General features: G+C 43.6%; 4 protein-coding genes and 1 pseudogene across 8 annotated transcripts in view; 1 reads left to right on the top strand and 4 right to left on the bottom strand.

Annotated features, from left to right (window-relative positions):
• adamts17 (ADAM metallopeptidase with thrombospondin type 1 motif, 17) overlaps nucleotides 1-65,997 on the bottom strand; it is a 193,226-nt gene extending 127,229 nt beyond the window's left edge. For both annotated transcript variants that reach the window (XM_061735776.1, XM_061735787.1), the window contains exons 1-5: nucleotides 65,821-65,997; nucleotides 34,853-35,214; nucleotides 16,677-16,845; nucleotides 12,546-12,730; nucleotides 1,391-1,474 (exon numbers count right to left, since the gene is read on the bottom strand). In XM_061735776.1, the coding sequence (XP_061591760.1) occupies nucleotides 1,391-1,474; nucleotides 12,546-12,730; nucleotides 16,677-16,845; nucleotides 34,853-35,214; nucleotides 65,821-65,881 (861 nt within the window). In that variant the 5' untranslated portion in view covers nucleotides 65,882-65,997. The remainder of the gene's footprint in view (nucleotides 1-1,390; nucleotides 1,475-12,545; nucleotides 12,731-16,676; nucleotides 16,846-34,852; nucleotides 35,215-65,820) is intronic.
• Nucleotides 65,998-82,277: 16,280 nt separating this feature from the next.
• On the bottom strand, nucleotides 82,278-216,723 carry cers3a (ceramide synthase 3a). Of its 3 annotated transcripts, none has more exons than XM_061735909.1 (11): nucleotides 216,670-216,723; nucleotides 158,229-158,419; nucleotides 127,288-127,405; nucleotides 117,832-117,950; nucleotides 99,906-99,963; nucleotides 99,694-99,744; nucleotides 98,089-98,181; nucleotides 96,563-96,691; nucleotides 90,617-90,723; nucleotides 88,570-88,723; nucleotides 82,278-82,791 (listed from the first exon to the last, which is right to left on the bottom strand). In XM_061735909.1, exons 2-11 carry the CDS (start codon nucleotides 158,399-158,401, stop codon nucleotides 82,609-82,611), a joined length of 1,185 nt encoding a protein of 394 aa, XP_061591893.1. In that variant the 5' UTR covers nucleotides 158,402-158,419; nucleotides 216,670-216,723; the 3' UTR covers nucleotides 82,278-82,608. The 3 variants fall into 3 exon arrangements, with proteins under 3 accessions (XP_061591893.1, XP_061591902.1, XP_061591885.1); XM_061735918.1 differs by lacking the exon at nucleotides 216,670-216,723 and adding an exon at nucleotides 158,502-158,537; XM_061735901.1 differs by having other exon boundaries at nucleotides 82,279-82,791; nucleotides 216,666-216,723.
• Nucleotides 216,724-225,566: 8,843 nt separating this feature from the next.
• Nucleotides 225,567-251,425, bottom strand: LOC133457029 (zinc finger protein 664-like). Of its 2 annotated transcripts, XM_061735860.1 has the most exons (3): nucleotides 251,128-251,425; nucleotides 231,270-231,737; nucleotides 225,567-228,348 (listed from the first exon to the last, which is right to left on the bottom strand). In XM_061735860.1, the coding sequence occupies exons 1-3, from the start codon at nucleotides 251,327-251,329 to the stop codon at nucleotides 228,029-228,031; spliced, it is 990 nt and encodes a 329-aa protein (XP_061591844.1). In that variant the 5' UTR covers nucleotides 251,330-251,425; the 3' UTR covers nucleotides 225,567-228,028. The 2 variants fall into 2 exon arrangements, with proteins under 2 accessions (XP_061591844.1, XP_061591835.1); XM_061735851.1 differs by having other exon boundaries at nucleotides 228,209-231,737.
• A 5,205-nt stretch (nucleotides 251,426-256,630) lies between these two features.
• Nucleotides 256,631-259,660, bottom strand: LOC133419098 (putative nuclease HARBI1; annotated as a pseudogene).
• A 1,840-nt stretch (nucleotides 259,661-261,500) lies between these two features.
• On the top strand, nucleotides 261,501-277,022 carry LOC133456984 (zinc finger protein OZF-like). The gene is made up of 2 exons (XM_061735763.1): nucleotides 261,501-261,776; nucleotides 271,515-277,022. Exons 1-2 carry the CDS (start codon nucleotides 261,575-261,577, stop codon nucleotides 272,873-272,875), a joined length of 1,563 nt encoding a protein of 520 aa, XP_061591747.1. The 5' UTR covers nucleotides 261,501-261,574; the 3' UTR covers nucleotides 272,876-277,022.
• Nucleotides 277,023-287,598: the final 10,576 nt, after the last annotated feature.

The raw sequence follows: 287,598 nt of genomic DNA, 5'->3' as shown, positions 1-287,598 counted from the left end.
AGATTTTTTTTACTAAAATGAGACATTTTAACTAGAAATAAGACAAATATTCTTGTTAAGATTTTGAGTTTTTGCAGTGATGCATTTTACTTATCCTGTGAAGGACAGAGTCATATTGATAAGTTCAGAAAAGTGTTTTTTATTGTTGTGTTTTGATGTATTTGATGTATACCAGTGGATATTTAAAGCTTACAGAAGGCTGCATTTAACTGCTGCTATGTCATTCCTGCAGTATTTCTGCAGGTGTTTTGGTCACTGCTGTTATTTGTAATATATTATATAATTTGTAATCAGCACAAATTATCTGTCCCCATATGATAAAATCCTCCATCCCCCCTGATTCTTTTTTTACAACTCGAGTACTGGATACAGGCCTCAATCAAGCACTACTAAGGAATGTTGTTGATGTTAAAATATGAGTTTCAATTTCATTTTGAAAGAGTTGTAGATTATTTTTAAGTGTCCTCTATTTCTCTCCCAGCTGTCAGCAAAAAGCCCCTAAAGTAACGTTGGACTTCTCTCCTGCTCGTTTCTTGAGACAACTACATTATACTTTACGACACTATGCCATCTATCAACAATGATGAAACTAGTTCAGAATAAGAGAGATATGAGTAAGAGACTCAATAATGGTAGAGAAAATGAAAGAGTGACCAGACGAGTAAATCTATCAATGTTGGGAAAGCAACTCCACATGTGCAGGGAGACTCCCAGAGCTACGACCAGCAGGGGAGGACTGGGATGCAGAAGAGGAGAGAAAAGAAACTAGCCGAGCGGAGCTGAGCGGACTAGAATATCTCCCGTTGCTGAGTCGTATCTCAGGTCCTTCCTAGTTACTGGAGAATCAACACTGTGTCCATTAAGGACCTTATGGGACGGTAGTGATTGTTCCAGGTATTAGTCAGACCCTCAGGTGTTACCAAGGAAACTGAGTTATGGCTTGTTGATAAACTTTGTAACTTACCCGGTTACAACGTCTGCAGACGAGAGATTAAATAGTCGCTCAGCTGTGGCTTGTTATAAAACTAATGATTTACACTGAAAACACATTAAAGCATGAATAACTGATTTAATATTTATGTTTTTTGGTAAGTGACCATGGTATAAGCGGGATAATGCCCTTTCAGGTGACATTAACATAAATATATGGACTTCGCGGAGGCGTCATCCATATATTTATGTTAATGTAAACCTGGTCGGGCATTATCCCTTACGTAAAATAGAGAGCTCCACTTAGTGGACCGTTGACAGACGTGTGTAGTGGTTAGAATCAGGAGTGTGTTGGAGCTGAGCATCATCTAAGACATGCAGGACAGGCCCTGAGGACACTGCTCTGCATGCACGATGACATCATTCTGAAGAATCTACTGATTGAGAAATTCAGGCTTACTGGGCGAACATGAAGCAGCACCAGTTTAGTGACTCGTATGCTGATCCTTACTCCCAGACTCTTGTGGTGGAACATGTTGTTGACCTGCATGATGCAAAAAACAAAACAAAAAACAAACAAAACAACCAGTTCAGGATATTCAGAAACAGCTCTTCAACTAAGAAAATGGCATAAAAGTCAATATACATCTATTTGTAATTTATTTATTTATTTCAAAACAGGGACAGTGCACAATAAGACATTAATCGTGTACAAGAGAATATGCATTGGTTGTAGCAACTTGCTATTTTCCACCTGTAGTCCCTGAGCAGGTTGATGGAATAGTACATACAAATTAGTATAGAAAAAGAAAAAATAAGTAAAAGAGCAGAACAAAGCAAAGAGACAATAGATAAAATAGATAAATAAAACATGGAAGCAGATTCAACAGAGCATGGGATCTGTCAGATGTTGGCACCTAATATTTAAAGGGCTATTATGGCATGTAATACCTATTTTAAACAGGCCTTGAATGTCTTAAAAACAAGCTTTTCATTGTTTTTGCTAAATAAATTAGAAATTCAGCCTCTGAGCCATGTCTTTATCTTCCCATTCTCTAATCTCATTATCTATGAGGGATTCTGAGTGGGCGGGGCTATGATAATGAGGCACTGTGCTGATTGGCTGCCTGAATGACGCGATACACCGCTAAGAAAAAATGGCAGAAGCTCCAGCCGGTGGAGTTAGTTGTGGGCAGTGGTGGACAGTAACGGAGTAAATTTACTTGAGTACTGTACTTAAGTACATATCCAGAGGATTTGTACTTTACTTGAGTATTAGATTTGTTTGGTACTTATTACTCTTACTGGAATACATTTCCAACACAAATATTTTTACTTTTACTCGAGTAAATTTCTAGGAAGGCTGAAAAGTACTCGTTACTTTCAGGTCTGCTCTTTTTTCTTCTTCCCTAAAATCCTATTGGACACAAGCTGTTTTTGTCAAAGGAGGAGACCTATCACAGTGCACGTTCTCAGACAGACATTGGGAGACAGACAAGACAGACATTGGGAGACAGTTTGTTATGCTCTATATTGCTGTACTGGTACATGTCTTTCCTGTAAAGTTAAGTGACTTCAACATTGAGTTATTGAAAGCAGAGATATAGTTTTTTGTAAAGCAGTGGTCTTTGAGGGGGATCCAGACTTAGTTGGATGGTGCAGGTTCATTTGGTTTCAGTTCATGATTGTTAATAAACTCTGCATCATCTGCTGTCCTCTTATGATCCCATTCATTTGATTTGTTTTTGGTGTTTCTGCAGGTTTTATATAACATTGTGGTTCTAAAAGCAGCACATCAGTGCAGCTGGTTTCAAAGAGTTAATTCTCAGAAACAAGAGTTAAAAGATCCTTAAATTAATTTAGAAAAAATATAGTAATTTACTGATGTGGAAAATAAGAAATTTACTCTTACTCTTACTTTTACTTAAAGTAAATTTAAAAGCATTTACTTTTGGATACTTAAGTACCTTTAAAAGCAAGTACTTTTCTACTCTTACTCGAGTAATATTTTGACTGAGCTACTTTTACTTGTAACGGAGTAAATTTTGACCAGTAGTATTTGTACTCTTACTCGAGTACTGGGGTCGAGTACTCTGTCCACCTCTGGTTGTGGGCGTGGTTTCACGCATCAGAGGCCAACCGATGTAAATCGTGCACATAGTTACTGTGAAGTTAATCAACGTTTTTGAATTAAGTTGTCATTATGAAAGTAACAGAATTAGGTCAGCTCAGAGAAGCTGACTGCTAGGTGTCACATTCTTATCACATGTTAACAGATGAGGGCAGCCCTTCCTGTGTTCCGTTAAGGGTTTGGGCTGTCCAACAACTGTCCCATTGTATTTTTAAGGTTTAAGGAGTTTTTGTCAGGGGGGTCGACTGACAGCCATCTCATTGTCTCTAAGGGTTAGTTGGACCATCTGATGACAAGACCATTTCTTAAAAGGATGTCTGTTGCTCTGCACACCAGATATAACTGAAAAGTCATAAGTGACTTTTCAACCACATCATCTGATACCATGTTTGTTCTCCATCTGTTTCCTGTTTCTGTCCATTGTCCATTCAACTATTTACTATTGGGTGTCTTTTACCCCCAACGTCTGTTATCTATACATTGTTTACCAAATATGGTTTTTCCTGTCATCATTGCTGAATAAAAGCGCCAGCTCTGCAGGGAGAATTTGGGAGAAGTTCTGACGAGCTCTAAAGAGGAGGGCCGTGTTGCCCTAAAAGCTCCTCAAGACTTCTTTCCAAGCTTCTGCAGAAGCGCCTTGAAAATCATTTCTAACAGTCTCTGTGTCTTTTCCTAAGTTATTAATGTAGGTTGATGATTTGATGAACAGTTACGTAACGACGGGCGCAGAATCTGAACGGCTCGTAGATCCACAACACCTGAAGTACAAAATCATGTTTGTACTGTTTTGCCGCAGTGTTTTTGTTTGAAAATTTTCAGAATCAGAAGGACTTCACAGATTAGAATGAATGAATGAATGAATGAATTTGAATTTATTTCAGACAACTGCCACAAAAGTGATTGGTAAACAGTATTTACAAAAGAACAATCACAAACAACATGTACATATTCACCAATATTCGCTCATTTCCAATTGAATGAACTTGTCCCGCTCTTTATCCTCTGACCTCAATAATGTGTCCACCTCCACAGAACTGTTATCCATCGCTGACTTAGTGGACTACTACAATAACTTCCTCAAAAGCATCCTAGACACCCATGCTCCCACTAAGACAAGGACTGTAAATTTCACACGCTCCGCCCCCTGGTTCACTCAGGAGCTACGGAAAATGAAGGAAACTGGGCGTGCTCTCGAACGGCGTTTCCGAACATCAGGGCTTGCTGTCCATAATCTGGCTTTCCGTGACCATCAGAAAACCTACTCCAAATCACTAGCAAATGCAAGATCACAGTTTTACTCCTCCATCATCAACAATAGCCCTGGAAATTCCAAGAAACTTTTCTCCACTGTTAATCATCTCCTAAAGCCTCACACCACCTCCTTTTCTAACCCCACAGAGGAGAAATGCAATAACTTCATCACTACTTTCACCACAAAAGTGGATACCATCCGTTCCTCTCTTTTCCCCTCCAGCCTCCCACCTTTGCCTGCACCGGCCATTGAAAACCCAGAGACAGCTTCTCCCCATTCTCTCTCTTTTTTCTTTGACACCACACAGCATGAGATTGAAGCTGTCATCCGCAAAATGAAACCCACCACGTGCATCCTGGATCCTTTCCCCACATGTCTCTTAAAATCAAATGTCCATGCCATAAGCCCCCTCATCACCCAAATCATCAACCACTCTCTTCAAGTTGGCCATCTTCCATCCGCCCTTAAAACTGCCGTCATCAGACCCCTTCTTAAAAAGACCACTCTAGACCCCGATGACCTGACAAACTACAGACCCATCTCCAACCTCCCATTCATTTCTAAAGTAATGGAAAAAGTGGTCGCTGCTCAGCTTCACGACCATCTCCATGAAAACCACCTTTTTGAGACATTTCAATCCGGCTTCCGCACAGCTCACAGTACCGAGACAGCACTGGTCAGGGTCACAAACGACCTGCTGATGGCAGCAGATGCTGGCTCTCCATCCCTCCTTGTCCTGCTTGACCTGACCGCTGCATTTGATACAGTCGACCACAGGATCCTCCTACACCGCCTACAGTTCACCTTCGGACTCTCCGGCACCGCCCTAAAATGGTTCCATTCTTACCTCACTGGAAGAACTGAGTTTGTTGCCTTGGGGAACGCCAAATCCAGTATACACAACATCACCTGTGGGGTCCCCCAAGGATCGGTGCTCGGTCCAACCCTTTTTATCCTCTACATCCTTCCTCTTGGTCACATCATTAGGAAGCACGGACTCTCTTTTCATTGTTATGCCGATGACACACAACTGTACGTTAAAACTGGTTCCACCTCCTCTGAAACTACACCCCTCACCATCTGCACTCTCCATCTGCCTGGAGGAGATAAAGGCGTGGATGAACCACAACTATCTACAGCTAAATAGCTCTAAAACTGAAGCCATTCTCATCGGTACTCCCCACCAGCTACTCTCATCATCCATAACCAGCATCTCCTTCTCTGGCCAAACCATCCCACTTTCCAAAACAGTCACCAATCTGGGTGTCAAGTTCGACCCCCATCTGGCATTTGAATCCCACATCAAACACCTCTGCAAAACCTCCTTTTACCATCTACGAAACCTCGCCAAGCTACGCCCATTTCTGACTCTTCAAGACGCAGAAAAATTGGTCCACGCCTTTGTCTCCTCCAGGCTCGACTACTGCAATGCACTCCTCATCGGGATTCCTGGCAAGAGCCTTCAAAAGCTCCAGCTTATTCAAAACAGCGCTGCCAGGATCCTGATGAGGGTGCGAAAACATGAACACATCACACCCATCCTCCGTTCCCTCCACTGGCTTCCCATCCATCACCGAATTGAATATAAAATCTCCCTGCTCACCTACCACTGTGTTCATGGAAATGCACCCGCCTACCTGAAGGACCTCATCTCACCCCAAATCTTCCAAAGAACCCTCCGCTCAGCTGACAAACACTACCTCCACCCCCCCAGAACAAAGCTAAAAAAAATGGGAGATCGGTCATTCCAGGCAGTTGCCCCAAGGCTTTGGAACGCCCTGCCTGACCACCTGAGGGCCCCCCAGACCACAGACTGTTTTAAAAGAAACTTAAAAACGTTATTCTTTAAGAAAGCCTATCCCTGATGTCCTGGTCTTTTAGAATGTCCTTGTGCTTTTTTTGCTAATTTAGCTTTTTTATTTTATTTTATTTTTTTATTTTTATTTCTCTTTTATTTTTATTTTCTATTTTTTTTCTTTTTTTTCGAATCTTTATTGTAAGCGCTTTGAGACTTGTTCTTCAGGTGAAAATGCGCTCTATAAATACAATTTATTATTATTATTATTATTATTATTATTATTATTATTATTATTATTATTATGTATAGTATATCTTATTATTAGTATAGGTATCGGATAGGTGAATGGATGAATGAATGTCGGGCCTGCGCGGGTGTCGCCCTGTCGGGGGGTTCCCTTTCTCCGGGCCCGTCTCCGGTCCCCCTCGCTGCCTCCGCGGCGGGGCGCCCCTCTGGTCTTGGAGGGCCACTTTCGTGGGGGCGGGTGCACCTGCCCGCGTCGGTGGCCGGGGCGGCTCTGTCTCTCCGGGCAGGCTGGCCCCCAGACCAGGTGGCCGGGGATTGCCTGGGTCGTGGTCCGCCGCGGGATCCCTGGCTCGTTCTTCCCGCGCCGTGGGGGGGGGGGGGAGTGCCATCCCTTCAAATATTTGATGTTAATGTTCGTAAATTTGGTAAAGTTATCATCCATGTCGGAGCTAATGACTCCTGTCTTCGCCAGTCGGAAGTGACCAAAATGAATATTGTCTCGGTGTGTAACTACGCCAAAACCATATCGGACTCCGTAGGTTTCTCTGGTCCCCTCCCCAATCTGACCAGCGATGACATGTTTAGCCGCATGCTCTCGCTCCGTCGGTGGTTGTATCGGTGGTGTTCAGAAAACGACTTTATTGACAATTGGGAGACGTTCTGGGGAAAGCCCGGTCTGATTAGAAGAGACGGCATTCATCCCACCAAGGGTGGTGCAGCTCTTGTCTCTAGTAATTTGGCCAGTTTTATTAGACACTCCCCCTGACAATGCAGGGTCCAGGCCAGGATACAGAGCTGCTGCTTCCCGAGGACCAACGTCTGCCAATAAAACTGTAGGATTGCATTATGTAATTGGCGACTCTAAAACTATACGATTACATGATGTAATTGGCGACTCTAACCAGGTGCCTAGCAACCAGGTGCATAGAAGTAGTTGCAGTTCCCCGCCCTCCAAAAGTTCACCAGGTACGGCGTTTTGGAGGCGTTAACCAAAATAACCTTGTAAAAATTAAAACCAATGCACATTTGGTACCAATAAGACACCGAAAAATTGATGCGGACTACTAAATATACGATCGTTAAGCTCCAAGTCTCTTTTAGTAAAAGATATAATTACAGAGAGCAGGAGTGATATTTTCTGCTTAACAGAAACATGGTTATAGGAGGAAGAGTATGTTAGTTTGAATGAATCGACTCCGCCCGGCTACTTTAATCATCACATTCCTAGAAACACGGGCCGAGGCGGAGGAGTCGCAGCAATTTATAACTCCAGTCTCCAAACAAAAAATTAACCTAAGTGCAATTATAATACATTTGAAAGCCTCACGCTTAGTCTGAAATTTCCGGGCTGGAAATCAGAGAAGCCAGTTGTGTTAGTGGTAGTGTACCGGCCCCCTGCTGATGGTTATCTAGAGTTTCTGTATGAATTTTCAGATTTCCTATCTGGATTATTGATCAGTACAGATACATTCATCATAGTGGGTGACTTTAATATTCATATGGATGTTGAAAGCGATAATCTTAAATTAGCTTTCAATTATCTTCTAGAATCAATGGGTATCTCACAAAAAATGGACAAACCGACGTACTGTTTTAATCATACTCTCGATCTTGTTCTCACCTACGGTGTTGAAACTGATGATCTGTTGGTGTCACCTGTAAACTCCCTTTTATCCGACCATTATTTAATAACGTTTGAATTTAATATTGTCGATGTTGAAGTGCAAAATAGGAGGTATTATTTTAGGAGATGTTTGTCTGATGAAGCTATTGCTAAATTTAAGGAGGCCATTGCTCATCTTACGACAGTGGAAAATAGTGAAACAGTAGAGGCCAGTGACCTGGGTTCTACCTCTGATGTTGATTTTCTTGCTAGTAACACTGCTGATTTGTTGCACTCAGCTTTAGATTAAGTTGCTCCTTTGAAAAGGAGGGTTTCTAGCCACAGGAGCTTAACTCCCTGGTATAATTCAGATATCTGCATGTTGAAACAAAACATGCGTAAAATGGAAAGGAAGTGGTTCTCTTGTAAGTCTGTAGACTCTTATCGTGAATGGAAAGATATTCTAATAGTATATAAAAAAGCCATTTGCAAAGCCAGAACAGCTTATTATTCATCATTAATAGAGGATAATCAAAGTAACCCACGTTTTCTGTTCAGCACTGTAGCCAGGCTAACAAAGAGTCACAACTCTGTGGAGCCGTGCATTCCTGCAGCTCTCAGTAGTGAAGACTTTATGAGCTTCTTTAACAGTAAAATCACGAGTATTAGAGAAGAAATCAACCAGCCGGTTGTGGGCGTTTCTTCAGCTATAGCGACTTCCCTAGGCTCTGACTTGACTCTAGACTGTTTTGATCCTATAGACCTCCCTGAGCTGACCTCACTCGTCAATAGAGCTGAGTCAACCACATGCATGTTAGACCCCATCCCGACTCGACTATTCAAAAAAAAAAAGTATCTTATTGGTGCGACAATACTTGACCAAATCCACCTATCCCTAAACTTAGGATATGTACCGTATTTTCGCGACCATAAGGCGCACATAAAATTTAATTTTATTTTTTTTTAAATGTGCCGGGCACCTTATGAAACGGTGCGCCGTGTCTATTACCTGAATTACGGTAATGTAAGGCCGGCCACCATGAGAATGATAAAAAGAGAAGGGGGCGGGTGAAGCCCCCGTGAGTTGCGGACGTGAATGAGACCATCCACTGAGCTGTTTAACGCGGAAACAGAAGATGAAGACTTTTAAGGATTTGCTTGATGTGTAAAGTGAAATAAAATACAATCAAACTAAGTTTTGCTCCCGCTCTATTTTTAAATAAGCACACTTGTGTGTGTGTGTTCTGCAGCGCGTGTGTGTTTTGCATGTAGGGAAAGAGGATGTACCACAGGTTTTCAAAGTTGCAGTAATTAAACCTTTACTTAAAAAACCTTCTCTTGACCCAGACACCTTATCTAATTATAGACCAATTTCCAACCTTCCATTTGTATCTAAAATTCTGGAAAAGGCAGTTTCAAGCCAGTTATGTGACTATTTGTATAGAAATGATCTGTTTGAAGTCTTTCAGTCAGGGTTCAGAATGCACCATATCACAGAGACAGCACTGGTTCGAGTCACGACCTTTCCCCGACCCTGAACCTAACCTTGGGCTTGCTGATTGGGCTGGAGCTTCAGGAGCTGCGGGCTGGCCTGCAGTCCCCACCCCCGGTCATCCCGTTGCTGCTTTCACCTGCCTGCTGTGTGCTGTTGACGTCCCCAACCCACAGTCTGGCCCTCGGCAGGAGGGTCCCCCCTTATGAGCCAGGTCCTGGTCCAGGTTTCTTCCCTCGTAAAGGAGAGTTTTTCTTGCCACTGTTTGGCTTAAGGTTTTTTTTTAAATTTTGTCCCCACCGAGGATAAAAATAATTCAGCAGAGGGTAGGATGTGTAAACCAGAGGGGGGGGGAAATCCCCACCATCCCCACCGGCAAATCGCACACCCTGCCTATGATGAAAATTACAGGCCTGTCTTATCTTTTTATTTTTTTGTCTGCATATATATGAACGGTTTAATACCAAGCTTGGTAAAAACCCAAAGCATATATATGCATTTCACTATATAATCAATTTCTTTTTCTTTGTCTGCATATATATTAATGGTTAATACCGGATAAAGGCATGTATATATGCGTTTTTTTTTGTTTTTTTTTAATATTTTTTAACCCCCATTTTTTCCCCCCATTTTTTCATCACCCAGTGCTCTACCTAAGTAACAGTCCTGGGCATTGCTCCCCTCTACCAACCCTGGGAGGCCCCACACTGAGCTCAGGTCTCCTCCTTAACCTGAGGAGTGAGCAGCTTCTTTTCACCAGACAAGGTGGGGTTTCTCTGGCTGGACGTAGCGTGTGGAAGGATCATGTTATTCCGGCCGGATCCTCCCCACCTCATCTGGCGCCCCAATTTGACAATTCTATGCCACAATGCCTGTTTCCAGGTCTTATTTCACACAACTGACGAGAATTACGTTTGTATACGGTCAAAAGGTACAAAGACCGGGTCAAATACAATATTACAAAAGTAATCTGTGCCGATTTGTGCGGTGAATCAAACCAATTTGACAATTCTACGTCACAATGTCTGCATTCAGGGTTTATCCATAACTTTGCACAGTTTTCAAAAATCAAAAGTATTTAATTTAAGAATTACGCTTTGTAAGGACTCTGGCGGCAGCGTTCTGGATCAGGTGAAGCTGCCTGATTGATTTCTTGTTAAGGCCTGTAAAGATGCCATTACAATAATCCAACCTACACGTTTTTCCGTGTCTTGTTTAGACAGAAACCCCGTAATTCTAGCAATGTTTTTTAGATGGTAATAGGCAGATTTAGTGATAAACTTTAGATGGCTGTTGAAGTTCAGGTCCGAGTCAATAATTACACCAAGATTTCTGGCTTGATTTGTAGCTGTCAATGACATGGAGCCAAGGTGAGCGCTGATCTTTTCCCTTTCATTTTTAGGGCCAAAAAAGATCACCTCTGTCTTTTGTGCATTTAGCTGGATAGAATTCTGGCACATCCACTCATTGATTTGGTGAATACAGTTACTCAATGAAAGTAGGGGACTGTAGTCATGTGATGACACTGAAATATAGAGTTGTGTGTCATCGGCAAAAGTATGGTAGGAAATGTTGTGATGTTCCATAATCTGAGCTAGGGGTAGCATATAGATGTTGAATAGAAGCGGTCCGAGAATGGACCCTTGAGGAACCCCACGTGTGATCTTGGTTGTCTCGGACTCTTGGTTTCCAATTGACACAAAAAAGGCCCTATCGGGCAAGTAAGATTTAAACCATTGAAGCACAGTGCCGGTAAGTCCCGCCCACTTTTCCAATCCACTGAGAAGAATGTTATGATCAACTGTGTCAAATGCAGCACTGAGATCTAGTAATACCAGAACGGGGGATTTGCCTGCATCATTATTCAGATGAATATCATTTAAGACTTTGATGAGTACAGTCTCAGTGCTGTGGTGTGTCGGAAATCCAGACTGAAATGCATTAAAGAGGTTGTTTTGCATCATAAAAGCATGAATTTGCTGGAAAACAACCTTTTCAATGATTTTCCCCAAAAATGGCAGATTTGAAATTGGCCTGGGGAAACTGGCCTGTTTGAAGAGAAGTATTTATTATCTGCAATACATCCGGAGCTATGCAGTTAAAAACTGTTTTAAAAAAGTTTGAAGGCAGAATATCAAGACAGCATGTTGTGGGCTTTAATTTTGAAACTGTTTCCGTTAGGGTTGTATAATCTAAGAGGCTGAACTGTCCCAGATGTACTAGAGGACGGCAAGGCCAGAGTGTTATCATTCCTGAGGTGGAGCACATTGCTTGTCTTATCTGTAATATTTTGTTTGTGAAAAAGGCAGCAAAGTCATTGCAGGCCTTTTCAGACATCAGTTCAGGGGGGATTGAGGCTGTGGGGTTTGTCAGTCTGTCTACCACAGAAAACAGTGTGCAGGCATTATTATTGTTTCGATTGATAATCTCTGTCACTCAGCTTCCTAAGTGACAGGAGGCAGCAGGTGAGGCTGGGGAGCATCACATCCAGCACCCCGACCATCAGCACTGCCCCCCCCCCAGGGGTGAGGGGGAGCATCACATCCAGCACCCGGACCATCAGCACTGGCGCCCCCCAGGGGTGCGTCCTCTCACTACTGCTCTTCTCCCTCTACACCAACGACTGCACCTCAGGGGACTCTTCTGTGAAGCTCCTGAAGTATGTGGACGACTACACCGTCTCCACCACGGATACCTTCAGGTTCCTGGGATCCATAATCTCCCGGGACCTGAAGTCTGTTCTCTGCACTTCCATCACTGTCTGGTTCGGATCGGCCACCAAACTAGACAGGCACAGACTGCAACGGACAATCAGGTCTGCAGAGAGGATAGTTGGGACTAACCTCCCATCTATCCAGGACCTGTACCGGTCCAGGACCAGGAAATGGGCAGGTAGCATCTCTGCAGACCCCTCACACCCAGGACACAGACTATTCGAACTCCTCCCCTCTGGACGGCGCTACAGAGCTCTGTACACTAAAACCTCCAGACACAGAGACAGTTTCTTCCCCCAAGCTGTTGCTCTGATGAATCTCATCACTCATAGAGTCTAAGAACAATCAATCACTGTGCAATAATAATTATTATTCTTACCATGTTCATGACAGTCAGCAGGAATCTTTGGGCTACGTCAGCGCCATGATACTGCACCATATCAGAGTCCGCTACCACCATCGTTTCCACTGTGTATTTTTGCCGCGAGTCAACGGTGTCCCTCTTCTTGCGACCTTCCTCACCCACTTTGGTTCTCTCCTTTTTTCCTTTTGCATATGGACTCCCTTAGAAGCATTATGCCAGAGGTACAGGGATGTGAAAAAAACAATTAGTAAAACCTTAAAACCACGACCAGGTGAAATGAACGACATTGACATTTTATGCAGAGAAACCTTGGGGTGCATTTATGGATCCTGTATCACATATTGCCCATCTACAAATCTTTGCAGATCAAAAGGCCAAGATCCTCAACACCCCAGAACCAAATCCAATTTTACTCAGGACATTGTTGATGGCAATAAGGTTGTTATCTGATGTGGTCCTCCATCTCCTGACCCCTCCATCTGTCTTTGCAATTCATTTTGATCTTTTTTGTATTGGGGAAATTTAGAAAAAGGTTTGAGATATTTTTCCATGATTCAGGAATGTAAGTGAGATGGGTTAGTAGGGAGCGGTGGAGCAGAGTCTTCTAAGAAAATATCTTGATCTCGGAGACTGTCCAACCAGATCTTGTCTTCTTTCTCATCGGAACTAAAGCTAATTGGACACACCCGCATGCAAAGTAGACCTAACTTTAGTTCATTTAAGGTTGTTTTTTTTGTAGGATTTGTAGGAAGGATTCTACAACATTGCAGGTAACATGAATTAATCCGCTGTCAGATTCACACATTACATTGTAGACTTCCACCCTTCATTTACAAGGTTGAAGTCAATAATCTGGGCAAATTTCAGGTAAATCCTTGAATGATATGATTATAATGTTTTCCATTAAGAGAAACAGAGGCACAGAAGTGTGTCAAAATCCACGTGTACAAAGACAGCCAATCGAGAGCTCCCGGCTGATTTTTGCGCACACATAAATATGAATACAGACACACAAATCTTTTTACACACATACAAATGTGAATACGGACACACAAATCTTTTTTACGCACACACAAATCTGAATACAGACACACAAATCTTTTTACGCACACACAGATTGAGATACGCACACACAAATAATATTGGAACAATAATACCCCCATAGAATAAGGTATTTCTGCTGAAATGCTGTGACTGGTTTTCTCTAAACATGCCCCTAGGCATGAAGACCAAACAACTCTTCTTGTCACATTTGACTGATAGTATGATTTTGGGGTAAACGTGGGACACATTTCTCCAGTCAAAAGGATGGTCAATTTTATAAATAACTTGACACAAAAATAACAAACCGGGGCTTTGCAAGAAGCAAGACTTGGTCAAGACGAACTCGTCCTGATGTTCATCCAGCCCCGCCCCTTCCTATACGCAGAGTACGCACATTGCGTAAGGCCCCCGACGGCCAGGGGCCCCCAATTGCCTGAGCAAATTTGCGGAGTTTAGGCAAAGAACGCACTATAGGATCCTCCCACTATCTGAGTACTACAGACAGACCCCTCGCCACAGCTGCTGCTACGGTATTTGCGCAGTGGTGCGTTGTGAATCCAAAAACGTAACTTGACGTTCAATCTCATGCGTGCACGGTGCAGCAGCCAGCAGCTGTTTGTTTACGTTTACGAGCCGGTGTCGTGCCAAGGTACTTACCCCCGATAGGAAGTGTATCCCCACCCGCATTATTTTACTGTTATAATTTTATCAACGAGGTTTTGCAAAGTAACATATGGCTCATCTATCAAAATAAATGTTGTTATTCTTCTGTAGCCTACGTGTTATGGTATTATTCACCGCACTGAATTGAGAATGTACGGAAAAAAAGACAATCATATCTTTTTCCTCCTATAATTTGACATATAACTTAATGCGCTGTAAATGAAACACAAAATGTGTCCCCCTCCCTGTGATGCACAGATTATGTCCGTTCATCAAGTGATTTATTTTGTGTGTACTTCAGATCATTCTTAATCACCTTAGTGACTTAGTGAAAATGAACAAGTTCCTTCTTTCCTATCAAAAGTTATAGGGGGACACACATTCTGGCAGACTGGATTTTCGGTCTGCCAGAATGTGTGTCCCCCTCCCTGTGATGCACAGATTATGGCTGGGGATACACTTCCTATCGGGGGTAAGTACCTTGGCAAGACACTAAAAAGGCGCTAAAAAGAAAACCTAGTTCAGAGTTACAGTAGTAACAGTAACACCAACACTGCAGACTGCAAAATGAAAACGATATATCCTTCAGGATGCGAAAAAAAGAAAAAGAAGCAACGGAATGATGAGCTGCGTCAACAACAGTCAGGTAACCAGCCAACGTGACTTCCATGCAACTTGCAGTGTTGCAGACTAGTAACGTCAATGTCGTGTTTTTGTTTTTAAAGAGGAATTCCACCATTTTACTATGTCATCATGTAATTAAGATATGGTAGATATTGGCTTAGAGAATGATGTTGTGTGGTGGTGTGGAACTTTGGAAGTTGAATTGTGGAAATAATAATAAAACAGTGACATACCTCCAATCTGTGGGGGGACACCATGGAGGTATGAATGAAAATGGGTGGAATTCCCCATTGTTGTGGTGAACTTGCCACAGTGTTGTACACAAAAAAATCATGCACAATCTACAGCATGATTTTTTGGCGTTTTGCTGTAACTTTGTTAGTTGTATCTGTATGACTATGACCAGAGCCTTGGGGTACCTATCCCAGTGGACCATATACAGTTTTTATCCTAGGCGGATATTTTTATACTTGGATTAACCTAGCTAATATATAATAATAATATGTATATATATATATATATATATATATATATATATATATATATATATATATATATATATATATATATATATATATATATATTATATATTATTATATATATTATATATTATTATATATATTATATTATAAATTTCAAATTTGCATAAAATTAGCTTGCATTCTGTTACTATGCCAAGTGTGTGTGTGTGTGTGTGTGTGTGTGTGTGTGTGTGTGTGTGTGTGTGTGTGTGTGTGTGTGTGTGTGTGTGTGTGTGTGTGTGTGTGTGTGTGTGTGTGTGTGTGTGGGGTGGGCCCGGGGCAGAGGGGGTGGGGGTAGTGGATTTATAACAGTTCAGTTATCTTATTGTTTGTTTGTCGCTCTCTTTTTGTATCTATAATAAGTAAGTAAGTAATAAGTTTGTGACTAAAGCCACAAAACAGCCACAGCCAGATACAAGTGAGTCAGATGTGAGTGATGGTGAGGCAGAGCATGTGAGTGAAGAAGAGGCACAGTCTGTACAGCATGCATCAGATGACAGCAGTCCTGACTCTGAGTCAGATATTAGTGTTGCAGAGACAGAGGGAGGCACAGACCCTGATCTGAGAGAGGATGTAGAGCCTGTGAGTGAAGAGGCAGAGTCTATACAGTATGCATCACATGACAGCAGTCCTGACTCTGAGTCAGATATTAGTGTTGCAGAGACAGAGGGAGGCACAGACCCTGATCTGAGAGAGGATGTAGAGCCTGTGAGTGAAGAGGCAGAGTCTATACAGTATGCATCACATGACAGCAGTCCTGACTCTGAGTCAGATATTAGTGTTGCAGAAGAGGCAGAGGGAAATGCCACAGAGGCATCCACGGCCACTGCCTCAGATCCAGTTGTCCAGTTGTCACGCCATCAACTGTCCAAATCGGCCCAAATCGTGCCCAAATTGGCCCAAATCGCCGGCAAAGCCGGCTGCCACGATTCCTGCTTAGGGCCCCTTGGGAGCCAGGATCGGCACTGTGTTCATCCATCCTCGTTTTGAAAATTACACCTGTCTGACAGCGTATAAATCCTGCTGATGTAGGGACAATACGTCATTCTACACACCCACACATCTTATGTTACCCAGGTAACGCCTCCCGACTCTCCTTCCCTCCCCTCAACTCGCCTTCAGGCATGGGGCCTTGCGTTTATATTACCAACGCGCGTTGAACATGTGTTCACTATCCAACGATAATAGCGGTATCTGATCTAAAAACCCCTATTACAATTCATTGTTAGTTCCTCTCTATCTGCCTCTTTTTTCTGTTTTATTTAACACTTGTGGGTTGACTTGAAAAACTCACCTTCAACAGTACCACAGTAAATGGACTGGTCAACATCCTGACCGGCGTTGGTTTTTGAGCACCATTGTCGCGTCAGCTGGTGTTTAAGTCCAGAAAATGACTGCATCGGGTCGTGTTCCCTCACTGGTTGAATGAACAGGCTGTCCTCCCCAATCTGAATGAGCCCAGTCTGTGGAAAGACATGAACAAGGTTTTTCAGTGTTTCCTCCCCATTACAATCAATTCTGGATTTTTTTGACACAACTCTGAACCCAAATGATTACACATAGCACCTTAACCCTGTCCATGTTCCCCAAACACACATTTCAGTGTGTCACACTTTGATATTCCCCCAGAGGAAACTGAGAGGGAACTTGGGGGAGTGAGGTCTGGGCCTCTCTGCTAAGGCTGCTGCAGCCACAACTACATTTCTGGTAGACAGAGGTCAATGGACGGATGGATGGGCGCATAGATGGAATTACATTTTTGAATCTTATCCCGACTTAAAACGCTTATTCTGGCACTGGCTGGCTGCCCACTAACACGAACGGCCATGATGTGGTACTCGGATATTCCCTTGGGGGCTGATCGATAATGGGAAAAAAAATTATAGTCACAATGATTTCTGAAATCACAATTTATACACTGAGCTTTGACATACACTGCATTAATCAAACATCCATTACTAACAGATGTTTGTAACTATTTTGGTTAAATTCAGCTGTTTACAGTGTGTTACATGATGCCAGTATAACTAAACCTGTTGTGAAAGGCTGCAGAGCCCACAGAGCCTGCAACATCACTAACAGAGGAGAAATGCAAAGAAAGCAGCACAAAGAAGGCCAAGGAGCTTCCCATATCGGGCTAAAACTCAAAAAAAAAACCTGGCCTAAAAAAGGCAACACATACATTGGTGAAAAAGAGGCCTTTGGTATTTGAGAAGAAGAAATAAATAAATAACAAAATCACTCTTGGAGTTCACCCAAAAGAATCTGGGAATCCTACCAAACATGTGGAAGAAGTTACTCTGGGCAAATGGGACGACATTTTTTAACTTTTTGGTCAAGGGAAATGCTGTATGTGCATGTGAGATAAATCTAAAATCTCTCATCTTTATAACATCTAACCAACATTATAAAGACCCCACCACAATCCACAAAAGGACGGGATTGTGGCGATGGCACCATGTCGTGGTGATGTTTGTGGAGAATTGAAGGAACTAAAAGCATGGAAAGCTAGTCTGGGTCACATTCTTGAGGAAAACCTGTTTCAGTCTTCCAGAGACTCGAGAGTGTGGTTCCGCTTTCAGTGTGACAAAAATCCTAGACACGCCAAAGGAACAGGGTGGTTGTAGTCTAGTGGCTACAGAGGTGGGCTCGGGTCTGGAGGACCCAGGTTCAAGCCCCAGAACGGCAACCAAGACGAACCACCTTGGCCCCCTGAGCAAGTCCTTAACTTTTACTAATTGCTCCATGGTGTGTCTGTCTCAGATGTAAGTTGCTTTGGATAAAAGCGTCATCTAAATGGTAGTAGTACTAGTAGTCAGGGCCGCCGCAAGGGGTGTGCGAACCGTGCGACCGCACGGGGTTCGAGCTATGGGCTGTTTTTTTTTTTCCAAAAAAAAAATTTTTTTTCAATTTTTTTTTTCAATTTTTTTTTTCCTTTTTTCCCTTATAAATATCAACAGTCACGTTCCATTACAGACCTAAATGTGTACTAGTCTGTGCATATCAATAAATATATGTGAAATGATGCGCGTGTATGTTGTTCAATACAACTGCGTCTGACCAAGCGCAGACACAAGCTGCTCTGATCCAGACGGGTGGAGTTGGAACAAATTGTCACACAATGTCGAGAGAACGAGACAGATTCAGGAAATTTCCATCAGAAAAAAGAAAAAAACTAAAGAAAATGGAAGAGTTTAATGCCTCTCTGAAAGGCTCGTTTGATAAATTTGTTACAAAAATCACCGATCCGACCGGGTCTCAAGCAGCCGTGGGGCCCCGCGTCGAGGCAAGAGATGATGATGAGGCAGGGGAAGGTATCCAGTATTTTGCTAATTGGAGAGTTAAAATTGCGCGTATAAACACCCGACCCGACCCGAAAAACCCAAAAATTTCGCGAGGGCCCCCCCCCACCATTTCGCACAGGGCCTCGCAAATCTCCCAGACGGCTCTGCTAGTAGTAGTAACACTCTTGTGGTTAAAAGGAAAACATTTAAATGTCTTGAAATGCTCACATCAAAGGCATTCAAAATAAAAATCTGTAGATGCAAACATTAGTTTTTTTTACAATTGTTTAAACACATTTCCTGATTGACTACCTCACTTTCTCAAAACTTTAAACACAAATTACAAAACTCACACACAAAATGCAAAATCCTACACTTTAACTCGTGTTAACTCTTCACTAAATGGTATTTCCTTCTCAAATGCCAAACACATACATCATTTGAGTAGACATTTCTAAGCACCCACTGAACACTGATGTGCAGAATGGAAGACACTATAGTATGAATGGAAAACACTATATGAATGTTCAGTAGAATCCTGCATTTGTATGTTCAGTGTTACACCTTCAGTTGTTGGATGGAATATATCACCATATAGTATTCATATGTATAGGCTACTCAAATAGAAAACAACACCTTACTGTAACAACAAATACGTAATATTTTACAGTATGAGTAGGACTGCTAGAAGAAGTGCAGTGTTGTAGGGGCCAAGGGTGGCATGGTGATGGAGGACGCCGTGGTGATTGAGTCCAGTTTGCCAGTTTGAACATTTATTTATTTTTCTTATTTATTTACTTTGTTTCTTTCTTTTTTTCTCTCTCTCTCTCTCTCTCTCTCTCTCTCTCTATATATATATATATATATATACACACACACACACACACACACACACACACACACACACACACATAAATATATATATATACACACATATATATATATATATATATATATATATATATATATATATATATATATATATATTTTTTCTTTTATTCTCATGTAGTTATTTTGTTTTGTTTTTTTCAAATCTTGCACTATAGTGGTTACATTGTGTTACTGTAAAAGGGTAGACAAAATATTCAATTCATTCATTCATTCATTCATTCATTATCTTACCCGCTTTATCCCTTGCGGGGTCACGGGGGTCTGCTGGAGCCTATCCCAGCTTATTTTAGGTGAGAGGCAGGGGTTACACCCTGGACAGGTCACCAGTCCATCACAGGGCCACATATAGACACACAAACCATGCTCACAATCACACTCACACTCACACCTACGGACAATTTATAATCACCAATTAACCTAACATGCATGTTTTTGGACTGTGGGAGGAAGCCGGAGTACCCGGAGAAAACCCACGCAAGCACGGGGAGAACATGCAAACTCCACACAGAAAGGCCCCTGCCGGGCCTGGGAGTCGAACCGGGGACCTTCTTGCTGTGAGGCAACAGTGCTAACCACTAAGCCACCGTGCTGCCTTATTCAATTCATTCAAATATTCAATTCAATTCAATTTTATTTATATAGCGTCTAATACAACAGAGTTGTCTCTAGACACTTTCCAGAGACCCATACCCAGAACATGACCCCTGAGCAGTTATTACATAAACAATGGCAGGTAAAAACTCCCATAGTGGGAGAAAAACCTTAAGCCAAACAGTGGCAAGAAAAACTCCCCTTTAGGAGGGAAGAAACCTTGAGCAGGACCAGGCTCGTAGGGGGGGACCCTCCTGCCGAGGGCCAGACTAATATATAAGCTTTGGCTTCAGTCTACACCTTTTGGTCCTTGTTTGATATACATAAAAAAAAACAACTTTGTATTGACTACTGACTTCTATAACGTGACCAAATAAACATATCAAATCAAATCAATCAAAATGATGGCAGCACACATTGTTATGTTCCCTCCACGTTGGCCAGGGACCTCTGTGATGGCACGCTGACCGATGATATTCCTCCCTCGGCGCCTTCTTTTTACAAGGTTGAACTCCGCTTCCTCAATTACAGTTTTTCACAATTGTTTAAACACATTTATTGGAACATCTGACACAATGTGCACAACCTGAAACTCATGTTTCAGGTGGCTGAACCAATCCTGCTGAACTCCAAGCACATTTACTGCTCTAGACTCAAATTCCCATTCCATACCACACATTTCTCACAACACTACACACAATTCCCAATATCCTGCACACTCTTCCTGAATTCCCTCTCTTGCTGTTCACACAGAACACACAGTCAATCACATGTCTAAACTCCAAAGGCTGTTGTGCAACATGCAATCAGCAATTTGCCATAATAGTCCATGGGCCAGGCCAGATATCAGCACCACTCAAGGTGACAAAACTTGCTTATAATTTTTGAAAAGATCCATGTCTGTAGATGATATTTTGTTATGATAACCTTCCTGAGTGGCAGCTGTATCATAGTTATCAGCTCATGAAGTTCAGAAAATGACATTTTAGATGATGCTGCATATCCTGGTTTAGACTCATGTACAGGATATCTGTCAATGTTTCACAATATTGTCTTTGGTATAATTTTAGGCATTCATTCAAGCTAAGATGTAAATCTTTCTGACCAACATAGAGTTCACTGCAGCTCTTTAAACTATAAACAACACACATTTTTACACAATTTTTGCCTAAATGGTATAGTATTTTTTATCCCTGTGTCATCTAGGAACAACAGAGACACAAAATACAAAAATTGGAATACTCACAGGACCATAAGGATTCAGGAAATGTATCACATCTTAGCTTCAATGAATGTTTAAAAGGTCCCCTTTAAAATGACACCAAAGGCAATATTGTGAAACATTGACAGATTTCCTGTACATGAGTCTAACCCAGGATATGCACCAGCATCTAAAATGTCATTTTCTGAACTTCATGAGCTGATAACTATGATACAGCTGCCACTCAGGAAGGTTATCATACCAAAATATCATCTATAGACATGGATATTTAAAAAAATTATAAGCAAGTTTGGTCACCTTGAGTGGTACTGACAAATGAAATTTTGGGCTCTGGCCCATGGACTATAAAAGGGTCACAGGTGAGCTCCTGGTCTGTTTGGAGAACAATGGATGGCGGAATATTGAGAGAGGTGAGGAGGAGGGAGAGGAGTGAGAGTAAGAGGAGGAGGAGGAGGGATCTTACACATTTTGAGTCCAAATACAGTAAAATATTACTGTATTTGTTGTTACAGTAAAGAATTGTGTGTTGTTTTCTATTTGAGTAGCCTATACATATGAATACTATATTGTGATATATTACATCCAACAGCTGAAGGTGCAACACTGAACATACAAATGCATGATTCTACTGAGGCATTGATATAGTGTTTTCCATTCATACTATAGTGTCTTCCATTCTGCACATCAGTGTTCAGTGGGTGCTTAGAAATGTCTACTCAAATGATGTATGTGTTTGGCATTTGAGAAGGAAATACCATTTAGTGAAGAGTTAACACTGTTTTGAGGGTAGAGTGTGCTTTTGCAAGAGAAGTGTAGGATTTTGCATTTTGTGTGTGAGTTTTGTAATTTGTGTTTAGAGTTTTGAGAAAGTGAGGTAGTCAATCAGGAAATGTGTTTAAACAATTGTGAAAAACTGTAATATGAATTCAGTGGCAAATTGCTGATTGCTTATTGCACAACAGCCTTTGGAGTTTAGAAATGTGATTGACTGTGTGTTCTGTGTGAACAGCAAGAGAGGGAATTCAGGAAGAGTGTGCAGGATATTGGGAATTGTGTGTAGTGTTGTGAGAAATGTGTGGTATGGAATGGGAATTTGAGTCTAGAGCAGTAAATGTGCTTGGAGTTCAGCAGGATTGGTTCAGCCACCTGAAACATGAGTTTCAGGTTGTGCACATTGTGTCAGATGTTCCAATAAATGTGTTTAAACAATTGTGAAAAACTGTAATTGAGGAAGCGGAGTTCAACCTTGTAAAAAGAAGGCGCCGAGGGAGGAATATCATCGGTCAGCGTGCCATCACAGAGGTCCCTGGCCAACGTGGAGGGAACATAACAATGTGTGCTGCCATCATTTTGATTGATTTGATTTGATATGTTTATTTGGTCACGTCAGTAGTCAATACAAAGTTGTTTTTTTATGTATATCAAACAAGGACCAAAAGGTGTAGACTGAAGCCAAAGCTTATATATTAGTCTGGCCCTCGGCAGGAGGGTCCCCCCCTACGAGCCTGGTCCTGCTCAAGGTTTCTTCCCTCCTAAAGGGGAGTTTTTCTTGCCACTGTTTGGCTTAAGGTTTTTCTCCCACTATGGGAGTTTTTACCTGCCATTGTTTATGTAATAACTGCTCAGGGGTCATGTTCTGGGTATGGGTCTCTGGAAAGCGTCTAGAGACAACTCTGTTGTATTAGACGCTATATAAATAAAATTGAATTGAATTGAATATTTTGTCTACCCTTTTACAGTAACACAATGTAACCACTATAGTGCAAGATTTGAAAAAAACAAGATTGGCAGGATTGGTTCAGCAAACAATTGTGAAAAACTGTAATATCAAACTAGCACATTGTCCAATTAGCAGTCTCGTCCAATTATTTGAAAATCCATAACGTATTAAACAAATACATCTTAACATAAATAAATAACCCTTTGGAAGCATGTTTGATGTCAATGAATCAGGAGCTTTTGCCCCAATAGATGGTTTTGGAGAGAAACTTAAGAAAAGACAATTTTATATAAGGTTTCACAAGTCCAGCATGACACTGTCTCACATTGAAAGATACAGAGTTTTAAAAGAGAGACTACAATCCGAATTTGGGTTTCTGTAGGTGTTACAAGATGTGGACAAGATGTTTGACCCATATATTGTTCAGAACAAAAAGAAAATAACACTTGTCCACACCAACACTTTTTCCTAGGCCATGTGATTTTTCGGTTACCGAAAACACTGACAGACAGACAGTTTGGAGGAGGAAGCCCGTCTGACTTGGAAGGCGTGTTTCAGAAGCATTATTGTCAGGGTTTGCCATGGGCCCCGGTACTCCCCGCCCCACGACTTTAAACCCTTCCTGTTTTATTTTGAAGCCTGTGTCTTTGTGTTTAAGTTCTGGTTTGACCTTCCTGTGTCCCATCGGCCCTGATCGTCTGCACCTCGTTAACCCTTGTGTATATCTGGGCTGTTTCAGATTTCGGACACTACCGCACTACATGCTACATACTGCAAAGTATGCACTGTATACTGCCTACTAAATGAACGATTCAGTACGCTGCTCCAGCAGACCGTTCACACAGCAGTGTGCTACAGTGTATCCCAGATGGCATTTCGCACCAAAACGACAGCGAAAGCTGAGATCTAAAAGCAGGCTAGAAGCTGTTTTAATTTCAGCTGTAGCGCTGTTAATATGCCACTTTATTAAGTTTTAATATTGTTTCAGGTGTAAAAGTAACCGTTAAGATCCCCAACCTGGGCTCAGTTTATCCAAATAACGCCTGTTAAGAAATTTTATCCGATGTTTCGGGGATCAGAAGAGCCGCCGGCCCCGGGGAGCAGCAGCTCACGCCGGGGGGACAGACATGATCGCTGGGTCAACCCACGCCGTCGTCCTGGGGAGAAACCTGTAGCTCTGTGGAGAATTACCGCTGGCTGAAATAAATCATTTAGGAAGATAAATGTTGGTTTAATAGATGAAATCTAACAGTTGTAGCTTTCACGTTAGTTTGTCTGAATATAAAGTGAAGCTTCATGTTTTTACTAGCTAGATAGATAGAACTGTATTCATCTATCTAGTAAAAAAAGAAAACATGAAGCTTCACTTTATATTCAGACAAAACTACAAAACTACAGACAAAACAAAGCTACAACCGTTAGATAATTATATATACATATTAGCATTTGTTAATTCTTCAGATACCACATTGAGCATATTTTCAAGTAATTATCAATACTTAACAAGATTAACTAGGATATACTTACATACTGTGTGCACAGTGTTTCTGTACTTGCTGCTTGATGTGAGAAGTTTAGCTTCCCATCAGTTTGGGAAGTCCTTGTGATCCAGACTAGAGTGCTTCTCAATCCTGGTCCTCGTGGGCCCCTGTCCTGCATGTTTTAGATGTTACCCTGCATCAACACACCTGATTCTAATTAAAGGTCCTAATTAGCTTGTCACCAAGGTCTGCACAACTCTGTTGATGACACAGGTACTTTTATCACGGTGTGCTGAAGCAGAGTAGCATCTAAAACATGCAGGACAGGGGCTTCATGAGGACCAGGATTGAGAAACACTGGTAGAAGCTGTTGTAATTCCAGCTGTAGCGCTGTTAATATGCCACTTTATTACGTTTTAACATCTTTTAACATTCAGGCGTAAAAGTAAGGCGTAGAAATTTGATCCGATGTTTCGGGGATCAAAAGAGAGAGAGCTGATGAGAGAGCTGATGCGGTCCGGCCGCATCAGCAGCTCACGGCCGGAGAACAGACGCGATCGCCGGGTCAAACTACGGCGTCGTCCCGGGGAGAAACCTGCAGCTCTGTGGAGAATTGTCGCCGGCTGAAATAAATCATTTAGGAAAATAAATGTTGGTTTAATAGATGAAATCTAACAGTCGTAGCTCTCACGTTAGTTTGTCTGAATATAAAGTAAAGCTACATGTTTTCACTAGATAGATATATATATATATATACCACAGACAGATCAGAGCTGTGTATCTTATAGCTCAACGGTTTCAGTAGGCGACTTTCATACAGCGAACGGGGGTTCGATTCCAGTTGGGCCATATTTTGCAAATTTCCCCGATGTGGGACTAATAAAGGATTATCTTATCTTAAATGTTGAAATAGCAGTAAAACCAAATTCATTGATGAAATGACATAAGGGATGGAAATGGATTTTAATAAATGTATTGAAATGAACATATCAGTCTATTGAATTTCATTTTATTTTATTTATCTTCTCCTCGAGTAGCTCTCTCTCCATCTTCTCCTCCTTGTCCAAATCCTCTCTCTGCATCTATTTATTTCAGCTCCCGGACAAATTCTCTGTCAAAACACACCAATGAAAAGTAGTTATTTCATGAAAATACAATGAACTACCGATATATAACGTTGTCATAACACTTAAATCTCTTTTATCTACCTAGCAAGCACGCTAAGATAACTAACAAAAATCTAACATACTATTAAAAACCTAACTTAAATCCTTTTAGGGCGGCATTTCACCGCCCACTGAAGAGGCTTTGTTGGCAGACCGCCACACAATCAGCGCCTCGGTGTCCTTATCTGTCCCTAAGAAAGATAAGTAATATGTTTTCTTCTTGACAGCTTTCTATCATTAACAGTAACGTTACTTTGACTGACTTAACGTTACGTTAAGGCTTTGTATTAACGTTATTAGGACAAATATGCCAAGTTCTACATTCATTACAAATAGGCAATGTAGCTTTGTCACAATTTTTAATCGTTGTCCTTACACTAGATTGAATTAAAAAAGTTATATAATAACGTTACTTACATTTATATTCCTCCTTCTCCCTCTCCACGGTGCAACTAGTCCTTTCTGCCTTCACATCACATCACTGTCTGGTCGCTGCTGTTTTGTCCTGCACTTGTGTTTTCTCAATAAAGCTTTGAGAAAAAAAAAAGACAAAAGCGCTGCCCGGCCAAGGGCGCATTGCATTCTGGGATATAGTAGGCGAGGTAGACTGGTCTGATGCATGCTGCGGATTTTTTTCCAAATCAGTAAAACATCCGGGTATTTTTCGCACACTGCAGATTTCCTTCTGTTCACATACAGCATACTACTTACTACATTTTGGCCAAATCAGTGTATACTTGTAGTACAGTATGCGAATTCGGAAACAGCCCTGGTCTTGTCTTTCCCTTGCTCCCTGCTGGTCCGTACTGTTTCCTCCCTCCGTGTTTTTCCGAGTCTTCCAAGGTTTTTGTAATTTTTGGTTCTTGTTTGAGTTCTGGCTTTTGGTATTCCTGCTCAGCAGCGCTTTTTGTTAAATAAACATTGTTTTTGAGAACTCCTGCCTCCTGCTCTCCTACACCACATATTAGCTTAAATAGATTACAAAAACCCAAAGAATGTGGAGGCTTAGACTTACCTAACTTCCAGTATTATTTCTTAGTTAATAACTTGCAGTATATTTTAAAATGGTGTAAAAATCATTCTTCAGATAGTCAATGGCCGGATTCAGAACAAGTGTTTTGCAATGATCTGGAAATCTTAGATTTACCATTCATTAGTCAAAACATTAAACATCATAAATGTTTTAAAAGCATTAATATTAACTCAACTCTGACAGCCTTGTTGGAATTCCTTAAAAGTTCTGGGTCTCTGGAAACCGTCTAGAGACAACTTTTGTTGTATTAGACGCTATATAAATAAAATTGAATTGAAAAAATGTACTTGAATTGAATTAAAATAGCCAAAGTCTCACTTTTTCCATGTGACTGCACACCCATCTGGAACAACCCAGACATCCTGAAGAATGATAAAAAGATGGTTAACTTTGTTCAATGGAGGGATCAAGGAATATGGTATCTACAACATGTAATCATAAGTGGACATTTTGTACCTTTTAATACACTCACTGTTCAATATAGAATTAGCAGTAACACATTTTTAGAATACCAACAACTTAAGTCCATAATAAATAAAAAATATAAACTCAACCAATTGGACCTGCAACTTCCCGCTAAGATAATTCAATTCAATTCAATTTTATTTGTATAGCGTCTAATACAACAAAAGTTGTCTCTAGGCGCTTTCCAGAGACCAGAACATAAACCCCCGAGCAATTATTACATAAACAATGGCAGGTAAAAACTCCCCTAGTGGGAGAAAAACCTTAAGCCAAACAGTGGCAAGAAAAACTCTCCTTTAGGAGGGAAGAAACCTGGACCAGGACCTGGATAATAAGGGGGGTAGAAACCTGGACCAGGACCTGGATCATAAGGGGGGGAGAAACCTGGACCAGGACCTGGATCATAAGGGGGGGAGAAACCTGGACCAGGACCTGGATAATAAGGGGGTAGAAACCTGGACCAGGACCTGGATCATAAGGGGGGACCCTCCTGCCGAAGGCCAGACTGGGGGTCGGGGACGTTAGCAGCACAGCAGGCAGGTGGAAGCAGCAACGGGATAATAGATAATAGAGTTATTTAATCTAAACACCCCAAAGTTGCTATCGAAACTATACAGGTTAATGTCCAAAATAGATAACTCAGTCTCTCTCCCGATCTCAAAATGGGAAGCGGACCTCTCTCTCAAGACTGACCAGATCTCTTGGTCACAAATATGTTTAAATACTTTCACTATGACCCTATGACACTAAGAACCCAAACTTACAACTTTTACAGTATAAAGTTCTTCATAGAATACATTATACAGGACAAAGAATGTTCCAGATGGGTTTTGCCACCTCTAATATCTGCTCAGAGTGCACAGAGAACACCCCAGATAGTTATATGCATGCTTTATGGTTTTGTGCACCGGTACAGAGGTTCTGGATGGAGATATTTGAGGATTTATCCACATGGCTCAATTACAGAATTCCAGCGTGCCCCACACTATGCATGCTAGGTCACTTGGGGGACATCTACATGGAACCTACCGTACATGGAATCCCTCACGGTGAGCCGAGAGAAGACGAGTTTCGCAACGTGGAGATATTGTTATTACAGTAATCCCTGGTTTTTCGCAGGGGTTACGTTCCAAAAAGAACCCGTGATAAGAGATTATTTTTACAATTATTATAGAAGACTTCAAATTGCGGAGATCAGCACCGCCTCGCACTTATTTCACTTCTGACTGCCGCTGCATCCTGACTCTCTGTAGCGTCTTGTTCTCCTAAAGCCGCGGTGCAGGTGTGTGTTACCGGCCAGCCCTGTCCCTTTAAGGCGGTGTCTGTGTTCGGGTGTCTGTGTGTGTGTGACGTAGTGGCTGCAGCGGAGGAGAGAGAGGGAGATGCCGGTGTGAGCGTGTGGAAGACCGTAGTTTTCAGTTACTTTCAGAGTCCACCGTTAGTGTTAAGTTGTCGGCCCTCAAGTATTTTGTTTGCTCTTTACAAGTTTTTAATAAATGTGCGAGGTCGCACGGACAGTATTTTTCCTTCGTCCCTTTTTCCTTCACTTTCCCCGGACTCCTAGACGATGCCGGTCACCAGCAGTGTTGGGGTAGTTACTCAAAAAAAGTAATCCATTACATATTACTAGTTACTTTAAAAAAAAGTAATCCCTTACACTACTTAGTTACTGGTTGCTGAAAGTAACTAGTTACATTACTAGTTACATTACTTTTGGATTACTCCGCAATATGACCTGAGCTGCACCATAACTCGATTGCCAATGAACAACATATACAGGACCGTCTCAGAAAATTAGAATATTGTGATTTTCTGTAATGCAATTACAAAAACAATTAAAGCTGCAAGCAGCGATGAACGGGCCCTCGCACTCACGGCCACCGCCCCCCATAAGCATATCAGAAACGATACCACCCACGACTTCCTATGTCAAACCATTCAAAAGTTATAGCAGAAAAAAGGGACAACCAATCAGAAGAAGGGGCGGGGCTAGTTCAGGCCAATGAAGGTCAAGGACTCATTACAGAGTCCCATGACACCACCCACGACTCTCTATGTCAAAACATTCAAATGTTATAGCAGGAAATAGGGACAACCAATCAGAAGAAGGGGCGGGGCTAATTAAGGCCAAAGAAGCTCAAGGACTCATTACAGAGTCCCATGACCCCACCCACGACTCTCTATGTCAAAACATTCAAATGTTATAGCAGGAAATAGGGACAACCAATCAGAAGAAGGGGCGGGGCTAATTAAGGCCAAAGAAGCTCAAGGACTCATTACAGAGTCCCATGACCCCACCCACGACTCTCTATGTCAAAACATTCAAATGTTATAGCAGGAAATAGGGACAACCAATCAGAAGAAGGGGCGGGGCTTATTTTCACCAATTATGGTCAAGGACTCTATACCGAGTCCCATGACACCACCCACGACTCTTTATGTCAAACCATTCAAAAGTTATGGCAGAGAAAAGTATTCTAGGGGGCGCTGTTGAGCCGTTAAGCCACGCCCATTAATGCAAACCATGAAATATCAAATGTATCGCCAAGCCTGGCTTGCATGTAAAATTTGGTGACTTTTGGAGAACTATCAAATATGGACCAATCAGATGAAGGGGACGCACGCTTTTTCGCGTCTAGCGTCGCCACGGTAACACTTTTGAAAGAGAAAAGTAATGCGCGTAGTCACAAGATAAAGACGCACATTTTGAGGTATAACACACCTGGGTGCACGTTACGGTTCGGGCCGTATTAATTGCCGAAGGAATAGCATAAATTGCGCCAAAATTACACAATAAATTAAAAATGGCTGACTTCCTGTTCGGTTTCGGCCATGGCTCCAAAAGACTTTTCTTTAAGTTGCGACATGATACAGGTGTGTACCGATTTTCATGCATGTACGTCAAACCGTATTGTGGGGCTTGAGGCACAAAGTTTTCCAGGGGGCGCTGTTGAGCCATTTTGCCACGCCCATTAATTTAACCGTAAAATATCAAATTTATCGCCAGGCCTGCCTTGCACGCAAAATTTGGTGACTTTTGGGGAACTATCAAATATGGACCAATCAGATGAAGGGGGGCGCGCTTTTTGCCGTCTAGCGTCGCCACGTTAACACTTTTGAAAGAGAAAAATAATGCGCGTAGTCACAGGATAGAGACGCACATTTTGATGTATAACACACCTGGGTGCACGTTACGGTTCGGGCCGTATTACTTCTCGAAGGAATGGCTCATATTGCTCCAAAATTACGTGATTAATTCAGAATGTTTAAAATGGGCGACTTCCTGTTCGGTTTCGGCCATGGCGCCAAGAGACTTTTCTTTAAGTTGCGACATGATACAGGTGTGTACCGATTTTCGTTCATGTACGTCACACCGTATTCTGGGGCTTGAGGCGCAAATTTTTTTTGGTCTGAACCAACCAGATGAAGGGTAGGCGCGCTTTTTGTCGTCTAGCGTCGCCACGGTAACGCTTTTGAAAGAGAAAAGTAATGCGCATAGTCACAAGATGAAGGCGCACATTTTGAGGTATAACACACTTGGGGGCACGTTACGGTTCGGGCCGTATTAACTGCCGAAGGAATGGCATAAATTGCGCCAAAGTGACACGATTAATTCAAAATGGCTGACTTCCTGTTCGGTTTCGGCCATGTCGCCAAGAGACTTTTCTTTAAGTTGTCTACTGATACAGGTGTGTACCGATTTTCGTGCATGTACGTCAAACCGTAGGGTTAGGGTTAGTTTTCCGGGGGGCGCTGTTGAGCCATTTTGCCACTCCCATTAATGTAAACCATTAAATATCAAATTTTTCGCCAGGCCTGACTTGCATGCAAAATTTGGTGACTTTTTTGGCACGTTTAGCGGGGCAAAAAGGCCCTCCTTCCGTCAGAAGAAAAAGAAAAAGAAAAAGAAAAAAAATTCCTACAGATACAATAGGGCCTTCGCACTGAAGGTGCTCGGGCCCTAAAAATGTCATCCATTCTGGATTCATTACAAATCAACTGAAATATTGCAAGCCTTTTATTATTTTAATATTGCTGATCATGGTTTACAGCTTAAGAAAACTCAAATATCCTATCTCAAAAAATTTGAATATTCTGGGAATCTTAATCTTAAACTGTAAGCTTGATTTTCTTGCGACCTCACGATTTGTGATCGGGAGCTCGTCGTGAGGTGTTAATCTCTCGTCGTTACCCCACGTACACTGCACGAGGCACGAGCAACGATTGGGTCAAAATCGGGCCCGATCAAAAAAAAGTCGCACGACTGAAAAATCGGCTCAAAACGAGCCGATAATCGCACAGTGTATGCCCGGCTTTAAGTCAGACAAGTGTTGCGCAACGCGTGAAGACGCATGGAAGGCAAGTTTGATTTTCTTTTCTGTTCTCCCGTTCTACATGTAGCTGAAAACCTTAAAGTAACTAAAGTAATGTATTTTTTTTGTCTTGGAGTAACTATAACGGGATTACCCAAATTACAACTGTAACGCGTTACATTACCGCGTTACTGGCGAATGTAATCTCGTTACAGTAACGCGTTACACCCAACACTGGTTACCAGCAACGAACCAGAAACTGTAACTAACCACCAGCTCTCCCAACTACAGTTCGGAGATAGGACTGGAAGATAAGAAAGGTAACATGTTTTTTCGAGAGAAGAAAATAGTTATGGGTTGTTGTTGTCGCTCTTTTTTCTTCTGGGCAAAAAGATTCTTATAAACCGACATGCCACCATGGATTATATCTGAGACTGTAATGAACAAAGGTCCCGTTCTTGAGCTGCTGCTGAAGCTCAAGAGTGAAGAAGCGGGGAGACTGTTTAGAATGCAGAACACGATGCACAATGCAAATCCATACAGTACATGCTGAAATGAAGGCTAGAGGGGATTAATGGGAGCATTTAAAAAAATGTTTTTATTTAATTCTGATAAATATGAATTCTAACAAAAAATCCTCCAAGGGGAAGCCCTGGATCACAGAAGATCTGAAGAAATTCTCTCGAAAAAAAAACAAACTCTATAGAAAATCAATCATAAATCCTTCTCCTACTAATATAGAAATCTATAAGCAATACAGAAATCGATTTACAGCTCTAGTAAGGAAAACTAAGAAAAAATATTATGCTGATAAATTTAATATTGCCTCAAATGACCCCAAGTCAACATGGAACCTCATTAACCACCTATTAAATCGTAGGAAATCACCTCTAGCCACACCTACAGAGATGAAGGGGAAGGAAGGCACTCTTTTCAACCCAAATGAAGTGGCTGATGAGTTCAATGATTTCTTTGTTAATGTTGGTTTCAATCTGGCATCTTGTATCAAGGCAGCTGATGGGAATCCCTGTGGCCTAATTAAAGGGCAGTTTCCCCCACTCTTAAACCTGGATCCCCCGAATCCTCAGGAAGTCCATAGTATTATCATGGCATTAAAGAACTCGGCGGCTGGGCATGATGGCATTAAGTCTGCCCTCATCAAAGAGACCATTGATTTTATACTACCACCTCTTACCCATATCTTTTCATTATCCTTTCAATCTGGAATCATTCCCCAGGAATTAAAAATTGCAAAAGTCGTCCCGATTTTTAAATCGGGTGACACTAATGAATTCGGAAATTATCGACCAATATCTATTCTTCCCTGTATATCTAAAATTCTGGAAAAGCTGGTCTTTCATAGAATATCTCAACATTTTGAAATTAACAATATATTATATAAACACCAATATGGTTTCCGAAAAAAATATTCCACAGAACATGCACTCCTCCAGCTTGTAAATAATATTTCCAACGCTCTTGATGATAAAAAATTTGCCTTAGGAATTTTCCTGGATTTAAGTAAAGCTTTCGATACTGTAGATCACAACATTCTTATCTCTAAGCTCTACAGGTATGGTGTGGCGGGAACCGCCCTTAACTGGTTCAAAAACTATCTGACCAATAGAGAACAATTTGTCCATGTTAATGACTTTTCTTCTAAAAAATCTAAAATCTTGTTTGGTGTACCCCAAGGCTCAATCTTGGGCCCTTTGCTATTCTTAATTTATATCAATGATATGCCTATGATGTGTAAAACATTTCTTCCTGTCCTGTTCGCAGATGACACTAATCTCATCGCTGTTCATGAGGATTTTCCCACTCTGATTAAATGTGCAAATGATGAACTTTCTTCAATTGCCCACTGGTTCCAACTTAACAAACTGACCCTCAATGTCAATAAATGCAACTTCATGGTCTTTTGTAACATTAATAAGTTCTATCCCAAGGAGTTAGCCAAAATTCTAATAAATGGTAATGAAATCCTTCAAGTCAATTCAACCAAATTTCTGGGGGTTATTCTAGATGAACACCTCAACTGGTGTAATCATATTGATCTCGTCTCCAAAAGATCCATGAAGATGCTAGGCATTTTGAGGAAAGTCCTCCCTTTAATTCATTCCTCAGCTTACTTAACCCTATATTATAGTTTCTTGTTCCCTCATTTAAATTATTGTAACATTGTTTGGGCAGCTAATTATCCGACTCATCTAAGAAAACTACTCTTATTGCAGAAGAGGTTTCTGAGATTGATCTCCCACTCCTCTAGATATGCGCCATCAGCGCCTCTTTTTCTGAAGTATCGACTCTTACCTATTGATAAGGTGAATGCCTATCAAACATGCCTTTTTATTCATAAGTTTATATACAGGAAACAAGATCTGCCTATTACTTTTCACAATTTCTTTATTCTGACAACAGACTTTCACTCATATCAAACAAGGTTTAGTAACAATAGCTTATCTATACCGTCCTCCCGAACCTCAAGTCACCAATTCAACATTACTTATAGAGGCCCCAAGCTCTGGTCTGACTTAAACTCTTCACTGAGGTCCACCTCCTCCCAATGCATTTTCAAAAAAAACCTAAAGGAATTTTTACTTTCCACAGGAACCTAATTTACTTTCTCTACTCGACCTTTAATTTTATCGACCTTTAATTATATATTCTTTCTCATTGTACTGCTTTTGTCACATTTTTTGTTCTTTCTTTGTGTCTTTTACTATTAGTTGTTTCAAGTACTTGAATTCCTGTTGCTATTGATCTTTGTCTTTTGTTGTTGTTTAGCTCATGCATGCTGTCTGCTTGTCCTTTGTTTTGTTTTTTTGACAGGGGTGGAACCTTGTATAAGTTCGCTATAGAACTTCGTTCCCTCCTTGCGCAGTGCTTTATGCATCTAATTGTGCTAAATTAATAAACTCTAAACTCTAAACTCTAAAGTAAATAAATAGTTACTTTTCATAGTAACGCATTACTTTTTGGTCTAAGTAACTGAGTTACTGTTTAATGAAGTAACTAGTAACGCTAACTAGTTACAATTTCTCAGTAACTAGCACAACACTGTTTATAAGTAAGCTTATTGAAACTCGTCTTTTATATATATATATATATATATATATATATATATATATATATATATATATATATATATATATTTGTATTGTTTTTTTTACTTTTTTTGTACTATTTTTTTTAACATGCATGTTCGAAATAAAATTTTCAAAAACCTTCAAAAGTGAGTTATTATTACCAACACTGAAATTATACCTTATTAGTAACCTCAAAGAACTAAATATAGTTTTACCAAACCACCGCAGGTGCTGAGCGATGCCAGAGAGTCCGTGCGGTTGATGATGAAGCCGGAGTAAAAACAGAACTGGTTCATGGATAAGCGGCTGACTTGTACGTGTTCATCCCCGAGCCTTTGCTCCACAACAAAGTTAGGTGACAGAATCTCCAGGTTCCGTGTCAGATTTAGAAATAGGTCCCTTCCAAAAACGGGCAGTGATACAACGATGTTCTCCGGATGCGAAGGTACTTGGCTTGAAGCGTCTGGCGACGACTGACCATGGCGCCGCCGCGAGTGAAGAGGATCAGTAAACCGGTTCCCCTCACGTTGGGACAGCAGCCTGGGAACCACCTCGTCTGTCTCCACATCCGCCTGGGCTGTGGGCATAGACAGCTTCTGTCACACACGACACTATTTACATACAACACATGTTATTTTATATACAGGACTGTGTCAGAAAATTAGAATATTGTGATTTTCTGTAATGCAATTACAAAAACAAAAATGTCATACATTCTGGATTCATTACAAATCAACTGAAATATTGCAAGCCTTTTATTATTTTAATATTGCTGATCATGGCTTACAGCTTAAGAAAACTCAAATATCCTATCTAAACAAATTAGAATATTCTGGGAATCTTAATCTTAAACTGTAAGCCATAATAAGCAATATTAAAATAATAAAAGGCTTGCAATATTACAGTTGATTTGTAATGAATCCAGAATGTATTTTTTTAATTGCATTATATAAAATAAAGAACTTTATCACAATATTCTAATTTTCTGAGACAGTCCTGTACAAGACAATTCAAAGTGCTTTACATAAAAACTTTAAAAAAAAGATTAAAATTTAAAATAGTTTAAAACCAAAATTAAAGACAGACATCAGTTAAAAATGATTAAACAAATGAGATGCAAGAAATAAAGGTTGCAGTGCATTGTGGGAGATTACTGAAATGCAGCAGTAAATAAAAAGGTTTTCAACTTTGACTTAAACCAGAGAGTTTCAGCAGCCCTGATGCATTCTGGGAGTTTGTCCACAGGTTAGGAGCATAAAAGCTGAACGCAGCCTCACCGTGCTTGCTTGGTTCATTGTCAGAGATGTATTTTGGTCGGCGACCATTTAGAGATTTATAAACCAGCAGCAGCATTTTACATCTGTTCTCGGACAGACAGGAAGCCGGAGTAAAGATCTAAGACGGATCAGGATCTAAGTTATATCGTCCCCTCTCCTGGTCTCAGTGAGGACTCAGGTCTCTTGTGGCGCTTTTTCACTAGTCCCTACTCAGCCCAACTCGACTCGCCTTTGCGCTTTATGACCAGATCTACCAGGAACTCTGTCTCTTCATAGCTGCTCACGGCTCCAGCTGACTTTTCAGCAGCACCGAGACAAACAAACAAAAAGCGTCGCCGCTTGAAGCTTCTCTCACTCTCATGTTTTAACTTGATATGGAACACAAGTCACAGAGCGTTTACATCACACAATCAAATACGTCACAGCGGCTTCGCTCCAACCTCCTACTTCTGATCTGGGTATTGAATTGTTATGGAAAAGAAACCAGGCCGAGTTGAGATGAGTAGAGCCGAGTAGGTGCTAGTGGAAAAGCACCATTGGTCTTATGGAGGACTCGGGTCTCCTGGTCTCAGTGAGGACTCGGGTCTCCTGGTCTCAGTGAGGACTCGGGTCTCCTGGTCTCAGTGAGGACTCGGGTCTCCTGGTCTCAGTGAGGACTCGGGTCTCCTGGTCTCAGTGAGGACTCGGGTCTCCTGGTCTCAGTGAGGACTCGGGTCTCCTGGTCTCAGTGAGGACTCGGGTCTCCTGGTCTCAGTGAGGACTCGGCATGGATGTATTATAGAACTGGATGGGAGATTGAAAATGGCCGCCCATTCATTTCAATGCATTCTGCTCAGCCAGCGCATACGCCGAAAAAAATTCTGACTTCCGGGTTTACTTCCGCGTTGTGCGGCCCATAGAGCATGCGCAGTTGAGTCACCTCCCATGATGCTCTGGGGCCTCCCATCATGCCCCGGGGCAATGACGCGAATATTAACATAATATGTATTAATATAATATATTAATTAATGTATATTATTACATGTATAGCATTACATATATTATTAATGTATTAATGTCCATCCATCCATCCATCCATCCATCCATCCATTAATGTATTAATATAATTTATGTATTAATGTATTAATATAATATAATTACATAATATATATTAATCTGCCGTGACGTCACGCCCAGAAAGAGACTTTTCTTTGACTTTTCTGGCCGTTATAAAACATTTTTGACGGATATAAAGTCCATGACTTAAAAATATAGAATACAAAGATTAGTAATTGCCGGTGATTACAGCTGGAGGTTCCTGTGAACAGTTTTAGAGGCTTCTCTTTTACTATTGCGGTCTATGGGAAAAAAGCTTTCTGGGCCCCATGGGATTTTTTGTTGCAGTACCGCGGCTGGCCACTGGAAAAGATCGGCGTGCCTTCTGAGTGCGAGACCCGGGGACTGGGACTCGGGTCTCCTGGTCTCAGTGAGGACTCAGGTCTCCTGGTCTCAGTGAGGACTCGGGTCTCCTGGTCTCAGTGAGGACTCCTCATTACAGTTACATTACTACATTACAGTAGTCCAGTCTACTGAAGATCTGGACCAGGTCTTCCAAGTCCTGCTGAGACATCAGTCATTTAATCCTCCGCAGGTTCTTTTCGTGATAACAGGCTGACTTACTTAATTTGTCTGTTAAAACTCCGGTCTGAGTCCAGAACCACTCCCAGATTTATGGCTTTGTTTTTGTTTTTGTTTTTTTTGTTTTTTTTTACCTTGTCTGCACACATATTATTGATTGATACCATGACGGTAGAAACCAAAAGTGTATATATGTGCATTATTACTATATGTAATATATACATATATATACGCACACATATGCGTACACATACATAAATATACACATACAAACCCAGTGTTTTTTTTTTTTTTTTGGGGGGGGGGGGAGGGGGTGGGGGGGGGGGTGACGACATCCACTGCCAATCCAGGAAGCAGGAACACACGGAGACACACGTCAAGCACTGGAAATCTGCAACAAAAAACCACAAACAAAGCACGAAACCGGCACGGAGCCATCCAAAACACGAACAGCAATCGACCTAAATCTTGAGATCTGATCGCAGTCTGAGCTAAGCTATCGCTACCGCTACCTAAACCCAAGAACTAGAGAGCCAGCATGCAGGTGAACAAGCCAGTGTGTATGTCTATGTGTGTGTGTGTGTGTGTATGTATATGATCATGCATGTGTGTGTGTGTGTGTGTGTGTGTGTGTGTGTGTGTGTGTGTGTGTATGCATGTGACTAAATGACTATATGTGTGTGTGTGTGTGTGTGTGTGTGTGTGTGTGTGTGTGTGTGTGTGTGTGTGGGTGTAATAAACCAAACAAAGCTCCACCTGAAGTGTATCTATAGTGGGGGAGGGGGGGGAGCAACCCCGCCACCCGCGAGACCAGAGGCCGACAAGGAAGAGCCCGGAACCCAGGCCACCGGCAACCCCACAGAGGGGAGAAGTAGGAGGGAGGCAACCCACCGCCTGCGAGGCCCCCCCCCCCCCCCCCCGGCGGCGGCCGAGGGGGCCCGCGGGCGGGGCCCCCACGGCGCGGAAAGAAGCAGCCAGGGATCCCGCGGCGGCGGACCGCGACCCAGGCGATCCCCGGCCACCCGGTCCGGGCCGGACACGCGGCCAGGAGGCCCTCACCCTTCAGGCCAACGACCCCCACCCGGCAGGGGGCCAGCCTGCCCGGAGAGACAGAGCCGCCCCGGCCGCCGACGCGGGCAGGCGCACCCGTCCCCCACGAAAGTGGCCCTCCAAGACCAGAGGGGCGCCCCGCCGTAGAGGCAGCGGGGGGGACCGGAGACGGGCCCGGAGAGAGGGAACCCCCCAACAAGGCGACACCCGCGCAGGCCCGACAACGGAGGGCCCCAGACCCAGGCATCCCATTCATTCATTCATTCACCTAATCGATACCTATACTAATAATAATATAATATACTATACATAATAATAATAATAATAATACTAATTAAAGCTGCAAGCAGCGATGAACGGGCCCTCGCACTCACGTCCACCGCCCCCCATAAGTATCAGAAATGACACCACCCACGACTTCCTATGTCAAACCATTGAAAAGTAATAGCAGAAAAAAGGGACAACCAATCAGAAGAAGGGGCGGGGCAAATTCAGGCCAATGAAGGTCAAGGACTCCATACAGAATCTGATGACACCACCCACGACTCTCTATGTCAAACCATTCCAAAGTTATAGCAGAAAATCGGGACAACCAATCAGAAGAAGGGGCGGGGCTAATTAAGGCCAACGAAGCTTAAGGACTCATTACAGAGTCCCATGACACCACCCACGACTTCCTATGTCAAACCATTCAAAAGTTATAGCAGAAAAAAGGGACAACCAATCAGAAGAAGGGGCGGGGCTAATTCAGGCCAATGAAGGTCAAGGGCTCCATACAGAATCTGATGACACCACCCACGACTCTCTATGTCAAACCATTCCAAAGTTATAGCAGAAAATCGGGACAACCAATCAGAAGAAGGGGCGGAGCTAATTAAGGCTAACGAAGCTTAAGGACTCATTACAGAGTCCCATGACACCACCCACGACTTCCTATGTCAAACCATTCAAAAGTTATAGCAGAAAAAAGGGACAACCAATCAGAAGAAGGGGCGGGGCTAATTAAGGCCAACGAAGCTTGAGGACTCATTACAGAGTCCCATGACACCACCCACGACTTCCTATGTCAAACAATTAAAATGTTATAGCAGAAAAAAGGGGCAACCAATGACAAGAAGGGGCGGGGCTAATTCAGGCCAATGAAGGTCAAGGACTCCATACAGAATCTTATGACACCACCCAGGACTTCCTATGTCAAACCATTCAAAAGTTATAGCAGAAAAAAGGGACAACCAATCAGAAGAAGGGGCAGGGCTAATTAAGGCCAACGAAGCTTAAGGACTCATTACAGAGTCCCATGACACCATCCACAACTCTCTATGTCAAACCATTCAAAAGTTATGGCAGAGAAAAGTATTCTAGGGGGCGCTGTTGAGCCGTTAGGCCACGCCCATTAATGCAAACCATGAAATATCAAATGTATCGCCAAGTCTGGCTTGCATGCAAAATTTGGTGACTTTTGGAGAACTATCAAATATGGACCAATCACATGAAGGGGGGGCGCGCCTTTTGGCGTCTAGCGTCGCCATGGTAACACTTTTGAAAGAGAAAAGTAATGCGTGGTGTCGCAGGATGTAGACGCAAATTTTGATGTATAACACACCTGGGGGCACGTTACGGTTCGGGCTGAATTAACTGCCGAAGGAATGGCATAAATTTCGCCAAAAATTACACAATGTATTCAAAATGGCCGACATCCTGTTCGGTTTCGGCGATGGCTCCAAGAGACTTTTCTTTAAGTTGTGCCATGATACAGGTGTGTAGCGATTTTCGTGCATGTACGTCAAACCGTATTGTGGGGCTTGAGGCACAAAGTTTTCCGGGGGGCGCTGTTGAGCCATTTTGCCACGCCCATTATTGCAAACCATGAAATATCAAATTTATCGCCAGGCCTGGCTTGCATGCCAAATTTGGTGCCTTTTGGGGAACTATCAAATATGGACCAATCAGATGAAGGGGGGGTGCGCTTGTTGGCGTCTAGCGTCGCCACGGTAACACTTTTGAAAGAGAAAAGTAATGCGTGTAGTCGCAGGATGGAGACACACATTTTGATGTATAACACATCTGGGTTCACGATACGGTTCGGGCTGAATTAACTCTCGAAGGAATGGCATATATTGCTCCAAAATTACGCAATTAATTCAGAATGTTCAAAATGGCCGACTTCCTGTTCGGTTTCGGCCATGGCGCCAAGAGACTTTTCTTTTAGTTGCGACATGATACAGGTGTGTACCGATTTTCGTTCATGTACGTCAAACCGTATTATGGGGCTTGAGGCACAAAGTTTTTTCTGTCGAACCAATCAGATGAAGGGTGGGCGCGCTTTTTGGCGTCTAGCGTCGCCACGGTAACGCTTTTGAAAGAGAAAAGTAATGCGTGTTGTCGCAGGATGGAGACGCACATTTTGATGTATAACACACTTGGGGGCACGTTACGGTTCGTGCTGAATTAACTTTCGAAGGAATGGCATAAATTTCGCCAAAATGACACGACTAATTCAAAATGGCCGACATCCGGTTCGGTTTCGGGCATGACGCCAAGAGACTTTTCTTTAAGTTGCCCCATGATACAGGTGTGTACCGATTTTCGTGCATGTACGTCAAACCGTATCGTGGGGCTTGAGGCACAAAGTTTTCAAGGGGGCGCTGTTGAGCCATTTTACCACGCCCATTAATGCAAACCATTAAATATCAAATTTTTCGCCAGGCCTGACTTAGGTGCAATAATAATAATAATAATAATAATAATAATAATAAAAATTCCTGCAAATACAATAGGGCCTTCGCACTGCAAGTGCTCGGGCCCTAATAATAATACTAATAATAATAATAATAATAATAATAACCATCTTTGTATAATATAATATTGATAAATTATTAAGTTGTTTTTGGTTTTTAACTTTACTGCTTGAAGCTGAGTGCTGACTTTTACTCCATCTCTTCGGCTCCAAACACCATTATTTCTGTTTTGTCTTCATTTAACTGAAGAAAATTCTGCACATCAACTCTTTAATTTTAATGTCGTCTGCGTCGTTATATTAGCACATTTAGTTTTTTTCATAATTCAATGTAAAATCAAAAATGTTTTTTACGATGATACTGGGCTTCCACAGCTACTCTGGTAAATGTTGACCCTCTAAAGCAGAACAGTTACCCCTTTTACACCAAGCTGGTTCCAGGGCTGATGCTAGTGCTGGTGCTAGAGCCGGTTCGCGGTTGGTTCTAGTAAGAACCGGTTGAGAACCGTTTGCTTTTACACAAGCTGGTGCTGGCCAGAGAACCACGTCATTACGTTACTGTATACGTCACTACCACTCCCCCTCGTTTTCATCCCTACCCTGATCAGGAAGCTGAGAGCCAAAAGCTGTTTTAATTTCAGCTGTAGCGCTGTTAATATGGCACTTTATTAAAGCGACACTACGTAACTTTTCCACCTTAATATCATATTTCCAGAGTCATTGTGATGGTACATCAACTTCCAACAGGTTTAATGACACCTCTGTCATGGTCTGAGGGGGTCAGTATCGCCTTCACTGGCACTATGTAACTTTGAGGAGCATGGTAGGAACCCTGCCACACTAAAAAACTACAAATCGTTACGACTTTGACAGCTTTACGGCATACGTCACTTCCCCCTCCTTCCCGATTCGCAGTCGAGACGAAAATGGGCGGGGCGTGGAGCTCAGAGCTCCGCAGAACCTGTTGCTGCATTGCTGCTGCAGCAGCTCCACACAACAGACGTGGGGAAAAGATCCTAATGGTCTAACTTTTCAACGGTTTCCTGCTCGGAGGCAGAACCACCCAGGCCAAGTATCTGATATAACACAGTAAAAGAGTGAAAGAGTCGTCCGCTCGCTTTGGATCGCGGCTGTAACGACCAAACACACAGTAAAGCCTGATTTATGGTTCTGCGTTAAATCGACGCAGACCTACGGCGTAGGGTACGTGGCGACGCGCAAAGTACGGTGCGTGTCGCCGCGTACCCTACGCCGTAGGCTCTGCGTCGATTTAACGCAGAACCATAAACAGCCTTAAACCACAAACACTCACACAGACCGGGTCGGATCAAGACACGGGTTTTATTCCCCACTTCGCCAGCTAAACCCAGTTGCTGGCCAGCTCTCTGCGGTGCAATTAACCCCAATCTTCAGATAAAACTAGTTTGTTGAGGAAAAAATATTAACTCTTATTTGTAGCTGCAGAGGAAAAAAATAATCTCACGAGGAAAAAAAAATATTGCTCACGCCTCGGAGCCTATATGGCAGTCAAAAAAAAAGAAAAGAGAAGTAAAAGGGATACAAAACATGTACTGTATGTTGTACTATTATACAAATTTATTGAAACACATGGGTCTTCAGTAGGGATATGGATCCAGACCGTTAATAATCATTATTTTCTCCATATACCGCTCCCTGGCTTCCTTGTTTAAGGTATCCCGGTAAATTCCAGTTCCTTTCCAGCAGTTTAACATCTTTTTTTTGCGTTCCTTCTGTTCACTTGGTGAAACAGAAAAGCGTCCTTCTCTCATCAAAACAAATGCAGCGACGGGACAGGATCTTTCCGGCAGTACGCGCTGGTGCTCATGGGAAACGTAGTGTTCTTTCTGGTAAAACACTACCGCTTTTGTCCACAAGATGCCGCCAAACTCAGAAAAGCTGAAAGTTACGTTGTGCTGCTTTAAGTTTTAATATTTTTTCAGGCTTAAAAGTAACTTTTAAAAGGAACCCTGGTTATTAAGACTTGTAGTCCCTAATTAGCCACAATTGTTCTCTTATACTAAAATATGTTGTTAGAAACACATAAAATAATCTAATTGCTTTAAAAATCTACAATGTTTATCACATATTTTGACCTGCGGGAGGCGCCATGTTTTACCTGCGCAATGCATTCTGGGGGCGATGACGTAGTTCGGTGGCTCTGGGAAGATAAGCCGCGTTAGTTTAACTGGGACAGGTATGTAAAACATAGATGAGCAGCACTCTCCCGGCCGTGGAGGCTGACGAGGGAGCCCATAAGACGTCTCGGTTCAGGCAAACTGGATCAAAGTTCTCGTGTGCTGTAATGCACGGGAGATCTGCAAAAATGATCAAAGTCGTGCGCATCTTACCAGTGCATTAGGCTACGGCGTCAACGGCGTAGCCGTGGCGCTAGAGCCTGCAGCGCACAGCCATCCGCTCTCCGCTCTCGCCGGGATGGAGACGCCGGTGGGCAGGATGCACGTTTGGGTGGGCATAGCCCACCCCTGCCGCCCCCCTAAAACCGGCCTCGGTGCTGGGTCCACCGTTTGATGAAAGACCAGAGGCTGAGGGGACTGGCCCGGGACTTTGACGAACCGGGAGGCGCAGACTTCGCGTCAAATAGGCAAGAACATCTTTATTTAATTTAATGACGCCTCAGATCAGGCACGGAGCCCGCCGACGGCTTCTGTTTTACATCCATTATTAAATAAATGGATGTAATATTAAAAGAGTCTGCTAACTTAACCGCCGTCTTCAACGCTCCGTTGTTTAAAAACAGCGCTCTTCCGTGTTTATTCTGCTTTGGTTGTTCAGTAACACCGTCCCCAGCCCCGCCCCCAGCCCTTGACGTAAGCACGTAGCCCCCAACGTAAAGCGGTTCTTACCCTGGCCCAGCAAAGACCTAGTGCTACAGTAGCACCAGTTTTGAGAGCCAGGAGCCGGTGCTTAGGCTGTGTAAAACCAACGAACTGGTGCTAAGTCTGGCTCTAGCCCAGAACCAGCCCTGGAACCAGCTTGGTGTAAAAGGGGTACAGTGATCTGCAGTAGAGCCTGTTTCTCATTGTGAGCCCAACTGTTCCAGTCTAATGTTAATGAACAAAACTGACATTTGGAAACAATGATGTAGGTGCACACATATTCTGATACGCTCCTCAGGGTCACAACTTGTCTGATTCAACAACCCGGCAATCTTATGACAATCACCACCCCACAAACGCATAGATGTGACTCACAACAGCATAAACAACAAGATTGAGACAGAACAGCACTGCTGACTTTGTGTTTTCTGGTATCAGCTGCCATGCAGCTAAAGCCTACATTATAAAACCGCCTACCAACAGTATTGGAGCACACATGCACACATGCATGTTCACTGGACATATATTACATATTAACATCCTGCATGCTTTCAGAGTGGTATATATTATCACTAAGTGGAACGGTTTTATTCTAAAAAAGTGTTTTAAAACCAAAACTCACCAATGCTGACATAGCATACAAGTCTTTAAACCTCCGCCTCCTAGTAAAAAACTTACATGTTGTTGCAACATCTGCTGAAACTCATTACACATGTTTGTTGAGCATTATCAAGCATGATGTGTTGAGCACCTGAAACAACCATTTTATGAATTAAGTTGACATTGTGTGTATAAGATCATCCAACTTAGTTGAGCTTGTATTTCAAGCTCAGGGCAAGAAAAGACAGACAGCAAGGGGTGATACACAAGGGGTCTGAGAATAAGGCTGTTCCTGCTATAAGGAGAGTTCATGTGTGGGAAAAGAACTGGACTTGAAACCAGACCAACTAAAACTGTAAGACTGTCACCTTTTGAGAGGCTGAGTCAGTATAGAGGGAATGTTCAATACGTCACAGATGCCACTTCACAGTGAGTTTCGCCCACTGAGCGGCAGAAAGACTGAGTGTCAGAAAGACTGAGTGTCAGAAAGACTGCGTGTCAGAGAGACTGCGTGTCAGAGAGACTGAGCGGCAGAAAGACTGAGTGGCAGAAAGACTGAGTGGCAGCGTAAACTTACAGTTTGAGCAATTCGAAAACATCTAAAATGGGAAAGAGCTGTTGTGCGATCGACTGTACTCATAGATTTAGCAAGAAATCAGAGTTATTTTTTTACAGACTGCTGAAAAATAAGCTTAACGCTTTTTATGGCATTTAATGTATATTTTAAAAAGGCCTTGAATGTCTTAAAAACAATCTAAAGCTTGTTTTTTCTACATAAATCAGAAATTCAGCCAGTGGGCCATGTCTGTAGTTTTACCGCTTCTAAAGCCTTTTTCTGTGCTTCATTCTGAGGTGAGGGGGGGCTATGATAATGAGGCTCTGCGCTGATTGGCTGCTTGAATGACGTGTAGCAGGGGAGGAGACAAAGCGTCGCTCCGGGGATAAGAGCAGCGGCTGCGTAGCAAAGCATGTCCACGGTTCTGCGTTAAATCGACGCGTACCCTACGCCGTAGGCTCTGCGTTGGTGTAACGCGGAACCATAAATCACCCTTTAGTCACCTCGTCTTCACACAGGAAGACTTAATTTAATTCTAAACAGGTACACCACGGTTATTTACTCCAATTCCTAATTTCATTTATGTTACAGACAAATGAATCATGTTAACTGTAAAGAAATCACAAAACTGAATTTTCACAAATGGCAACTTTATTGTGAAAATATATGAATAACATTTATGCACTATTGCTGGCTCAAGGAAGGACCGTGCGTCTTCTGAATGCGTCGTTTAACAGCTCCAGGTGCATTGCTTGGAAGATCTGAAAGAGAAGAAAAATGTATTACGGTACTAATAGAGCCGCCGGCGCCCGGGGCTCCCCCGGAGCCCCCGGGTTCGGAGCTCCGGGCCCGGAGCTCAGCTAAATACTTAGCCCATGCAAAGATCATACAAATATAAATAACATAAAGAATTAACGTCACTTACCGCTGACCCGTGTGCAGTTGCCCGGTCCGTTGGTACTGATCCTTTTATGAGGGTAAGTGTCGATGCAAAACCTCATTTTAACTCTCCGTCGCAGTGGAAACAGCCACCGCTTGTAAACAATGGCGGAGCTCCAGCCGGCGGAGAGAGCTGGTTGTGGCCGTGGTTTCAGCAGCGGAGGCCGAACCTCTGGAAATCTGCTCCCGTCGTGACGTCACGACAGGAGCAGATTCCGAACGGCTCAGTAGAAAGTCACATGACAGTGGAAGATTCTGCAGGGCGGGGGTACAGACCTTGCAGAAATTCATGGGATTTCATCTTTTCTGTGTTGGCAGGGTGAGGGGAGACCACTTTATATATGTTAAATCAAGAAAAAACGTGTTTTTCATAATAGGTCCCCTTTAAGAGAGACAAATGGATCGCTGCAATTCACAGAAACAACTGGATTCCATGCACAGAAACGTGGATGTGAGGTTCCCATTTTGTACCAGGTAATGTTGGATTTTTGGGTAGCTAACGTTAAACGGTCAAATCATAAGGTTCGGTGTCCTCATCACTTTAATTTCTACAACAAATCCTGCCTTGAAGTTGGACCAAGAGTCAAGACTTTTGTAAGCCTTCAAGCTTTGCTTCGTGTATTTCCCCGGCATAGAAATTAAGTACATATAAATATCAGGAAACTGGATTTGTGGCCAAACATTAATGTCCATGGACCACTGGTTCTTGGGGTAACTGTACCAAATATTAATGTCTATGGACCAGTGGTTCTTGGTAACTGTACCAAATATTAATGTCCATGGACCACTGGTTCTTGGGGTAACTGTACCAAATATTAATGTCCATGGACCACTGGTTCTTGGGGTAACTGTACCAAATATTAATGTCCATGGACCACTGGTTCTTGGTAACTGTACCAAATATTAATGTCCATGGACCACTGGTTCTTGGGGTAACTGTACCAAATATTAAAGTCCATAGACCACTGGTTCTTGGTAACTGTACCAAACATTAATGTCCATGGACCACTGGTTCTTGGTAACTGTACCAAATATTAATGTCCATGGACCACTGGTTCTTGGTAACTGTACCAAATATTAATGTCCATGGACCACTGGTTCTTGGGGTAACTCTACCAAATATTAATGTCCATGGACCACTGGTTCTTGGTAACTGTATCAAATATTAATGTCCATGGACCACTCGTTCTTGGTAACTGTACCAAATATTAATGTCCATGGACCACTGGTTCTTGGTAACTGTACCAAATATTAATGTCCATGGACCACTGGTTCTTGGGGTAACTGTACCAAATATTAATGTCCATGGACCACTGGTTCTTGGGGTAACTGTACCAAATATTAATGTCCATGGACCACTGGTTCTTGGTAACTGTACCAAATATTAATGTCCATGGACCACTGGTTCTTGGGGTAACTGTACCAAATATTAAAGTCCATAGACCACTGGTTCTTGGTAACTGTACCAAACATTAATGTCCATGGACCACTGGTTCTTGGTAACTGTACCAAATATTAATGTCCATGGACCACTGGTTCTTGGTAACTGTACCAAATATTAATGTCCATGGACCACTGGTTCTTGGGGTAACTCTACCAAATATTAATGTCCATGGACCACTGGTTCTTGGTAACTGTATCAAATATTAATGTCCATGGACCACTCGTTCTTGGTAACTGTACCAAATATTAATGTCCATGGACCACTGGTTCTTGGTAACTGTACCAAATATTAATGTCCATGGACCACTGGTTCTTGGGGTAACTGTACCAAATATTAATGTCCATGGACCACTGGTTCTTGGGGTAACTGTACCAAATATTAATGTCCATGGACCACTGGTTCTTGGGGTAACTGTACCAAATATTAATGTCCATGGACCACTGGTTCTTGGGGTAACTGTACCAAATATTAATGTCCATGGACCACTGGTTCTTGGTAACTGTACCAAATATTAATGTCCATGGACCACTGGTTCTTGGGGTAACTGTACCAAATATTAATGTCCATGGACCACTGGTTCTTGGTAACTGTACCAAACATTAATGTCCATGGACCACTGGTTCTTGGTAACTGTACCAAATATTAAAGTCCATGGACCACTGGTTCTTGGTAACTGTACCAAATATTAATGTCCATGGACCACTGGTTCTTGGGGTAACTGTACGGGTCACTGTCAAGTCCAACTGCCTTTAATTTAAGCCGATAATCAGCTGTTATCCCGTCTTCTCCACTAGTTGCAGCCATTTTTGCTGATGTTTTGCCACTCAGTAAGGGGGCTGGTCCAGTGGGGAAGTGATGTCAATGCAGATCCTGTATAGCCAGAGTCTGGTCTACCTATCTACCTAATACAAGAGAGCCGTCAGAAAACAGTTGGGGGGGGTTTGTTGAGAAGTGGGGGAAGGAACTGTTCATCATTCTGGTGGTTCTCGCTTTAATGGACCTGCACCTCCTTCCTGAGGGGAAGAGGTGGAACAGGTCATGACCAGGGTGGGATGAATCCTTGATGATCCTGAGGGATCTGGGCATGAAACGGGAGCAAAAGATGGAAGATATGTCTGGCTCCAATGATCCTAGTGGTCATCCTCGCCACCCTCTGCAGAGTGCTGCTCTGCCTTTGTGCAGCTGGAGTACCACATAGACAGGCAGGCAATCGCATCAATCTCAATCTCAATTTATAGGTTTATTTTCATTTAAATTCTGCGACAGTTCTCTGTTTGGTCTAATGTAAATAAAGTAGGAAAAACATTAAGTTTAATCTAAGACAGTATAACTAGTATATTGCCATGCTGTATGATTTTTTTTTAAACATCTCCCCTTTACTATGGTTTTTTTCATCAATCAGATGGTGGGGGTCAGAGGAGTGGAGGAGGTGAAGGACAGTGAAGAGACGGTATGACCACAACAGGGAGAAGGACAAAGAAGTCAGGAGTCGCGTTTCCATCACCACTAGATACGTCAAAAACCCTTATATTGAAAAAAAAATAGAAACGCCTCAAATTTGAAAAAACTTTCAACGTCACTGATTTCTTGATTTTTTGTGTTTTGTTGGGTGTCTTGACATCAATTACACCCAAAAAACAACGAACTTTTAACATTCAGTGTATTGTGTGCTTTCTGGGATTTGCCGCATAACTATGTAAAAATGGCGCATGTGGTTTGCTGGCGGGCCGTTACGTAACGGCCCGCTAAATCACCGCCCCCTCCACCCAGCTCCCTGCCTCCTCTCCTCTCCAGCGCACCATAAAGGCAGATTTATGGTTCCGCGTTACACCGACGTAGAGCCTACGGCGTAGGGTTACGCGGAGACGCGCACAGTACGCTGAACCCTACGGCGTAGGCTCTGCGTCGATTTAACGCGGAACCATAAATCAGGCTTAACACGGAGCTGTTTAGAGCCCCCTCTGTTCTCATCACCGGAGGAAAACTGCTAAGAAGACCCGCAGCCACTGACTGGACTTAAGATAAGGGGACACTGTTGCTTCGCATGCCTTTATTTTTATGATTGTTTGCGGTGGACTGCTTTTCTGTGCATGCTTCGCCAGTCGCTCCCGGCTTAACTCTCCGACGCCGCTGTTAGTTGCGGTGTGCGCACGGACTTCATCCCCGGGCTGTAGTCGCCCTGTCTGGGCTGTGTGTGTGGGTGTTTGTGGCATGGATGTATTATAGAACATTATAGATACATTATATGTATTATAGGTTTGTGGTCGGTGTGCGCGCGTGTGTGTGGAGACGCGGGCAGAAGTTTGTAGCAGTTGGTTGGAGGAGGAGGTTTGGAGGAGGAGCGGAGCAATGATTGACAGGAATGGGGGGAAAGGAAGCGTTTTTCACGGCGCAAAAAAAGACTGTAATAAAAAGCCAGGAATGGAGTACTAGAGTTAAGTTTTTCTTGTTACACCCTTTTAGACACATTTGAGGGATGTTGGCCAAGACTTATAATAGTGTTAAAAGCATTTTAAAAATGATGTCACAATACCTTTAATACGATGTAGTTGTCAGTGTTGTGCATGAACGAGTTCAAATGAACGCGTTCATTTCTGTGAGTTGAGCTGAACGCAACATATTTGCAAATAAAGAACTTGAACATGAACTTGTTCATTCTGCAGATCAAGAACTGGAATTTGAACTGTTCAGATTATGTGAGTTTCAGCTTCACTGTTTAGCTCCAATGATTACGGAATGATCCTCCTTCTCATTTCACCAACGGGCGGCGCACACATTTAAAATACTCGACGAGGCGACGACTTCACACTACATTACCCACAATGCACACTAGCATAACAACAGGCACCAGCTCCATATTGGCATTGGCAGCATTATCTAATTTAATAACAACATACATAAAACTGGGAACCAGTGATCAAATAAACAGCTGTAACGCAGTATAATGTGGCCAAGATTCAAAAGCACAAGATATAAAAAAAGTAAGAAATATAAATATGACTTACTGATCCAACAACATTAGGTGTCCATCCTGCAGCTCTTTGTCTCTTTCAGTTACTCAAACAAGTGTAAGTTGGTCCAGAACTGACTCGGGCTCTCGCTCTATTACTTTCCTTCACTTCCTTTGACAAAACCCTCATTGCTTTCTGCCATCGAGTACTTTCTAGTATGAAAAGATACACAGCTTCATTGGAGTTTGCAACATGCGCCTTTTTTCACTTCTTCTAAAGGCTGAATTCTGGTTCTGCGTTAAACCTACGCCGTAGAGTACGCGGCTAGGGAGTCTCTCCGTAGCTACGCCGTAGCCTGACCTGCACCTCCCAAAAAATTGAACTACACGTTGAGGCGACGCAGACCCAACGCAGACCGAGAGGGCTGTGATTGGTTTGCTGGGTAGCAGCGCGGCGAAATGGAGTGACAGTGAAGTCTGAAGGGTTCACGATGGCGTCACGGCAACGGCGTAGGCTCTGGTTTAACGCAGAACCATAAATCAGGCTTAAGCGTAAATACAGTGACGTACGTCGCAAACCAGGTCGTGGTGACAGGTGGGAGGAGGTCAGTCGCTTTTTGAGAACATAATCTTTGAGACGTGCTGGTGGAAGTTCCGTTCGTTTCATTATGAGTTCATATATCGCTGAAATAATTTAAAAAACATTATGTTAAGGTACGTTGTGTTACTTTAAGTTCTCAGAGGGCTACCACCTACGCAGATGATCAACCCCTACACAACTGAGGTTGCATGTGGTACCTGACCCTACTTCTCAGAGAACAAGACTGGAAGCTACAACAACATAAAGAAATGACATTACACTCTATTCTCTACCACAGTGTCAGATAATCACAACTAATTCTGATTGAACACCAGATTTCTATGGAGCTCGAACAGTCTCATAATTCACAAATGCACACACCGTTTCACAAATGCACAGGACAAAATTCGAAAATGCACAGAACAATTCACACGTGCGTAGGACAAGCTACACAAATGTATTTTTGATGCACACACAAATATAACCTGATTTACAAACGTTTTTTTGTCAGTGAGCTGCGCTGGATTTGCGTGTGACTTTTGAGACTCCCCTGACGTGACTCGATCCACAAATACGTTTTTTTAAACACGGAACGATCTGCAACCAATCAGATGTCTTCCTTTGTTTCAGCTAATCATAAGAGCGCACCCCACGTGGGGGACGATTTACTCTAAACCAATCAGATTAAAGGGGCGGATACACCGGCTGTTTGTACTGCGTTCGCTTAGAAAAGTGATTAATATTTCAAATTGGTGGAATAAAAATAAATAAACAAGACAGCAACACGGGATGGAGAGGAGATCACTGCTCTGATTTTCTTGTGATCTCGGTAAAGAAAACAGCGCGATCGGAGATGGTTTGTCAGGCCGTTCAACCAGAGCCGTCGGGAGACTGGAGAGCTCTAGTCCTGCCAATGCAGCAACTGATGATGAGAAACAGTCCTGTATTGGTGTTTACAGCTATAATGGCTGGAGGAACTGAGGCCTACATAACATAGTGTTGAATTCACAAATGAACAATACATTTAATAGTAAAGTTTTGTCAATACTAATATTAGCATTGGAAATACAGTACCATCTGATTCTATAGAACTTTTATAAACAGAACCTCAGTTATTTGTTGCTCTCAGAGCCAGTAGATGAGTTATGTAATACTGCCATGCAACTTCTTTTTCTGACCCAGAAGGTGGAGAAACTGTGTCACATGAGTTTCACTGCATTTCCTGTTAGATATGTTGAGTTTGTTAAGGGTTAGTCTCACTTTTTTGCTAATTAATAACCACAAAATTTACCAGAGTTTATCATTTAATCTCTGTTTTTCAAACATGTGTTCTGGGGGACCATAGCCCTGGAATCCTTTATACTGGGCAAAGCCACAATAGTATCTTATGTTCCTAACAGAGCTCTCCGTTCTCGGAGTTTACTCGTAGTTCCTAGAGTATCAAGAGGGGGGCACCAACCAGGGGGGTGCACCAGGGGGGCACCAACATGATCTGATGAGCGGTGATCATCACCCCTCCTTCTCTCTCCTTTCTCAGTTATTAATTAGAAGTATCTCATAACCATCATTGTTCTCCATTGTTCTTGTAGTTTGCTGTGCTGGTCTGCCTCCACATTTTCTCTTTTGTGTATGTTTCCGGCCAGAGTTTCAGGAGCTGCATGCTGCCCTGCAGTCTAGAGATGCACCGATCGATCGCCAAACGATCGGTATCGGCCCGATAATGCCCCTATCGGTTTTGATCGGAGATTGGAAAATAATAGTTCAGAGCTGATCAGATGACGTTTACAACACCAAACCGCCGCCCACGCGTGCGTTCCCGCACGCGTGGGCCAAGGTCTCCTTAGGTGGTGTAGCCGTCGCATCATCACTGAAAATGGCGGGAGTTTTACAATGTCTGAATAGGACAACAAATTAGCAGTTTGCAAGGTATGTCCAAAGGAGAAACCCCGAGGATGAATGTTACAAAAGAATTTCAACACAACAAAGCTGATAAGACATTTGAAAGTTTTTCACACGAAGGAGTGTATTGAGTTGCCAAAGTTAGCTGCAGCTAAGGCAGAGAAACAACAGGAGCCACGCCGCTAACTCCGCTGAACGTAACAGAGACCTATAAACCACAGCCAGAAAAAAAAAGAACTACATCGTAAGGTAATAGATAAGCCTTGATCATCAGCCGCTTTCTGTTGTAGAAGACATCGGGTTTAGCTGCATCGTTAGCTGCTTGGAACCACGGTACGTGCTGCCGAGTCATGAATATTTCACTGATGAATGTCCGCCGGAGTTATACCAGACTATATACAGTACAAAGCCTCATGCACGACGACAGTCGTGTCAGTCACGAGGGATATTTTGAGTTCTAGAGTGAAGAGTTTTGCTTCACTCACAAGAGTTTTCTCACACGCGGTGGATGCTACCGCTAAAGCTTTCACAAAGCTTAATAATTCATAATTAATTCTTATTTTAAGATTTCATTCCTCTTTCCACAGGAAAACTAAGGTTTATAGTTTACAACTTATATCAACTTTTAGAGAGTGATGTCTGCTGTGTCTGCTGCTTCCACCTGTCACCCTTTTACACCAAGCTGGTTCCAGGGCTGGTGCTAGTGCTGGTGCTAGAGCCGGTTCACGGTTGGTTCTAAGTAAGAACCGTTTGCTTTTACACAAGCTGGTGCTAGCCAGCAGCTGGCCAGAGAGCCACATCATCACGTTACTGTATACGTCACCACCACTCCCCCTCGTTTTCATCCCTACCCTGATCAGGAAGCTGAGAGCCAAAAGCTGTTTTGATTTCAGCTGTAGCGCTGTTAATATGGCACTTTATTAAGTTTTAATATTTTTTCAGGTAAAGTAACCTTTAAGATCCCCAACCTGGGCTCAGTTTATCCAAATAACGCCTGTTAAGAAATTTGCTCTGAAAATTTCGGAATTTCTGCCTGACTGCCGGCTCCGGAGCTGATTTATGGTTCTGCGATAAATCGACGCAGGGCCTACGGCGTAGGGTACGGCGTAGAGTACGGCGTAGAGTACGGCGTAGGGTACGGCGTACGTCGCCGCGTAACCTACGCCGTAGGCTCTGCGTCGATCGTCACACCATATGAGGAAGCCGACAGTTAAAAGCTGTTTTAATTCCTGCTGTAGCGCTGTTAATATGGCCATTTATTAAGTTTTAATATTTTTTTCAGGCGTAAAAGTAACCGTTAAGTTCCCCAACCTGGGCTCAGTTTATTCAAATAACGCCTGTTAAGAAATTTGACTTGAGAGCCGGTGTTCTGCCATTTTTTGCTGCTTTGCCAAAAAATGATACCTAATGGTTTTCTACCTTTGTAGAGCTACAATTTTATCGTGTTTTACTCCCTAAACCACGTCCTTTTCCCCCAAGTGGTCCTTGTCTCTTGCCAGGCCGTCATCGTAAATAAGAATGTGTTATTAATGACCTGCCTGGTTAAATAAAGGCGAATGACTGAATGGCTGAATATCAAATAAAGCGATATAATTGTTTTTTTTTTCTCTCTGTATCGTATAATTTTGACAAAGTGTAATGCAATTCATGTCATGGGTAATGTATTTTGAAGGATCAAATACTCGACATCCCATATTATCGTTTTTACATTGTGCAATAAATGATTGGCCTCGCAATCAAACTTTGAAAATCGACCGTGCGCATGCTCAGAACCACAAAGTAGCATTTTCTGGCAGGGAGCATGGAATGGCAGAACACCGGCAGCCCTGGGGCACAGCAGCTCCTCACACAGCCGGCTCAACCTGCGCCGTCTTCCCGGGGGAGAAACCTGCAGCTCTGTTGAGAATTACGCTGGATGAAAAAAATCATTTAGGAAGATAAATGTTGGTTTAATAGATGAAATCTATCAGTTTTAGCTATGCCTGTTAAGAAATTACGGCGTACGGCGCGCGTCGCCGCGTACATCAACGCAGAGCCTAGGGCGAGGGGGAGTATTGGGACGCACCCCAAGTGTTGCTGCTGGCTTCTCAAGCCTTTCTTGGACAGCAAAAGTTTGCGATCCAGCAGGTTGACCATTGCTGCTTCTGCTTTACATCCATTTTAACGTTAGATTTTAACAGTCTGTTAAGTTAACGGCTGTCTTCAACGCTCCGTTGTTTAAAAATGGCGCTCTTCGGTGTTTACTCCTGCTTTGGTTGCTCAGTAACACCGCCCCCAGCCCTTGACGTAAGCACGTAGCCCCCAACGTAAAGCGGTTCTTACGCCTGGCCCAGCAAAGAGTTGGGGCTGGTGTAGCACCAGTTTTGAGAGCCAGGAGCCGGTGCTTAGGCTGTGTAAAACCAAAGAACTGGTGCTAAATCTGGCTCTAGCCCAGAACCAGCCCTGGAACCAGAACCAGCCCTGGAACCAGCTTGGTGTAAAAGGGGTATGTTTGGATGTCTGGTAGATAACTGCCCCTCCGACCACCTCAGTGTCTGCTCTCCACATCTCTTTAGTCATTCAATTCAATTCAATTTTATCTATATAGCGTCTATTATAACAGAAGTTGTCTCTAGGATCTTTCCAGAGACCCAGAACATAAACATAAACCCCCGAGCAATTATTACATAAACAATGGCAGGTAAAAACTCCCCTAGTGGGAGAAAAACCTTAAGCCAAACAGTGGCAAGAAAAACTCCCCTTTAGGAGGGAAGAAACCTGGACCAGGACCTGGATCATAAGGGGGTAGAAACCTGGACCAGGACCTGGATCTTAAGGGGGTAGAAACCTGGACCAGGACCTGGATCTTAAGGGGGTAGAAACCTGGACCAGGACCTGGATCATAAGGGGGTAGAAACCTGGACCAGGACCTGGATCATAAGGGGGGAAGAAACCTGGACCAGGACCTGGATCTTAAGGGGGGTAGAAACCTGGACCAGGACCTGGATCATAAGGGGGGAAGAAACCTGGACCAGGACCTGGATCTTAAGGGGGACCTTCCTGCCGGATATAAGTTGTATTTGACTTTCTTGGTATTGGTAATTAAACATTTTTACATTGTGCATAGTTAATGGATATCATCAATCCCTGATTTATACTCACCTCTGTTTCTGATTTACTCTAATCGAAAACCACAACTACAATTTATTTTATAACTTTAAAAGTAAGAATATAATTTGTAATCAAATTGGATTTGTAGTATTTACTAGGACTGATTTGACAACACAATTCTGAAGCATGAGTTTTGTTCAGGAAGGCGTTCCCTGGTCTTTTATAGAGGTTTTTATTGTTTTTATGCTTTTACTCCTGGTCTTTTATGTGGTCTGTTTTTTTCCCTTTGTTTATGTTAGCACTTTGAGATTATTTTATGAAAAGTGCTTTACAAATAAAATGTACCATAAAATGCTGAGTACGAGTTTTACTCTTTAGGAAAAGTCCAGAATCGGTACTGGTTCAGATCATCGGTACTGGTTCATCGGTACTGGTTCAGATCATCAGTACTGGTTCAGATCATCGGTACTGGTTCAGATCATCAGTACTGGTTCAGATCATCAGTACTGGTTCAGATCATCGGTACTGGTTCAGATCATCAGTACTGGTTCAGATCATCGGTACTGGTTCATCAGTACTGGTTCAGATCATCGGTACTGGTTCATCGGTACTGGTTCATCGGTACTGGTTCAGATCATCGGTACTGGTTCAGATCATCAGTACTGGTTCAGATCATCGGTACTGGTTCATCGGTACTGGTTCAGATCATCGGTACTGGTTCAGATCATCGGTACTGGTTCAGATCATCAGTACTGGTTCAGATCATCAGTACTGGTTCAGATCATCGGTACTGGTTCAGATCATCAGTACTGGTTCAGATCATCGGTACTGGTTCATCAGTACTGGTTCAGATCATCGGTACTGGTTCATCGGTACTGGTTCATCGGTACTGGTTCAGATCATCGGTACTGGTTCAGATCATCAGTACTGGTTCAGATCATCGGTACTGGTTCATCGGTACTGGTTCAGATCATCGGTACTGGTTCAGATCATCGGTACTGGTTCAGATCATCAGTACTGGTTCAGATCATCAGTACTGGTTCAGATCATCGGTACTGGTTCAGATCATCAGTACTGGTTCAGATCATCGGTACTGGTTCATCAGTACTGGTTCAGATCATCGGTACTGGTTCATCGGTACTGGTTCATCGGTACTGGTTCAGATCATCGGTACTGGTTCAGATCATCAGTACTGGTTCAGATCATCGGTACTGGTTCATCAGTACTGGTTCAGATCATCGGTACTGGTTCAGATCATCGGTACTGGTTCATCGGTACTGGTTCATCGGTACTGGTTCAGATCATCGGTACTGGTTCAGATCATCAGTACTGGTTCAGATCATCGGTACTGGTTCATCGGTACTGGTTCAGATCATCGGTACTGGTTCAGATCATCGGTACTGGTTCAGATCATCAGTACTGGTTCAGATCATCGGTACTGGTTCATCAGTACTGGTTCAGATCATCGGTACTGGTTCATCGGTACTGGTTCATCGGTACTGGTTCAGATCATCGGTACTGGTTCAGATCATCAGTACTGGTTCATCGGTACTGGTTCAGATCATCGGTACTGGTTCAGATCATCAGTACTGGTTCAGAGCATCGGTACTGGTTCATCGGTACTGGTTCAGATCATCGGTACTGGTTCAGATCATCAGTACTGGTTCAGATCATCAGTACTGGTTCAGATCATCGGTACTGGTTCAGATCATCGGTACTGGTTCATCGGTACTGGTTCAGATCATCGGTACTGGTTCAGATCATCAGTACTGGTTCAGATCATCAGTACTGGTTCAGATCATCGGTACTGGTTCAGATCATCAGTACTGGTTCAGATCATCGGTACTGGTTCAGATCATCGGTACTGGTTCAGATCATCAGTACTGGTTCAGATCATCGGTACTGGTTCAGATCATCAGTACTGGTTCAGATCATCAGTACTGGTTCAGATCATCGGTACTGGTTCAGATCATCAGTACTGGTTCAGATCATCGGTACTGGTTCATCAGTACTGGTTCAGATCATCGGTACTGGTTCAGATCATCGGTACTGGTTCATCAGTACTGGTTCAGATCATCAGTACTGGTTCAGATCATCAGTACTGGTTCATCGGTACTGGTTCAGATCATCGGTACTGGTTCAGATCATCAGTACTGGTTCATCGGTACTGGTTCAGATCATCGGTACTGGTTCAGATCATCAGTACTGGTTCAGATCATCAGTACTGGTTCAGATCATCAGTACTGGTTCATCGGTACTGGTTCAGATCATCGGTACTGGTTCAGATCATCAGTACTGGTTCAGATCATCAGTACTGGTTCAGATCATCGGTACTGGTTCATCAGTACTGGTTCAGATCATCGGTACTGGTTCATCGGTACTGGTTCATCGGTACTGGTTCAGATCATCGGTACTGGTTCAGATCATCAGTACTGGTTCATCGGTACTGGTTCATCGGTACTGGTTCAGATCATCGGTACTGGTTCATCAGTACTGGTTCAGATCATCGGTACTGGTTCAGATCATCGGTACTGGTTCATCGGTACTGGTTCAGATCATCAGTACTGGTTCATCGGTACTGGTTCAGATCATCAGTACTGGTTCATCGGTACTGGTTCAGATCATCGGTACTGGTTCAGATCATCAGTACTGGTTCAGATCATCAGTACTGGTTCATCAGTACTGGTTCAGATCATCGGTACTGGTTCAGATCATCGGTACTGGTTCATCGGTACTGGTTCATCAGTACTGGTTCAGAGCATCGGTACTGGTTCATCGGTACTGGTTCAGATCATCGGTACTGGTTCATCTGTACTGGTTCAGATCATCGGTACTGGTTCAGATCATCGGTACTGGTTCAGATCATCGGTACTGGTTCATCGGTACTGGTTCAGATCATCGGTACTGGTTCAGATCATCGGTACTGGTTCAGATCATCGGTACTAGTTCGGATCATCGGTACTGGTTCAGATCATCAGTACTGGTTCAGATCATCGGTACTGGTTCAGATCATCAGTACTGGTTCAGATCATCGGTACTGGTTCATCGGTACTGGTTCAGATCATCAGTACTGGTTCAGATCATCGGTACTGGTTCATCGGTACTGGTTCATCAGTACTGGTTCGGATCATCGGTACTGGTTCATCAGTACTGGTTCAGATCATCGGTACTGGTTCATCGGTACTGGTTCATCTGTACTGGTTCGGATCATCGGTACTGGTTCAGATCATCGGTACTGGTTCATCGGTACTGGTTCGGATCACCGGTACTGGATCATCGGTACTGGTTCAGATCATCGGTACTGGTTCAGATCATCGGTACTAGTTCGGATCATCGGTACTGGTTCAGATCATCAGTACTGGTTCAGATCACCGGTACTAGTTCGGATCATCGGTACTGGTTCAGATCATCAGTACTGGTTCGGATCATCGGTACTGGTTCATCGGTACTGGTTCGGATCATCGGTACTGGTTCAGATCATCGGTACTGATTCATCGGTACTGGTTCAGAGCATCTGTACTGGTTCAGATCATCGGTACTGGTTCGGATCACCGGTACTGGTTCAGATCACCGGTACTGGTTCATCGGTACTGGTTCAGATCATCGGTACTGGTTCAGGTCATCGGTACTGGTTCAGGTCATCGGTACTGGTTCATCGGTACTGGTTCAGATCATCGGTACTGGTTCAGATCATCAGTACTGGTTCAGATCATCGGTACTGGTTCAGAGCATCAGTACTGGTTCAGATCATCGGTACTGGTTCGGATCATCGGTACTGGTTCATCAGTACTGGTTCAGATCATCAGTACTGGTTCATCGGTACTGGTTCATCGGTACTGGTTCAGATCATCGGTACTGGTTCAGATCATCGGTACTGGTTCAGATCATCGGTACTGGTTCATCAGTACTGGTTCAGATCATCGGTACTGGTTCAGATCATCGGTACTGGTTCAGATCATCAGTACTGGTTCAGATCATCGGTACTGGTTCATCAGTACTGGTTCAGATCATCAGTACTGGTTCAGATCATCAGTACTGGTTCAGATCATCGGTACTGGTTCAGATCATCAGTACTGGTTCAGATCATCGGTACTGGTTCATCAGTACTGGTTCAGATCATCGGTACTGGTTCAGATCATCAGTACTGGTTCAGATCATCGGTACTGGTTCATCAGTACTGGTTCAGATCATCAGTACTGGTTCAGATCATCAGTACTGGTTCAGATCATCAGTACTGGTTCAGATCATCGGTACTGGTTCAGATCATCAGTACTGGTTCATCGGTACTGGTTCAGATCATCGGTACTGGTTCAGATCATCAGTACTGGTTCAGATCATCAGTACTGGTTCAGATCATCAGTACTGGTTCATCGGTACTGGTTCAGATCATCGGTACTGGTTCAGATCATCAGTACTGGTTCAGATCATCAGTACTGGTTCAGATCATCGGTACTGGTTCATCAGTACTGGTTCAGATCATCGGTACTGGTTCATCGGTACTGGTTCATCGGTACTGGTTCAGATCATCGGTACTGGTTCAGATCATCAGTACTGGTTCATCGGTACTGGTTCATCGGTACTGGTTCAGATCATCGGTACTGGTTCATCAGTACTGGTTCAGATCATCGGTACTGGTTCAGATCATCGGTACTGGTTCATCGGTACTGGTTCAGATCATCAGTACTGGTTCATCGGTACTGGTTCAGATCATCAGTACTGGTTCATCGGTACTGGTTCAGATCATCGGTACTGGTTCAGATCATCAGTACTGGTTCAGATCATCAGTACTGGTTCAGATCATCGGTACTGGTTCAGATCATCGGTACTGGTTCATCGGTACTGGTTCAGATCATCAGTACTGGTTCATCGGTACTGGTTCAGATCATCAGTACTGGTTCATCGGTACTGGTTCAGATCATCGGTACTGGTTCAGATCATCAGTACTGGTTCAGATCATCAGTACTGGTTCAGATCATCGGTACTGGTTCAGATCATCGGTACTGGTTCATCGGTACTGGTTCATCAGTACTGGTTCAGAGCATCGGTACTGGTTCATCGGTACTGGTTCAGATCATCGGTACTGGTTCAGATCATCGGTACTGGTTCAGATCATCGGTACTGGTTCATCGGTACTGGTTCAGATCATCGGTACTGGTTCAGATCATCAGTACTGGTTCAGATCATCAGTACTGGTTCAGATCATCGGTACTGGTTCAGATCATCGGTACTGGTTCATCGGTACTGGTTCAGATCATCAGTACTGGTTCAGATCATCGGTACTGGTTCATCGGTACTGGTTCAGATCATCAGTACTGGTTCAGATCATCAGTACTGGTTCATCGGTACTGGTTCAGATCATCGGTACTGGTTCAGATCATCAGTACTGGTTCATCGGTACTGGTTCAGATCATCGGTACTGGTTCAGATCATCAGTACTGGTTCAGATCATCAGTACTGGTTCAGATCATCAGTACTGGTTCATCGGTACTGGTTCAGATCATCGGTACTGGTTCAGATCATCAGTACTGGTTCAGATCATCAGTACTGGTTCAGATCATCGGTACTGGTTCATCAGTACTGGTTCAGATCATCGGTACTGGTTCATCGGTACTGGTTCATCGGTACTGGTTCAGATCATCGGTACTGGTTCAGATCATCAGTACTGGTTCATCGGTACTGGTTCATCGGTACTGGTTCAGATCATCGGTACTGGTTCATCAGTACTGGTTCAGATCATCGGTACTGGTTCAGATCATCGGTACTGGTTCATCGGTACTGGTTCAGATCATCAGTACTGGTTCATCGGTACTGGTTCAGATCATCGGTACTGGTTCAGATCATCAGTACTGGTTCAGATCATCAGTACTGGTTCAGATCATCGGTACTGGTTCAGATCATCGGTACTGGTTCATCGGTACTGGTTCAGATCATCAGTACTGGTTCAGATCATCGGTACTGGTTCATCGGTACTGGTTCAGATCATCAGTACTGGTTCAGATCATCAGTACTGGTTCAGATCATCAGTACTGGTTCAGATCATCGGTACTGGTTCAGATCATCAGTACTGGTTCATCGGTACTGGTTCAGATCATCGGTACTGGTTCAGATCATCAGTACTGGTTCAGATCATCAGTACTGGTTCAGATCATCAGTACTGGTTCATCGGTACTGGTTCAGATCATCGGTACTGGTTCAGATCATCAGTACTGGTTCAGATCATCAGTACTGGTTCAGATCATCGGTACTGGTTCATCAGTACTGGTTCAGATCATCGGTACTGGTTCATCGGTACTGGTTCATCGGTACTGGTTCAGATCATCGGTACTGGTTCAGATCATCAGTACTGGTTCATCGGTACTGGTTCATCGGTACTGGTTCAGATCATCGGTACTGGTTCATCAGTACTGGTTCAGATCATCGGTACTGGTTCAGATCATCGGTACTGGTTCATCGGTACTGGTTCAGATCATCAGTACTGGTTCATCGGTACTGGTTCAGATCATCAGTACTGGTTCATCGGTACTGGTTCAGATCATCGGTACTGGTTCAGATCATCAGTACTGGTTCAGATCATCAGTACTGGTTCAGATCATCGGTACTGGTTCAGATCATCGGTACTGGTTCATCGGTACTGGTTCAGATCATCAGTACTGGTTCATCGGTACTGGTTCAGATCATCAGTACTGGTTCATCGGTACTGGTTCAGATCATCGGTACTGGTTCAGATCATCAGTACTGGTTCAGATCATCAGTACTGGTTCAGATCATCGGTACTGGTTCAGATCATCGGTACTGGTTCATCGGTACTGGTTCATCAGTACTGGTTCAGAGCATCGGTACTGGTTCATCGGTACTGGTTCAGATCATCGGTACTGGTTCATCTGTACTGGTTCAGATCATCGGTACTGGTTCAGATCATCGGTACTGGTTCAGATCATCGGTACTGGTTCATCGGTACTGGTTCAGATCATCGGTACTGGTTCAGATCATCAGTACTGGTTCAGATCATCAGTACTGGTTCAGATCATCGGTACTGGTTCAGATCATCGGTACTGGTTCATCGGTACTGGTTCAGATCATCGGTACTGGTTCAGATCATCGGTACTGGTTCAGATCATCAGTACTGGTTCAGATCATCGGTACTGGTTCATCGGTACTGGTTCAGATCATCAGTACTGGTTCAGATCATCGGTACTGGTTCATCGGTACTGGTTCATCAGTACTGGTTCGGATCATCGGTACTGGTTCATCAGTACTGGTTCAGATCATCGGTACTGGTTCATCAGTACTGGTTCAGATCATCGGTACTGGTTCATCGGTACTGGTTCATCTGTACTGGTTCGGATCATCGGTACTGGTTCAGATCATCGGTACTGGTTCATCGGTACTGGTTCATCGGTACTGGTTCGGATCATCGGTACTGGTTCAGATCATCGGTACTGGTTCATCAGTACTGGTTCGGATCACCGGTACTGGATCATCGGTACTGGTTCAGATCATCGGTACTGGTTCAGATCATCGGTACTAGTTCGGATCATCGGTACTGGTTCAGATCACCGGTACTAGTTCGGATCATCGGTACTGGTTCAGATCATCAGTACTGGTTCATCGGTACTGGTTCATCGGTACTGGTTCGGATCATCGGTACTGGTTCAGATCATCGGTACTGATTCATCGGTACTGGTTCAGAGCATCTGTACTGGTTCAGATCATCGGTACTGGTTCGGATCACCGGTACTGGTTCAGATCACCGGTACTGGTTCATCGGTACTGGTTCAGATCATCGGTACTGGTTCAGGTCATCGGTACTGGTTCAGGTCATCGGTACTGGTTCATCGGTACTGGTTCAGATCATCGGTACTGGTTCAGATCATCAGTACTGGTTCAGATCATCGGTACTGGTTCATCGGTACTGGTTCAGGTCATCGGTACTGGTTCATCGGTACTGGTTCAGAGCATCAGTACTGGTTCAGATCATCGGTACTGGTTCGGATCATCGGTACTGGTTCATCAGTACTGGTTCAGATCATCGGTACTGGTTCAGAGCATTGGTACTGGTTCATCGGTACTGGTTCGGATCATCGGTACTGGTTCAGATCATCGGTACTGGTTCATCGGTACTGGTTCGGATCATCGGTACTGGTTCAGATCATCGGTACTGGTTCATCAGTACTGGTTCAGATCATCGGTACTGGTTCATCAGTACTGGTTCGGATCATCGGTACTGGTTCAGATCATCGGTACTGGTTCAGATCATCAGTACTGGTTCAGATCATCAGTACTGATTCAGATCATCGGTACTGGTTCGGATCATCAGTACTGGTTCAGATCATCAGTACTGGTTCATTGGTACTGGTTCAGATCATCAGTACTGGTTCAGATCATCAGTACTGGTTCATTGGTACTGGTTCATCAGTACTGGTTCGGATCATCAGTACTGGTTCAGATCATCGGTACTGGTTCAGATCATCAGTACTGGTTCATCGGTACTGGTTCAGATCATCAGTACTGGTTCATCGGTACTGGTTCATCGGTACTGGTTCATCAGTACTGGTTCATCAGTACTGGTTCAGATCATCAGTACTGGTTCAGATCATCGGTACTGGTTCAGATCATCGGTACTGGTTCATCAGTACTGGTTCAGATCATCAGTACTGGTTCATCGGTACTGGTTCATCGGTACTGGTTCATCAGTACTGGTTCATCAGTACTGGTTCAGATCATCAGTACTGGTTCAGATCATCGGTACTGGTTCAGATCATCAGTACTGGTTCATCGGTACTGGTTCAGATCATCAGTACTGGTTCATCGGTACTGGTTCAGAGCATCGGTACTGGTTCATCAGTACTGGTTCAGATCATCAGTACTGGTTCATCGGTACTGGTTCATCGGTACTGGTTCATCGGTACTGGTTCAGATCATCGGTACTGGTTCAGATCATCGGTACTGGTTCATCGGTACTGGTTCATCGGTACTGGTTCATCGGTACTGGTTCGGATCATCGGTACTTATCTTATTATTTTATTGATTTAATTTGCCTGAAGATGATTATTTTGTACTTTTGTCTGTTTGAACGGTTGTGTTAAAAAAATAAATCAGACGTTACTCAACAGTTACTCAGTACTTGAGTAGTTTTTTCAAGTACTTTTTTACTTTTACTCAAGTAATTATTTGAATGACTACTTTTTACTTCTACTTCAGTCATATTATTCTGAAGTAACAGTACTTTTACTTGAGTACAATTTTTGGCTCCTCTACCAGCTCTGAGTTTACAGCAGCAACTAGTTCTTGTACAGTAAGTACAGCAACATGTTTCCATCATCGCTGCGTGATCCTGCAGACCCGACACGTCTCCACTTGGACGGCTGCTCGCCGGACCGGGACCGAACCCCGGGGAACGGAACCGGGCCGGAACTCCCTCCACGGCCCCGATCAGGCCATTCCTGCACGATCCCCGTCCAGGGGACGAGAGAAAGCCGCCCCCGGCCCCGGCCCCGGCCCCGGCCCGGCGACATGCAGTTACATGTATGTGAGTGAGAGAACGGCTGGATCAGCTGACCGGTCGACCCGCGGAGCTCACACTTACCAGTCAGACCGAAGCAGAGCAGGGACAGCAGCAGGGGGGGGACACGGCCAGGACACATCATAAAGTCAAGCCTGGTTAAAAAAAAACCCTAAAAATAACGGGATAACGGTTGATTTTACTCTTCACAACGCACTGTTATTTTAAAGGGCAGCTTTTCCTCATGTAGGAGCATAACAATGGTTTGGTAACCGGTCTGCGACTGGAGCCGAGGCCACGCCCACAGCACCCGAGGCCACGCCCACAACAACGGACGATACGCCCACATCGCCCGTGTCCCCACCCACAGCACAGAAAGACACGCCCACAGCACCGGACGATACGCCCACATCGCCCCAGGCCCCGCCCACAGCACATGAGGCCACGCCCAGATCAGTGGATAAAACAGAGTGGCGACAACTTTTGATCTCGCCGCCAGAGCGGTCACGTGGTTCATTGTTAGTCTATGGGACAGACAGCAGTGAACTCGCTTTTGAACGCTAAATAAAAATAAAATAATCCGTACACAGGTACATTTACAACTGCTATTGAATCCCTGTGAATACATCAATGTCAGTTACGTGTATTGAATGGCTGGATGAAAACTAAAAGCGTCATTTGACAAGCTTTTCTGTGTTATTTTGTGGGAAGGAAAACTTCGCTTCATGGATTGCAGATAAATTAGCAACTGAACTGTAATCTGGTGCAATGCATCTCTTGTGTAGCTACATGAGATTAATGTAAGCGATTTATTAATACTCCCTTACATTGGACAATGATAAATGTCGGTTTTCAGTTAAATATTTGATGATCCAGATCTATTTATCTGCAGTACGATGCTGCAGATGTTTATCAGTCTGTGGTCAGTGTGTTTCATGCTGCATCTGCTGGGGAGGAATCACACACAAATACAGTCTGATGTATTTAAATGATGAATGTGACAATAACAGCAAGTGTCTGTCTGTGAGAACAAGTAAAATAATTCAAAGACAATGTATGAAGGCTCTTAAATCACAGAAACATATGTTTGGCATTACGGAAGAACAATTTTATTTAACAGAGACTGTATTCCAGCATTAGGACAGCAGAACAAAGGTGGGGCTACGAAATGCCTTACATTTCTTACAGTTAAACACAAGCTCCTTTTACACACTTACAGAGAATATGAGCATATATTTTATTAGAATACTCTGAAAAGTGCCTGAGGCCACGCCCTGCTCATCAGTGCAGCGACAATTTGAAAAAAAGAGGCGTATCTGGTGTAAAAGTTGGCTTTGTACAATATCCTCTAGCAATATCATCTGTTCACATCAACCAAACAAGTGGGAAACAGAAAGAAGAGTGAGAAAAAGTCATCTAGCATCTGAGCATTCAGTTTGTTTTTTTTACATTTTTTATTGTATGTAGAACAGTGATCATACCATGGTTGGCTGTGCAGCATTTGGGTGTACCAACCGGTCAGAGGGAGGTCATCGGATGTATGGTTCCCCCGAGGACACGGACCAACGGAAAAGATGGCTGGTTATGGTCGGCAGAGAAAATTTTGAAATTGCAATAGCAGAAAAAATTGTCAGGTAAATAATGTTGACATGGTGACAAGACAGTTGCTTATTAACATTTCTAAGGGCATCACACTACTGAGCATACACAATAATGACATTTCAATTATATTTAAAGTATAAAGTAATATTTAAATATTAATTATAATAATTAATTAATATTACAAAGTCAATATTCACAAAAATATTCACAAAGCCTAACATGGAAAGAAAGAAACCAAGGACCGTAACGTCGCCCGGATCGGCGTTAACGGGGCCCCGCCTTGGAGCCAGGCCTGGGGTTGGGGCTCGTTGGCGAGCGCCTGGTGGCCGGGTCTTTGCCCGTGGGACCCGGCCGGGCTCAGCCCGAAACGGCGACGTGGGCCCGCCTTCCTGTAGGCCCACCACCCGCAGGAAGGTCCGTGAGAGGCCGGTGCATTGTGGACTGGGAGGCAGTCGTGGCGGGGTGGCTCGACGACCCAATCCCTGGACCAAAACCCTCAAAGTGGGGACATGGAATGTCACCTCGCTGGGGGGGAAGGAGCCGGAGCTTGTGCGTGAGGTTGAGAGATACCGGCTAGAGATAGTCGGGCTCACCTCCACACATAGCTTGGGCTCTGGAACCCAGCTCCTTGAAGGGGGCTGGACCCTCCACTACTCTGGAGTTGCCCAGGGTGAGAGCTTGGTTATAGCCTCCCAGCTCAGTCGCCATGTGTTGGAGTTCACCCCGGTGAACGAGAGGGTCGTTTCCCTGTGCCTTCGGGTCGGGAAAAGGTCTCTCACTGTTGTTTGTGCCTACGGGCCGAACAGCAGTGGGGAGTACCCGGCCTTCTTGGAGTCCCTGGGAGGAGTACTTGATAGTGCTCCAACTGGGGACTCCATTGTTCTACTGGGGGACTTCAACGCTCACGTGGGCAATGACAGTGATACCTGGAGAGGCGTGATTGGGAGGAACGGCCTCCTCGATCTGAACCCGAGCGGTGTTTTGTTGTTGGACTTCTGTGCTAGTCGCAGTTTGTCCATAACGAACACCATGTTCAAGCATAAGGGTGTCCATCAGTGCACGTGGCACCAGGACACCCTAGGCCGGAGGTCAATGATCGACTTTGTTGTCGTTTCATCTGGCCTTCGGCCGCATGTCTTGGACACTCGGGTGAAGAGAGGGGCTGAGCTGTCAACTGATCACCACCTGGTGGTGAGTTGGATGCGCTGGCGGAGGAGGAGGTTGGACAGACCGGGCAGACCCAAACGGATTGTGAGGGTCTGTTGGGAACGTCTGGCCGAGCCCTCTGTCAGGGACATCTTCAACTCCCACCTCCGAGGGAGCTTCTCTTGGATCCCGGGGGAGGTGGGGGACATTGAGTCCGAGTGGACCATGTTCTCTGCCTCCATTGTCGACGCGGTGGTTCGAAGTTGTGGAAGTAAGGTCTCCGGTGCCTGTCGTGGCGGCAATCCTAGAAACCGGTGGTGGACAACGGAAGTACAGGATGCCGTCAGACTGAAGGACGAGTCCTACCGGGCTATGTTGGCCGATGGGACTCCTGACGCAGTAGATAGGTACCGGCAGGCCAAGCGAGCCGCGGCTCGGGCAGTCCTGGAGGCAAAAACTCGGGTCTGGGAGGAGTTCGGGGAGGCCATGGAGGAAGACTTTCGGTCGGCCTCGAGGAAATTCTGGAGGACCGTTCGGCGCCTCAGAAGAGGGAAGCAGTACTCTGCCGGCACCGTTAATGGTGCGGGTGGGGAGCTGTTGACCTCGACTGGGGACATTGTCGGACGGTGGAAGGAATACTTCGAGGATCTCCTCAACCCGACTGACATGCCTTCCACTGTGGAAGCAGAGGGTGGGGACTCTGGGGCGTGCTCATCCATCACCCAAGCCGAGGTCACTGAGGTGGTTCGTAAAGTCCTCAGTGGCAGGGCACCGGGGGTGGATGAGATTCGCCCTGAGTACCTCAAGTCTCTGGATGTCGTGGGGCTGTCTTGGTTGACACGCCTCTTCGACAACGCATGGAGGAAGGGGACAGTACCGCTGGAGTGGCAAACCGGGGTGGTGGTCCCTCTGTTTAAAAAGGGGGACCAGAGATTGTGTTCCAACTATAGGGGGATCACACTTCTCCGCCTCCCTGGGAAAGTCTACGCCAGGGTACTGGAGAGGAGATTACGGCCGATAGTTGAACCTCGGATTCAGGAGGAACAATGCGGTTTTCGTCCCGGTCGCGGAACACTGGACCAGCTCTATACCCTCCGCAGGGTGCTCGAGGGTTCATGGGAATTTGCCCAACCAGTCTACATGTGCTTTGTGGATCTGGAGAAGACATTTGACCGTGTCCCTCGTGCCATTCTGTGGGGGATGCTGAGTGAGTATGGAGTCCGGGGCCCTCTACTAAGGGCTGTCCGGTCTCTGTATGATCGAAGCAGGAGTTTGGTTCGCATTGCCGGCAGTAGATCAGACTTGTTCCCGGTGCATGTTGGACTCCGGCAGGGCTGCCCTTTGTCACCGGTCCTGTTCATAATTTTTATGGACAGGATTTCTAGGCGCAGCCAGGGGCCAGAGGGGATCCGGTTTGGGAACCACAGGATTTCATCTCTGCTTTTTGCGGATGATGTTGTCCTGTTGGCTTCTTCGGACCGGGACCTTCAGCATGTGCTGGGGCGGTTTGAGGCCGAGTGCGACGCGGCAGGGATGAGGATCAGCACCTCCAAATCTGAGGCCATGGTTCTCCATCGGAAAAGGGTGGCATGCCTTCTCCGGGTGGGTGGAGAAGTCCTGCCTCAGGTGGAGGAGTTCAAGTATCTCGGGATCTTGTTCACGAGTGAGGGAACGATGGAGCGTGAGATTGACAGACGGATCGGTGCGGCGTCCACAGTTATGCGGTCGATGTACCGGTGAAGAGGTGAGCTGAGCCGAAAGGCGAAGCTCTTGATTTACCGGTCAATCTACGCCCCTACCCTCACCTATGGCCATGAACTTTGGGTAGTGACCGAAAGGACAAGATCGCGGATACAAGCGGACGAGATGAGTTTCCTCCGCAGGGTGGCTGGACGCTCCCTTAGAGATAGGGTGAGGAGTTCGGTCACCCGGGAGGAGCTCGGAGTCGAGCCGCTACTCCTTCACATTGAGAGGAGTCAGCTGAGGTGGCTTGGGCATCTGTACCGGATGCCTTCTGGACGCCTCCCTAGGTAAAAGACTGTTGGTTGGTTTTGCAACACTGTTTTTTTTAAACTCACAAAACGTTTCCACCCAGACACCCGCTTATTTTTACAAAATTGAGGTGGAACTTCCCCAGACAATCATTTTGAAATATTAGAGTTTGGAAACGAGACTAGTTATAACCACATCACCAATGTGGAAAAATTAATTAGTATATTCAAAGATTCAATATGTAAATTTTGATCAGAATTTTGAGGTAAAACATTACAAAATCATGTGCAATTATCAGAAATATGTTTAGAAAGAAGAGTTTAAATGTTATGTCAAAGACATTTACCAATTGAAGATGCAAAAGGCACCAAATACAAGCGCAACAGTAAAAGTTGGTGGCGAAGTGCAAATATGCGGCCTCCAGCAGGGAGCAGGGTGCGGATTTTTATTTTAAAAGTTGTACCAGCGCTCCTGCTCCATCCCGCTCCAATTTAGCTCCAGGGCCACCCATACCTGACCTACAACCAGCTTGTTTTCTAGCTGGATCTGTTTGTTATCGAAAAGTATGTAATTGATTAAATTATTATTCAAACTGTGGGAGGGAAGAGATCTGAAACAGAACTCATACTGGAATCTGACGATGCCAGGTTTGGGTTTAAGTGTACAACGCTGCTTTTTTGGACAGGTCTGTGAGCAAGGAGCAAGAAAATTCTCACCTGCTCTGTTTCCCTCACATGCTCTGGTCCACCATCCTAATGTGGAGATCTATACTGTATTTTTTAGCCTGGTATTTGGCTGTACTTTGTGTGTATAAAAAGAGTTAAAAACTGCAAGATCTAACTGCTGTCTGAGCGTCGATCAGCTGAGCCAGAGCACAATGGGTGGGGCACTACACAGCTGTAGCAGCATATGTGTATGTTTTATAACATCGGCAAGAAAAAAAAACATTGTTGATTGTCTTCTCAATCGCAGTGAAACGATTGGATTGCCGATCGACAGAAGCCAAGTTGAAACAGCAGCCCATCATTTATAATGTTCATGCTTATAGTGATGAAAAACAGAATGGGACAGAATCATTCCTATAGAAACTCTTACATTTGGCTATAGTAATCATCCATTCCATGGAAATCTTGCATTTTACTTTGTCTAATCAGATTTGTCAACTTTATTCCTGCTAACATTATAAATTTATCTAACACAAGGTTAATAATCTTGTTTCTTGTTCTGTCATTTTCCCCAAAACACAGTATGGAAGGGGCAGGATGGCTGGGGGCTGGAAGCGGAGGAAGTGGGTGTTCGGGATGCTGGGGGTGCAAAGCACGCGGAGGCGGCCAGGGCGAAGACATCCAGGGAAGCGGTGCTTCGCTTGGTGGAGAAGAGGGGGAGGAGAGAACTGGTGCCACTCATAGCTCATCATGTCAAAAGGGAGCAGACATTTCCAGGGAGGATAAACAGAGGGTAGCCTATCATACTGTGTTATTGTATTATGTTACTAAATAATGTTTGTTCAAAGATCTCCTCTGTGCAAATTGTTGTTACGTATCTGTTATCACAGATGTGTGTATATATATATATATATATATATATATATATGTATATATATATATATATATATATATATATATATATATATATATATATATATATATATATATATATATATATATATATATATATATATATAAGATGTATACATATAACAAATGTTATCTGTTATCTGTTTTATTTTGTTTTAAAGGAGACCTATTATGGCATTTAATGTATATTTTAAACAGGCCTTGAATGTCTTAAAAACAATCTAAAGCTTGTTTTTTCTACATAAATCATAAATCCAGCCTGTGGGCCCTGTCACTAGTTTTACCGCTTCTAACCTCTTTTTCTGTGCCTCATTCTAAGGGAAGGGGGGGGTATGATAATGAGGCTCTGCGCTGATTGGCTCCCTGAATGACGTGTAGCAGGGGAGGAGAATAAACCTTGCTCCGCCAGAGCAGCCCGAGCCTGTCACAAATGGAAACTTTATTGTTAAAAAAATAAAATATGAGTTGTATATAAATAACATTTATGCACTATTTAAGCCGGATCTACCCGGCGGATGCTGAACGCTGGCCCCGGAGCCACGCCGGGCGCCCGGGAGCAGCGCGCATCACCGCGGCTTTAACGGGGGAATCTGACCGGTTCCGACCGGCCGGGACCGCAGGCACCGGCCTGGACTGGTAGCAGGGACTCCCGGGGACCGACCAGCGGAATTTCAGCCGGATCCGCCCGGCGGATGCTGCGCGACGGGCGCCGCAACTCCACGGCGGGCGCACAGATCGGCTCCGGGGCGCATCCGCAGCGCATCGCCCGTTACTAGGGATCAAACCGACAGATTTGCCTGAAAAACTCAGAGGGTGAAGTTGGTCCAGCCTGGGACAGACCCCCGAGGACCCAGCTCCCAAACCACCCGGGAACCTGGATGATTTAACCTGGATCCGCGGCGCCGCGTCCGACTGGCTGAAGGAAGCACAGCTCCAGCGGGGTAGAGAGCTGGTTGTGGGCGTGGTTTCAGTAGCGGAGGCCGAACCTATGGAAATGAGCGCCTATGGTGACGTCACCATAGGCGCAGATTCAGAATGGCTCAAAAAAGGGTCACGTGACACTGGGGGACTCTGTCCGGCGGGGGTCAGAGAGCTTGCAGAAATTCATGGTATTTTGTCTCCCCTGTGCTGGCAGGGTGAGGGGAGACCACTTTATATATGTTAAAACAAGAAAAAACGTGTTTTTCATAATAGGTCCCCTTTAAATAAAAAGTGTAAACTTCTTTATATTTGATTGCTTAATTTACTAATGGTTAACTATGGTCAAGTAATGCTTATGAGGCAGTTAAGCATTAATAATGTGTTACCTAAGGGATACATGTGTTACACTTTACAATAAGGGTCCAGAATATTATTTACTAATGGTTAATTATGGTTAAGTAATGCTTATGAGGCAGTTAAGCATTAATAATGTGTTACCTAAGGGATACATGTGTTACACTTTACAATAAGGGTCCAGAATAGTATTTACTAATGGTTAATTATGGTTAAGTAATGCTTATGAGGCAGTTAAGCATTAATAATGTGTTACCTAAGGGATAAATGTGTTACACTTTACAATAAGGGTCCAGAATATTATTTACTAATGGTTAATTATGGTTAAGTAATGCTTATGAGGCAGTTAAGCATTAATAATGTGTTACCTAAGGGATAAATGTGTTACACTTTACAATAAGGGTCCAGAATAGTATCTACTAATGGTTAATTATGGTTAAGTAATGCTTATGAGGCAGTTAAGCATTAATAATGTGTTACCTAAGGGATAAATGTGTTACACTTTACAATAAGGGTCCAGCAAGCCTTTACTAATGGTTAAGTAATGGTTATGAGCCACTCCTATACATTTATTAAGGTTTATGTCAGGTTACCGTTCATAAGGTCAGGTAAGCTACCTGATAACATACACAGCACCATTAGGAAATGATTACTTAAGACTCTAAATAGTTGTTTAATAATGCCCATCCAGTAAACATGTACACCATTAGCGAATGATTAGTAGATGTATTAGGTAGCTGTTACTTAATGCATATTCACTCCAAATAAACACCATTAGTAAATGATTACTAGGGACATTATTAACGTTTTACTTATGTATTAACTAATGTATTACTTAATACTAAGTAATGCATACATAAGGATAAATAATTACATCATGTGACGTTTATTAATGCTTACTAATGTATTAATTAACTCTGAGCAGTAGGCATTAATTAACTGTTTATTAATGCATTAACTAATATGCTAATTAATGTTAAGTAATACATAATAATGGTTATTTAACTATTATTACACTGTTAATTAATGCTTAATAATGCATTAACTAACTGTTTATTAATGCATTAACTAATATGCTAATTAATGTTAAGTAATACATAATAATGGTTATTTAACTATTATTAAACTGTTAATTAATGCTTAATAATGCATTAACTAACGTTAATTAAGGGACCCTTATTGTAAAGTGTTACCCATTTTATTTCTTCAAAAATTATGTTTTTTTATTATTATTATTATTATTATTATTACTACTACTATATCGAAAATACCACAGTTTTTAATGCCGGTCATTTTATTTAGTTTTTATCAGATACACCTTTAGATTGGGCCGTGAAAATATTGTCAGACATTAAACCGGTCCGCGGGACAGAAAAGGTTGGGGACCACTGGTTTAAACCATATGTTAATCAGGTTTGTAAAATAGCCTTTTTCCATCTCCGTAATATTGCAAAGATTAGGAAAATCCTCTCGCAGAGTGATGCAGAAAAACTAGTTCATGCGTTTGTATCTTCTAGACTAGATTACTGTAATGTGTTGTTAGCAGGATGTCCAAGTAATTTACTGAATAGGCTCCAGCTGATCCAGAATGCAGCAGCACGAGTGCTGACAGGAATCAGCAGGAGAGACCACGTCTCTCCAGTGTTAGCGTCGCTCCATTGGTTACCCGTAAAATTCAGAATCCAATTTAAAATTTTATTACTTGCGTATAAAGCCCAAAACGGCTTAGCTCCGCATTATTTGCAAGACCTGATAGTGCCTTATGTTCCTGTCAGAGCTCTCCGTTCTCAGAGTGCAGGTTTACTCGTAGTTCCTAGAGTATCCAAATGTAGGGGAGGGGAGTTTTTCCTTGCCACTGTTTGGCTTAAGGTTTTTCTCCCACTAGGGGAGTTTTTACCTGCCATTGTTTATGTAATAACTGCTCGGGGGTCATGTTCTGGGTATGGGTCTCTGGAAAGCGTCTAGAGACAACTCTGTTGTATTAGACGCTATATAAATAAAATTGAATGAATGAATGAACCATTAACTGGACCAAATCCGAGATTCTGCCTATGGGCGGGTGGGATGCTGAGGCTGGGGACCCCCTTTTCGCTCGTACAGCAAAATCTATCAAATACCTTGGAATACACGTCTCCCCAAACCTAAATGAATAATTCAAACTCAACTATACCCCCCTATTACAAGAAATAAAAGACCACCTGGAAAGATGGAATAATCTACCACTATCTCTAATTGAATCAGAATCAGAATTGGCCGTATCTCAACAGTTAAAATGAACATCCTTCCAAAAATAAATTACCTTTTTTCAATGATTAATGTCACCCCACCCCTGGGTTGGTTCTCCTCTCTTAATAGTACAGTCACCAAATTCTACTGGAAAAACAATAAACCAAGAATTAAATTATCAACCTTACAAAAACATAAACAGCACGGAGGACTTGGAGCTCCAAACTTCCACTTCTATTTTTTATCACACCAACTACTGTATATCCGTCACTGGATAAATAACATTAACTCACCATGGCTAGAAATAGAAAGTAATTTAACTCAAGAACTAAGCATCCAAAATCTCCCATTCATAGACAAATCCATAAAAACTCATCCATGCTACAAAAATAATAATTCTATCAGCACCACTCTTTCAGCCTGGTGGAGATGTAATGAAATTCTCCATTAAAGCCTCTCACTATCCCCTCATACCCCTCTTTGGAACAACCCTATGTTTTTAATCAACAAAAAGATGTTTGCATTTTCCCCCTGGATTGAGAGAGGAGTAACCAGCCTGGGACAGCTACTCAATGATGGCCTGTTCGTGACCTTCGATAACATACCGGATCACTGCTACTTCCAATTTATTCAGTTAAAAGAAGCTATAAAGAAAAGCATCAACATCAGAGAATTCAGCAGTGTTGTGCTAGTTACTGAAAAATAGTAACTAGTTACCGTTACTAGTTACTTCATTAAAAAAGTAACTCAGTTAGTAACTCAGTTACTTAGACCAAAAAGTAATGCGTTACTATGAAAAGTAACTATTGAGTTACTTTAAATAAAAACATTTTTTTAAATGCTCCCATCCCACCCTGGGAACGGAGATCTCTGCCAGGAACATAAGGCACTATCAAATCTTGTGAATACTGCGGAGCTAAGCCGTTTTGGGCTTTATATGCAAGTAATACAATTTTAAATTGGATTCTGAATTTTACAGGTAGCCAATGGAGCGACGCTAACACTGGAGAGACGTGGTCTCTCCTGCTGATTCCTGTCAGCACTCGTGCTGCTGCATTCTGGATCAGCTGGAGCCTATTCAGCAAATTACTTGGACATCCTGCTAACAACACATTACAGTAATCCAGTCTAGAAGATACAAACGCATGAACTAGTTTTTCTGCATCACTCTGCGAGAGGATTTTCCTAATTTTTGCAATATTATGGAGATGGAAAAACGCTATTTTACAAACCTGATTAACATATGGTTTAAACGACAAATCCTGATCGAAAACAACACCAAGGTTTCTCACAGTTGCACTGGAAGCCATCGCAACACCATCTAGTCCCTTCCTAAGATGCTCTGGACCAAGAATGATAACCTCTGTTTTATCTGAATTTAGAAGCAAGAAATTTCTGGACATCCAGTCCTTGATGTCCCTAAGACATGCCTGAAGTTTAACTGTTTAACGGTTCTGTCTCATCCGGCTTCATAGACAAGTAGAGCTGCGTATCATCAGCATAACAATGAAAGTGTATGCCGTGATTCTGGATTATACTTCCCAACGGCTGCATGTATAAACTGAACAAGATTGGCCCTAGCACTGAACCCTGCGGAACACCATAACAGACCCTTCACTGTTCTGAAGAAACCTCATGTACATGAACAAACTGGAACCTGTCAGATAGATATGATTTAAACCAACGTAGAGCTGTCCCTTTAATCCCAACAACATGCTCTAACCTGTGCAGTAAAATGCCATGATCTACAGTGACAAAAGCAGCACTGAGGTCCAGTAGAACCAATATGGACACTAATCCCTTATCTGAGGTCCAGTAGAACCAGTATGGACACTAATCCCTTATCTGAGGTCCAGTAGAACCAGTATGGACACTAATCCCTTATCTGAGGCCATAAGGAGGTCATTCGTGACTCGAACCAGTGCTGTCTCTGTGCTATGATGCGTTCTGAACCCTGACTGAAAGACTTCAAACAGATCATTTCTATACAAATAGTCACATAACTGGCTTGAAACTGCCTTTTCCAGAATTTTAGATACAAATGGAAGGTTGGAAATTGGTCTATAATTAGCTAAGGTGTCTGGGTCAAGAGAAGGTTTTTTAAGTAAAGGTTTGATTACTGCCACTTTGAAAGCCTGTGGTACATATCCTAAGCTTAGGGATAGGTTGATTTGGTCCAGTATTGTCGCACCAATAAGAGAAAAAAACATTTTTGAATAGTGGAGTCGGGATGGGGACTAACATACATGTGGTTGACTTAGCTCTATTAACGAGTGAAGTCAGCTCAGGGAGGTCTATAGGATTAAAACAGTCTAGAGTCAAGTCAGAGCCTAGGGAAGTCGCTAAAGCTGAAGAAACACCTACAACCGGCTGGTTGATTTCTTCTCTAATTCTTGTGATTTTACTGTTCAAGAAGCTCATAAAGTCTTCACTACTGAGAGCTGCAGGAATGCACGGCTCCACAGAGTTGTGACTCTTTGTTAGCCTGGCTACAGTGCTGAACAGAAAACGTGGGTTACTTTTGTTATCCTCTATCAACGTTGAATAATAAGCTGTTCTGGCTTTGCGAATGGCTTTATATATACTATTAGAATATCTTTCCATTCACGATAGGAGTCTACAGACTTACAAGAGTACCACTTCCTTTCCATTTTACGCATGTTTTGTTTCAACATGCGAATATCTGAATTATACCAGGGAGTTAAGCTCCTGTGGCTAGAAACCCTCCTTTTCAAAGGAGCAACTTCATCTAAAGCTGAGTGCAACAGATCAGCAGTGTTACTAACAAGAAAATCAACATCAACATCAGAGTTAGAACCCAGGTCAATGGCCTCTATTGCAGGGGTTCTTAACCTTTCTGACCTCGAGGCCCAATTTTTTCAGTACAGAGCGGCCCAGGGCCCAAGCAAAAACCTTGTCAAATAAAATGATCATCACGGACCTTTATGAAACATGTCAATGTTAACATACACAGGTCAAGCTTGATTTATACTAGGACAAATCAATCAGTTCAGGCTTATTAATAAAAAAAGATCAATAATTAGATTTTACTTAAATAAAAAAGGAAGGACTCAGAATAAAAAATATATATACATATAAATCAATCAATGGATGGCAGTAGAGCGGGTCGTACAATGATCGGAAGGTCGGCAGTTCAAATCCCGCTCCGTCCCAGTGGCTGTCGTAGTGTCCTTGGGCAAGACAGCTTACCCACCTTGCCCCGTGTGAATGTGTTTGAATGTTTGGTGGTGGTCGGAAGGGGCCGACTGACGCTTCTGTCAGTCTGCAGGGCAGCTATGGCTACAAACGTAGCTACCAACACCGGTGTGTATGAATGAATAATGGTCTCTGTAAAAAGCGCTCTGGGTGCCTTGAAGGGCGCTATATAAAACCAAGCCATTATTATTAATAAAAAGTAAAATAAATACATTCAAAATAATGTTTTTAAATTAAATAAACTGTAAATAAAATTGAAATAAAGTGCAAATGAAACTATATTTGTGCATAGCAGAACCAGAAGAATCTTTATTTTCTTTCATTTTAACAAAAAAAATACAATTCCCTTTTTATCTGCAGCTCTTAATGAGACACTTGGGCCTCTGTTTACGAAGCCGTACTTGATGAAGTCCGGATTGTACTTGCGCATGAATTTACTTTTGGTGGGGTTGTCGTCTTCATTTTTCCGTTTTAGGTATTTCTCCATCGTGTTGGCGTATGTTGCACTGGAAAATAAAGGATAAATGATCAGGCCAGTGATACAGTGTTTCCTCAAACCAGAGCTTTTAGTTATCTTTTTAAATCACATTTTACATCAACACTTCTTTGCAAACTGTTAAGTTTAAACCATATTTTAAATCATATCTGTAAACTGCACACTTAAGTTACTTTAGGTTTAACCTGCAGTACACAAATGGTAAAATACATTCAAACCAAAATCTTAATAAAGCTACAAAATAATATAGCCTACAAGCAACAATAAGTCTTGTGAAAATTAACTTTATCTCAGGGAAATTCACCTTTTTAATACAAAAACTGCTACATACATAGTAACTAAACAATTAACATGAACAAATATGGTCTTTGCCTTAACGAAATGTAATAAAAAACATTCACTCATGCACAACGCATGTCAGTATTGAGTAATTCCACAAGATGGCGGCAAAACGCACGTGTTTACTCTTGAACACAAAGAAAATATACTTTTTAACTTAATAAAACATCACAAAAATATTCTCCTCAAAGCTAAAACATATTAAGAAATTATTGAGTACCAGTTCCACCGTTAAACTAATTTAAAACATACCTGGAAAATAAAGGATCACACTGCGCTCGCTCTCCCCCGTTGCTGGGCGCAGACCACAATCCTTGATCCTGGCGGATCCAAGCCAACTTTGAGCGCAGACCAAGTAAACGATCCCTTACCCTGGCGGATTTAAAACTATTTTGTGCAAAATAAAGGATCTTAAAATAATAAAGGATAAAGCAGCTAGATGAGTGTCCGAGGTAAATAGAACGTGCCGCGGCATTTCTCCTGTTTTATAGAGCTCACCCGTCTTCTTCCTCTGGGTTCCCTCCTCCACCGGCTGGCAGTCAGTAACAGCGCCACCACATGGTCGGGATGCAGTCCCGCGGCCCCCGCGGCCCAAACATAGAAAACAGAATTTTTTTCGCGGCCCACTAGGGGCCCAAGTGTGGGCCGCGGCCCTATGGTTAAGAATCAAGGCACTATTTTCCACTGTCGCAAGATGAGCAATGGCCTCCTTAAATTTAGCAATAGCTTCATCAGACAAACATCTGCTAAAATAATACCTCCTGCCCTGCACTTCAACATCGACAACATTAAATTCAAACGTTATTAAATAATGGTCGGATAAAAGGGAGTTTACAGGTGACACCGACAGATCATCAGTTTCAACACCGTAGGTGAGAACGAGATCGAGAGTATGGCCAAAACAATGCGTCGGCCCGTCCACTTTTTGTGAGATACCCATTGATTCTAGAAGACCGCATGTCAGTCGGGTTGAGGAGATCCTCGAAGTTTTCCTTCCACCGTCCGACGATGTCCCCAGTCGAGGTCAACAGCTCCCCACCCACACCATAAACGGTGCCGGCAGAGTACTGCTTCCCCCTTCTGAGGCACCGAACGGTCCTCCAGAATTTCCTCGAGGCCGACCGAAAGTCTTCTTCCATGGCCTCCCGAACTCCTCCCAGACCCGGGTTTTTGCCTCCAGAACGGCCCGAGCCGCGGCCTGCTTGGCCTGCCGGTACCCATCTACTGCGTCAGGAGTCCCACAGGCCAACATAGCCCGGTAGGACTCCTCCTTCAGTCTGACGGCATCCTGTACTTCCGGTGTCCACCACCGGGTTCTAGGATTGCCGCCACGACAGGCACCGGAGACCTGGCGACCGCAACTTTCATCTGCACCATGTAGTTCAACAGTGCATGGACGTTGTTGTTGTTAACCTGGGCCTTGACTAATCCGGCAGGGGCTCCATGGGTCTTGTGATTTGCATGTTTAGTTTGGCATCAGTTTTAGGTTTAATGCCCTTCATTACACAACCCTCCACTTTCTACAAGGATTAACTAAAAAAAACACAGGCTTGTGACACATGGTGATCAAGAGTAATTACAGGATTTCAGTTCAAAACATTTTTATCCCCGATTATTTACCCATTTTATCACCCAGTGCTCATACCTAAGTGACAGTCCTGGGCATTGCTCCCTCTACCAACCCCAGGAGGTCTCCTTCTTAACCTGAGAAGTGAGCAGGCTGCTTCTTTTCACCAGACAGGGTGGGGTTTCTCTGGCCGGACGTAACACATGGAAGGATCACATGGAAGGTTATTCCGGCTAGATCAGGGGTCGGCAACCTGTGGCTCTAGAGCCGCATGCGGCTCTTTAGCGCCGCCCTAGTGGCTCCCTGGAGCTTTTTCAAAAATGTTTGACCTTTTTTTCTTCTTTTTTCTTTTTTTCTTCTTTTTTACCTTTTCTTCTCTTTTTTCTTTTTTCTTCTTTTTTTTTCTCCTTTTTTCTTCCTTTTTCCTTTGCTTTTTAATCTCGACATTTCAACTTTTTCCTCGAAATTTCAACTTTTTTCTCGACATTTCGACTTTTTTCTTGAGATTGTACTTCAACATTAATCTTGACATTTCAACTTTTTTTTTTCGAAATTTTGACTTTTTTCTCAACATTTCAACTTTTTTCTGGAAATTTTGACCTTTTTCTCAACATTTCGACTTTTTTTTCAAAGTGCATAATGAAAAAAAAAATCTTCCCTCAGTTATAACTAATATAGATACATGCAGCAAGTGTTGCCTTTTTTTTTTTTTGCGGCTCCAGACATATTTGCTTTTTGGGTTTTTGGTCCAATATGGCTCTTTTAACATTTTGGGTTGCCGACCCCTGGGCTGGATCCTCCCCACCCCATCTGGCGCCCCGGCTGGCCAGAGGGGGCAGTGTAGAGCCCAGGACTGTGTGCAAGAAAAGCCCTTTCTCCAACCCCACCCAGGGTGTGGGCGCTGAAGTCATGGGGGAATTTAACACGCATTTCAGCTCCCACAGCATCCCCGGCGGGAATTGAACCCAGGACCTTCTTGCTTTGAGACGGCTGCACTACCTGCTGCGCCACTGTGCCCCTTGTTCAAAAAATTGTTGATAAAGATTAATCTTTATACTTTATGTAGCTTATACTAAAGCAGTCAAGTCAGACAACTCACACAGTGAAACTTTGAACACTTTAATAATGAGAAAACATACTTGACTTTTGGTATTTATGCTCTGTTCAAGCAATTAGTTATGCCCAGTCCAGTTTTAAATGCAATCCATTAAAGAGTTGTTAAATTTAACAACTGAATAAACAAATTAGCTACTGTCTGAATATCTCCAAAATGTCCACGTTCACTGAGTGTCAGTTGGTTTTAGGTACAATTTTAGGGGAACATAATAAACCTTCACAGAAAAAACAACAAACAGACAGAATGTGAACATGTAAGCTAGTTTGTGGTCCTGTCAGAACATTGGTATAAGCCCTTAACTTATAATGAGCATGACTCATTACGTGGTTTTTGACCAGCAGAAATTCTCTGGTTTCGGTATTCCTAAGCAGCCATTTTTGTCATCCCTTTCACCGATTTCTTGTCCTCTGACATGTGTGTGTTGTTGGACACAATCATCCTCTGTAGGACTGGTTTCTTGCCCCTCGTCTTCATCGTTGTCACTCCTCTCATCTCTTGTTAGCTTTGACAAAGAAAGATAGAAACATTAAAAATGTGAAAAAGTGTGAAAATCACATAACAGTCCCAATATAGAATTAGAATTAGAATTAAAATGTCTTTATTGTCATTTGTACAGGTACAACGAAATTGGATACAAAATCTCAAAGCTCAAGACTGGACTAGCATGTACATGTATGTGGGTTTGGGGGCCTTCAACACATGAGCATGGCAGCTTTATGCTCACATAGCTACAAACGGGCGTAGCCAGACACTGTAAACATCCAGGGCTTAGTGTATAGAACAGCATTGTTAGGGAGGTCAAGGGGCATGTACCCCTGGAGCACTTTTTTTTTTTAAACAACTAAGCTCTGATTATTAACTCTGATGTTTTCTGCAGTTTCTAATGACCAAATTGAAAATTAAAAAAAAGCAAGATGAACCCCCGCAGTGAAAGACTTTGGCTTGTTGTAGAAGGTCTTAAGCCCCAGATATACTTGCTGTTTGTGCTTGCGTTCACGTCCGTTCTCGTGCACCACCAACTGCAACGTCGCTCGCGTAGTACGCGAGGAGAGCGCGTCGTACCGGTGGTGACCGATAGGGGGCAGTAAGCAGAGCAACAGTTGGAAAAGTGATTAAATATTTAGTAGTAGCGGTAGTAGCTGTAGCAGATTAGAACAACGAACAAGTTAACATGACAACATTGGACGAAGAGGAGATTATAACATTGCTTTGGTTGTGATCTCGGCAAAGGAAACGGCACAAGCGACACCAGCTGGTATCAGACCGGGACCAGCTGGTATCAGACCAGGACCAGCTGGTATCAGACCAGCTGGTATCAGACCGGGACCAGCCGGTATCAGACCGGGACCAGCTGGTATCAGACCTGGAACAGCTGGTATCAGACCAGCTGGTATCAGACCGGGACCAGCTGGTATCAGACCGGGACCAGCTGATATCAGACCGGGACCAGCTGGTATCAGACCGGGACCAGCTGGTATCAGACCGGGACTAGCTGGTATCAGACCAGCTGGTATCAGACCGGGACCAGCTGGTATCAGACCAGGACCAGCTGGTATCAGACCGGGACCAGCTGGTATCAGACCGGGACCAGCCGGTATCAGACCAGGACCAGCTGGTATCAGACCGGGACCAGCTGGTATCAGACCTGGAACAGCTGGTATCAGACCAGCTGGTATCAGACCGGGACCAGCTGATATCAGACCGGGACCAGCTGGTATCAGACCGGGACTAGCTGGTATCAGACCAGGACCAGCCGGTATCAGACCGGGACCAGCTGGTATCAGACCAGCTGGTATCAGACCTGGAACAGCTGGTATCAGACCAGCTGGTATCAGACCGGGACCAGCTGGTATCAGACCGGGACCAGCTGGTATCTGACCGGGACCAGCTGGTATCAGACCGGGACCAGCCGGTATCAGACCAGCTGGTATCAGACCGGGACCAGCTGGTATCTGACCGGGACCAGCTGGTATCAGACCGGGACCAGCCGGTATCAGACCAGCTGGTATCTGACCGGGACCAGCTGGTATCAGACCGGGACCAGCTGGTATCTGACCGGGACCAGCCGGTATCAGACCAGCTGGTATCAGACCGGGACCAGCTGGTATCAGACCGGGACCAGCTGGTATCAGACCGGGACCAGCTGGTATCAGACCGGGACCAGCTGGTATCAGACCGGGACCAGCTGGTATCAGACCGGGACCAGCTGGTATCAGACCGGGACCAGCTGGTATCAGACCGGGACCAGCCGGTATCAGACCGGGACCAGCCGGTACCAGACCGGGACCAGCTGGTATCAGACCGGGACCAGCCGGTATCAGACCGGGACCAGCCGGTATCAGACCGGGACCAGCTGGTACCAGACCGGGACCAGCCGGTATCAGACCGGGACCAGCCGGTATCAGACCGGGACCAGCTGGTACCGGGACCAGCTGGTATCTGACCGGGACCAGCTGGTATCAGACCGGGACCAGCCGGTACCAGACCGGGACCAGCCGGTATCAGACCGGGACCAGCTGGTATCAGACCGGGACCAGCCGGTATCAGACCGGGACCAGCCGGTACCAGACCGGGACCAGCCAGTATCAGACCGGGACCAGCTGGTATCAGACCGGGACCAGCCGGTATCAGACCGGGACCAGCCGGTATCAGACCGGGACCAGCTGGTACCGGGACCAGCCAGTATCAGACCGGGACCAGCCAGTATCAGACCGGGACCAGCCGGTATCAGACCGGGACCAGCTGGTATCAGACCGGGACCAGCCGGTATCAGACCGGGACCAGCTGGTACCGGGACCAGCCAGTATCAGACCGGGACCAGCCAGTATCAGACCGGGACCAGCCGGTATCAGACCGGGACCAGCTGGTATCAGACCGGGACCAGCCGGTATCAGACCGGGACCAGCCGGTATCAGACCAGGACCAGCCGGTACCAGACCGGGACCAGCCGGTATCAGACCGGGACCAGCCGGTACCAGACCGGGACCAGCTGGTATCAGACCGGGACCAGCCGGTACCAGACCGGGACCAGCCGGTATCAGACCAGGACCAGCCGGTACCAGACCGGGACCAGCCGGTATCAGACCAGGACCAGCCGGTACCAGACCGGGACCAGCTGGTATCAGACCGGGACCAGCCGGTACCAGACCGGGACCAGCCGGTATCAGACCAGGACCAGCCGGTACCAGACCGGGACCAGCCGGTATCAGACCGGGACCAGCCGGTATCAGACCGGGACCAGCTGGTACCGGGACCAGCCGGTATCAGACCGGGACCAGCCGGTATCAGACCGGGACCAGCCGGTACCAGACCGGGACCAGCCGGTACCAGACCGGGACCAGCCGGTATCAGACCAGGACCAGCCGGTACCAGACCGGGACCAGCCGGTATCAGACCAGGACCAGCCGGTATCAGACCAGGACCAGCCGGTACCAGACCGGGACCAGCTGGTATCAGACCGGGACCAGCCGGTACCAGACCGGGACCAGCCGGTATCAGACCAGGACCAGCCGGTACCAGACCGGGACCAGCCGGTACCAGACCGGGACCAGCCGGTATCAGACCGGGACCAGCCGGTATCAGACCGGGACCAGCCGGTACCAGACCGGGACCAGCCGGTATCAGACCGGGACCAGCCGGTATCAGACCAGGACCAGCCGGTACCAGACCGGGACCAGCCGGTATCAGACCGGGACCAGCTGGTATCAGACCGGGACCAGCCGGTATCAGACCGGGACCAGCCGGTATCAGACCGGGACCAGCTGGTACCGGGACCAGCCGGTATCAGACCGGGACCAGCCGGTATCAGACCGGGACCAGCCGGTATCTGACCGGGACCAGCTGGTATCAGACCGGGACCAGCACCACTCCCAGCCAGAGCCAGAACTGCAGGTCGCGTACGCTTTCAGCGTCTTTTTGAGAAATTTCATGTTGACGCGTCAAATGAACGCAGGACACGCATGGCGGCCATGATGCGTACGCGGCCTGAACTGCAAGTATATCTGGGGTCTTATCGGAACATTTCAGATTTTTGCATTGTAGAAGTGGGGATGAATCAGGTTCATTATATTAGTTCTCTTCCAGTTTTAAAAATGGGAGTTTGTAAATACACCAACCCTTACAAATAACATTTTATAGCATTTCTACAGTAATGCAAGATACGTCTATGATATTCTGTAGGCCTAATTCCTCTGGAGTCTCACCCCTCCCTGAAATCTATCACACTAATCCGTCATCTGTCCTCAAAAACAAAAGATCTGCTAGAAGTCTCTTTATTTTTTTTCAAAACTGTGGTAATCTTTCAATAACTTTTCTCTTCAATAATAAAGGAAGTCTGGTAGATCAGATCCACATCTAGATTTAGGATTACCTCCAAAGCACATTTAAATTTGCTAGCGGCACATAGATTTCTAGGCTAAGCCAAAATAACTATCAGCCGTGAACTCAGTAACCAAGGAAAATATTTTGTGGCTGACTGGTTGATGGTAAAATGTTGTCACTTGATCCCGTCTTGAACTACGTTCGATTATCCATCAAAGGGGTGTCTTGATAATATTCCCATTATCCTGTTTTATCTCGCCATGCCAACTAGATGACAGTAACTTCCAGCAAGATGGCACATTTGCTCAGTGAAGGTATAACCCCCCAATTTTTCATCATACTTTACTTCTTGATACATCATAGAAGATCTTAAATGGCTTTATGTTAATGTCAACAAGGTTATTAGATTATTTTACAACTTTCTAAATACATTAAGGTTATTCACATGCCTACACTAAACATTGTTGGTGTAGGCCTGTTGTTTTTCTTTAATTAGGGCCCAAGCACTTACAGTGCGAAGGCCCTATTGTATCTGTAGGAGATGTTCTCGTTATTTTCCTCGTTTTTGTTTTCGTTTTTCTTCCAACGAAATGAGGGCCTTTTTGCCCCCTAAACGTGCCCCAAAAGTCACCAAATTTTGCACGCAAGCCAGGCCTGGTGAAAAATGTGATATTTAATGGTTTGCATTAATGGGCGTGGCCTAATGGCTCAACAGCGCCCCCTAGAAAACTTCGTGCCTCAAGCCCCACAATGCGGTTGGACGTACATGCACGAAAATCAGTACACACCTGTATCATGTTGCAACTTAAAGAAAAGTCTCTTGGCGCCATGGCCGAATCTGAACAGGAAGTCGGCCATTTTGAATTAATCGTGTAATTTTGGCACAATTTATGCCATTTCTTCGGCCGTTTCTTCGCCCGAACTCAAAATGTGCGTCTCCATCCTGCGACGACACGCATTACTTTTCTCAGTCAAAAGCGTTACCGTGGCGACGATAGACGCCAAAAAGCGCTCCCCCCCCTTCATCTGATTGGTCCATATTTGATAGTCCCTATTTTCTGCCATAACTTTTGAATGGTTTGACATAGAGAGTCGTGGGTGGTGTCATCGGACTTGATTTTGACCTTTTTTCTCTTCTGTGCATGTTTGCAGGCCGGAGCTTCAGGAGCTTCATGGTGACCTGCAGTCCCCCCCTCTGATCATCCCACTGCTGCCTCCACCTGTCTATGTAGAAATCTGGTATATGCTTGCTGACATACTGCGCCCCCCGACCACCTCAGTGTCTGCTGTCTACATCTTTTTATATAGTCATCCCTGTAGTGCACCAGTTAGCCATTGTGTCTGTGTCTCTCTTTTCTCTGTTCTTCATTCTCTCTATCTGTTCTCTCTTTTCCTGCTCTGTCCAGGTCCTGGTCCAGGTTCCTTCCTCCTAAAATTGAGTTTTTCCTTGTCACTGTTTGGCTTAAGGTTTTTCTCCCACTAGGGGAATTTTTACCTGCCATTGTTCATGTAATATTTGCTCAGGGGTTATGTTCTGGTCTCTGGAAAGATCCTAGAGACAGCTTTTGTTATAATAGATGCTATATAGATAACATTGAATTGAATTTAATTTAATTTAGCATTTGGTTAAGATGCACAACACCTAAAGGTTATTGTGTATACGTTTTTATTTTTAGTCTGACTAATTAATTTAATACAATCCCACTGATGGTTTGACAGTGGTCACTGGCTTTTGGGAGCACTATGGATGTTCAATGTAGCCTAATCATCAGCATGATGCATAACGTTATGAATATTCATGAGCACAGTGGAAAATGTCTCTTTTTTTAGGTACATATAGCAGCTGTTGTCTGTGCATAGATGGATACTATGTGGATAATACGTACCAATGTCTCTATGACCTTAACTGACCATGAATACACCAATGAAAAATGTCATGATCGGTACTGAGTCAACTTACTGTGCCAAACATAAACTTCTTGACCATGCAGAGAATGAGGTAGGACCAGAATATGTGAAGACAGAGAAGAACCACCAGCATCAAGTTGAAGAAGTAGTAGCCAAAGTAGGCTGGGTAGTAGATAACAGGGTAAACCCAGGTACAGTGAATAAGCCTGAAAAGCAAAAAAAACAAACTAATTATAGAATCTGTAGAAGCATCTGTAGAAGACAGACTATGGTACCTAGTAATGGTAACTGGGGGTACAAGATGCTCAAATCAAGACTCAATAGCAACAACAGAATAAGCTGTTTGGCATTGGCAGAGAAGACTAAAATAGTTTGTCTCAAACATAGCTTTGTTGTAGATATGCTGTTATAGAGCTACGCTGCAGGGGGGCACCGACATGTTCCACTGAGCGATGCCCATCACGCCTCCTTCTCTTTCCTTTCTCAGTTATTAATTAGAAGTATCTCATCACCATCTCTGTTTTCCATTGTTCTTGTAGTTTGTTGTGCTGGCCTGCCCCCCTTCATCTGTTTATATAGTCATCCCTGTAGTGTCTCTCCCACTCTCTGCTCTTCTCTCTCTCTCCCTACCTGACATACTGTAATTGACAATAAATAAATACATGTAAATTTGGTTGAAATAATACAATTTTGTGAAATAAAAATGTAAAACTAGTCCTATAATTTCTATCCGATCCCGTTCATTCAGAAACCACAGTTATCGATCGATCATTAGACCCATACCCACATACTTATATATGTATGTATGTATGTACGGTATTTTTGCGACCGTACGGCGGGTCGTGTGGAAAGGCGCACCCTCAGTTTTGTGTGTCATTTCTGTATTTAAAACACACACACGGTGCACCTACCGAAAAGGTTCCGTCTACACACACACGGAGCGCCGCCTTTCAACAACACACAGACGCGCGCCGCACAACACACACACACAAGCATATGAGTGTGCGTATTTAAAAATAGAGCGGGAGCAAAACTTAGTTTTATTGTGCTTTATTTAAGTTATTACAATCGTTATTGCATTAATCAAACCGATCGAAGTCTTCATCCTCCGTTTCTGCATTAAAACAGGTGCGCTAAATCAAATATGCAACAGTTGTCAGGGCTCAGCATGTCGGGCTTCATCCAGAGCTGAGACCGGGAGAACTGATCAGCATGTTGGGCTTCATCCGAGCCTGATCGTGCTGAGCCCGGGAGAAATGATCAGCGCTGCGACGGGCACGACTCAGGCGGCAGCTCTCTGGCCGTGCTGAGCAGCCGAGTCACTTTCCGATGCCGGCCTTTGTGAAAGCTCGAACAACAGCCCAGCCCAGCAGACACGTCAGCCCACAAATCTACAATCCATCAACAGTAAACGACAGATCCCGCCGACCGAGCGGCAGCCGACGCGTCCCAGCCCGCGGGCACGTGTCGGCTGCCGCACGGCCGGCGGTTCCTCCGGCCTTCGGCCTTCCAGCCTTCCGGCGTTCGGCCTCTGCGGCGCAGCCCCTCCCGGAGCAGCGTCTCCTTCTCGGTAGCAAGGCCGAGTCTCCCCGTCCGTTCCAGGTGTCCCGCCACGGAGCCGCCATCGGGCAATCACGGGCAATTCACGCGCCTCCCTTCCCCCTTTAACGTTCTCATGGTGGCCTCAATTACGTCCGCCTTACAATAATACAATGGGCGCATCGCGTCATTGGGCACGAGGTACATTTAAAAAGAAAATAAAACGTTTATATGCGCCTAATGGTCGCAAAAATACGGTATGTATGTATGTATGTATGTATGGATGGATGGATGTTTACTTTGTATACAGTATGTGTGTGTTGAAATAAACACAAGAACTAAGCTAACTATTGCATCAATAAAGTACAAAGCTACATTTACTGGGTTAATATAAGTCAAGAATGTAAGAGGTGCATTGTGTAGAGAATATCAGTAAAAGCACATCTGCATTACATATTTTAAACTTTTTCAATATAAACAAGTATTAATATTTACCACTTCAAAATAAATCAACATAAATACATTTTCAGTGTAATTCCCTGAACAGTTAATGGGCTCACCAGAATGGAAAGATGACCAGTCGTGTAACCATGAAAACGATGGCAAACAAAACAAAAAGAGCGTTGCTGGTTTTTTCCCATCGGGCATAGTTGAATAATTTGGCAGACTAAAAGAAAAAAGAAAAGATTAAATCTGTTAACAAACCACACTCAACCAAGTGTCCATTTTCAATTTCCCTAAAAGAATTTCCAATAGGTTGCCTTCAAAAATCAGAAGAAAAAAAAGTGTTATCACACTCTCAGCGAAAGACGCATATTTTGCATTTGCAACTCATGCAAAGCATGAGTGAGTCATATGCTTTGCATGGGACTCACTCAGAAACAACTAAAACTGCTTCTCCATTCATGCTTTTGGAATTTCCAATAGGTTGCCTGCAGAAATCACACGAAAAAAACTATTGGAAATATCAAAATCCCAAAGAGATTGATAATGTTGTCTATCCATCATGTAAAAACCTTGTATCAGTTGTTGCCAAACTTTGTAAAAAGTTGTGAAAGTTGTGTGACGTCCCTTATCGCAGAAAGCCTCAGTCCCAGGCTAGATCTGAATCCCAGCCTGGGTCGGAGTCCCAACTTGGGTCCATGCTCCAAAGCTGTTCAGTGAAGTTTACTAGAGGTAACTTTTCACTGCCAAAAATAAAGACAAACTATGGTAAAAGAACAGTGATTTACAGCGCTATGTCTGCATGGAACCCACTTCCCAAACACTTTAAGCAAACGTTTAACATAAAAGAATTCAAATAGTTAATAATGACTTGGATTTATATAGCGCCCTTCAAGGCACCCAGAGCACTTTACAGAGACCATTATTCATTCATACACATCCTCACTGGTGGTGGTAAGCTATGTTTTGTAGCCACAGCTGCCCTGCAGACTGACGGAAGCGTGGCTGCCATATCGCGCCAAACGGCCCCTCCGACCACCACCAACATTCATACACATTCACACACATTCACACGGGGCAAGGTGGGTAAGGTGTCTTGCCCAAGGACACTACGACAGCAAACTGGGACAGAGCGAGATTTGAACCGCCGACCCTTCTGATCATTGGACGACCCGCTCTACCACCTGAGCTACTGCCGCCCCAAAGATGTTAGTAAAGAAACATCTCCTGAATAGATATATATAAAACGTATTTAATTATTATTAAATAAATAATGTAGAGGGTATGTCTGTATATATATGTGTATGTATATATATATATATATATATATATATATATATATATATATATATATATATATATATATATATATATATATATATATATATATATATATATATATATATATATATATATATGTATATATATATATATATATATATATATATATATATATATATATATATATATATGACTATTTATTTTTTCTTTATTTTCTGTTTTTCCATTTTTTTATATGCTACCTCTTTAGGTTTGCTTTTAATTTAATTTATTTTAATCTTTGACCCCAGGAAGAATAGCTGCAGTTTTGCTGTAGCTAATGGGAATCCAAATAAAACTATAAAGTATAAACTACATCTGGTGCGACAGAGATCTGATGGTGGCAGCGTGGGTGACTTATTAATGTGTTAAGATCCACTGATACAGAGGTCCAGATTGGGATTTTAGGAAGATAAATGCAACCATCAAGGAGATGTCTTTTCCCTGAAGTTCTGTGATTCTTTCAACAGGCTGCATATCTGTCCACTGTTGTGATGACAATTTCTGAAAGGATTAATTCAATTAATCAGGGGTCTTCAAATCCAGTCCTCAGCGTGTCCTCCACATTTTAGATGCTTCCTAGCTGTAACACACCTTATTCAGATGAATTGATCAGCATCAGCTTGTTACCAGGATCTGTGGTAAAGACCTATAACAGCAGCCCTCAAAGACCAGACTTAAAGAGCCCTGGTCTAAGGGTGCTTTCACACCTGTCCCGTTTGGAGCAGTTGTTCCGAAACAGGGAGCGTTTTCCCCTAAAGATCGGTTCGTTTGGTACATGTGAACACAGCAATCACGCTCAGATGCGGGACAAAACAAGCAAGCCGAGATCCTAGGAGAAGTTAGGGTTAGGTTCTCGGCTCGCTTCCATTCCAGACCTGGAGCGGTTCGTTTGCAGTGAGAACATAATCCACACAGCAACCGACACAACTCACTCATAAGCTGCTTTCACATAGAGCGCGGTTTGCGCCGCGCCCATCGCCGGGTAGGACGCAGAGTCGGCGCAGCCTCCACCACCTTCTCTCCTACTGGACACAACTTTCTCTCTTCTCCCTTCTCTCTCTCTCTCCTATTGGACGTGCCGAGATGTCGTCACAGCGCGGCACGGTGAAATAAAAAAATGTTCAATTCGGGCAGGCAGGCGCGGCGCAACGGCACGGCAGGCGCCTTCTTGCGCGCCACCGAGCTCGGCGGCAGAGCGGTCCACTCTTGCGCCGCGGTAGCACTTACACAATGAACGGGATCGCCAGCGGCGGTCTGCGATTTGCGCCCCCTATGTGAAAGGGGTTATAACCATTGTTTTTCCCGGGGTACGGAAGAGGAAACTCCTTCCACGTTCATTTGTGACCAATGAGAGAACAGTTGGTTCGCGCATGGCATTAGTTAGCAGCTTTGAACCGCTACAGACAGTTGCCTTGTGAACACAAACGCCACAAACGAAAAATGAAACAACTGTATCGATTTAGCCCCTGAATCGGAACAAAACAAACGTGCCACAGGTCTGAAAGCTCCCTAAATGTTATTGTGATGCACTGTATTGTTATTTAATTAACTGTATTGACTTACCAAATCTGGCCACGATTTAGTTCCCTGCAACTGATACCCCTTTTACACCAAGCTGGTTCCAGGGCTGGTGCTAGTGCCGGTGCTAGAGCCGGTTCGCGGTTGGTTCTAAGTAAGAACCGTTTGCTTTTACACAGCTGGTGTTGGCCTGCAGCTGGCCAGAGAGCCACGTCATCACGTCACCACTCCCCCACGTTTTCATCCCCACCCTGATCAGGAAGCTGAGAGCCAAAAGCTGTTTTAATTTCAGCTGTAGCGCTGTTAATATGGCATTTTATTAAGTTTTAATATTTTTTCAGGTAAAGTAACCTTTAAGATCCGCAACCTGGGCTCAGTTTATCCAAATAACGCCTGTTAAGAAATTTGACTCGAGAGCCGGCAGCCCTGGGGCACAGCAGCTCCTCAGCCGGCTCAACCTGCGCCGTCTTCCCAGGGGAGAAACCTGCAGCTCTGTTGAGAATTACGCTGGATGAAATAAATCATTTAGGAAGATAAATGTTGGTTTAATAGATGAAATCTATCAGTTGTAGCTACGCCTGTTAAGAAATTACGGCGTACGGCGCGCGTCGCCGCGTACATCAACGCAGAGCCTACGGCACAGGCTCTGCGTTGATGTACGCGGAACCAGAACTGCGGGCTGGGAGCGGGCTGGGTGCGGGTTGGGACGCGTCCCCGCGGGCCAGGAATTTTTATTAAATAAATGGATCGGCGGGCACGGAGCATCGGCGGGCACGGAGCCCACACGGAGCGGCAGCCTCGCGTCCAAGCGTCCCAGGACTGGAACGCTCCCCCGCGGGCTGGGACACGAGGCTGCCACTCCGTGCGGGCTCCGTGCCCGCAGACGTTACTGTTGGTGGATTGTACCGTAGACCACTGCTGCTTCTGTTTTACATCCATTATTAAATAAATGGATGTAATAATAAAAGAGTCTGCTAACTTAACCGCCGTCTTCAACGCTCCGTTGTTTAAAAACGGCGCTCTTCCGTGTTTATTCTGCTTTGGTTGTTCAGTAACACCGTCTCCAGCCCCGCCCCCAGCCCCCGACGTAAACTGGTTCTTACGCCTGGCCCAGCAACCAAAGAGGGCTGGTGTAGCACCAGTTTTGAGAGCCAGGCGCCGGTGCTTAGCCTGTGTAAAACCAAAGAACTGGTGCTAAGTCTGGCTCTAGCCCAGAACCAGCCCTGGAACCAGCTTGGTGTAAAATGGGTATGAGTAAAACTGAACCAACATAATCTTTTTAAAAAATCATTACAAGAAGAAAAGTCTGGGCCGCTCGGTGGCGCATTGAGTTAAGCCAGCGGCTCATATACTGAGGCTACAGTCCTCCTGCAGTGGTCGCAGGTTTGAATTCCGGCCTGCGCACCTTTGCTGCATGTCATCCCCATTCTCTCTCTCTACCTCCTTCCTGTCTGCAACTTGAATAAAGGGCCACTAGAGCCCAAAAAAATCTTGAAGAAAAGTCTGAGTTTTGACCCCTCAAATTTGCTACTTCAGTGTCTGTGTGTACTAGAAGATGGAGCTGAAGACTTGCAAATAACTAAAAAACGACATCTTTCATCGTGCTTAATTAAGGAATCATTTCCTACTGCATCACAGCGCCTACAAAATATGTGAACCCCTTGGAATTAGTTTATTTTCTGTTTTAATTTGCAAACAGGGAGATCTAGTCTTAATCTAGGTCACAATGAAAGACAAACAGAATGTGGGTAAACTGACAACAGCTAGAAGGTCCTGGGTTCGATTCCCGCCGAGGACGCTGTGGGTGCTGAGTGCGCCTTAAGTTGATTTCAGCACCACACCCTGGTTAAGGAAGTTCCTAGAAGACTTGAGACTTGGTAGAGGGTGAGTAAGGACTAGGGCGGGAGTGGAATTTTTTTTTTTTTTTTCCCCCATTTTCATCACCCAGTGCTCCTACCTAAGTCAGTCCTGGGCATTGCCCCCTCTACCAACCCCGGTAGGGTCCTGCACTGAGGTCTCCTTAACCTGAGGAGTGAGCAGCTTCTTGTCACCAGACAGGGTGGGGTTTCTCCGGCCGGACGTAGCGCGTGGAAGGATCACGTTATTCCGGTCAGATCCTCCCCACCCCATCTGTTCCCCGGTTGGCCAGAGGGGGCAGTAGAGCCCAGGACTGCTGCATGTTTTTGTGAGGGTAGCTCACATTGCTACCCAAGGGAACACAGGGAGAACATGCAAACTCCACACAGAAAGGCCCTTTCGCCAACCCCACCCAGGGTGTGGAAGCTGAGGTCATGGGGAAACTCATCGCCCACAGCGTCCCCGGCGGGAATTGAACCCAGGACCTTCTTGCTTTGATTTGCTGTTTTGCCAACAGGCTATAGCAAAGATTTAATTTACTCTTCTAAACAACTCTCTCTCCCATTGGCTAGTTTTCATCACTTTGAATTAGGGCTGTCAGTTTAGCGCGTTAATTAGATTAATTAATTACACTGCTAATTAATTTGTTATGAAAATTAACGCAAATTAATTATGAGTGGCAAAATGCGTGAGTATTTTAAATTGGGCCCATTGAGGGACCCGTAGGCCACTTGGCAGTGGCAGGTCACTTCCCTCTTGCTGCCAGTCAAACTAACAAAGCAGGGTGACAGAGGGACTATCAACAAGAATGTGGTGATTTGTACATTTTGTTAAAAATAATGTTCCTATCAGCGGAGCTGCTCCAGCCTGAATCATCATTTAAACGCTAAACATGTCCGGACAAGTTCCACTGTAAATGTTACACGTACTAGTACTTGAATTGCTGTATTGAGTCAGCTTTAGTTTTAATTTTGAATTGAGAGTCTGCTTAAGTGCCTATTTGAGACTCAAATAGGCAACATTGGCAACACTTTCACAACATTGTTGGTGTAAGCCTATTTTCTCTTTAATTTAACTTTACTTTTCCATCAATCCTGTCTTCACTTCTTATGTAAACTGTAAACAAATGAAAATCACCGCGCTACTGCAGATTAGTGCTTCTGCTGCCGTCTAATCTTTGTTTCTGTTTCCCAGGAATAGAACGTCCCGTCTGTCCCCATGTCTCCACCTTAATTACTCATAATTATTCATTGAAAGTGTTGAAAGATAGACTTTAAACAGATCACAGCACAATCAGGGATGAACAGTCATCCATTATCAACATGCTATTAGGTAATAAGCTGTTGGCACTTGCTTTCACTGACCTCCAGTAAAACATCAGAAGCATCATGGATGAGCATGACCAGAGTTCCTATACGGATGAAGTTGGCACACCAGGAAAATGATAAGAGGACCAACGTGGCCACGTGGTGAACAATCTGCTCCTTAAAGTCCTGAAAAATTGAATAAATAAATATATGAAATAACATCTTAACACGATTGATTATTTTATTTAATTCTGTTTTATGTCATGACTAGGGCTGGGACGATACGGTAACCCACGATTCAATACTGTGGCGATATGTGGCCCACGATAACGATAATATCACGATACACGGTATCTACAATATTCAATATATTCTAATAAATTTCATCAACAATATATCACGATATATGTGACTGAAAAAGAACAAAATACGCATAAAAAGGAAAACGTCTGTAGTTATGCATTTATTCAATGCCAAAACTTCATACGATGTACAAAGAAAAAGCATTTGTATATTTCCTCACTGCCTCCTAGGCTTGTAAATGTAAACACTGTATAGCTGGACAAATTGCATGAACAATAGTGCGGTGACAACCACGTAAATCCATTATGTGTGTCGATATTTGTCGCCAGTTTATCAACTATTTATTGTGACAGAGAGCGCAACAATATATTGCAATGTCGATATTTTTCCCACCACCACTAGTCATGACCTGCTTTCATGGCTCATGCAACCGAAACACACTCCACACGCACACAGCTTGCAATATTGATTGAAGAGATTTACAAATGTTGCTTTTTAGCTAGGTTTTACACATGCTTTTCCACTAGTACCTACTCAGCGCGACTCGACTCGCCCCGGTTTTGCACATACTTTTTCTTTATCTATTCTGCCGAGGTTCTAAGCAGCTGAGTCGGCTGTATCTGACATCATCACACTACAGGCCACCGATTGATCGGGGGGTTGGAGTCAGACGTCTGAATCAGGAGGAGGAAATCAGAGAAAGAGCGATTCGCGGTTTCTTAATTTTATTCAACAGACAATCGCAGCGTAAAAGTCTGTTTCATGATCCAACTCTGAGGTGCAGATGTTCATAAACCTGGTGCTGAGGAGAGAATTAAAAAGGGATCTAGACTGAGATAAGGAACGACCAGATCTACCAGGAGCTCTGTCTCTTCATAGCTGCTCACGGCTCCAGCTGACTTTCAGCAGCGCTGAGACAAACAAACAAAAAAAAAGCGTCGCCCCTTAAATCTTCTCTCACTTTCATTTTTTAACTTGATATAGAACACAAGCCACAGACCCAGCAGCACATCTATCATCTCCTCCAGGTTCTACATCTTTAGTGTTGTTGTCTTCTTCGTTTAGATACACAATCAAATACGTCACAGCAGCTTCGCTCCAACCTCCTACTTCTGATCTGCGTGTCTAAAAAGAAACAAGCTGAGTAGGTTCTAGTGTAAAAGTGTAAAAGCGCCAAAAGTGTCTCAATATTTTTGGAGTTTGGCTTGTGGAATGTATGTGTTATCGGGTGCAGGAGATGAACAAAGCTTACGTTTCAACCTCTGACAACCACTACACACCCTTCTCTTGACATCAAAGGAGAAACTGAAGAGAAGACAGCCGTAGAAGCTCATCTCCAGGATGTAATACCAGTACTGAGACTCCAGCATTGACTGGGGACAGAGACGAGCAGACATGGAGTCAGGAAAAACTGGACAAAAAGACAATGTTGAATTATAATTGTAGACAAGCTACCCTGGGAGGCCAACTGTCACTATTTCTGGATCGATCCTTTAACTGGAGCAACATTTCTGAAGACTAGTTTCAGACTGGATCCTAAATTTGACAGGACCTTTCCTAGATTAAAACATGTAATCTATAGAGGGAATGCACATGACGTCACAGATGCGACTTCACAGCGGGTTACGCCCACTGAGTGTCAGAAAGATTGAGTGTCAGAAAGACTGAGTGGCAGAAAGACTGAGTGTCAGAAAGACTGAGTGTCAGAAAGACTGAGTGTCAGAAAGACTGAGTGTCAGAAAGACTGAGTGGCAGCGTAAACTTTCAGTTTGAGCAACTGGAAAACATCTAAAATGGGAAAGAGCTGTTGTGGGATCGACTGTACTCATAGATTTAGCAAGAAATCAGAGTTATCGTTTTACAGACTGCCCAAAAATAAGCTTAAGAGAGACAAATGGATCGCCGCAATTCACAGAAACAACTGGATTCCAGACACCAAAACGTGGATTTGCGGTTCCCATTTTGTATCAGGTAATGTTGGATTTTTGGGTAGCTAACGTTAAACGGTCAAATCATAAAGTTCCGTGTCCTCATCACTTTAATTTCTTCAACAAATCCTGCCTTGAAGTCGGACCAAGCGTGAACACTTTTGTAAGCCTTCAAGCTTTGCTTCATGTATTTCCCCGGCGTAGAAATTAAGTACATATACATATCAGGAAACTGGTGGCCAAATATTAATGTCCATGGACCACTGGTTCTTCAGGTAAATGTACGATACGATACAATAGTTTTTTATTTGTCATTTCAGGACACCTGTAACACACAGTGCACTGAGAAAGGAAATTTTTTTGCCTCTGGCTCACTGTCAAGTCCAACTGGCTTTAATTTAAGAAGATAATCGGCTGTTATCCCGTCTTCTCCACTAGTTGCCACTCAGTGTGAGTAAGGGGGCTGGTACAGTGGGAAAGTGACGTCAATGCAAACCCCCTATTTTTTTCTTCAAACACTGCTACAACTTCACTTGCAAAATGTAAATTAAATGTATTGTTGGATCCAAATATTCTTCAACTGCAACAAATTTCCCCCTAAATTCATGATAGAAAATAGAATAATCCTCAAGGAAGACATGTTTCCAGTCAGGTTTCTGCCCTGTTTTCCATAGTAGACACGGTCAGACTGATAGCTGTGGCAATGCAGCTTTGTCCTTTTCTCACAAACCATCAATGATGTTCAGTCAGCTCGCTGATGGAGGAACAAACTGTGTTCACTCACAGCTGTTTTCAGTAAATTTGGCTTTTTGTGTTTTGGTAGTCAAAGTAAATCCACAGTACACAGAAGCATCAGATTCATTCTGTTCACTTTTAAGGCTTTATAAACTCATATTAAATTAATGTTTTAATGATGTTGACGTCATGACTATGGGCTTGAAAGAAACATAAACACACCTGCTTCGGATAACCTGTCCAGACTTCTTTTGTGTCATAAAGCCATTCTTTCTGCAAAAAGCATTCAGGGAAAACACAGACTTTAAAGGCAAGAAAAGAGTTGAGAACAATAAAAATACAGCTTCTAGGTCAGCGGTGCCCAGACTGCCCTGTGGGGACTTTCCTGTTAAAACGGATGAGTCTCAGTTAGATGTTGTTCTGTATATACTCACATCATGAAGCGCCACGATTCCTCCAATGAACGCCAACAAGTAGAAGACAAACCTCCAGCTGCAGTCATCCAAGAGAGGTCAGTCAGACAACTCTCGCAGTAAGTCTAAAACACTTTATTGTAACACATATTTGGCTTTGGCGTTTAGGCTCCATTGAAGCAAAGTTTATCAGGCTTACACATAAATACAGGCGTGTAGGACTGAAGCCCCTCTTTTGAATGGGAGCCCACAGGTGGAAGCCGGCGTGGAGGTGGGATTTAAGCCGGGCACACACCGTGCGATTATCGGCTCGTTTTGAGCCGATTTTCCAGTCGTGCAACCTCACGACGAGCTCCCGATCACAAATCGTGAGGTCGCAAGAAAATCAAGCGTGTTTGAAATCCTGGTCGCTCCTCGTGAAGGAGTCCAACAGTTGAAGCAATGCTGCGACCTGATTTGCCTCATCCTTTCGCAGAGAGCATGCGCAATATCTGATGTCACGTCAAAAAACTATTATTTGTAGTTTAAGTGTTGCAAATTCACATTACAAATCATGTTTTAATAGCAAAAAAAGACTGCATTTCCACGTATGGTGCGGGTCGCCGCGTACCCTACGCCGTAGGCTCTGCATTGGTGTAACACGGAACCATAAATCAGCCTTACGGCGTACCCTACGCCGTAGGCTCTGCGTTGGTGTAACACGGAACCATAAATCAGCCTTTAGGGTGTGCGCTGTCTGCTGTTCGGAACAACTCTTTTTTCTCTTCTCATTTTGCTGGGACGCTGGGTCCCTCCGCCGAGACACAACTTTTGCGGTATGAGTTCTTTGTTGTGTCTAAAATTGATGCGCAGTGCCCACCCAATCAGAAACGGTACAGATATTTTGGGATTTTTTTAATATATATATATATATATATATATATATATATATATATATATATATATATATATATATATATATATATATATATATATATATATAAAAATAAAATTATAAAAAAATAAAGGATTCCCATAACCTTTGATCGGGTGGGCAGGAGGCACATTTGGGTGGTGGGCACAGCCCACCGCTGCCCCAAAACCTGCCTCGAGTTCCAGTACACAGAGGTCCGACAGGAGGATTATGATCGTATAGTGTGAGCAGACCGGTCGCATCCGAGCATCGGCTCGTACAGTGTGAGACCATAAATCGTGGGCTGTGAACTTTTGAACTCCGCGATCTAGTCGTGCAGTGTGAGATGGGGCAGTCTCATACGATTTAAAATATCGCACAGTGTATGCCCAGCTTTAAAGCAAGCTAGGTTGAGACATCCGAATGCATCTAAAGCCTGAATTATGGTTCTGTGTTAAATCAACGGAGAGCCTGCTCCGTAGGGTACGCGGCTACGCGGGAGTCTCTCCGTAGCTACGCCGTAGCCTGACCTGCACCTCCCAAAAAACGGAACTACGAGTCGAGTCGACGCAGACCCAACGCAGACCGAGAGGGCTGTGATTGGTTTGCTTGGTAGCAACGCATTTCCGGTTCCGGTTCTCTCTCGTTCGCCATTGTTCACTGTGACCGGGAAAGCCGGAAGCTAAACAAAGAATCAACTAGAGACGATGATAACAATAAAACTGTTGTAATTCAGCCACATTGGAGGGTTTTCGAGCATCAATCGCGTTTTCTTTTCTTCGGAAAAGAACGCACCCCCTTAGTGCTCTGGGGGGATACTGCACCGCGGCGAAATGGAGTGACAGAGAAGTCCGAAGAGTTCACGACGGCGTCACGGCAACGGTATAGGCTCTGCGTTGGTTTAACGCAGAACCATAAATCAGGCTTAAATCGGAGGAAATGCAGCCAAATAAATATTTTTTTCTGGACTCAACTTCTGACAGGAGTGTCTCCAGCTCACACTCAATTAAAAAACTTTTGGAAGTTCCTTGTTTGAATGAGCAGTTTTTCATGGACATTTATCCTCGCTTGCGGGAGGACACAGGGAGGAGTATCATGTTCCCACATCCATATTCAATTTCACGATGGTTGTGATGTTCAAATTAAATATGCATGGTTTGGGCGTACGCAGTTTTAAACATCTGAATTTTTTTTTTGCATTGGCAAAAGATTTCTGCGCAAGAATTCACGATGAAATCCTTGCAATCTATGTTCGTGAGTCCCCTGATATTTTCTGGAAGAAATGGCTTTTGTTTTACATCCAAACCATTATGTCCAAAGGAAAGGGTTTGAAATAGCATGATTATATCAGTGTTTCCTTCTTTTTTTCAAATTAGGAGTTTTATCTAAACACGAGCAACACTGATACCTCATCATAACAAGGTTCTTGGTCTGACTCCCAGCAGAGTATGTGAGTTCGTATGTTCCCTCCATGTTTGTGTGGGTTTTTTCTTGCTACTCGCACAGTCCAAAAACATCTGCGTCAGCTTAAATGTTGATTCTAATCTCCCTGTAAGAGTTAGCATGTGTGGTTGACACATATTCTGTAATAGACGTCAGCAAATCCCTCTGAGCCTGAATTGGAATAGGTGGGTATAGATCATGGATGGATGGAATGATGGATGGATGGATGGATGGATGGATGGATGGATGGATGGATGGATGGATGGATGGATGGATGGATGGAAAAGGTATACAGTGGGGCAAAAAACTATTTAGTCAGCCACCATTTGTGCAAGTTCTCCCACTTAAAAAGATGAGAGAGGCCTGTAATTTTCATCACAGGTAAATCTCAAATATGAGAGACAAAAACAAAAATCCAGAAAATCACATTGTCTGATTTTTAAAGAATTAAATTGCAAATTTGGTCATTAAAAAAGGTTAATCTCAATACTTTGTTATATACCCTTTGTTGGCAATGACAGAGATCGAACATTTTATTTAAGTCTTCTCAAGGTTTTCACACACTGTTGCTGGTATTTTGGTCCGTTCCTCCATGCAGATCTCCTCTAGAGCAGTGATTGGTCCGTTCCTCCATGCAGATCTCCTCTAGAGCAGTGATTGGTCTGTTCCTCCATGCAGATCTCCTCTAGAGCAGTGATTGGTCCGTTCCTCCATGCAGATCTCCTCTAGAGCAGTGATTGGTCCGTTCCTCCATGCAGATCTCCTCTAGAGCAGTGATTGGTCCGTTCCTCCATGATCTCCTCCAGAGCAGTGATTGGTCCGTTCCTCCATGATCTCCTCTAGAGCAGTGATTGGTCCGTTCCTCCATGATCTCCTCTAGAGCAGTGATTGGTCCGTTCCTCCATGCAGATCTCCTGTAGAGCAGTGATTGGTCCGTTCCTCCCTGCAGATCTCCCTGCAGAGATTATCAGTGTCTTGTATGTCTTCCATTTTCTTTTTTTTTGTCATTTACTTTTTATTGGTTTTGTACATAAACAAAAAATCAAACAATCAACATGAAGACCTATAAATCCGAACAAATATCAAGGGGAAAGCAAAAGCATACATAAGGGGACTGGTAAACACTTCCAGAAAAAGGAAAAAAGTACGTACGTATAAAAATATTCCGATAATACAGTTTGAAATTACCTGAAGTCCGGTCTTGTGGTAGAGACATATGTAATCCACTTTTGCCAATTATCATTAAATGCCTCTTTTTGTGTTCTTAAATTAAAAGTAATTCTTTCCATTACATAGATGCTGTACACAATATCAATCCATTCATCGACACTAGGTGTCTCCCTCTTCAGCCATTTTTTTGTTATTGATTTCTTACAAGCCACCAGTAATATTCTCAATAAATATTTGTCTTTATTCCTCCATTCCAGTTCCTCTATATCCATCAAGTAAAACAAACTAAAGCCAAAAGTTATTTCTGTTGAAAACACAGTCTCAAGAATTTGATGTACTTGCAACCAAAATGGGGTCACAACAGGGCAACACCAGAATATGTGGTAGTGATTCGCCTCTTTGCTTCCACAACATCTCCAACAATCTGTCTGAGTAGAATATGATCTCTTCTGATATGGAGTGCAAAAATAGCGGATCACATTTTTCCATGCATATTCTCTCCAGAGTGGAGAATTTGTTGTTTTCCATTGTTGTTTAAAAATTTCCTTCCATTTCTCCTGAGAAATTATGATATTGCTTTCAGTTTCCCATCTTGATCTAACCGTAGCTGTATTTTCTTTGTTAGATGATTGAAGACTTGTGTATAATTTTGAAATTATCTTCTTATAAGGTTCATCTTTATAAACATTAACAAACACCTGTAGAATATCATTTCTAGGTTAATCATTTTTTATAATTTTTTTCCCAACATAATCTCTTATTTGTAAATACCTGAAGAGGTCCTGGTTCTGCAGGCCAAATTTATCCTTTAGATCTTGGAAACTTATAACCGTACCTTTACTTATTAGAGAATAATATGTTGTAAGTCCTAAGGAGGTCCAATCCTTGAATCTATGGTCGTGTTGACTAGGTGTAAATTGTGGGTCATAAGCAAACCATTTCAAGATTTCAAATGACTTTTCTTAAATCGGGCTGTTTTGATACATCACTCAAAAGCTTTAGTGAATTAGTGATCCAAGGATTATCTTGGTCAGTAAGGTGTTTGTGTAATGACGGATCCCCAATCAGAGCAGTGACTGGAAATCCTTTTCCCATTGTTTGTTCAATATTTTTCCATCTAGCCTTGTAACTAGGAGTACACCAAGCGATCAAAGGTCTAAGTTGAGCTGCCTTGTAGTAGTCTTTCAGAATAGGAAGAGCAAGTCCTCCTTTTTCTTTTGAAAGCTGGAGTATCTTATATCGTATTCTGGGTTTTTTCCCAGCCCATATGTACCTAGAAATTAATCTGTCCCATACTTGAAATTGTTTTTCTGGTGCTTCTAAGGGCAATGACTGAAAAAGGTATAAAACCCTCGGCAGGATGTTCATCTTGATGGATTCAATACGTGAGCTGAGGCTTAGGTATGGTATCAGACTCCATCTATGAATATCTTCCTTGATTTCCTTAATAAGAGGTTTATAATTGATTTCTGCTATTTTAGACAAGTCCTTAGGGATATGAATTCCTAGATATTTTATAGATTTTTCATCCCAGTTTAACTGAAATTTCTGACGGAGATCAGGAGGAGGATTGTAATCAAAACTAAGGTTCTGTGTTTTTTGAACATTTAATTTATAACCTGAGAAAGAGCCATATTCATTTAAGCATGTCATTAATGCTGGCAAGGATCGTGTTGGATTACTTAGATATATTAATACATCGTCTGCAAATAACGCCAGTTTCTGGTCATCTACTATTTTTATCCCCTCGATTGCTTTATTTTGTCTTATTCCTTGAGCTAGAGGCTCGATAAAAATAGCAAAAAGAAGAGGGCTCAATGGGCATCCTTGTCTCGTTGATCGTTCAAGTATAAAAGATTTTGAGAGTTCTCCATTAATCTTCAGCCGAGCTGATGGGTTTTTGTATAACGTTTCTATTGTTTGTATTATTGTCTCATTAAAGCCAAATTTTTCCATTACTTTAAATAGGAATGTCCATTTTACAGAATCAAAAGCTTTTTCCGCGTCCAAGCTAACGATCATTGCCTGAAGATTATTTTTGGTAGTATGTCTAATAATTTGTAGTGTACGTCTTATATTATCTTGGGTTTGTCGACTTTGAATAAACCCTGTTTGATCCAAATGTATAATCTGTGGCAGAATCTTGTCAAATCTTTTAGCAAGGATAGAAGTGAATAACTTATAGTCTAAGTTTAGTACACTAATTGGCCTGTAATTGGTGCATTCTGATTTATCCTTTCCTGGTTTTGGAATAACCGATATTGTTGCTTCCTTCCAGGAAATTGGAGTCTCTTTTGTCTGCAAAACCCAATTAAATGTTTTCACTAAAATAGGTGTCAATACATCTCTTAGAGTTTTGTACCATTGTGCTGTGTATCCATCAGGACCTGGGGATTTATTTGTTTTCAATCTTGTTATGGCATTTTTGACTTCTTCCGTTGTTATCGCTGAACTTTAATGTATTATTTTGAGTTTCAGAAAGGACTGGCAAATTCACTGACTTCAAAAAATCCTCCATTTTGCTGTCGTTATCTACTTGTGGTTGGGCGTATAGTTTTTCATAAAAAATTTTAAAACAACTTTTAATATTATCGATGTCATGATATTCTTGTTTAGTCACCGGGTCCTTTATGGAATATACTGTATTATCTGCTTGTTGTTTTCGCAGTTTAAAGGCAAGAAGTCGAGCATGCTTACTGCCTCCTTCATAGTATTTTTGTTTGGTGTACATTAATCTTTTTTGAATTTCCTGTGCATATATTTCGTCAATTTCATTTTTCTTCATTTTCATCTCTAATTTTATATTTGAATTTAAAGATTTTTTTATGCCGTTGTTCTAGTATTTCTAGTTCGTTATAGAGTTTATCCAGTTTTTCCTTCCTGCGTTTCTTAAGCAAGGATGTCATGGCAATTAATTTGCCTCTCATTACTACCTTGCATGCGTCCCAAAGCACAGTCGGTGACACCTCTCCATTATCGTTAAATTTTAAATATTCCTCTATGTCGTTTTGTAAATGTTCTGCCGTGTCTTTATTTAAGATACTGGAGTTCAGTTTCCAGAGTGTTTCTTTACGTCTTGTTCCTATGTTCACTGACATGTAAACGGGGCAGTGGTCAGATATACAGTGCCTATCATAAGTATTCACCCCCTTGGATGTTTTACCCTTTTAGTGCTTTCATAAATCAATCCTGGTCAATAAAATCTGGCTTTTTTAGCACAAAAATTTACTGGAAAAAACTCTTTAATGTCAAAGTGAAAACAGATTTCTACATAGTAATGTCAATAAAATAAAAATATATAAGGAAATATAATGGTTTGCATAATTATTCACCCCCTTTTTAATTGACTGGTCTAATTCGATAGAGGTCCATCAAATTGTTTCCAATAGTCTCACAATTAGTGAAATGAAGATCACCTGAGTGGTGTGGGTGTGTTTCAAGTGATTGAGGTATAAAACACCTGGTTCTGAAGGGTCCAGACTGGTGGATCAGTACTCCTCGCTACCATTACACCATGAAGACAGAAGAACACTCCAAGCAACTCAGGGAAAGGGTTATTGAGAAGTACAATTCAGGGGATGGATATAAAAAAATTCCAAGGCATTGAACATCCCCCGGAGTTCAGTGAAATCAATGATCAAGAAATGGAAGGAATATGGCACTTGTGTGAATTTGCCTAGATCAGGCCGCCCTTGTAAACTGAGTGACCGTGCAAGTAGGAGACTAGTGAGAGAAGCAACCAAGACCCCTATGACTACTCTGAAGGAGTTACAAGCTTCAGCTGCAGAGACGGGTGAGACTGTGCATATAGCAACTGCTGCCCGGGTTCTTCACCGGTCAAAGCTTTATGGGAGAGTGGCAATGAGAAAGCCACTGTTGAAGAAAACTCATATTAGATCTCTACTAGAGTTTGCCAAAAAGCACGTGGATGACTCCATGGTCAAGTGGAAGAAGATTCTTTGGTCTGATGAGACCAAAATTGAGCTTTTTGGCCATCAGACAAGACGTTATGTTTGGCAAAAACCAAACACTGCACATCACCAAAAACACACCATCCCCACTGTGAAGCATGGTGGTGGTAGCATTATGCTGTGGGGATGTTTCTCAGCAGCCGGACCTGGAAGGCTTGTAAAGATTGAGGGCAGAATGAATGCTGCAAAATACATCGAAATCCTGGGGGACAATCTTATTCAGTCTGCAAGAGAACTACGGCTTGGGAGAAGATTTATTTTCCAGCAAGACAATGATCCAAAGCATACTGCAAAAGCTACACAGGAATGGTTAAAAAAGAACCAGGTTAATGTTCTGGAGTGGCCAAGTCAAAGCCCAGACCTCAATCCTATAGAGAATTTGCGGCTGGACTTGAAAAGGGCTGTTAATGCCCGATACCCGCGCAACCTGACAGAGCTTGAGCAGTTTTGCAAGGAAGAATGGAGCAAAATTGCTGTGGGCAGATGTACAAGACTGATTGAGACTTATCCACATAGAATCACTGCTGTGATTGCAGCCAAAGGTGCATCTACAAAATACTGACTTGAAGGGGGTGAATAATTATGCAAACAATTATATTTCTTTATATATTCTGTTTTCACTTTGACATTGAAGAGTTTTTTTCAATAAATTTTTGTGTTAAAAAAGCCAAATTTTATTGACCAGGATTGATTTATGAAAGCACTAAAAGGGTAAAACATCCAAGGGGGTGAATACTTATGATAGGCACTGTATCTATGCATCCTATGTGACATTTTTCGACCCACTGCTTGTCCTTCTTAAACATGAAGAAATAGTCTATTCTTGAATATACTGAATGTGGGGAAGAGAAATAAGTATAATCCTTAGTTGTCAAGTTACTTTCTCGCCATACATCAACTATATCTAATTCTGCCATTAAAGTGCGTGTTTTTTTAGCAGTGCTATTGGGTTTGCGCATTCTCGTACCAGAGGAGTCCATGTTCGGGTTTAAAGTCAAATTGAAGTCACCTCCACAAATTGTTATTCCCTCTGATTCCATTATTATTTTGTCAAAGATTTGTTGATAGAATTCCCACCCTGATCCTGGTGGTACATATACATTATACAGAGTCATTAAAACACCATCAATCTTGCCCTTAATCAGAATAAATGTACCCTCCTTGTTTGTTATTTGCGTTAGATGTTCATAAACAATATTCCCTGAAATCAAAATGGCTTGTTGTGTTTTGATCTATTCGAGGATGAGAACACATGCTTAAAACCTTTCCTTTTAAGTTCCTTGTGTTCTATTTCTGTGAGATGCGTCTCCTGCAGGAAAGCTATATCTATTTTTTCTCTCTGTAATTTAGTTAAAATTTTGGTCCTCTTAGCAGGTTTTAAAATCCCGTTAACATTCAGAGTAATTATTTTCACCATTTATCCGATGGAGTGGAGTAACTTAAAACCTCCCCTTGTATTGCACTACCTTCAATTGTCATTACAGATGAATGTAGGTCTTCAGAACTGAAACAAAAGGGACAGAACAAAGTCCCAACAAAAATACGAACAAGAACAGTCTCTTCCGTGAGTAGGGAAAACTTTATTCCCTTTGCGTCCCTGTTGGTGGGTAGGGGGATATTCCTTCCCCAACGGTCGGGGCCCCCCCTAGGGGTGGAGTGATTTCTCCCATTCCTCCTAGACATGTCCAACAATAGTAATCCAGCCAGTCGGATGCTTTTTCCTGTGCATGTAGTAGTGACCAAGCAGTTTTGTAAGGTTAGAGGAAGCTATATTTCAGGGGTGTTTGTATGAAGAAGGCAGAAGATAAATAAGGAAAAAATGCAAACCTTGCATCTTAAAACCATGCAATATGGATTTTAAAAATAAATAATAAATACAACAAAATAAAATTAAATATTATTTCGCCCATATGTAAATCAAAACTGAGAATGTCTCTTTCCTGAGTGATGTCCTTGTGTGACTTTCACCCCCAAAGCTTCCTCCACCTCAACCTATAGCTCTCTTAGATTCAGTCCTGCATGGTCACTTATCCAACCTGATCTCACAAAAATCCGTGAAATGCCCACGACCTCTCACCACTATTTTCCGTGGTACCAACACGGAAACTGGTAAAATTACGTGTGGGCAGCACGGATATTGTACCATGCAAAGTCAATGGGATCCGTGGTCGTGATATATACACGAATTATGACATTATTATTATTTATATATTATTCTTATTTATAGTGGCTAAATTATGCGTTTTTGTCGCGCAAGGTATGTTTTTTTTTACTGTCAGTTTGTAAAAACACGTTTTTAACGCTGTTTTAGCAGTGTTTTAATGAGGTTTTAATCTGACCACCATGGATATAGTACTATGCAAAGTCAATGGGGGCGTGGTCGTGATATATACACGAATTATGACATTATTATTATTTATATATTATTCTTTTTTATAGTGGCTAAATTATGCGTTTTTGTCGCGCAACGTACTGTTTTTTAATGTCAGTTTGTAAAAGCCCGTTTTTAACGCTGTTTTAGCAGTGTTTTAATGAGGTTTTAATCTGAGCACCACGGATATAGTACTATGCAAAGTCAATGGGGGCGTGGTCGTGATATATACATGAATTATGACATTATTATTATTTATATATTATTCTTTTTTATAGTGGCTAAATTATGCGTTTTTGTCGCGCAACGTACTGTTTTTTAATGTCAGTTTGTAAAAGCCCGTTTTTAACGCTGTTTTAGCAGTGTTTTAATGAGGTTTTAATCTGAGCACCAGGATATAGTACTATGCAAAGTCAATGGGGGCGTGGTCGTGATATATACACGAATTATGACATTATTATTATTTATATATTATTCTTTGTTATAGTGGCTAAATTATGCGTTTTTGTCGCGCAAGGACCTGATTTTTAATGTCAGTTTGTAAAAGCCCGTTTTTAACGCTGTTTTAAGAAGAGACAGGCGATATTTAAAGTTTCTCCCATTTCGTCAACCACAGGGGATTCCCTGGGCGTCCCCTCTACGTCATAGAGTGACGAGGGGGATCCTGATCACGTGACGGATGCCCCCGAATAATAATGATTATGCTAATGATAATAGTAATATTATTAATAATAATAATAATAATAATAAGAAGAAGAAGAAGAAGAAGAAGAATGATAATAATAATAAGAATGATGATAATAATAATGATAATGATACTAATAATAATAATAACAATGATGATAATAATAATAATAATAATAATGATGATGATGATGATGATGATGATGATGATGATGATGATGATGATAATAATAATAATGCTGAAATTAATTAATTATTTATATTAATCATAACATTAATATTTAGTATAATAATAAATACACCTGTAGCACAAACCAGTGTTTATAGCAAACATTCAGAGACATTATCAGACAATGATTAATGACGCAACACAGTCTCACTCCGGAGGCGCAAATAGGCACAACCCTTCCTGTCGCCGAGATAGGCAGCAGGACAAAACGTTAAAATAGCACTAATAAATGCATATATTGATCTTGTCCATCACATACATCTACTCACGATATAAATATACATTTTATGGTCACACTTTGTCTGTTGAAAAATGAGCGGATATTTTATTTCGGAACCCTAACGTCAACATCTGTTATGGGATTCTGTCATAGTCGGAGTCCCCGCCCCCTCCGGTGTTGTCATGGTAACGTTTTGCCCCGACTGTTAAACAGGAAGTGCTGTACAGCTGATGTCTCGAACGTTAACCGTTGAACGTTAATTAAAGCAGAGACGTTCAATAAACTGTATAGAATATCTTTGATTAAAGTACTGCTGAAGTGATGGACACGCTCCATGTCTCCTCTCCATTTATTGAACACAAACAACATCTTAACCCTAAACCGGAAGGAGGTTACCAGAACTTTTGAACTTTTTTTAAAAACATTTTTTAAGATGTGTTTGCATAACTTAAACACACAGAAATGTATTAGCACTATGATATATTATAAATTTGATCATCCAGGATCATCCTGTCAGACTGGGGAAGGGGTTAAAGGGTCTATAAATAGCCATGTTAAGATAATGGGAAAATTTCAAAAGGTGAAACAATCAGTATTTAAAGGGGAAAATAAACTCAGAACTGGTCCAAATTGAATAGTATGACTATCATCAATATCTTAAAGAAATCTGGCCACAAAATACTCGTTAAAAGATTTTGACTGATTGTTTCCAGCTTGGCCCTTAAAGACGTCTCTGAATATACAAGTCAAACATCCATGATGTGTACCAACAAGAAAATCAAACTTTGTCGTAGGACAACAGTGAAGACATCGTTGGAAAGGTCTTGACCTCAGGAGCAACATATGTCAATATGAGATTTGTGGGCAATTCCTGCTCCCCAGGTGTGCCCTTTGAACCTTGTACCTGTGACACTTTTGAAGGCCTATAATTCAACAACAAAATATGCTAGAGAAATGAGGTCAACAGTTTTGGAAAGCTCTGCACCTCTACTATCATGCCCGACAGTAGTCCAATAGGGGGCGCCACTGAATAGGGTCAAAACCTATAAAAAACATGATTTCACCCTCTTACCAATACAAAAGTCAAAATCAGACCGAACAGGCGTGCTTCCCACCCTTAAAAACATATAATAAGCTTGCAAAGTTCGTGATCACAGTTTTATATAAGCGCTAATTCATTGGAACTACAAAAGCTATGACGTAGCACAATGCTGTGTATTGTAACTTGGCGCAAATTGTAGTTCTGTAACCTCTTCCGGTTTAGGGTTAAGATGTTGACATTAGGGTTCCGAAATAATATATCCGCTCATTTTTCAACAGACAAAGTGTGACCATAAAATGTATATTTATATCGTGAGTAGATGTATGTGATGGAAAAGATCAATCTATGCATTTATTAGTGCTATTTTAACATTATGTCCTGCTGCCCATCTCGGCGACAGAAAGGGTTGCGTTCAATGCCGTAACGTATTAAGCAACGTTTCAAAACAGATCTTTCATACCTCATCCCTCGATCTATTTTGTTTCTAAGTGTTAATGTGGTTTATAATTTGTTTTAATATGGCGTTGTAAGAGCACAAGCTATTAAAAATAAGGGCAGTAGAATACAGCAGGTAAGTATTTAATTTAGGAGTGTCATCAAAACCACACTTTTAAATTGAAGTACTGCTCTGATCGTCACATATAGACTGGATTACATTGGAAGTGTCATACAATTTGGTGTATTCTATTTGTGTCTGAAAATTTATCGCTAGAAATGTCATCAAACCATCTTTTAAATTGAAGTATATGCATTTAAAAAAAAAGAGGAATGGGGAAGCCGCTCGCGGTGATCACCTGCTCCGAGCGTCAAATCTAGCCGCAGACGGGATTACATTGCAGCCAATAGGAGCCTATTTGCGCCTCCGGAGTGAGACTGTGTTGCGTCCTTAATCATTGTCTGATAATGTCTCTGAATGTTTGCTATAAACACTGGTTTGTGCTACAGGTGTATTTATTATTATACTAAATATTAATATTATGATTAATATAAATAATTAATTAATTTCAGCATTATTATTATTATTATTATTATTATTATCATTATCATTATTATTATTATTATTATCATCATTGTTATTATTATTATTAGTATCATTATCATTATTATTATCATCATTCTTATTATTATTATCATTCTTCTTCGTCTTCTTCGTCTTCTTCTTCTTCTTCTTCTTCTTCTTCTTCTTCTTCTTCTTCTTCTTCTTCTTCTTCTTCTTCTTCTTCTTCTTCTTCTTCTTCTTCTTCTTCTTCTTCTTCTTCTTCTTCTTCTTCTTCTTATTATTATTACTATTATCATTAGCATTATCATTATTATTCGGGGGCATCCGTCACGTGATCAGGATCCCCCCTCGTCACTCTATGACGTAGAGGGGACGCCCAGGGAATCCCCTGTGGTTGACGAAATGGGAGAAACTTTAAATATCGCCTGTCTCTTCTTAAAACAGCGTTAAAAACGGGCTTTTACAAACTGACATTAAAAATCAGGTCCTTGCGCGACAAAAACGCATAATTTAGCCACTATAACAAAGAATAATATATAAAAAATAATAATGTCATAATTCGTGTATATATCACGACCACGCCCCCATTGACTTTGCATAGTACTATATCGGTGGTGCTCAGATTAAAACCTCATTAAAACACTGCTAAAACAGCGTTAAAAACGGGCTTTTACAAACTGACATTAAAAAACAGTACGTTGCGCGACAAAAACGCATAATTTAGCCACTATAAAAAAGAATAATATATAAATAATAATAACGTCATAATTTGTGTATATATCACGACCACGCCCCCATTGACTTTGCATAGTACTATATCCGTGGTGCTCAGATTAAAACCTCATTAAAACACTGCTAAAACAGCGTTAAAAACGGGCTTTTACAAACTGACATTAAAAAACAGTACGTTGCGCGACAAAAACGCATAATTTAGCCACTATAACAAAGAATAATATATAAATAATAATAATGTCATAATTCGTGTATATATCACGACCACGCCCCCATTGACTTTGCATAGTACTATATCCGTGGTGGTCAGATTAAAACCTCATTAAAACACTGCTAAAACAGCGTTAAAAACGGGCTTTTACAAACTGACATTAAAAATCAGTACCTTGCGCGCCAAAAACGCATAATTTAGCCACTATAACAAAGAATAATATATAAATAATAATAATGTCATAATTCGTGTATATATCACGACCACGGACCCCATTGACTTTGCATAGTACTATATCCGTGGTGGTCAGATTAAAACCTCATTAAAACACTGCTAAAACAGCGTTAAAAACGTGTTTTTACAAACTGACAGTAAAAAACCGTACCTTGCGTGACAAAAACGCATAATTTAGCCACTATAAATAAGAATAATATATAAATAATAATAATGTCATAATTCGTGTATATATCACGACCACGGATCCCATTGACTTTGCATGGTACAATATCCGTGGTGCCCACACGTAATTTTACCAGTTTCCGTGTTGGTACCACGGAAAATAGTGGTGAGAGGTCGTGGGCATTTCACGGATTTTTGTGAGATCAGGTTGCACTTATCTGTCTCGTCAGCGCTGTGTTTCTCTCCTGAACTCCTGCAGCCTCTCACTCGTGCGTGTTGTCATCTGGTCCCCGTCATCTCTGGAAGCTACGCGTTGCCATGGAAACGCTTTTCGGATACGTTCCTCCATGTTCATGTCCGATGTGACTTTCGGAGTCTCCACGTCTATTCCTTGCACCCTCAGGGCGAGAGCCGCCTCCCGGGCACTCTCGTAGGTCCGGGTCCCGCTGCTCCAGTGGATTCGGATTCTTGAGAGAGGGGTCTGGAAACGTATTCCTTTTTCCTTTAAAGCCTTCTTAATTTCCTTATAGGCTCGTCGCTTAATCATTACGTCGTTTGAGTAGTCGTGGTCAAAAAAAATCTGTTTTTCACCCACGCACACTTTTTTTTCCATGCTGATTTTAGCACCATCTCTTTGATGTCAATAACAGACCTGGGTGGTGAGTTTGAGTCGGGTTTAGCGACCAGTGCTCTGTGCGCTCTTTGGATCTCTAATTTAACTCCATCAGGCAGGGCGAGTTCGGTAGAGAGCAGGTTGTTGACAAAATCCACCATTGAAGCGCCTTCTGTATTTTCTGGTAACCCGTAGAGCCGTATGTTGTTTCTTCTGGATCTATTCTCTAAGTCAGTCAGTTTTTCTTGCATCTTACTGTGCTGATTAAGAAGCAACAGGAGCGCGTCTTTAACCGCTTGCTTCCAGGTCTGATATGCGCGTCTCAGCTGCGCTGATAGCCTCGCCTTGTGCTTGTAGAGTAGTGGCAGTTTCGGTTAGCTTCTGGCTAATATCCTGTTTGAAAGTAGTTAGCTCTTCTCTTACGTCCCTTCTGAGGTTGGACTGGAAATCTTTAAGAGTAGTTTGCATCTCGCGCTTGAATTCCTGCAGGTTTCGAGTAACAGAAGTTAATTCTTGCAGTATGTCGCCAGCTTGAGTTTTCCCAGTTAGCTTCGTCCTGTCGCCATTTTCTTCCTCCTCGGAATCCTCGGAGTCAGGCAAGGGTTGTAACGCCGTTTGCGTTATATTCCCTGTTTTCTGCGCACTTTTTTGTCCTCTGTTTGTCTTCGCTCCTTTCATGGTGACGAAACACAGCCTCTGAAGTGTTAATATCTCGAGTATTATTTAGTTTTGCAACCGACTGGTGCGGAGCTCCTGTCTACTGCTGCATTCCACTATGCCGCCATAACCGGAAGTCTGTCTTCCATTTTCTAATAATTGCTCCTACAGTTGATTTCTTCACACCAAGCTGCTACCTATTGCAGATTCAGTCTTCCCAGTGTCAGTGGTTGACATTTCCCCCAGTTTGTGTTTCTGTTCTGCCCCGCCTGTTTTCCATCTGCCCTGATTGTTCACACCTGTGTCTCGTTATCCCCTGTGTATATCTGGTCTTGTCTTTACCTTGCTCCTTGTCGGTCCGTACTGTTTTCTCCCTCCATGTTTCCACGCCTAGTTTTTTGGATCCCTGTTTTGTTCTCTTTTTGATCCTGCCCAGCAGCGCTTTTGGTTCTTGTTTTTGTGTTTTTGCTCCAATAAATCCTGTTTTTTGGAACTCCTGCCTCTCGCTCTCCTGCATCTGGGTCCTCAACAACCACATTCCTCACACCCAGCCTGGTGCAGGTCTACAATTTAGTTTCTCACATCCTTTGACAGCTCTTTGGTCTTGGCCATAGTGGAGTTTGCAATGTGATTTTTTTGAGTTTGTGGACAGGTGTCTTTATACTGATGACCAGTTAAAACTTCTTCTTAAAGAAGAAGTTACAGGTCTGTGAAAACCAGAAATCTGGCTTGTTTGTAGGTGACCAAATACTTATTTTACTGAGGAATTTACCGAATAATTCAATAAAAATCCTATAATGTGATTTCCTGGATTCTTTCCCCCAATTTTGTCTCTCATAGTTGAAGTGTAACTATGATGATTACAGGCCTCTCTCATCTTTTGAAGTGGGAGAACTTGAACAACTGGTGTCTGACTAAATACTTTTTTGCCCCACTGTAGATAATGGATGGATGCATGTAGATAATGGATGGATGGATGAACGGACGGACGGACGGACGGACGGACGGAGGGATTTCAATAACAAAACAAAACAAAGGAAGAGCTCTTCAATCTAAATTTGTTTGGCTTCTTTAGTTTTCCAGTTTTCAAAAAAGATTTTGATATCATGTATATCAACATCAGTGACTACGTTTCCATGCATCAATAACCGTTTTTCTAACCGGAATATTAGCAATAACCCGGTTGCGCACGGCCATGTAAACACCAATAACCCCTTTGAATAACCCGAATTTGCTCATATTCCGGTTTTTAAAAACCGGAATATGACCCCTGGGTTACTCCTTTTCTAACCTGAATGTTTGGTCATGTAAACGCCAAACGGAATATCCCCATCAAAAGGAATCTTGGTCTTTTGAGTCCAGGAAGTTCTTTTTTTTTTTTTTCCATATCAAAATGACTATACACGGGAACTAGTGCAACCTGGAGGAGGCCCGGTCTGGGTGACAGGCAGGCACAGAGTAAAAGAGACGAGTACTCTAGAGCACATCCAGAGCAATGGCAGACGTATTAAGGCCTTTTTGAAAATTACAGGAAAAGAAGAAATAAAAGAAAAGAAAAATTTAAAAGAAAAAAAAACAAAACAACTGTAGCAGAGAACTTGGCTTGCTACCCGGGCTTAGACAGCAAAGCAAGCAACACCAATTGAATTCATTTATTTCCAACTCCATTGATATCAGCCTTCCTTCCACATGCAAGCCTCCCATCTCCGTCCTCTCTGGCCAGTAAAGCTCCGCTCTGCTCCGCCTCGTTCAAGTGTGTGGAGTTTTGGTGGGGATGGGAGCGGCGCCTGAACTTGTCCTTCCTTTGTAAACCCATGCTTGACACGTCAAGTAAAGTCCTGGGGCAACGCGGGGCAGGGGTCAGGAAGTTCTTATAAACACGGAGAAACCAAGACCAGGAGGAGACTAATCACTTCATAAATGTAATGAAAGACATGAACATTTTGGCATTTGTAGGCAGTAGAAAGTACCGGGATACCAAGATTTACAAAAAGTTGCGCGAAGCAGGATTTTTGCGAACGCCAGACCAGATCAAGCACCGGTGGAAGACGCAGAAAAAGGCGAACTAAAGGGACAAGAAACAAAACGGTACCAGCGGGTCCGATTATCCGCCGTGCTGCTGTTATTGTTGTTGTTTTGGATTTGGATACAGGAAGAAAAAGCGGAAATGACGGGAATTGCGTCATGACGCACGCACACACACACACACACACGCGCACACACACACACACACACACACACACACACACACACACACACACACACACACACACACACACACACTCACAGAGACAGACACGCGAGAGTAGTGACCTGGCTTCTCTGAATTTTTTCAGGACTCCAGGATGATCCTGTCTCCGTCTTCTTCTGAACCAGCGTTGAACTTGTCTCACTGACAAACTGCTCTTTTTAGACAGCCCATCAATGTCGACCTACACACACACACACACACACACACACACACACACACACACACACACACACACACACACACACACACACACACACACACACACACACACACACACACAAACACACACACACAGAGCAAATGGAAAATTTTGTTGGTTTAAATAAAGGGGACATATAATAGAAAATCTTGAAAAGTCCTACATTTCTGAGCAATTAAAGCAATTTTTCTTTGGACAACAATAAATTATTTCAAATTCAGGTTCAGTGGTTAATATCATAGCTGTCTGCAGATGACAGTTTCACATTTCTAAAAGTGAAAGATAACGGGCCTAAGTCCCCTTCATGTCTGCCTCAGGGATATTGCATGCAGGTGTAAATTTTCACCTGTTTATTTTTAGAGCAATGAGGTGGACATCTAGCTGATACTAAGGATTCACTGTGCGATGTGACAAAATGTGTTCTGGGTTAGAAAAACATAATCATGTGGATTTGCTTTTAAGGAAGCATAATTTTTAGCCTGGTCAAAACAAGGCCAGCTGCACAAAAACGTGAATAATTAAAGCTGCAACCAGCGATGAACAGGCTCAGAAGGACTCAAAACTAAGTCCGATGACACCACCATGACTCTCTATGTCAAACCATTCAATAGTTATGGCAGAAAATAGGGACTATCAAATATCGACCAATCAGAAGAAGGGGCGGGGCTAATTCACACCAATTATGGTCAAGGACTCAAAACCAATTTCGGATGACAAAACCCACGAGTCTTTAATTCAATTCAATTCAATTTTATTTGTATAGCGTCTAATACAACAAAAGTTGTCTCTAGACGCTTTCCAGAGACCAGAACATAAACCCACCATCAATTATTACATAAACAATGGCAGGTAAAAACTCCCATAGTGGGAGAATAGCCTTAAGCCAAACAGTGGCAAGAAAAACTCCCCTTTAGGAGGGAAGAAACCTGGACCAGCACCTGGATCATAAGGGGGGACCCTCCTGCCTTTATGTCAAACCATTCAAAAGTTATTGCAGAAAATAGGAACTATCACATATCAACCAATCAGAAGAAGGGGTGGGGCTAATTTGCACCAATTATGGTCAAGGACTCAAAACCGAGTCCGATGACACCACCCACGAGTCGTTATGTCAAACCGTTTAAAAGTTATGGCAGTAGGAACTATCAAATATGGACCAATCAGATGAAGGGTGGGCACGCTTTTTGGTGTCTATCGTCGCCACAGTAACGCTTTTGACTGAGAAAAGTAATGTGCGTCGTCGCAGGATGGAGACGCACATTTTGATGTATAAAACACCTGGGTGCACGTTACGGTTCGGCCGAAGAAACGGCCGAAGAAATGGCATAAATTGCGCCAAAATTACACGATTAATTCAAAGTGGCCGACTTCCTGTTCGGTTTCGGCCATGGCGCCAAGAGACTTTTCTTTAAGTTGCAACATGATACAGGTGTGTACTGATTTTCGTGCATTTACATCAAACCGTATTGTGGTGCTTGAAGTTTCCGGGGGGCGCTGTTGAGCCATTAGGTCACGCCCATTAATGCAAACCATTAAATATCAAATTTTTCGCCAGGCCTGGCTTGCGTGCAAAATTTGGTGACTTTTGGGGCACGTTTAGGGGGGCAAAAAGGCCCTCCTTCCGTCGGAAGAAAAACGAGGAGAAAAACGAGAAAAAATAAATTCCTACAGATACAATAGGGCCTTCGCACTGTCAGTGCTCGGACCCTAAATATAGAACTAAAATAATAATGGTAACGTGTCCACCCATGTTTTGTTCCCAACAGAACATAAACAACAAACACATTCTCACTCCCAGCGCGTCAAAAACCGACGCTTGGTCAGGGCCCTTAGGCGTCAGTTTCTGACGCACAAGGTCGCCCTCAGCGTCATGCACCGACGCAGCGGGCTTTCAACAGATTCTAATGTAACCCGGCGGCGTCGTTTCAAGCCGCTCACAGCATCAATCCCATTGGATAAGTGAGGACCGGCTGCGTCGCTTCCAGCCGCTGGGCGCATCAGTCCCCCATTGGATAACGGAGGATCGGACACACGAAAGTATTCTAATTACTGTCCGTTTTGACGTTAACGGCGAATTTCACAATGATATCTGTAACATTTCTTAAGGCAGAAACACAACATTAGTGGGTTAATTTCCTGCACATCAATGTTCATGTTTTTCCCTTCATTCTGAGAAATAAAGAGTTGTTTTACGCTAAGAGCATCATGCCAGCCAATTCAGGCTTTATTCTAAAGGATGCGGCGGCAAAATGTTGCAAGGATGTCTTTGTGGTTTCCATTCGGAGCTATAAATCTGTTTTTTCCTAATCTGCAGGTCAACATATGAGACGTAAAATGGTTTTACTGACACCGGTACTGTCGCTGCTGCTCTCCTGGGCTGCGGCGGAGACGTGCCGGGGGACGCGCTGCTTCGGCGGGGGCTCCGGAGACCCGAGCCCGGGCAGCAGAGCCTCCAGACCCCCGAGCACCCAGGGGAGCACCCCGGGACAGCACCCAGGGGAGATGGACGCACCCCGCCGGGGCGCAGCAGCAGGACGCGCGGCCGCGGATTGCGAGCGCCTCCAGCGCTGCCGGCGCTGGCAGGATGCTCCGCCGCGCACTGCTCCGGCTCGGGGAGACGCATCCCCATCCCCATCCCCATCCAGCCCGAAAACGACACCCGGGACTGCCGGGGGATAGAGTGCAGGCTGCCGCTGAGGATCCGAACCAAGCCCCGGGGAAGGTCCTGCGTCGGGGACGGCTGTGCCCCGGAGGAGGAGAGCACGCCCCCGCTGCGTGTGTCCGACAGAGCCGCGCAGTTCCTGGCCGACTTCCCCGAGTTTGGATATCTTCATCATCATCATGATCATCTTCATCATCTTCATCATCATCATGATCATCTTCATCATCATCATGATCATCTTCATCATCATCATCATGATCATCTTCATCATCATCATGATCATCATCATGATCATCTTCATCATGATCATCTTCATCATCATCATGATCATCTTCATCTTCATCATCATCACCTTGATCATCTTCATCATCACCAACACCTTCATCATCATCATCATCATCACCTTGATCATCTTCATCATCACCTTCATCATCACCTTCATCATCATCATCATCACCTTCATCATCATCACCTTCATCATCACCATCACCTTCATCATCATCATCATCATCACCTTCATCATCATCATCATCATCATCATCACCTTGATCATCTTCATCATCACCATCACCTTCATCATCATCATCATCATCATCCCCTTCATCATCACCATCACCTTCATCATCATCATCTTCATCACCTTCATCATCATCACCTTCATCATCACCATCACCTTCATCACCTTCATCATCTTCATCATCATCATCTTCATCATCACCTTCATCACCTTCATCATCATCATCATCATCATCCTCATCACCACCACCATCATCATCATCATCTTCATCATCACCTTCATCACCTTCATCATCATCACCTTCATCATCATCATCCTCATCGCCACCACCATCATCATCACCATCATCATCAGTCAAGTCAAATTGCACGCGCGAGGTCCCGTTCATCGCTGCTTGCAGCTTTAATTAATATTTATATTTATATATAACTATTTTAACATTTCTAAACACAAAAACACGAAAGTGTCCTTGATAATTCAATAATACAATAGGTTCATGTTAAGGACATCCGTTTTAATTAGTTCTCCTTCGATTATGACATGTTATTAATGCTCAGTAGGCACAGGAGGTTTGTTATGTATGTTATGAGGCCTATTTCGTACAGTTCACTAACGCTTTGAGCTAGGAAGCTGAAATTCTAGACTCTGTATCAGGAGGTGACTTTCATCCACTGTGCGGATTTTAGAAATGTTTAGAAATGTTAAAATAGTTATATATAAATATAAATATAAATTAAAGCTGCAAGCAGCGATGAACGGGACCTCGCGCGTGCAATTTGACTTGACTGATGATGATGGAGGTGATGATGGTGATGATGATGATGAAGGTGATGATGAAGATGATGATGATGAAGGTGATGATGAAGATGATGATGATGATGATGATGATGATGAAGGTGATGATGATGGTGATGGTGGTGATGATGGTGATCGTGGTGATGGTGATGATGAAGAAGATGATGAAGATGATGATGATGAAGGTGATGGTGATGATGAAGGTGATGATGATGATGATGAAGGTGATGATGAAGATGATGATGAAGGTGATGGTGATGATGATGATGATGATGAAGGTGATGAAGGTGATGGTGATGATGATGAAGGTGATGATGATGATGATGATGATGAAGGTGATGAAGATGATGATGATGATGAAGGTGATGATGATGGTGATGGTAGTGATGATGATGATGATGATGAAGGTGATGGTGATGATGAAGAAGATGATGAAGGTGATGATGATGATGATGAAGGTGATGATGATGAAGGTGATGGTGATGATGATGAAGATGATGATGAAGGTGATGAAGATGATGATGATGGTGATGATGAAGAAGATGATCATGATGATGATGATGATGATGAAGATGATCATGATGATGATGATGAAGATGATCATGATGATGATGATGAAGATGATCATGATGATGATGATGATGATGATGATGATGATGATGAAGATGATCATGATGAGGAAGATGATCATGATGATGATGATGATCATGATGAAGATGATCATGATGATGATGATGATGATGATGATGATGAAGATGATGATGATGAAGATGATCATGATGATGATGAGGATGAAGATGATGATGATGAAGATGATGAAGATGAAGATGATCATGATGATGATGAAGATATCCAAACTCGGGGAAGTCGGCCAGGAACTGCGCGGCTCTGTCGGACACACGCAGCGGGGGCGTGCTCTCCTCCTCCGGGGCACAGCCGTCCCCGACGCAGGACCTTCCCCGGGGCTTGGTTCGGATCCTCAGCGGCAGCCTGCACTCTATCCCCCGACAGTCCCGGGTGTCGTTTTCGGGCTGGATGGGGATGGGGATGGGGATGGGGATGCGTCTCCCCGAGCCGGAGCAGTGCGCGCCGGAGCATCCTGCCAGCGCCGGCAGCGCTGGAGGCGCTCGCAATCCGCGGCCGCGCGTCCTGCTGCTGCGCCCCGGCGGGGTGCGCCCATCTCCCCTGGGTGCTGTCCCGGGGTGCTCCCCTGGGTGCTCGGGGGTCTGGAGGCTCTGCTGCCCGGGCTCGGGTCTCCGGAGCCCCCGCAGAAGCAGCGCGTCCCCCGGCACGTCTCCGCCGCAGCCCAGGAGAGCAGCAGCGACAGCACCGGTGTCAGTAAAACCATTTTACGTCTCATATGTTGACCTGCAGATTAGGAAAAAACAGATTTATAGCTCCGAATGGAAACCACAAAGACATCCTTGCAACATTTTGCCGCCGCATCCTTTAGAATAAAGCCTGAATTATGGTCCGCGTTAAATCGACGCAGAGCGTACCCTACGCCGTAGGCTCTGCGTTGGTGTAACGCGGAACCATAAATCAGCCTGGAAGTTACACGTGTCATTTGTTGATGTTTTTTCCAGGATTCTGATTGGCTGGCATGATGCTCTTAGCGTAAAACAACTCTTTATTTCTCAGAATGAAGGGAAAAACATGAACATTGATGTGCAGGAAATTAACCCACTAATGTTGTGTTTCTGCCTTAAGAAATGTTACAGATATCATTGTGAAATTCGCCGTTAACGTCAAAACGGACAGTAATTAGAATACTTCCGTGTGTCCGATCCTCCGTTATCCAATGGGGGACTGATGCGCCCAGCGGCTGGAAGCGACGCAGCCGGTCCTCACTTATCCAATGGGATTGATGCTGTGAGCGGCTTGAAACGACGCCGCCGGGTTACATTAGAATCTGTTGAGAGCCCGCTGCGTCGGTGCATGACGCTGAGGGCGACCTTGTGCGTCAGAAACTGACGCCTAAGGGCCCTGACCAAGCGTCGGTTTTTGACGCGCTGGGAGTGAGAATGTGTTGAAACAACATATCACTTGTTGAAATTGAGACATTTTACCATTTCATTGAAAATATCAGCTGATTTGAACTTGATGGCAGCAACACAGCTCAAAAAAGTTGGAAAAGAGCAAAGGGCTGGAAAAATAACTGGAAAAGCATTTGACAATAAATTATAATGTTAAGAATGTGAAGATTATAACATATACATCATATTATCAACAGATTAAAAGAATCAGCAGGAATCTGGGACATAAGAGACAAGGCCGAAGGTCAAAACTGGATGCTCGTGATCCCCGGGCCTTCAGACAGCAGTGCATTAAAACCAGCCGTGATTCTTATCACTGCATGGACTCGGGAACACTTCCAGAGGTCACTGTATGTGAACACCAGTGTCGCTTTATTTAGTAACGCCTTACAGTAACGCAGTTAGTTTTGGCGGTAACTAATACTCTAACGCATTACTTTTTAAATTCAGTAACTCAATTAGGCTACCGTTACCAAACGGTGCGTTACTCCGTTATTTCTGGCTACAGTGAAGCTTTTTTTCCCCACATGGAGACCGGGGGAAACGTAGTGGGCGAGTGTGTGTGGGTTCAAAAACACGACGGTCATGGCGAGCCAAGAGAGCAAGGGGAGTTTCGCAACGTGGAGATATTGTCATTATTTCGGTTTTGTCGAGCAGCACAATGACAAAAACATTTCAGTGGAGTTTAACCGAGGGACGTCTGTAAGCCAGGTCCAACTTGACAAAACATGTGGTAGAAAACATGCTGTCTATTTCTACAATGGAGTCACCCGCTTTCAGGCAGCTAATTAGCATGATAGCATGACCAGGCGGCATGCGGCAAATGGGACGGAAAACGTATTCGAACTACTTGGATAAGGAATATACAAAAATGGAAAATGAGCTAAAGAAGACATTGGAAGGTCCGGACTACTTTGCACTTTTATGCTGAATAATAGCCTATATTTAGTTTGTTTACAGTTTTGTGTTATTTATTTCAGAGGTCATTTAGAAAGAAAAAAAGGCTTTTATTAGGCTATGATGTTTTAGAAACTCCTGCGTTTGTTCAGTTTATGACTGACTTAAATAAATTGCCATTTAAAAATAGCTTTGTGTTTGTGTCAGATTTGTTTGTACATACCATAATGCTCAGCAGAATTCAGTGATGTGAATGCAAATGAATTGAAACTGTCAAGTTGATCAACAGTTTGTATTATTCTCCATACAGAACCTGCTGAAATGAAGGCTAGAGGGGCATTAATGGGAGCAATTAAAATAATGTTTTTTTTTTTTAATTAACTAAAAAGTTACTTTTCATAGTTTCAACTCCTTACTTTTTGGTCTAAGTAACTGAGTTACTAACTGAGTTACTTTTTAATGGAGTAACTAGTAACGGTAACTAGTTACTTTTTTCAGTAACTAGCGCAACACTGGTGAACACACATCACCATGCAATCCACAAATGCAGCTAACAGCTCCATTACGCAAAGAAGAAGACGTATGTGGACATGAGACATAAACACCGCCATCTTCTCTGGGCCAGGGCGCATCGAGAAAAGGCCGGGAAACGTCTCCTCACTTCCCAGACATTTACAGACAGTTTTTGAAAAGATGAGGATATGCTTAAAAGTTGGTAAACATCATATTTTGCATGAAATGGTAGAATGTCTGTTTCAACATGTGGTTTGTTGTTCACGTTCTATTGGGAATAAAATGTGAAATCATTGTATTCCGTGTTTAACTTTATTTTTAAATCTTTGGTATCGGGGTTGTACTTTGTAAACTGAAACTGGGTTTGGTTTGTATGCAGAAGCAGCCAGGTTACCACAGGTTGGAAGTGTGACATGAGGGATATAGCAAAGAGGAGAATAATGAACTAACACCAATATAGACGACTTCTAGTTCAGATGTGGATCCCAAGAACTAGGTACATAAGGCATAAGGCAAAAAAGACCCTCCTTTCGTCAGAAGAATAATAAAAATTAAAGCTGCAAGCAGCGATGAACGGGCCGTCGCACTCATGGCCACCGTCCCCCATAAGCATATCAGAAATGACACCACCCACGACTTCCTATGTCAAACCATTCAAAAGCCTGGGACCATTGTGTGCATGCCTTTGATAAAGGTAAACTTCCAATTAGTCTAGGAACAAGTCCTCAAAAAAGGCTTTAGTTTTCGAGATACCCCTGCCCGAGGTAGAACCAACCACCACAATTATTTTTATTATCTTTAGGGTCTCCTATTAGTGAAATTGGATGTTGTGGTTTTTGATTTTGGGGAGAAATTTTTGAACTACTACCCTGAAAAGGGGCCAAATTAGGCCAGATCGAATAGGGGAAAAAAGCCCATAACTTGAGAATGCTCAGTCTTTTCTGCATCAAACTTGCTGAGGTTTGAACCAGGTGGCTGTCCACCATCATCCAACAGTCAGAAAAATGATTTACCTGAGAAAATAGTGAAATATAGCACTGTAATCATACCTTTAGTTTAGGCGGAAATTGTACTTTTTTGGTAACATATAGTACTCCTTCACTTTTCTCTCATTTATCAGAAAAACATAAATCCCTATAAAATATACTGTTACTTAGTTGTCTTGAATGTTATTGAATACTAACCAGTGGTTTTATGGAGATATCTGGTGCAGTTCTCTTGAAAAAAAAAGAAAAAAAAAGAAAATGAGATTTCTTTAGACACAGCCCTAAAGATAATAAAAATCATCTTTGTGGTTGGTTCTACCTCGGGTTGGGGTATCTCGAAATCTGAGGGCCATTGTTCCTAGACTAAATGTACTGAACGTGATTATAATTACATCCGAAGATGCTTCTCCTTCACTCACTTTTAGTGAATGTAGCCTTGGCCAGGAGGACTTGATGTCATCAGGTGGTAACCAAGTTCATCGGATGTTTCGACCCTGGACCACAACACCCTCCCATTGGCGGGCCGGCAGTGGTGGCCAAATCACTGCCCATCTCCTCCTCCTGGCTTCCAGCTAAGCTCCTCTCTCCTGCTCCATAACCAGCAAGAGGCTCTCTCTGCTGCCTCCCCCATCCTGCGAGCTGCTGTCTTTCTCTCCCTCCCTGTCATTCCAATGGCTGTGAGCATCCTCCACACCGACTGGGCAGGGAATCCTCTACAGCCGACCTCGACTGGGAACAGCCATGCCTGCCATCCTTTCCCCCTGCAGTCATTCAAGAGATCCTGGTATTTGGCGCTCTTCCCACAATTTTCATTCTGCAGTAACCTTGCTCCTTCATTTTTCTTTCCTAATACCACTGATGAATAATTGAAATGCTTCCATCTCTCACGGGACTGTCCTGAGTGTGATTTTACCTGAACAGGATTTCTGCTCTGAGTTGTGTAGTAGACTTCCAGGGTGGGATTGTTATCCGCTTTCCGATGGACCCGCTGCTTGATTCCAGCCGAGGCTGCAAGTGGAGTTGCCATCCACCTGGAAAACAGAGAACGTGATGGTTGCTTATTAGACATGACATAATTTTAAGCTAGTATATCTAGCAATCTGCTATCCTACACACACACACACACGCACACGCACACACACACACACACACACACACACACACACACACACACACACACACACACACGTTGCTTTCAGAACAGGGCCAGCTCTATGCAGGGGGGGCCACATGATCACAAGGTTTCCAATTGGGGTTCAGTCAAAAATTTTTTTTTTTTTTTTTTTTTATTGATCTTTTTATAGGAAACAACATACAATGAAAACATGGAAATCTGTAGTCAAACACACGCATTATACATTGTCTCCTTTTTTTTTTTTTTTTTTTTTTTTAAAACACACAAAACCTAACTAAGGAACAGAGTCTCTGTAGCGTTAAATAATAAATAAACAGATGAGCAAGAAATGATCAAAGGAGGAAAGTAATGTATGAGCAAAAATGCATACAAAAAACAAATGCAGTGGTGAATGTAGATGCCCATAAGTGATATCCCATTAACTGGAAATAAATAAAACATAAAAAAAAAACAAATTAAGGAGATGAAAAGAAAATTAAGGGAGGGGGGGGTCAGTCGGTGGGTAGAGTCTTCAACGCGGTAAAGTGGTCTATGAAAGATTGCCATTTGCGAACGAATTTAGCTGCGTTGCCTTTTAAAGAGTATCTCACCTTCTCCAATTTAAGAAAAAACATAAAATCACTAAGCCAAATAGAAATAGACGGGGACTTGGGGGATTTCCATAGAAGTAAGATACGACGTCTTGCTAAAAGGGATGTGAAAGCCAATACTTCTGACTGTGTGGGGCTGATATGTGAGGAGTCAACAGTGAGTCCGAATATTGCTAAGAGAGGGGCCATAACAACTTTTTTACCCAGAACTTTAGACATGATCACAGAATAATCACTCCAAAATTTCTGTAACCTAGGACAGGAGAAAAACATATGACTTAAATTGCAGGGAGAACCCTGGCATCTGTCGCATAGGTCTGCAACATTCGGATATATTTCCGATAATCGGGATTTTGATAGGTGGGCTCTATGCAGCACCTTAAATTGAATAAGTTCAAATCTAGCGCAAGGCGTGCTAGATCGTATGCTACGGATAGCTTTATCCCACAGCTCCCCTGTGAAGTCAAGGCCCAACTCTCGTCCCCAACCCTCCCGAGCTTTATCTACAGAATGATCATCAAATGTCATACACAGTGCATATATCTTAGATATCAGAGACTTTTGACTGAGTTTCATTGTTAGAAGATCATCCCACGGTTGGTTAGCAGGAAGGGAAGGGAAGCATGGAAACAGAGCAGAGGCGCAGTGTCGAAGCTGGAAGTAGCGAAACAAATGGGAGGCAGGCAAATTGAACTTTGACCTCAGATCTGAAAATGTGGAAAAGATACCATCCTTATATAGATCCCTGAAGTGCTTAATGCCCCGGCTGTACCAAATCATAAAAGTGGTGTCTATTAGTGATGGAGGGAACAGATGATTCTTAGTAACAGGTGTATAGATGGATGGAGAAGCAAATTTAAAGTGGCGCCTAAACTGTGACCAAATCTTAAGGGAGGAAAGCACCACAGGGCTATTTGTAAACTTAGAGGGATTCAATGGTAAAGAGGAGGAGAGTAGGGCCGTTACAGAGGATGAAGAGAGTGACTGAGCCTCCAATCTGCACCATAATAACTCAGGAGACTGAAGCCAATAAATTAGTTTGTGAATATGCGCTGACCAATAGTAAAGCATAAAGTTTGGTAGTGCTAGACCCCCATTAAATTTAAATTTTTGGAGAAGCGAATACCTCACTCTGGGTGTCTTACCGGCCCATAAAAAGTTGGAAACAATTTGGTCAAGTGATTTAAAAAAAGATTTTGGTAGAAATAAAGGAGTGCATTGGAACAAAAAAAGAAATTTAGGCAATACAGTCATTTTCACTGTGTTAATTCTTCCTATCAGTGACAATGGTAGGGAGTTCCACCTCTGTAAGTCCGCCTTCACTCGAGTTACCAGTGAGGAAAAATTAGCGGTGAAAAGAGAGGGCAGAGTGCGGGTCACATTAATCCCTAAGTATCTAAAGCCTGACGGGCTGAGTTTAAAGGGGATATCAGATTGTTTGAGTTGTAAAGCAGAGGAGTTTATGGGGAAGCATTCACACTTGTGAAGATTGACCTTATAGCCGGAGAAGGATCCATAATTCTTCAACAGAGATAATATTGGTGCGATGCTGGTTAAAGGGTCAGATACATATAAAAGGAGGAAGAGGAAGAGTTCTTAAAGCAATTGAAAGTGGTTCGACGGATAGAGCGAATAGCAAAGGGGAGAGAGGGCAGCCCTGTCTCGTGCCACGTGATAATGTAAAATAAGTGGAGTAGTTGTCATTGGTGTGAATGCTGGCCTGAGGGGAAGTGTAAAGAAGTCTAATCCACGATATAAACCTGTGTCCAAAGCCGAATTTATGAAGTGTTGCAAAAAGATAGTTAAATTCGACATGATCAAAAGCTTTCTCAGCATCAATTGCGATAACAACTTCAGGGAGTGGAGAAGAATCTTTAGAGAGAATCACATTAAGAAGTGTACGAACATTATAGAAGAGCTGGCGTCCCTTGATGAAACCATTCTGCTCCTCAGATATGATGCTAGGAAGGATCTTATCAAGACGAATTGCTAGTGCTTTGGCTAAAATTTTGACATCTACATTCAGTAAAGACAAGGGCCTATAAGAAGTGCATGATTCAGGGTCCTTGTCCTTCTTCAAAAGGAGGGCAATAGACGCCTGCATTAAAGAGGGAGGCAATGAGCCATGATCAAGGGACTCATTGTACATTGAAAGTAAAAGGGGGGCTAATTTGTCTTTGAATTTTTTGAAAAACTCAGCTCCGAACCCATCGGGACCAGGGGCCTTGTTGCTTTGCGTAGCTTCAATGGCGGCAGCAATTTCTTGCAAGCTGAAAGGAGCATCGAGGCCATTAGCCACATCCAAATTAATAGTAGGGACAGTGATATTATCAAGAAAGGAGGTCATTTCTGCTGTGTCAAGTGGAGATTCTGACTCATAGAGAGAGGAGTAGTATGATTTAAAAATTGTGTTGATGGCGATTGGATCGGTGGTAAGTGTGCCATTAGAATCTCTAATGCTGGGAATCAGTCTCGACGTTGCTTGCCTTTTTAATTGGTGAGCCAATAACCTGCTTGGTTTATCGCCGTGTTCATAATAGTTGGCATGAGCGCGTAATAGGAGCCGTTCAGAATCGGCAGTCGCTATAAGATCGAATTTTGACTGCAAATCAAGCCGTTGTTTCAGTAAACTCGGACTTGGGTTAACTGAGTTTAGTCTGTCTATGTCCTGAATTTTAGATGTGAGCTCCTGTAATTTAGCCCTGCGGATTTTACTGGCGTATGCTGAATAAGAGATAATCTGTCCTCGCAAATATGCTTTGAGTGATTCCCATACTAGCGAAAAACTGGTAGAATCTGTTTTGTTTAATGCAATGAAATCATCTATTGAAGCAGATATAGAAACATTAAATGCATCGTCGGATAAAAGCAATGGATTAAACCTCCAGGGAGAAGAAAAACGGGGGCGCTCAGACCATGTTATATTCAAAGTTAGAGGGGCGTGATCCGAAATAACAATTGGGTGGTATACGACAGAAGTAACTTTGGGGAGAAGAGAGCCATCAACAAAAAAATAGTCAATACGTGAATATGACTGATGTACTTGAGAAAAAAAAGAGAATTCCTTATCTCCAGGATGTGAGACCCTCCACGGATCAACAAGCCCGTTCTTTACTGTAAAATCGGTAATAGATTTTGACATAGAGGATTGAGTCAAAGTACGAGGATTCGAACGGTCCAAAGAAGGATTAATAACACAATTCAGATCACCGCCCAGTATTGTAATATGCGTATTTAAGAAAGGGAGGTTGCCAAACAGCCTATCCGTAAAATTGGGGTCATCAAAATTAGGGGCATATATATTCACCAACAATACAGGGTTACAGTATAGAGTGCCCGCAACAATAAGATATCTACCATTCTTATCGGATATTGTCCTGGAGACGGAGAAATTGACTCTTTTGTTGATCAAAATTGCTACTCCTCTAGACCTAGAATCAAAATTTGAATGAAAAATATCACCCACCCAAGCTCGTTTGAGTCTGAAATGATCTTTATTTCGCAAATGAGTTTCCTGAAGGAAAGCTATGTCAGTGTCCAAGCGTTTCAAATGTGAAAAAATCTTTGATCGCTTAATTGGATTATTCACACCTTTCACATTCCAGCTAGTGAATGTAATGTTTGATCCAGTATCAGGCTTGCGCAGATTACGATCGTTCATAGGCATTCTCTGAGAGAAAATAAGACCGACTCACCCACCACCAGAGGAGATATAAGGAAAGAGGTAAAAGGGAAAACCAAAACAAACAAAACTCAGGAGTATATACATACCTACAGAGACAAAAAGCCAACATCCCATAACCCCCGCCCACCCACCCAACGCACATTAGATGATCCCATCCCCAAACGATGGAAACAGCCGTGCTGGCTTCAAAGGAAGCCATTCTCGAAAAGAGATGCTTTCGACTATAAAGCTAAATACAAAAACAAAAACAAAATTAGCTCCTGCAGAGTTAAAACCTTAAAAAAAAAAATAAAATAAAATATGAGGCATATGAAACCATCAATCTGAGGCATTCTGACGATCGCTGTCTTGTCAGGGTAACAACAAACATAAATTAAGGAGACCTTTGGCCTATAGAACAATAATATATACATATATGCACTCACACACCCACACAGACACGCACACACATGCACACAATTTAAGAAAAGACAGGGGTGCGTGCATATTTTCTTATCAAGGCATCATACCAGAGAAATGATTAGGCCATCAATTTAAAACGGTGCTGTTCCCATTGATAGTTAGAAGAGAAAAGAAAAAAAAATTAATAAATAAATAAAAAATAAAAAATAAAAAATTACGACATAAAGTCCCATTTTCTGAATTGACTCAGTCACTCACCCCGGGCCAGAGTCCCGCACGGACATCAAGCTGGATAAATCGTCCCAGAAAACTAGCTGGTAGTCACTTTTTTTATTTTCCTGATGAATGCCAGGGCTTCATCTGGCGACGTGAAGTCACGTTGCTGGCCATCATGGGTTACACGCAGCCGTGCGGGATACAGCAATCCATACCGGACTCCTTCAATCTCCCGCAGCTGACGGCGCACGTCATTAAAGGCAGCGCGCGCCCGCGCTGTCTTGGCAGTGTGGTCCGGGAACACGGAGATGCTCATACCCCGGACTTTGATCTGCTGCCGCTCTCTCGCCTTTCTCAGGATGTCAGCGCAGTCGGTGTAATAATGGAGCCTTGCCACTATTGCGCGGGGCCGCTCCCCGGGCTTCGGTCTCGGCATGAGGGTGCGGTGGGCTCTATCCACCACCGGCTCTGCGTCGAGGGAGAAGGCTTCCGCCAATAGCCTGGAAACACCGGCTGCAGATGAAGAGTCAGGATCCTCCTCCGGGACGCCAATAATCCGTACGTTCTGCCGACGAGACCTTGACTCCAAATCCTCGCATCTGTCCTCCAGCCTCACATATTCTTTCGACAAGTGATCCACTTTTTTCTGGAGAGCAACGATGTCGTCTGAGCAGCTTGAGACGGACAGCTCCATCCCAGCGACCGTGGTCGCGAGACCCGCGACGTCCGCCTTCATGGATGAAATACTGCCAGAAAGATCGGCTTTAAGAGAAAGCAGCTCGGACTTAATGGACGTTAAATTCTCGGTAAGTGCTGCCTGAAGCTCTGACCGAAATATAGCTGCAACATCATTGCGGAGAGCGGAGAGGAGTTCGGTTTTAAGCCGGCTGAACTCCGCAGCTGGAACCTGCGCAGCGCAGGTGGTCTCCGGAGGAGGGGAATCACCGCGGGGCGAGGAGACGGCATGAGCAGCAGGCCGCGGGTTAGCTGGAGGGTTATTCCCCGCTTTGAAGGACTTTGGAGGCATTTCCGTGGTAAGTTGTCGAAGTAACCGCGTTGAAAATAATTTAGTTAAAACCAAAGCCGTGGGAGTGATGCAAAAAGTGCCTATAAATGTTGAATTAAAATTAACTCTGCAGGAGCTCCGCTAATCACGTCTCACCCCCTGTACAGCTAAGCCGGAAGCCCCTCAGTCAAAATTTTTTAACATATAAAAGTATTCCACAAACCTATTTCTGTGTGAAATTATTTTTTCAATCTGTATTTCCATTTAATTAATTTATTTACATTTTTTTTTTTTTTAAGGAAAATTACGCACATATTTAGAGCCGGTTTGAGATTGAGCCTGTACAGCTCTGACATGACCTCACGATATTCCCTCCGTAGTACCACAACCTCCAGGGGATAGTCCTCGAAGATGAGTATGGAGTGGTTTCGGAACTTTAGCTGTCCTCTCTTTAATCGGGCCTCACGGATGATCCTGTCTTTATGTTGGAATTTAAGAAGCCGTATTATGACTGGCCTCGGTCGCCGGTGAGAGGCTGGTTTAGGAGCCAGGGATCTGTGGGCTTGTTCACATTCAGGCGGTGATCCCAGGATATCACTGAAAACTTCCCCGAGCATGTCTGAGAAAAAGGTGAGCGGTTGAGTGCATTCAATGGATTCTGGTTAGCCATTAACTCTTATATTGTTTCGTCGGCTGTGTGACTTGAGGTCGATTACCTTGGCGGCTAACTTAGCATTGTTTATTGTTAGTGTGCTGATTTTTGCTTCAAGCGTTGACAGGCGTTTATCCTGGTCATTTGCACTTGCCTCAAGAGCCGTGAGTTTGAATGAATTGGCAGTCACTGTGGTTTTGATCCCATCAAGTTTTCCCTCGAAAGCAGCAAGGGCTTTATTAAGGTCATCGGAAATTCCTTGTCTGTGGGAGGCAAGCTTTGTCTCCAGCAGGCTGGAAAAAGACGCCAGGGTCAGGGCTTCGTCGGTTTCCACTGTTTGCGCGGCTTTGGCTTTAGATTTGCTCATGGTTCAGCAAGATGAGAGAAAAAATAAATAAATAAATGAAAAAAAAAAATAAAACAAAAAGACAAAAAGCCTGAGTAGCCTGGATATTCTTCAGGTAGTTTTTAGGAAAAAAGTTTTGGTCGGGGTTAATGAGTCTTTAGAAGATTAGGTAAGCATAGTTCTGTGGGAACGAGGTGCAGCGTGCCAGCGTGCTACCACATCACCTGCAATCAATGCAGCTGTCCTGCATTGATTGCAGGTTAAGGAGGCTGACACCACCTCCACCTTTAAAACCAAATTTAAAACCTTTCTGTTTAGTAAAGCCTATAGTTAGTGTTTAGTAAACCTCTAGCTGGTAAGGTGACCAGATGTCCCGCTTTGTGCGGGACTGCACAGCATTTTCATCACTTTTTCGGCGTCCCGCATATTGAGACGATGTCTCGCAATTTGATTGACATCTGTTTTTTTTTTTGTTTTTTTTTACCTCTGGCTTTTGTCCAATGGATGCGAATAAAACAGAGAAGGCTGTCATTACGGGGCTGTTTATTTGATGATGATGCTGTCAATAAAACTGCGCACATGTGTGGTCAAGTGTGGTCAAGTGTGTACGTGACGTGTTGCAGCTGCGCTGCGCGCCGCGTACACGCGCACACGCGCAACGGTGGCGGTGCTGAAAACAGTCTCGACTCGACTGGAGGAGAAACAGGCTAAAAATGATGGAAACGACAACAAAAAAGAGGAGATGCAGCTATAACAAAGATTGGGAAATTAAATATGACTGGGTGAAACAGGTGAAAGGCGATTCACAGCGGGTTTTCTGCGAACTCTGCCAGAGTTATTTTTCAGTTTCACACGGCGGGGAATATGATGTGAAGCGACACAGTGTATCTGAGACTCACAAAAAACGTGTGACTCAGAAAGAGACAACCCAGTCTATGGATTTATTCCTGCTGAAACCCAAAGACGAGTTCCACCAGACAGATAAGGTAACAGCAGCGGAATTAACAAACGTTTACCACACCGTGCAGCACTCTCATTCATACCGGTCAGAAGACTGTGCTAATAAGCTAGCTCCGGTCATTTTTCCAGACTCGGAGATAGCAAAAAAAATGTCTTGTGGTCGTACAAAAGCGGCGTCCATAGTTACAGATGTGCTTGCACCTGCCTCTGTAGAGACTTTTTTGAAAGAATTAAAAACACCAATAGTTCAGCTCCAAAGTGACAAAAAAACACACACGCCATTTTTTTCCGTGGCCTCGGATGCTTCCAATCACGGCACTACAAAGCTTTTCCCGCTGTCCCTCCGATATTGGACTCCAGAGTTGGGTTTGAAGAGCAAGGTCCTTGACTTTTATGAGGACAGCGATGAGTCATCTGCTACCATACACCGCCAGATTACAAACAAATTAAAAGAAAATGACCTGCGACTGGACATGATTTCAGCATACACTGCCGATAATGCAAGTGTAAATTACGGCAAAAACAATTCTGTTTTCCAGAAGCTGAAAGCAGACAACAGTGGCATCATAAAGGCAAACTGTATGGCTCATGTAGTACACAACTGTGCAAAACATGCTGGAGACAGGTTGAATATTGACATTGAGTCCATAGTGAACAAAATATTCAGTCACTTTTCAGTATCCTCAAAACGCACAGAGGAATTGAAGGCAGTGTTTTCATTTGTGGAAGAAAATTATCAGGTTGTACTGAGACACGTATCCACAAGATGGTTAAGTTTGTGGCCTGCTGTCAAGAGGCTACATGACAACTGGGCTGCTATCAAGAGCTATTTCTTGTCACTGGGAGAGGATCAGTGCCCAAAGTCCCTGTGGCAGCTATTTAAGAAGGATCAGGATGGTGAAGGGCAACCCCTTGAGCTACAGGTCTACCTGTCCTTCTTCAACAATGTGCTGAAGATCTTCCATGATGCTGTGCTGCTGTTGGAGGGGGAGGATGGAACTGTCTGTGAGCTATATGAGCTCATGTCCACTCTCAGGATAAAGCTCCAACAACGACAGAGGGATTCTTTCTTTGGCATGGAGACCAGTGCTATCCTCCAACAGTTTCCAGACCAACAGGCAGCAGCTATTAAATATGATCTGTCCAGTTTCTACCAGGCTGCACTCAACTACCTTGAGAAGTGGTATGACTTCTCAGACAGCAACTACCAGAAGAATGTTGCAAGCTTGGCCCTGAAGAGCAAGTTCACATTCTCCCATCTCTGTGATGCAGTGGATGTCCTCCAGATAAGGGAGCACTGGACATGGATGAACTGTACGAGGAGTACTGTGTGACTTTGCCACGCCAGCAGGAAATTGTGGAGAGAAGAGCTTCTGTTCTGGAGAAGTGGTCGATCTTGCTCCAAGGCACAAAGACCCCAAATATGACTGCTCTTGCATCCTTTCTCTTCAGCATCCCCATAACTAATGCTTCTGTAGAGAGAGTATTTTCGCTCATGACAGCAGCCTGGACTGACCAACGCAACAGGTGCTCTGTGGATCTTATCAAATCTGAAATCCAAGTCAAGAGCAACTTTGGATACAGTTGTAAGGACTTTTATGCCTATGCACTCAAGGAGAAGGCCATGTTGGAAGCTGCGCGCTCAAGCAAAAATTATAAAGTCAAGAAGAGCCTCTAAGGTAAGATGAACTTTATTTAGAATTTAAAATAGAATATTGTGGGCCTCCAATGTGGAACTACATTTTAATAAGATGCTATTGTTGTGTTTCAGCCATGCAGCTGCTCTCCATGGTGCTTAAAGTGCAGTGGGCTCCTGTTGTTGCTGTGATGGACATAAAATATTTACTTTAATTTTATTTGTTGTTCCCTCCTGGCTGGTTTTGATTTATTAATACAATTTGATTTTATCAGATATGTTTCATTGTGCCTAATTTCAAGTGAAATGCAATTGGCTTAGGAGGATGGTTTTAAAGACGTGAAATGATATTTATTTTGTTCCCTCCTGGTTGGTTTTGATTTCTATTAATCTGGTTTTACTTCATTTCTTATTTTATTTTGTTTTAATGGAATGCAGTAGTTGGGTTATAGCCACTACTGAGTGAAAAGTGTTTATGGATGGTTTATGAAGTGATCCATTAAAGTTCCTTAAACTAAATACTGTACCTGTCTTTTTTGACTGTATGAGCTAAGGGACGTAATAGAAATGTTCATTTTTTAAGTTACATTATGTCAAAATTTTAGACTACCTCTCAGTATTGGTAATGTGTCCGGGTGTCCCACATTGTCCCACACAAACATGCTCTTTGTCCCACATTTGGTTTGTTGAGATCTGGTCACCCTACTAGCTGGTGTTAGTAAATTTCTAGTTAGTGTAAACTCTAGTGTGTTAGAGTCAGTAGTCATAGTTGCAGCTATAGAACCAGACTATAATAGTTAGTCTCAAATATAGCTTGGTGGTAGATATGCTGCGATAGGCCTATGCTGCAGGGGGGCACCGACATGATCCACTGGGCGGTGCCTCTCACCCTTCTTCTCCTCTCCTCTTCCCTTCCTCTCTTCTCCTTTTCCATTTTTATTTATTATAAGTATCTCATAGCTATCATTTTTGTCCATCGTTCCTGTAGTTTCTTGCGCTGGCCCCCTTTTTTCTCTTTTGTGCATGTTTGCAGGCCGGAGCTTCAGGAGCTGTGTGCTGGCCTGTGGTCCCCCCCTTGTATTAGACGCTATACAAATAAAATTGAATTGAATTGATTTGAATTGAAAAATGCCTCTAATCCTGAATGAGACCAAAAGTATTTTTTGAATCTGGTTATAGTCTTTGCAACTATAACCAGAAACAGTAAGGGCTCAGATATACTTGCTGTCACGCATATCCTGCGTTCATTTGACACGTCGACGTGCATGTTCTCAAAAAGACACTGAACGCGTAAGCGACCTGCAGTTTTGGATCTGGCCGCGAGTGGCGCTGGTCCCGGTCTGATACCAGCTGGTCCCGGTCAACTGGTCCCGGTCTGATACCAGCTGGTCCCGGTCAGATACCAGCTGGTCCCGGTCTGATACCAGCTGGTCCCGGTCAGATACCAGCTGGTCCCGGTCTGATCCCGGTCTGATACCAGCTGGTCCCGGTCAGATACCAGCTGTTCCAGGTCTGATACCAGCTGGTCCCGGTCTGATACTGGCTGGTCCCGGTCAGATACCAGCTGGTCCCGGTCAGATACCAGCTGGTCCCGGTCTGATCCCGGTCAGATACCAGCTGTTCCAGGTCTGATACCAGCTGGTCCCGGTCTGATACCAGCTGGTCCCGGTCTGATACCAGCTGGTCCCGGTCTGATACCAGCTGGTCCCGGTCAGATACCAGCTGGTCCCGGTCTGATACCAGCTGGTCCCGGTCAGATACCAGCTGGTCCCGGTCTGATACCAGCTGGTCCCGGGCTGATACCAGCTGGTCCCGGTCAGATACCAGCTGGTCCTGATACCAGCTGGTCCTGGTCTGATACCAGCTGGCCACAAGTGACGGCGCAGAGGTCGCTGTCGCCGTTTCCTTTGCCGAGATCGCAACCAAAGCAATGTTTTTTCCAATATTAATGGGGTTTTTTTGGAAATATTGAACTGGTCTGGACAGGTCACTTGTTCACTCTAACCGTAGACTACAGAAACTGTATATCAACCGGTTCCACACGTCCAAACAAACAAGGGAAAATTGCACAATTATGCTGCTCTCTGCTGGAGAAAGGTCCCCGTGCAGGTTAACTTGTCCAAACTTTCTATTTGAAAAAATATTCTCATCTTGACTGTTTTTTGTTTATTTCCTGCTAATTCATACACAAGCTTCACTTTAATCTTAGTTTTACACCATAATATGTTTTTTTTTAATTGAAACATAGATACAAACAAACAAGGCACATAAAAGTCATATCAGAATTACAAACTTTTGCCTTGGGTTGAGCAACATCAGTATTACAAAATATACACTGAGAATCTAATTATTGTACCACATAAAATAAAATAAGAATTAAATAAAAAAAATAAATAAAAAAAAAAAATAACTCACAAGGGCCATCTCATATTAAATTCAAACAGCAAGTATATCTCGGCTCTAATAATGCTCGCACACTGTTTTCTGTGGTAGACAGACTGACAAACCCCACAGCCTCAATCCCCCTGAATTGCTGTCTGAAAAGGCCTGCAATGACTTTGCTGCCTTTTTCACAAACAAAATATTACAGATAAGACAAGCAATGTGCTCCACCTCAGGAATGATAACACTCTGGCCTTCCCATCCTCTAGTACAGTGGTTCCCAAACTTTCTGTGCCCAAGGCACACCAAAGGGCAAATAGAAATTTCAAGGCACACCTATTGTGCAAAATAGCCTTATAACACGTGTTATCACTAATATCATCTGTTTATCTGTTATGTTTATTATTTACTAATGCCAAATAAGATATGTCAAAGACAACTATTCTACTCATGACATATTTATTAACAAAATACTTCACAAAAATATTTAAACTTTATCAAATTGGGCTTCATCAAACACACCCATTTCAACCACCTGCGCAACTGCGCGAACAGCGAAATGTGGGATCCTCTTTGAGGATTTTTTAAAATAGTTTTTAGATAAAGAGTTTGCCTCTGTATTATGGAATGAGTGCATTCAAAGTAGTATATAGTAAATTAAAATCATTATTTTTGTCTAGTTGTATACTATATTGCAGTAGGCTATGGCAGGGCTCCAGACTAACTTTTTCCACTAGGAGCACCGGTGCTCCTTACTGAAAATTTTAGGAGCACCAGCACAAAATTTAGTAGCATCTATATCGACACAACATATTCATAATTTTGTCTATATTAACTGCATTACTGATAATTTAGCAATAAACACAGACAAGTAATAGCAATCTACTGCTATCTCACTTGCTTAAAGATACTCTTGTCTTTAAGTTATATAGCTGGTATTGTTATTAGTTTGTCGTCTTTGCGCAGGCACCTCAGGACTTTGCTGTTGTTCAGATGGAAAGTGATTTTTTTTTTCATTAAAACTTCTATTCTACAGCCTTATCACAGCATATCAGGGAAGCAACAATGTATCCATTACAACAACTAACTGTTACATATTTTTGACGGTTACAACAGGTAGCAAAAAGTAGCGGGTGTTAAAGTTTATTTTTTATTTTCGTGAACAAATAATCTGGCATGTTCACGGTAAACCTGGATCTTCGGGGAGGAGCTAACAATGGATGAATGGATTGACGAGTGCCTGTCTCCGGGAAAAAAAGAGCTACATCTGGAGAGATGGGACTACTTTTTTCCACAGTGGGGCTATTTTTACTGGATAATATGTATTTCTGATTAATTAAAGAGCACCGGCATTTCAGCCAGATCTGCCCCGGGGATGCGGCGATCGGACCCCGCAACCCCACGGCAGGTGCTTCCTCGGTTCCCGACATGCAAAACACACGCGCTGCAGAACACACACACACAAGTGTGCTTATTTAAAAATATAGCGGGAGCAAAACTTAGTTTGATTGTATTTTATTTCACTTTACACATCAAGCAAATCCTTAAAAGTCTTCATCTTCTGTTTCCGCATTAAACAGCTCAGTGGATGGTCTCATTCACGTCCGCAACTCACGGGGGCTTCACCCGCCCCCTTCTCTTTTTACCGTTCTCATGGTGGCCGGCCTTACATTACCGTAGTTCAGGTAATAGACACGGCGCACCGTTTCATAAGGCGCCCGGCACATTTAAAAAAATAAATAAAATTATGTGCGCCTTATGGTCGCGAAAATACGGTAACTATAGGCCAATATCAAATCTGCCATTTTTGGGGAAAATCATTGAAAAGGTCGTTTTCCAGCAAATCCATGCTTTTATGATGCAAAACAACCTTTTTAATGCATTTCAGTCTGGATTTCGGCCACACCACAGCACTGGGACTGTACTCATCAAAGTCTTAAATGATATTCATCTGAATAATGATGCAGGCAAATCCTCTGTTCTGGTATTACTGGATCCCAGTGCTGCATTTGACACAGTTGATCATAACATTCTTCTCAGCAGATTGGAAAAGTGGGTGGGACTTACCGGCCCTGTGCTTCAATGGTTTAAATCTTACTTGCATGATAGGGCCTTTTTTGTGTCAATTGGAAACCATGAGTCTAAGAGAACCAAGATCACATGTGGGGTTCCTCAAGGGTCTATTCTCGGACCGCTTCTATTCAACATCTATATGCTACCGCTAGCTCAGATTATGGAACATCACAACATTTCCTACCATACTTATGCCGATGACACACAACTCTATATTTCAGTGTCACCATGTGACTACAGTCCCCTGTATTGTGTAACTGTATTCACCAAATCAATGAGTGGATGTGCCAGAATTTTCTCCAGCTAAATGCAGAAAAGACAGAGATGATAATTTTTGGCCCTAAAAATGAAAAGTAAAAGATCAGCGCTCACCTTGGCTCCATGTCATTGACAGCTACAAATCAAGCCAGAAATCTTGGTGTAATTATTGACTCAGACCTGAACTTCAACAGCCATCTAAAGTTTATCACTAAATCTGCCTATTACCACCTAAAAAACATTGCTAGAATTAAGGGGATTCTCTCTAAACAAGACATGGAAAAACGTATTCATGCATTCATTTTCAGCAGGTTGGATTATTGCAATGGCATCTTTACAGGGCTTAACAAGAAATCAATCAGGCAGCTGCAGCTGATCCAGAACGCTGCTGCCAGAGTCCTTACAAACACCAGGAAACTGGACCATATTACACCAGGAAACTTGACCATATTACACCAGGAAACTGGACCAGGAAACTGGACCACATTACACCAGGAAACTGGACCATATTACACCAGGAAACTGGACCATATTACACCAGGAAACTGGACCATATTACACCAGGAAACTGGACCATATTACACCAGGAAACTGGACCATATTACACCAGGAAACTGGACCATATTACACCAGGAAACTGGACCATATTACACCAGGAAACTGGACCATATTACACCAGGAAACTGGACCACATTACGCCAGGAAACTGGACCATATTACACCGGTCATGAAATCACTACACTGGCTTCCAGTGAGTCTAAGGATAGAGTTTAAAATATTCCTGCTGGTTTACAAAGCACTAAATGGTCTTGGACCAAAATACATGCTTGATCTGTTAGTTCCTATGAAGCTCCCAGACCCCTGAGGTTCATCTGGATCTGTTAGTTCCTATGAAGCTCCCAGACCCCTGAGGTTCATCTGGATCTGTTGGTTCCTATGAAGCTCCCAGACCCCTGAGGTTCATCTGGATCTGTTAGTTCCTATGAAGCTCCCAGACCCCTGAGCTTCATCTGGATCTGTTAGTTCCTATGAAGCTCCCAGACCCCTGAGGTTCATCTGGATCTGTTAGTTCCTATGAAGCTCCCAGACCCCTGAGGTTCATCTGGATCTGGTTTGTTGTGGCTCTCAAGAACCAGAACCAAGCAAGGTGAGGCAGCGTTCAGTTATTCTGCTCCTCACCGGTGGAACAAACTTCCTGTAGACCTGAGGTCTGCTCCAACTGTCGGCTCCTTTAAATCCGGGTTAAAAACATTACTGTTTACTGAAGCTTACTCTTAAATTAAATACTTACCTGCTGTACTCTACTGCCCTTACTTTTAACAACTTGTGCTTTTTATTATTAGGGCCCGAGCACCTTCAGTGCGAAGGCCCTATTGTATCTGTAGGAATTCTTCGCGTTATTAGGGCCCGAGCACTTGCAGTGCGAAGGCCCTATTGTATCTGTAGGAATTATTAGGGCCCGAGCACCTTCAGTGCGAAGGCCCTATTGTATCTGTAGGAATTCTTCGCGTTATTATTATTATTATTTTTCTGACGAAAGGAGGGCCTTTTTGCCCCCCTAAACGTGCCCCAAAAGTCACCAAATTTTACACCCAAGCCAGGCCTGGCGAAAAATTTGATATTTAATGGTTTGCATTAATGGGCGTGGTAAAATGGCTCAACAGCGCCCCCTTGAAAACTTTGTGCCTCAAGCCCCACGATACGGTTTGACGTACATGCACGAAAATCAGTACACACCTGTATCATGACGCAACTTAAAGAAAAGTCTCTTGTAGTCATGCCCGAAACCGAACAGGATGTCGGCCATTTTGAATTGGTCGTGTCATTTTGGCGAAATTTATGCCATTCCTTCGGCAGTTAATACGGCCCGAACCGTAACGAGCCCCCAAGTATGTTATACATCAAAATGTGCGTCTCCATCCTCCGACACCACGCATTACTTTTCTCTCTCAAAAGCGTTACCGTGGCGACGCTAGACGCCAAAAAGCGCGCCCACCCTTCATCTGATTGGTTCAGACAGAAAAAACTTTGCGCCTCAAGCCCCATAATACGCTTTGACGTACATGAACGAAAATCAGTACACTTATTTATCATGTCTTTACTTAAAGAAAAGTCTCTTGGCGCCATGGCCGAAACCGAACAGGAAGTCGGCCATTTTGAACATTCTTAATTAATCGCGTAATTTTGGAGCAATATATGCCATTCCTTCGAGAATTAATACGGCCCGAACCGTATCGTGAACCCAGATGTGTTATACATCAAAATGTGCGTCTCCATCCTGCGACTACGCGCATTACTTTTCTCTTTCAAAAGTGTTACCGTGGCGACGCTAGACGCCAACAAGCGCACCCCCCTTCATTTGATTGGTCCATATTTGATAGTTCCCCAAAAGGCACCAAATTTTGCATGCAAGCCAGGCATGGCGATACATTTGATATTTCATGGTTTGGATTAATGGGCGTGGCAAAATGGCTCAACAGCGCCCCCCGGAAAACTTTGTGCCTCAAGCCCCATAATACGGTTTGACATACATGCACGAAAATCGCTACACACCTGTATCATGGCACAACTTAAAGAAAAGTCTCTTGGAGCCATGGCCGAAACCGAACAGGAAGTCGGCCATTTTGAAATCTGATTGGTCCATATTTGATAGTTCTCCAAAAGTCACCAAATTTTGCATGCAAGACAGACTTGGCGATAAATTTGATATTTCATGGTTTGCATTAATGGGCGTGGCCTAACGGCTCAACAGCGCCCCCTAGAATACTTTTCTGTGCCATAACTTTTGAATGGTTTGACATAGGAAGTTGTGGGTGGTGTCATGGGATTCTGTAATGAGTCCTTAAGCTTCGTTGGCTTGAAATAGCCCCGCCCCTTCTTCTGATTGGTTGTCCCTTTTTTCTGCTATAACTTTTGAATGGTTTGACATAGGAAGTCGTGGGTGGTGTCATGGGACTCTGTAATGAGTTCTTAAGCTTCGTTGGCCTTAATTAGCCCCGCCCCTTCTTCTGATTGGTTGTCCCGATTTTCTGCTATAACTTTGGAATGGTTTGACATAGAGAGTCGTGGGTGGTGTCATCAGATTCTGTATGGAGTCCTTGACCTTCATTGGCCTGAATTAGCCCCGCCCCTTCTTCTGATTGGTTGTCCCTTTTTTCTGCTATAACTTTTGAATGGTTTGACATTGGAAGTCGTGGGTGGTGTCTTTTCTGATATGCTTATGGGGGGCGGTGGCCGTGAGTGCGAGGGCCCGTTCATCGCTGCTTGCAGCTTTAATTTGTATTTTTTTTATTATTATTATTCTTATTATTTTTCTGACGAAAGGAGGGCCTTTTTGCCCCCCTAAACGTGCCCAAAAAGTCACCAAATTTTGCACCCAAGCCAGGCCTGGCGAAAAATTTGATATTTAATGGTTTGCATTAATGGGCGTGGCAAAATGGCTCAACAGCGCCCCCTTGAAAACTTTGTGCCTCAAGCCCCACGATACGGTTTGACGTACATGCACGAAAATGGGTACACGCCTGTATCATGACGTAACTTAAAGAAAAGTCTCTTGGCGTCATGCCCGAAACCGAACAGGATGTCGGCCATTTTTAATTAGTCGTGTCATTTTGGCGAAATTTATGCCATTCCTTCGGCAGTTAATACGGCCCGAACCGTAATGAGCACCCAGGTGTGTTATACATCAAAATGTGCGTCTCCATCCTGCGACACCACGCATTACTTTTCTCTCTCAAAAGCGTTACCGTGGCGACGCTAGACGCCAAAAAGCGCGCCCACCCTTCATCTGATTGGTTCAGACAGAAAAAACTTTGCGCCTCAAGCCCCATAATACGGTTTGACGTACATGAACGAAAGTCGGTACAAACTTGTATCATGTTGCAACTTACAGAAAAGTCTCTTGGCACCATGGTCGAAACCGAACAGGAAGTCGGCCATTTTGAACATTCTGAATGAATCACGTAATTTTGGAGCAATATATGCCATTCCTTCGAGAATTAATACGGCCCGAACCGTAATGTGCACCCAGATGTGTTATACATCAAAATGTGCGTCTCCATCCTGCGACTACACGCATTACTTTTCTCTTTCAAAAGTGTTACCGTGGCGACGCTAGACGCCAACAAGCGCACCCCCCCTTCATCTGATTGGTCCATACTTGATAGTTCCCCAAAAGGCACCAAATTTGGCACGCAAGCCAGGCCTGGCGATAAATTTAATATTTCATGGTTTGCATTAATGGGCGTGGCAAAATGGCTCAACAGCGCCCCCCGGAAAACTTTGTGCCTCAAGCCCCACAATACGGTTTGATGTACATGCACGAAAATCGCTACACACCTGTATCATGGCACAACTTAAAGAAAAGTCTCATGGAGCCATGGCCGAAACCAAACAGGAAGTCGGCCATTTTGAAATCTGATTGGTCCATATTTGATAGTTCTCCAAAAGTCACCAAATTTTACATGCAAGACAGACTTGGCGATAAATTTGATATTTCATGGTTTGCATTAATGGGCGTGGCCTAACGGCTCAACAGCGCCCCCTAGAATACTTTTCTCTGCCACAACTTTTGAATGGTTTGACATAGGAAGTCGTGGGTGGTGTCATGGGACTCTGTATGGAGTCCTTGAGCTTCGTTGGCCTTAATTAGCCCCGCCCCTTCTTCTGATTGGTTGTCCCGATTTTCTGCTATAACTTTTGTAAGGTTTGACATAGAGAGTCGTGGGTGGTGTCATCAGATTATTTATGGAGTCCTTGACCTTCATTGGCTGAATTAGCCCCGCCCCTTCTTCTGATTGGTTGTCCCTTTTTTCTGCTATAACTTTTGAATGGTTTGACATAGGAAGTTGTGGGTGGTGTCATGGGACTCTTTAATGAGTTCTTAAGCTTCGTTGGCCTTAATTAGCCCCGCCCCTTCTTCTGATTGGTTGTCCCTTTTTTCTGCTATAACTTTTGAATGGTTTGACATAGGCAGTCGTGGGTGGTGTCATTTCTGATATGCTTATGGGGGGCGGTGGCCATGAGTGCGAGGGCCCGTTCATCGCTGCTTGCAGCTTTAATTATTATTATTATTATTATTATTATTTTTCTGACGAAAGGAGGGCCTTTTTGCCCCCCTAAACGTGCCCAAAAAGTCACCAAATTTTGCACCCTAGTCAGGCCTGGCGAAAAATTTGATATTTAATGGTTTGCATTAATGGGCGTGGCAAAATGGCTCAACAGCGCCCCCTTGAAAACTTTGTGCCTCAAGCCCCACGATACGGTTTGACGTACATGCACGAAAATCGGTACACACCTGTATCATGGCGCAACTGAAAGAAAAGTCTCTTGGCGTCATGCCCGAAACCGAACAGGAAGTCGGCCATTTTGAATTAGTCGTGTCATTTTGGCGAAATTTATGCCATTCCTTCGAAAGTTAATTCAGCCCGAACCGTAACGTGCCCCCAAGTGTGTTATACATCAAAATGTGCGTCTCCATCCTGCGACAAAACGCATTACTTTTCTCTTTCAAAAGCGTTACCGTGGCGGCGCTAGACGCCAAAAAGCGCGCCCACCCTTCATCTGATTGGTTCGACAGAAAAAACTTTGTGCCTCAAGCCCCATAATACGGTTTGACGTACATGAATGAAAATCGGTACACTCCTGTATTATGTCGCAACTAAAAGAAAAGTCTCTTGGCGCCATGGCCGAAACCGAACAGGAAGTCGGCCATTTTGAACATTCTGAATTAATTGCGTAATTTTGGAGCAATATATGCCATTCCTTCGAGAGTTAATTCAGCCCGAACCGTATCGTGAACCCAGATGTGTTATACATCAAAATGTGCGTCTCCATCCTGCGACTACACGCATTACTTTTCTCTTTGAAAAGTGTTACCGTGGCGACGCTAGACACCAACAAGCGCACCCCCCCTTCATCTGATTGGTCCATATTTGATAGTTCCCCAAAAGGCACCAAATTTGGCACGCAAGCCAGGCCTGGAGATAAATTTGATATTTCATGGTTTGCATTAATGGGCGTGGCAAAATGGCTCAACAGCGCCCCCCGGAAAACTTTGTGCCTCAAGCCCCACAATACGGTTTGACGTACATGCACGAGAATCGCTACACACCTGTATCATGGCACAACTTAAAGAAAAGTCTCTTGGAGCCATGGCCGAAACCGAACAGGATGTCGGCCATTTTGAATAAATTGTGTAATTTTGGCGAAATTTATGCCATTCCTTCGGCAGTTAATTCAGCCCGAACCGTAACGTGCACCCAGGTGTGTTATACATCAAAATGTGCATCTACATCCTGCGACACCACGCATTACTTTTCTCTTTCAAAAGTTTTACCGTGGCGACGCTAGACGCCAAAAGGCGCGCCCCCCCCTTCATGTGATTGGTCCATATTTGATAGTTCTCCAAAAGTCACCAAATTTTGCATGCAAGACAGACTTGGCGATAAATTTGATATTGCTTGGTTTGCATTAATGGGCGTGGCCTAACGGCTCAACAGCCCCCCCTAGAATACTTTTATCTGCCATAACTTTTGAATGGTTTGACATAGGAAGTCGTGGGTGGTGTCATGGGATTCTGTAATGAGTCCTTAAGCTTAGTTGGCCTTAATTAGCCCCGCCCCTTCTTCTGATTGGTTGTCCCGATTTTCTGCTATAACTTTTGAATGGTTTGACATAGAGAGTCGTGGGTGGTGTCATCAGATTCTTTATGGAGTCCTTGAACTTCATTGGCCTGAATTAGCCCCGCCCCTTCTTCTGATTGGTTGTCCTTTTTTTATAATAAAATTGCCGCGAGCCGCCAGTCGCTCTCGCGCTGACTCCCGCTTCCTGATTCAAACGTCTGCCGGCCCCGCCCCCTGACCAATCAGTGGCGAGTAGGGTGATGGCGGCCCCGCCCCCCGACCAATCAGTGGCGAGTAGGGTGATGACGGCCCCGCCCCCCGACCAATCAGTGGCGAGTAGGGTGATGACGGCCCCGCCCCCCGACCAATCAGCTCCCTGTAATGTGGTGACTTCAGAAATATTCCCGGCTCAGCCCGGTTACAACCTTGGCAGAATGGTTACAAAAAAAGTAATAATTTAAATAGTAGGGTTTTACTAATATTTATAACTTACAAATATTTAAAAAATTAGGAAAAAAAAGTTCCAGACATTTTATCGCTATGTTGGTCGTCCTAACCCAGTAGGTCAAATAAAAGGAATAGCTGAGACTTAGCTCAGCCAGATTATTGCGGTCTTTGCTGCCAGAGGTCGAGAGTTCAAGCCTGGCTTAATATGCCAAAATTTTTGTCAGCAATTTTTGTGTTTTTTTTACATCAAAATGTTCGTCTCTGTCCTGTGACGACGCACATTACTTTTCTCTTTCCCCTTCTTCTGATTGGTTGTCCCGATTTTCTGCCATAACTTTTGAATTTGAGTGGAGTTTGCGCGCGCAGCTCCCGCGGGGGGAGGGGCTGATGTTCAGCGCGGCCGCCATCTTGGTCGAGGCGCCGCATTGACTGCCTGAGAACGTCGGGCGTGGCCGCCATCTTGGATCGGTATCGCTTTAACTCTAGAGCGTTCACTTCTATTGTGGAAGGAGGTGTCTGCATAAGTAAAATAACTATAACTCACTTGATTTTCAACCGATTTTCACGCGGTTTGCTTTGTTACAAACGGCAGACATGTAGCTATGATACAGGATGCTTGATGTACGTTAAATATGCAAGCTTTCATGCTAAAATACGTTCTGCAGGTAGTCACACTTCAGGTATACACACACACACACACACACACACACACACACACACTATATATATATATATATATATATACACACACACACACACACACACACAATATACACAATACAAAATACAGTATAGCATATTAATGAATGTATTAATATATTTGAATAACAGACATAACAAGCTTAAAAACAAAAAACATAACGGATGACAGCATACAATTGTCATAATGGAGAAAAAAAAGAAACATTTGGAAGGAGTGTGTGTGTGAGGAATTGTATATTAGTGTTATAAATTGAAATTATATAATAATGCAATCGCTATGATATATCATTTTACAATATAATACAGTCAAAAATATATGAAATGAAGCAACATACAATGCAATAATACAATATGCTATATTACTGGGTACGCTAATATGAAATAACAACATGTAATATAATATGGTATAATAGATTAATATAATATCATACATTCTGGACCATGAGATACAGCTGTACTGTATGATCGTCGTTCATTTGAGTGATCTGATTTTTTTTTTCATGGTTTGCATTAATGGGCGTGTCCTCACGGCTCAACAGCGCCCCCTAGAATACTTTTTTCTGCCATAACTTTTGAAAGGTTTGACATAGAGAGTCGTGGGTGGTGTCATGGGACTCGGCATTGAGTCCTTGACCATAATTGGTGACAATTAGCCCAGTCCCTTTTTCTGATTGGTTGTCCCTATTTTCTGCTATAACTTTTGAATGTTTTGACATAGAGAGTCGTGGGTGGTGTCATGGGACTCTGTAATGAGTCCTTGATCTTCTTTGCCCTGAATTAGCCCCGCCCCTTCTTCTGACTGGTCGTCCCTTTTTTCTGCTATAACTTTTGAAGGGTTTGACATAGGAAGTCGTGGGTGGTGTCATTTCTGATATGCTTATGGGGGGCGGTTGACGTGAGTGCGAGGGCCCGTTCATTGCTGCTTGCAGCTTTAATTAGGGCCCGAGCACTTGCAGTGCGAAGGCCCTATTGTATCTGTAGGAATTATTTGTATTTTTAGGGCCCGAGCACCTTCAGTGCGAAGGCCCTATTGTATCTGTAGGAATTTTTTTTTTTCTTTCTTTTTTCTTCTGACGAAAGGAGGGCCTTTTTGCCCCCCTAAACGTCCCCAAAAAGTCACCAAATTTTGCATGCAAGTCAGGCCTGGCGAAAAATTTGATATTTAATGGTTTGCATTAATGGGCGTGGCAAAATGGCTCAACAGCGCCCCCTTGAAAACTTTGTGCCTCAAGCCCCACAATACGGTTTGTCGTACATGCACGAAAATCGGTACACACCTGTATCATTGCGCAACTTAAACAAAAGTCTCTTGGGGTCATGCCCGAAACCGAACAGGATGTCGGCCACTTTGAATTAAACGTGTCATTTTGGCGAAATGTATGCCATTCCTTTGGCAGTTAATTCAGCCCGAACCGTAACGTGCACCCAGGTGTGTTATACATAAAAATGTGCGTCTCCATCGTGCGACACCACGCATTACTTTTCTCTTTCAAAGGTGTTACCGTGGAGACGCTAGACGCCAAAAAGCGCGCCCACCCTTCATCTGATTGGTTCAGACAGAAAAAACTTTGAGCCTCAAGCCCCATAATACGGTTTGACGTACATGAACGAAAATCGGTACACACCTGTATCATGTCGCAACTAAAAGAAAAGTCTCTTGGCGCCATGGCCGAAACCGAACAGGAAGTCGGCCATTTTGAACATTCTGAATTAATCGCGTAATTTTGGAGCAATATATGCCATTCCTTCGAGAGTTAATTCAGCCCGAACCGTATCGTGAACCCAGATGTGTTATACATCAAAATGTGCGTCTCCATCCTGCGACTACACGCATTACTTTTCTCTTTCAAAAGTGTTACCGTGGCGACACTAGACGCCAACAAGCGCACCCCCCCTTCATCTGATTGGTCCATATTTGATAGTTCCCCAAAAGGCACCAAATTTGGCATGCAAGCCAGGCCTGGCGATAAATTTGATATTTCATGGTTTGCATTAATGGGCGTGGCAAAATGGCTCAACAGCGCCCCCCGGAAAACTTTGTGCCTCAAGCCCCACAATACGGTTTGACGTACATGCACGAAAATCGCTACACACCTGTATCATGTCGCAACTTAAAGAAAAGTCTCTTGGAGCCATGGCCGAAACCGAACAGGATGTCGGCCATTTTGAATAAATTGTGTCATTTTGGCGAAATTTATGCCATTCATTCGGCAGTTAATTCAGCCCGAACCGCAACGTGCACCCAGGTGTGTTATACATCAAAATGTGCGTCTACATCCTGCGACACCACGCATTACTTTTCTCTTTCAAAAGTGTTACAGTGGCGACGCTAGACGCCAAAAGGCGCGCCCCCCCTTCATGTGATTGGTCCATATTTGATAGTTCTCCAAAAGTCACCAAATTTTGCATGCAAGCCAGACTTGGCGATAAATTTGATATTTCATGGTTTGCATTAATGGGCGTGGCCTAACGGCTCAACAGCGCCCCCTAGATGACTTTTATCTGCCATAACTTTTGAATGGTTTGACATAGGAAGTTGTGGGTGGTGTCATGGGACTCTGTAATGAGTCCTTAAGCTTCGTTGGCCTTAATAAGCCCCGCCCCTTCTTCTGATTGGTTGTCCCGATTTTCTGCTATAACATTGGAATGGTTTGACATAGAGAGTCCTGGGTGGTGTCATCAGATTCTTTATGGAGTCCTTGACCTTCATTGGCCAGAATTAGCCCCGCCTCTTCTTCTGATTGGTTGTCCCTTTTTTCTGCCATAACTTTTGAATGGTTTGACATAGAGAGTCGTGGGTGGTGTCATGGGACTTTGTACTGAGTTCTTAAGCTTCGTTGGCCTTAATTAGCCCCGCCCCTTCTTCTGATTGGTTGTCCCGATTTTCTGCTATAACTTTGGAATGGTTTGACATAGAGAGTCGTGGGTGGTGTCATCAGATTCTGTATGGAGTCCTTGACCTTCATTGGCCTGAATTAGCCCCGCCCCTTCTTCTGATTGGTTGTCCCTTTTTTCTGCTATAACTTTTGAATGGTTTGACATAGGAAGTCGTGGGTGGTGTCTTTTCTGATATGCTTATGGGGGGCGGTGGCCGTCAGTGCGAGGGCCCGTTCATCGCTGCTTGCAGCTTTAATTTTACTTATTTTCTTATCATTTTATTCATAATTAGGGCCCGAGCACTTGCAGTGCGAAGGCCCTATTGTATTTGCAGGAATTTTTAGGGCCCGAGCACCTTCAGTGCGAAGGCCCTATTGTATTTGCAGGAATTTTTATTATTATTTTTCTTCTGACAAAAGGAAGGCCTTTTTGCCCCCCTAAACGTACCCAAAAAGTCACCAAATTTTGCACCCAAGCCAGGCCTGGCGAAAAATTTTATATTTAATGGTTCGCATTAATGGGCGTGGCAAAATGGCTAAACAGCGCCCCCTTGAAAACTTTGTGCCTCAAGCCCCACGATACGATTTGACGTACATGCACGAAAATCGGTACACTCCTGTATCATGGCGCGACTTAAACAAAAGTCTCTTGGGGTCATGCCCGAAACCGAACAGGATGTCCGCCATTTTGAATTAATCGTGTCATTTTGGCGAAATTTATGCCATTCCATCGGCAGTTAATTCAGCCCGAACCGTAACGTGCACCCAGGTGTGTTATACATCAAAATGTGCGTCTCCATCCTGCGACAACACGCATTACTTTTCTCTTTCAAAAGCGTTACCGTGGCGACGCTAGACGCCAAAAAGCGTGCCCACCCTTCATCTGATTGGTTCAGACCAAAAAAACTTTGCGCCTCAAGCCCCATAATACTCTTTGACGTACATGAACGAAAATCGCTACACACCTGTATCATGTCGCAACAAAAAGAAAAGTCTCTTGGCGCCATGGCCGAAACCGAACAGGAAGTCGGCCATTTTGAACATTCTGAATTAATCACGTAATTTTGGAGCAATATATGCCATTCCTTCGAGAGTTAATTCAGCCCGAACCGTATCGTGAACCCAGATGTGTTATACATAAAAATGTGCGTCTCCATCCTACGACTACACGCATTACTTTTCTCTTTCAAAAGTGTTACCGTGGCGACGCTAGACGCCAACAAGCGCACCCCCCCTTCATCTGATTGGTCCATATTTGATAGTTCCCCAAAAGGCACCAAATTTGGCATGCAAGCCAGGCCTGGCAATAAATTTGATATTTCATGGTTTGCATTAATGGGCGTGGCAAAATGGCTCAACAGCGCCCCCTAGAATACTTTTCTCTGCCATAACTTTTGAATGGTTTGACATAGAGAGTTGTGGGTGGTGTCATGGGACTCTGTAATGAGTCCTCAAGCTTCGTTGGCCTTAATTAGCCCCGCCCCTTCTTCTGATTGGTTGTCCCTTTTTTCTGCTATAACTTTTGAATGGTTTGACATAGGAAGTCATGGGTGGTATCATGGGACTCTGTAATGAGTTCTTAAGCTTCGTTGGCCTTAATTAGCCCCGCCCCTTCTTCTGATTGGTTGTCCCGATTTTCTGCTATAACTTTGGAATGGTTTGACGTAGAGAGTCCTGGGTGGTGTCATAAGATTCTGCATGGAGTCCTTGACCTTCATTGGCCTGAATTAGCCCCGCCCCTTCTTCTGATTGGTTGTCCCTTTTTTCTGCTATAACTTTTGAATGGTTTGACATAGGAAGTCGTGGGTTGTGTCATGGGACTCTGTAATGAGTCCTTAAGCTTCGTTGGCCTTAATTAGCCCCGCCCCTTCTTCTGATTGGTTGTCCCGATTTTCTGCTATAACTTTGGAATGGTTTGACATAGAGAGTCGTGGGTGGTGTCATCAGATTCTGTATGGAGTCCTTGACCTTCATTGGCTTGAATTAGCCCCGCCCCTTCTTCTGATTGGTTGTCCCTTTTTTCTGCTATAACTTTTCAATGGTTTGACATAGGAAGTCGTGGGTGGTGTCATTTCTGATACTTATGCGGGGCGGTGGCCGTGAGTGCGAGGGCCCGTTCATTGCTGCTTGCAGCTTTAATTAGGGCCCGAGCACTTGCAGTGCGAAGGCCCTATTGTATTTGCAGGAATTTTTATTATTATTATTATTTTCCTGACAAAGTGAAGGCCTTTTTGCCCCCCTTAACATGCCCAAAAAGTCACCAGATTTTGCACCCAAGTCAGGCCTGGCGAAAAATTTGATATTTAATGGTTTGTATTAATGGGCGTGGTAAAATGGCTCAACAGCGCCCCCTTGAAAACTTTGTGCCTCAAGCCCCACGATACGGTTTTACGTACATGCACGAAAATCGGTACACACCTGTATCATGGGACAACTTAAAGAAAAGTCTCTTGGCGTCATGCCCGAAACCGAACAGGAAGTCGGCCATTTTGAATTAATCGTGTCACTTTGGCGCAATTTATGCCATTCCTTCGGCAGTTAATTCAGCCCGAACCGTAACGTGCACCTAGGTGTGTTATACATCAAAATGTGCGTCTCCCTCCTGCGACCACACGCATTACTTTTCTCTTTGAAAAGCGTTAGCGTGGCGACGCTAGACGCCAAAAAGGGCGCCCACCCTTCATCTGGTTGGTTCAGACAGAAAAAACTTTGCGCCTCAAGCCCCATAATACGGTTTGACGTACATGAACGAAAATTGGTACACTCCTGTATCATGTCACAACTTAAAGAAAAGTCTCTTGGCGCCATGGCCGAAACCGAACAGGAAGTCGGCCATTTTGAACATTCTGAATTAATTGCGTAATTTTGGAGCAATATATGCCATTCCTTCGAGAGTTAATTCAGCCCGAACCGTAACGTGTACCCAGGTGTGTTATACATCAAAATGTGCGTCTCCATCCTGCGACTACACGCATTACTTTTCTCTTTCGAAAGTGTTACCGTGGCGACACTAGACGCCAACAAGCGCACCCCCCCTTCATCTGATTGGTCCACATTTGATAGTTCCCCAAAAGGCACCAAATTTGGCATGCAAGCCAGGCCTGGCGATAAATTTGATATTTCATGGTTTGCATTAATGGGCGTGGCAAAATGGCTCAACAGCGCCCCCCGGAAAACTTTGTGCCTCAAGCCCCACAATACGGTTTGACTTACATGCACGAAAATCGCTACACACCTGTATCATGGCACAACTTAAAGAAAAGTCTCTTGGAGCCATGGCCGAAACCGAACAGGATGTCGGCCATTTTGAATACATTGTGTCATTTTGGCGAAATTTATGCCATTCCTTCGGCAGTTAATTCAGCCCGAACCGTATCGTGAACCCAGATGTGTTATACATCAAAATGTGCGTCTACATCCTGCGACACCACGCATTACTTTTCTCTTTCAAAAGTGTTACCGTGGCGACGCTAGAGGCCAAAAGGCGCGCCCCCCCTTCATGTGATTGGTCCATATTTGATAGTTCTCCAAAAGTCACCAAATTTTGCATGCAAGCCAGACTTGGTGATACATTTGATATTTTATGGTTTGCATTAATGGGCGTGGCCTAACGGTTCAACAGCGCCCCCTAGAATACTTTTCTCTGCCATAACTTTTGAATGGTTTGACATAGAGAGTTGTGGGTGGTGTCATGGGACTCTGTAATGAGTCCTTAAGCTTCGTTTGCCTTAATTAGCCCCGCCCCTTCTTCTGATTGGTTGTCCCGATTTTCTGCTATAACTTTAGAATGGTTTGACATAGAGAGTCGTGGGTGGTGTCATCAGATTCTTTATGGAGTCCTTGACCTTCATTGGCCTGAATTAGCCCCGCCCCTTCTTCTGATTGGTTGTCCCTTTTTTCTGCTATAACTTTTGAATGGTTTGACATAGGAAGTCATGGGTGGTATCATGGGACTCTGTAATGAGTTCTTAAGCTTCGTTGGCCTTAATTAGCCCCGCCCCTTCTTCTGATTGGTTGTCCCGATTTTCTGCTATAACTTTGGAATGATTTGACATAGACAGTCGTGGGTGGTGTCATAAGATTCTGTATGGAGTCCTTGACCTTCATTGGCCTGAATTAGCCCCACCCCTTCTTCTGATTGGTTGTCCCTATTTTCTGCTATAACTTTTTAAGGGTTTGACATAGAGAGTCGTGGGGGCTGTCATTTCTGATATGCTTATGGGGGGCGGTGGACGTGAGTGCGAGGGCCCGTTCATCGCTGCTTGCAGCTTTAATTTTAGTTGTTATTTACTGTCTAATTATGTCTTGCCGCTTTTAATGTTGATGTAAAGCACTTTGAATTACCTTGTGTTGAATTGTGCTATATAAATAAACTTGCCTTGCCTTGAATCAGCTGTAAGTGTAAGCACCACACCAGGAACTTATCAGTGGAAACTGGGATCCGATCTTCAGCTGGCGTCCAGGAATCAGTTAGATTTTCTTGCAGAACGAGTTTCTTCACAGGATCAGTCAACTGACTGCACTGTTTTACTGACTACAGTAACTGTGTAGATTAAGTGTGGACATTGATGTGGTTTGTCTGACTGGTTTAAGGTTTTTCTTCTACCCCAAGCACTTTAGGCCTCAAGCAGGATCTTTTTTTAGAAGCAGTCTTCCCTTGGCAAATACTTTGTTATAGAGTGTTATAGAGAAGCTGGATCCTGGTATCACAGGATAACAACTGACTGACTGTCCACGGTGTTACGGCCCTGTGGCCTCTGTGTCTGTTTGTGTGTGTGTGTGTGGTTGCTCTGCTCTGCCTCTTCCCAGGTCCCGCTCCCTGCCTTCCCACTCATTGATCACACCTGCAGCCAAGCAGCCATGATTGGGCGTGGCCAGCTACAAATACCTGGGGGGGAGCTGCAGTTCGGCCTCTGTGTGGGCCTTTGTGTGTGACGAAGCCGTGTGTGTGGCAGGTTTTCTCCAGGCTGCTGTGGTTGAAGTCTGGCAGATCAGCTTATCGGCTCTCCTTGTGGGGGGGAGCCCGCTTTATGTTGTTTTTTCTTAATAAATGCGCCTCGGCTCTTTTGAAACATTGGTCTCCTCCTATTTTATCCTTCGGTTCCCACCTGTGTTACTCTCCTCATTACCTTTTGCCCATGGGGACGTAACACACGGTTACATGATATTTTTTAATTCAGAATTCATTATTCCGAATTAAATAATTCTGAATTAAACTATTTTCCTTCGAGTTTACATAGAAATAGTCATTCAGAATTGAGGTTTAGATGGAAAACACGTTTGATGGTCTTTCTCCAATTCTTAAGGTCTGGGGGTTGGGAAGGTTCTGATTGGATAGGGGGGGGACCGGAAGTTACGTCTACCGGAAGAAAAACAAACTTAGCCGCTACAACTTTGAAAAGCTCACAATTTTTATGTTTCCAGTTTCCATCTGATCTTTTAATGATTTCCAGGTCCTCCAAGCTATTTATTAAATAGCTTGGTCTCTGCTCTTGACCACCGTTTACTGCGTGCTGCATCTTGAAACTTTGTTTGGAAAACCAGCCCAGCGTGGAATATAAGCGTCATGGAGACAGATGGCCGAGGGAACGAGCAGAAAGAAAGACTGAAGACAGAATTAATTTAAAGCGGAATGAGTGTATCGTGATCTCGGAATTATTCTATTCGGATTTAAAATCGGAATAAACCAGCCACTTACTTCGGAATTGAATTTAATTCGGAATGGCCATTTTCATTCGTAATTAGGTGTTTACATGGTAATTTTTACTCATTTTAAATCAGATTTAATTTTAATTCTGAATTAAAGAGGAATTAAACTTCTCATGTAAACGCACTGACTGACGTGGTAAACAGACTGAGTCGTACCTTTCAAAGAGGTATCTGATGAATAAAAAGCCAAAGGCATAGGGTACTGTAACATTCAGATGTGAGGCCTTGGCGTAGACTCGACCCTCCTTGTCCTCCAGGTCCGCCCACGACAGCTCTGCAGGCAGCCACATCTTCTCCCACCAGAACCAGTCGTACAGCGAGTCAAACATCTGTCTTCCTCCGTGGAGCTGCCAGGTCATGCAAACACAAGAAGGGATGAGTATCATGTGAAGGACAGGACACTAAAAAGCTGAAAAATTCACAACTCACTTGAAAGGAAGGGATGTTACGTGTATAAAAGTAATATTACAGCTTTAGATTCCAGAGACAAGGAAAAGACCACAGGTGTTTCAGCTGAAGTTTACATGAAGGTCCAATTTCTAAACAAATATTGACAGATCAATCCCTCTTCTACCCTCTTATCTTCCCACACCTTCTTTAACAACACTCCCTCCCTCTCATGGAAACACACACAACCAGCCAACTGACCCAGCTATACACACATGCACACACAACACACTTGCAGACTCACAAACACAACACACACACACACATACAGACTCACGCCCACTTTCAGTTCCAACCAAGGCTTTCATTGTCAGCTTTCACTGTTTGCTTTGTGTGTGTGTGTGTGTGTGTGTGTGTGTGTGTGTGTGTGTGTGTGTGTGTGTGTGTGTGTGTGTGTGTGTGTGTGTGTGTGTGTGTTATATATATAGTTCATTCCTGGGAAGGGACGAGTTTCTCCTTTTAACAGGACTTCCTTGCAGCCAAACGCAGTTTTCTGGTAATCTCCAGGGTTGATTCAACTCCATGTCCCACACACATACCCACAGACAGCTGATACAGATCTGATCCACTTCCATACTTTTGACTTGTAGTGTACAATGCAATCCATTGTTTTCCTTTTATTAAGCATGCTTTCTTGCATAATTAGCTCTTGCAGCATCAGAAATGACCCAGACGTCTCAGTTTTTTTAAGTCACTGGCTGTGATGCTGCTCCCCCAAAATGACTGCAGATTAAATTGCAATCTTCATAATAGACTTGATGCACAACATCATGCTGCAACCGCTGAGGACCTAAGTTTCCCCTACTGCTCTGTCCTTTCTTATACGGTAAACAGCATCAGTGTTGTACTTCCAGTCCAGTCTGCTGTACAGTTGAACACTGAGGTATTTATACTCCTCCACCACTTCCTCTTCTTCTCCATGATGGAAAAACTATTTGACTTAACCCTGGGTATCCTAAAATCCACAATCCTCTCCTTTTTTCTTGTTCACATTCAGGATGAGGTTATTGTTCCCACACATGCCAAAAACGGTCCATCGCCTCTCTATACTCTCTTGTCCATCACTGATACGCCCCACAACTGCAGAGAAATCTGAGTACTGGAGGTCTGAGGTGTACAGCATGAAGAGGAGTGGTGAGAGTATAGTTCCCTGTGGTGCTCTTGTGCTTCTCACCACCTGCTCAGACACACAACCAAGCAGTCTCACCAACTGTGGTCTGTTTGTCAGGTGGTCAGTAATCCAGATTATTGTGAAAGGCGTCCATCTGTGTCTTCTGGAGTTCCTTACTTTCATGATGTGAAATGTTAGGCATACAGGACAAAAGTCATTGGCAGAGGATGGATGAGATCAAGGGAGGATGTCTTCCACAGCCCTGTAACCATCTCCTGGCTCAGGTTGAGATTGAAGAGATGCTGCAGAATCCAACATAGCTGATCTGAAAAAAACTTTCAAGACTCTGTAGCTAAAGACATCTGGACCTGCAGCCTCGTTCTCTCTCCAGTTGCCACCGCGTTCTGATGTGTTAACGCCCACTCGGTCGGGGACCGGCTTTTAAGGTCAGGGGACTTTAGAAGTACAGAATAACGAGAGGAGGTTTCTTAGGAATGTTTTTTAATGATTTTTTGTTTAATGTTTGTCTTGTCTAATGTTTCTTGTTTAAATGTTCATGATTGAAACTGTCTATTGACAATATTGCGGTTTCTAAAAATATGAAGTAAAAGTTTCAATTGCTCACTAAATAAATCAGCGCTAAAAACCAAACTGTTAAAACAAAACTTGTGAACTGAAAGAAAGTTAAAACAAATTATCGCTAAAATAACAAATATGTGGTTAAACTAAAACTTATGGTGAACCTAAAGTAAATTTCCAAAAAAAACTCTTAGTTGATGGGACGTCCCTGAAAATAGGTAAATAAAAGATTGTGACAACAAATTGTGCAAAAAATATACAGAACTTAAAAGATAAAAAATAATTTAAGGCTAAAAGCAAAACTGACTGAACGTTCAAAATGGGACAAAAGTCCAGCAAAAAGGTACCACCAGATACACGGTTTATGATGTTTTCCTGAAAGTTGCAAACCGGTGAAAAAGTGGCAGAAGAAACATGGTTTTGATGGTAAATTTGACACTTGTAAACTGCTTGAAATAAAAAGAACATTGCAGCATGAAGAGAAGGTAAAGAATGGCAAAGCGGGTGATAAAATACGAAAACAGTTGAAGAATATTGAAGTGTGGATTGTACAAGCAAGACAGAGAGAAGCAGATCGTGAAGCGAAGAAAAAAAGAAAAATGTTGAAAAAAGCTATACTGCAGCCATGATTAAGATCAGAGCAGATGAGGAGACGGGCGCACGGTCATGCACCGCTCAGCCCGATGAGGTCCCAGTGCTGGCTTCACCCCCACAGCCAATCCCAGTGCTGGCTCCACCCCCACAGCCAATCCCAGTGCTGGCTCCACCCCCACAGCCAATCCCAGTGCTGGCTCCGCCCCCACAGCCAATCCCAGTACTGGTTCCACCTCCACAGCCCATCCCAGTGCTGGCCCCACCTCCAGAACATGACGCCTCACCTACAGTTGTAGTCCGCACACTAGAGGGAGCCACAACCCATGAAAGAAACGATGTTTGGTCACCAGTACAGACCAGAAATCAGCGACAGATGAAAGAAAAAGACAGACTCTACCCTCTACTCACCTGTGCAAGTGGTTATGAAGACCCACCACCATATCCACCCACTCAACTTCAACCTGTACCACCCCCATCCCAGCTCTACCCCTTAGTCCAGGTCGCCAACCCCCACTATGGTCTCGACAATGACCAGGACAGGACTCTGAGAGTTTTTCGCCTGTGGACTGAGACCGGATGCAGAGATGCCTGCAAAGGCCTGGGGGACCCCACTGCCACCCCCGGCAAATGGATCGAAAATTTCCGTCTACTCTGTGATTCATATGTACTAAATGGGATCGAGGTAGAAAGAGCTTTCAGAACCAGCTTGGGCCACAATTAGACGAGGGTTAAAGGAAATTTTAACCCAAGGGATAACCAGAACGACATTCTACAACCAGGAGATGCCCTCAGAGGACCGGTGGATGAAGTGATGAGACGAGTCCGCGACAATTGGACTGCCGCCCCAGATTACGGTAAAATCAATACCACCGCCCAAAGGGAAGATGAAGATGTCCATGTGTTCAGAGGAAGAATGGAAGAGATCTTCAAAGCCCACAGTGGGCTGGAGGAAGACCAAGATCCTGAAGGTGCTGACCAAAGACAACGACAGGATAGCATCATGGCAGGCTTCCTCCCACGAATTTCAGGTTTCATTGCCAAACACTGCGTCACCCATCGCACCCAGAACATGGCACAAATGATGGAGTGGGCTGCTCATGCTGAGTCAGTCCACAAGAAGAAAACCACCCCCACCACTCAAGTCCACGCCCTGGCCCAAGCTCTGGCAGCCCTGACCCATTCAGAGAAAGATCAAGAAGAAGAAGAAGAAGTTCTTTACAAAGAAAATAAAAGATTCCCCAGGAAGTTTGATCACCCCGGAGAAGGACGCTGAAGAGGACAAATACGTTTTAATGACAAATGCCACAACTGCCACCGACTAGGCCACTACGCTAGAGACTGCCCCGAGCCTGGCAAATGCTACAACTGCCACCGACTAGGTCACTACGCTAGAGACTGCCCTGAGCCTCCCAAAGAAAAGCGTCCACCACCACATAACCCGCATCACGGTGACAACCAAGAATAACGCAAAAAGGATCCAGTGGAGAAAAAAGGGGATGATGACAACAAGACCCCTACCCCTGTTGACAACCTCGACTTGACCCAATTGTGCTCTCTCAACTCATCAGATCCAAAGAAGCCATATTACACCCTAAGATTAGGCCCCTCAAGAAAAGCCATAAGGTTTTTGTGTGACTCCGGTGCCAAATCAGTTCTGAAAGATAAAGCTCCAGGAGTAGAGCCAGGAAAGAAGCTGATCACAGTAGTCGCCGCGGGGGGCCACACCTGTTTACTGAAATGGTCCAAACCAATTGATTTCGAAGCGCTCACAGTTAACCACCTGTTCACCACCACTGGTGTAGATGCATGGGTTAACAGTCAGTATGCCCACCAAAGCAAGAACCCTATGGTGTTTTTGGTCAAACACCACACCACACATCTCCCTCTCCAAAAAACCAGGGAGACGCTGGAAAGACAATAGCATTCACGTTTAAGAGCATGCCAGAAAAGAAGTGGACACAAACTGGACCAAAAACTGCTGAATATGAGTCCAGAGAATATGGCCTAGTAAAGAGAACAGCCCTCAGCTGGACCACCGTGGCACAGACGAAGACCCATTTGACAGAATGACATCAGAACCTCATCTGCTACACTGCAGAAGATTTCCCTGGTGTCCCAGCCACCTTGTGGTCAGCATCAAAGACCGATGTAGGACTGATGACTACAGCCAAGGAAGTAGTCATCACACCTAAGACCTCTCATAGACCTAGACTAAAACAATATCCATTAAAACCAGATGCAATTGAAGGAATAAGACCAGTAATTGACATGGTGAAAGCGGGTGTGCTAGTTGAAGATCCCACATGTGAGTGCAATACCCCCATCTTTCCGGTCAAGAAGGCTGAAACTGGAACATGGAGACTAGTCCATGACCTCAGACATGTCAACACTGCTGTCTAGTCAAGGGCCCCCTGTGTACCAGACCCATACACGTTGCTGAACGAGCTAAAACCCCAACAAGAGTATTTTACCATGGTAGACCTCAGCAATGCCTTCTTCTCCATCCCACTGAACCGGCAGGCCCACCACTGGTTCGGCTTCACATTTGAAGGCCACAAGTACACATATACCCGTCTTCCCCAAGGTTTTTGTGATAGCCTAACAATCTTTTCTCAGGAGATAATGGCATGTCTGAGTACACATCAACACTCACCAATGACTCAGATTCTGGTGTATGTAGATGACATTCTAATTAAATAACCAGTCCAACAGAAGAAGAATGCAAAGAAGAAACAATTGCTCTGCTCAAACACCTAGAGGAAACTGGAAACAAAGCCTCATTAAATAAGCTCCAATTCTGCCAGAAGGAAGTGGTTTTCCTTGGACAATTATTGACTCAGATCTGAACTTCAACAGCCATCTAAAGTTTATCACTAAATCTGCCTATTATCACCTGAAAAACATTGCTAGAATGAAGGGGATTCTGTCTAAACAAGACATGGAAAAACATATTCATGCATTCATTTTCAGTAGGTTGGATTATTGCAATGGCATCTTTACAGGCCTTAACAAGAAATCTATCAGGCAGCTGCAGCTGATCCAGAACACTGCTGCCAGAGTCCTTACAAACACCAGGAAACTGGACCATGTTACACCGGTCATGAAAGCACTACACTGGCTTCCAGTTAGTCAAAGGATAGAGTTTAAAATCTTACTTCTGGTCTACAAAGCACTGAATGGTCTTGGACCAAAATACATGGTTGATCTGTTAGTTCCCTATGAAGCTCCCAGACCCCTTAGGTCTTCTGGATCTGGTTTGTTGCGTGTCCCAAGAACCAGAACCAAGCAAGGTGAGGCAGCGTTCAGTTATTCTGCTCCTCACCGGTGGAACAAACTTCCTGTAGACCTGAGGTCTGCTCCAACTGTCAGGTCTTTTAAATCAGGGTTAAAAACATTACTGTTTACTCAAGCGTACTCTTAAATTAAACTTACCTGCTGTATTCTACTGCCCTTATTTTTAACAGCTTGTGCTTTTTATTATTTTACTTCTTTTCTTATTCTTACCTATTTGTTATTTACTGTCTAATTATGTCTTGCCGCTTTTAATGTCAATGTAAAGCACTTTGAATTACCTTGTGTTGAATTGTGCTATATAAATAAATTTGCCTTGCCTTGCCTTGCCTTGGACACAATGTCTCTCAAGCAGGAAAGAGCCTGACCGAGAACAGGAGGGAAGCCATCAGAAATTGTCCAAAACCCACTAACAAAAAGCAGATGATGGCATTCCTAGGATTAACCAATTATTGCAGAAGCTGGATCCCAAACTTTGCAGAGCTCACAGAACCACTGTTGGATCTCATCTACACCGTGGAAATGTCAATGAAAGACCCCATTCCATGGACCCCAGAAGGCACCCAAGCATTTGAGGAGTTGAAAACTGTGATCCTGAACTCTGGAGTCCTGGCCCTACCAAACTACAACAAGGCATTCATCCAGACAGTAGACTGTAAAGGTACATTCATAACCTCAGTGCTACTACAGACATTTGGGGACAAACTAAGGCCAGTAGCGTTCTACTCCAAAAGGTTGGACCCAGTAGCAGCTGCACTGCCTTCTTGTGTTAGAGCAGTGTGCGCAGCTGCATTGGCCATCCAGGCCTCAGCTGAACTGGTGTTGTTTCACCCCCTCACCCTAAAAGTGCCACATGCTGTTGATATGCTAATCACCAGCACTAAAATGTCGTTCATGTCGCCTGCCAGACACCTGTCAATTACTGCAACACTGCTATCCCAACCACACCTGACGTTGCAGAGATGCAACACTCTGAATCCAGTCACACTTCTCCCCACAGAAGAAGACGGCGACCCTCACCACTGTGTGGAAAGACCAGACAGCTGTTGCAAACCAAGACCTGACCTACTAGACACGCCCATGCCAGACAGCACATATGTCTATGTAGATGGATCAGCCTCAAAATCACCTGAAGGAAAGAACCAAGTCGGTTATGCAGTAGTCACGGATGACGAAGTTCTGCATGCTGAAACACTGCCGTCCAACCAATCAGCTCAATCTGCAGAAATCCAAGCCTTGACAAAAGCCTGTCAACTATTTGAAGGAGAAATAGTCACAATATTCACAGACAGCCAATATGCACACTCGGTTCTCCATGTATTCTCCGCCCGATGGAACCGGCGAGGAATGAAGACATCCACAGAGAAACCAGTGGAACATGAAGCCTTATTGAAAGAACTCCTCAAATCAGTACTGCTCCCCAAAGAAATAGCAGTATGCAAATGCAGGGCTCACACCAAAGGAATCGACTGAATCACCAAAGGAAACACCAAAGCAGATGAAGCGGCCAAAGCAGCAGCTCAAAAAACCACAACTGACATCATGACCAGCAAACAATTGGACACCATTCCAACTCAAATTTTAATTGACATGCAAAACAATGCTCCACAAAGAGAAAAAAGACATTTGGCTAAATGAAGGTGCTACTGTAACTCTAGAAAGCCTCTATGTATTGCAAAACAAACCAGTACTCCCAAAAAATCTGTTCCGCCTGGTGGCTAAATTGAGCCATGGGAAGTCCCATGTCTCAACAGGAGGGATGTAGAGTATGGTACATGAAATATTCCATACATCACCAGGTCTAAATACCTACTTTAAAAATGTTTGTAGGAGCTGTCTAACATGTTGCAGGCACAACACGCAAGGCAATATGAGACCTAAAAGAGGTCAGTGTCCCCAACGGACCTATCCATTTGAAGTTATCCATATGGATTTCATTGAGCTATCCAGAATTGGGCAATACAAGTATTGCCTAGTGTTAGTTGACTCCCTATCCAAATGGGTTGAAATAGTCCCGGCCAAAACAGCTGACAAGCTCACAGTAGCTAAAGCCATTTGCAAACACATAATTCCAGAACATGGCATTCCAAGATTAATTTGGAGCGATAATAGTGCACACTTTGTGAACACTGTAATCCAAAACATGGCTAAACATCTAGGTATCAACCTAAAGAACCACTGTGCCTATCACCCACAAAGTGCAGGCCTAGTGGAACGAACTAATGGCACTGTTAAGCTAAGGCTCAGGAAAACCATGGAAACTGGAAAACCATGGCCTGGATGCCTGCCATTAGTCAAAATGTACATGAGAATCATCCCAAACCCATCAGGCCTCACGCCCTTTGAGGTAGTGTATGGTCGCCCGTTCCAACTCCCTCTATGGGAGGGAGAACCGTGGCAAGAGAAAACCGAAGAGGCAGATCCACTCTCGATGTGGATGAGTAAATTGTTTGCTGAAAAAGATGTTCAAAGTTCCTGTAAGCTGCCGCTTTCTCCTCTCCCTTCTACACAGGAATTGCTGAAACCAGGTGACCAGATCCTGGTTTGAGTGGTGAAACGAAAGACGTGGTCATCACCCCGTTGGGACGGCCCTTTCGTTGTCCAGATCGCTACCCCGACAGCAGTAAAGATTGCTGAATGATCTACGTGGGTTCACCAGTCACAATGCAAACTAGTAAAAAACTTTCCTGAGTAGGCCGGAAGTCGGACGGTATCAAAACCCTTGTCCGCCGAAGAACTCATCTGACGCCTGCTCACCAGCCACGGGTCGTGCCTCCTTGCACTGCCATCATGAGAGTTCCACTCATCAGCATGGCCATTGTGGTCCTCTTGACCACAATCTGGCTCCTGGTGGAACAGAATGAAGAGGAGCCCCGAGAGAAGAGATCAGTAGCGGCCATACCAATCCGCAAGTGGTATGAAGTCAAACAATCCAAGACTCGGTTTGAAATGAACATGTGGTACAATTTTGCTGGGTTTATAGCCAAGTAACAAAACATGTCTAACTGCTATGTGTGTAGCTGAATGCCTTTGTCAGCAGGTAGCCCACCAGTACACCCCATTCCCATAGACCCACGCAATGGTTCGTACTATCCTGATATATTGAAATCCAGGTACAGCCCAAGCTATTTGCCAAATTACATTAAAGGATTCAACAGCACGGCCCCAGCTAAAAAAAAAGGCCGTGGGTTTAGCCATCTCCTTAATACGATTGGTCGTCCCCAATCATGATACAGGAAATACCGTTCCCACAACACCTTAAAGCAGTTTGTTACAGCAAAAAAATAGATTTTGGAAAACCCACACTCGTAGGAGAAGTCCCACTTTCTAAGTGCTCCATTAATCTAGCCGCTTGCGGCCGGAACACAGCTGACCCTACCAAATTTGATAAAATATTTTTGCCCACGAATGCCACTTGTACTGAGTACTATGCAGCTCCTGATGCAGTTGGGACTGACCCACAAGATGATATCTCTTGGATGTGTGGCAACTCAATCTATCTACTCCTCCCACCGGGATAGGTAGGTAGATGTACGATGGTAAGATTGGTCCAAGACGCATTTGTGTTTGGTGGACATCATACCCCTGCACGTACTAAACGTGCCACAGGTATCCTCCCCCATGACTCAGTCTGGGGTAGAGATGTCCCCGATGACCTGTAACCTGTGACCGAAAACTATGTAGAACTGTGTACAATGGTGTATAACAGTATAAAACTGCGTAAAATTGTAGAACTGTGTACAACTGTATAAAACTGTGTACAACTGCATACAACTGTGTACAATGGTATAAAAGTGCATACAACTGTGTAGAAGTTGTGTACAACTGTGTAAAACGACGTGCAACTGTGTAACACTACATGCAAAACTGCGTATAACAGTATAAAACTGCGTTCAACTCCATAGAACTGTATAATACTGCGAATAACTGTGTAAAACTGTGTAGATCTGTGTAGAACTGTGTAAAACTGTACAAAACTGTGAACAACTATGTCAAACGACGTAAAACTGTGTAAACCTATTAACAACTGTATAAAACTGCATACAAATGTGTAAAACTGCATACAACTGTGTAAAATTGTTTAAAACTGTGTACAACTGTGTAGGAATTTGTACAAGGGCGTATAACAGTATAAATCTGGGTATACATGCATACAACTGCATAAAACTGTGTACAACAGCGTATAACTGTTTACAAGTGTGTACAACTGCATAATACTGCGTACAACTGCGTAAAACAGTGTAGAACAGTGTGTAAAACTGTATAAAACTGCGTACTTCTGTAACAAGAACTGTGTACAACCATATACAACTATGGAAAATGATGTAAAACTATGTACAACTGCATAATACTGCGTACAACTGCGTAAAACAGAGTAGAGCAGTGTACAAGTGTGTAAAACTGTATAAAACTGCGTACATCTGTAAAAAGATGGCATACAACCATGTACAGCTATGTAAAACGACATAAAACTATGTACAACTGCAAAAAACTGTACAACTGCATAAAACTGCGTACAACTATACAAAACAGCTTGCAACTGCGTAAAACTGTGTTGAACTGTGTACAATGGTGTATAACAGTATAAAACTGCATACAACTGTGTACAATTGTAGAACTGTGTACAACTGTATAAAACTGTGTACAACTGCATACAATTGTATAAAAAGTGCATACAACTGCGTACGTGATATCTGTCTGGAACATTCATGTTTGTCTCAAGTCCGACTGAAGCCCCCCCGGTTCCGGGTTCTTCCTTGTCGGCCTCTGATCTCGCAGGTGGCGGGGTGGCGGGGTATAGATACACTTCAGGTGGAGCTTTGATAGGATTATTACACACACACACACACACACACACACACACACACACACACACACACACACACACACGTATAGACATATACATCGGCTCGTTCACCTGCATGCTTGCACTGTAGTTTTGGGGGTTAGTTAATCGCGGTAGCTTAGCTCAGATTGTGATTGGGTCTCGAGACCTGGGACTGTTGCTGCTCATATTTGCATATATATATATATATATATATATATATATATATATATATATATATATATATATATATATATATATATATATATATGCCTTAGGTTCTTACCAGCATGGTATTAACCATTAATATGTGTGCAGACAAAAAAAAACAAAAAAACATCGGACGCAGTGCCTGCCTCCACCTGTCAGTGGATCAGCAGCTTCCTGAGTGACAGGAGGCAGCAGGTGAGGCTGGGGAGCATCACATCCAGCACCCGGACCATCAGTACTGGCCCCCCCAGGGGTGGGGGGAGCATAACATCCAGCACCCGGACCATCAGCACTGACCCCCCCAGGGGTGGGGCGGGGGCATTACATCCAGCACCCGGACCATCAGCACTGGCCCCCCCAGGGCTGCGTCCTCTCACCACTGCTCTTCTCCCTCTACACCACAGGTGTCAAACTGAATCCCAGAAGGGCCGGTGTCCTGCATGTTTTAGATGTTTCACTGCTTTAACACACCTGATTCTAATTAATCATAGTCACCAGCTTGTCATGAAAGTCTGGATAGTTCTGTTGATGACACAGTCACTTGTATCATGGTGTAATGAAGCAGGGAAACATCTAAAACCTGCAGGGACACCGGCCCTCGAGGACTGGAGTCCGACACCCCTGCTCTACACCAACGACTGCACCTCAGGGGACTCTTCTGTGAAGCTCCTCTAGAACACGGACGACACCACTGTCATCGGCCTGATCCGGGAGGGGGACGAGTCTGTGTACAGACAGGAGGTGAAACAGCTAGTCCACTGGTGCAGTCGGAACCCCCTGGAGCTGGACCACCCACATTACCCACATTAGGATCAGCCACCAAACTGGACAGGCACAGACTGCAACGGACAATTAGGTCTGCAGAGAGGATAATTGGGACTAACCTCCCATCTATCCAGGACCTGTACCGGTCCAGGACCAGGAAACGGGCAGGTAGCATCTCTGCAGACCCCTCACACCCAGGTCCAGGACCAGGACCAGGACCAGACCCCTCACACCCAGGACCAGGACCAGGACCAGACCCCTCACACCCAGGACCAGGACCAGGACCAGACCCCTCACACCCAGGACCAGGACCAGGACCAGACCCCTCACACCCAGGACCAGGTCCAGGACCTGGACCAGACCCCTCACACCCAGGACACAGACTGTTCCAACTCCTCCCCTCTGGACGGCGCTACAGAGCTCTGTATGCTAAAACCTCCAGACACAAGGACAGTTTCTTCCCCCAAGCTGTTGCTCTGATGAACTCTCATCACTCATTGAGTCTAAGAGTAATCAATCACTGTGCAATAATAATAATAATAATAATAATAATAATAATTAAAGCTGCAAGCAGCGATGAACGGGCCCTCGCACTCACGGCCACCGCCCCCCATAAGCATATCAGAAAAGACACCATCCACGACTTCCTATGTCAAACCATTCAAAAGTTATAGCAGAAAATCGGGACAACCAATCAGAAGAAGGGGCGGGGCTAATTCAGGCCAATGAAGGTCAAGGACTCCATACAGAATCCGATGACACCATCCACGACTCTTTATGTCAAACCATTCCAAAGTTATAGGAGAAAATCGGGACAACCAATCAGAAGAAGGGGCGTGGCTAATTAAGGCCAACGACACTTAAGAACTCATTACAGAGTCCCATGACACCACCCACAACTTCCTATGTCAAACCATTCAAAAGTTATGGCAGAGAAAAGTATTCTAGGGGGCGCTGTTGAGCCGTTAGGCCACGCCCATTAATGCAAACCATGAAATATCAAATTTATCGCCAGGCCTGGCTTGCATGCAAAATTTGGTGACTTTTGGAGAACTATCAAATATGGACCAATCACATGAAGGGGAGGCGCGCCTTTTGGCATCTAGCGTCGCCACGGTAACACTTTTGAAAGAGAAAAGTAATGCGTGGTGTCGCAGGATGTAGGAGGACATTTTGATGTATAACACACCTGGGTGCACGTTACGGTTCGGGCTGAATTAACTGCCGAAGGAATGGCATAAATTTCGCCAAAATGACACAATTTATTCAAAATGGCTGACTTCCTGTTCGGTTTCGGCCATGGCGCCAAGAGACTTTTCTTTAAGTTGTGCCATGATACAGGTGTGTAGTGATTTTCGTGCATGTACGTCAAACCGTATTGTGGGGCTTGAGGCACAAAGTTTTCCGGGGGGGCGCTGTTGAGCCATTTTGCCACGCCCATTAATGCAAACCATGAAATATCAAATTGATCGCCAGGCCTGGCTTGCATGCCAAATTTGGTGCCTTTTGGGGAACTATCAAATATGGACCAATCAGATGAACGGGGGGTGCGCTTGTTGGCGTGTAGCGTCGCCACGGTAACACTTTTGAAAGAGAAAAGTAATGCGTGTAGTTGCAGGATGGAGACGCACATTTTGATGTATAACACATCTGGGTTCACGATACGGTTCGGGCTGAATTGATTCTCGAAGGAATGGCATATATTGCTCCAAAATTACGCGATTAATTCAGAATGTTCAAAATGGCCGACTTCCTGTTAGGTTTTGGCCATGGCGCCAAGAGACTTTTCTTTTAGTTGCGACATGATACAGGTGTGTACCGATTTTCGTTCATGTACGTCAAACCGTATTATGGGGCTTGAGGCACAAAGTTTTTTCTGTCGAACCAATCAGATGAAGGGTGGGCACGCTTTTTGGCGTCTAGCGCCGCCACGGTAACGCTTTTGAAAGAGAAAAGTAATGCGTGTTGTCGCAGGATGGAGACGCACATTTTGATGTATAACACACTTGGGGGCACGTTACGGTTCGGGCTGAATTAACTTTCGAAGGAATGGCATAAATTTCGCCAAAATGACACAACTAATTCAAAATGGCCGACTTCCTGTTCGGTTTCGGGCATGACCCCAAGAGACTTTTCTTTAAGTTGCCACATGATACAGGTGTGTACCGATTTTCGTGCATGTACGTCAAACCGTATCGTGGGGCTTGAGGCACAAAGTTTTCAAGGGGGCGCTGTTGAGCCATTTTGCCACGCCCATTAATGCAAACCTTTAAATATCAAATTTTTCGCCAGGCCTGACTAGGGTGCAACATTTGGTGACTTTTTGGGCATGTTAAGGGGGGCAAAAAGGCCTTCACTTTGTCAGGAAAATAATAATAATAATAATTAAAGCTGCAATGAGCGATGAACGGGCCCTCGCACTCACGGCCACCGCCCCCCATAAGCATATCAGAAAAGACAACACCCACGACTTCCTATGTCAAACCATTCAAAAGTTATAGCAGAAAAAAGGGACAACCAATCAGAAGAAGGGGCGGGGCTAATTAAGGCCAACGAAGCTTAAGAACTCATTACAGATTCCCATTACACCACCCACGACTTCCTATGTCAAACCAATCAAAAGTTATAGCAGAAAATCGGGACAACCAATCAGAAGAAGGGGCGGGGCTAATTAAGGCCAACGAAACTTAAGTACTCATTACAGAGTCCCATGCCACCACCCACGACTTCCTATGTCAAACCATTTAAAAGTTATAGCAGAAAAAAGGGACAACCAATCAGAAGAAGGGGCGGGGCTAATTAAGGCCAACGAAACTTAAGAACTCTTTACAGAGTCCCATAACACAGCCCACGACTTCCTATGTCAAACCATTAAAAAGTAATAGCAGAAAAAAGGGACAACCAATGACAAGAAGGGGCGGGGCTAATTCAGGCCAATGAAGGTCAAGGACTCCATACAGAATCTGATGACAACACCCACGACTCTCTATGTTAAACCATTCCAAAGTTATAGCAGAAAATCGGGACAACCAATCAGAATAAGGGGCGGGGCTAATTAAGGCCAACGAAGCTTAAGAACTCAGTACAAAGTCCCATGCCACCACCCACGACTTCCTATGTCAAACCATTTAAAAGTTATAGCAGAAAAAAGGGACAACCAATCAGAAGAAGAGGCGGGGCTAATTCAGGCCAATGAAGGTCAAGGGCTCCATAAAGAATCTGATTACACCACCCACGACTCTCTATGTCAAACCATTCCAAAGTTGTAGCAGAAAGTCGGGACAACCAATCAGAAGAAGGGGCGGGGCTAATTAAGGCTAACGAAGCTTAAGGACTCATTACAGAGTCCCATGACACCACCCACGACTTCCTATGTCAAACCATTCAAAAGTTATAGCAGAAAAAAGGGACAACCAATCAGAAGAAGGGACGGGGCTAATTAAGGCCAACGAAGCTTGAGGACTCATTACAGAGTCCCATGACACCACCCACGACTCTCTATGTCAAACCATTCAAAAGTTATGGCAGATAAAAGTATTCTAGGGGGCGCTGTTGAGCCGTTAGGCCACGCCCATTAATGCAAACCATGAAATATCAAATATCAAGTCTGGCTTGCATGCAAAATTTGGTGACTTTTGGAGAACTATCAAATATGGACCAATCAGATGAAGGGGGGGGCGCACCTTTTGGCGTCTAGCGTCGCCACGGTAACACTTTTGAAAGAGAAAAGTAATGCGCATAGTTGCAGGATGGAGATGCACATTTTGATGTATAACACACTTGGGGACACGTTACGGTTTGGGCTGAATTAACTGCCGAAGGAATGGCATAAATTTTGCCAAAATGACACGATTAATTCAAAATGGCCGACATCCTGTTCGGTTTCGGGCATGACCCCAAGAGACTTTTCTTTAAGTTGTGCCATGATACAGGTGTGTAGCGATTTTCGTGCATGTACGTCAAACCGTATTGTGGGGCTTGAGGCACAAAGTTTTCCGGGGGGCGCTGTTGAGCCATTTTGCCACGCCCATTAATGCAAACAATGAAATATCAAATTTATCGCCAGGCCTGGCTTGCATGCCAAATTTGGTGCCTTTTGGGGAACTATCAAATATGGACCAATCAGATGAAGGGGGGGTGCGCTTGTTGGCGTCTAGCGTCGCCACGGTAACACTCTTGAAAGAGAAAAGTAATGCGTGTAGTCGCAGGATGGAGACGCACATTTTGATGTATAACACATCTGGGTTCACGATACGGTTCGGGCTGAATTAACTCTCGAAGGAATGGCATATATTGCTCCAAAATTACGCAATTAATTCAGAATGTTCAAAATGGCCGACTTCCTGTTCGGTTTCGGCCATGGCGCCAAGAGACTTTTCTTTTAGTTGCGACATGATACAGGTGTGTACCGATTTTCGTTCATGTACGTCAAAGCGTATTATGGGGCTTGAGGCGCAAAGTTTTTTCTGTCTGAACCAATCAGATGAAGGGTGGGCACGCTTTTTGGCGTCTAGCGTCGCCACGGTAACGCTTTTCAAAGAGAAAAGTAATGCGTGGTGTCGGAGGATGGAGACGCACATTTTGATGTATAACACACCTGGGTGCACGTTACGGTTCGGGCTGAATTAACTGCCGAAGGACGTCAAACCGTATCGTGGGGCTTGAGGCACAAAGTTTTCAAGGGGGCGCTGTTGAGCCATTTTGCCACGCCCATTAATGCAAACCATGAAATATCAAATTTTTCGCCAGGCCTGACTTGGGTGCAAAATTTGGTGACTTTTTGGGCATGTTAAGGGGGCCAAAAAGGCCATCACTTTGTCAGAAGAAAAATAATAATAATAATAATTAAAGCTGCAAGCAGCGATGAACGGGCCCTCGCACTCACGTCCACCGCCCCCCATAAGCATATCAGAAATGACACCACCCACGACTTCCTATGTCAAACCATTCAAAAGTTATGGCAGAAAATCGGGACAACCAATCAGAAGAAGGGGCGGGGCTAATTCAGGCCAATGAAGGTCAAGGACTCCATACAGAGTCTGATGACACCACCCACGACTCTCTATTTCAAACCATTCAAAAGTTATGGCAGAAAATCGGGACAACCAATCAGAAGAAGGGGCGGGGCTAATTCAGGCCAATGAAGGTCAAGGACTCAATACCGAGTCCCATGACACCACCCACGACTCTTTATGTCAAACCACTCAAAAGTTATGGCGCTGTTGAGCCATTAGGCCACGCCCATTAATGCAAACCATGAAATATCAAATTTATCACCAGGCCTGGCTTGCATGCAAAATTTGGTGACTTTTGGAGAACTATCAAATATGGACCAATCAGATGAAGGGGACGAGCGCTTTTTCGCGTCTAGCGTCGCCACGGTAACACTTTTGAAAGAGAAAAGTAATGTGCGTCGTCGCAGGACAGAGACGCACATTTTGATGTAAAAAAACCACAAAAATTGCTGACAAAAATTTCAGCATACGGGCAGGCTCGAACTCCCAACCTCTGGCACGAAAGACCGCATTGCACTGGGTGAGCTATGTCTCTGCTACTCCTTTCCCTTTGACTTACTGGCTTATGAGAGACCAACATAGCGATAAAATGTCTGGATCATTTTTTCCTAATTTTTAAAATATTTGTAAGGTAGAAATATTAGTAAAACACTACTTTTTATATTATTACTTTTTCTGTAACCATTCTACCGAGGTTCTAACCGGGCTGAGCACGGGACTATTTCTGACGTCACCACATTACAACAGCTGATTGGTCGGGGGGCGGGGCCGTCATCACCCTACCCGCCACTGATTGGTCGGGGGGCGGGGCCGTCATCACCCTACTCGCCACTGATTGGTCAGGGGGCGGGGCCGTCATCACCCTACTCGCCACTGATTGGTCGGGGGCGGGGCCGTCATCACCCTACTCGCCACTGATTGGTCGGGGGGCGGGGCCGTCATCACCCTACTCGCCACTGATTGGTCGGGGGGCGGGGCCGTCATCACCCTACTCGCCACTGATTGGTCAGGGGGCGGGGCCGGCAGACGTTTGAATCAGGAAGCGGGAGTCAGCGCGAGAGCGACTGGCGGCTTGCGGGGATTTTATTATAAAAAAGGACAACCAATCAGAAGAAGGGGCGGGGCTAATTCAGGCCAATGAAGGTCAAAGACTCCATACAGAATCTTATGACACCACCCACGACTCTCTATGTCAAACCATTCCAAAGTTATAGCAGAAAATCGGGACAACCAATCAGAAGAAGGGGCGGGGCTAATTAAGGCCAACGAAGCTTAAGAACTCATTACAGAGTCCCATGACACAGCCCATGACTTCCTATGTCAAACCATTCAAAATTCATAGCAGAAAAAAGGGACAACCAATCAGAAGAAGGGGCGGGGCTAATTCTGGCCAATGAAGGTCAAGGACTCCATAAAGAATCTGATGACACCAGCCACGACTCTCTATATCAAACCATTCCAAAGTTATAGCAGAAAATCGGGACAACCAATCAGAAGAAGGGGCGGGGCTAATTAAGGCCAACGAAGCTTAAGGACTCATTACAGAGTCCCATGACACCACCCACAACTTCCTATGTCAAACCATTCAAAAGTTATGGCAGAGAAAAGTATTCTAGGGGGCGCTGTTGAGCCGTTAGGCCACGCCCATTAATGCAAACCATGAAATATCAAATTTATCACCAAGTCTGTCTTGCATGCAAAATTTGGTGACTTTTGGAGAACTATCAAATATGGACCAATCACATGAAGGGGGGGCGCGCCTTTTGGCGTCTAGCGTCGCCACGGTAACACTTTTGAAAGAGAAAAGTAATGTGTGAAGTCGCAGGATGGAGACGCACATTTTGATGTATGACACACCTGGGTGCACGTTATGGTTCGGGCTGAATTAATTCTCGAAGGAATGGCATATATTGCTCCAAAATTACAGGATTAACTTCCTGTTCGGTTTCGGCCATGGCTCCAAGAGACTTTTCTTTAAGTTGTGCCATGATACAGGTGTGTAGCGATTTTCGTGCATGTACGTCAAACCGTATTGTGGGGCTTGAGGCACAAAGTTTTCCGGGGGGCGCTGTTGAGCCATTTTGCCACGCCCATTAATGCAAACCATGAAATATCAAATTTATCGCCAGGCCTGGCTTGCATGCCAAATTTGGTGCCTTTTGGGGAACTATCAAATATGGACCAATCAGATGAAGGGGAGGTGCGCTTGTTGGTGTCTAGCGTCGCCACGGTAACACTTTTGAAAGAGAAAAGTAATGTGTGAAGTCGCAGGATGGAGACGCACATTTTGATGTATGACACACCTGGGTGCACGTTATGGTTCGGGCTGAATTAATTCTCGAAGGAATGGCATATATTGCTCCAAAATTACAGGATTAATTCAGAATGTTCAAAATGGCCGACTTCCTGTTCAGTTTCGGCCATAGCGCCAAGAGACTTCTCTTTAAGTTGCGACATGATACAGGTGTGTACCGATTTTCGTTCATGTACGTCAAAACGTATTATGGGGCTTGAGGTGCAAAGTTTTTTCTGTCTGAACCAATCAGATGAAGGGTGGGCACTCTTTTTGGCGTCTAGCGTCGCCACGGTAACGCTTATGAAAGAGAAAAGTAATGCGTGGTGTTGCAGGATGGAGACGCACATTTTGATGTATAACACACTTGGGGGCACGTTACGGTTCGGGCTGAATTAACTTTCGAAGGAATGGCATAAATTTCGCCAAAATAACACGATTAATTCAAAATGGCCGACATCCTGTTCGGTTTCGGGCATGACGCCAAGAGACTTTTCTTTAAGATGCCCCATGATACAGGTGTGTACCGATTTTCGTGCATGTACGTCAAACCGTATCGTGGGGCTTGAGGCACAAAGTTTTCAAGGGGGCGCTGTTGAGCCATTTTACCACGCCCATTAATGCAAACCATTAAATATCAAATTTTTCGCCAGGCCTGACTTGGGTGCAAAATTCGGTGACTTTTTGTGCACGTTTAGGGGGTCAAAAAGGCCTTCCTTTTGTCAGGAAAATAATAATAATAATTAAAGCTGCAAGCAGCAATGAACGGGCCCTCGCACTCACGGCCACCGCCCCGCATAAGTATCAGAAATGACACCACCCACGACTTCCTATGTCAAACCATTGAAAAGTTATAGCAGAAAAAAGGGACAACCAATCAGAAGAAGGGGCGGGGCTAATTCAAGCCAATGAAGGTCAAGGACTCCATACAGAATCTGATGACACCACCCACGACTCTCTATGTCAAACCATTCCAAAGTTATAGCAGAAAATCGGGACAACCAATCAGAAGAAGGGGCGGGGCTAATTAAGGCCAACGAAGCTTAAGGACTCATTACAGAGTCCCATGACACAACCCACGACTTCCTATGTCAAACCATTCAAAAGTTATAGCAGAAAAAAGGGACAACCAATCAGAAGAAGGGGCGGGGCTAATTCAGGCCAATGAAGGTCAAGGACTCCATGCAGAATCTTATGACACCACCCAGGACTCTCTACGTCAAACCATTCCAAAGTTATAGCAGAAAATCGGGACAACCAATCAGAAGAAGGGGCGGGGCTAATTAAGGCCAACGAAGCTTAAGAACTCATTACAGAGTCCCATGATACCACCCATGACTTCCTATGTCAAACCATTCAAAAGTTATAGCAGAAAAAAGGGACAACCAATCAGAAGAAGGGGCGGGGCTAATTAAGGCCAACGAAGCTTGAGGACTCATTACAGAGTCCCATGACACCACCCACAACTCTCTATGTCAAACCATTCAAAAGTTATGGCAGAGAAAAGTATTCTAGGGGGCGCTGTTGAGCCATTTTGCCACGCCCATTAATGCAAACCATGAAATATCAAATTTATTGCCAGGCCTGGCTTGCATGCCAAATTTGGTGCCTTTTGGGGAACTATCAAATATGGACCAATCAGATGAAGGGGGGGTGCGCTTGTTGGCGTCTAGCGTCGCCACGGTAACACTTTTGAAAGAGAAAAGTAATGCGTGTAGTCGTAGGATGGAGACGCACATTTTTATGTATAACACATCTGGGTTCACGATACGGTTCGGGCTGAATTAACTCTCGAAGGAATGGCATATATTGCTCCAAAATTACGTGATTAATTCAGAATGTTCAAAATGGCCGACTTCCTGTTCGGTTTCGGCCATGGCGCCAAGAGACTTTTCTTTTTGTTGCGACATGATACAGGTGTGTAGCGATTTTCGTTCATGTACGTCAAAGAGTATTATGGGGCTTGAGGCGCAAAGTTTTTTTGGTCTGAACCAATCAGATGAAGGGTGGGCACGCTTTTTGGCGTCTAGCGTCGCCACGGTAACGCTTTTGAAAGAGAAAAGTAATGCGTGTTGTCGCAGGATGGAGACGCACATTTTGATGTATAACACACCTGGGTGCACGTTACGGTTCGGGCTGAATTAACTGCCGATGGAATGGCATAAATTTCGCCAAAATGACACGATTAATTCAAAATGGCGGACATCCTGTTCGGTTTCGGGCATGACCCCAAGAGACTTTTGTTTAAGTCGCGCCATGATACAGGAGTGTACCGATTTTCGTGCATGTACGTCAAATCGTATCGTGGGGCTTGAGGCACAAAGTTTTCAAGGGGGCGCTGTTTAGCCATTTTGCCACGCCCATTAATGCGAACCATTAAATATAAAATTTTTCGCCAGGCCTGGCTTGGGTGCAAAATTTGGTGACTTTTTGGGTACGTTTAGGGGGGCAAAAAGGCCTTCCTTTTGTCAGAAGAAAAATAATAATAAAAATTCCTGCAAATACAATAGGGCCTTCGCACTGAAGGTGCTCGGGCCCTAATAAAAATTCCTGCAAATACAATAGGGCCTTCGCACTGCAAGTGCTCGGGCCCTAATAATAATAATAAAAATTCCTGCAAATACAATAGGGCCTTCGCACTGCAAGTGCTCGGGCCCTAATAATAATAAAAATTCCTACAGATACAATAGGGCCTTCGCACTGAAGGTGCTCGGGCCCTAATAATAATAATAAAAATTCCTGCAAATACAATAGGGCCTTCGCACTGCAAGTGCTCGGGCCCTAATAATAATAATAATCACTCACTCATCTTCTCCCGCTTTTCCGTTACCGGGTCGCGGGGGCAGCAGCCTCAGCAGGGATGCCCAGACTTCCCTCACCCCAGACACTTCCTCCAGCTCTTCCGGGGGGAGTCCGAGGCGTTCCCAGGCCAGCCGAGAGACATAGTCTCTCCAGCGTGTCCTGGGTCTTGCCCGGGGTCTCCTCCCGGTGGGACATGCCTGGAACTAGTGAGGCGTCCAGGAGGCATCCGGTACAGATGCCCAAGCCACCTCAGCTGACTCCTCTCAATGTGAAAGAGCAGCGGCTCGACTCCGAGCTCCTCCCGGGTGACCGAACTCCTCACCCTATCTCTAAGGGAGCGTCCAGCCACCCTGCGGAGGAAACTCATCTCGGCCGCTTGTATCCGCGATCTCGTGAACAAGATCCTGAGATGCTTGAACCCCTCCACCTGAGGCAGGACTTCTCCACCCACCCGGAGAAGGCATGCCACCCTTTTCCGATGGAGAACCATCGCCTTGGTCTTGGAGGTGCTGATTCTCATCCCTGCCGCGTCGCACTCGGCCGCAAACCGCCCCAGCACATGCTGGAGGTCCCTGTCTGATGAAGCCAACAGGACAACATCATCTGCAAAAAGCAGAGATGAAATCCTGAGGTTCCCAAACCGGATCCCCTCTGGCCCCTGGCTGCGCCTAGAAATCCTGTCCATAAAAATTATGAACAGGACCGGTGACAAAGGGCAGCCCTGCCGGAGTCCAACATGCACTGGGAACAAGTCTGACTTACTGCCGGCAATGCGAACCAGACTCCTGCTTCGATCATACAGAGACCGGACAGCCCTTAGTAGAGGGCCCCGGACTCCATACTCACTCAGCACCCCCCACAGAATGGTTAGAGGGTCACGGTCAAATGCCTTCTCCAGATCCACAAAACACATGTAGACTGGTTGGGAAATTCCCATGAACCCTCGAGCACCCTGCGGAGGGTATAGAGCTGGTCCAGTGTTCCACGACCGGGACGTCTCGTGGAATAATAATTCCATTATAATAATAATAATAATAATAATAATAATAATAATAATAATAATAATAATAATAATTAAAGCTGCAAGCAGCGATGAACGGGCCCTCGCACTCACGTCCACCGCCCCCCATAAGCATATCAGAAATGACACCACCCACGACTCTCTATGTCAAACCATTCAAAAGTTATAGCAGAAAAAAGGAACAACCAATCCGAAGAAGGGGCAGGGCTAATTCAGGCCAATGAAGGTCAAGGACTCCATACAGAGTATGATGACACCACCCACGACTCTCTATTTCAAACCATTCAAAAGTTATGGCAGAAAATCGGGACCAGTGGCGATTTTGGTCTTTAAATTTTGGTGGGGCCATGCTGGAAAATCTTATGCAATCAGTAAGAGAGAAGGGACCACAGCCCCTTTGACCACAAAATTGCAGCTGAATAATGCCATCATCACAACAGTGCCCATCTAACGACATATATTATCATATCAATAGCGCTACCAAATGGGCAGTGTTCAAGAGCTCATATCAAATACTCAAGATCGAAACAGCAACGGGACAACAATAAAAACACAATGCACAAGCACAATCGTGCACGAGCATGGCGTGTACGGCGCACATGCAATACACAGCAATTAATAAAGCCACCACACAGAGTATACCACAGCCAAACAGCCATTTCAGCACCACAGACAGGTAAACAGCTCCATCAGCGTCGGGGAGCCCACGTGAGGTTGTCCCCCCCACACCCACACCCACACATGTATCGCCAGTTGCGCATTACACAAAGTCCACTATAATTCAAAGAATATAAGTACATGGTCAGTTCCACTATAAAAATCTGTTAGACTCACCATTGATGCTCCCGGTTAACCAGAGTTTCCTTTTGAACCATTCCTTATTAAATGTCCTCGTTTTGTCTTTTCCGGCTTGACAAATGGTTAAATCATCCGGTCGATGTGGTCCCAAACGTTTTATTTCCAACTTCTGCTCAATTGATAAAGTGCTAAATCGCACACTCACCAAATAGTCAACTTCATTCATTTTGAAAGAATGAAACGTCACCTATCAATCAAAGTACGTAGCCGGCGTACGGCGCGCGCCGCCACGTAACCTACGCCGTAGGCTCTGCGTTGGTGTAATGCAGAACCATAAATCAGCCTTTATTCTGGCGTGGTTTGAAAAAGACAAGCGAGTGATTATGTACATTCACTGAGTGAATATTATGAAAGTAAAATATTTATTTCTCGCTAGAAATAGTTTTTTTTTTATTCAGTCCGCAAATGACGGCGAAAAGCATTCTGGGAAATTCTGGGGACAGCCAATCACAGAGTGAGCTGTTTGACCGCCGTCTGCTTCAGTTCAGAGTAGCCAATGAGAGGCGCTCTGGGGCCCTGAGCTCGCGGCCCCACTGTCGAAGCTAATGTGTGCGCTGTACACGCCCACGCGCACGCGCACGCAGCAGTTCACCAGTCCACAACATTACAGGCAGAGGGGACATCTCCGCTGTGCCCCACCGAGCGGAAACAGAGGAGGGGCTGGATCAGGCAGGGCGAACTATTTACACACAGTTACACTACAAAAAGTGTCAGCAGATGAAACTAAGTTGCATCAAATGAAAACTTCGGACATTTCATTGGAGACAAATTTATTATGAACTTATGTTTAATGACACATAATCTTCCCCTGCGCAGCAGCGCACTCTGGTGGGGCCGTGCCCCACCGGCCCCTAATGCAAAGACGCCATTGATCGGGACAACCAATCAGAAGAAGGGGCACCAAAGACTGCAATTTCCTGGCTGAGCTATGTCTCAGCTATTCCTTTTACTTTGACTTACTGGCTTAGGAGAGACCAACATAGCGATAAAATGTCTGGAACTTTTTTTTCCTAATTTTTTAAATATTTGTAATCTAGGCTAATTCAGGCCAATGAAGGTCAAGGACTCCATACAGAATCTGATGACACCACCCACGACTCTCTATGTCAAACCATTCCAAAGTTATAGCAGAAAATCGGGACAACCAATCAGAAGAAGGGGCGGGGCTAATTAAGGCCAACGAAGCTTAAGAACTCACTACAGAGTCCCATGACACCACCCACGACTTCCTATGTCAAACCATTCAAAAGTTATAGCAGAAAAAAGGGACAACCAATCAGAAGAAGAGGCGGGGCTAATTCTGGCCAATGAAGGTCAAGGACTCCTTAAAGAATCTGATGACACCACCCAGGACTCTCTATGTCAAACCATTCCAATGTTATAGCAGAGAATCGGGACAACCAATCAGAAGAAGGGGCGGGGCTAATTAAGGCCAACGAAGCTTAAGGACTCATTACAGAGTCCCATGACACCACCCACAACTTCCTATGTCAAACCATTCAAAAGTTATGGAAGATAAAAGTATTCTAGGGGGCGCTGTTGATCCGTTAGGCCACGCCCATTAATGCAAACCATGAAATATCAAATTTATCGCCAAGCCTGGCTTGCATGCAAAATTTGGTGACTTTTGGAGAACTATCAAATATGGACCAATCACATGAAGGGGGGGCGCGCCTTTTGGCGTCTAGCGTCGCCACGGTAACACTTTTGAAAGAGAATGGTAATGCGGGTAGTCGCAGGATGTAGACGCACATTTTGATGTATAACACACTTGGGTGCACGTTACGGTTCAGGCTGAATTAACTTCCGAAGGAATGGCATAAATTTCGCCAAAATGACACAATTTATTCAAAATGGCCGACATCCTGTTCGGTTTCGGCCATGGCTCCAAGAGACTTTTCTTTAAGTTGTGCCATGATACAATTTGACCAGTGATGACATGTTTAGTCGCATGCTCTCGCTCCGTCGCTGGTTGTATCGGTGGTGTTCAGAAAACGACGTGGCCTTTATTGACAATTGGGAAACGTTCTGGGGAAAGCCCGGTCTGATTAGAAGAGACGGCATTCATCCCACCCGGGATGGTGCTGCTCTTGTCTCTAGTAATTTGGCCTGTTTCATTAGACCCTCTCCCTGACATCGCAGGGTCCAGGCCAGGATGCAGAGCTGTAGTTTAACACACTTCTCTGCTGCTTCTCGAGGACCAACGCCTGCCAACAAAACTATAAGATTACATGATGTAACTGGTAACTCTAACCAGGTGCCTAGCAAAATAGAAGTAGTTGCAGTTCCCCGCCCTCCACTAGTTCACCAGGTGCGGCGTTATAGAGGCGTTAACCAAAATAATCTTGTAAAAATTAAAACCAATGCACATTTGGTACCAATAAGAGACCGAAAAATTAGATGCGGACTACTAAATATACGATCATTAAGCTCCAAGTCTCTGTTAGTAAACGATATAATCACAGAGAGCAGGAGTGATGTTTTCTGCTTAACAGAAACATGGTTACAGGATGAAGAGTATGTTAGTTTGAATGAATCAACTCCGCCCGGCTACTTTAATCATCACATTCCTAGAAACACGGGCCGGGGCGGAGGAGTCGCAGCAATTTATAACTCCAGTCTCCAAACAAAAATTGAACCTAAGTGCAATTATAATACATTTGAAAGCCTCACGCTTAGTCTGAAATTTCCGAGCTGGAAATCAGAGAAGCCAGTTGTGTTAGTGGTAGTGTATCGGCCCCCTGCTGGCGCTTATCTAGAGTTTTTGTCTGAATTTTCAGATTTCCTTTCTGGATTATTGATCAGTACAGATAAATTCATCATAGTGGGTGATTTTAATATTCATATGGATGTTGAAAGCGATAATCTTAAATTAGCTTTCAATTCTCTTCTAGAATCAATGGGTATCTCACAAAAAGTGGACGGGCCGACGCATTGTTTTGGTCATACTCTCGATCTCGTTCTCACCTACGGTGTTGAAACTGATGGTCTGTTGGTGTCACCTGTTAACTCCCTTTTATCCGACCATTATTTAATAACGTTGGAATTGAATGTTGTTGATGTTGAAGTGCAGGGCAGGAGGTATTATTTTAGCAGATGTTTGTCTGATGAAGCTATTGCTAAATTTAAGGAGACCGTTGCTCGTCTTGCGACAGTGGAACATAGTGAAGCCTCTACTGAAGCAATAGAGGCCAGTGACCTGGGTTCTACCTCTGATGTTGATTTTCTTGTTAGTAACACTGCTGATCTGTTGCACTCAGCTTTAGATGAAGTTGCTCCTTTGAAAAGGAGGGTTTCTAGCCACAGGAGCTTAACTCCCTGGTACAATTCAGATATTCGCATGTTGAAACAAAGCGTGCGTAAAATGGAAAGGAAGTGGTACTCTTGTAGGTCTGTAGACTCTTATCGTGAATGGAAAGATATTCTAATAGTATATAAAAAAGCCATTCGCAAAGCAAGAACAGCTTATTATTCAACGTTGATAGAGGATAACAAAAGTAACCCACGTTTTCTGTTCAGCACTGTAGCCAGGCTGACAAAGAGTCACAGCTCTGTGGAGCCGTGTATTCCTGCAGCTCTCAGTAGTGAGGACTTTATGAGCTTCTTTAACAGTAAAATCACGAGAATTAGAGAAGAAATCAACCAGCCGGTTGTGGGCGTTTCTTCAGCTTTAGCGACTTCCCTAGGCTCTGACTTGTCTCTAGACTGTTTTGATCCTATAGACCTCCCTGAGCTGACCTCACTCGTTAATAGAGCTAAGTCTACCACATGTATGTTAGACCCCATCCCGACTCGACTATTCAAAAATGTTTTTTCTCTTATTGGTGTGACAATACTGGACCAAATCAACCTATCCCTAAGCTTAGGATATGTACCACAGGTTTTCAAAGTGGCAGTAATTAAACCTTTACTTAAAAAACCTTCCCTTGACCCAGACACCTTAGCTAATTATAGGCCAATTTCTAACCTTCCATTTGTATCTAAAATTCTGGAAAAGGCAGTTTCAAGCCAGTTATGTGACTATTTGTATAGAAATGATCTGTTTGAAGTCTTTCAGTCAGGGTTCAGAATGCATCATAGCACAGAGACAGCACTGGTTCGAGTTACGAATGACCTTCTTATGGCCTCAGATAAGGGATTAGTGTCCATATTGGTTTTACTGGACCTCAGTGCTGCTTTTGACACTGTTGATCATGGCATTTTACTGCACAGGTTAGAGCATGTTGTTGGGATTAAAGGGACAGCTCTACGTTGGTTTAAATCATATCTATCTGACAGGTTCCAGTTTGTTCATGTACATGAGGTTTCTTCAGAACAGTCAAGGGTCTGTTATGGTGTTCCGCAGGGTTCAGTGCTAGGGCCAGTCTTGTTCAGTTTATACATGCAGCCGTTGGGAAGTATAATCCAGAATCACGGCATACACTTTCATTGTTATGCTGATGATACGCAGCTCTACTTGTCTATGAAGCCGGATGAAACAGAACCGTTAGTTAAACTTCAGGCATGTCTTAGGGACATCAAGGACTGGATGTCCAGAAATTTCTTGCTTCTAAATTCAGATAAAACAGAGGTTATCATTCTTGGTCCAGAGCATCTTAGGAAGGGATTAGATGGTGTTGCGATGGCTTCCAGTGCAACTGTGAGAAACCTTGGTGTTGTTTTCGATCAGGATTTGTCGTTTAAACCATATGTTAATCAGGTTTGTAAAATAGCGTTTTTCCATCTCCGTAATATTGCAAAAATTAGGAAAATCCTCTCGCAGAGGGATGCAGAGAAACTAGTTCATGCGTTTGTATCTTCTAGACTGGATTACTGTAATGTGTTGTTAGCAGGATGTCCAAGTAATTTGCTGAATAGGCTCCAGCTGATCCAGAATGCAGCAGCACGAGTGCTGACAGGAATTAGCAGGAGAGACCACGTCTCTCCAGTGTTAGCGTCGCTCCATTGGCTACCTGTAAAATTCAGAATTCAATTTAAAATTTTATTACTTGCATATAAAGCCCAAAACGGCTTAGCTCCGCAGTATTTACAAGATTTGATAGTGCCTTATGTTCCTGGCCGAGCTCTCCGCTCCCAGGGTGCAGGTTTACTCGTAGTTCCTAGAGTATCTAAATGTAGATTTGGAGGGCGGGCGTTCTGCTATCAGGCACCATTACTTTGGAACCAACTTCCAATCTGGGTTAAGGAGGCTGACACCACCTCCACCTTTAAAACTAAACTTAAAACCTTTTTGTTTATTAAAGCTTATAGTTAGTGTTTAGTAAACCTCTAGCTGGTGTTGGTAAATCTCTAGGTAGTGTAAACTTTAGTGTGTTAGAGTCAGTAGTCATTGTCGCAGCTATAGAACAAAACTATAATAGTTAGTCTCAAATATAGCTTTGCGGTAGATATGCTGCTATAGGCTTATGCTGCAGGGGGGCACCGACATGATCCGCTGGGCGGTGCCTCTCACCCTTCTTCTCCTCTCCTTTTCCCTGCCTCTCTTCTCCTTTACCATTTTTATTTATTATAAATATCTCATAGCTATCATTTTTGTCCATTGTTCCTGTAGTTTCTTGTGCCGGCCCCCCTTTTTTCTCTTTTGTGTATGTTTGCAGGCCGGAGCCTCAGGAGCTGCGTTCTGGCCTGTGTTCCCGGCCCTCCCCCCCCTCTGGTCATCCCATTGCTTCTTCCACCTGCCTACGTGGATGTCTGCTGTTGCTGCTTCCGCCTGCCTGCACCCCCCCCCCCTCTGGTCATCCCGCTGCTGCTTCCACATGACTGTTGTGTGCTGCTGACGCCCCCCCCCCCCCCTCTGGTCATCCCGCTGCTGCTTCCACATGACTGTTGTGTGCTGCTGACGCCCCCCCCACCTCTGGTCATCCCGCTGCTGCTTCCACCTGCCTGCTGTGTGCTGTCGACGTCCCTGACTCCCCCAGTCTGGCCTTCGGCAGGAGGGTCCCCCCTTATGAGCCTGGTCCTGCTCAAGGTTTCTTCCCTCCTAAAGGGGAGTTTTTCCTTGCCACTGTTTGGCTTAAGGCTTTTCTCCCACTAAGGGAGTTTTTACCTGCCATTGTTTATATAATAATTGCTCGGGGGTTTATGTTTATGTTTATGTTTATGTTTATGTTCATGTTCTGGATCTCTGGAAAGCGTCTAGAGACAACATCTGTTGTATTAGACGCTATATAAATAAAATTGAATTGAATTGAATTGAATACAGGTGTGTAGCGATTTTCGTGCATGTACGTCAAACCGTATTGTGGGGCTTGAGGCACAAAGTTTTCCGGGGGGCGCTGTTGAGCCATTTTGCCACGGCCATTAATGCAAACCATGAAATATCAAATTTATCGCCAGGCCTGGCTTGCATGCCAAATTTGGTGCCTTTTGGGGAACTATCAAATATGGACCAATCAGATGAAGGGGGGGTGCGCTTGTTGGCGTCTAGCGTCGCCACGGTAACACTTTTGAAAGAGAAAAGTAATGCGTGTAGTCGCAGGATGCAGACGCACATTTTGATGTATAACACATCTGGTTTCACGATACGGTTCGGGCTGAATTGATTCTCGAAGGAATGGCATATATTGCTCCAAAATTACGCGATTAATTCAGAATGTTCAAAATGGCCGACTTCCTGTTAGGTTTCGGCCATGGCGCCAAGAGACTTTTCTTTTAGTTGCGACATGATACAGGTGTGTACCGATTTTCGTTCATGTACGTCAAACCGTATTATGGGGCTTGAGGCACAAAGTTTTTTCTGTCGAACCAATCAGATGAAGGGTGGGCGCGCTTTTTGGCGTCTAGCGCCGCCACGGTAACGCTTTGGAAAGAGAAAAGTAATGCGTGTTGTCGCAGGATGGAGACGCACATTTTGATGTATAACACACTTGGGGGCACGTTACGGTTCGGGCTGAATTAACTTTCGAAGGAATGGCATAAATTTCGCCAAAATGACACGACTAATTCAAAATGGCCGACTTCCTGTTCGGTTTCGGCCATGGCTCCAAGAGACTTTTCTTTCAGTTGTGCCATGATACAGGTGTGTACCGATTTTCGTGCATGTACGTCAAACCGTATCGTGGGGCTTGAGGCACAAAGTTTTCAAGGGGGCGCGGTTGAGCAATTTTACCACGCCCATTAATGCAAACCATTAAATATCAAATTTTTCGCCAGGCCTGACTTGGGTGCAAAATTTGGTGACTTTTTGGGCATGTTAAGGGGGGCAAAAAGGCCATCACTTTGTCAGAAGAAAAATAATAATAATTAAAGCTGCAAGCAGCGATGAACGGGCCCTCGCACTCACGGCCACCGCCCCCATAAGCATATCAGAAATGACACCACCCACGACCTCCTATGTCAAACCATTCAAAAGATATAGCAGAAAAAAGGGACAACCAATCAGAAGAAGGGGCGGGGCTAATTCATGCCAATGAAGGTCAAGGACTCCATACAGAATCTGATGACACCACCCACGACTCTCTATGTCAAACCATTCAAAAGTTATAGCAGAAAATCGGGACGACCAATCAGAAGAAGGGGCGGGGCTAATTTTCACCAATTATGGTCAAGGACTCAATACCGAGTCTGACACGACTAATTCAAAATGGCCGACTTCCTGTTCGGTTTCGGGCATGACGCCAAGAGACTTTTCTTTAAGATGCCCCATGATACAGGTGTGTACCGATTTTCGTGCATGTACGTCAAACCGTATCGTGGGGCTTGAGGCACAAAGTTTTCAAGGGGGCGCTGTTGAGCCATTTTACCACGCCCATTAATGCAAACCATTAAATATCAAATTTTTCGCCAGGCCTGACTTGGGTGCAAAATTCGGTGACTTTTTGGGCACGTTTAGGGGGTCAAAAAGGCCTTCCTTTTGTCAGGAAAATAATAATAATAATAAAAATTCCTGCAAATACAATAGGGCCTTCGCACTGCAAGTGCTCGGGCCCTAATTAAAGCTGCAAGCAGCGATGAACGGGCCCTCGCACTCACGTCCACCGCCCCCCATAAGCATATCAGAAATGACACCATCCACGACTCTCTATGTCAAACCATTCAAAAGTTATAGCAGAAAAAAGGAACAACCAATCAGAAGAAGGGGCGGGGCTAATTCAGGCCAATGAAGGTCAAGGACTTAATACCGAGTCCCATGACACCACCCACGACTCTTTATGTCAAACCATTCAAAAGTTATGGCAGAGAAAAGTATTCTAGGGGGCGCTGTTGAGCCGTTAGGCCACGCCCATTAATGCAAACCATGAAATATCAAATTTATCACCAGGCCTGGCTTGCATGCAAATTTTGGTGACTTTTGGAGAACTATCAAATATGGACCAATCACATGAAGGGGACGAGCGCTTTTTCGCGTCTAGCGTCGCCACGGTAACACTTTTGAAAGAGAAAAGTAATGTGCGTCGTCGCAGGACAGAGACGAAAATTTTGATGTAAAAAAAAATTTTTCTGCATACAGCTGGTCTCGAACTCCCGACCTCCAGCACCATAGACAGTAATGCTCTGGTTGAGCTAAGACTCAAATATTACTTTTACTTTGACTTACTGGGTTATTAGAGACCAACATAGCGATATAATGTCAGGAACTTTTTTTCCTAATTTTTTTAATATTTGTAAAGTATAAATATTAGTATAACACTACTATTTTATTATTACTTTTTATGCATCCATTCTGCCGAGGTTCTAACCGGGCTGAGCACGGGACTATTTCTGACGTCACCACATTACAGGCAGCTGATCGGTCGGGGGGCGGGGCCGTCATCACCCTACTCGCCACCGATTGGTCGGGGGGCGGGGCCGTCATCACCCTACTCGCCACTGATTGGTCGGGGGGCGGGGCCGTCATCACCCTACTCGCCACTGATTGGTCGGGGGGCGGGGCCGGCAGACGTTTGAATCAGGAAGCGGGAGTCAGCGCGAGAGTGACTGGCGGCTCGCGGTGATTTTATTATTAAAAAAAGGATAACCAATCAGAAGAAGGGGCGGGGCTAATTAAGGCCAACGAAGCTTGAGGACTCATTACAGAGTCCCATGACACCACCCACAACTTCCTATGTCAAACCATTCAAAAGATATGGCAGATAAAAGTATTCTAGGGGGCGCTGTTGAGCCGTTAGGCCACGCCCATTAATGCAAACCATGAAATATCAAATTTATCGCCAAGTCTGGCTTGCATGCAAAATTTTGTGACTTTTGGAGAACTATCAAATATGGACCAATCACATGAAGGGGGGGGCGCACCTTTTGGCGTCTAGCGTCGCCACGGTAACACTTTTGAAAGAGAAAAGTAATGCGTGTAGTCGCAGGATGTAGACGCACATTTTGATGTATAACACACCTGGGTGCACGTTACGGTTCGGGCTGAATTAACTGCCGAAGGAATGGCATAAATTTTGCCAAAATGACACAATTTATTCAAAATGGCCGACATCCTGTTCGGTTTCGGCCATGGCTCCAAGAGACTTTTCTTTAAGTTGTGCCATGATACAGGTGTGTAGCGATTTTCGTGCATGTACGTCAAACCGTATTGTGGGGCTTGAGGCACAAAGTTTTCCGGGGGGCGCTGTTGAGCCATTTTGCCACGCCCATTAATGCAAACCATGAAATATCAAATTTATCGCCAGGCCTGGCTTGCATGCCAAATTTGGTGCCTTTTGGGGAACTATCAAATATGGACCAATCAGATGAAGGGGGGGTGCGCTTTTTGGCTTCTAGCGTCGCCACGGTAACACTTTTGAAAGAGAAAAGTAATGCGTGTAGTCGCAGGATGGAGACGCACATTTTGATGTATAACACACCTGGGTTCACGATACGGTTCGGGCTGAATTAACTCTCGAAGGAATGGCATAAATTGCGCCAAAGTGACACGATTAATTCAAAATGGCCGACTTCCTGTTCGGTTTCGGGCATGACTCCAAGAGACTTTTCTTTAAGTTGTGCAATGATACAGGTGTGTACTGATTTTCGTGCATGTAGGTCAAACCGTATCGTGGGGCTTGAGGCACAAAGTTTTCCGGGGGGCGCTGTTGAGCCATTTTGCCCCGCCCATTAATGCAAACCATAAAATATCAAATTTTTCGCCAGGCCTGGTTTGCGTGCAAAATTTGGTGACTTTTTGGGCACGTTTAGGGGGGCAAAAAGGCCCTCCTTTCGTCAGAAAAATAATAATAATAATAATTAAAGCTGCAAGCAGCGATGAACGGGCCCTCGCACTCACCGCCGCCGCCCCCCATAAGCATATCAGAAATGACACCACCCACGACTTCCTATGTCAAACCATTCAAAAGTTATAGCAGAGAAAAGGGACAACCAATCACAAGAAGGGGCGGGGCTAATTCAGGCCAATGAAGGTCAAGGACTCCATACAGAGTCTGATGACACCACCCACGACTCTCCATGTCAAACCATTCAAAAGTTATAGCAGGAAATAGGGACAACAAATCAAAAGAAGGGGCGGGGCTAATTTTCACCAATTATGGTCAAGGACTCAATACCGAGTCCCATGACACCACCCATGACTCTTTATGTCAAACCAAAGTTATGGCAGAGAAAAGTTTTCCGGGGGGTGCTGTTGAGCCATTTTGCCACGCCCATTAATGCAAACCATGAAATATCAAATTTATCACCAGGCCTGGCTTGCATGCAAAATTTGGTGACTTTTGGAGAACTATCAAATATGGACCAATCAGATTAAGGGGGCACGCTTTTTGGCGTCTAGCATCGCCACGGTAACACTTTTGAAAGAGAAAAGTAATGCGCGTAGTCGCAAGATGGAGACGCACATTTTGAGGTATAAGTCACCTGGATGCACGTTACGGTTCGGGCCGTATTAATTGCCGAAGGAATGGCATTAATTGCGCCAAAATTACACAATTAATTCAAAATGGCCGACTTCCTGTTCAATTTCGGCCATGGCGCCAAGAGACTTTTCTTTAAGTTGCGACATGATACAGGTGTGTACCGATTTTCGTTCATGTACGTCAAACCGTATTATGGGGCTTGAGGCTCAAAGTATTTTCCCTCTGAACCAATCGGATGAAGGGTGGGCGCACTTTTTGGTGTCTAGCGTTGCCGCGGTAACGCTTTTAAATGAGAAAAGTAATGTGCGTCGTTGCAGGACAGGGACGCACATATTGACGTAGAAAAAAAAAATTGCTGACAAAAAAGTCTGGATACTGCGGGAATCGAACTCTGATCTCTGACTCCAAAGACGGGAACACTCTGGCTGATCTAAGACTCAGCTTCTCATTTTTATTTGACCTACTGGCTTAGGAGAGACCAACATATCGATATTTAGTAATGTAAGTCTGGAGCTGTTTTTTCTAATTTTTTTAAATATTTGTAAGTTATAAATATTAGTAAAACCCTACTATTTTAATTATTACTTTTTCTGTAACCATTCTGCCAAGGTTGTAACCGGGCTGAGCTGGGAATATTTCTGACGTCACCACATTACAGGGAGCTGATTGGTCGGGGGGCGGGGCCGTCATCACCCTACTCGCCACTGATTGGTCGGGGGGCGGGGCCGTCATCACCCTACTCGCCACCGATTGGTCGGGGGGCGGGGCCGTCATCACCCTACTCGCCACCGATTGGTCGGGGGGCGGGGCCGGCAGACGTTTGAATCAGGAAGCGGGAGTCAGCGCGAGAGCGACTGGCGGCTCGTGGCGATTTTATTATAAAAAAGGGACAACCAATCAGAAGAAGGGGCGGGGCTAATTCAGGCCAAAGAAGCTCAAGGACTCATTGCAGAGTCCCTTGACACCACCTACGACTTCCTATGTCAAACCATTCAAAGTTTATAGCAGAAAAAAGGGACAACCAATCAGAAGAAGGGGCGGGGCTAATTCAGGCCAATGAAGGTCAAGGACTCCATACAGAATCTGATGACACCACCCACGACTCTCTATGTCAAACCATTCAAAAGTTATGGCAGAGAAAAGTATTCAAGGTGGCGCTGTTGAGCCGTTAGGCCACGCCCATTAATGCAAACCATGAAATATAAAATTTATCACCAGGCCTGGCTTGCATGCAAAATTTGGTGACTTTTGGAGAACTATCAAATATGGACCAATCACATGAAGGGGGGGCGCGCCTTTTGGCGTCTAGCGTCGCCACGGTAACACTTTTGAAAGAGAAAAGTAATGCGTGGTGTCGCAGGATGTAGACGCACATTTTGATGTATAACACACCTGGGTGCACGATACGGTTCGGGCTGAATTAACTCTCGAAGGAATGGCATAAATTTCGCCAAAATGACACAATTTATTCAAAATGGCCGACATCCTGTTCGGTTTTGGCCATGGCTCCAAGAGACTTTTCTTTAAGTTGTGCCATGATACAGGTGTGTAGCGATTTTCGTGCATGTACGTCAAACCGTATTGTGGGGCTTGAGGCACAAAGTTTTCCGGGGGGCGCTGTTGAGCCATTTTGCCACGCCCATTAATGCAAACCATGAAATATCAAATTTATCACCAGGCCTGGCTTGCATGCCAAATTTGGTGCCTTTTGGGGAACTATCAAATATGGACCAATCAGATGAAGGGGGGGTGCGCTTGTTGGCGTCTAGCGACGCCACGGTAACACTTTCGAAAGAGAAAAGTAATGCGTGTAGTCGCAGGATGGAGACGCACATTTTGATGTATAACACATCTGGGTTCACGATACGGTTCGGGCTGAATTAACTCTCGAAGAATGGCATATATTGCTCCAAAATTACGCAATTAATTCAGAATGTTCAAAATGGCCGACTTCCTGTTCGATTTCGGCCATGGCGCCAAGAGACTTTTCTTTTAGTTGCGACATGATACAGGAGTGTACCAATTTTCGTTCATGTACGTCAAACCGTATTATGGGGCTTGAGGCGCAAAGTTTTTTCTGTCTGAACCAACCAGATGAAGGGTGGGCGCGCTTTTTGGCGTCTAGCGTCGCCACGGTAACGCTTTTGAAAGAGAAAAGTAATGCGTGTGGTCGCAGGAGGGAGACGCACATTTTGATGTATAATACACCTGGGTGCACGTTACGGTTCGGGCTGAATTAACTGCCGAAGGAATGGCATAAATTGCGCCAAAGTGACATGATTAATTCAAAATGGCCGACTTCCTGTTCGGTTTCGGGCATGACGGCAAGAGACTTTTCTTTAAGTTGTCCCATGATACAGGTGTGTACCGATTTTCGTGCATGTACGTCAAACCGTATCGTGGGGCTTGAGGCACAAAGTTTTCAAGGGGGCGCTGTTGAGCCATTTTACCACGCCCATTAATGCAAACCATTAAATATCAAATTTTTCGCCAGGCCTGACTTAGGTGCAAAATTTGGTGACTTTTTAGGCATGTTAAGGGGGGCAAAAAGGCCATCACTTTGTCAGAAGAAAAATAATAATAATATTAATAATAATAAAAATTCCTGCAAATACAATAGGGCCTTCGCACTGCAAGTGCTCGGGCCCTAAAAATTCCTGCAAATACAATAGGGCCTTCGCACTGCAAGTGCTCGGGCCCTAATAATAATAATAATAATTAAAGCTGCAAGCAGCGATGAACGGGCCCTCGCACTCACGGCCACCGCCCCCCATAAGCATATCAGAAATGACACCACCCACGACTTCCTATGTCAAACCATTAAAACGTTATAGCAGAAAAAAGGGACAACCAATCAGAAGAAGGGGCGGGGCTAATTCAGGCCAATGGAGGTCAAGGACTCCATAAAGAATCTGATGGCACCACCCACGACTCTCTATGTCAAACCATTCCAAAGTTATAGCAGAAAATCGGGACAACCAATCAGAAAAAGGGGCGGGGCTAATTAAGGCCAACGAAGCGTAAGGACTCATTACAGAGTCCCATGACACCACCCACAACTTCCTATGTCAAACAATTAAAAAGTTATAGCAGAAAAAAGGGACAACCAATCAGAAGAAGGGGCGGGGCTAATTCAGGCCAACGAAGCTTAAGGACTCATTACAGAGTCCCATGACACCACCCACAACTTCCTATGTCAAACCATTCAAAAGTTATGGCAGAGAAAAGTATTCTAGGGGGCGTTGTTGAGCCGTTAGGCCACGCCCATTAATGCAAACCATGAAATATCACATGTATCACCAGGCCTGGCTTGCATGCAAAATTTGGTGACTTTTGGAGAACTATCAAATATGGACCAATCAGATGAAGGGGGGGTGCACTTGTTGGCGTCTAGCGTCGCCACAGTAACGCTTTTGAAAGAGAAAAGTAATGCGTGGTGTCGCAGGATGGAGACGCACATTTTGATGTATAAGACACCTGGGTGCACGTTACGGTTCGGGCTGAATTAACTGCCGAAGGAATGGCATAAATTTCGCCAAAATGACACAATTTATTCAAAATGGCCGACATCCTGTTCGGTTTCGGCCATGGCTCCAAGAGACTTTTCTTTAAGTTGTTCCATAATACAGGTGTGTAGCGATTTTCGTCCATGTACGTCAAACCGTATTGTGGGGCTTTAGGCACAAAGTTTTCCGGGGGGCGCTGTTGAGCCATTTTGCCACTCCCATTAATGCAAACCATGAAATATCAAATGTATCGCCAGGCCTGGCTTGCATGCCAGATTTGGTGCCTTTTGGGGAACTATCAAATATGGACCAATCAGATGAAGGGGGAGTGCGCTTGTTGGCGTCTAGCGTCGCCACGGTAACACCTTTGAAAGAGAAAAGTAATGCGTATAGTCGCAGGATGGAGACGCACATTTTGATGTATAACACATCTGGGTTCACGATACGGTTCGGGCTGAATTAACTCTCGAAGGAATGGCATAAATTGCACCAAAGTGACACGATTAATTCAAAATGGCCGACTTCCTGTTCGGTTTCGGGCATGACGCCAAGAGACTTTTCTTTAAGTTGTCCCATGATACAGGTGTGTACCGATTTTCGTGCATGTACGTCAAACCGTATCGTGGGGCTTGAGGCACAAAGTTTTCAAGGGGGCGCTGTTGAGCCATTTTGCCACGCCCATTAATGCAAACCATTAAATATCAAATTTTTCGCCAGGCCTGACTTGGGTGCAAAATTTGGTGACTTTTTGGGCATGTTAAGGGGGGCAAAAAGGCCATCACTTTGTCAGAAGAAAAAAAAAAAAAATAATAATAATAATAAAAATTCCTGCAAATACAATAGGGCCTTCGCACTGCAAGTGCTCGGGCCCTAATTAAAGCTGCAAGCAGCGATGAACGGGCCCTCGCACTCACGTCCACCGCCCCCCATAAGCATATCAGAAATGACAGCCCCCACGACTCTCTATGTCAAACCCTTAAAAAGTTATAGCAGAAAATAGGGACAACCAATCAGAAGAAGGGGTGGGGCTAATTCAGGCCAATGAAGGTCAAGGACTCCATACAGAATCTTATGACACCACCCACGACTCTCTATGTCAAATCATTCCAAAGTTATAGCAGAAAATCGGGACAACCAATCAGAAGAAGGGGCGGGGCTAATTAAGGCCAACGAAGCTTAAGAACTCATTACAGAGTCCCATGATACCACCCATGACTTCCTATGTCAAACCATTCAAAAGTTATAGCAGAAAAAAGGGACAACCAATCAGAAGAAGGGGCGGGGCTAATTCAGGCCAATGAAGGTCAAGGACTCCATAAAGAATCTGATGACACCACCCACGACTCTCTATGTCAAACCATTCTAAAGTTATAGCAGAAAATCGGGACAACCAATCAGAAGAAGGGGCGGGGCTAATTAAGGCAAACGAAGCTTAAGGACTCATTACAGAGTCCCATGACACCACCCACAACTCTCTATGTCAAACCATTCAAAAGTTATGGCAGAGAAAAGTATTCTAGGGGGCGCTGTTGAACCGTTAGGCCACGCCCATTAATGCAAACCATAAAATATCAAATGTATCACCAAGTCTGGCTTGCATGCAAAATTTGGTGACTTTTGGAGAACTATCAAATATGGACCAATCACATGAAGGGGGGCGCGCCTTTTGGCCTCTAGCGTCGCCACGGTAACACTTTTGAAAGAGAAAAGTAATGCGTGGTGTCGCAGGATGTAGACGCACATTTTGATGTATAACACATCTGGGTTCACGATACGGTTCGGGCTGAATTAACTGCCGAAGGAATGGCATAAATTTCGCCAAAATGACACAATGTATTCAAAATGGCCGACATCCTGTTCGGTTTCGGCCATGGCTCCAAGAGACTTTTCTTTAAGTTGTGCCATGATACAGGTGTGTAGCGATTTTCGTGCATGTAAGTCAAACCGTATTGTGGGGCTTGAGGCACAAAGTTTTCCGGGGGGCGCTGTTGAGCCATTTTGCCACGCCCATTAATGCAAACCATGAAATATCAAATTTATCGCCAGGCCTGGCTTGCATGCCAAATTTGGTGCCTTTTGGGGAACTATCAAATGTGGACCAATCAGATGAAGGGGGGGTGCGCTTGTTGGCGTCTAGTGTCGCCACGGTAACACTTTCGAAAGAGAAAAGTAATGCGTGTAGTCGCAGGATGGAGACGCACATTTTGATGTATAACACACCTGGGTACACGTTACGGTTCGGGCTGAATTAACTCTCGAAGGAATGGCATATATTGCTCCAAAATTACGCAATTAATTCAGAATGTTCAAAATGGCCGACTTCCTGTTCGGTTTCGGCCATGGCGCCAAGAGACTTTTCTTTAAGTTGTGACATGATACAGGAGTGTACCAATTTTCGTTCATGTACGTCAAACCGTATTATGGGGCTTGAGGCGCAAAGTTTTTTCTGTCTGAACCAACCAGATGAAGGGTGGGCGCCCTTTTTGGCGTCTAGCGTCGCCACGCTAACGCTTTTCAAAGAGAAAAGTAATGCGTGTGGTCGCAGGAGGGAGACGCACATTTTGATGTATAACACACCTAGGTGCACGTTACGGTTCGGGCTGAATTAACTGCCGAAGGAATGGCATAAATTGCGCCAAAGTGACACGATTAATTCAAAATGGCCGACTTCCTGTTCGGTTTCGGGCATGACGCCAAGAGACTTTTCTTTAAGTTGTCCCATGATACAGGTGTGTACCGATTTTCGTGCATGTACGTAAAACCGTATCGTGGGGCTTGAGGCACAAAGTTTTCAAGGGGGCGCTGTTGAGCCATTTTACCACGCCCATTAATACAAACCATTAAATATCAAATTTTTCGCCAGGCCTGACTTGGGTGCAAAATCTGGTGACTTTTTGGGCATGTTAAGGGGGGCAAAAAGGCCTTCACTTTGTCAGGAAAATAATAATAATAATAAAGCTGCAAGCAGCGATGAACGGGCCCTCGCACTCACGTCCACCGCCCCCCATAAGCATATCAGAAATGACACCACCCACGACTTCCTATGTCAAACCATTCAAAAGTTATGGCAGAAAATCGGGACAACCAATCAGAAGAAGGGGCGGGGCTAATTCAGGCCAATGAAGGTCAAGGACTCCATACAGAGTCTGATGACACCACCCACGACTCTCTATTTCAAACCATTCAAAAGTTATGGCAGAAAATCGGGACAACCAATCAGAAGAAGGGGCGGGGCTAATTCAGGCCAATGAAGGTCAAGGACTCAATACCGAGTCCCATGACACCACCCACGACTCTTTATGTCAAACCACTCAAAAGTTATGGCGCTGTTGAGCCATTAGGCCACGCCCATTAATGCAAACCATGAAATATCAAATTTATCACCAGGCCTGGCTTGCATGCAAAATTTGGTGACTTTTGGAGAACTATCAAATATGGACCAATCAGATGAAGGGGACGAGCGCTTTTTCGCGTCTAGCGTCGCCACGGTAACACTTTTGAAAGAGAAAAGTAATGTGCGTCGTCGCAGGACAGAGACGCACATTTTGATGTAAAAAAACCACAAAAATTGCTGACAAAAATTTCAGCATACGGGCAGGCTCGAACTCCCAACCTCTGGCACGAAAGACCGCATTGCTCTGGGTGAGCTATGTCTCTGCTACTCCTTTCCCTTTGACTTACTGGCTTATGAGAGACCAACATAGCGATAAAATGTCTGGATCATTTTTTCCTAATTTTTAAAATATTTGTAAGGTAGAAATATTAGTAAAACACTACTTTTTATATTATTACTTTTTCTGTAACCATTCTACCGAGGTTCTAACCGGGCTGAGCACGGGACTATTTCTGACGTCACCACATTACAACAGCTGATTGGTCGGGGGGCGGGGCCGTCATCACCCTACCCGCCACTGATTGGTCGGGGGGCGGGGCCGTCATAACCCTACTCGCCACTGATTGGTCAGGGGGCGGGGCCGTCATCACCCTACTCGCCACTGATTGGTCGGGGGCGGGGCCGTCATCACCCTACTCGCCACTGATTGGTCGGGGGGCGGGGCCGTCATCACCCTACTCGCCACTGATTGGTCGGGGGGCGGGGCCGTCATCACCCTACTCGCCACTGATTGGTCAGGGGGCGGGGCCGGCAGACGTTTGAATCAGGAAGCGGGAGTCAGCGCGAGAGCGACTGGCGGCTTGCGGGGATTTTATTATAAAAAAGGACAACCAATCAGAAGAAGGGGCGGGGCTAATTCAGGCCAATGAAGGTCAAAGACTCCATACAGAATCTTATGACACCACCCACGACTCTCTATGTCAAACCATTCCAAAGTTATAGCAGAAAATCGGGACAACCAATCAGAAGAAGGGGCGGGGCTAATTAAGGCCAACGAAGCTTAAGAACTCATTACAGAGTCCCATGACACAGCCCATGACTTCCTATGTCAAACCATTCAAAATTCATAGCAGAAAAAAGGGACAACCAATCAGAAGAAGGGGCGGGGCTAATTCTGGCCAATGAAGGTCAAGGACTCCATAAAGAATCTGATGACACCAGCCACGACTCTCTATATCAAACCATTCCAAAGTTATAGCAGAAAATCGGGACAACCAATCAGAAGAAGGGGCGGGGCTAATTAAGGCCAACGAAGCTTAAGGACTCATTACAGAGTCCCATGACACCACCCACAACTTCCTATGTCAAACCATTCAAAAGTTATGGCAGAGAAAAGTATTCTAGGGGGCGCTGTTGAGCCGTTAGGCCACGCCCATTAATGCAAACCATGAAATATCAAATTTATCACCAAGTCTGTCTTGCATGCAAAATTTGGTGACTTTTGGAGAACTATCAAATATGGACCAATCACATGAAGGGGGGGCGCGCCTTTTGGCGTCTAGCGTCGCCACGGTAACACTTTTGAAAGAGAAAAGTAATGTGTGAAGTCGCAGGATGGAGACGCACATTTTGATGTATGACACACCTGGGTGCACGTTATGGTTCGGGCTGAATTAATTCTCGAAGGAATGGCATATATTGCTCCAAAATTACAGGATTAACTTCCTGTTCGGTTTCGGCCATGGCTCCAAGAGACTTTTCTTTAAGTTGTGCCATGATACAGGTGTGTAGCGATTTTCGTGCATGTACGTCAAACCGTATTGTGGGGCTTGAGGCACAAAGTTTTCCGGGGGGCGCTGTTGAGCCATTTTGCCACGCCCATTAATGCAAACCATGAAATATCAAATTTATCGCCAGGCCTGGCTTGCATGCCAAATTTGGTGCCTTTTGGGGAACTATCAAATATGGACCAATCAGATGAAGGGGAGGTGCGCTTGTTGGTGTCTAGCGTCGCCACGGTAACACTTTTGAAAGAGAAAAGTAATGTGTGAAGTCGCAGGATGGAGACGCACATTTTGATGTATGACACACCTGGGTGCACGTTATGGTTCGGGCTGAATTAATTCTCGAAGGAATGGCATATATTGCTCCAAAATTACAGGATTAATTCAGAATGTTCAAAATGGCCGACTTCCTGTTCAGTTTCGGCCATAGCGCCAAGAGACTTCTCTTTAAGTTGCGACATGATACAGGTGTGTACCGATTTTCGTTCATGTACGTCAAAACGTATTATGGGGCTTGAGGTGCAAAGTTTTTTCTGTCTGAACCAATCAGATGAAGGGTGGGCACTCTTTTTGGCGTCTAGCGTCGCCACGGTAACGCTTATGAAAGAGAAAAGTAATGCGTGGTGTCGCAGGATGGAGACGCACATTTTGATGTATAACACACTTGGGGGCACGTTACGGTTCGGGCTGAATTAACTTTCGAAGGAATGGCATAAATTTCGCCAAAATAACACGATTAATTCAAAATGGCCGACATCCTGTTCGGTTTCGGGCATGACGCCAAGAGACTTTTCTTTAAGATGCCCCATGATACAGGTGTGTACCGATTTTCGTGCATGTACGTCAAACCGTATCGTGGGGCTTGAGGCACAAAGTTTTCAAGGGGGCGCTGTTGAGCCATTTTACCACGCCCATTAATGCAAACCATTAAATATCAAATTTTTCGCCAGGCCTGACTTGGGTGCAAAATTCGGTGACTTTTTGTGCACGTTTAGGGGGTCAAAAAGGCCTTCCTTTTGTCAGGAAAATAATAATAATAATTAAAGCTGCAAGCAGCGATGAACGGGCCCTCGCACTCACGTCCACCGCCCCCCATAAGCATATCAGAAATGACAGCCCCCACGACTCTCTATGTCAAACCCTTAAAAAGTTATAGCAGAAAATAGGGACAACCAATCAGAAGAAGGGGTGGGGCTAATTCAGGCCAATGAAGGTCAAGGACTCCATACAGAATCTTATGACACCACCCACGACTGTCTATGTCAAATCATTCCAAAGTTATAGCAGAAAATCGGGACAACCAATCAGAAGAAGGGGCGGGGCTAATTAAGGCCAACGAAGCTTAAGAACTCATTACAGAGTCCCATGATACCACCCATGACTTCCTATGTCAAACCATTCAAAAGTTATAGCAGAAAAAAGGGACAACCAATCAGAAGAAGGGGCGGGGCTAATTCAGGCCAATGAAGGTCAAGGACTCCATAAAGAATCTGATGACACCACCCACGACTCTCTATGTCAAACCATTCTAAAGTTATAGCAGAAAATCGGGACAACCAATCAGAAGAAGGGGCGGGGCTAATTAAGGCAAACGAAGCTTAAGGACTCATTACAGAGTCCCATGACACCACCCACAACTCTCTATGTCAAACCATTCAAAAGTTATGGCAGAGAAAAGTATTCTAGGGGGCGCTGTTGAACCGTTAGGCCACGCCCATTAATGCAAACCATAAAATATCAAATGTATCACCAAGTCTGGCTTGCATGCAAAATTTGGTGACTTTTGGAGAACTATCAAATATGGACCAATCACATGAAGGGGGGGCGCGCCTTTTGGCCTCTAGCGTCGCCACGGTAACACTTTTGAAAGAGAAAAGTAATGCGTGGTGTCGCAGGATGTAGACGCACATTTTGATGTATAACACATCTGGGTTCACGATACGGTTCGGGCTGAATTAACTGCCGAAGGAATGGCATAAATTTCGCCAAAATGACACAATGTATTCAAAATGGCCGACATCCTGTTCGGTTTCGGCCATGGCTCCAAGAGACTTTTCTTTAAGTTGTGCCATGATACAGGTGTGTAGCGATTTTCGTGCATGTAAGTCAAACCGTATTGTGGGGCTTGAGGCACAAAGTTTTCCGGGGGGCGCTGTTGAGCCATTTTGCCACGCCCATTAATGCAAACCATGAAATATCAAATTTATCGCCAGGCCTGGCTTGCATGCCAAATTTGGTGCCTTTTGGGGAACTATCAAATGTGGACCAATCAGATGAAGGGGGGGTGCGCTTGTTGGCGTCTAGTGTCGCCACGGTAACACTTTCGAAAGAGAAAAGTAATGCGTGTAGTCGCAGGATGGAGACGCACATTTTGATGTATAACACACCTGGGTACACGTTACGGTTCGGGCTGAATTAACTCTCGAAGGAATGGCATATATTGCTCCAAAATTACGCAATTAATTCAGAATGTTCAAAATGGCCGACTTCCTGTTCGGTTTCGGCCATGGCGCCAAGAGACTTTTCTTTAAGTTGTGACATGATACAGGAGTGTACCAATTTTCGTTCATGTACGTCAAACCGTATTATGGGGCTTGAGGCGCAAAGTTTTTTCTGTCTGAACCAACCAGATGAAGGGTGGGCGCCCTTTTTGGCGTCTAGCGTCGCCACGCTAACGCTTTTCAAAGAGAAAAGTAATGCGTGTGGTCGCAGGAGGGAGACGCACATTTTGATGTATAACACACCTAGGTGCACGTTACGGTTCGGGCTGAATTAACTGCCGAAGGAATGGCATAAATTGCGCCAAAGTGACACGATTAATTCAAAATGGCCGACTTCCTGTTCGGTTTCGGGCATGACGCCAAGAGACTTTTCTTTAAGTTGTCCCATGATACAGGTGTGTACCGATTTTCGTGCATGTACGTAAAACCGTATCGTGGGGCTTGAGGCACAAAGTTTTCAAGGGGGCGCTGTTGAGCCATTTTACCACGCCCATTAATACAAACCATTAAATATCAAATTTTTCGCCAGGCCTGACTTGGGTGCAAAATCTGGTGACTTTTTGGGCATGTTAAGGGGGGCAAAAAGGCCTTCACTTTGTCAGGAAAATAATAATAATAATAAAAATTCCTGCAAATACAATAGGGCCTTCGCACTGCAAGTGCTCGGGCCCTAATTAAAGCTGCAAGCAGCAATGAACGGGCCCTCGCACTCACGGCCACCGCCCCGCATAAGTATCAGAAATGACACCACCCACGACTTCCTATGTCAAACCATTGAAAAGTTATAGCAGAAAAAAGGGACAACCAATCAGAAGAAGGGGCGGGGCTAATTCAAGCCAATGAAGGTCAAGGACTCCATACAGAATCTGATGACACCACCCACGACTCTCTATGTCAAACCATTCCAAAGTTATAGCAGAAAATCGGGACAACCAATCAGAAGAAGGGGCGGGGCTAATTAAGGCCAACGAAGCTTAAGGACTCATTACAGAGTCCCATGACACAACCCACGACTTCCTATGTCAAACCATTCAAAAGTTATAGCAGAAAAAAGGGACAACCAATCAGAAGAAGGGGCGGGGCTAATTCAGGCCAATGAAGGTCAAGGACTCCATGCAGAATCTTATGACACCACCCAGGACTCTCTACGTCAAACCATTCCAAAGTTATAGCAGAAAATCGGGACAACCAATCAGAAGAAGGGGCGGGGCTAATTAAGGCCAACGAAGCTTAAGAACTCATTACAGAGTCCCATGATACCACCCATGACTTCCTATGTCAAACCATTCAAAAGTTATAGCAGAAAAAAGGGACAACCAATCAGAAGAAGGGGCGGGGCTAATTAAGGCCAACGAAGCTTGAGGACTCATTACAGAGTCCCATGACACCACCCACAACTCTCTATGTCAAACCATTCAAAAGTTATGGCAGAGAAAAGTATTCTAGGGGGCGCTGTTGAGCCATTTTGCCACGCCCATTAATGCAAACCATGAAATATCAAATTTATTGCCAGGCCTGGCTTGCATGCCAAATTTGGTGCCTTTTGGGGAACTATCAAATATGGACCAATCAGATGAAGGGGGGGTGCGCTTGTTGGCGTCTAGCGTCGCCACGGTAACACTTTTGAAAGAGAAAAGTAATGCGTGTAGTCGTAGGATGGAGACGCACATTTTTATGTATAACACATCTGGGTTCACGATACGGTTCGGGCTGAATTAACTCTCGAAGGAATGGCATATATTGCTCCAAAATTACGTGATTAATTCAGAATGTTCAAAATGGCCGACTTCCTGTTCGGTTTCGGCCATGGCGCCAAGAGACTTTTCTTTTTGTTGCGACATGATACAGGTGTGTAGCGATTTTCGTTCATGTACGTCAAAGAGTATTATGGGGCTTGAGGCGCAAAGTTTTTTTGGTCTGAACCAATCAGATGAAGGGTGGGCACGCTTTTTGGCGTCTAGCGTCGCCACGGTAACGCTTTTGAAAGAGAAAAGTAATGCGTGTTGTCGCAGGATGGAGACGCACATTTTGATGTATAACACACCTGGGTGCACGTTACGGTTCGGGCTGAATTAACTGCCGATGGAATGGCATAAATTTCGCCAAAATGACACGATTAATTCAAAATGGCGGACATCCTGTTCGGTTTCGGGCATGACCCCAAGAGACTTTTGTTTAAGTCGCGCCATGATACAGGAGTGTACCGATTTTCGTGCATGTACGTCAAATCGTATCGTGGGGCTTGAGGCACAAAGTTTTCAAGGGGGCGCTGTTTAGCCATTTTGCCACGCCCATTAATGCGAACCATTAAATATAAAATTTTTCGCCAGGCCTGGCTTGGGTGCAAAATTTGGTGACTTTTTGGGTACGTTTAGGGGGGCAAAAAGGCCTTCCTTTTGTCAGAAGAAAAATAATAATAAAAATTCCTGCAAATACAATAGGGCCTTCGCACTGAAGGTGCTCGGGCCCTAAAAATTCCTGCAAATACAATAGGGCCTTCGCACTGCAAGTGCTCGGGCCCTAATTATGAATAAAATGATAAGAAAATAAGTAAAATTAAAGCTGCAAGCAGCGATGAACGGGCCCTCGCACTGACGGCCACCGCCCCCCATAAGCATATCAGAAAAGACACCACCCACGACTTCCTATGTCAAACCATTCAAAAGTTATAGCAGAAAAAAGGGACAACCAATCAGAAGAAGGGGCGGGGCTAATTCAGGCCAATGAAGGTCAAGGACTCCATACAGAATCTGATGACACCACCCACGACTCTCTATGTCAAACCATTCCAAAGTTATAGCAGAAAATCGGGACAACCAATCAGAAGAAGGGGCGGGGCTAATTAAGGCCAACGAAGCTTAAGAACTCAGTACAAAGTCCCATGACACCACCCACGACTCTCTATGTCAAACCATTCAAAAGTTATGGCAGAAAAAAGGGACAACCAATCAGAAGAAGAGGCGGGGCTAATTCTGGCCAATGAAGGTCAAGGACTCCATAAAGAATCTGATGACACCACCCAGGACTCTCTATGTCAAACCATTCCAATGTTATAGCAGAAAATCGGGACAACCAATCAGAAGAAGGGGCGGGGCTTATTAAGGCCAACGAAGCTTAAGGACTCATTACAGAGTCCCATGACACCACCCACAACTTCCTATGTCAAACCATTCAAAAGTTATGGCAGATAAAAGTCATCTAGGGGGCGCTGTTGAGCCGTTAGGCCACGCCCATTAATGCAAACCATGAAATATCAAATTTATCGCCAAGTCTGGCTTGCATGCAAAATTTGGTGACTTTTGGAGAACTATCAAATATGGACCAATCACATGAAGGGGGGGCGCGCCTTTTGGCGTCTAGCGTCGCCACTGTAACACTTTTGAAAGAGAAAAGTAATGCGTGGTGTCGCAGGATGTAGACGCACATTTTGATGTATAACACACCTGGGTGCACGTTGCGGTTCGGGCTGAATTAACTGCCGAATGAATGGCATAAATTTCGCCAAAATGACACAATTTATTCAAAATGGCCGACATCCTGTTCGGTTTCGGCCATGGCTCCAAGAGACTTTTCTTTAAGTTGCGACATGATACAGGTGTGTAGCGATTTTCGTGCATGTACGTCAAACCGTATTGTGGGGCTTGAGGCACAAAGTTTTCCGGGGGGCGCTGTTGAGCCATTTTGCCACGCCCATTAATGCAAACCATGAAATATCAAATTTATCGCCAGGCCTGGCTTGCATGCCAAATTTGGTGCCTTTTGGGGAACTATCAAATATGGACCAATCAGATGAAGGGGGGGTGCGCTTGTTGGCGTCTAGTGTCGCCACGGTAACACTTTTGAAAGAGAAAAGTAATGCGTGTAGTCGCAGGATGGAGACGCACATTTTGATGTATAACACATCTGGGTTCACGATACGGTTCGGGCTGAATTAACTCTCGAAGGAATGGCATATATTGCTCCAAAATTACGCGATTAATTCAGAATGTTCAAAATGGCCGACTTCCTGTTCGGTTTCGGCCATGGCGCCAAGAGACTTTTCTTTTAGTTGCGACATGATACAGGTGTGTACCGATTTTCGTTCATGTACGTCAAACCGTATTATGGGGCTTGAGGCTCAAAGTTTTTTCTGTCTGAACCAATCAGATGAAGGGTGGGCGCGCTTTTTGGCGTCTAGCGTCTCCACGGTAACACCTTTGAAAGAGAAAAGTAATGCGTGGTGTCGCACGATGGAGACGCACATTTTTATGTATAACACACCTGGGTGCACGTTACGGTTCGGGCTGAATTAACTGCCAAAGGAATGGCATACATTTCGCCAAAATGACACGTTTAATTCAAAGTGGCCGACATCCTGTTCGGTTTCGGGCATGACCCCAAGAGACTTTTGTTTAAGTTGCGCAATGATACAGGTGTGTACCGATTTTCGTGCATGTACGACAAACCGTATTGTGGGGCTTGAGGCACAAAGTTTTCAAGGGGGCGCTGTTGAGCCATTTTGCCACGCCCATTAATGCAAACCATTAAATATCAAATTTTTCGCCAGGCCTGACTTGCATGCAAAATTTGGTGACTTTTTGGGGACGTTTAGGGGGGCAAAAAGGCCCTCCTTTCGTCAGAAGAAAAAAGAAAGAAAAAAAAAAATTCCTACAGATACAATAGGGCCTTCGCACTGAAGGTGCTCGGGCCCTAATAAAAATTCCTGCAAATACAATAGGGCCTTCGCACTGCAAGTGCTCGGGCCCTAATAAAAATTCCTGCAAATACAATAGGGCCTTCGCACTGCAAGTGCTCGGGCCCTAATAATAATAATTAAAGCTGCAAGCAGCGATGAACGGGCCCTCGCACTCACGTCCACCGCCCCCCATAAGCATATCAGAAATGACACCACCCACGACTCTCTATGTCAAACCATTCAAAAGTTATAGCAGAAAAAAGGGACAACCAATCAGAGGAAGGGGCGGGGCTAATTCAGGCCAATGAAGGTCAAGGACTCATTACAGAGTCCCATGACACCACCCACAACTTCCTATGTCAAACCATTCAAAAGTTATGGCAGAGAAAAGTATTCTAGGGGGCGCTGTTGAACCGTTAGCCACGCCCATTAATTGCAAACCATGAAATATCAAATGTATCACCAGGCCTGGCTTGCATGCAAAATTTGGTGACTTTTGGAGAACTATCAAATATGGACCAATCACATGAAGGGGGGGCGCGCTTTTTGGCGTCTAGCGTCGCCACGGTAACGCTTTTGAAAGAGAAAAGTAATGCGTGGTGTCGCAGGATGGAGACGCACATTTTGATGTATAACACACCTGGGTGCACGTTACGGTTCGGGCTGAATTAACTGCCGAAGGAATGGCATAAATTTCGCCAAAATGACACAATTTATTCAAAATGGCCGACGTCCTGTTCAGTTTCGGCCATGGCTCCAAGAGACTTTTCTTTAAGTTGTGCCATGATACAGGTGTGTAGCGATTTTCGTGCATGTACGTCAAACCGTATTGTGGGGCTTGAGGCACAAAGTTTTCCGGGGGGCGCTGTTGAGCCGTTAGGCCACGCCCATTAATGCAAACCATGAAATATCAAATTTATCGCCAGGCCTGGCTTGCATGCCAAATTTGGTGCCTTTTGGGGAACTATCAAATATGGACCAATCAGATGAAGGGGGGGTGCGCTTGTTGGCGTCTAGCGTCGCCACGGTAACACTTTTGAAAGAGAAAAGTAATGCGTGTAGTCGCAGGATGGAGACGCACATTTTGATGTATAACACATCTGGGTTCACGATACGGTTCGGGCTGAATTAACTCTCGAAGGAATGGCATATATTGCTCCAAAATTACGCGATTAATTCAGAATGTTCAAAATGGCCGACTTCCTGTTCGGTTAAGGCCATGGCGCCAAGAGACTTTTCTTTAAGTTGTGACATGATACAGGTGTGTACCGATTTTCCTTCATGTACGTCACACCGTATTATGGGGCTTGAGGCACAAAGTTTTTTCTGTCGAACCAATCAGATGAAGGGTGGGCGCGCTTTTTGGCGTCTAGCGTCGCCACGGTAACGCTTTTGAAAGAGAAAAGTAATGCGTGTTGTCGCAGGATGGAGACGCACATTTTGATGTATAACACACCTGGGTGCACGTTACGGTTCGGGCTGAATTAACTTTCGAAGGAATGGCATAAATTTCGCCAAAATGACACGACTAATTCAAAATGGCCGACATCCTGTTCGGTTTCAGGCATGACGCCAAGAGACTTTTCTTTCATTTGCGCCATGATACAGGTGTGTACCGATTTTCGTGCATGTACGTCAAACCGTATCGTGGGGCTTGAGGCACAAAGTTTTCTAGGTGGCGCTGTTGAGCCATTTTGCCACGCCCAATAATGCAAACCATTAAATATCAAATTTTTCGCCAGGCCTGACTTGGGTGCAAAATTTGGTGACTTTTTGGGCATGTTAAGGGGGGCAAAAAGGCCATCACTTTGTCAGAAGAAAAATAATAATAATAATTAAAGCTGCAAGCAGCGATGAACGGGCCCTCGCACTCACGGCCACCGCCCCCCATAAGCATATCAGAAAAGACACCACCCACGACTTCCTATGTCAAACCATTCAAAAGTTATAGCAGAAAAAAGGGACAACCAATCAGAAGAAGGGGCGGGGCTAACTAAGGCCAACGAAGCTTAAGAACTCATTACAGAGTCCCATGATACCACCTACGACTCCCTATGTCAAACCATTCCAAAGTTATAGCAGAAAATCGGGACAACCAATCAGAAGAAGGGGCGGGGCTAATTAAGGCCAACGAAGCTTAAGAACTCATTACAGAGTCCCATGATACCACCTACGACTCCCTATGTCAAACCATTCCAAAGTTATAGCAGAAAATCGGGACAACCAATCAGAAGAGGGGGCGGGGCTAATTAAGGGCAACGAAGCTTAAGGACTCATTACAGAGTCCCATGACACCACCCACAACTTCCTATGTCAAACCATTCAAAAGTTATGGCAGATAAAAGTATTCTAGGGGGCGCTGTTGAGCCGTTAGCCCACGCCCATTAATGCAAACCATGAAATATCAAATTTATCGCCAAGTCTGGCTTGCATGCAAAATTTGGTGACTTTTGGAGAACTATCAAATATGGACCAATCACATGAAGGGGGGGCGCGCCTTTTGGCATCTAGCGTCGCCACGGTAACACTTTTGAAAGAGAAAAGTAATGCGTGGTTTCGCAGGATGTAGACGCACATTTTGATGTATAACACACCTGGGTGCACGTTACGGTTCGGGCTGAATTAACTGCCGAAGGAATGGCATAAATTTCGCCAAAATGACACAATTTATTCAAAATGGCTGACATCCTGTTCGGTTTCGGCCATGGCTCCAAGAGACTTTTCTTTAAGTTGTGCCATGATACAGGTGTGTAGCGATTTTCGTGCATGTACGTTAAACCGTATTGTGGGGCTTGAGGCACAAGGTTTTCCGGGGGGCGCTGTTGAGCCATTTTGCCACGCCCATTAATGCAAACCATGAAATATCAAATTTATCGCCAGGCCTGGCTTGCATGCCAAATTTGGTGCCTTTTGGGGAACTATCAAATATGGACCAATCAGATGAAGGGGGTTGCGCTTGTTGGCGTCTAGCGTCGCCACGGTAACACTTTCGAAAGAGAAAAGTAATGCGTGTAGTCGCAGGATGGAGACGCACATTTTGATGTATAACACATCTGGGTTCACGATACGGTTCGGGCTGAATTAACTCTCGAAGGAATGGCATATATTGCTCCAAAATTACGCAATTAATTCAGAATGTTCAAAATGGCCGACTTCCTGTTCGGTTTCGGCCATGGTGCCAAGAGACTTTTCTTTAAGTTGTGACATGATACAGGTGTGTACCGAGTTTCGTTCATGTACGTCAAACCGTATTATGGGGCTTGAGGCACAAAGTTTTTTCTGTCGAACCAATCAGATGAAGGGTGGGCGCGCTTTTTGGCATCTAGCGCCGCCACGGTAACGCTTTTGAAAGAGAAAAGTAATGCGTGTTGTCGCAGGATGGAGACGCACATTTTGATGTATAACACACTTGGGGGCACGTTACGGTTCGGGCTGAATTAACTTTTGAATGAATGGCATAAATTTCGCCAAAATGACACGACTAATTCAAAATGGCCGACATCCTGTTCGGTTTCGGGCATGACCCCAAGACACTTTTGTTTAAGTTGTCCCATGATACAGGTGTGTACCGATTTTCGTGCATGTACGTCAAACCGTATCGTGGGGCTTGAGGCACAAAGTTTTCAAGGGGGCGCTGTTGAGCCATTTTGACACGCCCATTAATGTAAACCATGAAATATCAAATTTTTCGCCAGGCCTGACTAGGGTGCAAAATTTGGTGACTTTTTGGGCACGTTAAGGGGGGCAAAAAGGCCTTCACTTTGTCAGGAAAATAATAATAATTAAAGCTGCAAGCAGCGATGAACGGGCCCTCGCACTCACGTCCACCGCCCCCCATAAGCATATCAGAAATGACAGCCCCCACGACTCTCTATGTCAAACCCTTAAAAAGTTATAGCAGAAAATAGGGACAACCAATCAGAAGAAGGGGTGGGGCTAATTCAGGCCAATGAAGGTCAAGGACTCCATACAGAATCTTATGACACCACCCACGACTCTCTATGTCAAATCATTCCAAAGTTATAGCAGAAAATCGGGACAACCAATCAGAAGAAGGGGCGGGGCTAATTAAGGCCAACGAAGCTTAAGAACTCATTACAGAGTCCCATGATACCACCCATGACTTCCTATGTCAAACCATTCAAAAGTTATAGCAGAAAAAAGGGACAACCAATCAGAAGAAGGGGCGGGGCTAATTCAGGCCAATGAAGGTCAAGGACTCCATAAAGAATCTGATGACACCACCCACGACTCTCTATGTCAAACCATTCTAAAGTTATAGCAGAAAATCGGGACAACCAATCAGAAGAAGGGGCGGGGCTAATTAAGGCAAACGAAGCTTAAGGACTCATTACAGAGTCCAATGACACCACCCACAACTCTCTATGTCAAACCATTCAAAAGTTATGGCAGAGAAAAGTATTCTAGGGGGCGCTGTTGAACCGTTTGCCACGCCCATTAATGCAAACCATGAAATATCAAATTTATCGCCAGGCCTGGCTTGCATGCAAAATTTGGTGACTTTTGGAGAACTATCAAATATGGACCAATCACATGAAGAGGGGGCGCGCCTTTTGCCGTCTAGCGTCGCCACGGTAACATTTTTGAAAGAGAAAAGTAATGCGTGGTGTCGCAGGATGTAGACGCACATTTTGATGTATAACACACCTGGGTGCACGTTACGGTTCGGGCTGAATTAACTGCCGAAGGAATGGCATAAATTTTGCCAAAATGACACAATTTATTCAAAATGGCCGACATCCTGTTCGGTTTCGGCCATGGCTCCAAGAAGCTTTTCTTTAAGTTGTGCCATGTTACAGGTGTGTAGCGATTTTCGTGCATGTACGTCAAACCGTATTGTGGGGCTTGAGGCACAAAGTTTTCCGGGGGGCGCTGTTGAGCCATTTTGCCACGCCCATAAATGCAAACCATGAAATATCAAATTTATCGCCAGGCCTGGCTTGCATGCAAAATTTGGTGCCTTTTGGGGAACTATCAAATATGGACCAATCAGATGAAGGGGCGGTGCGCTTGTTGCCGTCTAGCGTCGCCACGGTAACACTTTTGAAAGAGAAAAGTAATGCGTGTAGTCGCAGGATGGAGACGCACATTTTGATGTATAACACACCTGGGTGCACGTTACGGTTCGGGCTGAATTAACTGCCGAAGGAATGGCATAAATTGCGCCAAAGTGACACGATTAATTCAAAATGGCCGACTTCCTGTTCGGTTTCGGCCATGTCGCCAAGAGACTTTTCTTTAAGTTGTTTACTGATACAGGTGTGTACCGATTTTCGTGCATGTACGTCAAACCGTATCGTGGGGCTTGAGGCACAAAGTTTTCAAGGGGGCGCTGTTGAGCCATTTTACCACGCCCATTAATGCAAACCATTAAATATCAAATTTTTCGCCAGGCCTGACTTGGGTGCAAAATTTGGTGACTTTTTGGGCATGTTAAGGGGGGCAAAAAGGCCATCACTTTGTCAGAAGAAAAATAATAATAATAAAAATTCCTGCAAATACAATAGGGCCTTCGCACTGCAAGTGCTCGGGCCCTAATAACGCGAAGAATTCCTACAGATACAATAGGGCCTTCGCACTGAAGGTGCTCGGGCCCTAATAATAATAATAACGCGAAGAATTCCTACAGATACAATAGGGCCTTCGCACTGAAGGTGCTCGGGCCCTAATAATAATAATAATAATCATCATCATCATAATCATCATCATAATCATCATAATAACAATGCCCACAGCAATTACGGCCTATCATTATAGTTTAATAATAATAATATGCTAATAGCCTAACAATAATAATGACGTCATTGCCACTTCAATGTACTCAACACTTAACAACTTCAACGTCATTTTCCATTGTGAATCAATGACAAATTAGCCCCAGGATAAAAGCTTAGATAAAACCACAGGTGATGATGAAGAAAGAAGGGCTGTCCTTGGCAATATCTGGAGCGGAGGGCTAAAGACCGGCGAGGATGGAGGAGTTTGAAGGCCTGTTCCAAGTAGGTATAAGTAAAAAGCTTGTAAATGGACACAAGGTACTTCTGTCAACGTGGCAATACATTTTTTAGCTCATGGTGCGCGGACATCACATTTTTAATCGTCTCTCCAGTGTCGATGCGAGCTGACCGTGCATGCCGTGGCAATTATAGCAATTATTCTGAGTCCAAATCCCATGCAGTACATTCCTAAATTGAGTATTCCAAAACGAATAATGCAAACTACATATCACGTCATTGGCACCCCAGAATAGAGGCCAACGAGGTGGCAAAGCGCAGTGGAGTGCGCTCTGAATTTGGGCACACCATAGGTCTGGGTAATGTACTCGCAAATATCCAGTGTAACAGTCTTTGTGAGGAAATATCTATTCTTCTCTTTGCCACCTCCAAAACAGAGAAGAGTTGTTGCGTCTCTCTCATGAAGGTGCGCTCCTAAACCCGAATCGCGCAAACCCGAAGCGCGCACATGATGAGATGAGGTCTCTCCTCCTCCTACATTTGCACAAATTGATGAAACCAAAACAAACTAAGCAAACGTAATTAATTTGGTAGATAGAGTCCAGTTACTACAGAATAGCCTACAGTTCAGTTGAATGGCCTAACGTTACACTCCCTGAAAAAGTGTCGGGTCTGACACATCCACAGCATTAATTATGCAGGGCAGGCTGCGAGAGTGTGGATGGGTTTTATTATAATTTACACATTCACCGGCTAGTTTGCAAAATAGCCGTTTTGCTGTTTTTTCTACATTAGCCGCCCTGACGGTTATTTTGCACATTAGCCGGCTATTTTGCAAAATAGCCGTTTGGCCGGCTATTTTACACATTAACCACCCTGCCGGTTATTTTGCAAAATAACCGTTTTACTACATTAACCGTAACACATACATACATACATACATACATACATACATACTATATGAGAGAGAGAGAGAGAGAGAGAGAGAGAGAGAGAGAGAGAGAGAGAGAGAGAGAGAGAGAGAGAGAGAGCATCTCCGTGATCGTGGAGTGGAGTGGAGAGTCAGCAGCTGGACTCCACACCCACGGTCAGCTATTAGTAGGTACAAACAACAACAATCAAACAACAACAACCATTATTCATTGCATTATTACATTTGTGGGAAGTTATTACAACATTGAAAGTTGAAGATTTTCACTTCCCCACAAACGTAATAAATCTCTACAAACGTAAAACATTTGTGGGAAATCGCGTGTTACGTTTGTAGTAGGCAGCGACTATTACGTTTGTGGGAAATGTATTACATTTGCAGGAATATTACATTAAAAGCTGCATATTTTTATTACGTTTGTGGGCATTATTACATTGGCGGGCGTTACATGCGGACTACTAAATATACGATCATTAAGCTCCAAGTCTCTGTTAGTAAAACATTGAAACTGAAACCAAGACACGTACATACAAGTATCACACATCAGTATCATTAGTTAAATAACTTTAGACAGAATTCAAGTACGTTTCATCAGAAAATTAGAAACCAAAATAATTACTTAAAATAAAGAAACAGTTAAAATTAATTAATAATAAAATGAATGAATTAATGAATAGCTATAACAACAACAACAATAATAATAATAATAATAATAATAATAATAATAATAATAATAACAATAATAATAATAATAAATAAATACTTAAAATAAATACTTTCATTTTAAAGCTGTGGTCTAAAATCTAATGTCAAACTAAGCAAGAAAAATATTTCTGATCACTTCTTGAAAAGTCCAATCTTTTAACCATGTACTGTATAAATACTGTATTTCTCTGCTCTTAATATGTTGCCTTCAGTCCAGCAACTCTGATCAAATGCAGATTGAAAATATATATACATGTGTGTGTATGTATATATATATATATATATATATATATATATATATATATATATATATACATATATATTTACAAGTGGTTAAGAGGTTAAAAGAGGCTTCATTCTTCCCCACTGAGCCATGACAAAGCCGGTTCAGCCTAACAGCAAACTCTACCAGCGTAACCCAAAACACCCCCTTCCAGCTACAGGCAGGTCCCGCTCCAGCTCTGCTGCTCATTTTACATCAGAATAGACAGACAAAAAACTTTGAACAGTCACCTACAGTCAAACTAAGCCAAACAGGAGCCAGTCACATATCAAGGTCACAGGAAAAAAGCCAAGCTTACCAACCCCAGCACACACTGCAGGTAAGGCCGCTCGTCTCCACCCCAGCTGACTGCTAGTGTTTGCTGTGGGAATTGAGGACAGGTGTCCTAGTCCCCCACCCACCCTCCGCTTCACAGCAGCCAACTGCCGTCTTTGTTTGAGAGTTTTCAAGGCACGCCCAGAGCAGCCACTATTACCTGGGAAGGTTTTTTTCTCCCCTCCAGGAAGTACAGACAGGTTAACGGATCGCCACCATGCACACAAGCGCCTCTCTGCTTGAGCAGATCTGATGACCTTGTTTTCACTGAGTTCCTGATCAAATACAAAACCACAGAATCAGAGCAGAAACCTGTACCTTCAAAATGAAAAAATGTTACTTTTGAACCTCTGTCAGCAACTAAACTTTACTTTACAATCAAAACATTTACAGGACTGTACGATTCCAATTTTAAACTCTGTATGTGTAGGTTTGCGTTACTTCCCATTACACCAAAAACACAAGTGGGTTTGCAGAATGTTTGTGCGTGCATGCCTGTGCATGTGGTTATAGAGGTCAGTGCAGAGTAAAACTGTTTGCTGACAGAAATTGCTTTGTTACACGAATCCCCTCTGTCCTCCAGTGATAACCAGCCGACCCGTCCAGCGTGCAGGGGACCAGTTTCCCCCTCTGCAGGGCGGCGCTGGAATGTGTAGACGGCCTTGTCCCATATGAAGCTCTCGTGGCAAATGCTAACCTACTAAAGCAATTGTTATTGCATATGTCATGATTTGCTTCAGTCATTTCAGTTTATTAATCATTTGCTACTTGCTTCATTGAACAGGTACAGTCCTATAAATATCTGGGGACAATCATTGACTCTACCCTAAAATGTAAAGACAACTGAAAAGCTGTGAGCAGGAAGAGACACCAGCGGCTGTTCTATCTGAGGAAGTTGTCCCGTTTCCACATAGATAGGACCATGTTGACACTTTTTTATCATGCTTTTATTGAATCTGTTTTAGCAAACCTGCCCCTAAAAGAAGGAGCTACTCAAGCAGATCATTAAATGGTCGGCTGGTTGGGGAAACACAGCTGGGCCTGGAGTCGCTGGACGCCAAACAGTTGCAGCTCCAGCTCCATCCCAATGATGCCTCCATCCCTTAGAGAGTGAGTTCCAGCTGCTGCCATCAGGAGCAGATTCATAGTCCCCAGAACTAGGAACTATAGGAACAGCTTTGTCCGTGCTGCTGTCTCTCTTTTAAACAAATCCTAACGCATTGTATTTATTGCCGAGGTCTATGCTGCTTTTAACTTATTTATTTCTATTCATTAGAAACCCTGACCTTGGTTTATACTTTCTTTTTTTATTTATTTATTGTTCTTTGCCTTGTGGGCAACATCTACTTTTATCCTGTTCAGTGAGCATTGTGAGAACCTGCCATGTCTGTCTGCTGTTGCAAAACTGTTCATTGTTTTTCTCCTGTGTCAAATTAATGTCTGTAAAGATTGTGTGTGAGATGCCTTCCATACTGCAAAACAAATCTACCTACGGGTATTAATAAAGTTAACCTGTAACTTCTACAGAGCATTCAGCCATTTTTTAGATGATGACAACCTGAGAAGCCAGCACCTCTCATCATAATTTGGTAAACTTTCAGTTTCATTTGTAACTGTCTTTTGTTCACATCCAAATGTTCCCATGACGGATCCCACCCCACCCTCCAACCCATCCACTTCCCAACTTTCACCATCGGACTAGACAACAGTACTTTGGAGTTGTTGTTTTTTTATTGTTTGTTTTTCTGTAATTGATTCATTCCTCAATTTTTTACCCATATATTTATGCATTTTAATTTTGCCAGATCATCACAAAGAGGAGCTATGGATACTGGTGCAGAAGTGGAGCGATGATCAGCCACCTCCTCTACATGGATGACATCAAGTTGTACGTCAGGAGTGAGCTAGACGTGGACTCACTGATCCACCTCTCGAGAAAACATACAGACACATCCAGATGTCATTCAGACTGGTGTCCAAGAGGGGCAAAATGATCCCAACTGAGGAGGTTGAGCTACCAGAGGGCAATATACAGCCAAGTAGCTGAAGGGAGTCAGCTGAACGTAAGAACAAAGTCTGATCCATCAACACCTATGCCCTGCTAGCCATATGGCGCTTTTATACTAGTACCTTACTCAGCGCGACTCGACTCCACATGCCTTGCCCTCGTTTCTTTTCAACACCCAGATCAGAAGTAGGAGGTTGGAGTGAAGCTGCTGTGACGTATTTGATTGTGTATCTAAACGGAGAAGACAACAACACTAAAGATGTAGAACCTGGAGGAGATGATAGATGTGCTGCTGGGTCTGTGGCTTGTGTTCTATATCAAGTTAAAAAATGAGAGTGAAAGAAGTTTCAACGCTTTTTTTTTAAATTTTGTTTGTCTCAGCGCTGCTGAAAAGTCAGCTGGGGCCGTGAGCAGCTATGAAGAGACAGAGCTCCTGGTGGATCTGGTCGTTCCTTATCGCCCGTCTAGATCCCTTTTTAATTCTCTCCTCAGCCACCAGGTTTATGAACATCTGCACCTCAGAGTTGGATCACCAAACAGACTGTTGCGCTGCCATTGCCTGTTGAATAAAATGAAGAAGCCGCGAGTCTCTCTTTCGCTGATTTCTTCCTCCTGACTCAGATGTCTGACTCCAACCCCCCGACCAATCGGTGGCCTTTAGTGAGATGATGTCAGATACAGCCGACTCAGCAGCTTATAACTTCGGCAGAATAGTTACAGAAAAAGTATCTACTCAGCACGCCTCCACCCGCCTCCACCCCTAGTGGAGAAGCACAAAACCGGGATGAGGCGAGTCGAGTCGCGCTGAGTAGGTACTAGTGGAAAAGCTCATGATGCACAGAGGATCATCCCAAGTCCAGCACCATGAGACTCTACATCAAGCGGAAAGAGGGACTGCTAGGATTTCTACCACTAATTTGGCACTATAATTAACTAGGTTTGATTATTTGTGCGACAGGTTGTACAACAGGCTCACACTCAGACAAACCTTGAGAAAGAGATAACAGGAACTGGAATGGAAATAAAATCAAGGAACTGCTTGCTCCTCACGCTGAGGAAGAAATTTCCCTGCAGATTAGTGAATAATTTACATGTCATTTACTGTAAATCTGTTGAAATGCGCCATAGAGGCATCCAGAGAAGAAGAAAAATCATGACATTAGTGATTATCCCTGTAGAGAGCGAGAGAGTTTCACCTGGGACAGGGACGGTCAGGAAACTCCGCTGTGTAAAGCGCTGTTGACCTGCTGGACACCTCGGGAATGGATCAGCCAGTCGGTGCTGCCGAGTCTTAGAGGCGGCTCATCATCAAAATGTTATTACTTGTTTATAAAGCCCAAAACGACTTAGCTCCGCAATATTTGCAAGACCTGATAGTGCCTTATGTTCCTGGCAGAGCTCTCCGTTCTCGGAGTGCAGGTTTACTCGTAGTTCCTAGAGTATCTAAATGTAGATTTGGAGTGCGGGCATTCTGCTATCAGGCACCATTACTATGGAACCAACTTCCAATCTGGGTTAAGGAGGCTGACACCACCTGACCTTTAAAACCAAACTTAAAACCTTTCTGTTTAGTAAAGCCTATAGTTAGTGTTAGTAAACCTCTAGTTAGTGTTAGTAAACCTCTAGTTAGCGTCAGTAAACCTCTAGTTAGTGTTTAGTAAACCTCTAGTTAGCGTTAGTAAACCTCTAGTTAGTATTTAGTAAACCTCTAGTTAGTGTTTAGTAAACCTCTAGTTAGCGTTAGTAAACCTCTAGTTAGTGTTTAGTAAACCTCTAGTTAGCGTTAGTAAACCTCTAGTTAGTGTTTAGTAAACCTCTAGTTAGCGTTAGTAAACCTCTAGTTAGTGTTTAGTAAACCTCTAGTTGGTGTTTAGTAAACCTCTAGTTAGTGTTTAGTAAACCTCTAGTTAGTGTTAGTAAACCTCTAGTTAGCGTTAGTAAACCTCTAGTTAGTGTTAGTAAACCTCTAGTTAGTGTTAGTAAACCTCTAGTTAGTGTTAGTAAACCTCTAGTTAGCGTTAGTAAACCTCTAGTTAGTGTTAGTAAACCTCTAGTTAGTGTTAGTAAACCTCTAGTTAGTGTTTAGTAAACCTCTAGTTAGTGTTTAGTAAACCTCTAGTTAGCATTAGTAAACCTCTAGTTAGCGTTAGTAAACCTCTAGTTAGCATTAGTAAACCTCTAGTTAGTGTCTAGTAAACCTCTAGTTAGTGTTTAGTAAACCTCTAGTTAGCATTAGTAAACCTCTAGTTAGTGTTTAGTAAACCTCTAGTTAGTGTTCAGTAAACCTGTAGTTAGTGTCTAGTAAACCTCTAGTTAGTGTTTAGTAAACCTCTAGTTAGTGTTCAGTAAACCTCTAGTTAGTGTTAGTAAACCTCTAGTTCGTGTTTTTAAACCTCTAGTTAGTGTTCAGTAAACCTCTAGTTAGTGTTTTTAAACCTCTAGTTAGTGTTTTTAAACCTCTAGTTAGTGTTTTTAAACCTATAGTTTGTGTTTAGTAAACCTGTAGTTAGTGTAAACTGTGTGTGTTAGAGTCAGTAGTCATAGCTGCAGCTATAGAACAAGACTATAATAGTTAGTCTCAAATATAGCTTCGTAGTAGATATACAAACAACACATTGAATATATTGAAGGGAAAATTTCAAAATCACTCGCAATCCTGTATAAATCCAGAAATATACTGAATTCCAAGGCCTTGCATTTGATTTACTACTCATTGATTGTTCCCTATTTGTCTTACTGTGTGGAATTGTGGGGATCCACCTTTAAAACCACCTTAAATGCAATAATAAAACTTCAAAAACGAGCCATACGTACCATCAATAAGGCTGATTACTACGCTCACACAGATCCACTTTTTCTAAATTCTCATGTTATTAAATTTTATGATTTGTTTTATTTTAAAATCATGCAAATTATGTTTAAAGCAAAATCAAAAATGCTCCCTGACCCAATACAGAAGTTCTTTTCAATTCAGGAGACTCGTTACAATCTTAGAGGTGTCTGTAATTTCACAGTACAAATGGCTAAAAAAGGTATGAAAAGGAGATGTGTCTCCATCGTTGGAGTTAAATTCTGGAATGATGCCAACATAGATTTAAAAACATGTCATTCTTTTGTTGTATTTAAGAAAATGGTTTGTAAAGCTATTTTTGAAGCTTATAAGTGCAATTGACCATCTGTTAATGTTTCTTTGCTTTTCTATTACCCCTCCTTGAACCGCCACCTTACTGTGGTGGAGGGGTTTGTGTGCCCGAGTGATCCTAGGAGCTATGTTGTCGGGGGCACTTTCGCCCCTGGTAGGGTCTCCCATGGCAAACAGGTCCTGGGTGACGGGCCAGACTAAGAGCGTTTCACAAAGCCTACCATGAAGAGGAAAAATCAGAGGACCGTTACGTCGCCCGGATCGGCGTCACCGGGGCCCCGCCCTGGAGCCAGGCCTGGGGTTGGGGCTCGTAGGCGAGCGCCTGGTGGCCGGGTCTTTGCCCGTGGGACCCGGCCGGGCTCAGCCCGAAACGGCGACGTGGGCCCGCCTTCCTGTAGGCCTACCACCCGCAGGAAGGACCATGGCAGGCCGGTGCAATGTGGGCTGGGTAGCAGTCGTGGCGGGGTGCCTCGACGACCCAATCCCTGGACCAAAACCCTCACAGTCGGGACATGGAATGTCACCTCGCTGGGGGGGAAGGAGCCGGAGCTTGTGCGTGAGGTTGAGAGATACCGGCTAGAAATAGTCGGGCTCACCTCCACACATAGCTTGGGCTCTGGAACCCAGCTCCTTGAAGGGGGCTGGACCCTCCACTACTCTGGAGTTGCCCAGGGTGAGAGGCGGCGGGCTGGTGTGGGCTTGGTTATAGCCCCCCAGCTCAGCCGCCATGTGTTGGAGTTCACCCCGGTGAACGAGAGGGTCGCCTCCTTGCGCCTTCGGGTCGGGAAAAGGTCTCTCACTGTTGTTTGTGCCTACGGGCCGAACAGCAGTGGGGAGTACCCGGCCTTCTTGGAGCCCCTGGGAGGAGTACTTGATAGTGCTCCAACTGGGGACTCCATTGTTTTACTGGGGGACTTCAACGCTCACGTGGGTAATGACAGTGATACCTGGAGAGGCGTGATTGGGAGGAACGGCCTCCCCGATCTGAACCCGAGCGGTGTTTTGTTGTTGGACTTCTGTGCGAGTCACGGTTTGTCCATCACGAACACCATGTTCAGGCATAAGGGTGTCCATCAGTGCACGTGGCACCAGGACACCCTAGGCCGGAGGTCAATGATCGACTTTGTTGTCGTTTCATCTGACCTTCGGCCGCATGTCTTGGACACTCGGGTGAAGAGAGGGGCTGAGCTGTCAACTGATCACCACCTGGTGGTGAGTTGGATGCGCTGGCCGAGGGAGAGGTTGGACAGACCGGGCAGACCCGGCTCGAAGCTGTGGACGCAAGGTCTCCGGTGCCTGTCGTGGCGGCAATCCTAGAACCCGGTGGTGGACACCGGAAGTACAGGATGCCGTCAGACTGAAGAAGGAGTCCTACCGGGCTATGTTGGCCGGTGGGACTCCTGACGCAGTAGATAGGTTCCGGCAGGCCAAGCGGGCCGCGGCTCGGGCAGTCTTGGAGGCAAAAACTCGGGTCTGGGAGGAGTTCGGGGAGGCCATGGAGGAGGACTTTCGGTCGGCCTTGAGGAAATTCTGGAGGACCGTTCGGCACCTCAGAAGGGGGAAGCAGTACTCTGCCGGCACCGTTTATGGTGCTGGTGGGGAGCTGTTGACCTCGACTGGGGACATTGTCGGACGGTGGAAGGAATACTTTGAGGATCTCCTTAACCCGACTGACATGCCTTCCACTGAGGAAGCAGAGGGTTGGGGCTCGGAGGCGTGCTCATCCATCACCCAAGCCGAGGTCACCTCGGTGGTTCGTAAGCTCCTCGGTGGCAGGGCACCGGGGGTGGATGAGATTCGCCCTGAGTACCTCAAGTCTCTGGATGTCGTAGGGCTGTCTTGGTTGACACGCCTCTGCGACATTGCATGGAGGAAGGGGACAGTACCGCTGGGGTGGCAAACCGGGGTGGTGGTCCCTCTGTTTAAAAAGGGGGACCGGAGAGTGTGCTCCAACTATAGGGGGATCACACTTCTCAGCCTCCCGGGGAAAGTCTACGCCAGGGTACTGGAGAGGAGATTACGGCCGATAGTCAAACCTCGGATTCAGGAGGAACAATGCGGTTTTCGTCCCGGTCGTGGAACACTGGACCAGCTCTATACCCTCCGCAGGGTGCTCGAGGGTTCATGGGAATTTGCCCAACCAGTCTACATGTGTTTTGTGACAGTAAGTATAAACTTTTCATACCCCGTTGTGCTGCGGATCCCGACCGCGGCGGTCCCGGCTCCCGCGTCCCGGTCCTCCCCCCCGCGCCGGTCCCGCTCACACACACGCGCATGTCGGGGATCTGGTACCGGGGTTTGTATCCGACAGGAGCTCCACTCCGCTAATTCAGCTGCGCCAGTCCAGCTGTCTCAGCCACTTGATCATCATCCCTTCATCCCATAATGACTCCGGCTGGAAACGTCTTATGCAAAGTTTTTCTTTTAAAAATCCCCATACAGTTTCTGTCCATCAGCATGGCAGGCAAGCACCACATAAATGAGAATGTGTGTTTCGCGCCGCGACACACACACGCGCATGTCGGAGATCCAGTACCGGGTTTGTAACCGACAGATTTTGCTGAAAATCTCGGAGGGTGAAGCTGATCTGACCTGGGACGTACCCCAGAAATTCCTGCTCCCAAAGCGGGCGGGAACCAGGTCGATCGGACCCCGCTTGGGGAACCAGGAAGTCGGGCTGGAGCAGCGCGCATCACTGCGGCTTTAACCGGGGAACGTGACCGGTTCCGACCGGCCGGGACCGGAGGAGCCCACATGGACTGGTAGCAGGGACTCCCGGGGAAAGACCAGCGGCATTTCAGCCGGATCTGCCCCGGGGATGCGGCGATCGGACCCCGCAAACCCACGGCAGCCGCATTCTCGGTTCCCGACATGCAAAACACACGCGCTGCAGAACACACACACAAGTGTGCTTATTTGAAAATAGAGCGGAGCAAAACTTAGTTTGATTGTATTTTATTTCACTTTACACATCAAGCAAATCCTTAAAAGTCTTCATCTTCTGTTTCCGCATTAAAAAGCTCAGTGGATGGTCTCATTGACGTCCGCAACTCACGGGGGCTTCACCCGCCCCCTTCTCTTTTTACCGTTCTCATGGTGGCCAGCCTTACATTACCGTAATTCAGGTAATAGACACGGCGCACCGTTTCATAAGGCGCCCAGCACATTTAGAAAAAAAAAAAAAAAAAAATGTATGTGCGCCTTATGGTCACAAAAATACGGTAGGCTCTTTTGAAATGTGGTCCGAAATAACCGCAACCGTCTTAACCTACTTAAGATGAAGATCAGATTTATTTATTTTTGAACAAATTAAAACAGAAAACTAGTTAATTCCAAAGGGGTTCACATCTTCTCTCCACTGTTCTGTGCAAAATATATTTTTTGTGTCTCTCTGAATACATTGGGTCATTTTATTTATATTTTAGAATATTCTTTAATTGTATGAAACCTTTTTTATCGTTTATTGTTTTGATTCAGAGGGGAGTGCAGACGTCTCTGAAAGGGATGTATCAAATATCCGACATCAGGCAGGAAGAGGTTATAAACCCGGTCTTAAATAAATCAGCATACTCATCCCGTTTGTTACTGCACTGATACACCTGTGACACCTGAAACACCACTTGGGTTCCAATCACACTTCACTGTGAGAAACAAGAAGATAATGAGAAACCCTGAAACAAATGTAGTATCTACAAGAGTTTATTGGTTGAACATATTTTACAAAACCATGTCTGTTATAATCGGTCAGTGTCATCATTATACTTTAAAACAATAGTAAAAATAAAAGTAAAAGGTTTTTTTTAAAGATTAAAAAAATTAAAATACTCTGGTAAAAGAAACCATGCATGCACAATAAGAGCATGCACAATGAACATATCGCTGAAATTGAGTACAAAGTACAATAAAATACAACCGATTTAATCAGTGGCATTTTTCTTTTGAGATCAAGTAAAGCAAAAAAAAAATCAATTTGTGATCTGAATTCATAAAGAAATACGAAAGCTGCTAAACCAGATATACTATGAATAGAAAGCCATATATCTTACCTGATCTCTCTTTTTAGCACAAAGAACCAAAACATCACTGAAGTCACTGCATCAATATGCCACCTTCCTTTGTAAAATGGGTTATACATATAAACTGACTTTGCCTTTCAATCACAAACTTCCTGCTATGTCCTTCACTAGTATGTTTCCTGTCACCAGCTGACCGGAAATGTGGTGCTGACAAGAGTGCAGTTAGCTGCAACAACAGATAATATAAAATTCCTTCAAGAAAGTTCCACAGGTCTCTATCCTGCACATGAAAGCACATACTACATACTGCTCATTCAGTGTAGGGCTGCAACGATTCGTCGACGTTGTCGACAAGAATAAAAAATGTAAAATTGTCGACAATGAATTCCATTGTCGACAATTGTCGCCAGACGTGTTTTTCCAACGGAGTGAGGCGTCTGACTTCAGTACAATCTCTGCAGAGAGTCGCGCATGCGCGATAGCGTCTCTGCCGAGCGGTGGCGGGTAAAACAAAATGATGGCGTCCTGTACCGCATCTGCGCGTAACAAAACGAATACGGCGAATAAAAATATGACTTGCTGGGCTTGCAAAGCCGACCTGCTTTTCACCGGAGCACGTCGGTAATGCACGAGCATTTGAAGAGAAAGCACGTCAGAGTGTTGAACGAAACGGACTCGCCTTGGTAAGATATTAAGCCTATTTTCATTTGTTATATTAATTTGTTTCCTTCGTTAACTTTGTTTATTTTAAGTTATTTATTAGTGTTATTTGAGCCACTCACAGTCTGCTCTCGTTGCTATAACCTCAATCATAATTGATTCAGCGCGAAAGGTGAAATAGCTTGTGTGATGATGACAATGATGGATTTGCATCTAACTTTCAGTCAGGGGCCTATGAACTGTCCATCAAGCTCCACAATGATCATGTTAACATTAAATCAGATAGATTTGTCTGGACATTTCTCTTGCGGGACGGGAGAAGACACTAAATCAATGCATGGGTGATTATCTGAATTCGGTGCCCTTTGGGTTGTCTTGGTTTTGAAAAGAAATACTACAAATAATCATATTTCTGAACATTGCATCTGATAAAGGACTATCTGAACCTTTGAGAAATTACCTCTGTCCACCTCAGACTTGAAATCCCAAACATTATTAGCAAATTATTTGTCACCCGAGTTGTTTTCAATTCAACCCTCTAACGGTCAACTCGATATCTGTGTGAATACTAAAGTAAAACATGTTCAAAATAATTATTGCAGAATATTGGTAATTATCTGTCCCTTGTTTAGAATAACTCATTGTGAGTAGATTTTGTTTTATTTTTAATATTAATAGTTTGACTGAGAAGTAGGATTTGACAACTTCATGTAAAAACAGTGTTTGTATTTCAGAAAAATATGCATCAACAGTAAGAAATGGTTTGGCTCCCATATATTTTCTTGGTGTCCCTTACATTCTATATACAATCCAGAAACAATTGATTTAATATTTATGTTTTATTATACAAAAGAATTATAAAATGTATGAAATAACAGGGTTGAACTCACTGTAACAGGGTTGAATAGGATAACAGGGTTGAAGGGACATTGAATATTTCCATAGGGTCTACAGATTAATACACCTATGAGGGAACAATTGAGGGAACAAACACATCAATTAAATGAACAGTATTCAAAATAACAACATGTCCAAGTGTCCTCTTAAAAAACACCATAGAATGCTATAAATGCATTGTTAAAAAATAACATCTGAACATGACTCAAAAACAATATTGAAGGCTATAAATGGATTGCTTAAAAACAATATCTGAACATGTCTACTTGGGAAAACAATATCAAAAGCATGAATTCAAGTAGATTGAATTGATTTTTGAAAGAAAGTCCAAAATTATGAGGATAGATATTTGTTGCAAGAAGACTGCTACTACATAGGCTACACAGTATAGCCTAATTGCTAAGGTCCCTTAATCAAATTGCTGTGTGGGCAGGCCCCAGGCAACCACAGAGCTGAAGAACTCTTTTAGTTCTCAGACAGTCTGTCCCAAATCTCTTTCAGAACTTCCATGTGACGTGCATCACGTACTGTCACAGGCTGAGGCGGTGGGATAAGCTCGAGCAGGTCACCAAATGGGTACCACAGCACATCTTCTAGTCGAGGCCAGAAGAATCTGTTTTTGGTTATTCCGGCATGGTGCATGCATCGGACCTGGACGTCTGTGGCAATGATGATTCCTGGGTATGTGGAGGGGTCAGATCAGCTGGCTCTCTGTTTTTTATCTCTGCTCTCCTTTTCTGCCTCTCTTTAGCCTTCCGCCATGCCTTCCGTTTGCTTCTTTTCGCCCTCTCACTCAGGTCATCAATGAATTTCTTTTTTCCTGCCTCTACATCTTTCTTCCACCTGATACGCTCTTTCCTGAGGTATTCCTCCCTCCTGTTTGGACTGGCATTTCTTCTCGCCCTGTACTCCCTTTGCCTCTCTGCATTAGATTTTGGCATATCTGAAAATCATGGCCATTAAACAATGTTAAGAAAAAGAAGCAGTCATGATAAAGTAGTCAATGGGCCAGTTCACAATTTTTGACGTTAGGCTGAAATGCTCACATCCCTAGCATGTATCAGAAGCATAGAAACAACAACTGCCGATCCCTGCAGTATTGAGCTGGGTCAAGATTTACATCCGACCAGTTATCAGTATCTACTTCAGGTCTGTCCATATTTTCAATATAATGGAAGTAATAGGGATAAACTGAAACGTAGAAATTAGGCTTGATGTAAAAATTATGAACTACCCCTTCAATACAACATATCATGTACATACTATGATGTAATTACATAGTTGTGGTGATTAATCATGTAATTACATTACTATTTACATGATATACATAGTATTTACATAGACATGAGAATGCATTTAATTATTTACATATCACACACAATACATGTTTCACACTGTCCACATAAAACTCAAACTGAATGGACATAAGAACTGTCCTACTTTCAACCCTGTAACAATGATTCAACCCTGTAACAGTGCTCTTTGTTACAGGGTTGAATGTTACGGGGTTGAAGTTTTTAGCTTCAACTAGCCTTCTTGTCCATATTTAGCTAGCATGGAGCACCACTTGGCATTAGAAAGCCATGAAATTAACATATATTTCCAACACTATTGTTTGCTTTTCCCTCACAAATAGTATCTGTCATTTATTTGTGTAACAGTGTTGAATGGTTGAGCTCAACATACTCAATCTGACATTAAAAACAATCAAATATAGGCAGAAAAGTATGCTAACACTTACCTCTCTGTACAGTGTCACCTTGAAAAGACTTGAGTGATTTCACTTCATCTTTCACATTCTGATTCAGGCAGACGATATAGGATTATATTATCAGGAAAAACTCAGGGTGAAATGCAATTTTTAGTTGTTTTATATTCAATGAAAAAGTAACATTGGTCAATGGGGACATGCACATTTGGCTGTCATCTGTTCCTGAGCAATCCATAAAAATTTCAATTTTTTTGGTTACTCTAATTGAAGAAATGACAGATAAACGTGTGGGACATAAAAGGCACCGAATTCAGATAATCACCCGCATCTCTATTATTGTGCAGCATAAATTCTCAGAGTTTTGCGGGAGCAGGATGAAGAAAACAGTCCCGCTATATCAATTCAATTCAATTCAATTTTATTTATATAGCGTCTAATACAACAAAAGTTGTCTCTAGACGCTTTCCAGAGACCAGAACTTAAACCCCCGAGCAATTATGGCAGGTAAAAACTCCCCTAGTGGGAGTTTTTACTATCAGGGCTCTAGTGCCATCTTTCTTGTGTTTATTATCATTTGCCACATAATTAAAGCAACCTCATACTACATTTTTAAAAAATGACTAATTATCCGATTAGTCGACTAATCGTTTCAATAGTCGGTGACTAGTCGACTATTAAAATAGTGGTTAGTTTCAGCCCTAATTCAGTGTGTATGAAGTGTGTACTGCATACTGGCATGCAGAAAGCTGTAACTTTGCCGCCATAAGAACTATGCAATGACAGAAAATGAAGCAAGTCACATGACCCCTCTGACCTGGATCCCCTGTAGTGACCCATAGCATTATGGGATATAGCATGCAAGCACACTGAAAATGTAGGAAAGTAGGAAACCATTTGGGAACTTCTTGCATACTGGGGACTGTACAATTTTTCCACAGTACTGCATATCATGTACTATATTTTGCCATATTGGGGCGGCAGTAGCTCAGGTGGTTGAGCGGGTCGTCCAAAGATCGGAAGGCCGGCGGTTCGAATCCCGCTCCGTCCCAGTTTGCTGTCGTAGTGTCCTTGGGCAAGACACCTTACCCACCTTGCTCCGTGTGAATGTGTCTGAATGTGTATGAATGTTGGTGGTGGTCAGAGGGGCCGTTTGGCGCGATATGGCAGCCACGCTTCCATCAGTCTGCCCCAGGGCAGCTGTGGCTACAAATGTAGCAGCCGTGGCTTCAAACGTAGCAGCTGTGGCTACAAACGTAGCTACCACCACCAGTGAGAATGTGTATGAATGAATAATGATCTCTGTAAAGCTCTGGGTGCCTTGAAGGGCGCTATATAAAACCAAGTCATTATTATATTTAGGTAAAAACAGTATTCAATAGTACTATAGTATTGTACAGTGATTTCTCACTTATGTGAATTCTCATGTGCTGAAACAAATTTTTGAGATCTTTCTTACATGTTTTTTAAAATAAATCATTTCTCATCAGTGTGAATTTTCATATGGACGTACAAACTCCAGCTTTTACTGAAACTTTTACTACAAATCTTACACTGGAATGGCTTCTCGCCCGTGTGAGTCGTCACGTGGTTCAACAAATGACACTTTCTGGTGAAACTTTTCTCACACATTTTGCAGGAAAAGGGTTTTTCTCCCGTGTGAATCCTCATGTGGACGTTCAGACTGCTCCTCTGGGTGAAACTCTTCCCACACATCTTACACAGGTACGGCCTCTCGCCGGTGTGAGTTATCATGTGCTCCAGCAGATTACTGCTGCTGGTGAAGCTTTTACCGCAGGTTTCGCAGGGATACGGTTTCTCGCCCGTGTGAGTCCTCATGTGTCGTAACAAGTTACTGTTGTGAGGGAAAGATTTGCCACATATTATGCAAGGATGCATCCTCTCACCTGTGTGGCTTCTCATGTGTCGCGACAAACTGCTATCGTGAGGGAAACTTTTACCGCAGATGTCACAAGGAAACACCTCCCCTGTGTGGACTGCTGTGTGCTTTTTGAGTACGGATGCAAAAAAGAATCCTTCCCCACAGGTTGTACAAAAGTGTCGCTTCTCATCTGTGTGTGTTCTCATGTGCGCCAACAGATTAAAATTGTACCTGAATGATTTCTTACATATTTTACATGTAAACGGTTTCTCACCTGTGTGGATTCGGTAATGTCGCTTCATTTCTGAGATATGTTTAAATGTTCTTTCACAAACTTCACATTTAACAGATGAGTCCCCTGCGTCAGGGCTACACTGAATGTCACCGGTCACTTTCTTATGGTGACTTCTGTGACATTTCTTCTTTGGCGTCATCTCAGTGTTTTCTGATGTTTGAAGGTCTTCATGTCCGCTTGCGTCCTGATCTGGGTTCTCAGCTTCAGTGGAGATCTCAGAGAGGAGCTGAGAATTGAGATAAGGTTCTGGTTCACTGTGGTCACTTTCCTCATAAACTGGAGTCACCATGAAGGTGTCGATTTCCTCCTTCAGTACAAAGTCCTCCTGCTCTTCTTTAATCTGTGGAGGTTCTGGTTCCACCTGGTCCAGACTGGAGGTCTCCTCTCGGTTACAGCTCTGGTCAGTCAGATCTTCCTCCTCCTTACACAGGGAATGCTGCAGGACATCTAAAAAGGGAACAAAAATTAAGTTTTATTCATATCCATGAAAAATGGGGCATTGTTATTATCTTTGCTTGGAATGCTGAGTTTTGTTCAGTTTCAGATAAAGATGTTCCAATACTATTTTTTCTTTCCAATATCTGATCAATATCGAGAAATGATTCAATGCGAGTGTTATTTTTCTTTTTTACAATACAAGCAATTATTCATCATTCTTGAAATGTACATTAAATAAAGTATTTAAAATATATTTATTTATTTATTACTTCGCTGGTGATTAGTTAATACAAAACATATAACCAGTTGTGACAAATGGCAGAACATAAAAACACGAATGAATAAAAACAAAACAAATAAAGAGCTGGAGGGGCTTAAAGGGAAAGTTCACTTTTTTACAATCTGGACCTTATTTCTGTAATTTTTTATGGTCGTATACTCACCCAGGCAAGTTTGGTGTCATTTGGAGTCCTTCGGAAGATATTAGGAGTTTTGTGCAAGTCGCTTCTCCATATAATGGTAGCGCATGGGGGCACAGCGGGACACAGACGATGCAGCGTCTAAACAACACATGATTGCCGCGAAACTCGTTCATTTCTTTTATGAATCACTAGATCTGCCCTGTGCGCGCACTCTGTCCTCCGTTCAGTGAGCTCTTCAGCCGTATACTCTGGTTTAAAACGGTAAGGACGTCCATCATATTCAAAGTCGTCGTCCACAACCTCAGAATTTGACAAATATTCAGACATGTTTCAAATAACTAACAGTAAACTAACAGTAGCGAACTCCAGCTGTACACGGAGCTGTGTCTGGGATGCGCGCACAGAGATGACGTCATGAGTTCAGAGGTCTTGTTTACAAACTGATTTATTTGTTACACACACGATGTAGACAACAGGTCCTGGAAGATGCACAGAAGCAGATCTAGTGATTCATAAAAGAAATGAACGAGTTTCGCGGCAATCATGTGTTATTTAGACGCTGCATCGTCTGTGTCCGCTGTGCCCACATGCACTACCATTATATGGAGAAGCGGCTCGCACAAAATTCCTAATATCTTCCGAAGGACTCCAAATGACACCAAACTTGCATGGGTGAGTATACGACCATAAAAAATGCCAGAAATAAGGTCCAGGTTGTAAAAAACGGAACTTTCCCTTTAAGCCTGATTTAAGTTTCTGCGTTAAACCAACGCAGAGCCTACGCCGTTGCCGTGACGTCGTCGTGAACCCTTCGGACTTCTCTGTCACTCCATTTCTCCGCAATAACCCCCCAGAGCACTAGCTGATACTTTGTTTAGCTTCCGGGTTTTCCGGTCACAGTGAATCAAAGAGATTTTTGTGCAAAAAACCAAAACAACCCCCCCAAAAGAAAAAAACAACACACACACACACACACACACACACACACACACACACACACACACACACACACACACACACACACACACACACACACACACACACACACACACACACACACACACACACACACACACACACACACACACACACACACACACACACACACACACACACACACACAAAGAAAAGAGCGCTGAAAGTTCACGACTGCTTCACGAACCGGAACTGTGTTGCCACCAAGCAAACCAATCACAGCCCTCTTGGTCTGCGTTGGGTCTGCGTCGCCTCGGCGCTAGGGGTGGGTAAAAATATCGAAAAATCGATGCATCGCAATTACCCCTGCCCTAATTCAATATGGATTAAGCAAAGCCTCTGAATGGAGTCACCTCCTGGCCAGTGGGGGCGCTGTGCGCAACATTTTCTTATGATTCGCGTTTTGTGGACGGTGGCTGCACGCGACCAAACAATAAAATGACGATGGCAAGCAGAAAATCTTTCAGATCAGATATTTGGATTCATTTTGAATTCCCATTTAAAGAAGGAACACGAGAAACGGACAAAAGTAGGGTGGTGTGTAAAGCCCCTTTCACATAGAGGGCGCAAAGCGCAGACCGCCGCCGGTGATCCCATTCATGTATGTGCTACCGCGACGCAAGAGCGGACCGCTCTGCCGCCGAGCGAGAGGGCGCCTGCCGCAGCGTTTGTGCCGTGCCTGCCTGCCCGAATTGAACATTTTTTAATTACACCGTGCCGCGTTGTGACGACATCTCGGTGCGTCCAACAGGAGAGAAGGTGGTGGAGGCTCTGCGCCGAGTCAGTACTGTAGTACAAAAGTTTAAAAAACACATGACAGTTCTGTGTCAACATGATCCGCAGGTTTGTTGTGTTGCTGCGCCGAACAGTCATGTGTTTTTTTTTTTTAATTTTAACTTTTGTACTACAGTACAAATGCACAAGTGAGCCATTATGGTGCTGCTAAGTTTAATTCCTCAGTTCATTTCTATGTGAAGTAACATGCCACGTGTTATAGGCATGAAAATAAAAATAATTAAAAATTGCCAACAGGTATTTGTGTATTTCTACGTCGAATCGAAAGCTAAAGAATCTAAATAAAATCGAATCGTGAGGTTCTTAACAATACCCAGCCCTACTCGACGCGTAGTTACATTTTTTGGGAGGTGCACGTCAGGCTACGGCGTAGGCTACGGAGAGACTCCCGCGTAGCCGCGTACCCTACGGCGTAGGTTTAACGCAAAACCATAATTCAGCCCTTACTCGACAGACACCTTTGTACAAACACAGTGGTGTACAGTAATCCCTGGTTTTTCGCGTTCCAAAAAGAACCCGTGATAGGTGAAATCCGCGAAGTAGCAACCTTTTTTTTTTCTTACAATTATTATACAAGGCTTCAAATTGCGGAGATCAGCCCCTCCCCACCGCGGCCCGATTAATTGGATCTGAACGGGAGAAAATGAAAAATGATTATGGAAAAAAAATACAATAAGTACAGTAGGACAAATTGTGACTGGCGCGTATTTCACAGCTCTTCTGATGTTGCTGCATCCTGACTCGCTCTGTAGCGTCTTTTTCTTCTAAAGCCCCGGTGCTGGGATGTTTTTTCCAGAGAAGTTATGGTTATGGGTCGTTGTTGTCGCTCTTTTTTCTTCTGGGCAAAAGATTCTTATAAACCGACATGCCACCATGGATTATATCTGAGAACTGTAATGACCGATTCATCAAAGGCTCCCGTTCTTCAGCTGCTCAGAGCTTAAATATGGAACTCAACGGCTGCTCGGTGGCGCAGTGGGTTAAGCAGCGGCTCATATATTGAGGACACAGTCCTCCTGCGGTCACAGGTTCGAATCCCGGCCTGTGTGCTGTGACTCTGTAAATAAATACGTAATCTTTTGGATCAATAATTGAGTCTGACAATTTTTATTTTACCAGTTAACAAAACCACAAAAAAACAACCTGAGCTCACAAAATCTGTGAAATACCTACGACTTCTTACCAATACCCGAGCATAATAATTATACTACTACTAATAATAATAATAATAATAATAATAATAATACATTTTTTGATTAATTATTCATTATATATCAGACTCAACCTCCAGAAATTCATTAATAATTTTATAATTTATATTAATATTAATATTTATAATAATAAATTCACCTGTAGGACAGTCCAGTGCCTATAGCCAACCAGAGAGACGTTATCCCTGGCACTGCCCCTTCTCAACCTTTCCCCGACCCTGCACCTAACCTGGGGCTTGCTGATTGGGCCGGAGCTTCAGGAGCTGCATGCTGGCCTGCGGTCCCCACCCCCGGTCATCCCGTTGCTGCTTCCACCTGCCTGCTGTGCTGCTGACGTCCCCGACTCCCCCAGTCTGGCCCTCGGCAGGAGGGTCCCCCCTTATGATCCAGGTCCTGGTCCAGGTTTCTTCCCCCCTTATGATCCAGGTCCTGGTCCAGGTTTCTTTCCTCCTAAAGGGGAGTTTTTCTTGCCACTGTTTGGCTTAAGGCTTTTCTCACCACTATGGGAGTTTTTACCTGCCATTGTTTATGTAATAATTGCTCTGGGGTTTATGTTCTGGGTCTCTGGAAAGCGTCTGGAGACAACTTTTGGTGTATTAGACGCTATATAAATAAAATTTAATTGAATCAAACCTTAATGACAACATAAGTAATGTGAATGTCTTTCAACCATCTTTTAACATAACATCAAATATTTGAAGGGATGGCACTCCACTGTTTTGTTGCTGCAATTGAGAAAGCAGTTTGATTTAGGGGTGGGGAGCTAAACTGTGCAGTATCTTATAAAGTTAACAAACTTTGGCATAAACAAAACAAAAGTCCAAAGCTCAAAAAGTTGTATTTTTCTACAATACTGCAATAGTGGTATGAGTTCGGCTCTTTGTCCAGCGCTTTAAAAGCTGAGGAAACTATTGTTAGTAAAACCAGGTTGCCAGATCGTGTTCCCGTTTTTCACGTATAGCTCGTCTATTAGCATATTGTAGCAGTGCGGTCAATTCAATTCAATTCAATTTTATTTATATAGCGTCTAATACAACAGAGTTGTCTCTAGACGCTTTCCAGAGACCCATACCCAGAACATGACCCCCGAGCAGTTATTACATAAACAATGGCAGGTAAAAACTCCCCTAGTGGGAGAAAAACCTTAAGCCAAACAGTGGCAAGGAAAAACTCCCCTTTAGGAGGGAAGAAACCTTGAGCAGGACCAGGCTCATAAGGGGGGACCCTCCTGCCGAGGGCCAGACTGGTGGGTCAGGGACGGCAACAGCACAGCAGGCAGGTGGAAGCAGCAACGGGATGACCAGGGGTGGGGACCGCAGGCCAGCACGCAGCTCCCGAAGCTCCGGCCCAATCAGCAAGTCCCAGGTTGGGGTGCAGGGTCAGGGAAAGACTTGTGCTCCGTAATGCAAGCTACAAGCCACCCACGACCACCTGCAGAGAGAGAAAAGGGAGGAGAAGGGGGGCCAGCAACGGGATGACCAGGGGTGGGGACCGCAGGCCAGCACGCAGCTCCCGAAGCTCCGGCCCAATCAGCAAGTCCCAGGTTGGGGTGCAGGGTCAGGGAAAGACTTGTGCTCCGTAATGCAAGCTACAAGCCCCCCACGACCAACTGCAGAGAGAGAAAAGGGAGGAGAAGGGGGGCCAGCAACGGGATGACCAGGGGTGGGGACCGCAGGCCAGCATGCAAGCTCCCGAAGCTCCGGCCCAATCAGCAAGTCCCAGGTTGGGGTGCAGGGTCAGGGAAAGACTTGTGCTCCGTAATGCAAGCTACAAGCCACCCACGACCACCTGCAGGTTCCGGTGTCCGGCAAAGGATGCTGCAACATGGACAAAAGAGAGAAAAGGGAGGAGAAGGGGGGGCCAGCACAAGAAACTACAGGAGCGACTCTGACACACTAAAGTTTACACTACCTAGAGATTTACCAACACCAGCTAGAGGTTTACTAAACACTAACTATAGGCTTTACTAAACAGAAATGTTTTAAGTTTAGTTTTAAAGGTGGAGGTGGTGTCAGCCTCCTTAACCCAGATTGGAAGTTGGTTCCATAGTAGTGGTGCCTGATAGCAGAACGCCCGCCCTCCAAATCTACATTTAGATACTCTAGGAGCTACGAGTAAACCTGCACTCTGAGAACGGAGAGCTCTGACAGGAACATAAGGCACTATCAGGTCTTGCAAATAATGCGGAGCTAAGCCGTTTTGGGCTTTATACGCAAGTAATAAAATTTTAAATTGGATTCTGAATTTTACGGGTAACCAATGGAGCGACGCTAACACTGGAGAGACGTGGTCTCTCCTGCTAATTCCTGTCAGTACTCGTGCTGCTGCATTTTGGATCAGCTGGAGCCTATTCAGCAAATTACTTGGACATCCTGCTAACAACACATTACAGTAATCTAGTCTAGAAGATACAAACGCATGAACTAGTTTTTCTGCATCACTCTGCGAGAGGATTTTCCTAATCTTTGCAATATTACGGAGATGGAAAAAGGCTATTTTACAAACCTGATTGACATATGGTTTAAACGACAAATCCTGATCGAAAATAACACCAAGGTTTCTCACAGTTGCACTGGAAGCCATCGCAACACCATCTAATCCCTTCCTAAGATGCTCTGGACCAAGAATGATAACCTCTGTTTTATCTGAATTTAGAAGCAGGAAATTTCTGGACATCCAGTCCTTGATGTCCCTAAGACATGCCTGAAGTTTAACTAACGGTTCTATTTCATCCGGCTTCATAGACAAGTAGAGCTGCGTATCATCAGCATAACAATGAAAGTGTATGCCGTGATTCTGGATTATACTTCCCAACGGCTGCATGTATAAACTGAACAAGATTGGCCCTAGCATTGAACCCTGCGGAACACCATAACAGACCCTTGACTGTTCTGAAGAAACCTCATGTACATGAACAAACTGGAACCTGTCAGATAGGTATGATTTAAACCAACATAGAGCTGTCCCTTTAATCCCAACAACATGCTCTAACCTGTGCAGTAAAATGCCATGATCTATAGTGTCAAAAGCAGCACTGAGGTCCAGTAGAACCAGTATGGACACACTAATCCCTTATCTGAGGCCATAAGGAGGTCATTCGTGACTCGAACCAGGGCTGTCTCTGTGCTATGATGCATTCTGAACCCTGACTGAAAGACTTCAAACAGATCATTTCTATACAAATAGTCACATAACTGGCTTCAAACTGCCTTTTCCAGAATTTTAGACACAAATGGAAGGTTGGAAATTGGTCTATAATTAGCTAAGGTGTCTGGGTCAAGAGAAGGTTTTTTAAGTAAAGGTTTAATTACTGCGACTTTGAAAACCTGTGGTACATATCCTAAACTTAGGGATAGGTTAATTTGGTCCAGTATTGTCGTACCAATAAGAGAAAAAATATGTTTGAATAGTTGAGTCGGGATGGGGTCTAACATGCATGTGGTTGACTTAGCTCTATTGACGAGTGAGGTCAGCTCAGGGAGGTCTATAGGATCAAAACAGTCTAGAGATAAGTCAGAGCGTAGGGAAGTCGCTAAAGCTGAAGAAACACCTACAACCGGCTGGTTGATTTCTTCTCTAATTCTCGCGATTTTACTGTTGAAGAAGCTCATAAAGTCCTCACTACTGAGAGCTGCAGGAATGCACGGCTCAACAGAGTTGTGACTCTTTGTCAGCCTGGCTACAGTGCTGAACAGAAAACGTGGGTTACTTTTGTTATCCTCTATCAACGTTGAATAATAAGCTGTTCTGGCTTTGCGAATGGCTTTTTTATATACTATTAGAATATCTTTCCATTCACGATAAGAGTCTACAGACCTACAAGAGTACCACTTCCTTTTCCATTTTACGCACGTTTTGTTTCAACATGCGGATATCTGAATTATACCAGGGAGTTAAGCTCCTGTGGCTAGAAACCCTCCTTTTCAAAGGAGCAACTTCATCTAAAGCTGAATGCAACAAATCAGCAGTGTTACTAGCAAGGAAATCAACATCTGCAGAGGTAGAACCCAGGTCACTGGCCTCGACTACATCACTATTTCGCACTGTCGTAAGATAAGCAATGCCCTCCCTAAATTTAACAATAACTTCATTAGACAAACATCTGCTAAAATAATACCTCCTATTTTGCACTTCAACATCAACAAAATTAAATTCAAACGTTATTAAGTAATGGTCGGATAAAAGGGAGTTTACAGGTGACACCAACAGACCATCAGTTTCAACACCGTAGGTGAGAACGAGATCGAGAGTATGATTAAAACAGTGCGTCGGTTTATCCACTTTTTGTGAGATACCCATTGATTCTAGAGGAGAATCGAAGGCTAATTTAAAATTATCGCTTTCAACATCCATATGAATGTTAAAATCACCCACTATGATGAATTTATCTGTGCTGATCAATAATCCAGAAAGGAAATCTGAAAATTCAGACAAAAACTCTAGATACGCACCAGCAGGGGGCCGATACACTACCACTAACACAACTGGCTTCTCTGATTTCCAGCTCGGAAATTTCAGACCAAGCATGAGGCTTTCAAATGTATTATAGTTGCACTTAGGTTCAATTTTTGTTTGGAGACCGGAGTTATAAATTGCTGCGACTCCTCCGCCTCGGCCCGTGCTTCTAGGAATGTGATGATTAAAGTAGCCGGGCGGAGTTGATTCATTCAAACTAACATACTCTTCCTCCTGTAACCATGTTTCTGTTAAGCAGAAAATATCACTCCTGCTCTCTGTAATTATATCATTTACTAACAGAGACTTAGAGCTTAATGATCGTATATTTAGTAGTCCGCATCTAATTTTTCGGTCTGTAATTGGTACCAAATGTACATTGGTTTTAATTATTACAAGGTTATCTTGGTTAACGCCTCTATAACGCTGCACCTGGTGAACTTTTGGAGGGCGGGGAACTGCAACCACTTCTATTTTGTTAGGCACCTGGCCAGAGTCGCCAATATCATGTAATCCTACAGTTTTAGAGTCGCTAATTACATAATGCAATCCTACAGTTTTGTTGGCAGGCGTTGGTCCTCGAGAAGCAGCAGAGAAGTGTGTTAAACTACAGCTCTGCATCCTGGCCTGGACCCTGCATTGTCAGGGGGAGTGTCCAATAACATTGGCCAGATTTCTAGACATAAGAGCTGCACCATCCCGGGTGGGATGAATGCCGTCCCTTCTAATCAGACCGGGCTTTCCCCAGAATGTCTCCCAGTTGTCAATAAAGTCCACGTCGTTTTCTGAACACCACTGAGACAACCAGCGGCGGAGCGAGAGCATGCGACTAAACATGTCATCGCTGGTCAGATTGGGGAGGGGACCAGAAAAACCTACGGAGTCCGACATGGTTTTGGCGTAGTTACACACCGGTCATTGACTAAGTACAGGCGGAGTGATCATAAATGCGTGAAAACCGCTGACAATAGCAAACCTGGCAACCACTCCTATTGAGTTTTCATCTCAGATTTCCAAGAAAAGTTTTAATGAAAAAAAAAAATCTGCTCTGTTTACCAGTGGCGTAGGCAGAAATATTTTTTTGGGTGGGCCAGGACAAAAATGGGTGGGCCATATTGTCCCAGAAAAAGCAGACTTTTAAAGGATGTATGTAAGAGCAATAATAAAAGAAATCATAAAATGACCCCGATATGTCAACAGACATTTAAAAATCATGTTCATTTCAAATACTTATGTCACTGACAACAGCACTCAAGCCAGGATATTCCAGTTTAAAAAGAGAAGTTGCAGCCCTCAACTGATGTTTATGTTGTCATTTTTTGTTTTGGCCTCAAGCTCCACCCTCCACCTATCTCCCAATCACAAAGTCAGTAATGTTTCGGCATCCGGGTTTCCAGCTCGGCTCTAATTATGGCAGCCAACGTTCCTGCTGCATTCTGCAGCCTACCTGGCAACCTCTGGTCGGGGGGAGGAGGGGGAGGGTACACGCCGCTCAACAATATTTTGAAAGTGACTGCAGTACCAGTTTTGGCCATTTCTTACAGGCGGCTCCTTTAAGCAGAAAACATGACAAACAGACAGATTAAACGGGACCTATTATGAAAAACAGGTTTTTTCTGGCTTTAACATATATATAGTGGTCTCCCCTCAGCCTGCCAACTCAGAGAAGGAGGAAAGCAACCAAATTCTGCAGTGTCTGTACAGCCGCCCGGATGAGCTGTCCAGTGTCATGTGACTTCTAAGTAGTGTCCGACCGATCAGCCTTTTTTTCGATTATTTCGATCACCGATTAGGGGGAAATCAAAAAGACCGATAGCCGATATCAGCCGATACGATTACTACCCTTTTTTACCTTTTTGGGAGAAAAACAAATTTCAATACAAGAATTCATTTAAATGAATGGTGAGCAATTTATTGCTTTAACTAGAACATTCTTAATACAAAAAGAGTCGCGTAACAACCGCACGGATGAGCTCATGGCGCAAACAGGCCGAGTTTGGAAAAGTTAAAGCGAGCGGCGGTGCCGGACAGCAGCGCCGACACCTGCAGCTGGTCGGGGGCCAATGATAATGCACACACGACAGCACGTGACTGACATGTGTAACAGGGAGGGTGCGCTTGTTTTATGTCTCAGAGAAGGAGAGACGAGACGAGAGAGCGAGAAAAGCCTGTAATTTAATGGAAAAAAAAAAGTATAATAAAAAAAAAAATTCAGGCGTGGCGGCCACTGCTAAATCATCAAAAATGTAAATATAAGATATGCACTTTATGCAGCCGATTTTCTTAAAAAAAAAAAAAAAGAAATTATTTTTTTTCGATTTTTTTTGGGGGGGGGCCGATATCGATTATTAATAAAATTATCGGTCGCCCACTACTTCTAAGAGCCGTTCAGATTTGCGCATTTTCGTTACGTAAGCAAAATGTTAACCAGGCCTCGGTCTCTTCCGCTGCTGAAACCACAACCACAACTAACTGCGCCGGCCAGAGCTCCGCCATTGTTCAGAAGCGTATAAATGTATCGTGTGGCTGTTTCAACAACGAGGGACAGTAAGAAATTAGGTTTTGCATCAACACTTACCCTCATAAAAGTATCAGTATCAACAGTACGGACCCGGCAACTGCACACGAGTCAGCGGTAAGTGACGTTAATTTTTTATGTTATTTATATTTGTCTACAAGTATGATTTTTGCATGGGCTAAGTATAACTCCGGTGTTACCCCAGTGTTTCCTCTACATTCATTCAGCAGTGGCGGCCCGCCACTGCTGAATCATAGCCGCCACGCCTGAAAAAAAAATTCTATTATAATTTTTTTTTTTTTCATTCCTTCACAGCACAGCCTGTGTGATGATGAGCGCAACGGCGGGGGGAGGGGAGGGAGTGAGTGGCTGTTTGGGGGACTTAATTACTCGCGAGAGCGCGGCCTAAAGTGACATCACGTTAGGCACCAGGTCAGAGTCAGAGTCGTCGTAAGAAAAAAAAAAGGAGAAGTCGCCGTAGGAAATAAAGGCAGCGAATTACCGGAGAAAAGGTAGACTTATTAGCCAACTGAGGCGGACTGGCCATCTGTGTGATCTGGAGAATCACAGAACGGCCAGTAGTCCAGGACGGATGGCGGCCGGCCACAGTGTTAGGGCTCGGCCAGGCGGGGCTTTATACATTTATTAAATATATGAGCGTGGAGTCGGCGTGGCGAGGAGCTGCGCGGCGGACAGTGAGTCGCGCTGTGAAGCCTTGATTTATGGTTCCGCGTTAAATCGACGCAGCAACGTACGGCGTGCGCCTCGGCGTAACCTACGCCGTAGGCTCTGCGTCGTTTTAACGCGGAACCATAAATCATCCTTAAACCACCTGCAGCCCGGGAGGAGAAGTTATGGAGCGGGGCTGCGAGTTGTTCATCGGCATTGCTGGTTCGTTTTGTTAACTCTGAGCTTTGTTGCTTTGTTTGTTAGTTTGCTGGTGTTTTTTTTTTCCTCTCTGTGATTTTTAAGTTATTTGTGAAGAAGTTCTGAGTTCCCTGTGGGAGTTTTTCTGTGTTTTTCTATTAAACTACGCCTCGTTTTGGCTAAAGTTTAACCCGGTTTTATTTTTAAAATTATCTTCAAAACATAAAAAGAAATCGATAAAAAAATCAGAATTAATACAGAAATTATTGGTGCTGTAAACATGTGTCTTTTTGGAAAGGTGCACAACATAGACTTTGGTAGAATAAGAACAAAAGTGCATTTGGATGAAGGGAATGTCATCCTGACTTCCCACATGAAAAAGATTGTTGGAAACAGTTAGGCACCAAATATAATATATTGAATTTTCTCAGATGGCAAAAATAAGAACTTTATTGATCCCACATAGGAGTAATTCATGTTATATCAGCAGAACAAGGTAGTGTCGAAAAACAATATACATCCCCCCTCACAAAAATAAGAAAAATAGAGAAACATTATTTTCTCACCAACAAAACATATTTAAAATTTTCCAAGTAACAAAATAACATTTTTCGGGCAATGAAATAACATTTGAACCATCTTTCAGACAATTACATTTGTTCATGAGAAAATATGTTTCTCTGTTTTTTTTTGTGAGGGGGGAGCACACAGTCACAAGAACACCTGGAAGCATTCATGCTTATGACCACAGAGAAAGATCCTCATGTCCCTTGACAATGACAGAGTTGCAGAAAAAAGTGACCTGTTGAAGAAACTCTTTATCCCTAAACATTGAGAAAAATGGCATTGCTGGTTTGTTTTTTTAGGTTAACATTCAACCTTCATTTCTATGTGAGTATTCAAGTTAAACTGTATATTTACACCCTCATTACATAGTGATTTATCATAACTCATACAGTGTTGTGTATTTCAGATACCTGTTTTGTATTGGTTCAACCAGAGGGACTGAGTTAGAGAGTATTCAAGTTAAACTAGAATACAATGCTCTTAACACAACATCTAGTCAAATCAGTGCTATTGCTATAATTTGGATGGTATAGTATCATGAGCCACAATTAAGTATTGTGACACTCATGCCAGGCGTTATTGTTGTTGAGTTTCCACACGCCGATTGCTTTGGGCCGGGCCTAGTCAACGCCGCCACCGCCGCCGCCACCCCCCCGGGAAGCATGCCCCCACTGCTGAAAAAATTCCTAGAGGAAACACTGTACCCGTTACGTAACACCGGAGCTCTATTAGTAATACATTTTTTTCTGTTTATGGTTTCAGATCTTCCAAGCAATGCACCTGAAGTTGTTTATGTACGACACCTTCAGAAGAAATGCACGGTCCTTCCTTGAGCCAGCAATAGTGCATAAATGTTATTTTATTTTTTTTAACAATAAAGTTGCCATTTTCTGAACATTCAGTGTTGTGATTTCTTTATAGTTAACATGATTCATTTGTCTTGTAACATAAGAAATGAATTGATGAGGAATCGGAGTAAAGAACTGTTAATGTGAAGACGAGGTGACCCGTTCCCCCTTCAGGTAACTAAAGGCTGATTTATGGTTCCGCGTTAAATCGACGCAGATCCTACGGCGTAGCCTACGGCGTAGGGTACGCTTTAATAGTGTACGCAGTAGTGATGCACCGATTGTTCGGTAACCGAAATTGTTCGGCCGAAAATGGCAAAAAAACACTTTCGGTGTTTGGTGGAATAAGTGGGAAAAAAAACGAACAATTAATAACGGCGTTGTAATATAAGGAAATAGACTGGCCGCTCCGTAACTGTTGCGCACCACATAAATCGTTGGCCAACCAAAAACTAACCACATAACGCTCCCGTAATGGTTGCGCACCACATAAATCGTTGGCCAACCAAAAACTAACCACATAAGAATTTTACCTAACATTCACCAGCAGGTGGAACCAAAACAACATAAATCAATCTATTACAGGTGCGTTTAGATGACGAAATCAAAGAGCGAAGAGCGTGGAGTGAAGTGGTGCGGTGCAAACATGTCACCAGTGTAGGGCTGCAACTAACGACTATTTTAATAGTCGACTAGTCACCGACTATTGAAACGATTAGTCGACTAATCGGATAATTAGTAATTTTTTCTTAAATTTAGTATGTCGCTTTAATTATGTGGCAAATGATAATAAACACGAGAAAGATGGGTACTTCAATGAAAAATACAGGACTGTCTCAGAAAATTAAAATATTGTGATAAAGTCCTTTATTTTCTGTAATGCAAAAATGTCATACATTCTGGATTCATTACAAATCAACTGAAATATTGCAAGCCTTTTATTATTTTAATATTGCTGATCATGGCTTACAGCTTAAGAAAACTCAAATATCCTATCTCAAAAAATTTGAATATTCTGGGAATCTTAAGCTGTAAACCATAATCAGCAATATTAAAATAATAAAAGGCTTGCAATATTTCAGTTGATTTGTAATGAATCCAGAATGTATGACATTTTTGTTGTTTTAATTGCATTACAGAAAATAAAGAACTTTGTCACAATATTCTAATTTTCTGAGACAGTCCTGTAGATATTTTATTCAACTTTGCCCCTGTTCATACCAAAAATTAATAAAATGTCCTATTTAAAACCAAGGACAGGCAGTGATCAGTCAGACATAAATCCATGAATAAATAAACCTCTGCTCTGTCCATTATTTTTCATTTTTTAAGGACAGCCAAATGTGTTATATAAAAAATAAAATAAAACGTCTCATATATTTTCTCTATCAAGTGGGTGAAATGGGTTCTGGATGGCAGGACGTGCTCTGGGTTGAACTGGTGTATCATTTGTTGAAACCCGTCACCCAGACCCGACGTGCTTTCTCTTCAAATGCTCGCATTACCAACGTGCTCCCGTGATAAGCAAGGTCTGCTTTGCAAACCTTGCAAGTCATCTTTTTATTTACCGTATCGAGGCTAAAAGGCTCCAAAACTTTAGAAGTTTTGTTACATGCAGCTGCTACAGGACGGGACGCCGTCATTTCTGTTTACCCGCTACCGCTCGGCAGAGACGCTATCGCGCATGCGCGACTCTCGGCAGAGATTGTATTGAAGTGAGACGCCTCACTCCGTTGGAAAAACACGTCTGGCGACAATTGTCGACAATGGAATTCATTGTCGACAATTTTGATTATCGATTTTTGTCGACAACGTCGACGAATCGTTGCAGCCCTACACCAGTGTGGAAGTATTTTAGAGTGGCAAAGAATAATACAAGAATGGCTGTTTACAAAGAATGTTCTGCTCAAAAATCTAGAGGGGGCACATCTGCAAAGTCTTTCAGCACTACAAGTTTGATTTATCATTTGAAATGATAAAAAACCCTGAGCGCTTTAATGCAATTTTATTGTTTTAAGGCCTATGTTACAATGTTCAGTCAGTTAAGCCTAACGTAAGCTCAAAGATGGCCAAAAAATTTATTTTGCTAATTTATTTATTTTAAGTTATTGTTCTTTGCTGATATAATGTCTGCTGGAATATTTAAAAAATGGGAAATTAAAAAATGTTCAGTTTTTTATGTTCAACAAATGTTTTCTACCTTGTAATGTTGTAAAAGATTTTTTTCTTTTAAAAGCATGCCTAAATCAAATTTATTTGATTTATGCAATCGTGAAAAAATTGGCAAAATAAATGAGAAACTGCGAAGAACCATGTTCGGTATTGTTTGGTATTCGACCAATTTATTGTTTATTATTATTTTCGGTTTCGGCCACAAATTTTCATTTCGGTGCATCACTAGTAAGCAACTGGCTGCTCTTCTGCCAGAGCGAGGCTTTGTGTCCTCCCCTGCTACACGTCATTCAGGCAGCCAATCAGCACAGAGCCTCATTATCATAGCCCCGCCCCTTCAGAATCCACCAACCAATCAGCACAAAGCCTCATTATCATAGCCCCGCCCCTTCAGAATCCACCAGCCAATCAGCACAGAGCCTCGTTATCATAGCCTCGTCCCTTCAGAATCCACCAGCCAATCATCACAAAGCCTCATTATCATAGCCCCGCCCCTCAGAATCCCTCATAGAGAAGGAGGTTAGAAGCGGTAAAAATAAAGACCTAGAGGCTGAATTTCTGATTTATGTAGAAAAAACAAGCTTTTGATTGTTTTTAAGACATTCAAGGCCTGTTTAAAATATACATTAAGGCTGTGTCCCAATTGAACCCCTCGCCCTTGTTTTCTTCACTAACCCTAACTTTTGCGCGTTCCCGTGAAGGTAGTGGTGTCCCAATTCCTCTTTTCACCAAGGGGGAGGGGGCATAACGAGGGCTAGGGGCTGAGAATATCCCCTACGGATCGAGGGATTTCAGATGCTCACTTGGCGAGCGAGGGGGTATGAAAATTTCCCAGAATGCTTTTGCCGTAGGCTCTGCGTCGATTTGACTCGCCGACCGAAGGCAAACAGGCAGACTCGTCTCAGAGAAATAGAGAGAAATAATCCTGTGACTCGTCAGATTTGTTTTGGATGTTTCTGATATAATAGTCTTCAGAAACCACAAAGTAATCCAGCTGTTATCTGGGTAATTTACACACTTTCAGATAAAGTTGTCGAAAAACACGCCAGAATAAAGGGATTTATGGTTCCGCGTTACACGTTACACGTCGATTTAACGCGGACCCATAAGCTCCGGAGCCGGCAGACAGAAATCTCTAAATTTCGGAGCAAATTTCTTAACAGGCGTAGCTACAACTGTTAGATTTCATCTATTAAACCAACATCTTCCTAAATGATTTATTTCAGCCAGCGTAATTCTCAACAGAGCTGCGTCCCGGGAGAGAGTTTCTCTCCCGGGATGACGGAGCAGCTTGACCCGGCGGATACGTCTGTTTTCGGGCTGTCAGCTGAGGCTGCTCCCCGGGGGCGGCGGCTATTCTCATCTCCGAAAACGTTGGGTCAAATTTCTTAACAGGCGTTATTTGGATAAACTGAGCCCCGGTTGCGGATCTTAAGGTTACCTTTATGCCTGAAAAAATATTAAAACTTAATAAAGTGCCATATTAACAGTGCTACAGCTGAAATTAAAACGGCTTTTGGCTCTCTGCTTCCTGATCAGGTTAGGGATGAAAACGAGGGGGAGTAGGAGAATTGGGACAGGCACCTGGGCCAAGTGCCCTAGATCTCAAGTGCCCTAAAATCTCCCCCTTCTTTTTTAGGGGTTAGGGAAGAAAAGAAGGGCGAGTGGAGAAAAGAAGGGCGAATGAAGTTGAATTGGGATTGGGCCTAAATGCCATAATAGGTCCCCTTTAAAGGGAGTGTCAATTTTACTTTGTAATCTGCATTACAAATGCATTATGACAGTTAAACACAACATGCTCAACCAGCAGAGCATGAAAACCTGGCTATATAGGCCAGTAGCCTATTTGCCACTATTTTATCAGGGAATGGTATATGAGGACCCAAATGCAGGAGAGACCAGGAGGCAGGAGTTTCCCAAAAATACCGATTTATTTACTCAAACAAACAAAAAGCACTGCTAAACAGGATACAAGAACCAGAGCTTAAAACAAGAATCAAAAAACTATAAAAACCTGACTTGGAAAAACACGGAGGGAGGAAAAACACGCAGTTGCTGAATGAATATTGTGAATTCAGCATCCTCAATGTTCAATTCGGGCATATGCCGCGGGGCAAACCTTACGGCATGCGGCCTCTTGCGCGCTGCCGAGCTCGGCGGCAGAGCGGTCCACTGTTGCGCCGTGGCAGCAAATACACAATGAATGGGAAAGCCGGCAGTGGTCTGCACCGTCTCTGTGAAAGGGGCTTTAATGTGAGTGGGCCAGTGAGTAATGTGGGTGGGCCAGTGAGTAATGTGAGTGGGCCAGTGAGTAATGTGGGTGGGCCAGTGAGTAATGTGGGTGGGCCAGTGAGTAATGTGGGTGGGCCAGTGAGTAATGTGGGTGGGCCAGTGAGTAATGTGGGTGGGCCAGTGAGTAATGTGGGTGGGCCAGTGAGTAATGTGGTTGGGCCAGTGAGTAATGTGGTTGGGCCAGTGAGTAATGTGGGTGGGCCAGTGATAAATGTGGGTGGGCCAGTGCCACCCAGGCCCATTACTGGCTACGCGCCTGCTGTTTACAACCTGGAGAAAAGTTGCAATGTCCAGCAAATCAGAATGGACTTTGGAACAAATGAACATAATTAAAACTAAATATCGTTCCAGGTTCACCAATGACCACCTTCACATGTGTATGAGAACTTGACACCACACAGCCCAGATTTAAAGTTCTGGCCGGAGAAATTAGAGCTCAGTTCTCTCACTGAACGACAGAAAGTGGGGGCATAAGATTATAAGAGGGGAAGAAGGAGGAACTGTAAAACTGTTCGATTGTTAAGATGTGTTTATTCATTTATTATAAAAAATGTGTTGAGACAGTTAAAGAAAAAGGAAAATTCAAGCTGCTGGTAGATTTCATTTTATGTTTCAAATGCTACTTAATTTCATTTTTCTATTTTATTTTTTATTGCAGTCCTTAATCTAATAGGAACAGAAAGAAGAAAATATTTTTACATGTGTAGTTCAATGTACACGTGTAAAAAATGAGTGATAGAAGCTTCAAGCGGCGACGCTTTTTTTTTTTTGTTGTTTTGTTGTTTGTTGCTAAGTGCTGCACAGATACGTATATGTCATAAGTATAATATTAAGTATAATAATATTAGTATATATTATACCAAGGTCTGTGTGAATACACAATTCTGATTGGCTGGCAGGTGTAGGTTATAAGTGATAACCTACACCTAGAAAACAAGTTGCCTGATAGCTTTAATATCATTGCACTGGATCAACTGCCAGGTGGTAACAACGGCAACGGAGATTCAGAGAAGAAGAGCCGGCTACCGCAGGACAGCGACATGAGTGATTTTGTCATTTATTTTAATTTATTTGGTGAATTTAACCATTTTGATGACTGGGATGCAGAAGAGCAGAGAAAAGAAACTAGCCGAGCGGAGCTGAGCGGACTAGAATATCTCCCGTTACCAAGGAAACTGAGTTATGGCTTCTTAAAAAACTTTGTAACTTACCAGGTTCCAATGGCTGCAGACGAGAGATTAAATAGTCCACTCAGCCGCAGCTTGTTATAAAACTAATGATTTCAACTGAAAACACATTAAAGCATGAATAATTGATTTAATATTTATGTTTTTTGGTAAAGGCTGAGTTATGGTTCTGCGACGACGACGTGCCTACGCCGTGTGGTACGCGTTCACGCGTACCACACGGCGTCACTGACGGCGTCACAGACGTGCACCTCCCGAAAATTGTAACTACGCGTCGACCACACGCAGACGAGAGGGCTGTGATTGGTTCGCTTGGTAGCAACGCATTTCCGGTTTCCGGTTTGAAGCAGTCATGAACTTTCAGCACTCTTTTCTTCGTGTATGTGTGATTTTTTTTTGCACAATAGTTGTCCTTATCTCTTTGATTCACTGTGAGAAGTCCGAAGGGTTCACAACGGCGTCACGGTGACGGGGTAGGCACGGCGTCGATTTGACGCAGAACCATAATTCAGCCTTTAGTGACCGTGGTATAAGCGGGATAATGCCCTTCGAGCTGTACATAATCATAGATATATGGACTTCGCGGATGCCGGTTCACGCACCCGCGTCGTCCATATATTTCTGATAATGTACACCTCGTCGAGCATTATCCCGTACATATTAATATTATAATATTGGTATATAATAATATTATATAATGTCATCTTGTTTGGTCCGGGATAAATGGGAAAGAGCGGAGCGGGGCTGCTACTGTCTGCTGCTGTGACAGGAGTTGTTACCATGGTAACAACTCCCCCTCCCAACGACAGGAAGTGCTGTGTGTCTCTGAGTAGTACGTCCCAATTAATGCATACTACTGTATTTACTCAAAAGTGTGCCGAACTAAAGTATACTTTTTGAGAATATACTGTTAGTATGGTTGATACAAGACTTTTCATTTTTTGCGGCTTCAGACATATTCGTTTTTTGTGTTTTTGGTCCAATATGGCTCTAAAACATGTTGTGTTGCCGCCCCCTGGTCTAAATGAATGATTTGAGTTGAGAACAGCAGCAGGTCCGTGTCTAAATGATCTGTCAATCAGGTCCGTACCTGCTCCAGGTTTCCCGGTACCTGCTGCATCTCTGGGGGCTCCAGGGGCTCCAGGTTTCCCGGTGATGTCCAGCAGTCTGCGCTGACGCTCGATCTCCTCTTCGTACCGGACGATGGTTCTCTCAAACTCCGAGAATATTTCTTCAGCAGCAGCAGTTAACCGCTCGCTGATGAACTCTCTCAGAGACTCAGCTGAAGACATGGTTGCTGCAGATGCTAAAATAATGAGGTGTAAAACGGCAAAAGGAGCGTTTCACTGGCTCCTCACAACGACGAGAGCAACCGTTCCTGGCGGATGTGTACGTCCGCACGGTGTCACACTAATGACGGTCCGGCGGGGAACGCAGCTTATCTTGTTGTTCCGCTGGAAGAGCTGCAAAAGACCCCGCATTCTAAATTTATTAAATGGCCTATTTTGCCTAAAGTTAAAGAAGTACATTTTAAAATAATGAATAAGGTCTATCCTGTGGAAGAAAATAAATTAATAAATTAAATTTGAAGTCGATCAATGTTCCTTCTGCAAAAAGGATGAGTTGTACTTCAACAACAAAGCTATTCTGATTCTGATGCTGTTATCACAATATCAATATGGACAATGGCACCTCATACATACATTCACTAATAAACAGATAAAACACAGTCTGTTATTTTCAAAGTGCATTTTTTTGATAGTTTAAACGTCAGTATTATATATTTATCCACATAAATTGAACCAGAGTGCCAGAGTGGGGGGGGGTCTGCTGGGCTGTGCCGGCCTCCAGGGGGAGATGGGATGGTGAGAGAATGATTGTCCATGTATTTGTCAGTGAGTGTATTGGCGCTTTTACACTGGTACCTACTCAGCGCGACTCGACTCGCCTTGCCCTCGTTTCTTTTCAACACCCAGATCAGCAGTAGGAGGTTGGAGTGAAGCTGCTGTGACGTATTTGATTGTGTGATCTAACAACACTAAAGATGTAGAACCTGGAAGAGATGATAGATGTGCTGCTGGGTCTGTGGCTTGTGTTCCATATCACGTTTAAAAATGAGAGTGAAAGAAATTTCAAGCTGCAACGTTTTTTTTTGTTTGTTTGTCTCGGTGCTGCTGAAAAGTCAGCTGGAGCCGTGAGCAGCTATGAAGAGACAGAGCTCCTGGTAGATCTGGTCGTTCCTTATATCCGTCTAGATCCCTCAGCATCAGGTTTATGAACATCTGCACCTCAGAGTTGGATCATGAAACAGACTTTTGCTGCCGTTGCCTGTTGAATAAAATGAAGAAACCGCTAGTCTCTCTTTCTCTGATTTCCTCCTCCTGACTCAGACGTCTGACTCCAACCCCCCGACCAATCGGTGGCCTGTAGTGTGATGATGTCAGATACAGCCGACTCAGCAGCTTAGAACCTCGGCAGAATATATACAGAAAAGTATCTACTCAGCACGTTAGACCCTGGTGGAGAAGCAGAAAACCGGGGCGTGGCGAGTCGAGTCGGGCTAAGTAGGTGCTAGTGTAGAAGCGGCAAATGATTGTCCACGTATTTGTCAGTGAGTGTATGTTGGGGGGGGGGGGTCGGGGGGGGTGTCCTGCAGTGGACTGGCGGTCTGTCCAGGGTGAACCTGCCTTTCGCTGTAGTTGACTGGGATAGGCTCCGGCGGACCCCCGTGACCCTGCAAAGGATAAGGTGGGTATACATGGATGGATGAATCGATGAATGGGTTTCCGTTGTCTCCCTGTCTCTCCGGGCAGACTGGCCTCTCCCCGGGTGGGGGTCGTTGGCCTGGAGGGTGTGGACCTCCTGGCCGCATGATCGGCCACACCCTACACCCCTATCCCTCTTACATATATGTTTAAAAAAAAGATTAAAAAAAATAAATTTAAGAGATTAAGAAGATTAAAATGCATATATATGCTTTGGGTTTTACCAAACTTCGTATTAACCATTAATATATATGCAGACAAAAAAAAAAGATCTTTTGACATATTTGGCAAGAATACGTTTTCCTGTAATGTGTAATCTTCCCTGATTTTATCTGTAATGTCATATTTTACAGACCTGTCACATGTGTCAGGGCTACACTGACTCATTGGTCACTTTCTAAAGGCTGAATTCTGGTTCTGCGTTAAACCTACGCCGTAGGGTACGTGGCTACGCGGGAGTCTCTCCGTAGCCTACGCCGTAGCCTGACCTGCACCTCCCAAAAAATGGAACGTGGAGGCAACGCAGACCCAACGCAGACCGAGAGGGCTGTGATTGGTTCGCTTGGTAGCAACGCATTTCCGGTTCCGGTTCGTGAAGCAGTCGTGAACTTTCTTCTTTTTTTTTTGGGTTGTTTTGGTTTTTTGCACAATAGTTGTCCTTATATCTTTGATTCACTGGAAATTCACTGGAATTCACTGGAAAAACCGGAAGCTAAACAAAGTATGAACTAGTGCTCTGGGCTAGGCTCTGCGTTGGTTTAACGCAGAGCCTTAAATCAGGCTTTAGTGTCACTCCTGTTTCTCTGGATGCAGAGTCATCACACTTCCCAAAAACTGTTAGAGCCAGCTAGTGTAATGTGCCTCCACAAAATGTACCTGTTCTACCAGAGACAAGCCAGAACGAACCCAAATATGACCCTTAGTTACAATTATGAGTCAGCTCACTTAGACCAGTGTCTCCCAACCTGGGGTCCGGGCGCCAGAGATCTCTGGGGGGACGCGAAACTTTGTTTGCTTTGAGGATATGCAGTTGTAAAAATTATATTTACACATGTTAAATAAATAAAAAATCATAATAACACACCTAATGGAATACAGTAATCCAAGTCTGTATTTAGCAGTCTCTTCTTTGTACTGAATCATGCTTCCGTCAAACTCTGAGAATATTTTTTTAGCAGCAACAGTTGACCGCTCAATGATCAACTCTCTCAGAGACTCCCCTGAAGACATAGTTTTGCAGACTCAAATATTTAAAATACGACACGACAAAAATGAGACCTCCAGTCCTCAAAATAAGAGACGTAAGCGTCAGCAGCGGATATCATGTCTACAGGGGGACACACTCTGACGTTCCGGCGGATGAAGTGGGTCTCTTTTTTACTTCCTCCCTCTCTTCACAGGGCAGTGAGCAGAACTGGAGGGAATTATTATTTACTCAAGTAAAAGAACTAATGCCATAATATTTGATTCATTCATTTCATTTCATTTATTTTTTACTATGCAAAGGGTTGTCAACAGCGGCGTAGCAACCTCAGCACGGGCCCCAGTGCAAGATATATTGACAGGCCCTAAGTGCATGTTACTAATTAGCCGTACCGCGCAATCACGCACATGCAATCAAATAAATAACATGGGTTATTGTAGCCTATTTGAAACTTTTTAAGAGGTCAAGATTCTAAATGTAACAGCCCAGGGGCCTGTACTACGAAGCAAGTTCAACATACCCAGGATATCTTTTCCTTATCCAGATTCACTAAGCGGGACAATTGCAATCACGCTAAGCGGTCACACGACGGTGGTTATCAACTCGGTATATCAACCCAGGTTTCTCCAATCTGGATATGAGCGCGTGCACATAAAAGGGGCAGTGTTTTCAGCGCATGACCAATCGCAAGCATGGAGAAGTCCGCTGTCAGAGCCGCTTATTTCAGTAGCGAAGAGCAAACAATAATTTTACGGAAATATGATGAGTATAGGCATAGAATACAGGCAAAAAGCAACACAGTTGCAGCTGCAAAATGCAGGAAAGACAGCTGGCAAAAGATCGCTGACTGTATAAATGCGTAAGTTCATAGGGATATAAACATCACTGCCCCATCATTAGGGCATAAGTAGATCTGACTATAATTACAGTTGTCTATTCTGTTAAATGCATGTGTTGCTTAGATGTATTCGTATGGCGTGTATGACAATTGTAGCCTCATTCCTTCAGCTGCAACCCCAGCGGAGTGAAACGCACATGGGAGCAAATAAAAAATAAATATAAAAACATAATTCAAAGCGGTAAGTAGGCTCACTTTCATATCTTAGAAGTACAACAAGTACAAGGCTTTAGTGTTTCTATCACTCTCTGTTTTAGGATGATATCAGTATACAAAAGCACAATGAAATAGCATTGACATTACTTGCAGCAAACAAAAAAAAATGACAAGAAGAAGACAGGAGGGGGCCCTCCTACGCAGGAGTACACTCCTGCTGAGGAGCTGGCTCTCTCCAACAATGAAGGTCGCCCCTTAATGGATGGAGTAGAAGGGGGTGTTTCTTCAGACCCTGGTGGCAGTGGCAGCTGCTCCCAACAGGCCACATTTGTACAGGGTAAGTGTCAATGTTAAAAGACTGAGTTGCTAATAAAACAAAATTATATACAAATTATTGTGGGAGTAAGTAACATCGTTTTACTTTCTCTACAGTTGATGGGGAGACATTGGTGCTGCTGCCACCACCCACATACACTCTGTCCCATACAGAGGTAACAGTGGAAACAACCTGTCATATACACTGCCATGTCATCTGCAGTTGCTGATCATGGATTAAATAGACCAGTGTTTCTCAATCCTGGTCCTTGAGTACCACTGTCCTGCATGTTTTAGATGCTACCCTGCTTCAGCGCACCGTGATACAAGTACCTGTGTCATCAACAGAACTGTGCAGACCTTGGTGACAAGCTAATTAGGACCTTTAATTAGAATCAGGTGTGTTGGTGCAGGGAAACATCTAAAACATGCAGGACAGTGGTACTCGAGGACCAGGATTGAGAAGCACTGAAATAGACCATTTACATGTCCTGTGTTTTCAGGTGGAGGATGATGAGACAGTGTCTGTTTGTTCAGAGAGAGCTTTGGCGTCTTTTTTAATCAATTTTATTCAGTTGTCAATTTGCCCATCTTAACACAGGTGGTGAGAGTGTGGACACTTGGCTGTAATTGATTTCCCTTTAATTTCTTGCTAATGGTGGTGGTCTGCACATGGGAGTAAAAACTGCTTCAAGTGCTCTCTATCCTAATATGAATCAATTGCTTCCATTGCTATGATCCTAATTTTGCAGGAAGAAGGAAATCTTCCTCCCCCTGAGCCTATGGCCTCCACATCTAGGCCAAGGGGATCACAAGTGGTAATGAATTAACCTTCATTTAAATAGGGTAGTCAAGAGTAACATTTGCACCTTTCTTCAAGTTACCATAGCAAAGTGACAATGCTTAAATGTCACAGCTACTGTATTATGTGTTTGATTTGTTTCAGGTTGGAGCAGACAATGTGAGAGCTCTTTGTAAAAGGACACTGGAGCTGGAGATAGAGTACAAGAAATACAAAATAAAGAAAGTTAAACTGGAGGTGGAGAAACTGGAGTATGAAAAGAAGGTAATTCAGTAACGTAATTCATTTCCTGGCATGGGAAACAAACTAAAATGTTTCTTCCTTTATTCCAGGAAACAAACTAAAATGTTTCTTCCTTTTTTCCCTCAGGAACGGGAGAACAGAAGATAACCCGATGGAAGGAAAAAAAGTTAATAAAGAATAACTGAAATACAAGGCCTGTTATTTCTTTGTTCATGTGATGGCCTCTCTCACAGCCCTGCCAGTAGGGTAGTCGAGGGTGATGGGGTCCACCACATCAGGGGGTTGTTGGTCGACAGGAGGGGCCCTCTCCCTCCGTATGGTGGCGACATTGTGGAGCACAACACATGCTGCAACAATCCTGCTAGCTCGGTCTGGGGCCACTCTGAGCCCACGAAGGCAGGTGAAGCGGGCCTTCAGGATGCCAAATGTAATTTCTATCCTGACCCTGGTTCTGGAAAGGGCCACATTGAATTTAGTTTGTGGCCCTGCATCAGGGTCAGGATAGGGGGTCATCAAGAAGGGCTGGCAGGCATATCCCCTGTCACCGACAAGCACTCCACTGAACAGCCCCCAGACTCCCTGAAGATCCGGGAGTCATGGACCGACCCAGGCCACTTGGCGTCGATGCTCGTGACCATGCAATTATGGTCACATGTCATCTGCAAAAGCATTTGTGGTTAACAATCCACAAGATAATAGCATTGAAGTCATTGTAGCATCAATGTGCATTTGACAGGACCTGTGCTGTGTCATTTTGTCCTTATGTGCATATATTTCCACATGTGCTAAAAGGGAATGACTTTTAATTATCCAGGCTACTGCATTTCCTGCAATGTGCCAGTATGACCAAACAATTAGTACCCTTATTAGATAACTTTATTTATTCCCAAGGGGAATGTTTAGTGTTACAGCAGCTATCACATAAATGACTTACCGTATTTTCGCGACCATAAGGCGCAACTTTTTTTTTTTTTTTTTTTTTTTAAATGTGCCGGGCGCCTTAAGAAACGGTGCGCCGTGTCTATTACCTGAATTACGGTAATGTAAGGCCGGCCGATCGCCGCATCCCGGGGCAGATCCGGCTGAAGTGCCGGTGCTCTTACCCCGGGAGTCCCTACTACAAGTCCATGTGGGCTCCTCCGGTCCCGGCCGGTCGGAAGCGGTCACTTTCCCCGGTTAAAGCCGCGGCTGGAGCAGCGCGGTGATGCGCGCTGCTGCAGCCGACTTCCTGGTTCCCAAAGCGGGTCCGATGACCTGGTTCCCGGCCGTTTTACGAGCAGAGATTTCTGGGGTCTGTCTCAGGTCAGATCAGCTTCACCCTCCGAAATTTGCAGCCAAATCTGTCGGTTACAAACCCGGTACCGGATCCCGACATGCGCGGGTGTTTTTCGCAGCGCGACACACACTTACTGGTTTATGTGGCGCTTGCCTGGCGCAGCTGATGGACAGAAACTGTATGGGGATTTTTAAAATAAAAACTTTGCATAAGACGTTTCCAGCCGGAGTCATTATAAGGGTGAATGAAAAATTGGGGGCTGGATGAAAGGATGATGATCAAGAAGCTGAGACAGGTCTGGAAATTCCGACTGGCGCAGCTGAATTAACGGAGCTCCTGTCGCATACAACCCGGTACCGGCTCCCCGACAGCGCGTGTGTGTGAGCGGGTCCAGCGCGGCGGTCCCGGGACCCGGCCGGGACCGCCGCGCTGGACCCGCGCGGGGGGGGGGGGCGGACCGGGACCGGGACCCGGACCCGGGACCCGGTCCAGCGCGAGGGAGCAGACGGGGAGCGGACCCGGTCCAGCGCGAGGGAGCAGACGGGGAGCGGGACCCGGGACCGCCGCGGTCGGGATTTTTAAAAGAAAAGCGTTCCCTAAAGAGACTTTTCCAGCCAGAGTGAAATGAAAAGGGCTGGATGGATGAGGAGATGATCAGTGGCTGAGACAGGTTTATGTGCAGCAACCCGGTGTTTTTTTTTAATTCTTTAATGCAGAAACAGAATATGAACCTTTGAAGGGTTTGATTGATGTGAAAAGTGAAATAAAATATCAAACTAAGTTTTGCTTCCGCTGTATTTTTAGCGCGTGTGTGTTCTGCAGCGTGCGTGTGTGCAGCTCCGTCTCCGTAGACGGCGCCTTTTGGGTCGGTGCGCCATATGTGTGTTTTAAAACCAAAAATGACACACAAAACTGAGGGTGCGCCTTTCCACACAGTGCGCCATATGGTCGCGAAAATACGGTACACAAGACACACGTAGCTTAAAACAAACACAATGAGGTGTGTGGATTACCATATAGGAGATATACACATATGTGTATTCCCATGCCTGGAAATGAATTGCGTTACTGAATTACCTTCTTCTCATACTCCAGTTTCTCCACCTCAAGTTTTACTTTCTTTATCTTGTACTCTATGTCAAGCTTTTTGTATTCTATATATATACACACACACACACATGGACAGTACTATACTAGATGAAAATAAGTGGAGAACTAACAAACGGTTACAAGTTCTAACTTAAGGCAACATATTGCTATTAAGTGCCAAATTGAATGTACAATGTGTATTGCAAATTACCATTGCAAACTTTACCTGAAGGTTGAGGCTGTGGAATGACTTGCGGTTGACATAGTCCGCTTCATTCTCACCCAGACGTGCGGAGATGGGAATGTGCGTACAATCTATGGCACCGATCACTCTGGGGAACCCTATGACGGGAGTAGGCTGCATTTAATATACAATAGTATACGTCATAGGGTGTACATTATTTATAGATGAAGTAGTTAAATAGGTTGATGTATATTTTACCTGCTATGGCATAAAACCCCTCTTTAACAGACTGCGTCGGCAAGTGGCCAGGGAACACAACAAATCCATCCAGCATGTCTGTGAGGGCACGTGCCACTTTATGGATGGCATTGCAGACTGTATTCTTGCTTAGATTTTCAGCATCACCCACAGCATACAGGTAGGTACCCGTGGCGAAGTACCGCAGGGCAATGCAGATGGTTTGGGGCACTGTGAGCGCACGACTCGGACGTGTGGCACTGGCCACATACGGGTCGAGCAGCTGACACAAATATGCCATGCCCTCCGCCGAGAATCTGGATCGTTTATACAGGTACTCATCAGGGAAAGCAAAGGGGTTTTGGCGGTCCCTGAATACGCGTTCTCTTCGGAGGGATCCTCTCACGATCCGCGCACCGAACTCCACTGGATTCTCTTCGAAAGGGCATGCCATTTTCCAAGAGAGCTGATTGGTCAGTGGGCGGTGCTTTTACACCCGGCGATCTGTATCTCGAACATAACCTGCTCCGGAGCAGGTTAGCTGTTCAGCATAAGTTACCATGGCGATGTACCCCGGTAAGAAGTGAACCACCGTCGTAGTCCTGAAAACCCAGGGTTAAACCTGAAGTTACCTCGCTAACCCCAAATCCCGCTTCGTAGTACAGGCCCCAGCTTTGACTCACCTGTGCACAACAGTCTGCATGTCAACAAACCTCACCATCGCATCAGACAGTACGGGAGGAGCTGTCTAATACATGGCGGTGCTGAAATGACCACAAAATCCTTTTTCTTACAAAGTCAAGAGTGCATCGCTACATGATAAAGCTTAAGGCAAGAGGAGATAATTAACATTAAGTCAACAATAGAATGACAAGACAGAAGAGAGATTATTGTTTTTGTTTTTTTACACTTTATTTTAAGATCTTCCGACCAAACCGCAACAGTGCGTAACGTGAAAAACAGACCTCTGCTGTAGGCTATATTAGACTAATTCCTTGAAAAGAAGAAAAAAATCTAAGAAAAGGTTCTTAGAATATGAACCCGAGGTTTAACACAGGGTGTAGCCTAAGCCTACTAAACAAAAGATTAATTTATAAATTCAGTGAAACGGCATCTTGCGAGCCTTGCGCTGGGCAAAATCCTGGATTACATCCCCAATATCCAACTCCCTGGCTCTTAAATTTTCAATGGAGAGGATAGCTAAGCCACTCAGCCGCTCCTGCCCCATGGAGCTCCTCAGGTATGTCTTAATCATTTTTAACTTTGAGAATGATCTCTCAGCTGACGCCACTATTACCGGCAATGTTAAAAACAAGAGGAGCGCAGATCGGGGCGCTTTTTTTGCGCGCCTCCTTTGATGCCGCAACCAGAACGCGTATTTACGGTGGTGACTGCCGCCCATATGCAAAAAGTACATTCAGTCCCGTCCTTGAATGCCAAACAGACACCAGTTGAAGCGGACGGTGTGCTGCTGCAGGCTGCTGTACAAGTCCACTGCGGCGCCCCCTTGTTGTTGTGGAGAAGTCGGGGTTTGTTAAAGCGATGAAACGACGTTGTGCGTCCTCGTTTGGCTCGTTTCGACGAGGACGCATTTCTCAAATTACTCCGAACTTTATGCTTTCGGCGCTGAGGCTTTGATAGGCTGTGTTGGCAATTAGTGTTTGGCACATTCCTGACAGAGCTTGTCGTTTGTGAAAAACCACCACTTGGGACTTTATCAACGGTTGGTTTCAGGATATCTATAGGAGTAATACGGCAAGTCGCACGGGCCCCTGTGCGTCCCGGGCCCCAGTGCGGTTGCACGTGCTGCACTGACTATCCCTACGCCACTGGTTGTCAAAAAGCGCAATTTATGTTTTAATAAAGATTAAATCTCCATTTACTGTTAGGGTATATATATATATATATATATATATATATATATATATATATATATATATATATATATATATATATATATATATATATATATATATATATATATATACATATATATATATATATATGTATATATGTGTGTATATATATATATATACACACACGCACATATATATGTATGTATATATATATATATATATATATATATATATATATATATATATATATATATATATATATATATATATATATATACATATATATACATATACACACACACACACACACACATATATATGTATATACACACACACACATTGCTTTGATCTCCTCTCTCTGAGTGAAGGCGGAACAAAGATCTGAGCGATGTTGTTCCCGGCCGGAACTTTTCTGCAGCTGCTCTGCCTCAGTTAGCAGCTGTGTTGAATTAGCTGGTGGACAGCAGTGTTGCCGCGTTTCAGCGGATTATACTCGAGTCCCTGCAGCAACCATGTCTTCAGTCGAGTCTCTGAGAGAGTTCATCAGCGAGCGGTTAACTGCTGCTGCTGAAGAAATATTCTCGGAGTTTGAGAGAACCATCGTCCGGTACGAAGAGGAGATCGAGCGTCAGCGCAGACTGCTGGACATCACCGGGAAACCTGGAGCCCCTGGAGCCCCCAGAGATGCAGCAGGTACCGGGAAACCTGGAGCAGGTACGGACCTGATTGACAGATCATTTAGACACGGACCTGCTGCTGTTCTCAACTCAAATCATTCATTTAGACCAGGAGGCGGCAACACAACATGTTTTAGAGCCATATTGGACCAAAAACACAAAAAACGAATATGTCTGAAGCCGCAAAAAATGAAAAGTCTTGTATCAGCCTTAGAATGAAGACAACACATGTTGCATGTTTCTATATTATTTAGAACGGGGGGAAGATTTATTTTTTCATTATGCACTTCAAGAAAAAAGTGGAAATGTCGAGAAAAAAGTCAAAATTTCGAGGTGACAAAGGGAGGAAAAAAGAAGAAAAAAAAGTAAAAAACAAGAAAAAAAAAGGTCAAACATTTTTGAAAAAGCTCCAGGAGCCACTAGGGCGGCGCTAAAGAGCCGCATGGGGCTCTAGAGGGTTGCCAGCCCTGATTTAGATTAACACCTTTGTGAAGTCTCTCAGTGCGTCCAAAATGCCATACTAAACAGTATATACTTAAAAGTATACTTTAGTTCGGCACACTTTTGAATAAATATCAGTAGACTGCATTAATTGGGATGTACTACTCAGAGACACATGGAACTTGACTTGAGACTCAGCAGGTAAGGACCAAGACAGACACATACACAACATCTATGGAGGAGCTTTAAATATCCACTGGGCTTACATCAAATACATCAAAACACATCAATAAAAAACAGTTTTCTGAACTTATCAATATGACTCTGTCCTTCACAGGATAAGTAAAATGGACCACTGCAAAAACTCAAAGTCTTAACAAGAATATTTGTCTTATTTCTAGTTAAAATGTCTCATTTTAGTAAAAACATCTCATTACACTTAAAACAAGACTCATCACTGGAAAAAACTACAATTTTCACCTGTTTCAAGTAGATTTTCACTTAAAATAAGTAGAAAAATCTGCCAGTGGAACAATATTTTATTGCTTGTTGTTGCTTGTTAAGAAGATAAATCCCACTGGCAGATATTCCTACTTATTTCAAGTGAAATTCTACTTGAAACAGGTGAAAATTGTCAAATGAGTTATTTTTCTGGTGATGACTCTAAATGTTGAAATAGCAGTAAAACCACATTCATTGATGAAATGACGGGAATACGGGATGGAAAGGAGGGATGGCAGTTTTACAGGAGGGATGATTTGGACCGTTTTTATTTCAGGCGGGATGATTTGGACCGTTTTTATTTCAGGAGGGATGATTTGGACCGTTTTTATTTCAGGAGGGATGCCACCCCCCCCTCACCCCCCCTCAACTCCAGTACTGTATGTATGTATGATGTGGTGTTTTAATTTTATAGCTGTAATGAGCGACACAACACACACACCAGGGCTCCAGACTGCGACCAAATGCTCGCATTTTGCGACCAAAATTTGAGTATGTGCGACTGAATTTCATGTCCACTCGCACACGTGCGACCAGTAAATTTGCCAGTGTTTTTTTTTTTTTTTTTTTTTTTTTTTTTTTTTTTTTACACGTTAAACGTGGAAGGAGTGCCTCAATGAACCCCCATATTTGCAGGCCAATGAGTGTGAAAGGGAATGAGTTGGGGGATCTATTTATTTATTTATTTATTTATTTTTTTTCGTTTAATTTCACCAGCTCAAAGCAGGTATTACGCCCGGACCATATTTAATGCGACACAACTCGCTGCCGCCGCGGCGCGCACATAAAGTTAGAAGAAAGAGACGGCGGATATGTTTGGTTTTAGTAACATCATGCTCAGGCCATGAGTCTGCAATGGCCCAGACGGGAGACACATGTAGCTCAGTGCTTAACTTTTATTTTTAATCCACTCTATATTCTTCTGGTTGTTCTCCGATATGTCCCCCCTCTAAAGCCTGATTTATGGTTCCGCCTTAAATCGACGCAGAGCTCTGCGTTGTTGTAACGCGGAACCATAAATCAGCCTTCACCCGGTACATACATACGGTAGGTTCCTCTAAACATCTGTCCCCGCTACAGTTTTAACTAAAAGAAAATGTGCTCCAATACAGCAGGTCTCATAATTTTATTTTGAACACTGCTTAAAATTTGCTTGACACAAATGAAAGTTAAATTTTAACACGTGGGAAAAACACCTAACCTTTTAAGTGATGTGTGTTATCAGGTGTAATGGCATTTTTAGGTTAGAAATAAGAATATTTCTTGGTAAGATCCTTAGTTATTTGAGTGAAGGCAGTGAATTTGGTCGACTGGTGTAAGTTCAGGGTTTTAGTAAAGACACAAGTAGGGAAATGTTATTGGAAAGTACCCCCAATATTTGTACATTTGTTAAGTACTGTGTTTAACAGTTACATTCATGGCTGAAAGGTTACTAAGCACTTTGTTACCAAGCACTTTTTTTATCATGTGAATGTATGTTTTTTTTATATATAATGACAGCAATGGTGCTGTCAGTTTACTTTATGTTGCGGCATCTTTAAAAGTGCACAATAAAATGTAACAGTGCATTTGAAACAGCACATTGTGGTAATTCATGAATCTATTATGAAATACGTATTACTAATACACTGAAATGTAGTAGAAATGTAAACATTTGGTTAGCGTGTCGATAAACGATGTGCGCTCCTAAAATTTCTGATTGTGCCCCTAAAAATTTTCAGTTAGGGGCTACTGTGCTCCTAGTGAAAAAAGTTAGTCTGGAGCCCTGCACACTATGGTTAGCACCTTCACTGGCTTTCCAGATTGTTAACAGTACGTTGGAAACTGCTAACAGTATATCAAATAGTCTTTTTTCTTTGATTTTGAACATTTGACATGAAGTGCTTTTCAAAAGATCAACAATTACAATAATGTTTACATACATTTTAACAGGTGATCGTATAGTGGTTTTAACTTTGACAAGGAATTCAACTTCACATATTTTAAAGCTTCATTTAACCAACATCCTCCTTTTTTATATGTTTATTAAAATAGAAAAATACAATTATGGTACAAAAAAAAATGCCAACAGTGTGAGCCTGAAAAGGTGACTTAAAGGTATAGTCTGTGATCGTATTCAAAAACATTTATTGTTATACTGGGTGAAATGGTCCTTCCATCCTGAGAGTAGCCAGTGAATAATGTGTTCAGAAAAGGAGAGAAAAAAATCTGACCTCTGAAAGCTTTAATCCTGTAGAAACTCTGACCAATCTGTTATTTGTGCACCGAATGAAACGGATTGGTCAGAGGACCAGAGGATTGGAAGGGGGGAAAGAACCAATCAGATGCCTTCATTTTAAGTCCCGCCCACACCCCCCTCTGTCCCATCCGCGCACTTGTCACGTCGAAAATCTTGCAGGAAAACGTCACACACTCGAGTCACGTTTGCTGAAGAATGGCAGAGAAAACGCAGCCAAAAATACCACCTCCAGCGTTACTTGTAACGGCTCGCCCTGCTAAAAAGGCTAAAAAAAGAAAGCCAAAGTGCGATTCTGCGGCGCAGGTTGTCGCTACTGGGGGTCTGCCACGGACCGCAAGAAAGAGGCCTGACGATCTGCGTCAACATGGGGTTCTGTCAGGTGTCCCTGCCCCATCAACGCAGGAGCTAACGCAGAGTCAACTCAGCAGAGGGCTAGGTGAGTTTTCTTACAGTATTGTAGCTTGATCATGAAGTGCTAACATACTTATGTGGAAAAGGTCATTTGAAAAATCCATATCATAACTTATGATCTAAAATACAGGTGCATATCCAAAAATTTGAATATCGTGGAAAATTCAATATTTTTTGTAAGATATTTCAGGAAATGAAAAATAAATAAAATATGTATACATATTTTCAGACACCGTGAAAATATTTATATATTTGTGTTTTCTGTACTTTCTAAAATATCTTACAAAAATATTGAACTTTTCCATGATATTCTAATTTTTTGAGATGCACCTGTAGTTATCTAAACAAAGCCAAGGATAAACCACTTGAATGACTGTCATGAATGATTGTTACTGTGTGAAATAGAAACATAGATGAAGTGTTGTCATTCATTGTGTCTTTGAAATGCAGTAATTGTTGTCAGATGTGTAATTGTGATATTCCCCCTAAAGGTAAATCACTGCCCAAGGACTAGATGGCCACAGCTCACAGTGACACCTCATGCAAAGCTTGATCTGTCAGCCGTCCCTGGACACGGCTTTTCTTCTGTAAATAAAGATTGTTTGACACCCAGAGGTGGCAAAACTATAGATACTTGTGTAAAAATAGTATTTATGATTGTTCTATTTTGTATTTTTTTTTATAAAACAAAGTGTTATACCACATTCGTTGTCATTATTCATTTAGCATGTAAGAAGGTGAGAAATGTAATAACTTGTTTATGCTGAAATAGTAAAGGAAAGGCATTTATCTTTTTCTATTTTTTTATTCAAATATGACAAAATATAAATAACAATAAATAAACATGAAAATGTGCTGTCCAAAATATCCTGGAAAACTCGACTCCTGCAAATGCGGAGCGGAACAATTTACCTGCAATGAGAAACACACACACAGACTGGTTAGCACCTCCACTGCCTTTCCAGATCTATGAAGGAAAATAGCATTGACTTCCATACAAAGTACGGTAAAACTAACATAAGTGACGGCAGGAACAAAAGGCAAGTTTATTTATATAGCACAATTCAACACAAGGTAATTCAAAGTGCTTTACATCAACATTAAAAGCGGCAAGACGTGGAGGGGGTGGTGGAGGTGGTCAGGATACTGTAGATGGTCTGGAGTTTGGATTGAAAAAATGAGAGGAAGTCGTTGCACTTAGAGACTGTGAAGGAGTTGGAGATGTTGTCACTGGGTTTGAGAAGTTTGTTGATTGTGGAGAAGAGAGCCTTTGGGTTGGAGGAGTCAGAATGGATGATGTTGGAGAAGTAGGTGGAGCGAGCTGAGTTGATGGCATCCTTGTATTGGTGGAGATGATCAGAGTAGGCGAGTTGATGAAGCTGATTTATTGTGAGGCCGGTGGAGCAGACGAGATCAAGGGTGTGGCCGCGGGTGTGAGTGGGGAAGTCGATGTGTTGAGTGAAGTTGAGGCAGTGTAGCAGGTCCAGGAATTCAGTAGCAGGTTTACAGTTTGCATCGTTGATGTGGAAGTTGAAATCACCCAGGAGGAGAACAGAGGGAGAGAAGGAGCAGAGCTGGGTCAGAAAATCCGAGAGAAAGGAGGGGTTTGGCTTGGGGGGGCGATAAATGACGGCGGTGACAAGAGGAGTGGGGCCAGGTAGTTTGAAGGCAGTGTGTTCAAATGGCGGAATGACAGGAATGGGGATGGAGGTTGCTTTAATGTCCTTTCTGTATATTGCTGCAACACCGCCCCTCAGCGCGAGCTTGTTCAATGTAGGTGAAGTTGGGGGGAGTGGCCTGATTTAGAGAGAAATAGTCCAGGGGTTTGTGCCAGGTTTCTGTTTCTGTTACTTGACACGCCCTTACAAACATTAAAAACATACACAATACAAACATTAAAAACTAGGGCTGTCCAAGTTAGTGCGTTAACGACGCGTTAACTTAACGTTCTCTTAACGTTCTCTTTACGCCGACAATTTTTTTAACGCACACGATAAAAAAAAAAAAAAAGAGAAAAAAAAAGGTGCATATCATTTCAGGCGCTTGACGGCACCCGTAGTTCGAGGAAAAGTCTGGTGAACTGAAAGATGGAGAATGAAAAGCGACTTTTGAACAGCAAGTTCACTTTCAAAAAGATGCCAGATGGTTCGCTGGACAAGACTGAAGTTATTTACATGTACCATCTATTTGAAATGAATTACCACCGAAGTACGTTGAGTCTCAAATACCAGAGAGCGCAGCGCTGCTCCGCCCCCCCCCCCTCGTCAAAATCAGACAACGCTGGATAGCAGCTTGCAAAAAAGGACGAATCAAATCAAACTGCATTTGTTAAGCGCTTTTCTTACAAAATAAGAAATGCAACGCAAAGCGCTTTACATAAAACATAAAACTCAACAATGCTCCCCCGCGCACACGCACGCACGCACACACGCGCACACAGACGGGCGCACGCAAACGGGCGCACAGACGGGCGCACGCAAACGGGCACACAGACGGGCGCACACTGCGATCCGCACTGAGGATTCAGGTGAGGAAATGGCTGAGTTACTCCCGTTCCGTTACATGTGCACTTTATTTGTTTGTAATTCAGTTTTTGTATCCACCTGTTTTTAACCCACTTAGGAGAAGGGGATATTTTTTGAGCCTTTTATTTTCCTCCATATGAGAGACATAATTACAGGGAAAATTTAACTGACCAATGCACTTCTTGTGCAATGTTTGTGATGCATATGGTTCATTGTTTTACACTGAGCTGCTTAAAACAGGAATCTTAAGTTAGTCTTTCCAAGTGTAAAGTTGGGGACTACATTGTGTTTGTATTTATGAAGGAATGTTACATTCAGGTCAAAAGATTTTTTTGTGGAAATTGAATAAACATTGGCATAAAGCAGCATATTTGCCCTTTCTCAGGTTAATAGTATTAAAAACATTAAAAAAAATACCTTGAGGTAATTTAGAACAGCACAAAATGTGTGAATAAATATGCGATTAATCGCAGTTAATTACAGAAATCATGGATTAATTAAGATTAAAAATTTTAATCGTTGGCCAGCACTATTAAAAACATACAAAATTACACACATAATAAGAGCTAGCTTTGCTTATCTAGGCCTATCTGCACACACATCTCTACTGCTATAATTATACCAGCATATAGTCTAACTATCCTACATATGCTACCAATCTTTTGTAAGAGGATCCTCATCTACACACACACACACACACACACACACACACACACACACACACACAGAGAGAGAGCCCTCAATAAGTACAGGTTTGCTGCTGAACTAGCCAGGATTTGGTAAGTGTCTTGAATGCAATGAAATCAGAAACATATTTCAAGTGATCGGGTAGTGAGTTCAAGAACTTAGTTCCTTTTACAGAAAAAGCTGATTGTGCAAATGAAGTTCTACAAAAAGCAACCTTACAGTTGCCACTAGAGGCTGCTCTAGTAGACCTACTGTTACATTTTTGAATGTATTTACAAAGGGGCAGAGGAGCAAGGCCATTTAGACATTTGAACACAGCCTTAATATAATGAAATTGTATAAAATGAGAAAAGCTTGCAATATTGTATTTACTTAAGATATGGCAATGATGATACCTAATTTGCTTTTGATCTAATATCTTCAAGGCCCGATTGTAGAGACACTCAATCGATTTGAGGACTGACTGGTTGGTCTGAGACCATAGGACATATGAGAGAGGATCATAGAGTTGAAGAACAACATGGCACAGTCAAATGTCAGACATTTTCTTATCTTGAAGCAACAGAGGTTGGCCTTGATTGTTTTACTTATTTTTTTACAGTGAGTTTTAAAATTTAGCTGAGAATCCAAAACAATACCTAAATACTTCATCTCTGTTACTTGCTCAATAGTATCATCACCAATTCTAACAGACAATGATTCAGTAGCAGATAGTTTTTTTTTGATGGAAAAACAGATTGACTTGGTTTTCTTGGTGTTCACTGACAAACAAGAGGAGTCTAGCCATGCTGATACTTTTTCTAGGTTTTTTGTTAGTTTCTCTGTAACATCAGCACATGTTTTGCCAGATGTGTAGAGTACAGTATCATCAGCATACATTTGGATGCCAATATCAGGACATGTATCCGGTAAGTCAGTGATTCTTAACCATAGGGCCGCGGCCCACACTTGGGCCGCGAGCGCCATCTAGTGGGCCGCAAAAAAAAAATTCAGTTTTGCACATGTGGGCCGCGAGGGCCGCGGGACTGCATAGCAACTCCCGACCAAATGAGGAGAAGACACTCAGCTAGCTGTACGTGTAATAGTAAGAGAAATGGTGTGTAGTTACAGAGTAAATTCTTCATTTTGCACAGAGTAGGTTTAGATCCGCCAGGATCAGGGATCGATTACTTGGGTCTGCGCCCAGAGCGAGCGAGCGCGGCGTGATCATTTATCCTGACGCGTCCCCGCGGCCGGGGAGGTCGGTGCCTCTCGGGCTTGCGGGCTCCGTCGTTTACTGCTGAAGGATTGTACATGTAGATGCGTGGGCTGACGTGTCTGCTGGGCTGGACTGTTCGGGCTTTCTCAAAAGCATCGGAAAGACTCGACTGCTCTGCAGCCAGAGAGCTGCGGGCTCCTGCCCGTCTCAGCTGATCAGGCTCGGATGAAACCTGACGCGCTGAGTCCTCTGACAACTGATTAATGTAATATCTTAAATAAAGTACAATCAAACTAAGTTTTGTTCCCGCTCTATTTTTAAATATGCACACTTGTATGCTGGTGTGTGTGTTGTTGTAAGGCGGCGCTCCGTGTGTGTTGACGGGGCCTTTCCACACGGCACGCTGTGTGTGTGTTTACAGAAATGACACACACAAAACTGAGGGTGCGTCTTTCCACACGGCGCCCGTATGGTCGTCAAAATACGGTAATTAGCTTGAGTGTATACAGAGATGAGAAGCGTAACAGGTGGAAAGGAAAGCTCAACCCGGAATGGACAGATTCTTCCTAGTTCAGTCTTCCCACTGGGACAAAACCAGTGTCTCATACGTTCAGAGACCGTGGCGTTCAAAGTGCGAAAGTGAAACGCCCACGAAAAAAAACAAAGTTTTTCATCAAACATATCCACTCAAGTCTGAACTGAAGTCACAGAAAAATAAACTGACCATCTTAAAACATCCTGCCCATATTTCGGTCCACATTCAGCTGTGAAGCAGCTTTCTCCACAGTGAACATAATTAAAACTAAATATCGTTCCAGGCTCAACAATGTTTATATTCATTTATTATAAAAAATTTGTTGAGACAATTAACAAAGAAAAGGGGAAATTTAAACTGCTGGTAGAGAAATAAAATAAGATAGCATTTGAAAAATAAAATAAAATGTATTTTATTTTTAAGAGAAAAAAATTCAAGTAATTCAAGTTACACATGTTAAGTTAACAGTCAGATGCAGATGTTGATACAACTATGAGGCTACTTGAATATATATATATATATATATATATATATATATATATATATATATATATATATATATATATATATTTTATGATGTTCTGGACCAGGGGTCACCAACCCTGGTCCTCGAGGGCCGGTGTCCTGCATGTTTTAGATGTTTCCCTCCTTTAACACACCTGATTCTAATTAATCATCGTCACCAGCTTGTCATCCAGGGCTGCACAATTCTGTTAATGACACAGTCACTTGTATCATGGTGCAATGAAGCAGGGAAACATCTAAAACCTGCAGGGACACCGGCCCTCGAGGACCAGGGTTGGTGACCCCTGTTCTGGACCTTCGCTTGAGTACATTTTCTCTAAATGGACCTCTTAAAGTTTTAGTTGAAGACCCCTGCCATACAGTGTTAATATTTAATGGGCCCCGGGCCACTCTGTACTGAAAAAATTGGGCCCCAAGGTCAGAAAGGTTAAGAACCCCTGCGGTAAGTCATTGAATTACAAACCAAGGAGAATGGGGCCCAAAATTGTGCCTTGTGGGATTCCTGTTTCAATATTGCGAATATCAGATTTGATGTTATTGAAAACATTAGGTATCATAGGAATCAAACCATGATAGTGACCGCTGACCGCTCGATAGTCGATTCTGAATATTAGGAATCAAATCAATTCTTGACATTTGAATCAATCCCCAGCCCTGGTATTTATATAAATCCCCAGAATATTAACCCATTTTCTGTTCTCCCCTCCCCAAAGGTCTCCCTCAACGGCATGGATGTGCAGAGCAGGAGGAAGGGATTCTTGGAGACTTGCAGCTCTCTAACTACAAAGACTCAATTTTTGACCAGGAGGGACCAGAACCTCCACACATCAAAGAGGAAGAAGAAGAGGAACTCTGCACCAGTGTGAAGGAAGAGCCCGTCGCGCCCAAGCAGGAGGCCGAAGCCTTCATGGTCACTCCTCTGTACGGGAAAAGTGACCTCAGTGAACAAGAACCAAAGAGTGAGCAGTTGGTCTCTGTAGATGGGATCCAGGATCAGGAAGGAAGCAGACATGAATGCTCAGATTCACATGGAAACACAGGGCTGAATGAAAAGAAAAGACGGAGCCGCATCAGAAGTCATGGTACGTGTGGGACCAGTGGGACTGACAGCGATAAAAGCATTGGGAAATGTGAGACTTGTGGACTGTCTTTCAAATTCAAGTCCCAAATGAAGAAACATCAGAAAAGCCACCTAGGTGAGAAGCCATACGCTTGCAACTTCTGTGGGAAAAGATTCTACAAGACATCGTCGATGAAATATCACGAAAGGAACCACACTGGAGAAAAGCCGTACCTGTGCATCACCTGCGGTAAAAGATTTTCTCACCCATCAGCGTTTAAAAGACACAAGGCCATTCACACGGGAGAGAAGCCATTTTCTTGTGAAACTTGTGGAAAAACTTTCAGTCAGAAGAGTCACATGATGGTCCACACAAGAATTCACAGCGTACAGAAGGAGTACCTCTGCCACTCATGCGGGGAGACGTTCTCTGCACTACCAGCACTGAAGAAACACCTGCTAACCCACTCGGGGGAGAAGCCCTATTCATGCGAAGTGTGTGGGAAATTTTTCACCAGACGGTTTCATCTGGTGAGCCACATGAGGACTCACACCGTTGAAAAGCCATTTTCATGCAAAATATGCGGAAAAGGTTTTACTCAACACGTTAGGTGGATTGTACACACGTCGAGTCACGCGGCCGAAAAACCGCACGCGTGCAGCACTTGTGGGAAGCGATTTTTCAAGACTTCCTCCATGAAATACCACGAAAGAAACCACACTGGAGAAAAGCCATTCCTTTGCAACACATGTGGGAAAAGGTTCTCACATCCGTCTACGTTTAAGAGACACAAGGCCGTCCACACAGGCGAGAAGCCGTTTTCTTGTGAGACTTGTGGAAGAAGTTTCAGCCAGAAAGGTCACATGGTCGCCCACACGAGAATTCACACAGGCGAGAAGCCTTTTTGTTGTGAAACATGTGGCAAAACTTTCACCAAAAGAAAGTTTTTGATTGGCCACATGATGTCTCATACAGAGGAGGAGTCAAAGTCAAACCTTTTTTGGGAAAGATGACCTGGGATCCATTCGTCCATCCATCACTTTCTGTGTTTGTTTTTCCGTTCATGGTGGCTGCAGTCTATCACAGCTAACCCTGCGTTCACACTGAAAGCGTCATGGGCGTCATAGGCAGCCGGCTGCCATTCATTTCCTATGAAAACGTGCGTCGAGAGGCAGCGAGAGCAGTGCGTCAATTTGAAGTTGAAAAATCTGAACTTTATGCAAATGAGCAGCAGTGCTGCCGAGGCAGCGTCCAATCACAGACCGGGATTCCCGAAGCAAGAAGCCTCAATGCAGATTGTACTTTCATGTACACAAACGTACACTCATTCACATGCATACAGGAGCAGAGCTGTGCACTAACAAACTTATTTTATCAGGAATGAATATATTTCATCCAGCAAACTGACATTTTTGCTGATTTGACTGCTGTTTTTACCTGAGCTGGTCATGTGAAACAGGTATCTGATGGTTGAGCTGGATGGTCCCAACGATTTTATTTGCTACATTGATCCAACGCAAAATAATTAAAAACCGTGCTTATTATTCACAAAACACAGTTTAAAAATCATGACCAAATCCGCTCTGACCCGGTGTGTCAGTGTTCACTGCTGACAGACTGCAGCTTCAAGCCTGAATTACAGTTCCGCGTTTAATCGACGGCGTAGGGTACACGGCGACACTCACCGTGCGGTGTGCGTCGCCACGTACCCTACGCTAGGCTCTGCGTTTGTGTGACGCAGAACCATAAATCAGCCTTCACCGGGAGCGAGGGCTCGCTTGTGGTTGATGTTGATCCGTGGACAAAACTTGTTAAGGAGCATCAAACTCACTCTTATCTACGCGGAAATAACGCTAAAATATAAAGAAGGCGTCCCAAAGTGTGATCTATGGTGAAATAGGAAACTGAAGATGTGCAGCTATATGTGTAGACTGTTCCCACTGTTCCCTCCAGTTCTGCAGCGCAGCTTTAGCCCCGCCCACTGCAGCTTTAGCCCCGCCCACTGTAGCTTTAGCCCCGCCCACTGCAGCCGTCAACAGTACATGAAGTTTTCAGTGTGAACGCACCAAGCAGGGAGATGCTGGCGTCAGAAGTTTTTTTACGCTTTCAGTGTGAACGCAGGGTAAGGATAATAACCTTAGCTTTACTAGAACTGACTGCACCCAACCCTGGTCTGTCCATTCAAATCTGTGAATGGGCAGACTGGCAGGCCTGGAACCCTCACAAATGAGCTGTTTTAGCACCACAAGGCTATCTATTTATGATCAAATCAGTCCAAACATCCTTATTTCAGACTTTGCTGTTGGAACAACATCCACAAATGAGCTGCTGGAGATGAGATGAGCCCCAGTGACGCTCTACTGGGTCCGGATGCCAAGATTTGAGTCATTTTCATAACCACTAACCAAAAAATTTCCATCCTGTTTATGCATTAAAGGGGACATATGGCATTTAATGTATATTTTAAACAGGCCTTGAATGTCTTAAAAACAATCTAAAGCTTGTTTTTTCTACATAAATCAGAAATCCAGCCTGTGGACCCTGTGTCTAGTTTTACCGCTTCTAAAGCCTTTTTCTGTGCTTCATTTTAAGGGCGGGGGGGGGCTATGATAATGAGGCTCTGCGCTGATTGGCTGCTTGAATGACGTGTAGCAGGGGAGGAGACAAAGCGTCTCTCCGGGGATAAGAGCAGCGGCTGCGTAGCAAAGCGTGTCCACGGTTCTGCGTTAAATCGACGCGTACCCTACGCCGTAGGCTCTGCGTTGGTGTAACGCGGAACCATAAATCAGCCTTTAGTCACCTCGTCTTCACACAGGAAGACTTAATTTAATTCTAAACAGGTACACCACGGTTATTTACTCCAATTCCTCATCATTTCACTTATGTTACAAGACAAATGAATCATGTTAACTGTAAAGAAATCACAACACTGAATTTTCACAAATGGCAACTTTATTGTTAAAATATATAAATAACATTTATGCACTATTGCTGGCTCAAGGAAGGACCGCGCGTCCTCTGAATTTGTCGTTGAACAGCTCCAGGTGCATTGCTTGGAAGATTTGAAACCACAGAAGAAAAATGTATTACTAATTACTAATAAAGCCGCCGGCGCCCCCGGGTTCAGAGTCGGGCTCCTCGACGGTCTGGTCCGTGAGCAGCTCCGGCAGCTCCGTAGGCGGCGCCGGGGCTCCGGAGCTAAGCTAAATACTTAGCCCATGCAAAGATCATATAAATAACATTAAAAAAAAAGGAACTTACCGCTGACTCGTGTGCAGTTACCGGGTCCGTGCTGTGGGAACTGATCCTTTTATGAGGGTAAATGTCGATGCAAAATCTCATTTCTACTCTCCCTCGCTGTTCAAACAGCCACCGCTTCTAAACTCTCTGAAACTTCTCTGTACGGCGGGGGTCACAGACCTTGCAGAAATTCATGGGATTTCGTCTCCCCTGTGCTGACAGGGTGAGGGGAGACCACTTTATATATGTTAAAACAAGAAAAAACGTGTTTTTCATAATAGGTCATCTTTAAGCTTTTTTAAAATGTTTATTTATTTTTCTTGATCTCATCTCATCCCATACGGTTTTTGTGAATGTGAATCAAACCATGGAGTCTAAAACTTTTTTTTTTTAACCAGACTGTAAATATTTTTTTTTTTTCTCCTTTAAAGTTGGACATTTTAACTCAGATGTCAGTGGAGATGAACTCATTGTTTGATCCCGAACCCTAGTGGTCAGTAAAGGAACTGCAGGTTGGATCCAGACCCTAGTGCTCAGTAAATGATAAACCTTTTGAGTGTGTAGTGGGAAATCCCATTATGATTCTACTGCACCATGACCGTACTGTATATCGCTGTCTGGCAAAGACAAACTGGAATAGCTATGTTGTGTGTAGACAAGTGGTAATACAATATATAATTTGCTTTTTAGAAAGAAAAAAAAAAATATGACTTTTGACATGATCTTTGACCACCAATGTACAGATACATTGGGATGTATCTGCTTCTGGAAAACCGGGACTTCCCTAATTTTCTTTTTTTTATTCTTATTATTATTATTTCAAATGGTTCCATTGATGTTGGAGTGTAAATACGTGTGGATGTGGCAAATGTTTGTATTTTTCCCTCCGTAGCTCAGTTACCTGTGGACTATTAACTCAGCCTGAAGCTTAGAAAAATTTCAGAACTGGTCACGTGTTTGACAGTTGCATTAAACGTTCATCGTTTAACAGTGACAATTCAATTCAATTTTAGAAGGGGGTAGAAACCTTGTCCAGGACCTGGATCAACAGCCAACTATGGATTAACAGAGTGGTTTTCTAAAAGCTTCAATGTAAATGTTGACAAGAGTGTTTCAGTGCTGGTCATTAAAGCTGAATATGTCAAATAAAACTGCCTGTTTCTCTCTTTTGGGGCCCAGGACCTGAACAATACAATTTAAAAGCAGACAAATTCTTTTGGAGATCAAATGCACAAATATGGTGTTACATCAGTGCTGTAACGCACAAGATCCTCACCACGGAGTCACGTGCAGGTATTGATCGTAATCTGTCCAGCATTTTACAAATACAACAAAAACAGCTGTTGTAAGAACACAAAACTATGATCTTGGTGCAAGAGACAGAGGTTTTTTGTCACTTTAAGGCCGGGATGAGGGATCCCGGGCCTCATCATCCCACCTGAACAGTGAAGACGCCATCATTCCATCAGAACAGTGAATAGAACATCATCTTCATACTTGGGACATCATCCCATCATACTTTTGAACCTAACAGTGCGTTCACACTGAAAGCGGCAGCCGGCTGCCATTCATTTCCTATGAAAACGCGCGTCGAGAGGCAGCAGGAGCAGCGCGTGAAAAATCTGAACTTTATGCAAATGAGCAGCAGCGCTGCTGAGGCAGCGTCCAATCACAGACCGGGATTCCCAAAGCGAGAAGCCTCAATGCAAATTGTACTTTCATGTACACACAAACGTACACTCACTCACATGCGTACAGGAGCAGAGCTGTGCTCTAACAAACTTATTTTATCAGGAATTAATATATTTCATCCAGCAAACTGACATTTTTGCTGATTTAACTGCGGTTTTTCATGTGAAACACGTAACTGATGGTTGAGGAGCTGGATGGTCCCAACGATTTTATTTGCTACATTGATCCGAACGCAAAATAATTAAAAACCGACCTACGGCGTAGGGTACGCGGTGATGCGCACCGTAGGGTGTGCGTCACCGCGTACCCTACGCCGTCGGCTCTGCGTTGGTGTGACGCAGAACCATAAATCAGCCTAGGCGGATTTATGGTTCACCGGGAGCAAGGGCTCTGGCGGTTGATGCTGATCCGCGGACAAAACTTGTTAAGGAGCATCAAACTCACTCTTATCTACGCGGAAATAACGCTAAAATATAAAGGTGTCCCAAAGTGTGATCTATGGTGAAATAGGAAACTGAAGATGTGTACGCTATATGTGTAGACTATATACACTGTTCCCTCCAGTTCTGCAGCGCAGCTTTAGCCCCGCCCACTGCAGCTTTAGCCCCGCCCACTGCAGCTTTAGCCCCGCTCACTGCAGCTTTAGCCCCGCCCACTGCAGCTTTAGCCCCGCCCACTGCAGCTTTAGCCCCGCTCACTGCAGGCGTCGACAGTACATGCAGCTTTCAGTGTGAATCCACCAAGCCGCGAGATGCTGGCATCAGACGTTTTCAGTGTGAACCCAGGGTTAATGTTGTAACTAATGTCATGTGTGACTGCTACAATACCAGCATCTTCCTTTCCCTCCCACTGAAGGAGCTAAGCTTAAGAAATCAGTGTTGCATCTGTTGTCCAGTTGAACACTGAGGTTGTTTAGTTTAAGTAATGTTACATTTATTTGCTCGTCTTTTTTTTCAGCTGTGGTCACTTTAACAAAGCGTAGGGACTAACTGCAGGGAGTGTCATGTAACTAAAAATCAGGTAGTAAGAAGAGAGCCGAAGAGAACTGGTCGTTTTTTTTCTCAGTACATTTTTTGCCTTTGACAGCATTGTGGGAATGTATCAATTGGTTTTGTTGTTATCTACATTTGCAGATTATTTTTTGACATGCTTTGAAGTTTGATACTAATGTGGGCAGGTGGAACATTTCCATTGGCCAGGTGTTTGAGGCAGGGCATAAATACCTGTGACACCGGGCGGGGTCGAGAAAACAAACATTTTCACCTTGTGGCCTTGGGTGCAGCAGCGTTGTCACTGTCTGCGTTCACTGACGGGGTAGTTGCTGGTATGCATGAGCCGGTGTGGAGCAGGTACTTCTTTTTAATGTGAAGGTTTCTGTTTTGTTTTATTGGTAAGCTGTTTTCCTTGTTTCAGTGTGGTATTTTTGATAGCGATTCAGAGTTGATGCTTTGATATGTTAAACAGTAGGAAGCCAGACCGAGGTCCTGTTTCCCAGTGTGAAGTGTGTGTGTAAACTAGTACACCGTACTGAGGTGAGTGTGCACCAGGCCAGTGGTGTATTTATGTAAATGTAAATGCATCCCTGGCAGACGGTATATATTTAAGTGGGTCTTTGTGTCTGCAGGAGTCGTGGAGCCAGTCGGCTGCTCCAGTCCACTGTAGTCTATTCAGACCAAGCTTGTGCATCTTGTGATAATCACTGTGAGGTTTACTGAACCTAGTGAGTCTGGGAACCTCAAAGCACTATTGCACTTTAGAGATCTGGTCATTATCGGTATCTAAATATGTAGTTTGTCTCCTTTCTTTTGTTGTGTAGCAAAATGTTTTTCTTTTTTTGTATGATCCTTTCTCTGTCATTACTTTGATTTTGTAATACAATAATTATTGTTATATTTACCTCAGCTGCTTCTTACTGTTAGTGATCTTGTCACAAGGTTACACTAAGATTTACTAAATAATTATGACTGTTACTGGCCACTGCAAGTCCATGTGAGCGTCAAAACAAGTAGGAAATGAGCAGAAGTTGATTACATGTAAGGGTATTATTTCATATGTGACATTTGAAGTTAAAAAACGATAATAAATACATACATCCTGTCACAGTTAAAAACAGGTAAAAGAAAACATCTGGATTAATTTATATTGAAGATTGAGTTGGTACATATTGTGGATTTTTGTAAGTTAAAAGCAAGTCCAGTATTGATTATATTTTTGCATTTCTGTCCTAGTTTTATCTTTCCTCGCAACGTCAATAAACCTGTGGACAAAGAGATGTCTTCAGAGTCTTGATGTCAGGAAGGAGTTTATCTGCAGCAAGTGTAATGAAGACAGCACAGATTTGTTTAAATATATGTGATGATTTTGTTTCTGAAGTTATAGTGGTGTGGAAGTGGACGAAGTCATAAACTAATTATAATGAGAAGAAACCTGAGGAAAAGGAGAACAACATGTTGAATACTGGCCACATGTGAAGCAATAGTTTGAGTTTGTGTCCAGACGGTGTTGAGGTGTGGAGGAGTGTGACGTGAAACATCCCACATTAATCAGATAACAGAGACAGTTCAGACTGAGGTCACACTGGAGAACAGCAGAATCTGATATAGGAGCATGTATGAAAGTGACCCAGGTCTGATGAGAAGAAAATCTGATTCTGTGTCTTTGAGCTGTTCAAGAAAGTCGGATATGAGCAAAGAAAACGGGTTCGGCTCACTTTTGGCTCTGGAGGTGTCCATGTTCTCAAGACGTCATTCATCCACATTTTAGCGTCCAGAGGAGTCTTACACTCCTTGTCCAGCAGAGGACGCTGTTTTCCAGACACAGCACATCCTTCACAGTAACCACATGTGCAACAGCTTTAACTACGAAAATATTATTGAAAAATAAAATCATTAAAAATATATCATCATTTCATCATCATCATCCTTGGACTGCCGTGGAGATCCTAGATGTCACTTCTTTCCATCGGGTCCTGTCGGCCATTGCTGCTCCCAGTTCTTGGAGTGTAAGTCCTGTCTCCTTGCATCATTTCATACTTAAAAAACATTCAACAAAACAAAAATAAAACAGTTTCAACTGAGGCCGACTTCAGAGGACAAAAAAACTTCAACGAGCTCCAGTGAAGTTTCAGTGTTTTAGCACTAATTTATCCAAGATGCTAACACTAACTGAGGCTAACTTGCACATCACATGCACCTTTTCTTTAAAGCAGTCCTTGTTTTGAAGGAATGAAGTAAATGGTTAGATTAGCTTTACAGAACGTCTGGTTCGTGCACTTTATTTAGTCTGATTGTTAAATTCTGAGCCTGAACACATCACAGAGGGTTTTTCGCTTCACCTGCGTAATTCTTCTCTGCCATTATGGGTGTCTGTTGGTTGGTTTGTTACCATGGATGGATGGATCCATCCATCCATCCATCCATCCATCCATCCATCCATCCATCCATCCATCCATCGGAACGAATGAATGCCTTCTCCAGGTCCACAGAACACATGACTGCTTGGGAAACTCCCATGATCCTTCCTGGGCCATAAGAAGGACACAGAGCCGGTCCAAGGTTCCACGACCACGACAGAACCCGATGCCATCCTGTCTGTTTAATATCCTATAAAAAATATATATATATTATCATTCATCCATATCTGACCTGCACCTTGTAGCAATAGCTATGTATTAATCTGCACTGTGTACATACATATTTATATATTTGTGTATATATGTGTATATGCTGTACATTGTGTTTATTTCACTGCATAAGCACTTCTGGTTAGATGCTAACTGCATTCCCTTGCCCTGTACTTTTGACATTTTGGGGGGGCGCACTGGTGAGTGGGGATTACAACACAACTATAAACTCTACTTGAACATACATTTTTTTGTTATTTTTTATTACATATCACTACATATACTACATATACTACATATACATGTAGCATATTTTACATAAACATATTTTAAACTTTTCAAGTAACAAAATAACATATTTGAACCATTTTTCAGATTTTTTTCAGGTATTATATAGAGATATTGACAGATATTGTCTGAAAAATTATCAAATATGTTATTTTGTTATTTGAAAAATTTTTAATTTGTTTTGTTGATGAGAAAATATGTTTCTCTATTTTTCTTATTTTTGTGAGGGGGATATATATTGTTTTTCGGCACTACCTTGTTCTCTATAGCTGATATAACATGAATTACTCCTATGTGGGATCAATAAAGTTCTTATTTTTGCCATCTGAGAAAATTAAATATATTATATTTGGTGCCTAACTGTTTCCCAAGTATATTAGTGCGTGTGTGAATGAATAAATGAGACGTAAAACGTACATTTCTTTGTAGAAAGGCGCTTTATGAAAATAAGTCCATTTACTTGTATTAGTTTACAGCGCAGTCTTGAACATCCAATATGGCGGCGACGTTGAAGTATTGCAGCAGCTCCATGGAAGGAGGAGGAGACATGGGCCTTTCTCAATACCAAGAACTAGGGCTGCACGATTAATCGTTAAAAAATCGCGATCTCGATTCATGCTTGAACGGAATCTCATTTCCAAATGACGACGATTTAAAAAAAAATATTTTTTTTATTTATTTTTTTTTTTTTTTCAAAGATGGCTGCATAAAAAAAGGACTAGGCCTATGTTCTAGGTTGTTGTAGTCCTGTCATGGTCAACTATCATGTTGTCATGTTTGTTATATTTTGTTAATGATTTTGGATTACATTTGGAGAAACATCTACCTTTCTCATCACCTGACACATATTGCACATAAATATTGTTAAAATTGTTATTGTTAAAATTATTTAAAGACAAGAGAGAAGTTTATTGTTTTTATGTTCAATGTCAGCTGTTACAAATGATGCCAGTCTTTTATCAGGCACCATCATATTTTTTGTAACGTTTACCTTTTGTATCGGCAGCTTCTTAATAGCAGCAAAAGGCAATGGGGGGTTCATCCCAGCCAGAGGAATAATTTGTTGCCTCAGAACTACAGGATCTGTTACAAGTCCCCTTTCTGAAAGGGTGTTCAACTCAGGGAGGAACAAATATTGTTCAAAATTGTTATTATTGTTTAAATTATTCAAAGGTTTGTGTAAAGAAGACAAGAGATGTTTATTGTTATTATATTTTTGTTCAGCTGTTGCAAAGTTAAAGTAATAAGTGCAATAAATTTTATATTGGAAAAAAATCGTGAGAGAATCGTGATATCAATTCTAAGCAAAAAAATCGTGATTCTCATTTTGTCCAGAATCGTGCAGCCCTACCAAGAACGCATATTGAGACACGGCCCATGTCTATGGCTGTCCTGAATTCCAATCTCCACCCTAAACCCTCCAGCCCTGAATCCTCACAGACTTCAGTGACGTCAGCGTCACGTGATCAAGTGTGCGAGGGTGTGAGGGCTCCAAATGGTATGAATAAGAATTGGACAGCACTTAGCAGAAACCGGAAACACGTCAGATCAAAATGTTACGCACCGTTATTATAAGTTTGGGAATGATCATCCTACGGATGTTTGAAAACAAAGTAGTAGCCTATATAAAGGAGCATAAAATTCAACAAAGAACACAATTTAAACATGTGCACAGTACAACATGTATTTCCTTGTTAACATTGTCTTTCTTTCAATCTACCCATACCAGCACATCCAGTATGCCAGGATCAATCGCAGAGTAATTTCATTTTTGTAAGAGCGTGTAAACTGATGGTATCCTGAGTTAAATATTCCAGCTGTGTTATGACCATCTAATATTACTTTCCATTTTTCAGCATGTCATTTCATTTTTGTAAGAGAGGGTATACATTGATGGTAACCTGAGCTAAATATTTCAGTTATATTATCACTATTTACTGCATAGTTTTTGTTCAACTTGCTGAAATTGTTTAAATTTTGTGGTCATAAATAAATGAATAACCAAATTACTGCCTGACTTGTTTGTGTTGGATCTAAAACTATCTTGCTAGTATTTACATGTATGCATTTCTGTTAACATAGGGAATCTTAATTCAAACACTGTACTCAGATTAAAGAAAAGCAAGTCTTGTTTATTCAACACCAAGTCAACTGAGGATTTGTCTAATATAAAATGAAAACAAATGAAATTGAACCTCAAATTATGAATAAAAAGATGATGAAGAAAACTACATTTTGTCCACCATCTTCCCAAAAATGTCAATGAACTTAGATAACTGGTCATCGCTCTTCTTTTCCCTCTCCTCCTCCTTTTCATCCAGCTCCCTCAGCACCTGCATGAAGCTGTCCCCCCCACCCCACGCAAAATTCAGTGAAAATATTCTCAATCGTTTGTGCTGCGTTAGTGCTGGTTTGTGCAGAAAGAAATTTTGTTTGTGCTGCTTTAGTTTTGAAGATATAAAGGGTTAATTATGACACGTGACCAATTATATAACACTATAACACAAAGGGGGGGGCGGGGTGGGGGGTAGGTTCAGTTATTTACTAATTTATAACATGTTTATAACACAAAGGGGGGGTAGGTTCAGTTATTTACTAATTTATAACATGTTTATAACACAAAGGGGGGGTAGGTTCAGTTATTTACTAATTTATAACACATTTACATGTTTATAACACAAAGGGGGGGGGGGGGGGGGTAATAAATGTGTTTTTTGTCAAATTCCATCAGACAGAAAACCGGACAAATAATGAAACAGTATTGTTTTAAGAGCTGTGTTGTGTTCTCATGATAAATTTATAGACAACGTCATCATCCAGCTTTTGCTCTGTTTATCAACTCAATGTTCAATAAAGTTTTTTGTATACATTTCAACAATGTTTGTATCTTTTTTGTACGGGAAAAACTTGCGTTTGTACCGTAAACCATCGGGAGGTCTTTGTTCTTTAGCTCTAAAATATTAAAATAGTTTTTAAATGGTTCTCAAAACCCTGATCTAATATCTGCACCTGGACAGAGTCGGGGGGCCGTGGTGACGTCATTGTGTCATAAACCGATTATATCTTCAAAACTAAAGCAGCACAAACGACATTTCTTTCTGCACAAACGCAGCACAAACGATTGAGAATATTTTCACTGAATTTTGCGTGGGGTGGGGGGCCAGCTTCACGCAGGTTCCCTCAGCCTCTTTTCTTGTCTTTAGTCTTGAAGAAAGTCCAAAACTTCATTTGTCCTTTTTTTGGTGTCTTCCCTCCGTTTGTTGGTCCCTCCCTGTTTGTAAAGGAAATAATAGGACCGTTGAAAAATCATCACGGGACAACAGTTTCTGAATTTAAATCACCAGTGGGCTATGTATTTATACTTACAGGTGAACTTCTTTCGTCTCGCAGTCGCACATGAATTCTTTTCCTCCGCCCCCTGTTTTGTTTACATTCTCCCTGGTAACCTCCTTTCATGTCACAACGCAATGAACTGTGGGTAATTCCCTTTCCAAAAGTCTGCAGCAGTAAGGGCTCAAAATGTCTGCCGGGAGCCCTCGCGCACTTAACGACTTTAGGAATGGGACAGCCCTGAACCCTTAACGACTTTAGGAATGGGACAGCCCTGAACCCTTAACGACTTTAGGAATGGGACAGCCCTGAACCCTTAACGACTTTAGGAATGGGACAGCCCTGAACCCTTAACGACTTTAGGAATGGGACAGCCCTGAACCCTTAACGACTTTAGGAATGGGACAGCCCTGAACCCTTAACGACTTTAGGAATGGGACAGCCCTGAAACCTTAACCACTTTAGGAATGGGACAGCCCTAAACCTTTAACGACTTTAGGAATGGGACAGCCCTGAACCCTTAACGACTTTAGGAATGGGACAGCCCTGAACCCTTAACGACTTTAGGAATAGGACAGCCCTGAACCCTTAACGACTTTAGGAATAGGACAGCCCTAAACCCTTAACGACTTTAGGAATGGGACAGCCCTGAACCCTTAACGACTTTAGGAATAGGACAGCCCTGAACCCTTAACGACTTTAGGAATAGGACAGCCCTGAACCCTTAATGACTTTAGGAATGGGACAGCCCTGAACCCTTAACGACTTTAGGAATAGGACAGCCCTGAACCCTTAACGACTTTAGGAATAGGACAGCCCTGAACCCTTAATGACTTTAGGAATGGGACAGCCCTGAACCCTTAATGACTTTAGGAATAGGACAGCCCTGAACCCTTAACGACTTTAGGAATAGGACAGCCCTGAACCCTTAATGACTTTAGGAATAGGACAGCCCTGAACCCTTAACGACTTTAGGAATAGGACAGCCCTGAACCCTTAACGACTTTAGGAATGGGACAGCCCTGAACCCTTAACGACTTTAGGAATAGGACAGCCCTGAACCCTTAACGACTTTAGGAATGGGACAGCCCTGAACCCTTAAAGGGGACCTATTATGGCATTTAATGTATATTTTAAACAGTCCTTGAATGTCTTAAAAACAATCTAAAGATTGTTTTTTCTACATAAAACAGAAATTCAGCCTGTGGGCAATGTCTCTAGTTTTACCGCTTTTCTGTGCTTCATTTTAAGGGCGGGGGGGCTATGATAATGAGGCTCTGTGCTGATTGGCTGCTTGAATGACGTGTAGCAGGGGAGGAGACAAAGCCTCGCTCCGGGGAGAAGAGCAGCGGCTCCGTACACTATTAAAGCCTGAATTACGGTTCTGCGTTAAATCGACACGTACCCTACACCGTAGGCTCTGCGTTGGTGAAACGCGGAACCATAAATCAGCCTTTAGTTCCCTCGTCTTCGCACAGGAACATTTAATTTAATTCTAAACAGTTACACCATAGTTCTTTACTCCAATTCCTCAAGACAAATGAATCATGTTAAGTGTAAAGAAATCACAACACTGAATTTTCACAAATGGCAACTTTATTGTTAAAAAATAAAACATAAGTTGTATATAAATAACATGTATGCACTATTGCTGGCTCAAGGAAGGACCGTGCGTCTTCTGAAGGTGTCGTTGAACAGCTTCAGGTGCTTGGAAGATCTGAAACCATAAACAGAAATAAATGTATTACGGTACCCGCCGGGGCTCCTCATCAGTCCGGTCCGGCAGCAGCTCCGGTACTCCGGAGCTGAGCTAAATACTTAGCCCATGCAAAGATCATACTCATAGACAAATATAAATAACATAAAAAAATAACGTCACTTACCGCTGACTCGTGTGCAGTTGACGGGTCCGTACTGTTGGAACTGATCCTTTTATGTGGGTAAGTGTCGATGCAAAACCTCCTTTCTACTGTCCCTCGCTGTGGAAATAGCCACCGCTTCTGAACAATGGCGGAAGCTCCAGCCGGCTGAGCTGTTTGTGGGCGTGGTTTCAGCAGCGGAGGCTGAACCTGACTTTAGGAATGGGACAGCCCTGAACCCTTAACGACTTTAGGAATGGGACAGCCCTGAACCCTTAATGACTTTAGGAATGGGACAGCCCTGAACCCTTAACGACTTTAGGAATGGGACAGCCCTGAACCCTTAACGACTTTAGGAATGGGACAGCCCTGAACCCATAATGGCCGGGTTTCCCAGATCCAACCTCTCTTAAAGGGAAAGTTCGGTTTTTTACAACCTGGACCTTATTTCTGGCATTTTTTATGGTTGTATACTCACCCAGAGGTGTTTGGTGTCATTTGGAGTCCTTCGGAAGATATTAGAAGTTTTTTGCGAGCCTCTTCTCCATATAACGGTAGCGCATAGGGCACTCGCGGGACACAGACGATGCAGCGTCTAAATAACACATGATTGCCGCGAAACTCATCATTTCTTTTATGAATCACTAGATCTGCTTCCAGGACCTGTTGTAACATTGTGGCGCTGTCTGTGTATTAAACAAATCAGTTTGTAAACAAGACCTCTGAACTCATGACGTCATCTCTGTGCGCGCATCGCAGACACAGCTCTGTGTACAGCTGGAGTTCCTACTGTTTACTGTTAGTTATTTGAAACATGTCTGAATATTTGTCAAATTTCTGAGGTTGTGGACGACGACTTTGAATATGATGGACGTCCTTACCGTTTTGAGCCAGAGTATGCGGCTGAAGAGCTCACTGAACGGAGGACAGAGTGCGCGCACTCGCGATGACGTCATGAGTTCAGAGGTCTTGTTTACAAACGGATTTATTTATTTTATTTATTACACAGACAGCGCCACAATGTTACAACAGGTCCTGGAAGCAGATCTAGTGATTCATAAAAGAAATGAAGAGTTTCGCGGCAATCATGTGTTATTTAGACGCTGCATCGTCTGTGTCCCGCTGTGCCCCGTTCACTACCGTTATATGGAGAAGCAGCTCGCAAAAAACTCCTTATATCTTCCGAAGGACTCCAAATGACACCAAACACCTCTGGGTGAGTATACAACCATAAAAAATGCCAGAAATAAGGTCCAGGTTGTAAAAAACCGAACTTTCCCTTTAAGGATTTAAGAGAGGTTCAAAGAAGGTTGGAACTAAGAGAGAACCCTAAGATACGGGTGTTTCCCAGATGACTTCTTAACACCGTCCTTTAGTTTCGCTCTTTCAGAAGCTCTTTGGAGGAGCTGTCCGGTTCTGAAACCAAATAATCGATGTCAGGCAAATCAATCACCGATCACTATCAGCGCATTTTCACACGCAGCACTGCTACCTGACGCACTCATTCCCTGCTGCCTGTGCGTTATAATGAAAAATTAAGATGATAAATATAATTCAATTACCCTTTTTCATGATGAAAACAAGACTGCAACTAAATAAGAAGCAGTCTTGATAAGATAATGAGGGAATGTATTGTTTTTATTAAATGTGAAAGATGGACGAAAGGAGAAATTAACTTAACGATCATTCAGCATACAGGACCACA

Source organism: Cololabis saira, chromosome 2, assembly GCF_033807715.1.
Source record: "Cololabis saira isolate AMF1-May2022 chromosome 2, fColSai1.1, whole genome shotgun sequence".
In the NCBI taxonomy this organism is placed as follows: domain Eukaryota; kingdom Metazoa; phylum Chordata; class Actinopteri; order Beloniformes; family Belonidae; genus Cololabis; species Cololabis saira.
Note: the sequence above shows the minus strand (reverse complement) of the source record. Positions and strands in the feature narration are given on the sequence as shown.

Coding starts and splice junctions, on each gene's coding strand:
- cers3a (XM_061735909.1), bottom strand. CDS start 158,401: ATGTTTGACTCGCTGTACGACTGGTTCTGGTGGGAGAAGATGTGGCTG. Junction 90,724..96,562: donor CTTCTGATGTTTTACTGGAG/GTCAGTGAAAGC, acceptor TTTTTCTTTTAG/TCTGCCAAATTATTCAACTA. Junction 82,792..88,569: donor AGAAGTTTATGTTTGGCACA/GTAAGTTGACTC, acceptor TCTTTGTCAAAG/CTAACAAGAGATGAGAGGAG.
- LOC133456984 (XM_061735763.1), top strand. CDS start 261,575: ATGTCTTCAGTCGAGTCTCTGAGAGAGTTCATCAGCGAGCGGTTAACT. Junction 261,777..271,514: donor TACCGGGAAACCTGGAGCAG/GTACGGACCTGA, acceptor CCCTCCCCAAAG/GTCTCCCTCAACGGCATGGA.
- LOC133457029 (XM_061735851.1), bottom strand. CDS start 251,329: ATGTCTTCAGCTGAGTCTCTGAGAGAGTTCATCAGCGAGCGGTTAACT. Junction 231,738..251,127: donor TACCGGGAAACCTGGAGCAG/GTACGGACCTGA, acceptor TTCCCTTTTTAG/ATGTCCTGCAGCATTCCCTG.